Source organism: Ornithorhynchus anatinus, chromosome X3 (genome assembly GCF_004115215.2).
Source record: "Ornithorhynchus anatinus isolate Pmale09 chromosome X3, mOrnAna1.pri.v4, whole genome shotgun sequence".
NCBI lineage: Eukaryota > Metazoa > Chordata > Mammalia > Monotremata > Ornithorhynchidae > Ornithorhynchus > Ornithorhynchus anatinus.
The window spans coordinates 21,152,764-21,441,121 of NC_041751.1; the positions used below are offsets into that span (position 1 = coordinate 21,152,764).

General features: G+C 46.7%; 1 protein-coding gene and 2 non-coding genes across 5 annotated transcripts; all 3 read right to left on the reverse strand.

Moving 5' to 3' along the window:
- Positions 1-720: 720 nt before the first annotated feature.
- Positions 721-858, reverse strand: LOC114807739. Its single transcript, XR_003755814.1, has one exon. It is a non-coding gene; the product is annotated as a small nucleolar RNA SNORA7 (small nucleolar RNA).
- A 2,321-nt stretch (positions 859-3,179) lies between these two features.
- F13A1 (coagulation factor XIII A chain) lies at positions 3,180-147,980 on the reverse strand. 3 transcript variants are annotated; one of them, XM_029054049.2, is made up of 15 exons: positions 147,916-147,980; positions 146,922-147,155; positions 125,037-125,225; positions 91,576-91,827; positions 87,648-87,766; positions 82,253-82,360; positions 62,726-62,900; positions 59,074-59,212; positions 49,725-49,828; positions 48,368-48,456; positions 34,755-34,908; positions 31,272-31,559; positions 26,345-26,505; positions 13,955-14,091; positions 3,180-5,248 (listed from the first exon to the last, which is right to left on the reverse strand). In XM_029054049.2, the coding sequence occupies exons 2-15, from the start codon at positions 147,076-147,078 to the stop codon at positions 5,095-5,097; spliced, it is 2,226 nt and encodes a 741-aa protein (XP_028909882.1). In that variant the 5' UTR covers positions 147,079-147,155; positions 147,916-147,980; the 3' UTR covers positions 3,180-5,094. The 3 variants fall into 3 exon arrangements, with proteins under 3 accessions (XP_028909882.1, XP_028909884.1, XP_028909883.1); XM_029054051.2 differs by having other exon boundaries at positions 146,922-147,112; positions 147,916-147,943; XM_029054050.2 differs by lacking the exon at positions 147,916-147,980 and adding an exon at positions 147,314-147,442.
- LOC114807691 lies at positions 98,644-98,781 on the reverse strand. The gene has a single exon (XR_003755766.1). It is a non-coding gene; the product is annotated as a small nucleolar RNA SNORA7 (small nucleolar RNA).
- Positions 147,981-288,358: the final 140,378 nt, after the last annotated feature.

A 288,358-nucleotide genomic window follows, 5' to 3' on the forward strand; every position in this document is an offset into this window, starting at 1 on the left:
CCTGACGCTACCAGTTGCCTGCTGTGTGACCATAGGTAAGTCACCTAACTTCCCTGGGTCTCAGTTTTCTCACCTCTAAAATGGGAATTAAATACCTGCTCACCCTTCCCGTCCCCGCCCCCACACACAGATTGTGAATCCCATGTGGATCAGGGACTCTGATCTGATTGAATTTGATTTTCCCAATGCTTAATACAATGCTTGGTATTTAACAAATATCCTCTTCCTCTTCCTCCTCTTTCATCTCCCCCTTCCCCTCCTGCTCCCTCTCCTCCTCCCACTCTTCCCAGCAGACCAGGAGCTCTTCAAAGATGATTATGGCAAGGGACGTGATTGCCCTTCCTCTTATATAGAGAACAGCGGTTCTCAGCGAGGGACACCTGTGGTTTTCTTCCCATTCGCAGACTGTGCTCAGGAGGTTGGTGAGCTTTCTGGAGAGCTTGTACCCACCATACTTGTAGGAATGGTTCAGTATACAGACTGTCAGTAAGCAAACACTTGCCTTGTCTTATGCCGTCGTGTTGACCCATAGCGACGCCATGGACACATCTCTCCCAGGACACTCCACTTCCATGTGCAATTGTTCTAGTAGTGTATCCATAGCACTTTCTTGGTAAAAATATGGAAGCGGTTTGCCACTGTCTCCTTCCGTGCGATAAACTTGAGTCTCCACCCTCGACTCTCTCCCGTGCTGCTGCGGCCCAGCACTGGTGAGTTTTGACTTGTAGCAGATGGCCTTCCACTCGCTAGCCACTGGCCAAGCTAGGAATGGAATGGGTAGGCCTCTGCCTGACTCTCCCTCCTGTAGTCGAGACTGGTAGAGTACTGGGAACTCTCCAGGTGTGACCCGGAGAGGGGAAGCAAACACTAGTTGCATGAAAAAAACCCTTAAAGGCTATTGCTGTTAAGAAAAGGAGACGCTGATGACCTTTGTAAATACGATCCAATAATTTTCTTATGAACAATCTATAAGCAATCATTAGACATAAACAATCTTAAATAATCTGCTCCCTTTTCTCCATCTGAACTACTTACACACAGATAAGACTCTGTCAGTAGCATCATCTTTGAAAATGAAGACTAGCTATATATTTTTATTGATTGCAGGAAACCGTCTGACTCCAGGAGACTTCAGTGCTACTTTTAATGAGCTCAATCAAAATGGAATTGAATTGATGTAAATACGTCTTCCAGAAGAGATCAACTGTCATTACCCACTATTTAATTGCTCATTCTGAATAAAACCACCAAGAGTGAGCAACTGACACGTCTCCTCTTTGCTGATGACTGTATTATATTGAAAATCACACAAAGAAAAAGAATATTGGGAATTAAACACCTGCTCACCCTTCCTGCCCCCCTTCCCCCCGCTACAGACTGTGAATCCCATGTGGGAAAAAGAATATTATCTGGGTAGATCCATTTATGTAAACAGCAAAGAAATAAAAGTGGAAAGCTATGTTGACATTATCCAAAATCATTCATCTGCTTATGTCAAAAAAGAGAAGAGAGCTATACCCCAGTGGATTCCAAAGATCCTGCTGTGGAGTAAAAGTTATAGGTGAAACAAAATAAGAGTGAATCCTTTTTGCATGTAAGGGAAACATCAGATGTTTCCGCTGGCTAACAGGCCGAGCGTATGCTGACTGGACCTGGTAGCTTTACAGTGACCGCGTAGAAATGACCTTGATACCGAATGTGGAGGGGGCAGGAGGTTGGGATGGGGATCTGAGGGGGACTGAGAGAGTGAACGAGTGGGAGAAGGGGTAAAGACGGAGAGAGCAGGCAAGATGGGACGAATGCAAAAGTGGTGAGAAGGAAGAAATTGAGGAAAGGGAGAGGAGGAGATGGAGGGGGAGAAGCAGAAAGAGAAAGAGGGAGAGAGGAGGAGATGGAGGGGGAGAAGCAGAAACAGAAAGAAGGAGAGAGGAAAGAAGAGGTTCTCAGCCGCCCTACAGCACGGTCATCATGGCTACCACGACTGCCGTCATTTCTCTCCCCTTCATCGGACTCTGAACCTGAATCAGAGGCTCCTCTTATTCCCAGCCCCAGAGCCTCCATAAGAGAAAGTGCAGCCCACTTCAACCTAAAACTGACCAGGAAGCCGTGGGGTATCCTCTGGAGAGGATGTGGGCACCAAGGCCCTGGAGCTATGAAGGTGGCCTGGGCCCTGCTAGGCTGCACGATTGCTGTGTTGCTTCCTGGGCCATAGCCGACCACTGCTGCTGCCCAGATGGCAGTGGAACAGATCCTCTGTGCCTGGGTGATGGCAGGGGCAGGGCCTCAGAGGTTAAGAAGTAGCTTAGCGCTCAGAGTGACGGTGGGCTTCCAGCCACTGACTTGTAGTCAGAGGATCCCCTAGGCTGCCGGGGTTGCCTCACCCACAGCCCATTCAGATGTTCTGGGGACCGTGAAGGCAGATGGCTTGACCTCACAGGGGCTCTGGGCCTGGATGCTAGAGGAGTCCTTGAGCCTCCCAGGGGTGGTAATCTGTTGTAGGGAACCATCTTGGGCCCCTTTCTCTTTTCAAGGAGTGGGGCAGGATGGCCTTAGGGTCAAAGCTAATGGTTTAACCCCCTTTAAGCCAATTCCCTGATGGCTTTCTGACCCTTGTGGACCTGGTCGCCTTGATGCTTACCAATGCTTTTGGTCAGAGCTGAGTGTACAGAGTCTGAAAAAGCCTAGAACGTTGTGTGGTTAACTAGAGCTCACAGGGAAATGAACAAGAAAAACTCAGTTGAAGATGGATTCGATTAGAAAATATTTATTAATGATCTATTAATTCTGCTAGCATTGATGCTTTCTGTGTTCAAAATGTACATTTCCTTATTCAGTGAACGTGATTGGTGTTTACTTGGTGTGGACCGAGTTAGGGAACCAGTGAATCCAATGCGTAATCTACTTGGGGATTTCACCTATTTTTTTTATAGGTACCAAGAGTTCTTCTCTTGCTGAAATCTGCTTATCGGTGAAGTATGCTTCTCAACTCAGTGATCTTTAGTTTTCTCCATGGAAGAATGCTCACTCACAAGCCAGACCAGAGTAGAGTGACAGGAATCAATCAATTGATGGTATTTATTGAGAGCTTTCTGTGTCCAGAGTATCATCCAAAGCACCTGGAAGGGTACAATCTCTGCCCTCAGAAATGGTGCTATTTTCCATTAAAAAAAATTAACATCTTTGAAGGTGTATGCAATCAGAAAAACTTTATTTTAAGTTTCCTTTACATTATAGTTAATAAGGATGCAGGAAGCTAAGCAGTCTCATACATAGTTTAGCAAGCTACCTAAGATTACTAAATAGAAATAATCATAAACAAGCTATGGCACTGATCAGCTGTTGCTCCAGTCTGGCCCACCCCAGCACGCACGGGCTCAGAATGTCAGGTTCCATTGCTCACAAGAGCATTCAAATCCTGCACACTCTATTTCCTCTTACCCTCCCCCTGGGCACACACGCTGAGGTACCAATCTGCCTCCAAAGGTCCCAGTAGTGGAGGATGAATAATAGTCCTTCCCCAACCTTGCTAGGCACAATCCCATTTTATGTCCAATTATCAAACAAAACAGGCAGCTCACCCCAGAATGCCAGCTCTCCCTGAAAGACCTTATGGCCTTTCCCCAATCAAGAGGGGATTTCCCAGGTTGGGGTTGCTGAATGAATGAATGGATGAGAGAGTCGATTCAAGAGGAGAAGACAGTCAAGGAGGGACAGTAGCGAGATACTGCTTTTGACTGATAAATCCATGGACTGAGGGAGGCCTCCAATCATAATACCACAGATAAGTATCCATTACGCCAGCTTCCTTGACCTTTTAGGTGATTATGTTTCCCTCAAATGTGTTTGTTGGCAAGGGCGACATTGTTGGCAGGCAGACATTGTTATGGGGATAAGGACATTTGAAAGACTTTTCCCTTCCTTTGCCAAGATGAAACAATTGGGCTGGGACCCAGTCCTGAGAAAGACAGTACGCAACGGACACCACAACATGATATATTCACAAAATGGGGAGGAGAGATGTGCCAAGATGTCTGAAGTGAAACGTGAGTTTGAAGTACATTTACTGAGTGGGGACTGCAATCAATTTGCAGAATGTCATATCTTCCTGTGGTTCGGCAGCCTGCCCTGCCCTAGATTTCCTGAGGGAGAACCATATCCCAGAATACACGAGGCCAGATTTCTCTCCCCAGGGGACAGCGGATTGCCCCCTAGGTCGCTCTCAGGAGAACAAGGTAAAATAATCCTGAAGTGGTTTCCAAAGGTAGAGGTGTTACGAGTAGGCTGAGGTCAAGAAAAGAACGAGAGAACATGCCAGCATTGGAGCTGGGGACTGCAGAGGATGAGCTAAAGAGGATTTGAAAAAACACACCTCTGGGTTAAAAAGAGAAGGTGTGTAGGAATCTATATTTGGTGTGTCCTTGTGAATAGAGCAAGAAATAGACACAAACAAATATCCCCACCACAGCTCAGCCTTTCTTTATTAGCCCATGACATAGAAAAGCACGGAGCGCTTTAGAAGTTCAAAGCACAAGTTGAGAAACTAGCAGGTAGAGAGTTAAAAACTTGGATCAAGCGGGAAGGTGGGGAATTCTTGCGAGAGAATCACTGACCTGGCTAACATTTGCAGAGTCCAACTGAGCAATAAGATGTCCTGTGCAGATAAAATCTTTTAATTTTTTTTAAATGTGATTATCTATAGAGAAATACCTTTGGTTAGAGAAAGGAAGGCTATTATAGGAACCCAAGCCAATTGTTACAATAAATGGTATTTTTTCTTATCTTAAAAAAAAAATGTTAGCTTAACTTGTTTGGAACCCTTCTAGATCTCCCCAGCCTAACTGCCCAAGTCCATCCAACCTCCAGACTCTGTACTTGAGTCTGAAAATGCATATTAATGAGCTTTGCGTGTATGCGTAAATAAAAAGAATCCCAACTCTTTCTGGTACCTTCAGTATTTGTTCTTTGCTTCTTCACCGGGTTCCCCGTATTTACTCACAAGATAAAGCAAGAGCTAGCCTTCCAAATTAGCATCATCATTTCGTAGCCAACAAGGCAGAGCATTAGCCTTTGCTGGCTTCCCCTCTTTTCTTGTATTTAAACAAACGGTTTCTTCTGGATCTCTAGTTCCAGCTCACCATAAACGTGTCGGATGGCATCACAATTCAGGCTTGCTATTATTTTTCGGTAACCTGGGGTCCAAGGTCGACATATTTCTTCCCATTTCAGTGTAGAATTGGGAAGAATTTCTCTGAAGTTATTAAAGAGAAAGAAAAGAAAAAAAGGGAATCAATCAATGGTATTTATTGCATGCTTACACTGGGCAGAACACTCTACTGAGCACTTGGGAAGGTAAATACTGTAAAATTAGTAGACACAAAAAACCCTGCCCTCATGGAGTTTGTGGTTCATAGGGGTAGACAGATATTAACATTAATTACAGATAGGGAAATAGAAGAGTTTACAGATATGTGTACAAGTGCTGTGTGGCTGGGGGTGGAGTGAATATCAAGTGCTTAAAGGGTTCAAATCACTCTCCTCTCACTCTCCTTTCTCTTTCTCTTTCCTCTCTTCTCCTTCTCTTTGCTCTCTCCTTCTCTGTCTTCTTTGTCTTAATTCTTCTCTCTTTCTCCATGCCCTTCTTTCTCTCTTCTCTCATTTCCCTCCTCTCTTTCTCCTTTTCTCACCTTTTCTCTTCCCTTTCTCTTTCCTTCTTTCTTTCTCCTCTGCCATCTCTTCTCTTTTTCTTTCTCCCTTTCTCTTATCTCCCACTTCTTTCTCCTTCTCTTCCCTTCTCTTCTCTCCTCGCCCTTCTCTCTCTTTCTCTCTCTCTCTCTCTCTCTCTCTCTCTCTCTCTCTCTCTCACACACACACACACACACACACACACACACACACACACACTTTTTCATCCTTTCCCATATATCTCAGATTTCTCTCACTTCTGCTGTCTCCGCTCCCCTGTCCTATAAAGACGAAAACGGACTCTCCTAGAGTGTGAGAAGGAAGGAAGGAAGGGAGGGAGGAAGAGGTAAATCTGGTAATCAGGCCTAGCTCCTTGGACTCCCCCCCACCCACTTTGCCGGGGAGGGGGTCTTTTGTCATTTTGGTGATAGAGAGAGTCAGGGATGCCCATCTTTGAGGTGTTGGCAGCAGGATGTGTGCATAGGGGCAGGCACAAGAAGATGGCAACCCTATAAAGATGAATTAGTGGACCTAGAGAGGAAAAGAGCCATTCTAAAATTGGTAAATGGAGCCCAATTGCAATGATTTTGTTTGCCTGCAGATCAGATGCTGTGACAAATGATTCCCAGTAATGTGCTGAGACATCAGCATAAAGCAGCCATTTATCATTTTGAATGCACGCAGGCAAATGGGATTATTATTAAAATAAACTGCCAATACCTATGGTTTGCCCTCTGATGTCTAACACTCCATCTTTACTCTACCCAAGAAATTTAAGATGAAAGACAAAATGACTAATTCAGAAACTTTTCCTTTAAATAGTTCATTGGATCTCATATATAAAACAAAGCAACTAACAATGACCCCATCCCAAGAAACAAAAACAAAAAAACAGCCAAAATGAGACAGATGAACCATTTGATTATCTTGGTTTCCAAAAATCTCCCCAGCCTCCTGCCGTGCATTTTAGACACTCAAAGCCACAGCACCAATGGGAAATGACTACGGTCCTTTTTGGGTGGTCAGATGACAGAAAGAGCAAATATTTCCTTAGGGGTGCAGGTTGGTTGACTTGAATCTTGGTGCATGAAACAAGAAAAGAACCTTCCACCCTGTTCTTCTAATTGCCGATAAAGGCTGAAGTTTCTCTTTGGACTTTCCAGCGTGAAACTTTCAGGTGGATAAAATGGGACTTCCAATCAATCAATCGATCAATCGTCAGTAGTATTTATTGAATGCCCACAGTGTGCAGAGAGCTGTATTAAGTGCTTGGTGGAGTATAATTAGTAGAGACGATATCTGCCGAGAGACAGCCATACCAGGAAAAAGGAGGTTGATAGTGTTTGGAGGAATAGGGAGTGGTCCTCATCTTTGAAAGTAGCAGAGAGATCAAGAGCTAAGGCTAGAGACCATTAGATTTGGCAAGGAGGAGCTCACTGGTGACTTTCGAGAGAGTGGTCTCAGTGGAGGTAAGAAGGTAGAAACCAGATTACCAAAGGGTCAAGCTGGCAGCTGGAGGAATCAGTATTGCCTGTTGAGACATCACTTGGGGATTGACGGCCACTAAAGAGTTCTCCTGAACTCCTGATGAGGAGATGCACATTATGTCGCCATGTTATGTCAGGCACTGGCAACGGGATTCCATCACTGGGGGGGATTTTGCCCGATCCTAGGCCCTGAATTTCCTCCATATCAGGGAGTAGACCAGTTGAACCACACTGGACAGTCGACAGTCCCACTGCTTGGGACAGAAGTAGAGCTTGGAGACTTGGTTTGGAAGCAGAACTGACTGCCAATCCGAGAAAGCCCAGGCTGCCCTGCAGGCCGGTGGAGAGATGGCCCATTACCCAAGAGGCAGAGCTCTGCAGGAGTTCAGGAGAGCCATCTACAAAACCTGGGCCTCTGGAGTCGGTTTTGTTGGCACCGTGGTCCAACTCAGTCTGGCTTAATGTGCTTCCCATTTAAGTGGAAGTGCCATGAAGGAGTTGAATCATGAGTGGCATGGGCAAGACCTAAGTGGCCAGAAACTTCTTTTGGGAATGCCCTGATACAAAGGGACCAGAGAGAAAACTGTCAGGGAAAAGCTTTGAGAAGCTACATTAAGGTAGTAAATGAGTTACAGAAAGCAGCCGCTCCCCCTGACTCAATCAGTCAATGGTATTTATTTAGCACTTACTGTGTGCAGAGCCCTGTACTAAGCGCTTGGGAGAGAATGGTACTGTAGAGTTCATTCATTCAATCATATTTATTGAGCGCTTACTGTGTGCAGAGCACTACACTAAGTTGGTAAGCGCTCCTTCTCCTCCCCTTCAATCCCGTCAGGAGTTATTGGGGTCCAGTCACTGCTCTTTGTATGATGATGGGCGCCAGACCCCAGAACACCTCTCTGTATCAGGGCAGTCACCTGGACCAGGAAGTGGCTTAGTCTATAGATTGTAAACTCCTTGTGGGCAGGGAATGTGCCTACAGTAAGCCCTCAGTAAGCATGATTGATTGATTGAGATCCTTGTGGCTAATTACAAAAGGAAGGTGTGAGTACGGGTGACTTGGGCAGCCATCTATGATCAAAGGTGGGGATCTATCTTGACCGCTTGGTTGTTCGGGCAAAATTTCCAGTGGAATCTGCTGGCCGTGACTTATGCCAGCCTAAACAACATGTGGTGTTTCCATCGACTGTGCGTGTGTTCTTGGAGAGAGGATTGGTCATTCTCTCCTGATCACTCAGAGACCAGCCGCCCTGAGCGACCCATCCCACTAACAGAGGGCAGCCTGGAGAAGGACCCCCGGGGAGCTGGGGAGGTGGGGGTGCAAGCACAGGCGTCTGGACTCTGACTCCCCGTGACTGATTGACATCTGAGCTGCTGCCCCTGGAAGACAGTCCCTCCCACACAGCCCCCAAGCTAAACTCTTTTATTTTCAGAGTATTCCTGGGGGGCAGGAAGGGGGAAGATAATCTACTTGCTACAAGACGAATCCTGAGTCTTTTAAAGAGACTTTTTTTCCCTATTATATGCACAAGTTCACACTGCAGAGCTGAGAAAACCATAAGTCAGAGCTTGGAACCTCTCTGAGGAGACTCATAGCATGACCTTTATTCTCCTCTTCGATTGCTCCTGCCAGTGCTTGCCTTCCAGGCACCTCAGAATGGAGTCATCTTTTCAGGGCTGGAAATGAAATAGGTTCCCCCCCCCTCCACAGCCCAAACAGCCAGCAGTGTGGCTCCAGAGGTGAGGACCCACATTGCCGCAATTCCCATTAATGGAGGGAAATAAAGGGTCTTGTGGTGTGAGCAGCAAGAGCCAAAAGGAAGTCTTTGGGAGGAACATGGATTTCTGTTCATAGCAGCAGGAAGTGGAAAGACTAATGGGAAGAAGGGAGGTAGTAGAAAGCACCCCAACCTTATACAGTCCCAGAAGTGTGAATCTCCTCCATTTAGTGTCAGTGGGAACTAGGTCACGTTAAACTCGGTAAATATGGTCTTTCTCCAGGCTGGATTTTCAGAGCCTGACCTGGCCTGGCCAGACTCTCTCTGGGCTCAGGCTTAACTCATTTGAAAAACCGTGGGACCTGAAATGCAACGTTTTCCAAAATGTGCTTGTGCTAAGGATTGGTATTGTTAAACAAGGCATGGCCCCTTTAAATGGATCTGGCTGCTGACACTGCGGCAGCAGGAGCTGCAGAAACAGGAACACTCAGCAGGGAAGGAAAGGGTAGACAATGCCAAAACAGAGAAAAACATTTAGCCGGGCACTTAGCCTCCCTCCTTCCCTCTGGCATTACGCTGTGGGCGCCAGGTAGTGTGGCCAATGATGGCCACTGATGGCCACTGACAGCTCTAGAGAATTCAGGACACCCCTTTGGCAATCCCTCATGTTTTACTTAAATGTTTTTTTTTCCTTGCCAATAATCCAAATTTAGAGTACTTCAGCTCCCAGTCACTCAAGAAAACATAGTAAGAGCAACAGCAACAGCACTAAGAATAAGCATAAAAAACACTACTTATTAAGATATCAACCGTAAACACCAATGTGCATTTATTTACCCATCCAGACAGATATAAAACAGCGACCCGTGTCAAAGTACAGGCAGAGGTGCTTCTCCGCCTGTCTATTCCTGGAGATTCAGCCCTGCAGCTACTTGGTGTCTGAGTGGGAGGGAGTGGAGGAGGGAAGGGGAAGCTGTAGGAGGAGGGTACCTCTGTGACCTAACGCCAACAGCCTGGGGGTGCCTGGGGGCGGGTGGGGGAAGGGAAATGGAAAGGACTGTGAGCCCCATGTGGGAAAGTGGCTGTGTCCAACCAGGCAATCTTGTATCTATCCCAATGCTTAGTACAGTGCTTGCCTATCATAAGCACTTGAAAAATACCATAGATATTATCGGTAGCAGTAGTAATATTGAGAGGCTGGCAGGAGCTTTTTCATTTGGGAACAAACAGCCAGGGAAGCTGCTCTGACTTGCTCCGCACTGCATCTCCTCAAGGGACTGGGGAGAGGGCAGGGAGAAGACACTGACCCTTTCCTCTCCATTCAAACTGCTGCCAAATTAATCCAAGCACAAATCTTATCCTGCCTTGATCACTGCATCAGCCTCCTTTCTGATGCCCCTGCCCGCTGAATGTCCTTGTGGACCTCTCTGCCCCCTGTCTCTCTCCACTCTAGTCCATACCTTACTCTGCTAGCCGGATCATTTTTCTAGAAAACTGTTCAGTCCACTTTTCCTGACTCCTCAAGAAGCTCCAGTTGTCACTTATCCACCTCCGCATCAAAAAGAAACTCCTTAGCATAGATTTTTAGAGCACTCAATCACCTGGCCCCCTCCTACTTTACCTGCCAGATTTCCTACTACAACCCAGCCCACACTGGTTTGCCAATCTATTTACTGTATCTCGATCTCGTCTACCTCCCTGCCGACCCCTTGTCTCTGACCTGGAACGCTCTCCCTCTTCATATCTGACAGACACTCACTATCCCCACCTTTAAAGCCGTATCGAAAGCATATCTCCAACAGGCCTTCCACGACTAAGCCCTCATTTTCTCTTTTCCCATGTCTTTCTGCGTTGCCCTGGCACTTTAATTTGCACCTTTTATGTGCCTCTCTCTCAGCCCCACAGCGCTTATGGCCATATTTGTGATTTATTTCTTTATTTTAATGTTTGTCTTTCCTTCTAGACTGTAAGCTCATTGTGGGCAGGGATTATGGCTACCAACTCTGCTATATTGTACTCTCTCAAGTGCTTAGTACAGTGCTCTGCACACAATAAGCTTTCAGTAACTATGACTGATTGATTGATTAATTGGCCAGGCTCCTAGAGCATTTTTCTGAGGACCCTCAACCCTCTGATTCACTTCCAGGCTCTTGGTGTTCCCCTCCCAGGGCCATTTGACCCCTGCCATGGGATCAGCAGCAGAACCTGGCTGTGGGAGCTTTGGCAGAGGGAGGCTAGGTGCTAAAATGATAAAAAGAGGACATAAAAGTTTCCAGGACTATTTCAGAATCAGGCCAGCTGGAACCCAGATGAATATCCGCTCTAGACCTAGGACAGAGGGGCTCCCAATCCGCTTGGGTTTGCCTCGGTACTGGCCTAAAGCAATCTTAAGGTTGCATTCCCCAGGACTGCTGGACTGGTGGAGACCCTTGCAGGGCTTTACTCTGCAGAAAGGATGGTGGTTGGTCCTCTTGGCCAAGACGGTGGAGCGGGGCCTGGCCACTCCACTGGCCAAGGGAGCCTGCAGGCACTGAGTTCACTCCAGCTCCAGTAGACTCCGGCACGGCTTCTCCCTTGGTGAGCGGCTTAGTGCAGGAGGAGAGACTGGGTGCTTTGAACCAGGTCAATCTATGCCCAGAGTCTATGCCCAGGGTTTTCCCATGCCCTCTATATGCCACTGAGACCAGCTGCCATGGGGCAGGAGATCTGGCAGACAGTGGTAGTACAGGGCTCTGCCCACAGAAAACACTCAAGAAGGAGTGCTTAATAAATAGGATTGAATGAATGAATGGATGAATGGTATTTATTGATTGAAAGATTGATTGATAATGACACAAGGATATGGGCAGAAAACACCCCAGCCTTGCCTGGAATGACCACCACTGGACTCGCAGTAACCCACCCTCTCCTAGGCCCCACTGGAAAGCCCCAGCCAGGGCCGCCTTTCTGCTCTCCAGGGCTATGTGGAACAATCTGGGATCCCGGGGCTACCGGCACAGAGCGGCTCCTTGATTTCCACATTCCCCTTCTAGGGCTGCTCTCGGGGCCGTGTCTCAAGCTCTTAACAATAATTATGGTACTTGTTCAGCAGTTACTATGTGCTGGGTAGAAACAAGTTAATCAGGATGGACACAGTCCCTATCTCACATGGGGCTCATGCTTTTATGAAATTTTACAGATGAGGGAGCTGAGGTACAGAGAAGTTAAGTGACTGGCCCAGGATGACTACTGCAGACATGTGGCAGAGCTGGGATTAGAACCCAGGTCCAGTCTGGCCCTGCCCTGGAGCTCCCTTCTATTACTTAGAGGTCACAGTAGGAGTTGTTGTTATAGTAGTCATTGTGATAGAATTAGTTGTATAATCACTCGTCCTATCCTGCCTAAATTACTGCATCAGTCTCCTTGCTGACCTCCCAATTCCTGTCTCTCCTCACTCCAGTCCATACCTCACTCCGCTGCCTGGATCATCTTTCTATGGAAATGTTCAGGAGATGTCGCCCCACTCCTCAAAAATCTCCAGTGGTTCCCTATCCACCTCTGTGTCAAACAAAAACTCCTCACCATTGGCTTTAAAGCAGTCCATGCCCTTGCCCCCTCCTACTTCACCTCACTTCTCTCATTCTACAACCCAACCCACATACTTCACTCCTCTAGTGCTAACCTTCTCACTGTGCCTCAATCTCGCCTATCTGGCCACCGAACCCTGGCCCTCGTCCTGACTCTCGCCTGGAACGCCCTCCCTCCTCAAATCCAACTCTCCCCCCATTCAAAGTCTTACTGAAGGCACATCTCCTCCAAGAGGCCTTCCCAGACTAAGCTCCACTTTTCGTCTCCCACTCCCTTCTGGGTGGTCTTGACTTGCTCCCTTTGCTCTCCCCCCACCCCCAGCCCCACAGGACTTATGTATATGTCTGTAATTTTATTGTTTTGTATTAATGTCTGTCTCCCCCCTCTAGACTGTGAGTTCGCTGTGGACAGGGAATGTCACAGTTTGTTATATTGTACTTTCCTAAGCACTTAGTACAGTGCTCTGCACACAGTAAGTGCTTAATAAATACTATTGAATGAATGGATGAATGAATAGTATTTATTGAGCACCTACTGGGTGGAATACACAATACTAAATGCTTGGGAAATACAGTATAGGGAAAAAGAGCTTACACTCTAATGGGGGATGTATTTACAAATTCAGCAATCAAATCAATCAATTTAATGTACAGTTGAATAATGTACATGCAAAAGTGCTGGGGATGGGTATCAATGAGGGCATCAATCAGTGGCTGGAAATGGATATTTTTGACTTGCTGGGAACTAATCAGGGAAGGCTTGTTGGAGAAGGTGGGATTTTAGGAGGGCACTGAATTTGGGTAGCACTGTGTTCTGTTGGATTTTGTGAGAGAAGGGGTTCCAGGTTGGGGCATTAGAGTGGGCAAGGGGATAAAAAGGAGGAGAGGTGAGAGCAAGGCACACTTAGAAAGTCGGCATGAGAAGAACGAAGTGAATGAGCTGGAGTAGAGTGGGTGAAGATGGAGAAAACTGGTTAAGAACCTTGAAGCTGGGGGTTGGGGAGGGGTTTGGCTCGCTGTGGAGTGAGCTGGGAAGTCAATGGAAGGTCTTGAGGAGTGGAGAGATGTGAGCCGAGCAACACTCCGGAATTATATTTTTGCCCCAGCAAGGCACAGGGAATTGGATGAGGGGGAGGCAGGACGAAGGGAGACCAATGAGGAGGCTGAAGCAATGATCCACGATATGACTAGAGCTTGGACTAGGGTGGTACTAATTCCTCCTGGAACAGCCTGCTCTCTGGTCTACCTGTTAGGAGAGTTTTAGCTCCTTGTGGGCAAGGAATATGTCACTTCTCTATGCTGGACTTCCCAAGCTGCTCAATAAATACTACTGCCTTTCCCCACCCAACCTGCCTCGCCTTCCCATGAGACCCTGACTCTCAAGATGAAAACCAAATCCCCATTTGTCCCTGGGATTTACATCTTCTGCAGAAAGAGGGAGGGATTGGGGAGAAGAGAAAGAAAAAACACCTCCCAACTGGTTGTCTCTGCCCTCCCTTACCTGAATGTCCGTTTGGCCGTCCTCATAACACCTGGGCCCCCCATGTGCACGGAGACATTCTGAAGGGTTTGTTTCAGAGGATTGACAAATTCGGCTTCCACGACCAAATCGGAGCCAATCATCTTCTCTCCACGGACCTAGAGTGTCAGAAAGAGGCAATTCATCTTCTGATCATCAGAAGATCGAGATTGTGAGCCCCACGTGGAACAGGGATTGTGTCCAACCCAATTTACTTGTATCCACCCCAGCACTCAGTACAGTGCCTGGCACGTAGTAAGTACTTAACAAATATTACAATTCTTCTTAATAATAATCAAATGGAATCCTTTTCTTCTTGTGCCCCTTTCATCTCCCTTTCCCCTGCCCTTTTTTTATTTAACTGCTCTGAGAAACTTTAATAGCCCTGCTGTCGGGCCACTACAAAGAGCACACCCCGGGGATCAGGAGACCTGGGTTCCAGGCTTGGATCTGTCTGCCAGGCTATGCCAATGTTGGTGAAAGGTACCCCTGATGCCCTTCCTTGCTCCTGCAGCTTTGTATGAAGACCCTGTAGTGTTCTGGGCTTGTTTGCTGGGCACCCGACACTGCCTAGGAGTCAAAATGGTTCTTTAGCTGATGCCCAGTTTCCCTCTTACATTATGTAAAATTATGTGCTCATCCTTCCCCCTAAACACACTCTTCTTCCTAACTTTCCAATCTCAATCAACAACACCATCTTCCTTCCTGGGCCCAGAAGCCTGGAACCTTAGTGTCATCCTTGACTCTTCACTATTGCTCGACCCTCACATTCATTCTGTTACCAAATTCCACTGGTATTTCCTACACATTTCCCAGATTCACCCCTTCCTCTAAACTGTTACAACCCCAGTACTAGCTCTGGTCTTGCCATTGCCAGACTGATGCATTGGCCTTCTTGCTGGCCTCCCAGCCTCCAGCATCTTCCCCCTATCCTATCCACACTATACACCGCTGCACGGATTATCTAACTGAGGCATGACTTGGCCCACATCTCTCCTCTCCTCAAACCCTCCTCTGCCTCGCTGAATCTCTTTGTATCAAATAGAAATTTCTCACAATTAGTCTCAGGGGTCTTCATCATCCAGACCCACCTTACCTACCGGCTCTCCTCGCGCTACTTCCTGACCCACTGTCTTTGCTCCTCCCAACCCAACCTTCTAGCCCAACCTTCTATCTGTAGCTCACGTTCACTTCTCCCATCCCATAGAAGCAGTGTGGCTTAGTGGAAGGAGCAAGGGCTTGGGAGTCAGAGGTCATGGGTTCTAATCCTGACTCTGCCACTTATCAGTTGTGTGACTTTGGGCAGGTCATTTAACTTCTCTGGGCCTCAGTTACCTCATCTGTAAAATGGGGATTAAGACTGTGAGCCCCACGTGGGACAACCTGATTACCTTGTATCCCCCCCCCCCAGTGCTTGGCACATAGTAAATGCTTAACCATCATTATCATTATTATTATCTCCAGAAATGTGGCCCTGGCAAATGGAATCTGCTTCATTGTTCAGAGGCATACACTAGTTCTTAAATTGACCACACAAATTCAGACTATACACTTCAAATATCAAGAACAAACCTATTTGTCACATGGCAATGTGAGTGCAGCTGATTTCCAAAAAAAAAACCCCTTGGTAGTAATGCGGCCCTCACAGAATTTTCCTGATCAGTTCCAACAGTGGAGCATCAAAGTTACAAGAATTCATTTTCAGAGAAAATTGGTATTTATCCCCCCAAATAGGACAAGTTCCTATTTTCCCCTTTTGATTGTGACTCACTTATCAAGTATGGTCAAATATCATCAGATGACCTCTTGTGATTCAGCATCACTAAGAGGAAAAAGCATGGGTCTGGGAGACAGAGGACTTGGGTTCTAATCCTGACTCCTACCACTTGTCCATTGCATGACTTTGGGCGAGGCATTCAACTTCTCTGTACTTCAGTTTCCATATCTTAAATGGAGATTAAATACCTGCTCTCCCTTTTCCTCTAGACCATGAGACTTATGCAGGCCAGGGAATGTGATTAATCTGATTATGGTGTATCTTCCTCAGTGTTTGGTTCAGAGTTAGGTACGTAGTAAGAACTTAACAAATACCACTATTATTATTATTAATTCCTCTTTCCGTATTTAACTTAGCTATTTCTGTCAATAATGCTTTTCTTCATCAAGTGTGTCAGATTAATCTGCAAGGTCATCAGAGTTCTCTAGTGCACTTGGGGGTTGAGAAGCAGTGTGGCTCAGTGGAAAGAGCCTGGGCTTTGGAGTCAGAGATCATGGGTTTGACTTCCGGCTCTGCCACTTGTCAGCTGTGTGACTGTGGGCAAGTCACTTCACTTCTCTGGGCCTCAGTTACCTCATCTGTAAAATGGGGATTAACTGTGAGCCTCACATGGGACAACCTGATTCCCTTGTGTCTTCCCCAGCGCTTAGAACAGTGCTCTGCACATAGTAAGCGCTTAACAAATACCAACATTATTATTATTATTAATTGGGCTCCTTAAGGGCAGGAATCTAGTGTATTGAATTCTCCCAAGCAATTAGTACAGCACTCTTGCACATAGTAATGAGCACTGGGGGATGTGAAACAGAAGCAAGACACCTTCCCCTCTTTCAAGGAGCTTTTCACATATAGGAACAGGGTTATTCACTGAACGGGGTCCTACAGACAACCTCTCAGTCTACTGGAACTTAATGGAGTTGGGGTAGAGAGAGATCTTGATTTTTGTTCTATTTTTCCCCGTGTTTCTTTGAAGAGTTTTAGAAGCAGGGAGATTGAAGTTTTGGCACTGGATTTAAAGTGGGCCGGCCAACCCCGATGTACCACATCTACAGTCAAAATCAGGCTGATCTGTGACAATTTCAAATTACAGAAAATCAAAACTTTCTGTCAGAGTCAAGCCCTCTAATAAAGTGAGTCTTTCTAAAAATTTGGTACCGAGGAGATTTTGTTTTATTAAAGCAGTCGGTGTTTTTGTGGTCAAAACGTTTGCAGCGACTAGTGCAGTCTTCTCTTTTGCTTCTCTCTTTCACGCTAAGCTTTTGTTCAAGGAGAGGCACTCCCTTCTTGATGGCAGTTAACCATGTTGGCTAGTCTACCCTCAGCAGTTGACTCCCTGCTTTTAGCTGCAGCACCGTCTGAGCCTTTGTTTCACCATGACCTTAAACGGCATCTCCGCCCTTCTTGCTCTCAGTTTCCGCTCTCTTTACAGCAGCTGTTTGGGATTCCTGCTCGCACTCCTGACACACCCCACCCGGTAGAGCTGTGTTAAGGTGAGCACGGCTTCTATGCTACGAGACAGACTACCTTCCAGAATTTTACCGGTCAGGATCTTGTCTTGCCACTTGATAATGAGTCTGACCCATAGCTGATCATTAGCAAACTGTTCGGGGAGCCAAATGTGACGCCCGTTGTGGGGTCCAAGTCTCACAGTCATCGAGAAGGTTGGACAACACTGCAGGTCTGTACAACTTTAGTTAGGTCTGGGGCCTGGTACCACTCAGCTGACACTCTTATTCGACGGTTTCCCAAAGGCACCAACTACTATTACTGGGCTGAAAAGAAAAGTGGCCTCTTTCATGTCACTGGGCCATAAAACCTGGCCCTTTCCTAATAGGTGAGAACTTTCCAAGACCATTTTACAGCATGAGTGCAGCGTTCAGTAAAATGAAGTCTCTTGCTTGAAGTTGGCCTCAATTTTCTCCGTTCAATGATAAGCTGCTCATGAATATTTTAAACTGCTGAAGAGCTAGAGTCTTATGAAAATCAACACATGGAAGCAAAGGAGAACACCAAATCTGATTTGAAGAAGTTAGGCTTTTCACATCACAATATTTTGATATTGTAGGGGGGGAAAAAAACTGAGAGGGCTTTCATGCTAAATCTCCTGTTTCTTGTGAATTTTCCACCCAATCTCCATCACTCACTGGAGAATAATCCCACTTAGTCCATTCATAGTTTAACCTAACCCCCAATTTGCTGCCGTTGAGGAACAGGTAGAAAATACTTGATTTTTCAGGTCAGTTTAGTCAAACCTTGAGTAAACTGGTAGCACTTATTTGAGCACCTAATGTGTGCAGAGCACTGTACTAAGCTCTTGGCAGAGCACGATACAATAAGAAGACCTGATCCCTGCCTTAAAGGAGGCTACAATATATCAGGGGAGCCAGACACTAAAATGAATAATAATAATTGTGGTTTTTGTTAAGGTCTTACAATGTGCCAAGCAGTGAGGAAGATACATGATAGTCAGATAGGACAGTCCCTGTCCACAGGAGGTTCACAAAGAGGAAAGGAAAACAGGTATTAAACCCCCATTTTACAGATGAAGAAACTGGGGCACAGGTAAGACTTGTCCAAAGTCACACAGCAGGCAAGTAGTGGAGCTGGAAATAGAATTCAGGTCCTCTGAGTCAAAGGCCCGTGCTCTTTCCACTAGACCATGCTGCTTCTCTAGGTAGGAGGAACCACAGGTGCTCAACTAGTGCAAAAAGTGCTGAAACCAGAGTTGATCAGTAAGTACAGAGGGTAGGAAAAAGAGAGATTAATCAGAGAAGGCCTCCTGGAGAAGATGAGATTTCAGAAGGATTTTGACCATGGGGAGAGCAGCCACCTGTCAGATGTAATAATAATGATGATGGCATTTGTTAAGTGCTTACTATGTGCCGAGCATTGTTCTAAGCACTGGAATAGATACAAGGTAATCATATTGTCCCACAGGGGCCTCACAGTCTTAATTCCCATTTTGCAGAGGAGGTAACTCAGGCACAGAGAAGTTAAGTGACTTGCCCCAAGTCATAGAGCTGACAGGTGGCAGAGCTGGAATTAGAACCCACAACCTCTGACTCCCAAGCCTTTGCTCTTTCCACTGAGTCACGCTGCTTCTCAAAGGGGAAAGGGGAAGGAAAAGAGGAAGGGGGCTCCAGGTCAGAGGGAAGACTTAAGCAAGTTTGTGGTGGAAGAGGCGAGGACAAGGGACAAGGGACAATAAGAAGTTTGACTTGAGAGGAGTGAAGTGTGTGATCTGGAGTGTAGTGAGAGAAGAGAGTGAATAAGTAGGGAGGAGAGAGCTGATTAAGTACCTCAAAGCTGAGGGTCAGAGGTTTCTGCTTCAGGCACTGCAGAAAGGGAAGCAATTGGAGGTTTTTGAGTTGTAGGCAGACAGGTAAGCCTAGAATAGTATTTTAGAAAAATGCTCTGGGCAAGAGAGTAAAGTATGGACTGGAGAAGGAGAGAGACTAGAGTCAAGGGGGTCAGTGAGGAAGAGGATGGAGCAGTCAAGCTGGAATACAGCAAATGCCTCCACCGCCGAAATGTCAATTTCAAAGGAGAGGAAGGGGTGGTTTCTTTAAATGTTGAGGAGGGAGAATTGACAGGATTTGGTTGCATACTGTATATAGGGGTTGAAAGAGACGGGGAAGTCTGCAATTAGGCCAAGTTTAGAAGATTGAGAGACAGAGAAGATGGTGGTATTTTCAATAGTGAAAAGAAAGTTAGGTGGAGAAGAGGATGTTCTCTTTGGAACACGTTGAGCCTGACATGTCAGGAAGAAATCCCTTTAGCGATGCCCTGGAGACTGAAGGAGATGCAAGAATGCAGGGAAGGAGACAGACCAGAACTAATGAGGTAGCTTTGGGAATCATCCATGTAGAGGTAAGAGTCGAAACCACTGGGGTAGATGAGCTCCCTAAAGAAGTGTGTGAGTAGATGGAGAATATGTGGGGAGCCCGAATCAAGCCTTGAGGGACTCCCACAGTTAGAAGGTGGGGGGCAGAGAAAGAGTCAGCGATAGAGACTGAGAAAGACAGCCCAGAGAGGTAAGAGGAGAGCCAGGAGAGAACACTGTCAGATTAAAACAAGGTTTGTTACTGTTTTTAGGAGAAGAGAATGACCCACTCTGTCAAAGACTGTCAAGAGGTTGAGCAGGATTAGTACAGAGTAGAGTCTGGTCAATCTGACAAGAAAGAGGTTACTGATGACCCAGGAGAAAGCAGTTTCAACAGACTGGAAGGGGTGGAAACTGTATTACAGAGGGTTGAGGAGGGAATTAGAGGGCAGAAAGTGGAGGCAGCGAGTACATAGTAGCCATTTGAGAAGTTTGGACAGGAATGGAAGGAGGGAGATGAGGAGAGAGCTGGATAGTGCTGGAGGGTCAAGGAAAGGGTCAAGAAAATCAAAGGACTGATGACCTCTTTGGCTGTAGGCTTCGGCCGGTGAGAGGGATTAGGTTAGACTCTGTTTTGTGTTTATATTCCACTATGTTTCACGTATGACACGGCAAACTCCACTCAAGACAGAGGGAAAGGCACCCTCTCTAGGACCAGGTGGGGATGGACAAGAGAGTCAGGGGGATCCCCTCTGTGGGGGTACCTTTGCTTATTATCCACCTGGTCACTGTGTGTTTGTTTTTACTACAATTTACTTATAATGCTTTGTGGCAGCCACACACAGGAGGGGGAAGAGGGACCCAGGAGATGGGACCCCTCTGTGTCCCTCCCTGAAGTTCAATTGAACTGTTACTAATCCCTCATATGGTATTAACCTGGAAACAGCCAATCCGAGAGAAGGACTGGGAAGAATCAAGGGCCTCCAAGACGATGGAGTAAGAGACCCTTGGCCATTTTGGAACGGGAGGAAGCCATGATCCTGGGAGGGCAAGGACACAGGGCAGAAGCAGTGATTCTGAAGGGACCCAAGGTACAGGGAGGGAGGGAAGATTTTATCCCGCAGGGTTGGGATACCCAAAAGGTCTGGGGTCCAGAGGCTAGGACTCTGGCGGAGCAAGGCTCTGGTTCCTAATAATAATAATAATGTTGGTATTTATTAAGCGCTTACTATGTGCCGAGCACTGTTCTAAGCGCTGGGGTGGACACAGGGGAATCAGGTTGTCCCACGTGGGGCTCACAGTCTTCATCCCCATTTTACAGATGAGGGAACTGAGGCACTGAGAAGTTAAGTGACTTGCCCACAGTCACACAGCCGACAAGTGGCAGAGCTGGGATTCGAACTCATGAGCCCTGACTCCAAAGCCCGTGCTCTTTCCACTGAGCCACGCTGCTTCTCTGCTGGTTCCTGAAAGGAAGGAATGGCACGTATGTGCCCTGGCATCCAAAGGTGTCAGAGAGAGTGAAGCTGGGACCTGGGACGCCCTGTGAGGAGAGGGGAAAGAACCGGTGAAATGTGAGCCCCAGGGCACCTACAGGAAAGTACAGAGGCTCCTGGTGGGAGCGGGGTGGGGGAGGGGAGGGAAAAGTATTAGATCTAGAGAAAGGTGGTTTGGATCAGAATTCCATTTCTCCGCTACCTGATCAATGCCCTAAGAGTACTTGCAAAAAGTCTCGTGAGCATTACCGAGATCTCTGATCTCGGTGTCTGCCTGCGGTAGGGCTTGAGAGGAAGCTCCGGGTGGTGGGAAGATGTGGGAAGCTGAGGGAGAGGGAGGGAGGACTGTTTCTGTAAGTTACCTGTAGCCCACCCCGGGATGCGGGTGGTTGGCAAGTCCCCAGATGATCCCTCGCCTTCAGGGAGATGCCTGGGCTGGAGACAGGGGGTGATGGCAGTGATATTGGTACAGGGATTTGGGGTGTGCTAGGCAGAGATCCCCAAACCTGCCTGTCTGGGGAAAGGATTCATTGAAAGGTTTAGGACCCTGAGGCGGCTAACGGGCTCCAGGCTCGTAAAGTGCTATTTTCTGCCAGGATTTGAGCAGAGAATCCCCGGAAACATCACATGTACCAGTAACCCTATTTCATGCTCACATCTCCTGCTCCCTGCGGGCACTCATCATAATTCTTGTCTCTTCAGAACTTTGTGTCATGTGGTGCTATACTGTCCTAACACATTCGAGGGGATTAAAGTGGCAATGGAAAATGGGAACGATTTCATTTTTGATGGGAGCAGGAGGGTTGCTAATTCAGGTCAGAGGTGACTGGTGAAATCCAGATTGGAGGAATAAGATTCACCATGGAAAAGACCATGCTGCTCTCAGCCATCTTAGCTTGGTGAACTAGTGAACTACGGGAGGGTCACCCACCGGTTTTTCACGGAATCACCACCTACTTATCTAATTCCTGTTCTGGAATCTCTAGGGGCTTAGCAGAAAAGAAAAGGGAGATGGCGACTCTTCTTTCCCCCAACCTGGGCTGCAGCTAGATGAAGTCAATGAGAACATAGGCGTGATTGCAGGATGTGTTCTCTCTTGGTTGGACAATTGCATCAATGTTGCTTAAGTGAAGCACTGAAAATCTGATTGCCTTGAAGTCTTCGAGGATCCTTTTTACAAAGAGTTCCAAAAATTATGTATAATTTATTTCATCGCCAGTTGCTGGGGCAGGGGCAGGCATTGATATCCTCATTCTACAGATCATCCCAGCGAGGAACAGATGCACCTGCAAAGTCTATTTGATGAGGGTCTTCCTCGGAGAAGCACTGGTCTAGTGGAAAGAGCCCAGGAGTGGGAGCCAGAAAGCCAGGGTTCTAATCCCAGCTCAGTCACTTTGCTTCTGTGTGACCTCGGGAAAGTCACTTAAGTTTGCTCTGCCCCAGTTTCCTCATCTGTAAAATAGAGATCAAACACCTGTTTTCCTCCCTCCTAAGACTGTGGGAAAGGGACTGTGTCCCAAATCTATCACACGGTAAGCATTTAACGACTACCACAATAGTCATTATTATTATTACCATGGATAATGGTCTGAGGGAATGGGATGGACCTGGGGGCTATACGTTCCAGCTCCGGTGAGACCCCAGTAGGGCTATCAAATGTTAGGCGGAAGGCCCGGTTTACTTAAGGATGTAAGGTGAAAGGCCTGGTTTACTTTAGGATGCCAAGCGATAGGTCAAGTTTGCAAGAAAGATTGCAAGGTGAAAAGCCGGGATTACAAACAGGATGTGAGGTCGAAGGCCAGGTGTAAGATGAAAAGCCGGGCTTATGAAATAGGAGAACAGTCAGAGGAAAAGATACTGACTACCAGAAGAAACAGAGTTGCTGAGTCAGGAGGCCCAAAAACAGATGCACGACAAGCCTCTAGTTGAAACCAGCTGAGACCAAATGATGGGGCCCCCATGGAGAGGACGCCAGCATCCTTCCTGCCTCACAGTCCTGGAACCTTGGGTTTATCCTTTACTCATCTCTCTCATTTGACCCACATATTCGATTTATCGCTAAATCCTGTCGGTTCAACCTTCGCAACATTGCTAAAATCCGCCCTCTCCTCTCCATCCAAACTGCTACCCCTTATTATTTTAATGGTGTTTCAATCAATCGCTCAATCATATTTATTGAGCACTTACTACGTACAGAGCACTGTATTAAGCTCTCGGGAGAGGACAATTCAACAGAATCAGCAGACATGTTCCCCGCCCATATCGAGCTTAGAGTCTAGAGGGGGAGTCAGACAGTACTATAAATAAATAAATCATTTATAATATATGATTTCAATTTAAAGATGTGTACATTTGTTAAGCAGTAATAATAAGCCAATAATAAGTAATAATAATAGTAATAAGCCAGGTACTGCCCTAAGCTCCGGGGTAATCACTTATCCTATCCCTCTTTGATTACTGTACCAGCTTCCGTTCTGACCTCTCTGTCTCCTGACTCTCCCCACTTCAGTCCCCACTCTGCTGCCCGGATCTTTTTTTTTCTAATGTTCAGTCCATTAGACTTACCATCTTACCATCGACTTAAAAGCATTCAATTACCTTGCCCCCTCCCACCTACCTCGCTGCTCTCCTATCACAACCCAGTCCGCACACTTTGCTTCTGATGGCAACTTACTCTACCTTGATCTCGTCTATCTCGCCGCTCACTTCTTGCCCGTGTCCTGCCTCTGGCCTGGGACGCCCACCCCCTTCATATCCCAAAGAAAATTACTCTCCCCACCTTTGATGCCTTATTAGAGAAGCAGCGTGGCTCAGTGGAAAGAGCCCGGGCTTGGGAGTCAGAGGTCATGGGTTCGAATCCTGGCTCTGCCACTCGTCAGCTATGTGACTGTGGGCAAGTCACTTCACTTCTCTGTGCCTCAGTTACCTCATCTGGAAAATGGGGATTAACTGTGAGCCTCATGTGGGACAACCTGATGACCCTGTATCTACCCCAGCGCTTAGAACAGTGCTCTGCACATAGTAAGAGCTTAACAAATACCAACATTATTATTATTGTTATTGAAGGCACATCTCCTCAAAGAGGTCTTCCCTGACTAAACCTTCTTTCCTCTTCTCCGACTCACTCCCTTCTGCATTGCCCTGCTTTGCTTACTTTATGCACCCCTCCCTCAGCCCCACAGAACTTATGCATATGTCCATAATTTATTGATTTATATTAATGTCTGTCTCCCCCTCTAGACTATAAACTCATTGTGAGCAGGGAATTTGTCTACCGACTTTGGGATATTGTACTCTTCCAAGCACTTACTACAGTGTTCTGCATACAGTAAGTGCTCAATAAATACAACTGATAGATTGACAAGGATCAGTGAGGGAGGACCACCCGGCCACCACCCTTGAACCTACTTGCTTCTCCATGCCCTGCTTCCATGGGAAGAAAAGGAAACTTTTCAGACAAGGCCATGGCATTCCACGCTGTCGTGGAAGTGGCGGACCAAAGGTTAGGTGTATATAAATAATAAAATCATGAAACCTACATCCAATCTTCTTGCCTGTCGGGGGCAGGTGGAGAAGCTCCCTTCAGAGCATGCCTAAAGTGAGTGACTCCAGCAATAAATCCTGGGCTCGCTTAAACAGTATGGCCCTGTTTCTTAGCCTAATGTCGGGGGGCTTATGGAGGGCATGCTACAGAAGTGGGGGTCCCAGGCTATGAGGAACGGGGGTTTCCCCCATAACAATTATTATTATTATTATGATTGTTATTATTAGAAAGGGAGAAGAAACAAAACACCCAAAATGGAGAGAGTCAGAGAAACTAAGGTTTCAGAAAAGTAGGAGTGCACAGATTTTCAGCACATACAATTGGCAAGAAGAATAAGAGATGACCTGCTTTTGAACATTAAATGGTTAACATTCTAATATTTCTTTTTCACTCTCCTCTGGGTTGCTAGATCACTCCTGAAGAGTGATCTACATAGATTATAGAGTCATGAAGGTTTCACATGATTAACGGCTACTAAAACTAGGCAATTAGCTATTTTTTATAGTAGCATTTCTTCACTTGTAAATAATAATAAAGTGCTATTTTTGGCTTGGCTTTGTGCATATCACAAAGAATTTGCCCAGTGCATTCCTTAAACACATTTCTAAACTAGATCATTGGTTCCTTGTCATCTACAATGGACAGATGTTCTCCCAAGTGCTTAGTACAGACCTGTTCACTTGTTTTGATGCCTGCTTCCCCATTCTAGACTATAAACCCTGTGTGGGCAGGGATTGCCTCTCTTTACTGCTGAATTGTACTTTCCAAGCACTTAGCATAGTGCTCTGCACACAATAAGTGCTCAATAAATACAACTGAATGAATGAATATACATACAGGACTAGGAGTCAGAAGGCCATGAATTCTAATCCCCACTCCACCACTTGTCTGCTATGTGATCTTGGGCAAGTCACTTTATTTCTCTGTGCCTCAGTTACCTCATCTGTAAAATGGGCATTGAGACAGTGAGCCCCACGTGAGACAGGGACTGGGTCCAACCCGATTATCTTGTATCTATTCCAGTGCTTAGTACAATCAGCTTGGAAACAGTCTTCATCCCACATGGGGCTCACAGTCTTAATCTCCATTTTACAGATGAGGTAACTGAGGCATAGAGAAGTGAAGTGACTTTGCCCAAGGTCACAGAGCAGACAAGTGTGGGTGCCAGGATTAGAACACATGACTTTACAGAAGACTTTCTGACTCTCAGGCCCATGCTCTATCCACTACATCATGCTGTTTCCCCTAGCAGCATTAAGATATGTAAGAACCTAGAATGGGAAAAAAATGGTGAAACTGGAAAAAATGGTGACACAATCTAGGCACTTTGATTCCTTGGCAACAACCATTATAAAAAGTTTATGGGGAAGGAATTTGGAGCTATTGGCTAAGATTACGATTTTCTGGGAATATTTTTATGCCTATATCCTTATTCCCCCAATAACCATGGATGGCTAAGAGTTAATGATGTATCCATCTCTAGCACATACCATCATCTATATCTCCATCTTTCTATTCATGGATATATTTGCATCTATATCCCTACCTACAGATTTATATCTGTAGAAGTGTGTGAGTCTATGTGTGGGTCTATTTCTAGGATGCATTTTTTGGGGGGGGAAGAAGAGCTCTTGATGCTTGCACCTCCAGTGCTGCTAGAAGGCATTTCCCACATAGACACCGGGACCCAGGCGGGCCTCCCTCCAACTGGGACCAGAATGCCGACACCGACCTTAATGTTCACTTTGGGAATCTGCAGCACCACACTCTTCTGCTTGGCCAGGATCTTCTTGGTTTCATTGATGCGGGCGGTGAGGAAGAAGTGTAAACAGGCCTGTTCCAACAGCTGGGTCATGTACTCGCCTGCCTTTACTGCCACCTCCACTTTCTTCACTGGCAGGAGAGAACCAAATAACGAAGGACAAGTTAAATAGAGCCAGGCAGAGGAGTGGCCATTCTGACTCCAATTGGATTCAATACCTGTCCTCCCTCCTACTTACACAGTGAGCCCCGTGTACGACCTGATGATCCTGATCTTGACCCAGGGCTTAGTCCAGTGATTGGCACATAGTAAGTGCTTAAGGATTATGATGATGATGATCTCATCCCGACTGGATTACTGCATCAGCATCCTTTCTGACCTCCCAACCTTTTCTCTCTCCCCACTTCAATCTATACTTCACTCTGCTGCCTGGATTATCTTTCTACACAGACGCTTTGGGCATGCCACTCCCTTCCTCAAAAATCTCCAGTGGTTGCCTATCAACCACCGTATCAAGCAAAAACTCCTCATTATTGGCTTCAAAGCTGTCCATCACCTTCCCCCCGTCCTACCTCACCTCCCTTCTCTCCTTCTACAGCCCAGCCCGCACACTCCGCTCCTCTGGTGCCGCTAACCTTCTCACTGTGCCTCGTTCTCGCCTGTCCCGCTGTTGACCCTGGCCCACATCCTACCTCTGACCTGGAATGCCCTCCCCCTCCTCAAATTCACCGATCACACTCTCCTGGTTCTCATCCTATTTTTCTGGCTGCTCATTTTCAATCTCTTTCACAGGTTTCTCCTCTGCCTCCCTCTCCCTAACTGGGTAACCCTCAAGGGTCAGTTCTAAGGTCTCCTTCTATTCTCCATCTATGCCCACTCTCTTGGAGAAATAATTCACTCACATGACTTCAACTACCACCTCTATGTGGATGAATCCCAAATCTACATCTCCAGCCCTGATCTCTCTCCCTCTCTGCAGTCTCACATTTCCTCTTGCCTTCAAAACATCTCTACTTGGATGTCCTCCCATCACCTCAAGTTTAACATGTCCAAAACAGAACTCCTTATCTTCCCACCCAAACCTTGTCTTTCCCCTGACTTTCCCGTCAGTGTAGTCAGCACCACCATCCTTCGTGTCTCACAAGCCTTGGAGTTATCCTTGGAGTTATAACCTTGGAGTTATCCTTGATTCCTCTCTCTCATTCAACATACATATTCAATCTGTCACGAAATCCTGTTGGTTCAACCTCCACAACATAACTAAAATTCATCCTTTGCTCTCCATCCAAAATGCTATCTTTTTAATCCAAGCATTTATGCTATCCCTCCTCGATTACTGTATCAGCCTCCTTGCAGACCTCCTTTTCCCCTGTCTCTCCCCCTCCAGACTATACTTCACTCTGCTGCCCGGATCATTTTTCTACAGAGATGTTCAGGACATGTTTCCCCAGTCCTCAAGAATCTCCAGTTGTTGCCCATCCAACTCCACATCCAACAGAAATTCCTTACCATTGGCTTTCAAGCTGTCAATCCCCTTGCCCCCTCTTACCCCACCTCTCTACTCTCCTACTACAACCCAGGCTACACACTTTCCAATCCAGTAATAGCATCAGAATGCAGGCCCCACAAGCTCTAGGCTGCAGAGAATAGGCTCAATCAATCAATTGTATTTATTGAGTGTTTACTGTACCGTACTAAGTGCTTGGGAGAGTACGACGTAACAGAGTTGGTAGGCACATTCCCTGCCCATGATGAGCCCTAGCACTGCAGGTCAAAGCCCTGACACTTTTGCTCTAACCTCGGCCATGTCCCTGCCTCAGTAAGAAGGACAACAATACCAGTGTCATCACACAATCCAAGTGGTTACCAATTAAAAAGAAAAAAATGACATCGTCGCCTGAACCCTAAAACTCCTTTCATTGTGGAGTGAGTCCTGCCATTAGCATAGCTGAAGGTTGCAGGGGGTTCCATCCTCTATCTCAGACAAGGACTGAATTTTGAGGAGGTCTCCATGGGCATACTCCCCCCAACCAAGACCAAAGCATAAAGAAACTGCTGGCAAGTTAATTTCTCTGTGCTTTCAATTCCTCATCTGTAAAAGGAGGACTCAATACCTGTTCTCCTTCCTACTTGGACTTTGAGCCCCATGTGGGACAGGGACTGTGTCCAACCTGATTATCTTGTATCTACAGCAGAGTTTAGTACATGTTTGGAACATAATAAATGCTTAACGAATTCTGCAAGCAAACTTGGGGATGGGGAGAGGACACCCCACCCCCAAACTGACAAATTAGGAGGTTTTCTAAGTATGGAGATGATGATGGCTTAACCATCAGTGACCTTTTAAAAAAAACAGGTCCGAATCTACTCGGGGGTGGGGGTGGGGAAAGTGACTTTTTACCTGTCCTTTCTATGTGTGATCCTCGGCTAGGATCACCCTAAATCATTCAGACACACCCTGGAATGTACAGAAATGTCCCAAGTCACCCCAGAGATGGGGAGTCCTGCCTTCGGGGGCGGAACCGCAGAAGAGTGTGGGATGTTGGAGGGGGTAAAAGAGAGGGATTTGGGGGACAGTGCAGGACCCCCAACCCTGATTCCTGGGTCAAGGGAATCCCTGGATGAGCTGTCACTGTGGAATGCCATGGTGGTCCAGAACACCTCTAGACTGTAAGCTCACTGTGGACAGGGAATGTGTTTATTATTGTATTGTACTCTCCACAAGCATGTAGTACAGTGCTCTGCACACAGTAAGCGCTCAATAAATATGATTGAATGAATGACACCTACCTCTGGGAGACTTCATTGCTTCAAACTCTTCACTATGTGTTGGGTAACTGTGCTAAGATGCTGGGGCAAAGGGCTCGTGCTTTGAGGGGCTTCTCCTACAGAGCCCCCGGTACACTGTCAGCAACTATCTGGTAAGCCAACGACATTTAAAGGAGATATACTGATCGAATGGAAGAGATGATGCAAAGGCTGCTTCCTGACTTCAAAACCTTTCCTGGACCATCGGGACCTGATAAAAACCCCGAATGCATCCAATATGCTTTCTGTAGACCCAGCGGGCAAGGCCGAATCACATGATTCACACTACGCCCCAGGGGTAAACATCCAACAATTGCTCTGTAAGACACCACTGCGTTCAATCAATATGGGAACGCAAAAAGCTCACAGCCTGCACTTGTCACAAGACAGCAGTACAAAGAGCCAAAAAGCTAGCATGAAGACATCCAGTGAAACCTGGATAAAACGTCTATTCATGAAAGTCAAGAAGAAACACACGGTACCCACCAAAAATAGGAAGCCCCTATATTCATCATATCTATTGCTGCCCGCAAAAATCGGGGCTATTTAAAGCTGTCCTTCATTTACGAAGAGGACGCTACTGATGGCAAGATCCTATTCATGTGTGCCAGTGCGACGGGAAAGACTGATGTGAAACCTGCACACCCTGACATTATTTGTTTCATAGGTCATTTTTGTGATCTGAAGAATTGGGTTTTACCCCTAAATCCAAGAGAATGATTCTGACATATTCTCTAAGGGCTGCATTTTGCCATCAAAAACATGATTGTTTTAGATAAGGCTAGACCGCGACCAAAGAAAAAGGAACTGAATTCTGGGTCGGTGGCTGTGTTGCTGGACTACTGCCAATATTATTAATGTGCCTGGGAAAAAACATAGGGGACTTGGAATGAAGCGGCCTAGTATATTTCAAAACAAAAAAAAGGACAACAAAATACAATCAAGTGCAGTAGCCTTGAAAAGAATGAAAGGCTTATCTTATTTAGGTCCGACAAGTGAAATCTAGCCTCCAACTTGCAGAATTAATCAGCCAAAAATCCTGCACAGAGTGCCCAATTGATCAATCTACAAGATTATCTGAGAAATATGCCCTGGACACATATGCTTGTGGTCAAGGACAAGATTATTTTCCATAATAGATACAGATACTTTTGTTTTATGGGGACAAGTTGAGGCAAAGGAGGGTAGGTGGAAGGAGAGATGAGGAAGGAGAGGGAGAAGAAAGGAGAGGGAGAAGTTAGCTAATTTTCTTTCCAGTTTGTCACAATCCATTAGTGAACTGGTCGAAACAATAGGTGGTAGATTTTCTGTCCCCTCTTGGACTCTTCAGTGAATCTTAACTTGCCGTCATTTCCTCCTTGAATACACCAGATCTATTCAACTGAGTGGCAAACTCAACCTCTAGCAGCATCACAAGAAGTAGCGTGGCCTAGGGGAAAGATCATGGGCCTGGGAGTCTAATCCTGATTCTGCCACTTGCCTGCTGTGTGACCTTGGGCAAGTTACTTCCTTTTTCATTGCCTCAGTTTCCTTGTCTGAAAAATGTGGATTCAATACCTGTTCTCAGTTCCCCATAGACTAGGAACCCCAAGTGGAAGATAGACTTATTTGGTTATCTTGTATGTACCCCAATGCTTAGTACATAGTAAATGTTTACCAAATGAAATTATCATTATTTTTATAATCAGCTTGATCTTGGAACTAACTGATTTGTCCATCTCTTGAAAGGGAAAGGGAATTGCAGTTTCCTTTGTGGAGTATAAAAATCAAACTGTCCCCGAAGACCTTCTATTCCTGACACAAAACCCTACTCTGATTAAATCATGTAAAAATATAGCTGGATTCCTAGAATTTCCAATTTTCGGAGAAACAAGGAACAAAAGTGAAAGAGGATATTTAAAAATATGTTTGGGGAGTCAATTCTCTCTCTCTCTCTCTCTCTCTCCGTTTCTCTGTTTCTCCTACTTGAAGGCTCTGGTTAAATCTCTTGACTTTGTAATTGCTAATTGGTCGCTGATTGCTAATGCTCCAAATCTAGATAAACTGCTAGAAAGGAAGAACAGGCTATAAGAACGTGTCCAGTGCTTACGGCTTAAGGGCTCTAGTGTCACTTCAAATGTGTGGTTCTTGAATTCAGTCTGTGCAACTCCAGTATAAAACACAATGTTGCCAGAGAGATAGGCTGTGGCAGAGTAACGTCTTGGGCTGCGGTTATGGAACGTGATGGTGACTTTGAAGTCTCTTCCAAGAACGACATTTTCCACTTCAAAATTCATGTCGGTGTCATCCCTGAGTGCAATTAGGCCCTCTGTGTTGAGTGGTTTTTTAGCTCCATACATCAGTGCAGTTTCCAGGGCCAGCCTCTCTTCCTCTTGACCTGGGAAAAGTCCGAAGATAGTGAGAAATCAATCAATCAGTCAATGGTATTTATTGAGCACTCTCTGCATGCAGAGCGCTGTATGTGCCATGTGTTTGGGAAAGTTCAGTACAACAGAATCGGTAGACACGTTCCCTGCCCACCGTGACCCTATAGTCTATAGAGGGAGGCAGACATGAAAATAAATTACAGATATAGACATAAGTGCTCTGCTTGAAAGGTACAGATCCAAGTGCATAGGTGACGCAGAAGGGAGAGAGTAGGGGAAATGATGGCTTTAGGAGGGAAAGGCCTCGTGGAAGAGATGTGATTTTAGTAAGGTTTTACGGGTTGGGGAGAAATAAGGATATCTGTCATGACAGGACCTGGACTTCTCCAACATTTCACTTCCCTGGGGAACTTGTTCACCCACAAGGATGGAGAAGATTGGAGTGGAATGGAGCTGATACTCTATGGGGACAGCAGCTCTGTCAAGTCTTGTTGGGTCTTGGAGGGACGAACCTGTAATCCCAGAATGCCAGTGGCAAGAACCTCATTAAAGCAAGAGGAAACAAGGTTCTGAGTTAGCAACTCGATACAATGAGCACTCAACAGTACAAGTAATTTTTGCAGGTTGAGGTGCCTCTAAAGGATTTTAGGGATTGTGTTCACCTCAGGAGGGGAACTCTGCCTGCAGGTGGAGAACAATTCCCCTAAGAGATGGGAGGAGGAGAGAGTTTAGCACCAAAGCCCCCTCTGGGATCCAGAGGGGAAAACCAGATCTTTCAATCTGCAAGACGGAAAGCTCCATGAGGGCAGAGTTCCTATCTATTTACTCTCTTCTCCCAAGCCCTCTCTGGGATCCAGAGGGGAAAACCAGATCTTTCAATCTGCAAGACTGAAAGCTCCATGAGGGCAGAGTTCATGTCTATCTACTGTCTTCTCCCAAGGCCCCAGTACAGAGCTCTGACTGGTGGTATTTCCTAAACTCTTTCTATGTGTCAGGCATTGCACTAAGTTCTGGTGTAAATACAAGATAATCAGGTGACTATGTGTTATGTAGAGTAAGGTTCAGTAAATACAACTGATTGAAAACCAGGAAAATGCATGAAGCAGACAGTGACTTGGTTTGAGTGGAGATGATGATAAGCAATAATGTAGACGTCACTGGAATATACTACGCAGGCCACCCAGGATAGCACAGTCCCCCAGAAGGGTGATTTAAACCCACAGCTTGTAAAATCTCAGGGTGGTGAGCTCCTGCTGCTACTGATAAGGACCAAGACTTGCATTGAATAATAACTGTGGCATTTGTTAAGCGTTTACTATGTGCCAGGCACTGTCCTAAGCATTAGTAATAATAATAATAATAATAATGTTGGGATTTGTTAAGTGCTTACTATGTGCAGAGCACTGTTCTAAGCGCTGGGGTAGGCACAAGGGAATCAGGTTGTCCCACGTGGGGCTCACAGTCTTAATCCCCATTTTACAGAGGAGGTAACTGAGGCACAGAGAAGTTAAGTGACTTGCCCACAGTCACACAGCTGATAAGTGGCAGAGCCGGGATTCGAACCCATGATCTCTGACTCCAAAGCCCGTGCTCTTTCCACTGAGCCACGCTGCTCCTCTTCTCATTGGAGTGGATACAAGCAAATCGGGTTGGACACAGTCCCTTTTCCACATGGGACTCACCGTCTCAATCTTCATTTTACAGATGAGGTAACTGAAGCACAGAGAGGTGAAGTGACTTGCTCAGGGTCACACAGCAGACAGCGGCAGAGCCGAAATCAGAGCCCATGACCTTCTGACTTTCAGGTCTATGCTCTATCCACTATGCCATGCTGCTTCCAGAGAGAGCACATCACTTTTCTAACAACTTGCCTCAGTTTCAGGATTTCAGAAAGCAAGTACTGATGGGGCACAGGGCTTGATTAGCCTCATTGTCAACTTCACCATTATCATCATCATCTATTGTGTGATAAAGAGGGTTTCAGGACAGAACTGCGTCTTTGGACTGCAATTCCGCCATCTGTCGAAACCCTTAAAGATCGATGGCAACGAGGCCAGCAGAGCAGACTGACTTGATGTTTTCCCAAGTCCTTTAAGCGTGGCCTTTGCCTGCACCAGCAAAGAAAGGTCAAGGCAAGGGAAGCAAGCAGGGTCAGACCTTCCTCTTGCCTGGGAGCCCACCGGGCTGGAGTCCCAGGAGCAAATGTGGAATCCAAACTGTGCCAGGACAGAATACTATGAAAGTAGAAGACACGGTACCTGCTTTCAGTAGACTGTAGAGCTTACAGTCTAGTGGGGAAAAGAAGCAAGCACAGTTTCAAATATTTGTAAGAACATAGTAAAACCAGTGATAATGATGGTTTTTGTTAAGTGCTTACTATGTGGCCAATCACTGTGCTCAGCTCTGGGGTAAATACAGTACAATCGGATCAGTCACATTGCTGGTCAGGATTGGTTGTCAGAAGACCTGAGACCTGATGCCTTAGTTTTTTCCCTGCTGCGTGACTGCGGGCAAGTCTCTGTGCCTCAGGTTCCTCATCTGTAAACTAGGAATTCAACACCTGTTTTCTCTCCCCATTAGACTGTGAGCCCCATGTGGGACAGGGACTGTGCCTGACTGGATTATTTTGTATCTACTCTAGCCCGTAGTGTAGAGCTTGGTCCAAAGTAAATGCTTAACCAATATTGCTATTATTATTTGTACTACAAACTCGTTGGGAGGTGACAAGAATTTAAACCAGGACAGTGGCTGTAAAGGTGGAGAAGAAGGGACAAATTCAGGAAATATTGTGAAGGCAAAACTGGGAAGATTTCGAAAGAGACCAGATTTGGAAGGTATAAGACAAAGTGGAGTCAAAGGTGAAAGCAAGGTTGTGAGATTCTGACAAGGAGGGTGATGGAGTTATTGACAGAGATAGGTAAGTTAGGAGGAGGAGGAGAAGGTTTAGGAAAGAAGCTAAAACCAAGCAGATAAATTCCCTAAGAGAAGGAGGGCAGAGTTGAAACAGTAAAGACTAGAGAAAAGAACCTAATAGAAGGCCCAAGATTGAAGGGTGAGGGGAAGGTGAAGAACAGTCAAAGAAGACAGAAAAGAAGCGGCCATAGAAATAGGGAGCAAGAGAGGCTGGAGAGGATCATATTGGTGAAACCAAAGTCGGAGAGAATTCCTTGGAACGGGAGCTGGGTTTGCCCTCTGAAGTAAATTACCTTCTTGGAATTTGTACTGATCGGTAATGTCCTGCTGCCCATCTCCTCCAATCTGTTTGGTCAGGATGAATTTCCCAACATGGGTAGCATCAACACTTTCAACCACATGGGTTCCATCTTGTTTGACTCGGATGTAAACTATGTCACTGTTCACCTGAGAAGATGAAGAAAAGAGTATTTACCTATCACTTAAGGCCATTCTAGAACAGTCACCAGATGGTTTTCTGGGTATTCACCATTATCGTCATCATCCTCACCGCCCCTGCCTCACCCAAATTGGCACTCCTGGCATTGCGTCCTGGCATTGTCTAACACTTTTTCTGTTGTTAGTGAGTTTGATGAGTTACCACGGGCGTGGCCCTCCAGAACCGTGGACTAATAATAGGGGCCCACAGAGCAACCCATGATTTTTGAGACAAGCAATGACCAGTTGCTGGACTTTCCTTCCAGGCTTTTCTCTGAATCCATCCCTTAGGGACAGTGTGTGAGTTTTTTTTGACTTACTGAAAATTCCCCTCCCCTCACTGACCTCTGACCTGTCTAGTTCGGTCCAGTGGCCTGGCATTATGAAATTCATCCAGTCTACACTAAGGAGCTTAGTCAGGCCCTTATAAAGCTGGTTGGTCCATTTTGTGCTGGAAAGATTAAGGTTTATCATTTTGCTCATCCTTGGACTGCTTCATTTATAGTCAAGGAAACTGAACCTTTAGCAAGTAAAGTTTACCCAGCAGTACAAGGGCTGAGGTAGAATTAAAATTCATTTGCCTATGGATATTACCAGTGTATCAAATCTTAACTGAACTACAGAGATTTTCTGGGGAGGCCAAACATGCGTGAATAATTTCTTCTCTAATTGCAAATTCAGCAATGATGATCATAAATACGTTTGGAATAATTATTATTTGGGCCAGTCTACTGATTTCCCAGAGAAAAGATTAAAGATAGAATGGTCCCAGGCATGGCAAAAAAAAAAAATCAATCAATTATTGAGCGCTTACTGTGTGCAGAGCATTGTACTATGCATTTGGGAGAATATAAAACAGAGTTGGCACACATGTTCCCTGCCAACAGAGAGCTTACAGTTTAGAGGCAGGAGACAGACATTAAAATAAATTATGAATACCAATCATTTGTATTTATTGAGGGCTGTCTGTGTGCAGGGCACTGTACTAAGTACTTGGGAGAGTACAATATAACAATAAAACAGTCACATTTCCTGCCCACAATGAGCTTACAGTTTAGAGGGGGAGAAGGGCATTAACATAAATAAATTATGGATATATACATAAGCACTGTGGGGCTGGGTGATGCAGAAGGTAGTGGGAAAAGAGGAAATGAGGGCTTAGTCAGGGAAGGCTTCTTGGAGGAGATACGGAGGAGCCATATCTTTGGAGGATATGGAGCCCCCCTTGGAGGAGGCTTTGAAGGGAGGAGAGTAATTATCTGTCAGAATTGAGGAGGGAGGGCATTCCAGGCCGGAGTCAGGATGTGTACGAGAGATCGGGGGAGAGATAGATGAGATCAAGGTACAGTGAGAGTAGGTTGGCATTAGGGGAGTGAAGAGTGTGAGCTGGGTTGTAGTAGGAGAGTAGCGAGGTGAGGTAGAAGAGGACAAGGAGATTGAATGGTTTAAAGCTGATGGTATAGAGTTTCTGTTTGTTGTGGAGTTGGATGGGCAACCTTTGGAGGTTCCTGAGGACTGGGGAAACATGGACTGAATGTTTTCATAGAAAGATGATCTGGGAAGCAAGTGAAGTATGGTCTGAAACGGACAGAGACAGTAGACAGGGAGATCAACAAGGGGGCTGATACAGTAACTGAGGTGGGATAGGATAAGTGCTTGGATTAACATGGTATCAATTTGGATGGAGAGGAAAGGTCAGATTTTAGTGATGTTGTGACAGTTAAACTGACAGGATTTAATGATAGATTGGATATGTGTGTTGAATGAGAAAGGAGTCAAGGATAATTCCAAGGTTACAGGCTTGCGAGACAGGAAGGATGGTGGTGCTGTCTGCAGTTTTGGGAAAGTCGGGGGGAGGATAGAGTTTGGGTGGGAAGATAAGTAGTTCTGTTTTGGACATCTTAAGTTTGAGGTGACAGCGGGACATCCTAGTAGAGATGTCTTGAAGGCAGGAGGAAATGTGAGACTGCAGAGAGGGAGAGAGATCAGGACTGGAGACGTAGATTCGGGAAGCATCCGCATAGAGGTGGTAGTTGAAGCCATGAGATCTCTAAGGGAGCAGGTGTAGATGGAGAATAGAAGGGGACCCAGAACTGAACCTTGAGGGAAAACCACAGTAAGGGGGAGAGAGGCAGAGGAGGAGCCTGTGAAAGAGACTGAGAATGAGTGGCCAGAGAGATAGGAGAACCAGGAGAGGATAGCATCAGCAAAGCCGAGGTTGGATAATGTTTCCAGGAGAAGGAGGTGGTGGACATTGTCTAAGGCAGCTAAGAGTTTGAAAAGGATTAAGATAGAGTAAAAGCCATTGGATTTGGCAAGAAGGAGATCTTTTGTGATCTTTGAGAGAGCAATTTCTGTGGACTGAAGATTCTCAAGGAGAAAATTGGAGGAGAGGAACTTGAGATAGTGGGTGTAGGCAGCTTGCTTAAGGAGTTTGGAGTGGAATGGTAGGAGGGAGATGGTGTGGTAGCTTGAGGGAGTCATGGGGCCCAGGGGGGTGGTTTAGAATAGGGGAGACATAAGCATGCTTGAAAGCCGTGGGGAGGAAGCCATCGGAGAGCGAACAGTCGAAGACGGCAGTCAGGGAGGGAAGAAGGGAGAAGGAAAGTGCTTTGATAAGGTGTGAAGGGTTGGGGTCAGATGTGCAAATGGAGTGGGTGAATTTTGAGAGAAGGCAGGGTATCTCTTCTTTAGATACTGCTGGAAAGGATGAGAGAGTTGAAGAAGGGACAGGAGGAGGGAGGGACTGGACAGCAGCAAGGGAGATTTTGGGAGATCTCCCCTGATAGTTTCAATTTTCTCAATAAAGTAATAATAATAATAATAATGGCATTTGTTAAGAACTTAGTATGTGCCAAGCACTGGTCTAAGTGCTGGGGTAGATACAAGGTAATCAAGTTGCTCACAGTCTTAATCCCCATTTTATAGATGAGGTAAACTGTATTTCTAGGTGGTGCTTTTATTACCAAAGCGCCTTACATTACTTAGTTATTTACTCCTTACAACACCCCTGCAAGGTAGGGTTTAGGTATTATTACCCCCAATTTACAGCCAGGGAAACTGAGGCAAGGGCAGGTAAAGCGACTTGCCCAAGGTCACACAGGGATATCATGTCAGAGCTGGGACTCAAACCCGGAACCTCCGGCTTTCTGGCCCACGGCTCTTCCATCGCTCCACACTGCCTCCCCAGTGTAAGTGTATCACTCTAATGATAAGTAGGTAGCTAGATCATTAGAGGTGAGGGACAGAGGAGGCGGGGGGATAAGGGGTTGGGACAATTGGTACGGACAAGGGTATGGAACAACTGGTGAGGGCAATGGGCCTGGGTGTCAATAAGGATGGAGAAATAATTTTGCCAAGCAAAAGAGAGGGTAGAGTTAAAGCACGCAAGGATGTACACGAGGTGGATGAGGTCGGCCTGGCCTGATATCTAGATTTCCACCATCAGCATTCTGCAGCTCATGCACAAGAGTGAAGGAGGTGGACTGTGCCCAGAGGTCAAGGCCCATTTTTCCATTTGCAGAAGGGAAAGGCAGTAGTGGTGGGGCCAGTGGGAAAGGGAACAGGGAGCAAGGTAAGATAGATTTCTAGGAATAGGTAATATTAATAATGGTATTTATTAATCCTTTAAGTATTTCCCCTATTCCCTCTTCCTTTCTCATAGGAGTGAAGGAAGAGGACTCTGGAAGTGATCCAGGGCTGTGTGTTAGTGTAAAGAGATTGACGAAGGGATAGGGGAGTGAGCACATTGATTGCAGTAGAGATGGTGGCATTGGGGGCGTCAATTTGGTCATCAAAGGAAGGTAGTTTGGGTATGGACGCTAAATGACTTGAGAAAATTGGATGGGATCAAAGATCGGAGGTCTCTGTGGGGGAACAGGATAGATATGCGGGGAGGAGGCGTGTGGGAGAGAAGGCAGGTGAATAGGTTTCATTCAGAGAGAGGGATTTCACAGGTAGTATGGGTAGAGATTATAGAGTAACTAGAGATGATGGCCCTCTCAGGGTTGCACCCGAAGAGTTTCCCAGTTTCGACTACGGGAGGGAGAATCAAGCAGAGGCATAACCATTCCATTCCTAGCTTGGGCAGTGGCTAGCAAGTGGAAGGCAAAACTTACCTGTGTTGGGCAGCAGTGTCATGGGAGAAAGTCGAGGGCGGAGACTCAAGTTCACTGCGTGGAAGGAGGCAGTGGTAAACTGCTTCCATATTTTTACCAAGTAAACTCTATGGATCCACTACCAGAATGATTGCAGATGGAGGTGGGGTGCTCTGGGAGAGATGTGTCCATGGCGTCGCTATGGGTCGGAGACGACGACATCATAAGACAAGAGATGATGAGATCAAGTGTGTGTCCAAGTTGGTGAGTGGGAGAGCTGGGGTGAGCAGGAGGTCGGTGGAGTTGAGGAGTGATGGAAAGCATGTATCTGAAGGGCCGTCAGGATCACCTATGTGGATACTGAAATCCCCAAGGATCAATGTAGGGAATGGAGAAAGAGAGAAGGAATGTGAGAAACAGAGCAAAATGGTTTAAAAAGTGGAGGTGGGGCCTGAGGGATGGTAGATGACCGTGACTAGAATCTGGAGTGGGTGGTAGAGGCAGGTGATATGGGCTTCAAAGGAAGGGAAAGAGAGGGACGGGGGAGGTGGAATGTACAAAAGTGGCACTAGGGAGCGATGAGGAACCCGACTCCTCCCTCTTTCCCAGTGAGTCTTGGGGAGTGGGTGAAGATGAGGCTCTCTCTAAAGAGAGCAGCAGGGGAGACTGGGTCATCTGGGTGGAGCCAGTTTTCAGTGATGACGAGGAAGAGCAGTGACTGGATGAAGGATATGCACATAAATGTCGTGGGGCTGAGAGTGGGATGAATAGTGAGTATAAACCCTAGGGCAAGGGGGATGCAGAAGGGAAAGGAAGTGGGGGAATGAGGGCTAAGTCGGGGAAGGTCTCTTGGAGGAGATGTGATTATAATAAGGCTTTGAAAATCAGGACAGTCATCATCTGTTGGATATGAAGGGGGAGAGAGGTCCAATCAATCAATCATATTTATTGAGCGCTTACTATTTTCAGAGCACTGTACTAAGCACTTGGGAGAATACGATACAACAGAATTAGCAGAGAGGTTCCCTGCCCATAATGAGTTTACAGTCTAGAGGAGGAAATAGACATCAATATGAATAAATAATTTATAATATATATATAAATACATAATTTAAAGACATGTACATAAGTGCTGTGGAGTCGGGGGTGGGGCAAATATCAAATGTCCAAATGTCACAGGCTGAAATGCATAGATGATGCAGAAGGGAAAGTGAGCTGGGGAAAAGAGGGCTTAATTGGGAAGGCCTCTTGGAGGAAATGGGACCTTCGTAATGCTTTGAAGGTGGAGAGAGTGATAGACTGGCATACGTGGATGTGGAGGGAGCTCCAGGCTAGGGGTAAGGAGTTTTAGTTTTGGATGTGATTAATTTGAAGTGTTGGTGGGACATCCAAGTAGATATGTCATGAAGGTAGGAGGAAATGCAAGATTGTAGGGAAGAAGAAAGGTCAGAGAGGGAGATGGAACTGAAGCCATGGGAGTGGATGAACTCTTCAAGGGAGCGGGTGTAGAGGAGAAAAGAAGGGGACCTAGAACTGAGCCTTGAGGGACCCCATACTGTCCCTCAAGATGGATGGGAGACAGAGGAAGAGCCACCAAAAGAGACTGAGAAGGAGCAGTCGGAGAGGTAGGAGGAGAGCCAAGAAAGGACAGTGTCAGTGAATCCAAGGTTGGATAAAGTTTCAAGGAGAAAGGAGTGTCTACAGTGTCATAGGCAGATGACATCTAAGTGGATTAGGATGGAGTAGAGGCCATCAGATTTGGTGAGGAGAAGGTCATTTGTTACCTTAGAGAGGGCTGTTTCTGTGGAGTGAAGGGGGCAAAAGCCAGATTGGAGGAGATCTAGGAGAGAACTGGAAGATAAGATGTGGAGACAGCCAGTATACACAGCTCCCTCAAGATGTTTGTAGAGAAATGGTAGAAGGAAGATAGCTGGAGGGAGCCATGGGGTCAAGGAAGGGTTATTTTAGGATAAGGAATACATAAGCATGTTTGAAAGCAGTGAGGAAGGAGCCGTTATGAACAGTTGAAGACAGCAGTCCAGGAGGGAAGAAGGGAGGGGAGTGAGTGTTTTAAAAAGGCATGAAGGGATGGAGTCAGAACCACAGGTGGAGGGGGTAGATTTAGAGAGGTGAGAGATTTCATCTTGACTTACTGCAGGGAACATAGGGAGAGTCGAAGAGGGTGGAGGATTGGGGGGGTGGGGATTTGGAGAGGAGCAAGGGAGACTTTAGGGGATCATGCCTGATGGTTTCAATTTTGTTGATAAAGTATGAAGCCAGGTCATTAAGGGAAAGAGATGGTGGGGTTGAAGGGACAGGAGGTTTGAGAAGGGAATTGAATGTCTGGATCAGCTGGTGGGGGCAGTGGGTATGAGAGTGAATGAGGAAGGAGAAGTATTGTTGTCAGGCGGAGGAGAGGGCTGAATTGAAGCATGAATTGAACTGAAGAATGAATTTAAGTTGGACAAAATCAGAGAGGTGTCTGGATTTCCTCCATCAGCACTCCACAGTTCGGGCACAGGAGCAGAGGAAACGAACTGTGGAGGTGATCCAGGGTTGCGGACTAGTGGTACGAGACCAGTGGAGGGACAGGGAAGCAAGGGAGTCCAGTTCAGCGGAGAGGATGATGTTGAGCATGTCTATATGTGCGTCAGGAGAAGGTAGTTTGGGTACGGAGACCCAATGGGGTAGGATGGCTGTAGAATACTGGAGGGGATCAAAATAATGGAGGTCTCTGCGGAGGAAACAGATTTGTGGAGGGTGGGTGCGTGGGAAAGAGAGCAGGTGAGGAAGTTGGGGTCAGATAGAGCAATTTCAGAATTGGTGAGAGTAGAGATTCCGGACCAGAAGCAGGATGTGTGGGTTTGTGTGTGTGTGTGTGTGTGTGCTTGGAGGGTGTGGGGGGTGTCGGTGACAAGATAAATAAGATTGAGGTACAGTGAGTAGATTAGCATTAGTGGCAAAAATTGACAGAAGGAGCTGTGGCAGAGGGCAGCTCTGGTCAGAAATTGATAAACAGATCGGAAAGCATCCAACAGCATATCAGAACTGGATGGGGACAGGTCAGCAGAAAATCACTGGGCTTCTGGGCAGGTAGAGGTGATTCAAGGTAAAAAAAAAATCTGGCTTGGGTCATTTTGGGGATAAGGATTGAGAAGACCCTTCTTTACTCTGACACTGAGCTGGCCATCCAAGAAGAACTGAGAGCCATTTCCACCCGCTGCATGCAAGCATGGAAGAGACATTCTCCGCAGTCTAAGAAGAGTTCACGACACAAGCAGCATGGTCTAGTAGAAAAAGCCAAGGATTAGGAGTCAACAGAGCCAGGCTCTAATCCCAGCTCTGCTACTTTCTTCCTGGGTGGCCCTAGGCAAGTCACTTAACTTCGCTATCAGTTTCCTCATCTCGGGCAAGGAGCCCTGTGTGGAACAGGGGCTATATCCAATCTGTCTGCATTGTAGGAAGGGAGAGGAGAAGGGCAAAAAATGGAAAACATTAAACTGCATAAAGGAAGTGGCTCAGATTTGCAGAAAAGTAGAGGGAAGAGATCAGAAACCGTAAATAAGGTCAATCAACACTACTAGCCTGATCTGCCAGTTAGCCTGCTAGGGCACTGGACACAGCAGCTGGACTCATAAGGAAACCTGCTTTGCCCATGAACAAATATACCCTTAGACCATGGGGGAAACGATTTCCATAATGGAGAGACAGAAGAGAGCGGGGGAGAGTGAAAGGGGAGCAGATGCTTCTAAAGAGGGGAGGGAGGCATATGTGCATCTATAGGGAACTGAAATGAAAGAAGTGAAGGAAGAATTTGGGAAGGTGAAGAGAGTGAAGCTGTCCCTGGGGAGTGAATGGAAGAGGAGATCCTCCTTTGCAAGGCCCCCCCCCCCCCCCCCAGTAGTGGAGACCAATTTCCTCTTCACTCTCCTAAAACACAAAGGTACTTAATAATGAATGTGGTATCTGTTAAGCTCTCACTATATGCAAAACACTCTACTAAGCACTGGGGTAGATGCAAGGTCATCAACTTGGACATAGTCCCTGTCCCACACTCCAGGAGGGAGGGAAAATAGATATTGAATCTCCATTTCCCAGATTAGGAAACTGAGGCCCAGAGGAAGTTGTGACTTTCCCAGTGTCACCCAGCAGGCTAGTAACAGAACCTAGATTAGAACCCAGATCCTCAGGTTTCCAGGCCCATGATCTATCCACTAGACCACACTCCTTTAGCTTTGAAAAGTTAAAAGAGGGACACCCAGAAGAGGAGAGACCGGGTAAGAGACAAGACCAAAGTGAGAAGTATAGAGGGAGAAAGACTCAAAATTCGCAAAGTCCTAAAATGAGAAAGTCTAATCTAAATTGGATTCAGAATGCAAGGAAAATGAGGAAGGTGCCTGAGAGCGGGACTCTTCAGTTCAGTAGCGGGAATGTAAATGGGTTGTATTCGGTTACATCATCTGGTTCCTCGATCTTGAGCGTCTCTGTAGAGATGGAATACTGAGTCTGATCCCATCTGACACGGCTCATGCTCGCCTTCTCATTTCATATGCCCTAAAATTTAGAAAGTAGAGACTCCGAAAGATCTTAATAGAGTCAATGAGCTTGATAGTCATGAGAGGAAGTGAGCAAATCATGCAAAAAACATCAGCAGACAGAGGGTCGAGGTAAGGATGAACCTGTGCCGATGTTTCAGGCCTGGTGATCGACTGCACATACCCATGGGAGGAGTGAAAGGAAAAGGAAAGTTTGCAGTTCAAAAAGGGAAGCAGGCAGGTTCTCATTAAAGTTAAGCACATACTCAAGGGATACCCTTTCCGGGAACCTTTTGTAAAACTTCTCAATTCATGTTTTAGCGGTCTGAACATTTCTGATAAATGGCTCGGTCTGCACCGCCACCCTGCTACGTCCTGTGTCAAGTAACAGAGCATTCAGCACCTTTTCAGGGCCTCCTGCATGTATTGGAAATACTAATCCTTTACAAATCTCGAGGACATTCATGACAATTTAGCTCATGATGATACAGATCCGAGGTTTAGGTGAACAGATACCAAGCAGATCAATCATGGCCCATTGTTCTCTTTCTTTTCCTCTCTAGCAATAGGATATGGAGAGGCCAAACTTCCAGGGGCCTAAAGCTACTCTCTGAAAGTAAACTAAGGCCCTTGGGAGGAGCAATGACTTGTTCACACTGCTGACAGATTAGTGCATGGGGGCAAGTGTGAGCAGGGGGGAGGCAGGAAAGCCCTGAACAGTCCCCTGGTGGCCTGGAAAAGCAGGGGGTTCCTTCAGGACCTATGGGAATTGGGGACCATTAGAATAATGATAATAGCAATTGATGGATTTGTGAACACACGGAGGGGTATCTCTGTCAAGTAATTTCTGTAATTTCTGTAATCACAAACCATGATGAGATCAGAGCTCAGAAGTATTGCATAACCTCTCCTGTGCCAAAGTGAAATGACAGAGATGAGGATGCGAATTTGCATTCTCTGACAAAGAAGTCGCTTGGTCTCCCACTAGGGGTTGAGCAGAAGGCAGCGTCTTTTTTGATGGAGGGAGAGGAGGGGTATTTGTTTCCAAAATCATATTTTACAGCCCCTCCCCGCAGCTTCCAGGAGGCACCCCCACTTCCGGGCCATCTCCTTCATTCATTCATTCAACTGTATTTACTGAGCGATTACTGGGTCAAAGCACTGTACTAAGCATTCGGGGAGTACCATATAACAACAGACACACTCCCTGTCCACCACGAGCTCAGAGTCTAGATGGGGAGACATTACTATACAAAAATAGGTAAATTACAGATCTATACATATGTGCTGTGGGGAAAGGAGGGAGGATGAATGAAGGGAGCAAGTCAGGCGACGCAGAAGGGAGTGGGAGAAGAGGAGAGGAGGGCTTAGTCAGGGAAGGCTTCTTGGAGGAGATGGGCCTTCAATAAGGCACTGAAGTGGGGGAGAGCAATTATCAGTCTGGTATGAGGAGGGAGGACGTTCCAGGCCAGAGGCAGGATGTGGGTGAGAGGTCAGCGGCAAGATAGACGAGATCAAGGTATGGTGAGAAGGAACGAAGTGTGCGGGCTGGGTTGCAGTAGGAGAGTAGGGAGGTGAGGTGGGAGGAGGCAAGGTGAATAAGAGCTTTAAAACCAATAGTGAGGAGTTTCAGTTTGATACGGAGGGGACGTTAACTCTGTTGATCCATTTTCCAGAACTCTGCTGCTGCTCTTCCAATTCTGAATTCTCCTTCAGCTTCCCACCTCTGAAGGAGTAACAGTAGGAGCATTTTGGGAGCACCTACTTGACACAGTACACTGTACCAGGTGTTCTACCCTGACCCTACCCTGCCTCTGGCCAGGAACGCCCTCTCTCCTCAAATCCAACAGACAATGACTCTCTCCCCCTTTGAAGCCTTATCTAAGGCACATCTCCTCCAAGAGGCCTTCCCTGACTGAGCCCTCCTTTCCTCTTCCCCCATTCCCTTCTGCATCGCCCTGACTTGCTTCCTTTAGTCATCCCCATCCCAGCTCCACAGCACCTATGTACATATCTGAATTTATTTATATTAATGTCTGTCTCCCCCTCAAGACTGTAAGCTCGCTGTGGGCAGGGAATGTGTCTGTTTACTCTTATATTGTACTCGCCCAAGCGCTAGTGGAAAGAGCCCGGGCTTGGGAGTCCAAGGTCACGGGTTCCAATCCCAGCTCCGCCGCTTGTCAGCTGTGTGACCTTGGGCTAGTCACTTCACTTCTCTGTGCCTCAGTTCCCTCATCAGTAAAATGGGGATGAAGACATTAATGGGGGACAACCTGATTACCTTGTACCTACCCCAGTGCTTAGAACAGTGCTTGGCACGTAGTAAGTGCTTAACAAATACCAACATTATTATTATTATTACACTACTCTGCATACAGCGAGCGCTCAATAAATATGATTGAACAAATGACTGAATGCTCTGCTCTTGCCTGAGAAAACACCCTTCTCTCCATGTGTAGGAAATTTGCTCTCTTTCTGGGAGGCCAAGGTAGGATGTTTTTCTCTCTGGTGTCTCAGCAGTGAGAATGAATGGTCTATATTTCCCAAGCCAAGGAAACAGCTGCTGAGTCATGGGCCCACATAGTTTTTGGTCACTAGATCAAAGAGGACAGAAAGATCTGAGTTCTTTTCTTGATTTATATGACTCTGAGGAGGCCATGGACCCTCACTTAGTTTATTCAAGCCTCCCTTTTTCCTCAGCTCCCCCTCCCTCCTGCATCATCTCGACTCGCTCCCTTTGCTCTCCCCCGCCACCCCGCAGCACTTCTGTATATATGTATATATCTACAATTCCATTTATTTATACCGATGCCTGTTTACTTGTTTTGATGTCTGTCTTCCCCACCTCTAGACTGTAAGCCCGTTACGAGCAGGGGTTGTCTCTCTTCATTGCTTCACTGTACTTTCCAAATGCTTAGTACAGTGCTCCACACACAGTGAGTGCTCAATAAATACTACTGAATGAATGAATTTAATGAGATAAATATAAGGGGAAGGCGGGAGGTGGAGAGAAAGTGGGAGGGGCCCAAGGAGAATTGAGAAGAGAGAAGGACAAAGAGAAGGAAGACGGGGAGAAACAAAAGGGAAAAAAGAGGAAGCCGGCCAGGCCAGTCGAAACAAGTGACAGCAGTGGAAGGCAGCTACTGTCTCTGCTCTCAAAGCCCACGGGGTCGGGCCTCGGGGCTATGACTGGGGTTCTCACGACTGGATCCCGCAGGTCTGCCTGACAGAACCCCCCCAGCCCGCTGCAGCTCCCAGGATTGGTCCCCATGGGACCCCTGGGCTTAGTTCGTTTCTCACTTTTCCTTTCCTGCTCTCTTCTCCACCTTCCTCTGCTTCTTCATTTCTCCCTTGTTTCCCCCATTTTCGCCTCCCCTCTGTTCCTCCTCTGCCTGTGTTGCTCCTTCCATTGAGAGGCGGGTTGGAGCAGCATGGCTTATGGGAGTCAGAAGGTCAGGAGTTCTAATCGCGGCTCTGCCACTTGTACACTGTGTGGCCTTGAACAAGCCAATTCACTTCTCTGTGCCTCAGTGACCTTGTCTGTAAAATGGGGAGGAAGACTGCGAGCCCTATGCGGGATAGGGACTGTGTCCAACCTGATTTGTTTGTGTCTACCCCAGTGCTTAGTACGGTGTCTGACACATACTAAGCACTTAACAAACGCCAAAATTATCATTATCATTATGAGAAGCAGCGTGGCTCAGCGGAAAGAGCACGGGCTTGGGAGTTAGAAGTCGTGGGTTCTAATCCCGGCGCCGCCACTTGCCTGCTGTGTGATTTTGGGCAAATCAGTTCACTTCTCTGTGCCTCAGTTACCTCATCTGTAAAATGGCGATTGGGACTATGAGCCCCACGTGAGACAACCTATTTATCTTGTATCTACCCCAGCGTTTAGAACAGTGTTTGGCACATAGTAAGCGCTTAACAAATACCATCATCATCATCTCAGGAGGCCATTTTATTTGAGGATCGGCCTCCCTAAAGGGACCAGTGGATCAGAGACTCACAGCTTGGGGTACATAATAATAATAATAAAGTCGGTATTTGTTAAGCGCTTACTATGTGCAGCGCACTGTTCTAAGCACTGGGGGAGATACAGGGTCATCAGGTTGTCCCACATGAGGCTCATAGTCTTAATCCCCATATTTACAGATAAGGTAACTGAGGCACAGAGAAGTGAAGTGACTTGCCTACAGTCACCCAGCTGACAAGTGGCAGAGTCAGGATTCGAACTCATGACCTCTGACTCCCAAGCCCGGGCTCTTTCCACTGAGCCATGCTGCTTTGGTCACTATAGGCCAATAACACCTGCCATATATCCCAAGGGGGAAAGTGACTGAGCTGATGCCTGGGAATGGCTTGGCACCCCTCAGGAGAAAAGTTTCGGGGAAGGCAGAGCTTAGCATGTTTCTGTTTCCCCTTGTATAAATTCAGCATTGTGATTTGCCGATGAGAGGGCGGCCACTTGGAAACAGCATAGACCTGGGAGTCAGAGGACCGGGGTTCTAATTCTGGCTCCGCCATTTACCTGCTGGGTAACCTTGAGTCAGTCACTTAACCTCTCTGTGACTCAGTTTCCTCATCTGTAGAATGGGGATTCAATAGCTGGACTCCCTCCCCATCTTAGACTATGAGCCAGGGACTGGGTCCAATCCGAGTATCTTTTATATACCCCAGAACTTCGCACATAGTAAGCACTTAACAAATGCCACATTATTACTGGGGGTGATGATGGAATGCCCTTCCTACCTTTTCAAGAAAAAAGGAGTAACAACATTTATTCATACTCCCACCTACCTCTGCAAAAACGAAAGGCGCATCAAACGGGAAGCAGACGTGACCATGCTTAATGGCTTGAACGGAAGCAGGGCCACATCGGTACATCCCTAAACAAGAAAAAGAAGGAAAGTTGTGCTTGTCATCACAAATTTCTATTAGACAGTGGCCAGAAGATGCCAGGCCCTGAAAGTCTGTCCTTCCTGGCTGTATTACTCACTTTGCTTCTGGTCTCTTTTGCAAAACACAGCAGGCTCTGAACTCCCACCAAAGAGAAGGGAAAGAGAAGGTTCCCCCACACCGATCCCTGAACGGCCATGGGCCCTGTCTATACAAGAGGACCCCACGTCCTCACGCCAGCTTCGGCAGAATGATGAAATGGACACATGGATTAGAGCGATGATTCATAACCCGGGAAACGCTATCTTCTTATCATCAGGCAGATCACCTAGTACTGACCACGGACTCAGGTTTGCCCATGTCCTGTAACCTCACGCCATGTTGCCCACCCCCACAAAACAGTTGGAGTGATGGCACCACCAGGGTTGCCAACTATCTGCACATTCATGGACAGGCCGTGAGAAGCACTGTTGCCCAGTGGAAAGAGCCCAGGCCTGGGAATCAGAAAACCTGGGGTCTAATCCTGGCTCTGCCACTTCTGTTGCGTGACCTTAGTCAAGTCACTTCACGTCTCTGTGCCTCAGTTACCTCATCTGTAAAATAATAATAATAATAATGATGCTATTAAGGAGGGTAAATGAGGATTAAGACTGTGAGCCCCATTTGGGACCTGGGCCATGTCTATCCAGATTGTATTTTATCTACCGCAGAGCTCACTACAGTGCCAAGCACACAGTAAGTGCTTAAAAAAATGCCATAAAAAAATGAGTCACAGTTGGTTGGATCCCTTAATCCCCCAAAAGATGGTGACGTCTGTAAATTCTGTGGTGGCGGATTTCCTTGTGCCCGTACCCCAGCTCAGTCAGCAGTTTCTCCAAGGGGAACAGCTGCTCCGGCCTCTCAACAACTGCTGGGACAGGCACAGCTGCAAGAATTTATGCATCCGGTTGGCAAACCCCCTCTCCACCAAGCACGGGAAATCCCAGAAAAAACAGTCATGAGTGAAAAACATTTTCCAGGGAACCAATTGTTTTAGGATGGCCTGGTAATACCGCCAGACTACATGACTTACATCAGAAAGAGTTTATTTTGTTTCCAAATGAACCACATTGCAGTCGTGAAGAGGCTGGCCAGTCCATACAAATTGAAACTAATTTGAAAGAGTCTTGCTTTTGCCTACCTTGTAATTAAGGCAGTTAGAAAAGCAGTGACAACAAGCAGCTGGGAAGGAGTTTTCGGAGCAACTGTAATTTGTTACCGTCACTATTTTCTTGCGGAGTGCCGTCAACCGCCTGCCAGCCTCCAAAGCCGACGGGAAGATCAGGTCTAGTCATCCAAGCTTCATTCCAGCAGTGATAGTTCCTTATATGGAGAAAAATGAGGAAGAATCTCAAACTATTCGGCACATCAGATCATCTCAAAAGATCCATGTCCTGCAAAACGATTGTCAAGATGCCCTCTGGCTCTCACGGAAATGGCCTTCAGGAGTCACTGGCACCTGGCCTCGTGGGCCAAACCCCGCCCCAAAGAAAGCTCCAGAACATGGCAAAGGTGGCCCAAGACTGAATCAAACCAATTAGGTGTTCTGGACATCTGGAAGTGTCACAGCTAAGTTATGCCATTAACTGGAAGAAGGAGAAACCAATGTGGTCTCATTTCTGCCAGTGATACCCTCTGCAGCTTTACTCTGTGATTTTCACATGCCCTGATGGGTGCCGGGGTGAGAGGTGTCACTGTACTGGAGAGGGGGTTGGGAGAACTCCATTTTGCCACATGACCCTGAAGGGACACTTGCCCCACCCAAACAATGGGGCTCTGATGCTGTTTACATAAGATTGAGTACAAAAAATACAGAGTTTTAGTAACACAAAGTATCCTAACGATTCAAATGTCATTTGGCATCTCTAAATGGATTACTAGATCCGATCTAGGTGGCAAATTGGCTTGAAAATTGAACTGAGATCCCCACCCTTAACCCTTTAGTCCATTGTCTGTATGCATCTGGCCCTTCTCAATATCCTTAAAAATTAGTGATCATAATGGGCCAAAGTTAGGAAAGAAGGGAAAAACACAAAGCAGTATACTCAGAAATGTGAAGGATGGTGATGTTATGATAATAATAATTATGCTATTTGTTAAGCGCTTATTATGTGCCAAGCACTGTTCTAAGCACTGGGGTAGATACAAGGTAATCGGGTTGTCCCACGTGGGCTTCACAGTCTTAATCCCCATTTTACAGATGAGGTAACTGAGGCACAGAGAAGTTAAGAGACTTGCCCAAAGTCACACAGTTGATAAGCGGCGGAGCCGGGATTAGAAGCCACGACCTCTGACTCCCAAGCCCGGCCTTTTTCCACTAAGCCATGCTGCTGTGATATAGAAAGGGAGATGGAGGCGAGGGCTTGGAAGGGAAGAAGAATTCTATTTTGGATATCTTGAGGTTGAGGTGCTGGTAGGACAACCATAGAGAGATTTCCTAGAGCCAGGAAGAAATGTGAGATTTCAGAGAAGGATCTTTCCTCTGACTGCTTCTTCCCACTCCTCAACTCACCGACCTCCTGCTCTGTCCCACCTCATCCCTTCACCAACTTGGCCACACACTCTATTTCATCATCTCTGCTCCTGTACAAACTCTAGTCTCACTAACTCTGGAAATCCTCCTCTCCTGCCACAAACTCCTCACCTATCTTTTCTCCCCCACACCCTCTCCCCACAAAATGGTCCTCTTCTCCCACCGAGGCCTCCAATCTCTCGACCCCCTCCAATATTTTTTTTAAAGTCATCGTGCCCCATTTGGTCTCCATACCCTACCTTCATTTTCTTGACACACAAATCCACCAACACAAATCCGCTCTCTCCACTGAACTCAACTCCCTCCCTCTCCGGTCCCTCCCCTGATCTTATACCACAAACCTACTATGGATCACTTCCACAGTATGCTTCCTCTACTCTTGGGCTCAAGCTGCAGGGTGCTGCTGGCAGAAATCCAGACATCAAGCTGACCTGATCCAAATCGAATGCATCCTCACCCACTATAACTCTGCCCTTTCTTCCACCTAGCAACAATACCACTCCCTCCTGTTAACTCCCATGCCAATTGGCCATACCAGCTGTTTCAGACTTCTAACTCCCTCCTTAAACTCCCCTGCTTTTCTCATCTTTTGCCCCCAATCACCTTGCCATCTGTTTCATTGATAAGATTAAACCCATTAGGCATGATCTCCCTAAAATCTCTCCGTTCCTCTCCAACCCCTCCCTCTTCTTGTCCCATTTTCAACTTATCCATCCTTTTCAGCAGTATCTCATGAGATCTCCTGCCTCTTCTTGAAATTGCCCACCTTCACCTGTGCCTTCAATAGTAGCAGTAGTTATTAAGCACTGACCTTGTGCAGAGCACCAAGTCCCCAGAAAGTGTATACGATCAATGGTATCTACCGAGCACTTATTGTGAGCAGAGCACTGAGCACTTGGGAAAGTACAATACAACAGATGATAGACACGTTCCCTCCCCACAATGAGCTCACAATCTAGAGGGGGAGATAGACATTAATATAGAGGTTACAGATATGTACATAAGTGTCATGGGGCTGAGGGTGGAGTGAATATTGAGTGCCCAAAGGGTGGAAATTCATGTGCATGGATGACACAGAAGGGAAAAGGAGTCAAGGGAAAGAGGGCTTAAGCAGGGAAGGCCTTTTGGAGGAGATGTGACTTTAATTAGGCTTTCAAGATGGGGTGAGTGGTGGTCTGGTGTATATGGAGGGAGACAAGATCGGGACATAGTGAGCAAGCTGGAGCTAGAGGAGTGAAGTGTGCAGACTGCTCTACTAGTTTACAGGTGGGAATTAGACATGGACATAATGGCCCTCGAGGAGCTCACAGTCTTTGAACATACAAGGCAGGGGGAGGACTGAAACATGAAAACACTAAAATGGTACAGAGGACAAGTATGCAATCAACAAAATAAAAACAAGTCAGAAGAGAGAAGCAGTATAGCTTCGTGGGAAGAGCATAGGCCCGGATTCTAATCCCGGCTCTGTCAAGTGTCTGCTGTGTGACCTTGGGTAAGTCACTTAACTTCTCTGTGCTTCAGTCATCTCATCTGGAAAATGGGGATTAAAACTGTGAGGCCCATGTGGGACATGAACTGTGTCCAACCTGATGATCTTGTATCTACCCCAGCGCTTAGTACAGTGCCTGGCACAGAGTAAGTGCTTAACAAATACTACATATTAAAAAAACCCACCAAAACAGGGGCTGTGGTTAGAGGAGCAGAATTTCTCCTCTTTTTTCTGAGTTCACAGCAGTGGATACACAGCCACTAGTTTTCCTGAGGTTCTCTGAGGACTTGTGCTGCAGGTGCTGTTCTTATTCTTGTGGGGGCCTGTGGAAAGCAGGATGGGATGGGGTCCCATCGATGGTGAAGAGCAGCAGGGAGGGAAGGCTGTTGACTCGGCCATAGTGAGGCCCGTGAATGCCAGATGTTTCATTCGGTTCGGGAGGTAAAGAGGGGCCGAGAAGTCAGAGCAGGAGCTTTTATGCCTGGCCTGGTGTGTGCAGAGCGTGCTGAGGGCAGGCAAGAATTACTCAGCTGGGGTACCAGGGGGCTGAGAGTGTATTTCACTCAGTTGGGGTACATGAAATTTGTATTCATGTCTGTCTCTTCCTCTTGATTATAAGCTCTTGGTAAGCAGGAATCATGTCTACCAACTCTACTGTATTGTACTCTCTTCTGTTCTTAGAGCACTGATCTGCACACAGTAAGAATTCAATAAAAATCATCGATTAATTGATCGACTGATTGAGACAGAGGAGAAAGAAGAGTTGGTGGTAGCACAGTGGTGAGACGAGGCTTAGGGACATTCACATCTTTAGTTTCTATTCTACCATCAAAGTAGGGTCATCGGGGCGTGGAGGCTGTGGGGACACAGAGAGCTTCAGAAGGAAGTTAAAGGGTAAAGTTAAAGGAATAGTTGATGGGGGCTGCGGCCCCGGGAATCAATGAAGGAGGAGGCAAAGAATTGCTGAGCAGAAGAAATTGTTGAATTAGAGCTGACCACAGCTGGTGGGGGAGATGGAAGTGGATTAGGAAAAAGGGAGGCCAGAGAGCTGGTCTGAAGGGGCCAGACTGGCTGAACTGGACCGAGCTGGGAAGGGTGGAGAGGGGGACACTTAGGGGTGGAGGCTGACACTCTGTCTCCAGCCACCTCTCCGGCAATGCTCACTCCTGGCTGTTCACCCCACGGTGCAGACCACCCTCGGATGAAGGGGAAGCAAGGGTGAGGGGCAGATATGTGATGGGGACTACTTCAGGTGAAAGGTCAAGATGGCCAGGGTACTGCTTCTAACGTTTCTAAAACAGCTGGAAACCCCTGAGCTGGATTAGTGGCTTCTGGGAATCCGCATTAACACTCAGAAAGGTTAGCTAACCTGGTGAGGTTAGCCAGCCTGGTAAGGTTAGCCTTCAAAACCCGTGTGCTCTCCCAGTGAGGAAACAAATGAGTTCTGAAATATGAAGATGTCCATTCATCATATTTTAGAACTCATTTGCTTTTCATTGGGAGAGCCACCTATTTCTACCATCCTGCTTTCTAATTTGTGGATGAGAAATTCTGGTTTAGGTAGTTCCATTCTCTCTTGGGGATGGTTTTTAGAGCTCCACAACAGAAAGAACAGATAAGTTCTGGACCCAATTGTCACGAAATGGTGGATTTAGAGGGGCAAAATGTAAAGCCCTCATTTGGCCAGGGACTTTGGGTTTCAAAATTAGAGCCTCAATCAATGGACTGGTCAGGAGAATTGGTTTGGTGGAGGAGGGGGAGGATGTGAGCATTTGATCCAGCATAGAGAGCAGACACTGCTAGAAAGGCCAGAGGAAACATTTTTTGAGGTACCGTAGGGCAACCGAAAACACCTCTGAGGTCATCTGAGATGCAGTGTGCAATTAATTGACGATTTGTATTGAGCACTTTTTTAATGGTATTTAAGCGCTTACTCTATGCCAGGCACTGTACTAAGCATTGAGTTAGCTACAAGTTAATCAGCTTGGACACAGTCCGTGTTCCACACGAGGTTCACAGTTTTAATCCCCATTTTACAGTGGAGTGATTTGCCCAAGGTTACACAAACAACAGACAGGTGGTAGAGCCGGGACTAGAACCCAGGTCCTTCTGACTTCCAGTCCCGTGTTCTGTTCATCAGACAACACTGCTTTACTGCAGAACACTGTACTAAGTGCTTCGGAGCATACAACAGAGTTGGCAGATGCAATCTCTGTCTACAGGGAGTTTATAATCCAGCTGGAGGAGACCGACATTGAAATAAATTCCCCTGGTAGGGGATGCAGCAGAGTATAAGGATATAAATGTAAGTGTTGTGGCCCTGGGGGAGGGGTGAGTATCAAAATGCTTAGGGACTACAGGGCTGTGTGCATAGGTGACACGGAGGAGAGGGTGAATAGGATGGGGAAATGAGAGCTCAGTCATGGAAGGCTTCCTGTACGGTTATGATTTTGGTACGGCTTTGAATGTGGGGAGAGTGGTGTCCTGTCAAATGCGGGCAGCTCCAGGCTGGATGGTGGATGTGAGCGTCTTCCCCTCGCCAGGCCCTGAGTACAGTGGGATTTTACAGGAAACAAGGGTAGGATGGAAAAACCTGTGGTATTCACGTTTGAAATAGAGTCACATTCACATATACTCAGGAAAATACAAAATAATTAGAACCCTCCAGAGTCCTGATGGAAGTATTGAGCTCAAGATATGATAAAATAGTAAGAATTCTGAAACGACAAAGCTAATTCATCTGATAAGGATGGATTCAGGGAGCTATGACAGGCCTATATACTCAAAATTTTGGTCTCACACATACATTTATATCGATTTTTTTTTCTGCCAGCTAAGGGCTTTATAAAGAAAAGCAAATCAATCAAACAATTTACTTATCCATCTTAGCATAACACAGCCAAATTATAGTTGCAGAGGAGCTAATACCTTATCAAGTCCTTGACTCTCAGTCATTTAACAACTCAGACTTAGGACTGCATTTGAGTTAACACTGTGTCCCCTGATAAAAATAATGATAATAGAACTTAAGTATTATGTGCCAAGCACTGAGCTCAGCACTGGGTAGACACAAAATCTTTTTTTTATGGCATTTGTTAAGAACTTACTATGTGCCAGGCACTGTAGAAAGTGCTGGGGTAGCTACAGGCTAATCATATTGGACACAGTCCCTGTCCCACATGGGCCTCACAGTCTTATCCCCCATTTTACAGATGAGGTAACTGAAGCCCAGAGAAGTTAAGTGACTTGCCCAAGATCACTAGGCAGACAAGTGGTGGAGACGGGATTAGAATTCAAGTCCTTCTAGTTCCCAAGCCTATTCTCTGTCAACTAGGCCACTACGTTACCATGAGAGTTGGCGGACATATTCCCTGTCCACAAGAAGCGTATAGTTTATAGGGGGGAGAGGGACGTGAATATAAATAATTAAATGGCGGATCTGTACATAAGCGGTGTGGTGCAGAAGGAGGGGTGAGGTTAAGTGACTTGCCCAAGATCACACAGCAAACAAGTGGTGGATCTGGGATCAGAACTCGGGTCCTCTGATTCCCAGGTCTGTGCTCTTTCCACTAGGCCACACTGCTTCCCGTATTTGAAAAACTAAAAAGCAAGAAGGCATTAGAGTTTTATTTTATGATGGGAATCCATGATCAACACTTTCAAATCCTAGTAAGTAACCATACGCTTTCTTTTCATTCATATTTTTTTTTTTACGTTGTCACTCTTCTTTCCTTTCCTTTCCTTTCCAAAAAGTGAAGTTAAACCCTTTTCAGTATCTCATATGTAGACATCATCTCTCCACCCACCTTTCATGGCTCTCTAATAAGCTCTGCTGTCCTTTTTTTTAAGATTTTCTCTTGGTATATTGTCCCTTCTGAAATAAGGCGAATGCAGTGGAACTATTTCAACAAGAGAACAAATCATTAATTTATATTACGCCATCCAAGCATTCTCTGCATCCAGCCTTCTCAATATGTCCCCATATACTTTTATATACCATCGGGACATTTCTACTTGGATGTCCCGACGACTCCTTAAACTTACTATGTCCAAAATAGAATTACTCATCTTCTCACCCAAACCCTGTCCTCTTACTGACTCTCGTGACTGTAGACAAAAATACCATCCTCAGTGACTCACAAGCTCGTAACTTTGACATTACCCTGCATCAGCATCCTCGCTGACTTTCTCGCCTCTGCCTCACTGCTTCACCTCACCAGGTCATACACCGCTCTACTCCCCAGATCGTTTTTCTAAAATAACTCAATCCGTGTGTCTTCAACCCTCAAAAGCTTCCAGCAGTTGCCCATCCATCTCCGCATCAACAGACTACTTGCTGTCGGCTTTAAGGCGCTCGATCAGTTCTCCCCCTCCTACCTAGGTTTTTTCGTCTCCCACACCTACCCAGCCTGCACACTTCACTCCTCTTCATTGTTTTCTTCTGGTATTTTTAAAGTGCTTACTATGTGCCAAGCGCTGGACTAAGCACTGGGGTAGATACCGGGAATTGGGTTGGACATGGTCCCCGTCCCACATGCGGCTTACAGTCTTAATCCCCTTTTTACAGAACAGGTAGCTGAAGTACAGGGAAGTTAAACGTACAGGGAAGTTAAATGACTTAGACAAGGTCACACTAAAGGTACATGGTAGAGCTGGAATTAGAACCCAGGTCCTCTGACTCCCAGGGCTCTGTTCTTTCCACTAGACCATGCTGCTTCTCTAACCCTAGCCTACTTACTGTACCGCAATCATTTTGCTCTCACCACTGACCCCTTGCTCACATCCTCCCTCTGCTCTGGAACTCCCTTCCTATTCCAATCCAACAGACCACCACTCTCCCCACCTTCAAAGCCCTACTAAAATATGATTTCCTTCAAGAAGCCTTCCCTGACTAAACTTCAAACTACTCACACTATTTTCCCTCCCTTCTCTCATCTATATACTTGGATAACTATAACTCCTCTAATAACTCTAATAATAATATTAACAATCTTTAGTAAGTACCTCCTATGTGTCAAGCACTGTTCTACGCACCGGGGTAGATACAAGGTAATAGGGTCGGACAGAGTCCCTGCCCCACATGGGGCTCACACTTTAAGTTGTAGGGAGAGGAAGCAGTGTGGCTTAGTGAATAGAATACAGACCTGGGAGTCAGAGGACCTGGGTTCTAATCCAGGCTTTGCCACTTGTCTGCCATGTGACCTTGGGTGAGTCACTTCACTTCTCTGTGCCTCAGTTCCCTCATCTGTAAAGTGGGAATTAAGACAGCGAGCCCTGTGTAGGTCAGGGACTTTGTCCAATCCAATTATCTTGTACCTATTCCAGTGCTTAGAACAATGCCTGGTATGTAATAAGCGCTTAACAAATACCATAAGTGAGGTAACTGAGGCACAGAGAAGTTCAGTGACTTGCCCAAGGTCACACAGCTGGCAAATGGCAGGGGCAGAATTAGAACTCAGCTTACTATGTGCAGAGCACTGTACTAAGCGCTTGGAATGTACAAATCGGTAACAGATACAGTCCCTGCCCTTTGACGGGCTTACAATCGGGGGAGACAGACAAAAACAATAGCAATAAATAGAATCAAGGGGATGACTGTCTCTGGGTGGTTGGGAGAGGCAGTTATCATATCTCTCTTTTGGTGGCAAAGAAACTGAGGCCCAGAGAAGTTTCGTGACTCCTGAGACCACACATTGAGACGTGGTGGTGGGACTACCTGATCCCTGACCTACACTATTTCCACAAGATCACATGAGTTCAAAAGCCTTTGTAATTTTTGAACATCATTTAAATTAAACTTCTGTTTTCAATCACTCAACACGCTTTAATCATGGACATTGCCGATATATATACAGAGCAACATACTGAAAATGTTTCTCTCTATTAAATTCTGATTTACTGCATGTCTAGTGACAGCTAAAAAATCTGACTCATTTTCCTCCCATAAATGCCTCTGTAGCTTTTTAATTTGGATATGTGGATTTTTTCCCCCCATAATGAATGTATTAGGCTAAGGGATGCTTGGGATAATAGCTCTCTTTCTTCCCTTATCTAAAGAGCACTGTAATTTAACCATTATTCTGCATACTAAGGGTTATGTTATGTGGGCTAGCAGAGTGGCAAGTTGGTGAGACACTTGCGCAGTCCACATCAACTCTTCTTGGCTTACATCTCTAGCTGACGGGAAGAAATCTGCACAAGTGTTATAAAGTTCAGCAGTCACATCTTCCAGTTCGAGGGACCAGAGCACACTCATGTAAGCCCCCACATTACTATTACAGCTCAACGGCAATGTGACAAAAATCAGAGACGAGATTATAAATAAATACCATCGATTGATTAGTTGATCAAAGTCAAGCGGAGGATCTTTTTTTTACGGCCGTCGAGCCTCGTTCTTAGAAGTCGCAATTATGCTCATTCAGTCGTATCCCAAATTCATTCTGTAGAGACAAGGTTTGCCTCCCTAACACGACCTTCTGTCATGAAGCTGAATCCTAAAAGCCATAGAGGAAGGAAGGCAGACAGGTTTTTGCAGAAAACACTCACCATACGGAGTCCTTCGAGATTCTGGTGTTAGTTTTCCCATCTTCATTCAGAAAGATGTCTACTTGCAAGTTGGCATTGTTGTCATGGGCAGAGAAATAATTAGTAACAACTCTTGCTGGTATCCCGATGCATCGCAGAACTGCGGGGAAGAAAAAAAAGATCCAAATGCTTTCTGAAAACCCAACCGCCCCTGGAAGGTGCGGAGGATGAACCCATGTCTGGAAGGGCTCATTTCACATCTGGCCCAGGTGGGCCCCTACAGCTGTACTGAAAACTTCGTGGAAATTCAAAGGGCAAAATGTAGATTTCTAGAATTTGTTAAGAAGAGGCTTTTGCTCCAAATTAAAAGTCAGTCAAAGGAGACTCCTGACCTCTGAGAGCAGAGGTTTGTCTCCTGCTGAAGTGCATATCATTGTTAATTATACAGTCATTATAATAATGGATCTTTTTCTCCTGCGGATGAGAGGTACCTGTGGGAACCCAGGAGAGAACGGGTTTGGAAATTTAAGATTTTGTGTAGTATTTACAGTTGCGTCTTCTGACTTGGCTGCAGCTTAATAATAATAATAATGATGATAATCGTATTTGGCAAGTGCTTACTATGCATCAGACACTGTAATAAGAGCTGGGGTAGATACAAGATAATTGGGTTGAACACAGTCCCTGTCCCACATAGGGCTCACAGTCTTAATCCCCATTTTCCAGATGAGGTAACTGAGGCACAGAGAAGTTAAGTGACTCACCCAAGGTCACAGAGCAGACAAGTAGCAGAGCTGGGGGTTAGAACCCAGGTCCTTCTGACTCTCAGGCTCCTGCTCTATCCACTAACCCACAACTCTGGCCCTTAGGAAGAGAGTGAGACAGCCTAGAGTCATTTTAATTGTTGGATTGCAAATAACCAGGACGTGCCTCTTGCCAAATGCACCTACTGATTAAACTAGAGTCAAATGTCCTCCCTGACTCACCCTTGGGCCATCAGGGCCCATTGAAAATAATTCAGCTGACAATTCCAAGATTAATGACTTGGCTTGGTTTTCCTTCAGAATCGGTGGACATTTTTAGCCCACGTCTCTGCCTCGTTCAATGGGATAACTTTGGAAAACTACCCTGGCGAGACTCTACTTCTCAACTGACTGAACCCCAATACCAAAAAATGACACTGGCCCTCTCATTGAATTGCACACCTGCAGCGCTCATCAGACGTGACCCAAGCTCACCTAATAATAATTGTCGTATTTGTTAAGCACTTACTATGCTCACTCTGCACACAGTAAATGCTCAGTAAATACGATGGAAGGAATGAATGCCAAGCGCTATGCTAAACACTGGGGCAAATACAGTACAATCAGAGAAGACACAGTCCCTGCCTCACATGGCACTCATGGTCTCAGGGGAAGGGAAAATGGGTATTTAATCCCAATTTTACAGATTAGGAAAGTGAAGCACAGAGAGGTTACTTGAGTCCATACCCCCTAGGCATTTATGTATATATCTTAGGAAGCAGTGTGGCTTAGTGGAAAGAGCAAGGACTTGGGAGTCAGAGGTCATGGGTTCTAATCCTGCCTCTGCCACCTGTCAGCTGTGTGACTTTGGGCAAGTCACTTAACTTCTCTGTGCCTCAGTTACCTCATCTGGAAAATGGGGATTAAAACTGTGAGCCCACATGGAACAACCTGATTACCTCAGTGCTTGGCACATAGTAAGTGCTTAGCAAAAAAAAATGAAAATAAATAAATCATATTGTTATACTTGATTGCCTCCCCTATCTGTAATTTATTTTATTACTACTAGTGTCCAACTCCCCGCTAGATTGAAAGTTCCTTGAGGACAAGGTTCGGGTCTACCAACTCTAAGTGCTTAGTACTGTGTTTTACATAGAATAAGCACTCAGTAAATATTACCGATTGATTGACTTGCCCAAGGTCACAGAGCAGGCATACGGTGGAGCCAGGAATAGAACCCAGGTCTTTTGACTTCCAGCCCGTGTCCTTTCTAATAATAATAATTATGGTATTTGTAAAGCACTTACTATGAGCCAAGCACTTTCTACTAGGCTACCCTGCTATTTGACTGGGTTACTCATTCTCTCCCTGATCTGGTGTCTCAGAATTCCTACTGCAAAATGGGAACCTTCATATTTTCAGGGAAAGGACTATGGAGGTCATAAATGTGGTAAGATAGAGTGGCCCAGCATCAAGGGTCTGGGTCCGGACATCAGAGACAGCGCTCTAGTCCTGGCTTCGCTGCTGACCTTCTCTGTGGCTTCATGCGTATGGCTTAACTTCTCTGGGCCTGTGTTTCCTTATCCGTAAAATGAATCTTCCTGCCTTACAGGGAAGTTGTGAAGATTAAAAGAGGTAATCGACAAGAAAACACTTTGGACTATACCACTTCCAAGGGTAATTATTATTTTGAGGGTTCATTTCGATATGGTCAATGACTAATCCTCGTGCAGTCATAACTTGGGAGAGCAACAGAGGTGTGGTGGGGATGCAAGGCTGTAGAGGTAACTCCTTGAAATCGACTGACCCAGTTGGATTCCTCTCCTTCATTCCAACCCCCAGACTACACAGCCTCCCGACTGAAAAATGAACAAAGCCAGCATCTTTTATGACCTGCCTGCCACGATCTTTGGACTTGGGTCTGTGGCTCTCTGTAATGCTGTTCTAATGGCAGAAATGAAAAGTTTCAAGTATGATTAGAAATACTTGATCTTTCAAGTGCTCCTCAGCCCTTTATCCAAGATATTTGAAATTAAGTTATTTCCACTCTGTAAAATGAAGGTAAACCCAGTGCTTAAGGTATGGTAAAACATGACAGAGGAGAGAAAGGGGAACTGTAGTCTAGCTCTATCTGTTTCCCTTGGGTCAGGATGAGGTAGTGAATATAATCCTGTTTTATCAGAGAATTAAGGGAGATCCCTGTGCTGTTTAATTAATTCTAGAACTTCAGGCAAGCCATTTAGCCTCTCGGTTTCTCTGATTCTTTATGTACAAAATGCGGATATTACCTGTCACTCTCCTATATCCCTTCTGCGGATGGAGAAAGGATTCTTTGGGTAATTATGTAAACCTTTAGAATTCCTTAGAGAAATGTTTTATTAGTGAGTCCAATTCTGTGAGTCCAGCCTGTGGACTCACAACAGACAGACAGTGGTCTGCTCCAACCCTGCAGAAGGATATCCTCATCCTTCCTCATCAGCTCTCCATGGTGTGGAGGAGATAGAGCACGGGTATGGGAATCAGAATGACCTGGCTTCTAATCCCATCTCTGCTGCTTGTCTGCTGTGAGATCTTGGGCAAGTCAGTTTCCTCATTGGAAAATGGGAATTAAGACTGCGAGCCCCGTGTGGGACAGGGATTTATCTTGTATCTACCCCAGAGCTGGGTAGAGTACCTGGCACAGAGTAAGTGCTTAAGAAATACGGTTTAAAAAAATGTGGATGTCTGCTCTACCCCAGGGCAGGCAGCAGCTCCCAGGACTGTTTCCAGAACCTGAGCTGCAGGGCCCCAAATCAGGATGACACATAGGGAGGTGGGTGGGGGTCAGAGCACTGGAAACAGAGGGACAGGCCCAAGCTGGGCTGTCAGTGGCCTCCTCAGTGCCCTAAAGGGGAACAGAGCCCAATCATCGGTTGTCAATTCATACTCACAGGTGTTGAAGACGCCAGCAAAAACCCAGCACTGACCATACTGTACTGGATTTCCAGTACTATGATATTCCAAAAGGATGTCAACACTTCCAGTCCAGGTTGATGGCGGGACTCCGTAGGCATAGACATTGTCCCAGGATCCAACAAGAACTCCTTCATCATCTTTAGCATTGATCTAAGGGAGGGAGGAGAAGAGCATGTTTACTCCAGTAGTCTGGAGTATTTGTTGCCCAAGAAATCAATCCATGTCAGTTAACAGAATTTATTGAGCACCTATTCCACGCAGATCCCTGTACTGTTTGGAGATGGACAATACAGTTATTAGACATAACCCCTGCCTTCAGGGGAGACATAGATTAAAATAAATTACAGTTAGGATGGAAAAAGGAAATGGGACAATATACATGAGTGAGTGCTTAAATAATAGGGTGTGAAAGCTATGAACTTTAGTGCTATGGGAGATTGGGAGTATGTAAGTACTTATTTGGTTTGAAAATGCAAGGCAGTTGGGGGATATAACCAGGACAGGTTAGAAATTAACTGAGAAAACCCTCCTAGAGGAGACATGATTTCAGAAGAGCTCTGAAGACGGGAAGAGCTGCTAAATGTAGGATTTGAAGTGGGAAGTTGTTTCAAGCAGGGAAGAGGATGTGAGCAAGAGAATGGTTATAGCAGAGATAAGAACGAGACATGATTTGTATGTTAGCTGGAGAGGAATTAAGAGTGAGAAATGGGGCACAATTCATTCATTCAATTCATTCAATAGTATTTATTGAGCGCTTACTATGTGCAGAGCACTGTACTAAGCGCTTGGAATGTACAAATCAGTAACAGATAGAGACAGTCCCTGCCCTTTGATGGGCTTACAGTCTAATCGGGGGAGATGGACAGACAAGAACAATAGCAATAAATAGAATCAAGGGGATGAACATCTCATTAACAAAATAAATAGGGTAATGAAAATATATACAGTTGAGCAGACGAGTACAGTGCTGCGGGGATGGGAAGGGAGGGGGGAGGAGCAGAGGGAAATGGGGGGAAAAGAGGGTTTAGTTGCGGAGAGGTGAAGTGGGGGCGGGGGATGGTAGAGGGAGTAGAGGGAGAAGGGGAGCTCAGTCTGGGAAAGCCTCTTGGAGGAGGTGAGATGTAAGTAGGGTTTTGAAGAGGGGAAGAGAATTAGTTTGGCGGAGGTGAGGAGGGAGGGCATTCCAGGACCGCGGGAGGGCATGGCCCAGGGGTCGACGGAGGGATAGGTGAGAACGGGGGACGGTGAGGAGGTGGGCGGCAGAGGAGCAGAGCGTGCGGGGTGGGCAGTGGAAAGAGAGAAGGGAGGAGAGGTAGGAGGGGGCAAGGTGATGGAGAGCCTTGAAGCCTAGAGTGAGAAGATAATGGGAATAATATTAATAATTGCGGTATTTGCTAAGAACTTACTATGTGCCAGGAACTGTACTAAGCGCTGGGGTGGAAACAAGCAAATTGGGCTGGATACAGTCCCTGTCCCACATGGGGCTCACAGTCTTAATCCCCATTTTACAGATGAGATAACCGAGGTACAGAGAAGTGAAGAGACTTGTCCAAGGTCACACAGCAGACAAGTGGCAGAGCCGGGATTAGAATCCACTTTCTCCTGACTCCAAGGCCCGTGCTCTGTCCACTAGGTCTCTAGGCCATGCTGCTTCTCTAGCAGGCAGAGAGTTAACTGAATGCCTTCAAGTCAATAATCATAACTTTGCTTAATGTGGAAGTGGATGGGAAACTACCTGTGTCCAAGGAAGCTTTAGAATGACAATCTGGGCAGCAAAGTCTGTTATAGTATACTTTCCCAAGACTTTCGTACAATGCTCTGCACAAAGTGCTCAGCGATTACGATTGATTCTCTTGACTCCATGGCTTCATCTCCTTCTTACCATTCCCTCCCAAACTCCTCGTGCAAGTCGATTACATCCGCTGCCTCACTTCCCTTCCTCTAATTCTCTCCCTGATCCCCTACAATCTGGCTTTCAACCCCTGCTCACCATGGAAACTGCTCTTTCTCACCAATGACCTCCTTCTAGTCAAGTCCAGTGACCTCTACTTCATCGTCCCAACATCCTAGCTGCCTTTAGTACTGTGGAACACACTTTTCTCCTGGAAACACTATCTAACCTTGGCTTCCCTGACACCGGCCTCTCCTGGTTCTCCTCCTATATCTCTGGCCGCTCATTCTCAATCTCTTTTGCGGGCTCCTCTTCTGCCTCCCTTACCTAACTGTGGAAGTTCCTCAAAGCTCAGTTCTGGGTCCCCTTCTATTCTCTGTCTACACTCACTTCCTTGAAGAACTCATTCATGTCCATGGCTTCAACTAATATCTATATATTTTAAAATTTTTTTATGGTATTTCTTAAAAACTATGATGTGCCAGACACTGTACTAAGCACTGGGGTAGATGCAGTCTAATCAGGTGGACACAGTTCATGTCCCACCTGGAGCTCACAGTCTTCATTCCCACTTTACAAGATGAGGTAATTGAGTCACAGAGAAGTTAAGTGAATTGTCCAAGGTCACACAACAGACGAGAGGCCTAACTGGGATTAGAACCCAGGTCCTTCTGACTCCCGGACCTGTGCTCTATCCATCAGGCAGTACTGTTTCTTTATGCAGGTGATTCCCAAATCTACCTCTCTAGTCCCTAACCTTTCTCCTTCTCTGCATTCCCTCCTGCCTGCAGAAAATCACTATTAAGATGTCCATCTGATACCTCAAACTTAACGTATCAGTCAATCAATCATATTTATTTATGTCCAAAATAGAACTCATTTTCCCACCCAAACATTGTCCTCCCCATGACATTCCCATCACTGGAGTCAACACCACCCTGTCTCTTAAGCCTTTACCCACTTCTCTCATGCAACCAATATATTCAACAATTTTTTTACCCAAATTTATCCAAATTTCTACTACACTGATCCAAACATTTATCCTATCCTGTCTTAACTATTGCATCAGCCTCCTCACTGACCTCCCATCTCTCTCTGCTCCAGTCCATCCTTCACTCTGCTACTCAGATCATTTTTCTTAATAACTGCTAGGTCCTTATCTCTCCATTCTGCAAACACCTGCCGTGATTGCCCATCCATCGCCGTATAAAGCAGAAAGTTCTTTCAATCTGCTTTAAGGCAATCAATCCTCTCTCCCTCTCCCATCTTGCTGATCTGTGGCTACCATCCAACCTGACCCTCTGTTCACATGGGCAGGGACTGTCTCTATTTGTTGCTGAATTGCACTTTCCAAGTGCTTAGTACAGTGCTCTGCACACAGTAAGTGCTCAATAAAAATGATTGAATGAATGAATGAAGCCTCTTTCTGGCCTGGAACTCCCTGCCCCTTCCTACCTTACGGAGCACCAATCTCTTCACCTTCAAAGCCTTGATAAAATCACATCACTTCCTTCCCTAAGCCCTAACTTTCCCTCTTCGTGTTCCCTTTTGTCACCTGTGTACTTGGGTCTGGACCCATTTGAGCCCTTAATACTCACCCCAAGCTCAGCCCCACAGAACTTAGCTACTCAGCCTTCCACCCCTCCATTTCCCCATCTGTAATGTATTTAAATGTTTAGGCTCTAGGCTGCAGACTCCTTGTGTGCAGGGATTGCATCAACCAACTTTATTATACCGTATTACATTCATTCATATTGTGTCAGTCGTATTTATTGAACGCTTACTGCGTGTAGAACACTATACTAAACACTTGGGAGAGTACAATACAGCAATAAGAAGAGACAATCCCTCCCCACAACAAGCTCACAGTCTAGAGGGTGGGGGAGTTTGTACAGTGCTCAGCACACAGTAAGGACTCAAGAGAAAACTTGATTAAATAATCTGGGAGCATTTGGAACTTCTTTTTTTTTGTGGGGTCCCACAAAGGGCTCACACAGTCTTATCCTCATTTTATAGATGAGGTAAATGAGGCACAGGGAAGTTAAGTGACTTGCCCCAGGTCACACAGTAGACAAGTGGTGGAGGTGGGATTAGAACCCAGGTCCTCTGAGTCCCAAACTCACGTTTTTTCCACTAGGCTACATGGCTTCTCTGCTAGGCCATGCTGCTTCTAGGAGAATAGAAGTCAATCAATCAATTGCATTTACTGCGTGCTTACTATGTGCACAGCACTGTACTGATTGCTTTGGGGACTACTCTCTACTTGTCTGCTGTGAGATCTTGGGCAAGTCACTTCACTTCTCTGTACCTCAGTTACCTCATCTGTAAAAGTGGGGATTAAGACTTTGAGCCCAATGTGGGACAGGGACTGTGTCTAACCCGATTTGCTTGTTTCCACCCCAGCGCTTAGTACAGTTCCTGGCACAGTGCTTCAGAAATACCACGATTATGATTAATAGTATTATTATTATTAGGAGGGAGTAGGATTTAATCCCCATTTTACAAATAAGGAAACTGAGGCACAGAGAAGGTAAGTGACTTACCTGAGGTCACAGAGCAGCTTAGTACCCAAATCCTCTGATTCCCAGGTCTGTGCTCTTTCCACTAGGCCATGTTCCTTCTTGGCTTCTGCTCAATGACTTTACATGGGTCTTGCATATCATTTTCACCCATGGAGACCTATGTGCTCTATCCTCGCCCACTTACTAGCTGGTGTCCCCCAGTGCCTCAGGGATACTATGAGTGGCAGTACTGAGGAAGTCTTATTGATCCTGCTGTGCCAAACCATTATCCCACTAATCAACTCTCCGAAGGAAGACCTTGGCCTTGAAATCTCAGGACTGAGACTCATCACTGGGGCTCCATGGGAGAGTCTTCTGCCATATGCAGAGCTCTCAACTAAGCACTTGAGAGAGAACAACTATGACCCTTGACTCCCAAGAAGCTCACAATCTAGTGGGAGAGATGGGCTGGCATAAATGATTTCTAAGTACTGAGAGTAGGAGAAGAAAACATCGATTAAATTAGAAGACAGAAGGTAGATATAGAAGGTAGAAGATATAGAAGGTAGATAGAAGATATATAAATTAGAAGATAGAAGACAGAAGGAGGAGAAGAAGAATAGGAGAAGAAAACTACAAATGGTAATGGCAAGAGCACGCAAGAATGAATAGATGAAGACATGAATGGAGTCAATTAATACAATATGTGAGGGAGACCTTTGGGAGAACGTGAGCAGGAGTGGTGGAAATTAGCTGGAAAACGCTTCATGGAGGAAGGGGTAGCTCAGGAGGGCCTTGAAGTTGGGGAGGTTTGTTGTCTGGCAAATTTGAAGTGGGTTAAAGGTTGTGGCGGGGGGAAAGCTTCGACTGAGTGAGCTGGGGTGAGAGCAGCAGAGTTGAGATTGCAGCCCATTCTGTCGTATTCTCCTAAGGGCTTACTACAGTGCTTTGCACACAGTAAGTGCTCAGTAAGTAGCATTGAGTGATTGAATGAGTGTTTAGGATGCTGTCAGGAGACAATTAGGAAAGTGGATTCTTAGAGGCACCTTCCAGAGGTCGGCTATTACTGGGTATTGTCAGCGAGAAGCTCATTTATCCCATGGGACCCTGTTTTCTGCTTAGATGTATTAATATTATTCGGCCTTAAATGTAAACCCAATAACCTTCTTCTAGCTTTAAGAAAAAAAAAATAGAAAGGCCAGTAAGATTGCACCAGGAAGGGCTGTGTAAACTGTGGTTCTGATGACTGATCATTAAATGGATAGCCATTAATTAGCAATACTTTTATAGCACAGGCTGAACCCAATCAGTCTTGGCCTTAGGCAAGGGGAAAACAAAGCTGCTTTCTACTCCAGACCTGCTAATTATGTTAATGCCACGCTGCTCCCCTGGTGCTAGATAGATCACAATTCTAATTTAAAAGAATTTGGCTGGATTAACGATGGTTTTCTAATTAGAAAATCGACTTCCTGTGAGTCTGGAGATGGAGAGAAAGATAAGCCTTCCGTGACAGATGTGAAGGGTTAAAGTCAGGTGTGGCTAGGAGTAGTTCCTTCAGGAGAAGTAACGTAGGACACACATTCCGCTTCAGGGGTGCCCCTTTGTCTTGCCCTCTCTGCCAACCACAGTGACTTGCTGTGAAGCTGGTGAAGCCCCAAACACGGAGGGGCGAATGTGATCTAGGCTGGTGTGGGGCAGGCATTCTCCTCAATGCTGATTTCTTCCTCCACTGTTTTTTGCTTCTCAAGACTGTGACTGCCTGATGGTGAGGTTGGCAGTGACCATCCACCTAAGCTGTGCTGGCTGGCAGATCCGGGATGCCAGCCTAAGGTGCACCCAACCACGGGGAGGGATGGGAGGCTCCAGATTCCCCTGGGACATGGATGCCACTCCTCCAAGGTCTGGGATATGGGCAAGGGGTGCCCACGTGGGGAGGAGAGGGCAGGGGCCTCTAGGTCCCCCCAGTTTGGGATGGGAGTGAGAGTAGGAGCTGGAGAACCCGGCCTGCCATTGCCATGGGCCTGACATCCTCTGCACCCTCTCCTCAGAGATCAGGTCCCTGCCTCTGGAGAGCCTTCCCTCACTCCGAGCTGGGCCCCACCTCCCCAAGGACCTTCCCCCATCCTGCTTCCCACTGCTCGGCCCACTGGCGGTGGGAGTCCAGGCTCTGACCCTCTGAAATCTGCAGTCCAGCGGAGGTCCGACCTGGGCAGCCTGGGCATAGCGACCTGATCCTCCAACCAATGACAGGTCACAGAGGATTCGTGCTGGCGGGATTATCTGGGGGAAGGGGTGGGCAGGAGCAAAGGTGGAGCCGACACAGGCAGCCCTCTGAGTCGGCCAGGAGATGGAACAGGTAAATGGCAAAAGAGATGAAAGCTCAGTTGTGCAGGTATCACATAGTCAGGGCCTGGAACTGCGAGCCTGTGCTTGAGACCTCCGCGGGGGTAGTGGAGATAAAGTCACTTGAGACACAATGAGCTGTTGATCCTGCTGTTTTCTCTGCATCCTCTCTCCGACAAGTTCTAGATCGAGGGGGTTATCTCTGCTTTCTGTCTCCAAGCTCTGACTCCTATTGGAAGACCAACTGCATCCCTCTTCGCAGCAATGTTCCCCAGAGCAAATGTACCTCTCCAGCCCTGACCTCTCTCCTTCTCTGCAGTCTCTCACATTTCCTCCTGCCTTCAGCACATCTCTACCTGGGTGTCCTGCCAACACCTCAAACTAAACATGTCCAAAAGAGAACTCCTCATCTTCCCACCCAAACTTGATCCTCCCTCTGTCTTTCCCATCACTGCAGACAATATCAGTATCCTCCCCGTCTCTTGGTTCATTCATTCATTCAATAGTATTTATTGAGCGCTTACTATGTGCAGAGCACTGTACTAAGCGCTTGGAATGAACAAGTCGGCAACAGATAGAGACGGTCCCTGCCGTTTGACGGGCTTACAGTCTAATCGGGGGAGACGGACAGACAAGAACAATGGCAATAAATAGAGTCAAGGGGAAGAACATCTCGTAAAAACAATGGCAACTAAATAGAATCAAGGCGATGTACATTTCATTATCAAAATAAATAGGGTAAAGAAAATATATACAGTTGAGCAGACGAATACAGTGCTGAGGGGATGGGAAGGGAGAGGGGGAAGAGCAGAGGGAAATGGGGGGAAAAGAGGGTTAAGCTGCGATGAGGTGAAGGGGGGGGTGGTAGAGGGAGTAGAGGGAGAAGGGAGCTCAGTTTGGGAAAGCCTCTTGGAGAAGGTGAGTTTTAAGTAGGGTTTTGAAGAGGGGAAGAGAATCAGTTTGGCGGAGGTGAGGAGGGAGGGCGTTCCAGGACCGCGGGAGGACGTGGCCCAGGGGTCGACGGCGGGATAGGCGAGACCGAGGGACAGTGAGGAGGTGGGCGGCAGAGGAGCGGAGTGTGCGGGGTGGGTGGTAGAAAGAGAGAAGGGAGGAGAGGTAGGAAGGGGCAAGGTGATGTAGAGCCTTGAAGCCTAGAGTGAGGAGTTTTTGTTTGGAGCGGAGGTTGATAGGCAACCACTGGAGTTGTTTAAGAAGGGGAGTGACATGCCCAGATCGTTTCTGCAGGAAGGTGAGCCGGGCAGCGGAGTGAAGAATAGACCAGAGCGGGGCGAGAGAGGAGGAAGGGAGGTCAGAGAGAAGGCTGACACAGTAGTCTAGCCGGGATATAACGAGAGCCTGTAGCAGTAAAGTAGCCATTTGGGTGGAGAGGAAAGGGCGGATCTTGGCGATATTGTATAGGTGAAACCGGCAGGTCTCGGTAACGGATAGGATGTGTGGGGTGAACGAGAGAGACGAGTCAAGGATGACACCGAGATTGCGGGCCCGAGAGATGGGAAGGATGGTCGTGCCATCCACGGTGATAGGGAAGTCTGGGAGAGGACCGGGTTTGGGAGGGAAGATGAGGAGCTCAGTCTCGCTCATGTTGAGTTTTAGGTAGCGGGCCGACATCCAGGTGGAGACATCCCGGAGGCAGGAGGAGATGCGAGCCTGAAGGGAGGGGGAGAGGACGGGGCGGAGATGTAGATCTGCGTGTCATCTGCGTAGAGATGGTAGTCGAAGCCATAAGAGCGAATGAGTTCACCGGGGGAGTGAGTGTAAATGGAGAACAGAAGAGGGCCGAGAACTGACCCTTGAGGAACTCCAACAGTTAAAGGATGGGAGGGGGAAGAGGCTCCAGCGAAGGAGACCGAGAATGACCGGCCAGAGAGGTAAGAGGAGAACCAGGAGAGGACGGAGTCCGTGAAGCCAAGGTGAGATAAGGTATGGAGGAGGAGGGGATGGTCGACAGTGTCAAAGGCAGCAGAGAGGTCAAGGAGGATTAGAATGGAGTAGGAGCCATTGGATTTGGCAAGAAGGAGGTCATGGGTGACCTTAGAGAGAGCAGTCTCGGTAGAGTGAAGGGGACGGAAGCCAGATTGGAGGGGGTCTAGGAGAGAATCCGTAACCCTGGCATGATCCTCAGCTCATCTCTCTCATTCAACCTCCATAATCAATCTGTCACCAAATCCTGTCAGTTCTATCTTCACAACATTCCTAAAATCCTTCCTTTCCTCTCCGTCCAAACTGCTACATTGCTGATCCAAGCACTTATCCTACCCCACCTTAAACTGCTGACTTTCCACCCTCCTATCTGTCTCTCCCCCTTCCAGTCCCTACTATACCTTCCTGTCCAGATTACTTTTCTACAAAAACGTTCAGTCCACATCTCCCCACTCCTCAAGAACCTCCATTAGATGCCCATCCACCTCCGCATGACACAGACTCTTTACCATCGGTTTTCAAGCACTCCATCACCTTGGTCTTTTCCTACCTCACCTCGCTGATCGCATACTACAGCCCAACCCAAATGCTTCCCTCCTCTAGGTCCACCTTGCTCTCTGTGCCCCGATCTTTGCCATCCTGACCATTAGTTTCGGTGGCATCTACTGTCAAAAGTACATGACGGTCAATGTTTACGAGCAGTCTGCCACAACTGAGCGGTTCACTCTGCAGATGCTAGCCAGTTGGGCTGAGACCATTATTTTCGTGTTCGTGGGCATTTCGGCCATAAACCTGGAAATCTGGACTTGGAACGCACTATCCATCCTCCTGAGCGTGGTCTTCATTTCGGTGTACATAGTCATAGGTAAGAAAAATGGTGCTCCCTCATTATGGCGGAGAGAAACAGCATGGCCTAGTGGACAGAGCGTGGGCTGGGAGTCATAAGGGCCTGTGTTCTAATCCTGGTCCTGCTTGTCTGCTCTGTAACCTTGGGCAAGTCACGTAAATGCTCTGTGCCTCAGTTACCTCCTCTGTAAAATGGGATTCAGACTGTGAGCTCCAGGTGGGGCAGGGACTGTGTCCAACCTGATTATCTGTATCTATCCCAGCACTTGGAACAGTGCCTGGCACATAGTAAACGTGTAACAAATACAATAATAATAATAATGGAGAAGCAGCGTGGCTTAGTGGAAAGAACCCGGGCTTGGGAGTCAGGGGTCGTGGGTTCTAATCCCGCCTCTGCCCCTTGTCAGCTGTGTGACCTCGGGCAAGTCACTTAACTTCTCTGTGCCTCAGTTACCTCATCTGTTAAAGGGGGTTGAAGACTGTGAGCCCCACGGGGGACAACCTAATTACCTTGTATCTACCCCAGCGCTTAGAACAGTGCTCAGCACATAGTAAGTGCTTACCAAATACCAACATTATTATTATTATTGTTGTTAATATCTCACCGCCAACACCTTTTCCATGTCCTCCCTCTTGCCTGGAACTCACTCCCACTCCATAAGTACCAGACCACGACTCGCCCCGCTATCTTGTATCTACCCCGAACACTTTGTACAGTGCGTGATACACAGTAAGGGCTTAACAAATTCCACTGTTATTATTATTAGTATTCAAAGGCTTTTTAAGCTCATATCTCCTCTAAGAGGCCTTCCCCAATTAAGCCCACTTTACCAGTCTCCCTTCCTCTTCTGTTTCAGCTCTGCCCTTGGATCTATACCCTGTGGGTATATTAATTATATCATTATTCATTCATTCATATTTATTGAGCACTTACTGTGTGCAGAGCACTGTAATAATAATAATAATTCTGGTATTTGTTAAGCAAGAGGGATAAACTTACTCATTTAAAACCCTCTCTGTGCCAACATGTTGCATAAAATGTATTCACCTGAGCATATATGGTACGCAAAGAGTTAAGGAATCAAACAGAAAAGGTTTAATCACTAGTGATGCTCCAACCCAAAGCACAAAACCAAAGCTTGCTGGTTTCTCATTTGTATAGGTAAGGCTTTCGGGATAGAGAATAGCTGAGACTAGCTCTAACAGGCTTAGTAATTTAGTGGTCAGTGGAGTTTGTAACTAAACCTAAGGGCTCAGATGTGTACAGTTCCTGTTTGAGAGGGGTGAAAAAATCAGGAAAATTATCTGAGGAACTGAAAGGAGGGAGAATATAAAGATGAAGAGTCCTTCACCTATTGATCATGTATTCATGTAGACAGATTCCTAAGAGGTAGAGTTGCAGGTGTGCTCATGGATTCTCTTAGCACAGAGAGTTGATTTGCTGATTATGAACTCAATTTGACAGCACTGAGGACTGGTTAAAAACACACACACAAACACACACTCACAATCCAGAGGCAGATGGATTAGATTTTAGTATTTCCAGGATCAGGCTCACAACTGTCATATTTAGAAGCGATCTGGGTACAACATACTTCCTGGGAGGGATCATAATAACAAAGGTGTTATTTGTTAAGCACTTACTATGTACTCTCCACCGTGTCTACCTCAGTGCTTAGAACAGTGGACTTAACAAATACCATTTCAAAAAAGTGGTGAGGAAATTCTTTTAAGTGAAATCCTGGTCCTGTAATCCCCAGCAACTCCTCATATCCCCCAGATCTGGTTTTGAAACCCATGTTAGGGAAGAGACCCTTCCAGATCCATCAAGACCCACAGCCAGGCTCCGAACTCAATATTGTCAATGTTGGGACCTTTCGTTTTAACTATCCAACAGGTGTTGGATAATGGAATCCCTATTTGGACATCCAGGCCCCTGTCCTAAGGTCACTGGAGTTCATCGGGCAGTGAAGCCCTCATAGAAAAAATGAAATAGAGCAATCATTCTGGTATCCAAAACTAAACTTGTATAGTTACATTTTTTGGTTAATGGAGAGGCAATGGATGAGAGAGTAGAGGTCCGAAATTATGATCCAGACTCCAAAGGAATGTGTCCCCAGTAATCTCATATAATCGGGTAAGGGAATATTTGGATCCATGGGATTTGGGTATACATAATTTGCCATCTATGAACAGCTTTTCCTTACAAGCTTCAGCCTCCAAGCTCCTCTTATTTGCAAAGGAGCCGACAAGAAGTGTGGATACTCTTTCATTCATTGAGTTCTCCATCTGCCATCTTCCTAACAGGTTTTCACCAGCTCCTTTGAACGACATTTCAGATTTCACTGATCCTAAAGCCACTCCCAAGCTTATCAATCCACACTGACCATGACTTGGTAGAATGTTCAAGGGTCCTGAGGTTCAATAGTTTTGTCCTCTTTAATCAGTGGTCAGCATAAGGCACATATTTAATAAATCCATCATAACCATCATTAGCAGTCAATCAATCAATGCTATTTATTAAACATTTACTTTGTGCAGAGCGCTATACTAAGCACATGGGAGAGTACATTAAAGTAAGATGACACAGTCCTTGGCCTCAGGAGTTTATAATCTAGCAGGGGATAAAGATATTAAAATAAATCACAGGTACGGGAGGCAAGTGAAACATTGTGGCCTAGTGGAAAGAAGCCAGGCCGGAGAGTCAGAGGACCTGGTTTCCAATCCTGTCTCTCACCCTTGCCAGCTGGATGCCCTGGATCAAGTCACTTAACTTTTTTTGTGCCTCAGTGTCTTCATTGCTAAAATGGGAATTAAATACCTGTTCCCTTCCACCTTAGACCTGATTATCTTTTATCTACCTCAATGCTTGGCACATAGTAAGTGCTTAACGAATACCACAAATTATTAACCAACTATAAGGCTACATACATAAATGCTGCGGATATGGTGTGAATATCAAAGTGCTTAGGCTATATGGACTCAAGGACATAGGGGATTCAAGTAGGAGAAAAAATAGAGTTGGTAGGTGAGAGATTAGTCAGGGAATGGTCCCTGGGAAGATGTGATTTTAGTAGGACTTTGAAGAGGGGAAAGCGTTGACCAGTCAGATATTAAAGGGGAGGGAGGTCCAGGCAGGAGGAAGGTTGTGAGCAAGGGGTGGACAGCAAGAGAGATGAGATAGAGGCAGAGCCAGGACATTGGTGTTAGAGGAGCAAGTGCATGGGTTGGCTGGTCTTGGGGGAGGAGTAAGGATAGATAGCGGGGTAAGTGGGAGATATGAAGCGGAATAGATAGGTATAATCATCATCATTATCATCACTATGTAAAATAGCAGCACTGTGGTGGTCCAGAATGTTCCTCTTGAAGATCAATCAAGGGCTGAAAACCAAGAGAAATAGCTAAGAGTTTCATCTTTCACTAAAATCAAATTTGGAGAAGGAAAGAGAGAAGCAAAGGTAAATTACATTAACCAGTCATGATAAAGGGCAATGGGCTCTTTGCTAAATTTGCAGCAGGATTTCAGCTCCTGGAGACTTAGAACTGCAACCAAGAGCATTACTTGGCAGCAGTGCCGGTGATCACATGCCCAGCCTTTGGGAATAGATAGATCACAGTATAGATAGATGCAGTAGGGAAACCTGACTCTGGGAAGTAATTCTCAAAATGCATTCCCTTAAATTGGCTGTTATTAATGCATTTAAGTGACCGCTTCTCCGATATACCCAGGGTGTATATCTGAAAATGATTTTTACCTTGGTAACCAAGCTGTTTGGCCCAAATGGAAGCCCCATTACATTTGAAGATTTCACCCTGAACAATGTGGACTACCCTACCCCCAGATAAAGGGCAATAGATGTGTAGTGAAACTCGGAACCATATTTGAGACAATTCAACTTTTGGCTACAATTGTTGGTTGTTTGCATGTTGATGATCGATCATTAAGGAGATCAATAGCCTTTATTCATTACAGACACATACACACACACATAGTATATTTGCTCTATACTCTATGAGAACATGTAGATTGAAAAGATTGAAATGGGACTCTCAGTCCAGGCCTCAATATGCTCATAAAAGGCTCATTCTGCTCTATTATGAAAGTGATGAAAAAGTGCCACTATCCTGATGAACTATTCAGGGCAGCCTACTTTGCTAAGTAATCTAGAGTCAGATGAGGTAACCGAGGCTCAGAGAAGTTAAGTGGCTTGCCCAAACCCATACAGCTGTTAAGTGGCAGAGCTGGGATTAGAACCCACGACCTCTGACTCCCAAGCCCGGGCTCTTTCCATTAAGCCATGCTGCTTCTCATAAGATCAGTGAGGTTAGGTAGGATGGAGAAAGCTGATTAGCCTTAAAGCTAATGGTCAGGAGACACCATCCCTGCCCTCAAGGAGCTTACAATGTGCTTGGGGAATCAGGCACTAAAATAAATTACAGAAGGGGGAAGTAGTGTGACCCTGTGGAAAGGACATGGGCCGGGAGTCAGAGGACCTGCGTTCTCATCCCCGCTCCATCACTTGCCTGATGTCTGCCCTTGGGCAAGTCACCTAAGTTCTCTATGTCACCATTTTCTCCACTGCAAAATGGGGTTTCAATACCAGTTCTCCCTCTTATTTTAGATTGTGAGCCCCAGATACGGGACAGGGACTGTCTCTGGTCTGATTAACTTGTGTCTACCCAAAGCTTAGTACTGTGCTTGACCCATAGTAAGTGCTTAAATACCATTTTTAAAAAATTAAATAAAAATAAATAGCGTTAAAAGATCTGAAGGGCATGAGGTGAGTACCCAAATGCTTGGGGGGGGGGTGGAAACTCAAATGAATATGTGATGCAAAAGTATGGAGTATAGGCTGAGGGGGTTTTAGAAGGACTTTGAAGAGTGATCTGCCAGATGTAATAATGAATTGATTCTTTTTCTGAGGAATGATGGTTAGGTTAGTAAAAAAAAATAGAAAATGGCTCTAGTTTTCTATACTTCCTTTGGATGGTCAGTCCATCATTAAAAACATCTTTAGAGAGGAATTAGTTTGGTAATTACACACTCCTCCTACCTGCTTCTTCCTAAGCTGTAATAAGAGAGTGAGAATGTATGTGTGGGAGGAAACAAGGTAAGTGCATTTAGAGATTAACATCAGGGTTAATATACTTTCTGGTAGATAGCTTTTATAAATACATTCTTGTCTTAGAGTTATTTGTCTTTTCATTATGTAAAACAATTCAAAAAAGGTTTTGGCATTATGTCTTGTGGTTTCCTTTGTTGAAAAAGTCCCTCACTTTCCTTGGGTTCATTCTTACCCATTTCCCCACATACTCTGCTCATAAAAACAACAATAACTCACAATTAGTGATTATTAACCCTTGTTATAATGTAATTCATGACTACATCACTCATTGTGACAAATCTTTTGATATGTAACAGAGGCGACCTAACAATTCTTCCTATACAGAGTCATTTAAAGCCTAAGATACAATATTAGCTTTTTTCCCCTTTTCCTGGATTATATGGAAACCAACTCACATTGCCATCTCTTCCAGACTCTCTGTCTGAAAGCATCAAATGTATGGTCATATTACAGTTCAGGAAATGGTCTCACCAGTCTGTGGGATTTTATCCAGACAACTGACTTTAAGATCTCATGACTCAGAGTGTTGTATGAGCTATTCCCTACCTCCACTTATATTTCTAAACACAAGGTTCAAATCACATCTCCCACTGAAAGATATTTCCATCTTTCTCTGTTCCACTACTTTAAAACTCCTAAAGTTAGGAAGCTCTTCTTACAGTTAAATTAAGCTTCATTTGCTGCATTTTTTGCTTTCCTCTTGTTCTGTCATCACTGAACAGTGGGAATAACTGTCTAGGTAACTACCCACTGAATCAAGGGCCTTGGTATATTTAAAGACCAATCCTTTTAAACTTAGTTCCAAATTCATTTTTGCCACATTTTCAATGGGCTTGCATTTCAATAAATACAGCAGAAGAATTAAACTGAGCAGAAGGTTGAACTTGGGAGAAGTATAACAGAGTCAGTAGCTCTTCAAGCAGGAGAGACATTCACATAAATTACAGCTAGGAGGAAAGAGAAGTGGATATGTAAATGAATGAATGAAGAGAAGCAGCGTGGCTCAGTGGAAAGAGCACGGGCTTTGGAGTCAGGGCTCATGAGTTCGAATCCCAGCTCTGCCACTTGTCGGCTGTGTGACTGTGGGCGAGTCACTTAACTTCTCTGTGCCTCAGTTCCCTCATCTGTAAAATGGGGATTAAGACTGTGAGCCCCACGTGGGACAACCTGATTCCCCTATGTCTACCCCAGCGCTTAGAACAGTGCTCGGCACATAGTAAGCGCTTAACAAATACCAACATTATTATTATTATTATATTTACACAGGTAAATATGTAAAAGGGTATGAGCCTCGGTAGGTACAGAAGTGCTACAGAATCTGTGACTGTAAAACTCCTTTTGTTGTTTTCTCTTGCATACTTACAACCAACCAAAATGCTCCCAACTAGTTTTTTAGATGTCACTTGCCATTTAGAAGCTAGAGTCTGGTATGCTGATGAGTCCTCAACAAATCATTTCTGTGCCCTCCTCAGGCCCCCTGTCCCCCCACCTCTCCTATCCCTTGCCTCCAACAACCTGGCCACTTACTTTATTAAGAAAATTGACACTATTAGGTGTGATCTCCCTAAAATCTCCCCTCCCCCTCCTCGGTCCTTCCCCCCATCCCCTGTTCAACTCTCCCATCTTTCCCAGCAGTATCTCTAGAGGAGATGTCCTGCCTTTTCTCAAAATCCATCTCCTCTACCTGCACATTCTACCTCATCCTTTGCACCTTATCAAAACACTTGCCCATTCCCTTATTCCCTAACAGCCATCTTTAACTGTTCACTCTCTAATGACTTCTTTCCCACTGCTTTCAAACATGCCCATGTCTTCCCTATCCTAAAAAAAACCCTCCCCTGACCGCTCAACTCTCTCCATTATCATCCCATCTCCCTCCTACCATTCCTCTCCAAACTCCTTAAGCAAGTTGTCTACACTCACTGTCTGAAATTCCTCTCCTGCAATTTTCTCCTTGACCCGCTCCAATCTGGCCTTCATCCCCTTCACTCCACAGAAACCACCCTCTCAAAGATCACTAGTGATCTCCTTCTTGCCAAATCCAGTGGCCTCTACTCCATCTTAATCCTCGACCGCTCAGCTGTCCTCAACTCTGTCGACCATCCCCTTCTCCTGGAAACATTATCCAATCTTGGCTTCACTTACAATGTCCTCTCCTGGTTCTCCTCATCTCTTTCCTTTGTGGGATCCTCCTCTGCCTCCCACCCTCTAACTGTGGGGGTTCCTCAAGGTTCAGTTCTGGGTCCCCTTCTATTCTCCATCTCCACCCACTCCCTTGGAGAGCTCATGCACTCCAGGGGATTCAACCTACCACCTCTTTGTGGATGACACCCAAATCTACATCGCCAGCCCGGATCTCTCTCCCTCTCTGCAGTCTCGCATTTCCTCCTGCCGTCAAGTCATCTCTACTTGGATGTTCTCCCATCACCTCAAGCTTAACATGCTCAAAACAGAACTCCTTATCTTCCCTCCTAAACCCTGTCCTCCCACTGACTTTCCCGAGATGGCACCAGCATCCTTCTTGTCTCACAAGCTCATAACCTTGGTGGTATGCTTGATTCCTCTCTCTCATTCAACCCACAAATTCAATCCATCACTAAATCCTGTCGGTCCCCCCTTCACAACATCGTAAAATCCACCCTTTCCTCTCCATCCAAACTGCGACCATGTTAATCAAATCACTTATCCTAACTTGCCTTGATTACCGTATCAGCTTCCTTGCTGACCTCCCAACCTCCTGTCTCTTGCCACTCTAAATCTATACTTCACTTTGCTGCCCAGATCATTTTTCTACAAAAACGTTCAGTCCATGCCATAGTAGGGTGGGGACTATCCTCTCTGAGATCTGATGTTCCCTGATCAGTCTCCAGATATTTTCTGCACCATCTCTGCAAAATAATCTGAAATTTAATTTATGAAAGCAATGGAAGCCCAAGTTCTTGGGAGCCAAAGGACAGACAAGCATCACACTATTTCCTCCCTGATCTGGGATCAGAGGAGTCTGTGCTCTGTATGCAGACCGTGGGACACCAGAATGGGCCCAAGAAATCTTGGGGACCCAAGGATGTTGGGATGAATCCTTTGGTTCTGGATCTCTAGGTCACAGTTCTCTAAACTTGCTGGGTGGGCTCAGTCCAGAATCCCCTAGTTCTCCCCTTGGAACTGTGATCCAGACTCTCCTTCAGAATCATATTGGTCTCCCCAAGATTCCTCTAGTCCAAGGTAACTCTGATTGGTCCAGAACTCTGGAGGGTCTGCTGCCTCCAAGGAGCCTGGACAAATTCTATCCAAAATTGAAAGATTTGGTTGGACTTGGACGATTTCCCGACCAGGAGGGAAATGGTAACTGAGTCTCTTTTTCCATTTCCTGGTCAGGCATGAAGTTCCCGAATCTAGAATGCAGGATTAGAATAAGGAGATCGGATTCACCAGCGCTAAACTAAGGGCAATTGGAGCAAATGGTCGATGACATCTAACTATGGGAACACCTGAGTCGCCAGGAAAACTTCTTTGAGAACCACTGTCCCAATTTAGGGGTTTCCAACATTTTGAGAAGCTTGAATCCTATGAATTTTGAGAAACAATTTGGGTTAGTGGAAAGACACAGGAGACCTGGGTCCTAATCCCAGCTTCACCACTTGCCTTCTATGACACGTTCGTCCAGTCACAGTGTTTCTCTGCCTCAGCTGCCTCATTCATGAAAAGGGGGTTAAATACCTGGTCTTCCTCCCCCTTAGGCTATGAGCCCCAAATGGGTCAGGGTCTGTAGCTGATCTGATTGCAGATCAGATAAAATCCCAGAGTTTAGCACAGTGTTTGACACAGAGTAAGTCCTTAACAGATAACCTCTCCGAGTCTCAGATGTTCACTTGCAGCTTAATTAGTAGGGAGTGTAGCGGTGGGCCAACATGTGGCTGGAATGTAGGGGAAGAGACGGGATCTGAGCATCACAAGCTCTGTATCTTTCAGTCACCTCCTCTGCTTTCGGCATCCGAGTTCCTAAGTAGCTCCAACCCCTGGCTTAGTACAAATTCTTAGTGCAGTGCTCTGCACATAGTAAGGGTTCAATAAATACCATTGATGGTGATGATGATGATGCCGGTATCTCCATTCTCTGACTCACTTTGGACCCAGGCTCCACCTGGGGGGCTAGAAACTGCTGGTTCTCTCCCCCAACATCCTGAAGTCAAGCCCTCCCAAACCCCAGCCCAAATTAAGCCCAAAGAACTGGTACTAGTCCGCAACCCACGTCCACACATCCACCTCCCTTTTGCCTGAGCTATATCCCCACCTTCCCTCCCTTTCATAGTCATTCCCTGCTTCCTGCAGCTGAACAGTTGAAACGTAAAAGAAAGAGCTTCTGCTTCAGCCACCTTTGCCAACTCTCCACAGCTCCTACTTCTCAGGCTATGGGATCGCCTCTTGCTGTGCTCTTGGAAGAGGCACAAACTCTGAGAAATTGATGATGGCAGGGACAGAAGAAGGGGGCTTTCTTCCCATCTGCTCCGCCTGCAAAGAGGCAACTCAGCAAGGCAGTAGGATCTGCTGTGGATGCTGCTGTAAACGTTATAGGTATCCCTGCCTGACAACCTAGTCTATTCTGCCTTCTTTTCCTGTTTATCTGAAGCCTTAAAAAATGCAGGAACTACATATGCCATTTGTGATGTGCTCTCAAAAAAACCCATAAGGCTTTGCCACGGGGATAATGGGTGGTAAAATCTTGACTCCGAGAACCAGGCGTTTGCCTAAATGCACTCCATCACCGTTTCAATAACTCCTAATGAAGCGATCATCCAGAAGCAGGCAAACCAAGTCACATCCAATCCATTCGAGTGATTGGAATTTATTGCCTACCATTGCGGCTCCGACACGGCTGATTTTGACTGGGTTCCCCCTCCCGGAGAGCTCCATTTTTGCTTTGTCCATCAAGTACAGGCAAGCGTCCAGAATGCCTTCTTCAAACTATCCAGGAAGAGAGAAAACAGAACATTGCTTAACAGCCACTCAACAAGCAAATGAGGAGCAAATGTTCTTTGCCTAAAAATAAACGAAACAAAAGCTATATTTTAGTCTCCTGTGGGGAAGGATAAGTTTCTCATATATTAATCTTCCACCTTTAGTGAAAAATGTTGTAATGAAGGGAATACCACTGATTGCTTGATCGAAGGGAAAAATACATCTTCCTTTTCAAGACATATGGGGCCTTGTTAGTGGGCTATAGTCCCACTGACTTTTTTTTCTGTCCATAAAACTTTACTAGTAATATTAGTAATAGTATTTATTGAGTACTTACTGTGTGCAGAACATTGTACTAAGCACTTGGGAGAGTACAATACAACAGAGTTGACAGGTACGTTCCCTTGCAAGGATGTAATCTAAGCCATTAATAGAAATAGTGCTTCAAGACTGTTCACCTCTTCAAGGATAATGAAGTGATCTTAAAGTCTCTCAGAAAACCACTTCAGTCACTTTAGCTGACCTCTCCACTGCATATCTGTGATACCGTCCATGGGCTAAGTCTCTGAGTAGCCCAAGTAACACAAATCCTCTTGGGTCTTTAAAATAAATTGGTGCCCATGTGTCATATAGTTTAGATTTGGGAACAATAGTGACCCAACGTTGACTGCTTTCAAAGTCCAGACCTCCCCTTCTGGGATCCAGTGACCCCAATTTCAGAATGAATACAGGGAAGAAGCAGAGGGGCAGAAGCAGGGCAGGTGCCATCATCCACAGAACTGCCCTAGGCTTTAGCTCGGTTTACTTGGGAGAAATCCCAGGGCCAAAGAAAATACCAGGATCTCCCAGGAAAGAAAAGTGTCCCATTCAGTAATACAGTGGCCAGCGGATGCCATAGAAACCTCAACTAGGAGAGCAGCGGGGCCTAGTGGAAAGAGCATGGGCCTGGGAGTCAGAGGATCTGGGTTCTATTGCTGGCTTCATCACATGCCTGCCATGCGACCTTAAGAGAAGTCACTTCTCTGTGCCTGGGTTTCCTTATCTGTAGAATGGGGATTTGATACACGTTCTCCCTCCTGCATAGACTAGGAGTTCACGGGGACTGTGTCTGACCTGATGACCCACATCTACCCAAGTGCTTAATATAGTGCTTGGCACAGAGTAAGCCTTTAACAAATACTATTATTATTATCATTATTACTAATGATAATAATCAACAACCAACAGTCCTTACATTTCATTCTGCCAGTAATATGAACCGATACTGTAGAGCCGTAAGCAAGCATTTCTGTTCAGGAAACAGCTGGAATGGCTGCTTTGAAAATCAAATTGACTCAAATAGTCACTCAAGCTTTTATCAATGCAACTTGATCCCGTTTCAACCCGAGAAAGGGTGAGATCATGCCAGCCATTTTCTTCGTAAGTATGGCCGCAGAGTTCACCTTTTTTCTAGGAAACATAGACCCTTATTGAGTGACCATGAATAGCCACACCACTGATGTGAAGAGTGAAGCTTGAATTGACAGCATTTTCCAATGGACTGCTTTTAGGCTCAAAGAATGTGTTGAAGAGAGTCTTAGCGATTTTATGTTTCCAGACTGTAAAACCAGCAGCCACTCAGAGAAACTAAATGCAATGACAACCTCTGTGGTTTGAAGGCATAATTCAAATGTCATTTAAATGACCATTTATTGACAAACCAAAGGTAAAATCAGGAAACTAGGCCATGTCTCCTTAGGGAAGAGATCATATCTTTTTGTTGTATTCTACACCCTCTCAAGCTTCTAGTAGAGTGCTCTGCACACAGTAAGTACTCAATAGATACCACCGATTGACTGATAAAGTTTTAGAATGGGGTTAGCAACGTCTTGAGACCCAAGAATGAGATTAAGCCACGTATGTAGGTGTTGGCAGGGGAGCTGGAAGAAAGGAGGAAGGAAAGGGAGGGAGAGAGAAAGAAATTGTCCAGGGCAATGAAGGGCTTGAAGAACGCTGCCCAAATTCCTGTAAATTCTGCTCAGGGGTAATTAATGATGGCTTATTCCCAGTCTGGAACTCACTGTGCTTTGCCAGGATGTAAATAATCCTGAACCAAGGAAAGACCTTTGGGAACATTGTTTCCATCTATTATCTTCTCCAAGGCGACGTGTCACTGACAACCACATCTGTCTGCCCTAATTCTCCCTATATTTCTCCTTCCTCCTGGCCTGCCCCAGTGACTCGTCAGTTTCACCAGCATCAAAAAATGTGCTTCATTGGGAACAAGCTGGCATGCTGGCATGAAAACTCCATCTTTAACTCAGGGGAAAATATAACTCTTGACATCTGCAGCTTATACTTCATCTGTCCAGATGCTATTGCCAGGAAGTTCAACTTTTACTGAGTGTTTATTGTTCACTTTATCTTGAATAGACAGTGAACACTAAGATGATAAAATATCAAAATGGGGACCCACATGAATTGCTTGGATTTATTTTAGTCTTTGTGTCCAAGCTCTTGGGCACTGATTGTGCAGGACAGAAATGCTTCTCGGTAGAGCCCCTGGCCGTGTTCAGGAAACTTTGCCCCCAGCTAGACTGGAAGTTCTTAGAGGGCAGGAGTCATGCCTATCCAATTCTGTTGAATTCTCAATGCAGTACTCTACCACTGACTAATTGTTTTCCTGGCTTCACACTTTCCTCTTCTGGGAACTCAGCAAGGTACAGAAAGGGAGAGATGTGGAGATGTGTCCTACTATGAACAAGAAGCTTATGCCTGTTCCTTTTATCTTCTTAAGGCTTCCACATCTGCTTTCCTCATTTAATCAGTCCATCAGTCCATTAATTTTAGTAATTCAGTGCTTATTATATGCAGAGCACTGTGCTAAGAGTTTGGGAGAGACTAATACATAATGTGTAATGAGCAGAATGATGTGTTGGTAGGCACATTCCCTGCCCACAACAAGCTTACACTCTAGAGGGGAAGACAGACATTAATATGAATGAATAAATTGCATCTGTGAATGTAAGTGCTGTGGGGCTGAGGGTGGGGTAAATATCAAGCGCTCAAAGGGTGCTTAGACAACCCAGAAGGGAGAGGAAGTCGGGGAGATGAGGACTTGATCAGGGAAGGCCTCTTGGAAGAGATGTAACTAGGCTTTGAATGTGGGGAGAGTGGTGGTCTGGTGTATATGGTGGGGGAGAGAGTCCCGGGTCAAAGGGAAGATGTGGGAAAGGGGCCAATGGCGAGATAGACGAGTTCGAGGAATAGTGAGCAGATTCCTTGTGCCTTAAATGAAGAATGAGTTAATACTTCATGAACAATATGACATTTGCCAGGGAAGCAGAAGCACATATAGAAGGATGGACACACAGAGTATCCCTCTGGAGACTTGGACATGCTTATTAAAATACAATTAATTAGAATAATTAAGTATAAAGAGAAGTACTTCAAAAATATGTTTTGAGCTAATAAGAGTGTGGTGTAGTGGAAAGGATTAGGATTTGGAGTAAGGGGACCCATGTTAGAGTCCCAGCTCTGCTCTTGGGCTATTAAATGATCCTAACCTGAGAAGCAGCCTGATGGAAAGAGCATGGGTCTGGGAGTCAGAGGACCTGGGTTCTAATTCTGACTCCACCACTAGTCAGCTGTGTTATCTTGGGCAAGTCACTTAACTTCTCCATCCCTCGGTTACCTCATCTGTAAAATCAAGATTAAGACTGTGAACCCCAAGTGGATTGTGGGCTGTGTCCAACCTGATTTTCTTGTATCTATTCCAGCACTCGGTACAGTTCCTGGCTCATAGTAAGCACTTAACAAATACCATTAAGAAAAATAAAACCTTCTCTGGTTTTAGTTTCCTTATCAATTGGGGATAGACTAGATTGTGAGCCTCAGGTGGAATCTCAGAACCTTGGATCTACCCTATCCCTTAGCATGTAGAAAGTGCTTAATAAATGCCAAAATGATCATCATTATTAAGAGAGTCGTTTCATTAGGACACTTTTTCTCTGAGCTGTGTGAGCTGATGGGAAATGGAGAGAAAAAGTCTTATGTTCTAGAAAAGTGATCCTTTAGGGGTAATTTTAATTTAAAACAAAAGCAGCATTGACCTCTTCCCCTGAATGAATTAGGCTTAAACCAATGTAGTTAGTCATTCATTCATTCATTTATTCATATTTATTGAGCACTTACTGTATGCAGAGTACTGCACTAAGCGCTTAGGGGAGTACAATACAACGATAAACAGGCACATTCCCTGCCCGCACGAGTGAACAGTCTAAAGGTGGAGACAGAAATTAATATGAATAAATAAATTACAGATACTTACATAAGTGCTGTGGGGCTGGGAGGGGGGGATGAATAAAGGGAGCAAGTCAGGGCAACGCAGAAGGGAGTGGGAGAAGAGGAAAGGAGGGTTTAGTCAGGGGAGGCCTCTTGGAGGAGATGTGCTTTCGATAAGGCTTTGAAGTAGGGGAGAGTCATTGTCGGATTTGAGGAGGGAGGGTGATCCAGACCAGAGATGGGATGTGGGTGACCAGATAGGCGAGATCGAAGCACAGTGAGAAGGTAAGTCATCTATTAGGACTAGGCCTGGATCCCTTTTCCCATTCCATAGCAATGAAAGGGTCCTTTTGTTAATGCTTTGGTTTTGGCCTTGCCTAAGGATCTAGGCACCAGTTGGGTTAATAATTAAAATGATAAGGATTTCGTGAGAAGAATGGGATTGGGGGTTGGGGTGGAGATTGGGACCAGTGACCGTCTAATTTTTCTTGCCCTCTTTATTAAAGCCTTGATTCCTGTGACTATTGAGTGTGGCTGAAGAGCGCTGGTATTTCCATGAATCCTGCCCAATGTTCTTTGGGTCCTTAGTAGCTGTCTATCAAATGAGGGATATTTTGAGTCCCAGATGCATGGAAGTCACCAGTATTCTCTGAAGCAGGAAAGACACACCATCACTCATCGGTGACCCAGATGGCTCTGGAAGATGGACAGCAACTCTCTCCTTTACAAAGTTCAAAACTCCAACTGCTTATATAATAGCCTTTGTTAAGCCCTTACTATGTGTCAACTACTGTTCTAAGCACTGGGGTAGAAACAAGTTAATCAGGTTGGACACAGTGCCTCTTTTTTCTCAATCTTTCCCTCTCTCTTTTATGTAAGCATTCATATATTTGTATCAAAATTATCTATCACAGAAGCTCATAGAGAGATAGACCATGACCAAATTTGTTTGTTAGATTCAGTATTTAGTAAAACCATAGGTGCTCAATAAATGCAATTAATAATAGTGACAAATTCTAACTGTTCTCACCTGGCCAAAGTTCCAGCTCCGAGATTTTACATTGTTCACTTCTCCATGGAAAATAACTCCAAGGTCATTCAGGACATATTCTTCCCTTTCCTTCTCGTCTTCCAGGTACACAGCATCCTCTATGGCAGGGTTTAGTCACAAACAAACATTATTTAATCATTTTCAGTACTGAAAGATAAGATGTGGATTTTTTCCAAAATATGTTTAACTAATGAAAGATATCTTTTGCTCAGCAAGCATAGCACCATTTCCTCATATATAATCTATGGCAACAGTAAACACAATCAGAAATAAATCAAGAAGTAAATGATGCATGACGCAAAATGCTGACACATCCATACTTTCCTTAACAAGATCTGTAAAGCACAATTGAGTTGCTATGTTTTATCAAGGATTTTATAGTTACTGGGCCTCAGTAATTTCAAAATCAGAACTCTGGAGCGCAGTGAAGAATCTGCAGCATGATTTCCAACCTATTAATGTTAACCAAAAACAGCTGAATGGCAAATGTTTTTGTTTTTTAAAATCTGTGTTGCATTAAAAAATGACAATATTATCTGGAATGCTCATTTTGCATAACATTATCGGGAGGAGAGGGGTTGGGGGACGATAGCTGCATCTGGTGTGGAAATGTTGGTGGCTTTCGATTCCATTTACTAGCTGATCGCTAGCCGACAGGGAGGTGGGATTAATGCATATATTTCTGAGTCCTGAATTCCAAAATATTTTGGAACCGAGATTCCTGTTTTGATTTTAGTAAAACAAAACATTTAGATACATGATATAATGACAGAATAAAACAGGTTGATTTTGTCGGGAGCTAAAGTGGAGTTACAAAATATTGTAATAATAATGATGATAATTGTTCTACTTGTTAAGCATTTACTATGTGCCAAGCACTGGCACTAAGGCTCAGAGAAGCAAAGAGACTTGCCCAAGGATACACAGCAGGTAAATGGCAGAGCTGGGATTAGGACCCAGGTCCTTTGATTCCCAGGCCTGGGCTCTTTCCACTAGGCCACACTGCTTTCGTGCTTCACTATGTTGGAAAGACACATCTACAGACATATAAAACAATGACCCTTCAGTATATATTGATCTTCGCTACTCTCCTACTACAGCCCAGCCCGCACACTTCACTCCTCTAATGCTAACCTTTCCACTGTACCTCGATCTCATCTATCTCGCCACCGACCTCTCGCCAGCATCCTGCCTCTGGCCTGGAATGCCCTCCCTCCTCATACCCGACATTACTCTCCCCCTCTTCAAAGCTTTACTGAAGCCACATCTCCTTCAAGAGGACTTCCCTAAGTCCTCTTTTCCTTTTCTTAGCTCCCTTCTGCATCACCCTGGCTTGTTTCCTTTATTCATCCTCTTTCCCAGCTCTAAAGCACTTATGTACATACCTGTATTTTATTTATACAAATGTCTCTCTCCCCCTCTAGAATGTAAGCACGTTGTGGGCAGGGAATGTGCCTGTTATATTGTTACATTGTACTCACCCAAGCACTTAGTATTGTACTCTGCACACAGTAAGCGCTCAATAAAAATGATTGACAACTGGCATACCATGTGCAGTGCTCTGTACTAAGTGAACAGTTGAGAGAGTAACAGAACCAAAACACATCCTCCCCTCAAGAAGGTTACAATCTATTGGGAGAGACAGACAAAACTGATGCACAATGAACGGGAGTAGGATAAATAACAGTGCTCTACAAAGAAGAAGTAAGAATGTCTCAGAATGAAACAATTACATATACCACTGAAGAGAAACATAAGTGTTGAGAAGGGAAATACAGTTCATAAATGGTCAGAGTGGCTATTGGACTGACACATTAGATGAATTAATCGAAGAAGGTTTCCTGGAGAAGATAGATTGTAGAAAGGCTTTGAATATGGAAAAGTGAGGTCTAGAGTGTGTGTCCAGGTCTAGGGGGAGAGCATATCTGGCTAGGGGAACATAGTGAGCCAGGGATTGGAGGTGAGGGAATTGAGAGCTAGAGAGGTAGGGGAAATAAGCCTTTTGCCTCCAGTGCATCTCCGTCCAGAAGCCTGTCGGCACCTCAAACTCAACGTGTTCAAAACTGAACTGCTCATCTTCCCTTCTGAAACTCCCTCCTCCTCACTATCCCATCCGCTGCAACCGAAGCCCGCAACATCGGTGTTCTCCTCCGCTCTTCACTGCCATTCAGGTCACTCTCCAATCCGCCCCTAAATCCTGACCTCAAGCTAAAGTGAAACGGGGATCTTCTGGCCACGACCAAACTGAAGACTTTACTTCATTGGTAAAGAAGCTCTATGGCTCCGAACACACTATTACGGCACTGCTGAGGTGTGCAGATGGAACCAGCCTTATCACAGACAAAAAGACAATCCTTTCCAGATGTTAAGGGTATCACAAAGAACATGGAGGATGGAGGAGACCATTCAGAGCAGAAGAATTGATTGAAAGGTGGAGACTTAAATCTACGCCCTTGCTTTCGAGGAGCGATGTCCACAGCCAAAGCCATGAACAATGGAAAAGCACCTGGATCTCACAGCATTATCAGAGAACTCTACAAGCCAGGAGGGAACCTGCGTTCTTCCTCAACATATGCATCGCAAGACTTCAAAAACCTCATCGTAGTCACCCATCCTTATTTATAAGCCACATGGGAGGGAATTCTAGTCCAACAGCTATCACACGTGGATTGAACCTCGCCCTTGGTAGAGTCACTTTTGAGAATGGAGGACATTTATGTACACAGTCAGTTCTGCTCTAACACTGGTTATAGCATGATGGGAAAATCAATCAGTTAATCACTTGTCTTCAGTGAATGCTGGCCGTGTGTAGAGCACTGTAAAACCAAGTGCCTGGGAGAGTACGAGAGAGTGATAGACATGATTGCTGCCTTCAAGGAGCTTACAAACTATTGGGGAAGACGGTCCCCAAACAAATTACAGATAGAAAGAAAAAAGATAATGGAAATATACATAATGCGGATGATAGAATATAAGTTGATATGTACAGATGTGTTACAGGTAGTTGTGAATGCATACATGTGGTTATGGCTCAGAAGAGTTGAGAAGAATTAACTGGAGAATGCCTCCTGGAGGAAATGGAGAGATATGCAGTATGAAAAAAGAGGAAGTTCCAGGCTGGAGGAACGGCTTAAGCTAGGGGTCAGTGGAAAAACAGAAGAGAAAGAAACAGTGAGAAGATGAGATTATCTGGATTGAAGAGGGCAAAGCACCGTGTAGGGAGAAAAGGGAATTGAGGGAGACAGCTTATTGAGTGCCTTAAAGCCGATGGTGAGGCGTTTCTACTTGAAGAAGCGAGGAATGGAGGAATTGTGTGAAGGATGATATTTAGAAAAATGATCCAGGCAACAGAGTGAATTATGGTCACGAAGGGTAGAGGTTGAAGGGAGGAAGGCCACTGGTGGGATGTGATGAGCACTTGGACCAGGGTGGTGGCTGTTTGAATGGAGGAGGAGGGGCAAATCCTGGAAATATTTTGGAGGAAAAAGCAATAGGATTCAACAACAGATGGAATTTGAGAGTTGAAAGAGAGCTAAGAGTCAAGAATAATACTAAGGTTGAGGGCTGCTGAGAAAAAGGGAGGGTGGTAGAGATGTCGACTGCTACAGGTAAGTTAGGGGAAGGGAAGGATTTCGGGGGGGATATTAGAAATGAAATGAACATGTCTTTCCTCCACCTGACTATCCCATCACTGTAGGCAACACCACCACCCTCCCGCTCTCACAAGCCCATAACCTTGACATAATCCTCAACTCAACTGTCTCATTCAACCCACGTATCAATCTGTCACAAAATCCTATCAGTTTTACTTTCACAACTTAATTTGCTGGACACTTAGTAAACACTTAACAAATACCAAAAAAATTATAAATGGGGAGGCCATTAACAATTTAACCATGATCCTCACCTTCACACCAAGGATTGAAGAGAATGTACACATCCCTCTCTGGGTTTCTTTGTGTTCGAATGATGCCATAGGGAGTCCAGATAGCAACGTAGAGGCGGAATTTTCCCACAATGCAGTGCGGTGAAGACTGGATGGACAGGCGGAGGGATCTGTCCTCCTTCAAAATGATCTTGGCTCCCCACTTTTCACTTTGCAACTCGGAGACCAAAGGTACAGGGATGTAGGTTCCTTTGTTTTCTTGCGGATAGCGACCTGAGGAAGACCAAGCGAAAGTGGATTCAATAAATCGACTGTACACTTCTACTCTGTTGCCGATAACTCACCCTTCTTCATATCTCCCACCCACTAGATCACACCCAGAAGTCCCGGACCAATCCACTTGTCTGGATCCCTCAACCCCTTAAAGGAGATCCCTGGGTGGTGACTAGTTGGATGGATGGCATCACTGGGAGGGTAGCTATGACCCTGCAGCTAGGATTCATCCATTCATTCAGCCAGTTGTATTTATTAAGCACTTACTGTGTGCAGAGCACTGTACTAAGTGCTTGGAGGATCTTTTTAAACCTGGGTCTAATCATTGCATCATTGGTATTTAATGGGTGCTTACTGTGTGCAGAGTACAGGAGATAAGATCCCTGCTCTCAAGGAGCTTACAGTCTAGAGGATGAGATGGACATTTAAATAAATGATAGAGGAAGCAGCTGAGTATAAGGATAGATACATAAGCATCGTGGGACTGGGGGTGGTGAGTATCAACGTCCTTAAGACTCAAGTGAGGAGTGATGAAGGAGGAAGGGTGAGTAGGGGAAATGAGTGCTTAATCAGGGAAGGTCTCTCGAAGGAGATATGCTTTTAGTGAGGCTTTGAAGGTGGCAGAGTGGTGGTCTGTTGGATACGAAGGGTGGGGGGAGATCCAGGCAAGAGGGAGGATTTGGACAAGGGGCCGGTGGTGACACAGAAAAGATCGAGGTACAGTGAGTGGGAGGTTGGTGTTAGGGAAATAAAAATGTGCAGACTGGGTTTGTAGTAGGAGATCAGCAAGGTCAGTTAGGAGGGGAATTTCTTTAAAGTCACTGGTAAGTATTAACATAGGTCACAGCCCTGGGGGATGAAAGGGTTCTGGGTGCTATATGCACCAGTTTCTATATGACCCTACTAGGCCTATGGAGTATAAGGCAGAAGGCCAGGCTTGCTTAACAATGTAAGGTGAAAGGTCAGATGGTAGTACAGAATGTAAGGAGGAAGATCAATTGTTGTGGGAAAGTAGGTGGACCCAAGCATCCTGTGGGGAACTGGTCAAGACCAGATAGTGACGACCCCCTGGCGAGGACAACGTAATGGAGAGGAACCAGCAAGGAGGCTATCCAATCGCCCCTTAAACCACCCGCCTCCCAACGTGATGGAACATCCTATTTCTTCTTTACAGGGAGGTGACACCTGGTTCTGGAAAATAGGAGAGGGATTTCTTGGAACAATCATGATGGGCCACACTGTCATGGGAGGGGGGACTGAGGGCGAGGCTGTATCAACATCAATGTATTTATTGAGCACTTACTATGTGCAGAGTACTGTACTAAACGCTTGGGAAGGTACACTCCAACATGAAGTGGAGGAGGCAGAAGCCAGACTGTGGGGGGTGAAGTAAGGAGTTGGAGGAGAGGAAGTGGAGGCAGCAGGAGTAAACAATTCACTCAAAGGACTTGGAATAGTAGAAGAAAGGTGGGGCCCAAGCTAAAAGGGCCAATTATCATATCCCATCTTGACTACCGCATCAGTCTCCTCATTGACCTCTCTGCATCTCATCTCTCCCAAGTCCAATCCATACTTCACTCTGCTCCCTGGATCATTTTTCTAAAAAAAAGTTCAGTCCATCTTTGGCCACTCCTCAAAAATCTACAGCAGTTGCACATCCACCTCCGCATCAAACAGAGGTGCATATTGCACTCAATCATCTTGCCCCCTCCTATTTTACCTTGCTAATTTCCTACTACAACCAGCACGCTCGGTCTGCTCCTTCAACACAAACATACTCACTGTGACTCCATCTTGTCTGTCTTGTTGCCGATTCCGTGTCCTCTCCCTTCGTATCCAACAGACCACCACTCTACTTCAAAGCCTTATTAAAATCACAAATTCTTCAGGAGGCCTTCGCCAACTAAGCCCTCATTTCCCCGATTTTCCTTTCTGCATCACCCTAGATTTGAACCCTCTAAGCACTTGATATTTACCCACCACTCAGCCCTACAGCACTTATGTACATATCTGTAATTTATTTTAATGTCTGTCTCCCCATCTAGATCTATCAATCAATGAATCAGTGGTATTCAGTAAGAGCTCACTATGTACAGACTGCTGCACTAAGTGCTTGGGAGAGTACGATACTGCAGAATTAGTAGAAACATTCCCTGCCCATAATAAGCTTACAGTCTAGGGTGGGAGGCAGACATTAATAAGAATAAACAAGTAATTTATAATATATAAATTAGTGATATGCACTCAAGTGCTGTGATGTTGGGGGTGGGGCCAATATCAAATGTCCAAAAGTCACAGATCCAAGTGCATAGATGATGCAGAAGGGAAAGCGAGCCGGGGAGAAGAGGGCTTAATCGGGGTAGGCCTCTTGGAGGAGATGTGACCTTAGTAATGCCTTGAAGTGGAAGAGAGTGGTGTTCTGGCATATATGGAGGGGGAGGGACTTCCATGCTAGGGGGGAGGATGTAGGAAAGGGGTCAGCAGCGAGCTAGATGAGATCAGCACACATTGACTAAGCTGGCACTAGAGGAGTGGAATGTGCGGGCTGGGCTCTAGTAGGAGATTAGTGAGGTGAGGTAGGATGGGGCGAGCTGATTGAGCACTTTAAAGTCAATGGTAAGGAGTTTCTGTTTGATACAGAGGTGGATGGGGGTGACACTGGAGGTTCTTGGGGAATAGGGAGACATGATCTGAAAGTTTTTGTTGGTAAATGATTTTTGCAGGAAAGTGAAGTATGTATTGGAGTGGGGAGAGACAGGAGGCTCGGAGGTCAGCAAGGAGGCCGATGCAGAAGTCAAGGTGGGATAGCATAAGTGCTTGGATCAGCATGGTAGGAATATGGATGGAAAGGGTATATTTTAGCAATGTTGTGAAGGTAGAACTGACAGGATTTGGTGACAGATTGAATATGTGGATGAAATGAGAGAGATGAATTGAGAACAAAGCCAAGGTTAAGGAGTTGTTAGGATGGATAGTGGTGTGGTCTACAGTCATGGGAAAGACAGGGAGAGGACCGGGTTTGGGTGGAAAGGTAAGGATTTCAGTTTTGGACATGTTTAACTTGAGATGTTGGCAGAACATCCAAGTAACTTTGTTTGGAAGGCAGGAGGAAATGTGGAATTTCAGGGAAGGAGCTTGGTCAGGGCTGGAGATGTAGATCTGAGAATCATCTACATAGAGATGGTAATTGAAGCCATGGGAGCTAATGAGTTCTTCGAGGGAGAGGGTATAGAGAGAGAGAATAGGAGAGGACCTAGAACTGAGCCTTGAGGGACCCCTGCTCTCAGAGGGTGGGAGGCAGAGAAGGAGCCATCAGAAGAGATGGAGAAGGAGCTGTCAGAGAGATAGGAGGAGAGCCAAAAGAGGACAGCACCAGTGAATCCAAGTTGGATAAAGTTTCAAGGACAAAGAGGTGGCCTATCATGTCAAAGGTGGCTGAGTGTCTAAAAGGATTAGGATGAAGTAGAGGCTGTCAAATTTGGCAAAAAGAAGGACACTGGTTACCTTAGAGTAGGCTACTTCTGTGGAGTGAGGGGGTCGGAAGCCAGATTGGAGGGGATCTAGGAGAGAATTGGAGGAAAGGAAGTGGAGACAGTGGGTATACACAACTCTCAAGAAATTTGGAGAGAGATGGGGTTAGGATTATTTCTAGTAGTATTCAGGGCTGATAGAAGTATAGTTCATACATGACCCTGCTTACAGAACAGAAGGCTGAAGGGACACTAGTTATGCCAAGCCTCACATCCATACAGGAATTTGGCTTTCATCAATTTGATTCTCATACCTCACACAAATGGAAACTTAACGTAGGTTCGACGGCAAGAAATCTAGGAATGTATTTTCCATTGAAAGGATCTAGGAGTAGTCCTCAAAGTATAAGAACTGGGACTACATGATAGAGAAGGCAGAACTAAAAGTAAGGAGATGATGCTGGCTGGGTCAGAAGGCCCGGTTTTTTTTTTTATAACTCATAGTTCTAGGATGGATTGTGAGTGCCCCAGGACCAGCAGGTAATAGAGGTAACTGTCACAGGCATGATATGGCCAACCATCAAGTCAAAAACAATACCATTTCAGATACCCCCAGCAGACAAGGGAGAAGCCAATTCCGCAAAGAAAATAATTACATCCAAGGCGCGAGGGAGGTTCTTTTTATCTTAATGGCTATTTTCTCCTCCCTCCTGTACTGTGGAGTGCATTCTTTTTTCGTGCTGTCAACGGAGGATCAGTAATTTACACGGCACGGACATCGTTACTAAGAAACATTAATCCAACGTTCTCTAGGACCATGAGGTACCTTAGGATTCTCATATTTTATTTAGATGTAAGACCTGACCTTATGAACATGTGTGGGCTTGTATGTGTATCAGCACAGACTGGGCAGGAGATGATATACACAACATAGAATGCACAAATCTATATTAACGGTTTCCCAAATAGATAAGGGAATCATGGATTAAACAAAATTAAAGTTAAAAACGTTTTATTTTCATTTTCAAAACTGAAAAGCTGGTACTGCAGGAATTAAGATACGAGGAAGGCGAAAATAGCAACAAAACAGTTCCCAAGAAAGAAAACTTTTGGCCTCTTGATTCTAAAGTCAAGTCACCATTTTCCAACTGAAAGCCGAGTTCCTGTTATGCTAACCTATAACTGACCGTTCACTGACCAATAAACATGAAGCCTCCGTAACAGTCTCACACTTCCCAATATAGGGAAACGGCATGGCCTAGTGACAAGAGCATGGGCTTGGGAGTCAGGAGATGTGGGTTCTAATCCTGCCTCTGTCACCTGTCTGTTGTGTGACCTTGGGTAAGTCACTTCACTTCTCTGGGCCTCAGTGACCTCATCTGTAAAATGGGGATGAAGACTGGGGGAATTTGAATAATGGATCATTAAAAGGGAGAGGGAAGATTATGCATTAAAGATGGCTAAGAATAATACTAATAATAATATCTGTGATATTTGTTGTGGGCTTATTATGTATCAAACACTGTACTAGGTGCTGGGGTAGATAAAGTATATGCAATTTGGACACAGTCCCCGGCCTCACACGGAGCTCACAGTTTAAGTAAAAGGAGAAATAGATACTTGAATCCCCAATTTACAGACGAATAAATGGAGGCACAGAGAGGTGAAGAGACTTGCTTGGATACATTTCCCCAGCTGGAGTAGAGAGAACAGGAAGGCTTAGACTATGAGTGCAGTTAGACAGAAAGGCACACACGGGGAGAGGGTCTCCTTGTCCCTAGTTCGAAGCTTTGTGCTCCAACAAGCTTGCATTCCATCAGTTTCACTTGACAGATGAGAAACAGAAGCTCGAGTGTTTCCCGGCAAAGTGCACGCAGATAGAACCGATGTTAGTCTGGCACCTTAAACCTCACCACCATACCAGTCCCCTGCATCGGTCAGAAAAAGCAGCTCTGCGGCCTGAGTCCCCATTCTAACAAATGGAACATGGAAAGGTTCAAGCTGGGTGAGGTCTCCGAGGATCAGGTAGGAGAAGAAGAGAGTCCACCATGGAAGTATATTTACCCATCTGTGTTCTTGGATGAAAGGGGATGCAGGACTCCAATAGCTCATGGTTGGTTTTTTTTTTTTTGGTTTTGGGGGACATAAACATTCCCCTGCGCCGCCCGTCCCCCTGCCTCCCACCCATCACTTTTCCATTGGCTCCACTTGCCTTCCACGCCCCTGTGACCTGGAGAAATATCCCCGTGACTTCCCCGACTGTCGTTTCTGATGAAGAAGAGAAGCCGTATGGCCTAGTGGAAAGAGCACGGCCTGGGAGTCAGAGGACCTGGGTTCTAATCCACTGTCTGCTGTTGGGCAAGTCACTTAACTTCTCTGTGCCTCATCTGTAAAATGGGGATAAAGACTGAGCCCTATGTGGGACAGGGACTTTCATTATCTTGTATCTACTCCAGCGCTTAGAACAGTGCTGAGCGCAAAGTAAGCACGTAACAAATGACATCAGTTCTTGGCTTGGAGCTTGCGTGCCTTTGTTGGGCTATTCTCATTCTTGGATAGGAAGCCCGCTGCAAAAAAGTCTCTCCCAGGAACTGAACTTTTCAAGAAAATGGAAATACACTGGGCTGGGCCACAACTTTGGTTTCATCATTTCAACACATAATTTGATAGAGTCACACATCCAAACCCTCATTCAACAGAAAACAGGGCAGCAGGCAAAAATACCAGTGGCCTGTACAGAGCGGAGCCCGTTGCTCAATGAGAACAAATCCACTCAGTCATATTTATTGCAGAGAGTTTATGCGCCGGTGACGACCCCTGCCTAGTGTTGAGGGCAGTGGGGGGCAACCGCCTGAGCCGTGCTAGTTGTGCACTCAGACCTCAGGAAGCAGCGTGGCTTAGTGATTAGAGCACAGGCCTGGGAATCAGAAGGACCTGGCTTCCAATCCCAGCTCACCCACGTGTCTGCAGTGTGACCATGGCCAAGTCACTTCACTTCTCTGTGTCTCAGCTACCTCACCTGAAAAAATAGGGATTAAGAGCATGAGCCCCATGTGGGACAGGGACTGTGTCCAACCTGATTGACTTATGTCTACCCCAGTGTTTGGCACAGAGTAAGTGCTTCTTGTCTTGTGCTGTCGAGTTGTCTCCAACCCATGGCGACACCACAGACACCTCTCTCCCAGAGCGCTCCACCTCCACCTGCGATCGTTCTGGTGGTGTATTTATAGAGCTTTCTTGTAAAAATCTGGAAGTGGTTTACCATCACCAACTTCCGTGCGGTCAACTTGAGTCTTTGACCTCGACTCTCTCCTGCGTCACTGCTGCCCAGCACAGGGGAGTTTTGACTTGTAGCAGATGGCCTTCCACTCACTAGCCACTGCCTAGCCTAGGAATGGAGTGGATATGCCTCTGCTTGACTCTCCCTCCTATAATAGAGACTGGAAGAGTACTGGAAACTCTCCAGGTGCGACCCTAAGAGGGGAAGTAAGTGCTTACCAAGTCCTATTATTATTATTGTTATTATTTTTATTATTCTTACTATTATCCAGGCTGGTAGTGCATCCGCAGTGGCCCAGAGGGGGCAGAAGGTAGGGAGGTTTTGGTTCTCCAGAGATTCATTCAGTCGTATTTATTGAGCCCTTACTCTGTGCAGAGCACTATACTAAGCACTTGGAAAGTACAGTTCGGCACCAGATAGAGACAATCCCAACAACGGGCTGCAGTGGAGCAGCAGGGCTGGCAGTGAGAGAGGTGACGAGAGGACAGGTTGCTCTCTGCAGGATCCGGGAAGCGGGAGAGCAGCAAGAGTACTGGGACAGTACTGGGTCCGGGAACGGGAGGGATCAAGGGTGGATGTATGCACCACGTGGATAGCTTGGGTGGCTGTCATCTTGGGGCGGACATCCCCTGCCCATTCTCCTCCTGGTTCTAGCCCCCCTTCACCCACTTCTCCCCTGCCCCAATAAGTGATGGAGTCGAGCAGTAGTCCCATCCTCCCGGGATCTCCTTCCTCTCCACCCCGTAGCATTCAACCCCTTGACTCTGACCCTCCCCGGGTGTCTTCTTCCCCTCCACTCCTCAGTGCTCAAACCTCGTCTCTCACTCTCTTTTGCATAGCCCTGAACCGCTCCCTTTGTTCTTCCCTCATCTCAGCACCACGACCCTTATGTACATATCTGCCATTTATTTATATTAATGTCTCTCTCCCCCACTCTAGACCATAAGCTTGTTATGGTCAGGGACTGTGTCTGTTTATCGTTGTACTGTACTCTCTGGAGTGCTTAGTAAAGTGCTCTGCACACAGTAATTGCTCAATAAATGTGATTGAATGAAGGAACGAATGAACCCAAGAGGAGTGACGCTGATGGCAGAGGCTACTGATTGAATAAGGGAGAGGATCGCCGATCCAGCTACCAGCAACAGGCCTCCAAGGATTCCCGCTGGGGAGGGAATATATGAACTGACAAATCAATAAAAGCCCACTTCTGTAGGCAACCTCTGTTCAGCACCTGAACCTGTGGATGTGTGCTGGAGCTTTTAGGGAGGGAATGGGAATAAAGGCACTTGGAAGGTAATGAACAGCTGGATTAAGGTGTTTTTCATACTTCTCTCCTCCAGGGAATGGCAGCAACGTTTAGAATGTATCATTAACTTAAGCTAGGGCCTTCCAATGCAACAACAGCTTTTGGGGTTTATGGCTGTATCGTAGAATCTGCCTCCAAAGCTAGGTTGCAGGGGGGGTTGTCTAATCGGGATAGGAATCATTATGAAAAAGCCATCATTCAAATCCTCCTCTAACTGCAACCTTAGTGAGGGCGTGACAGTGAGGGAGTGAAGGATGTATGATTTTTAGCTATATTTTGTCCTGTCATCCATTTCCAACCCCGACTGGTGACTTGTATTGGCTTTTCTTTTTGATCACCCCATCCCCATTCAAAATGCCATTTACTACATCCCAAGCACTGTACTGCTGGGATAGATACGAGTTAATCAATCCGGACGCAGTCCCCATCTCACATCGGGCTCGCAGTCCGAGCCGGAGGGAGAACAGGTATTTAATCCCCAATCTACAGGTGAGGAAACTGAAGCACAGAGAAGTTGAGTGACTCACCCCATGTCACACGGCAAGCAAGTGGTAGAACCAGGATTAGAAACCAGGTCCTCTGACATAGCTGCCCTCTCCTGCACCAAGACTGTCCCATACCTCTAAGCAGACTCGTTCCATGTGGCTTGTTTTGTTTGAAAGTGATCCCCACCCTGTACTCCCCTTGACTCCCCTGCACCTTTCCTGTTGCATAAACACACCCAACAGACCACATATCTGCCCTGACGCTCCAGGCTATGGGCCGAGAGGGGATGGGGCAGGGTGGGGTGGAAGATCTGGGAAGAGATCTTGTTGCCCCAGGCTTGTCCCAACCTGACGGTCCTGCAAAAGGGGTCCTGAGAGGGGAGGGCCACAGGACCGGCATGACAGGGAAAGGGGTAGGACATTCACAATTGAAAAGGTTACCAAAAAAAGCCCAGCCGAGCCTGTTCATGAGCAAGGAGGTGGCCTGGGTGGAGCACTGTGGGTGAAGAATGGATTTGGGGTTAAATGGTGAGAAGCCAGAGGGACAGGGACCCTAGTTTAATTCCCACCTGTGGATTCTCTCCCAATAAGTTCTTCCGGCACATAGTAAGTGCTTCCTAAAGACTGTTAATTCTGCTACAGGATTGAAGTGGGGGAACGGTCCAGGTAGATATGGGATTGAGATTTCAGAAGGCTGTGGGAAGAGTGGGGCAACTGAAAAGGGGAGGGGGATGGAATGGATTGGGGCAGGGTTAGGAAGAATCCACCACTGTCGAGTGACAGGGTGGGATGAAACGTGAATAAATGCCTGCTTGCATCCTCAGGAAGTGAAAGATGCCATGTTGCCATGGAACCCTCACAGATCCCATAAATCCTCCTTAAGAATGTTTTTAAACATGAGTTTGGTATCTAACCAAACCACAAATTGCAATTGGGATTTGCCTTTCCCTTTTAAGAGGCAGGTATGAGACGGAAATAAATTCAAGTTGAAGAGTGAATTTCACCCCATCATTTTTGTTTTAAGTGGTTATCGTAACAGGGAAAACACTGAGATTCCCCATGGGGAGTGGTGGTGGAGTCTGGATGGGGGGACAGGGTTACACGGTTACTCCTCTTCAACAGCACTGTTGCTCTGGACAGATGGTCCAGGTTCCCAGAATTCTCAGTTCCGTGTCCTCTGAACCGAGCCGGCGTAGTTCATCCATGTTGCAGACAGTCCGACGCCGCCCTGCCATTTGCGTGCCAGCGATGACCATGGTGACATAGCCTTCTGGTTCTCTGCCTGGAGAGTTTGGGCACAGGCCAGGGCCTGTGAGGTGAGAGAGCTCGAGGGGACCAGCCCTATCACCCCAGAGAGGGTGGAGGATTTTCGGCCTGCCTCACCACCAGGTCCATCAGCGCCAAGCAGTTTCTGAGATTTGCAGTGTCCACGGAAGTTGTTTGGCTAGAGCATGCAGTCCAAGAGGGAGATCCAGTGGAAGAGCTGAGCTGAAAAATGCCTCCAACCACCCCTACTACAGTGAGATGCCACTGGGCCCTGGTGGACTGTTGCCATTCAGGTGACCTGATGGGACACCGAAACTGGAAATCCACTTGGCTTTGCTGTGAAAGGTAGTTTGGGATTTTCTGTCCCTTTACATTTTGAGTGGTTCCCCATGGTGTGATTCAGTATCTAGGGAGGCAGTAAGGCCTCTCGGAAAGAGCACGGGTCTGGGAGTCAGGAGCTCTGACTCCGGCCTCTGCCCCTTGCCTGCTACGTAACCTTGCACAAGTCACTCTGCTTAGTGGTACCTCAGTTTCTTCATCTGTAAAATGGGAATTAAACAGCTAATCTGGACCCCCAACTGGGGACAGGGACTCTGTCTGGTCTGAGTAGACTGTACCTCCTCCAGTGTTTGGCACAGAGTAAGAGCTTAATAAGTATCATTGTTATTATTTTCTATATCACCTGAACCAGAGGTTAGCCAGACAATAGCATAACATTTCTTCCTGGAAAAAGATCCATTGGTCAGGAGACTTACAATATAATTTGCATATAACCCTTGAAAAGATAAGAAATTTGGGATAATCATCCCAAAAAATAAGGATTGCATTCCACAACCTTTCTTGGCACTTGTACAACACGTCAGCTTGTTAACGAGCGGAACTGAATGAAGGACAGGCTTAATTCGTTTTTTTCCTCTGGATTTTAGAAAAGAATTTGATCACTCAGAAACTAAAGCAATGGAAGAATGATAATCAGGAGCTCTAGAAATTATATCTTCCCATGAGTCACTCCAAGTGCTACTCTGATGAATCATCCTTTTTCTTGAAACTGACTCTTGAATAATAAAAAAGTGTCTTTGACATGTTTTTAGCCATTTTTTTCCCCACACACTAAAAGGTACAAGTGATTGAGATGTGAAAATGAAATTATTGAGACAGGGTGTCACAAATATGTTACAAAAAGACAAGTTCTGTAGAGAAAAATGACATCTTCACTGGCTCCAATACTTCATTTTCATCGTCTCACACATTTATTACAAGAGATTGCCTGAGAAACAAATTGCTTCAAAAACATCAAAAGAATTTGTTTTCATCGAGGACAAATTCTGTGGCCAAGCTCCTGTTTAAATGCTGGCCAAGACTTCAAATGTTAGAGCCACAAATTGTTCATCTTTATTTTCCCCGCTTAGAAGAGGTAATTATTTTCCTCTCAAAAACAAACAGATTATGAACTAATATTGAAAAAACTTTCCCAAACATTTCCACCCTGGGCCAAAATAGAAATCAGAAAATTCTGATCCAAAAAATAGTTTAAGAATAGCTGAGAAATTCTCCTTTGGTCCTGTAGCGTTGTGAGCCACAGGTCAAGTCATTGAGAGTGGATGAAAGTTTGCGAAGCAAATCATGAGATTCCCTCTAGGCTGTAAACTCGTTGTGGGTAGGGAACGTGTCGACCAACCCTGTTATACTCTACTGTCCCAAGTGCTTAGTACAGGACTCCACACACAATAAGCACTCAATTAAAATGACTGATTTTTACAGTTGTAGAAGCAATCAGTGGTATTTATTAAGTGTTTATGATGTGCAGAATACTGTACGAAGAGTGCTAGAGAGAGTCCAATACAAAAAAGTAAGGTAGGCACAATCCCTGACCACAAGGTGCTTACAGTCTAGAGGGACAGAAAGCATTAAGATATGAAATAATTTATGAAACTCAAATTTATGAAATTTAATATAATCCTCTGCAACCCTCCCCCACACCTCCCTCGCCCCCCCCAACCACGCGCGCACACACACACACACACACACAAAGAAAAATCCAGGAAATCTACAGTTTCTATCCCCATTTGTTGAATCCCAATTTTCCCAAATAGTCTTCTGATTTCCAAGCCACCCAGCTTCAGGGCACCTTGCGGCTTTTGAAGAACCTATTCTTCATATTGTCAAAGAAAAGCAAGGCGATCCAGTTTTTTCAATGTGATTTGAATTCACTTTGTTAAATGTATTACATTATGTTTTCTATCACCTTATTGGAATGGAACTTGATTTGTGAACACGATTTCCACTAATCCCACTGATTTTCCCATTCCAATCCTATCCACTTGCTCCAGGCTAACCGGGTCTGCCTGTTCTAATAATAATGATAATAATGGCATTGGTTAAGTACTTACTATGTGCCAGGCACTGTAATAAGCGCTGGGGTGGATACAAATTGGGTTGGGCACAGTCCCTTTCTCACACGGGGGCCTCACAGTCTTAATCCCCATTTTACAGATGAGGTAACTGAGGTACCAACAGGTGAAGTGACTAGTCCAAGGTCACACAGCAGACAAGTGGCAGAGCCAGGATTAGAACCCATGACCTTCTGACTTCCCATTCTTAAAACCCAGTTCATTAGCTCTTTCCCAAGGAAACCTTCACTGCTCAGGTCAAGGGAAGTAGCATAGGCTAGTGGAAAGAGCGGACACCTGGGAGACAATCCCAGCTCTGCCATTTGCCAAGTCACTTAACTTCTCTATGCCTCACTCTTCTCATCTATAAAATGGGGATTCAATACCCGGTCTCCCTGCTACTTTGAATGCGAGTCCATGCAGGGGAGGGACCGAGTCCAACCTGATGATCTTGGATCACTCCCAGTGCTTAGTGTTCATCCACTGTGTGTGAACCCATGGCAACCAAAGTCTCCCCTATCCCCCGCAACCCCTGTCCATCTGGACTTTTCAGGCTGACTGGGAGAGGGCATGTGGTGCCAGGTCAGGAGTACCATGTCCCGGCCCAGTTCTGCCCCTTCCACACTGCCTGGCCCTCTCCAACTTTCCCCAGGTGCCTCAGGGAGAGAGGGAGGTACCCAGAGCGATGGGGGAATGCTAATCCGGGGGGGATGGGATAGGGATCCCTCACTTCCATGGTGGGGAGCTCAAGAGACACTGGGGAAGCAAAAGGTCATTGGTCAGTGGTATTTATTGAGTGCTTACTATGGGTAGAGCACTGAAATGAGCGCTTGGGAGCATCCAACTCGATTAACTCGCATCTATCTCAGCCCTTAGAACAGTGCTTGGCACATAGTAATCGCTTAGCAAATATCCTACTTATTATTATGGTACAAAAGAGTGGGTAGGCACAATCCCTGCCCTCAAGGAGCTTACAGGCAGCCTCATTTCAGAACCTGTGGCCACGAGCCAGAGCCAAAGCACAGACATAATCACACCGCTCCCTCTTAGCCCTAACCTATTTCTGCTAAGCAAGCAGATAAAATTCTAAAGCAGCACAGCAACATTCATCTGGTGCCCCATGCGGTTCCCTGCTGTTTCAGGGATATTCCCCATTGTTCGGTCTAATCAAAGTACATATTTCAAGAAATGACCCAAAACTCTCACTTGCTCAGCTCCCACGGTTACTAGTGCCCTCTCCCCAGCTGTCTGTTTCCTTCTTTTCTTGGACTTTCATGGATTTCCCTTTGCTTAAAGGTTCAGTTTACTTTCACAGCATTAAAGAATCAGCAGAGGCTATCCAGATTTTTTTTATGGGTTTTATGGGTTTTGTTAAGCACTTAATACACGTCAAGCACTATTTTAGCCGCTTGGATAGATGCAAGTTAATCAGGTCAGACACAGTCCCCATTCCACTGGATGCTCAGGGTCTAGCAGGGAAGGAAGAACAAGTCCCTCCTCCCCCCGCCCCCCCCGCCCCTTCCTATCCTCCCCTTCCCCTTCCCCTCTCTCGCTCAGCTCTTTCCCGCTCTCTCCTCTGTCTCCTCCCCCCTCCCCTCCCCTGCCCTAGAACCCCACTTTACCAGCGCTACCCCTCTTCCCCCTCCCCCTACTCTCCCCCCGACCAAACCCCCTCCTCACCCCCTCCCCCATTCTCTCTTCCCCACCCACGCCCCATCCCAGTCCTCCTGTCCCACCGCTACCCCTCATCCCCCTCTCCCTGTCCAGGGCCCCACCACCTCCTTCCCATCCAAACCCTCCCCTCCCCCCACCCTTTCCCCCCTCCCCCTTTGCACCCACAGCTACTTTCAAGTGTGGCCTCTGGAACCCCCGCTCTATTACAGGTAAGCTACCTTTCGTCCATGACCTTTTCCACTCCTGCTCTCTCCTCCTCCTCGCCCTTTCAGAAACGTGGCTCACTCCCGAAGACACGGTCTCCGCCGCTGCTCTCTCCAGCGGAGGCCTCTCCTTCTCCCACTCCCCCAGACTCACCGGTAAGGGAGGAGGCGTCGGCTTCCTCCTCTCACCCTGTTGCTGCTTCCGCACTATCCCTCCTCCCCCCTCCCTCTCCTTCCCCTCCTTCGAAGCCCATATCATTCGCCTCTACCACCCCCTCCAGATACTTGTTGCTGTCATCTACCGCCCTCCCGGTCCCACCTCCGACTTCTTCAACCACCTTGACCCCTTTCTCACCTTCCTTCTCGCCTTCTCTCTGCCCACTCTGATCCTCGGAGACTTCAACATCCATATGGATGTACCCGATGACTCCTCTGCCGCCCGCCTGCTATCCCTCCTCGACTCTGCCGACCTCCTCCTCCACCATACTGTGCCCACTCACCGACTCAGTCACACCCTCGATCTCGTCATCTCCTACCGCTGCACTATCTCCTCCCTCACCGACTCTGAAATCCCTCTCTCTGACTATAACCTTCTCACCTGCCTCATCTCTCACACTCCCTCCCCCTGCAAATCTTTGCTACTGCCCCACAGAGACCTCCGCTCTCTCGATCCCATCTGTCTTTCCAAAAGCATCTCTCCTCACCTTGCCGCCCTGTCCTCACTTCCCACTCTCGATGATCAGGTCTCCGCTCTCAACTCCACCCTCTCTACTCATCTCAACTCTCTCGCCCCCCCTTTCCCTCCGCCGTTCTCGCTCCACTAACCCACAGCCCCGGATCACCTCCTCTGTCCGCCTCCTACGCTCCTATGCTCAAGCTGCTGAGCGCTGCTGGCGAAAGTCCAAGCACCAAGCCGACCTCACACACTTCAAATTTATCCTTTCCTGCCTTAACTCTGCCCTCTCCTCCGCCAGGCAAAGCTTCTTCTCCTCCCTCATCGACACCCATGCCCGTCACCCCCGCCAATTGTTCCGGACCTTTAACTCTCTCCTTAGGCCCCCTGTTCCTCCCCCTCCTCCATCTCTCACCCCCAGTGATCTGGCCACCTATTTCCTCACAAAAATCAACACAATCAGGTCTGAGCTCCCCAAAGTCACCCCTCCGCCTCTCCCCTCCCTCCCACCAACCCTCTCCCCTACTTTCCCATCCTTCCCTGCAGTATCCTCAGAGGAGATCTCCTCCCTCCTCGCAAGTGCCACCCCCTCCACCTGCGCCTCGGACCCCATTCCCTCTCACCTTATTAAAACCATCGCCCCTGCCCTCCTCCCTTCCTTAACTTCTATTTTTAACCACTCAATCTCCAATGGCTCCTTCCCCTCTGCCTTCAAACATGCCCACGTCTCCCCCATCCTAAAAAAAACCCGCTCTTGACCCCACTTCCCCCTCCAGTTATCGCCCTATCTCCCTACTACCCTTCCTTTCCAAAATCCTAGAACGAGTCGTCTACAATCGCTGCTTAGAATTCCTTAACTCCCATTTTCTCCTGGACCCCCTCCGATCTGGCTTCCGTCCCCTCCACTCTACCGAGACTGCTCTCTCTAAGGTCACCCATGACCTCCTTCTTGCCAAATCCAATGGCTCCTACAACATTCTAATCCTCCTTGACCTCTCTGCTGCCTTTGACACTGTCGACAATCCCCTCCTCCTCCATACCTTATCTCACCTTGGCTTCACGGACTCCGTCCTCTCCCGGTTCTCCTCTTACCTCTCTGGCCGGTCATTCTCAGTCTCCTTCGCTGGTGCCTCCTCCCCCTCCCATCCTTTAACTGTTGGAGTTCCTCAAGGGTCAGTTCTTGGCCCTCTTCTGTTCTCCATTTACACTCACTCCCTTGGTGAACTCATTTGCTCTCACGGCTTTGACTACCATCTCTACGCAGATGACACGCAGATCTACATCTCTGCCCCTGTCCTCTCCCCCTCCCTTCAGGCTCGCATCTCCTCCTGCCTCCAGGATGTCTCCACCTGGATGTCGGCCCGCCACCTAAAACTCAACATGAGCAAGACTGAGCTCCTCATCTTCCCTCCCAAACCCGGTCCTCTCCCAGACTTCTCTATCACCGTGGATGGCACGACCATCCTTCCCGTCTCTCGGGCCCGCGATCTCGGTGTCATCCTTGACTCGTCTCTCTCGTTCATGCCACACATCCTATCCGTTACCAAGACCTGCCGGTTTCACCTTTACAATATCGCCAAGATCCGCCCTTTCCTCTCCACCCAAACGGCTACCTTACTGCTATGGGCTCTCATTATATCCCGGCTAGACTACTGTGTCAGCCTTCTCTCTGATCTCCCTTCCTCCTCTCTCGCCCCGCTCCAGTCTATTCTTCACTCCGCTGCCCGGCTCACCTTCCTGCAAAAACGATCTGGGCATGTCACTCCCCTTCTTAAACAACTCCAGTGGTTGCCTATCAACCTCCACTCCAAACAAAAACTCCTCACTCTAGGCTTCAAGGCTCTACATCACCTTGCCCCTTCCTACCTCTCCTCCGTTCTCTCTTTCTACCACCCACCCCGCACGCTCCGCTCCTCTGCCGCCCACCTCCTCACCGTCCCTCAGTCTCGCCCATCCCGCCGTCGGCCCCCCGGGCCATGTCCTCCCGTGGTCCTGGAACGCCCTCCCTCCTCACCTCCGCCAAACTGATTCTCTTCCCCTCTTCAAAACCCTACTTAAAACTCACCTCCTTCAAGAGGCCTTCCCAGACTGAGCTCCTCTTCTCCCTCTACTCCCTCTACCACCCCCCCCTTCACCTCATCGCAGCTTAACCCTCTTTTCCCCCCATTTCCCTCTGCTCTTCCCCCTCTCCCTTCCCATCCCCTCAGCACTGTATTCGTCTGCTCAACTGTATATATTTTCTTTACCCTATTTATTTTGATAATGAAATGTACATCGCCTTGATTCTATTTAGTTGCCATTGTTTTTACGAGATGTTCTTCCCCTTGACTCTATTTATTGCCATTGTTCTTGTCTGTCCGTCTCCCCCGATTAGACTGTAAGCCCGTCAAACGGCAGGGACCGTCTCTATCTGTTGCCGACTTGTTCATTCCAAGCGCTTAGTACAGTGCTCTGCACATAGTAAGCGCTCAATAAATACTATTGAATGAATGAATGAATGAAAGTTAGTGAATCCCCATTTTACAGATGAGGTACCTGAGTCACAGAGAAGTTGACTGACTTACCCAAGGTCACTCAGCAGGCGAGCAGAGGAGCCAGGATTAGAACCCAGGTTTTTTCCACTATGCCATGCTGTTTCTCTAGTTGGAACATTCAGCTGAGGCCGTGCTTCTCCTGGCATCTCCCATCAGTCCCAGTCCCAGGGAAGCAGCGTGGCTTGGTGGAAAGAGCCCGGGCTTGGGAGTCAGAGGTCACGGGTTTGAATCCCAGCTCTGCCACTTGTCAGCTGTGTGATTGTGGGCAAGTCACTTCAGTTCTCTGGGCCTCAGTTCCCTCAACTGTAAAATGGGGATGAAGACTGTGAGCCTCACGTGGGACAATCTGATGACCTTGTATCTACCCCAGCGCTTAGAACAGTGCTCGGCACATAGTAAGCGCTTAACAAATACCAACATTATCATTATTACGTGAACACTGCATCTTGTGAGCTTTTGACATGGGTGTCAGCAGACCACCCCCTGCACCCCCCTCCCAGGTGGGGCATGCCCCTAAGGCTCTGTTTGCTTGTGGCTACAAAAAAGACCCTTTCTAAAGGGCCCCATTCTAGCATGCTGCTATATGGATCCTAAGCAACAGGCCACTGGTGTTCCATATACCAAAACTCCAAAACACTAGTGAGCATCAGAACTCACGCTAACCTGGTGCCTGCAGCTGCTAATATTGGTCCTGGGTCAATCAGTTAATGGTATTTTTTGAGCACTTACTGAAGAACACTCTACCTTGGAAGAGTTCAATACAATAGAGTTGGTAAACAAAATCCCTAGCCTCAAGAAGCTTATCATTTAGTGGAGGAGACAGGCATTAAAATACATTACAGGCAGAGAAAGTGGCAAAGTATGAGGATATGGTCATAAGTGCTGTGGGGGTAGGGGCGAGTAACAAAGCACTTAAGGGGTGTAGATGCAAGCGGGTTAGCGATCAGGAAGGGAAGGAGAGTAGAGTAGGGAGATGAAAGGGCAGATGGGGAAGGCTTCCTGGAGAAGCTATGATTTTAGGAGGGCTTTAAAGATGGGGGTAGTGACGGTCTGTTAGCTATGGAGAGGGAGTGAGTTCCAGGCTGGAGGGAGAGTTTGACCAAGGGGTTGACAGCCCGAGAAATGAAATCAAGGCACAGTAAGCACCCTGGTGTTGAGGAATGAATTGTGTGGGTTTGGTTATATCCACTGAGAGAGGAATAGGAAGAGAAGCCATTTTCCTCTCCTTTTACATACTGCTCACTGCTCCCTGTTTCTTCTACATTCCTCCAGAATGACTGCTCATTTTGTGTGTCAGGAAACACATACAGTATTACCTTCGAATCTCCAGGACAGAACAATTCAGGTAACACATTTCTGGATTACCTGACGTGAAAAAAGTTTGACTCAAAAAAAGACACTCAATCAGCCCTCTCCATCCTACCTATCCACCCCCTTGCCCACTACATTCCACTAGCACCAATTTATAACTGTGCCTCGATCTCACCTCTCTCACTGCCGACTCCTTTGCTCATGCCCTCCTTCCTGCATGGAACTCTGTCCCCCTTCACCACTCTCCCAATCTTCAAGGCCCTACTAAAATCATCTCTCCTCCAGGAAGCCTTCCATGATGAATCTCTCATCTCCCCACACTATTCTCCCACCCATGTGTGCTGCCTATGGACTTCAGTCAACTCCCCCTCAGCACCTTGATACTCACCCCACAGGAAATACATTTTTAAGTCCTTTTGAGCTTTAATGACAGTAGAGGCGGGTTTTAGTTGTTGGGTGGAAAGTCCTTTAGGTGCTGATTTTTTATAACAGGGTAAATCAATTAATATAGAAGCAATATTCTGAACTACTTTTATGAGCATCGATCCATATCCTTAAACTCTATGCTTCCCTAACCTATAATTTATTTGAAAGTCTGTCTCTCCCATTAGACTGTAAGATCCCTGAAGGCAGGGATTGTGTCTACCTATTCGATTGTACTCTCCCAAGAGTTCAGTACAATGCTTTGCACCCAGAAATTGATCAATCGAAGGTATTTATTGAGTGTTTACTGTGCTCAGAGCCCCGTGTAGTAAGCTCTTGGGAGAGTACAATACAATAGAAGTGATAGATATGTTCCATGCCTACAAAGGAATATGTTATCACCTCACCTCCTGCCTATTATTCCTCTCCAAACTCCTTGAGCGAGTTGTCTACACTCACTGTCTCAAGTTCCTTTCCTCCAATTCTTTCCTTGACCCCTTCAAATCTGGTGTCTGGCCCCTTTACTCCACAATGATTTCCTTCTTGCCAAATCCAATGCCTCTACTCCATCCTAATCCCCCTCAACCTCTCAGCTGCTTCAGTGTCGACCTCCTCCTTCTCCTGGAAACATTATCCAACTTTGACTTCACTAACACTGTCCTCTCCTGGTTCTCCTCCTATCTCTCCGGCTGCTCATTCTTGATCTCTTTCATGGGCTCCTCCTCTGCCTCCCACCCCCTGACAGTCGGGGTCCCTCAAGGCTCAGGTCTCGGTGCCCTTCTATTCTCTATCTACACCCACTCCCTTGGAGAACTCATTCACTCCCATGGCTTCAACTACCATCCCTATACAGATGATACCTAAATCTACATCTCCAGCCCTGATCTCTCACCCTCTCTGAAGTCTCGCATTTCCTCCTGCCTTCCCGACATCTCTACATGGCTTAGTGGATAAAGCATGGGCCTGGGATTCAGAAGGTCACGGATTCTAATCCCAGCTCTGCCATGTGTCTGCTGTGTGAACTTGGGCAAATCAATTCACTTCTCTGGGCCTCACTTACCTCATCTGTAAAATGGGGATTCAGAGTGTGAGCCCTGTGTGGGACAGGGACTGTGCCCAACCTGATTACCTTGTATCTACCCTAGCGCTTACAACAGTGCTTGGAACATAGTAAGCTCTTAAGCACCATGATTATTATTTGAGAAGCAGCGTGGCTTAGTGGAAAGAGCACGGGCTTGGGAGTCAGAAGGCATGGGTTCTAATAATGGCTCTGCCACTTGACTGCTGTGTGACCTTGGGCAAGCCACTTAACCTCTCTGTGACTCAGTTACTTCACCTGTAAAATGGGGATTAAGTCTGTGAGCCCCACGTGGGACAATCTGATTACCCTGTATCTTCCCCAGAGCTTAGAACAGTGCTTGGCACATAGTAAGTGCTTAACAAATACCAACGTTATTATTACCTCAAATTTAATATGACAACCAGAACTTATCTTCCCACCCAAACTGTGTCCTCCCCCTAACTTTTCCATCACTGTAAATAGCACCACCAACCTTCCTGTCTCACAAGCCCATAACCTTGGCATTATCCTTGACTCCTCTCTATCATTCAACCCACATATTCAATCCATCACTAAATCCTATCGATTCCAACTCCACATCGCTTAAAATTCGTCCTCTCCTCTCCATCCAAACCACTACCACATTAATCCAAACACTTATTCTACCCCCCTTGATTACTGTATCAGCCTCCTTGTTGACCTCCCAGCCTCCCATCTCTCCCCACTCCAGTCCATACTTCACTTTACTGCCTGGGTTGTTTTTCTACAGAAGCGCTCAGAACGTCACCCACTCCTCAAAAACTTCAGGGATTGCCCATCCACCTCTATCAAACAAAAAAACTCCTCACCATTGGCTTTAAAGCACTCAATCAACTTGCTCACTTCTACCTCACTTCGTTACTCTCCTACTACAACCCACCTGGCACACTTTACTCCTCTAGTGCTAACTTTCTCACTGTGCCTTTAATCTTGCCTATCTCCCCAACGACCTCTTACCCACTTCCCATCTCCAGCCTGGAACACCCTCCCTCCTCAAATCTGGCCGGAATTACTCTCCTTACCTTCAAAACCTTACTGAAAACATATCTCTTCCAAGAGGTCTTCCCCAACTAAGTCCTCCTTTCCATCTCCCTTCTGTGTCACCCTTAGCTGCTCCCTTCATTCATCCCTACCTCCCAGCCCCCCAGCACTTCCGTACATATCTGTAATTTTGTCTGTATCCCCCTCTAGAATGTAAGCTTATTGTGGGCAGGGAATGTGTCTGTTTATTGCTGTATTGTACTCCCCCAAGCATTTAGTTTCCTTCACACAGTAAACGCTCGATGAATAGGATTTAAAGAATGAATGGGTGAATGAATGAACAAGGAGCTTGCAGTCTAGAGGGGAAGACAGGCATTAAAATACATTACGGATATGTACATAATTCCTGTGGGACTGAGGGTGGGAAGAACATCAAGTACTTCAAGGATACAGCTTCAAGTGTAGAGGTGACAGGGAAGGGAGAGGGAGTAGGGGAAAATGAAGACTTACTTGGGGAAGACCTCTTGGAATAGATGTGATTTTATAGTAAGGCTTTGAAGCTGGAGACAATGATAGTCTGTTGGGGAAGGAATTCCAAGACAGAGGCAAGATGTGGGTGAGGGGTTGTTGGCCAGATAGTCGAGATCAAGGTGCCATGAGTAGGTTGGTGTTAGAGAAGCAAAGGGAACAAGATGGAAGAGATGAGTCGAGGATCACGCCGAGATTTTGGGCTTGTGAGATAGGACAGTGATGGGAAAGTCAAGGGGAGGACAGTGTTTGGGTGGAAAATTCTGGAGTTCTGTTTTGGACATGTTAATTTTGAGGTGCCAGTGGGACATCCAAATAGATATATCCTGAAAACAGGGGGAAATCAGAGACTGCAGAAAGGGAGAGAGAGGTAAATTTGGGGATCATCTGCTAGCTGAAGCCGTGGGAGTGAATGTGCTCTTCAAGGGACTGGGTGTACAGTGCCTGGCACATAGTAAGTGCCTAAGAAATGCCATAATTATTATTATGGAGAGTAGAAGGGGATACAGAACTAATCATAGAGGGACTCTCATAGTTAAGGGGTGGAAGGTAATGGAGAAGCCTGGGAAAGAGACTGAGAATGAACGGCCAGAGAGATAGAAGAAGTAGAAGAGTTCAGTGTCAGTGAAACTAAACTTATATCAGCTCTCCAGAAGAAGGGGTGATTCACAGTGTTGGAGGTATCTGAGAGTTTGAGGATGATTAAGATGGCACAGGGGACATCGGATTTAGCAAAAAGGACACCTTAAAAGAGGGCTATTTCTGTGGTGTGAAGGGGGTGGAAGACAGACTGGAGGGGGGCAAGGAGAGAACTGGAGGAAAGGAAGTGGAGACAGCAGGTGTAGGTAACTTACTGGAGGTTTGGAAAGAAATGGTAGGAGTGGGATTGGGTCACAAACGTATGGAGCTGTGGGGAAAAGTTGGAAATGGTTTAGGATAGGGAATACATGAATATATTGGAAAGCAGTGGGGGAGGATCCATTGCAAAGTGAGCAGTTGGAGATGGTCGCTCTCTTTATTCATTCCCCCCCCCCAAATCCCTCACTTATCTACATATCTGTAATTTACATTAATATCTCTCTTCCCCTCTAAACTGTAAGCTCACTGTGGGCAGGGAACATGTCTGTTTGCTGTTATAGTGTACTCTCCCAAGCGGTTAGTACAGTGCTTTGCACACAGTAAGTGCTCAATAAATATGAATGAATGAGCGAGTAAGTGTTCTTGACAAGATGTGAACAGATGCAGTTGGAGGCACAAGTGGAGGAGGTAGACTTTGAGAGGAGGTGAGAGATCTCATGAGATGCTGCTAGGAACAGAGAGAAGTAGCGTGGCTCAGTGGAAAGAGCATGGGCTTAGGAGTCAGAGGTCATGGGTTCTAATCCTGGCTCTGCCACTTATCAGCTGTGTGACTTTGGGCAAGTCACTTCACTTCTTGATGCCTCAGTTCCCTCATCTGGAAAATGGGGATTAAGACTGTGAGCCTCACATGGGACAATCTGATTACCTTGTATCTACCCCAGCGCTTAGAACAAATGTACCAAGCACATAGCACTTAATACCAACATTATTATTATTAACAGTGGGAAAATTGAAGAAGAGACAGGAGGGGATGTTGATTTTGAGAGGAGCAGGAGATTTCCTCTTGAGATACAGCTGGGAAAGATGGGAGAGTCAAAAAGGACCAGGTGGAATGAAGTGGAGCAGAAGAGGGAAGATTTTACAGCTATCATGAGGGATGGTTTCAATTTTATCAATCAAGTACATGGTCAGCTCACTAGGGGCAGTGAGTTTGAGGAGGAAGCTAAACGTTTGAAAAATCTGCAGAGGGCAGTGGGCAGGGGAGTCAATAAGGACAGGGAAATATTGTTGACAAGCAAAGGAAAGGGCAGTGTTAAAGCAAGCGATGATGAGTTTGAAATGGACGAGGTTGGCCTGATATCTGGACTTCCGCCAACAGCATTCTACAGCTCATGCGTAGGAGCAGAGGAAGCATATTGAAGAAGTGATCCATGGTAGTGTGTTAGTAGGATGAGCTCGATTATGGGACGGGGAGCAAGGGAATTGAGTTCAGTGGAGAAGGCAGTAAGCACGTAAATACCATTGATTGATTAAGGATAGACAATACACTGAAGCAGTTTCTTCAGAAGTGAAATTCTGCTCAGGTTAAGATGTTATTTAGTATCTTTGATTTCATTTCACAATTTGCACATTAATCTTCCCAAGGAGAGAGGAGGGTGAGGCCACTAGCTACTTTGCGTTAGTCAAAAATCTCTGTCCAAAGTGTTTTTGGTCATATGTACTTTACACTTTGCAGCCTAAACAGACTATCCAAAATGTTTAATGAGGCTGAGGTGCCCTGAGGAGGAGAAAGGAGCCTAAGGCCACATTCTGTTGCCAGTTATTTAGGGTAATCTTGGGACTAAATTACTTTCTCAGTCAGTTTCTCTTGTCTCCCATTGTCCTCAGGAGCTAGGGAAAAAATCATTATGAGTAGAACTTTTATATTTCCCAGCATGGGTGATTAAGCTGTCAATAGTAGAGAAGCAGCATGGCTCAGTGGAAAGAGCACGGGCTTTGGAGTCAGGGCTCATGAGTTCGAATCCCAGCTCTGCCACTTGTCGGCTGTGTGACTGTGGGCAAGTCACTTAACTTCTCTGTGCCTCAGTTCCCTCATCTGTAAAATGGGGATTAAGACTGTGAGCCCCACGTGGGACAACCTGATTCCCCTATGTCTACCCCAGCGCTTAGAACAGTGCTCGGCACATAGTAAGCGCTTAACAAATACCAACATTATTAATATTAATATTGAAGGGGCCCAGGGTGTTTCTGTGGCTGATTAATTGAAGAAAAACATAGTATTGTATCATGCTTATTCAACAAACAAGAGATGGTGGATTTGGTCCTTTCAGGATTCTGGTCCTGTTCTCACTCCACCAGTAATAGTAGTTTTCTTGCAGTGATAATCAAAATTGGCCATATTTATTGATCACTTACTGTGTGCATAGTACTGTGCTAAGCTCTTGGGGGAGTACAAAATAAGAGGTGGTAGACATACACCATGCCTATCAGGAACTTACAGTCTAAGAGGAGAGACACATTAAAATAAATTACTGATATGTATGTTAGTGCTGAGGGTGGAGTGAATATCAAGTGGCTAAAGTATACAGATCCAAATGCCAGGGAGATGCAGAAAGGAGAGGGAGTAGGGAAAAATGAAGACAATCGGATAAGCTCTCTTGGTTTTAAAACGTTTTTGAAGTGGGGGAAGATGATCATTTCTTGTGTATGAAGAAGGAGGGAGTCTCAGGCCAGAGGCAGGACTTGGGAGAGAGTCTGGGACAAGATAGGGGAGATGGAGGTACAGTGAGTAGGTTGACAGAGGAGCAAAATGAACTTGCTGGGTTGTTGTAGGGACTCAGCAAGGTAAGATAGTAGGGGGCAAGGTGATTGAGTGTTTTAATTAATCAATGACATTAAGTGCTTACTATGTGCAGAGCACTGAGGTATACAGACAATACAATAGAATTAGCGGACACTATCCCTGCTCATAAGTTTACAGTATAGAGGGGGAGACAGACATTATTATGAACAAATAATTTAGTGTGGCTCAGTGGAAAGAGCCCGGGCTTGGGAGTCAGAGGTCATGGGTTCTAATCCCTGCTCCGCCACTTGTCAGCTGTGTGACTTTGGGCAAGTCACAACTTCTCTGGGCCTCAGTTCCCTCATCTGTAAAATGGGGATGAAGACTGTGAGCCCCATGAGGGACAACCTGATCACCTTGTATCCCCCCAGCGCTTAGAACGGGGCTTTGCACATAGTAAGTGCTTAACAAATACCAACATTATTATTAATATATCATTTAAAGATAGGTACATAAGTGCTGTGTAGTTAGGGGTGGGACGAATATCAAATGTCCAAAGGTCAGAGATCCAAGTGAATAGATGATGCAGAAGGGAGAGCAAGCCGAGGAAAAGAGGGTGTAATCAGGAAACGCCTCTTGGAGAAGATGAGACCTTAATAATGCTTTGAAGGTGGAGAGAGTGGTGGTCTGGTATATATGGAGAGGGAGGGAGTTGCAGGCTTAGGGGGAGGATGTGGGAAAGGGGCCGGTGGCGAGACAGATGAGATCGGGGCAGAGAGAGTAAGCTGGCAATAAAGGAACAGAGTGTGAGTGCTGGGCTAAAGAAGAAGATTAGTGCAGTGAGGTAGGATGGAGCAAGCTGATTGAATGCTTTAAAGCAAATGGTAAGGAGTGTCTCAGATGCAGAGGGAGATGGAGAGCCACTGGAGGTTCTTGAGGAATGGGGAGACTTGGATTGAATGCTTTTGTTGATAAATGATCTGTGGAGCGCAGTGAAATATGGATTGGAGTGAGGAGAGACCGGAGGCCGGGAGGTCAGCGAGAAGGTAGATGTAGTAGTCAAAGCAGGATAGGATAAGTGCTTGGATTAGTATTGTAGCAGTTTGGATGGAGAGCAAAGGACGGATTTTAGTGATGTTATGAAGGTTGAACCGACAGGATTTAGTGATGGATTGAATATGTGGGTTGAGTGAGAGAGAGGAGTCAAGGATAAAGCCAGAGTTATGGGCTGGTGAGACAGGAAGGATGGTGGTGCCATCTACAGAGATGGGAGAATCGGAAGAAGACAGGGTTTGGGCGGGAAGATAAGGAGCTCTGTTTTGGACATGTTAAGCTTGAGGTGTCAGTGGGACATCCAGGTAGACATGGCCTGAAGGCAGGAAGAAATGGGAGACTGCAGAGAAGAGAGATCAGGGCTAGATTTGTAGATTTGGGTATCATCTGCATCGAGATGGAAGTTGAAGTCATGGGAGAGAATGAGTTCTCCAAGGGAGTGGATGAAGATGGAAAATAGGAGACTCAGAACTGAACCTTGAGGGGCTCGGAGGCAGAGAAGGAACTTGTGAAAGAGACTGAGAACAAGTGGCCAGAGAGGAGAATCAGGAGAGGACAATGTCATTGAAGCCAAGGTTAAATAATGTTTCCAGGAGTAGGGGGTCATTAACACTGCTGAAGGCAGCTAAGACATTGAGGAGGATTAAGATGGAATAGAGGCTGTTGAATTTGGCAAGAAGGAGATCATTGGTGACCTTTAAGAGGGAAGTTTCCATAAGAATAATAATCGTATTAAGTACTTACTATGTGGCAGGCACTGTTCTAAGGTCTGTGGTAGATACAAGATAATTGGGTCGGGCACAATCCCTGTCCCACATAGGGCTCAGTGTCTTAAGCCCCATTTTACAGATGAGGGAACTGAGGCACAGAGAAGTGAAGTGACTTACCCAAGGTCACACAGCAGGCAAGAGGCAGAGCTGGCACTAGAACCCAGGTCCTCTGACTCCCAGGCTCGAGCTCTTTCCACGAGGCCATGCTACTTCCCATGGAGTGAAGCGGGCAGTAGCCAAAGATGGCTAGCTCAGACAAGCTAGCTATCTTGTTTGTCTTTCCCCAAGGGGCTTGGCAATGCAGAAACAAGGCATCAGCTGATTATCACCTTTAAATGCCATAACTTCTAATTCTAAACAGGAAGGGCTAAAGGGAGACTTGAAGCATAGCATCATTAGGAGTAGCTGGAGTTTTGAAGAGTGAACTGAAGAAAGGATGATTGTACAGGCAAGGAGGCACAACAAAACCAAATATTTCCAGGGGTCTATTACTTTCTGGGTCAAGCTCACTTCCCTGAGGTCAGTGAGAGCACTCTGGAGGTCCACTCATACTTTCATGATACCCTCGTGCTTTCTGTCTGTCACAAGACCCCGGTTCATACCAACCGGGACCTTCCTGGACCAGAGAAGCCTGGGTGACATGTATTAAAGTCAAACCACATCTCTGATCACCAAGGTTACTGTGGAAAGTTTACTTAGTTATACCATCATGCAAGGGAGTGACACATACACACACTCACTCCACCCAAGGACAAGTACCAGTCTGCCGATCAAGGGAGCCTGTTCTGCCGATACCTCTTCTTTCTGCTTCCAAGTGCTGCTCTCCTGCTTCTTCTCTTAATTCTCAGTGCACTTCATTGCTGATTCTCTGTATGCCGCCCTTTCGTGCCTCCAAACGAGCGCCTTTTATCTGCCTTAGGTATCACAGCTATGGCTCTTCATGGCAGTCATTGATTGTTCCAGGCCCTGTTACCTGGTAGAGCAGGAAGAGAAAGCCACGCCTTCCTCCGTGCTCCGCCCCCACAGGCCAGCAATCACTTGCATCAAGAAGAGCCCATCAGTGCCTTCGCGAACTTCTTCCTTGTTGTTGTTGACGGGATCGCAAATGATCCCCCCAAAAGGCAGCTTGTTGTGGGCTCACCACTCTCAGCACATACACATTCGTCCTTTCACCGCACACTAGTGGTTTTGCAGCACAGGCACATTAGCTCTTTCACGGTATAAACATACTAGCACTCTCATGGCACAGTAGTGCTTTTACGGTCCTAATCCCGGAGGTCTCTCCTAGCGCCATGAAGGAGTGACTGTCTCCTTCGGTGCCTCCCTACTCCTCTTACAATTTCAGGGTCCCCGGGTTACTGGTCAGGTTGGAATACTCCGGGATCTCCGATGAGAACTGAAGTTTTCTTACTTTAGAATGAACCCTTTCTCCTTTCAACCATGTAACAGAGCAAGAGGAGACATGAATAAAAGTAACAGCAAATTCACACCGCAAGTTGTTCCCGACCTTGCACAGCTCCAGCTCCAGGTTTTAAGGGTCCATAATTAACATTCAGGCCTGTCATGATTCAATATAAAGAAAGACAAGCAGCTTCTCCTACAGGCACATTCCCCAGACACCCCTCTGGCTCAAATTTATCGGCATTTATCGCACACAGTCAATTTCCCACCTTTATTAAAGCCCAGAGAACCTCTGTAACAAATACTAGTAGGCTGGAGGGAGGGTATACTGACAAAGATAATGCTTTTACAAGCCAGCTCCAATGATATACACCATCAGGGTGGGAGGGTATACTGACAAAGATAATGCTTTTACAAGCCAGCTCCAATGATATACACCATCAGAGTGGAAACAGTTAAAAATAGTCCAAACATGCAAACAAAGTCAGAAAGTGTTCCTCTTCATTTTCTTCTTGTTTTGTATTAATTTCTTTTTGTTCTCTTAGAAACTAGGGTTTAAAAATCCAATTCCACCACTTTACTCAGTTCCTTTACTTAGTTGGCATTTCAACAGAATCACCTTGGGAGTTGCATTGGTTACCAACAAATCTGTTAAAGGCACAGAACTAGAGTTGCAAATTCATTCATTCATTCATTCAATCGTATTCATTAAGTGCTTACTGTGTGCAGAGTACTGCATTCATTCATTCAATCGGATTTACTGAGCCCTTACTGTGTGCAGAGCCTGTACTAAGTGCTTGGAAAGTACAGTAAAACAATAAAGAGTGACAATCCCCACCCACAACGAGCTCACAGTCTGGGGTGGGGGTGGGGGGGGTGGAGGCTGACAGCAGTAGAAATAAACAGACATTAATACGAATAAATAAGATTACAAATATATACATAAGCGCTGTGGGGCTGGGAGAAGAGGGGAAGAGCGAAGGGACCAAGTCAGGGTGATGCAGAAGGGAGTGGGAGATGAGGAAAAGTGGGGCTTAGTCTGGTAAGGTCTCTTGGAGGAGATGGGCCTTCAGTAAGGCTTTGAAGGGAGGGAGAGTAATTCTCTGGCAGATTTGATGAGGGAGGGCCTTCCAAACCAGAGGAAGGACATGGGCCAGGGGTCGGCGGTGGGACAGGCGAGATCAAAATACAAAGAGGAAGCTTGAACCAGAGGAGCAAAGTATGCAGGCTGGGTTAAAGAAGGATAGAAGCGAGGTGAGGTAGGAGTGGGCAAGGTGATGGACTGCTTTAAAGTCAATGGTGAGGAGTTTTTGTTTGATGCAGAGGTGAATAGGCAACCATTGGAGATTTTGGGGGCGGGATGGGAGGGTGGGGGGGGGGGGTGACATGTCCTGAACGTTTCTGTGGACCGGAGTGGGGAGAAGCAGGAGTTTGGGTGGTCAGCAAGGAGACTGATGCAGTAATCTAGGTGGGATAGGGTGAATGATTGTCTTAACGTGGTAGCAAGTTTTTACCAATGCTGTGAAGGCGGGACCGACAGGATTTGGTGATGGACTGAATATGTGAGTTGAACAAGAGAGAGGAGTCAAGGATAACGCCACGGTTATGGGCTTTCATTCATTCAATAGTATTTATTGAGCACTTACTATATGCAGAGCACTGTACTAAGCCCTTGGAATGTCCAATTCGGCAACAGAGAGAGACAATCCCTGCCCAGTAATGGGCTCACAGTCTAAACGGGGGAGACAGACAGCAGAGCAAAACAGAATAAAACAAAACAAGTGGTCTGGCGCAGACATCATCAAGATAAATAGAACATAGATATATACACATCATTAACAGAATAAATAGAGTAATAAATAATCTCTACAAATATGCACAGTGCTGAGGGGAGGGGAAGGGGGAATAGGGAGGGGAGGAGGAACAGAGAGAAAGGGGAGGCTCAGGGCTTGTGACAGGAAGGATGGTGGTGCCGTCTACAGGGATGGGAAATATTAATCTCGACGACCAGTCGGAGCTTTAAAAAAAAAAATTGTGGTTGACTCTAGGCTGTAAGCTCCTTGTGGGTAGGGAATGTGTCTACCACCTGTGTTCTATTGTACTCTCTCAAGTGCTTAATCCAGTCTTCTACCAGTAACTGATTGACAGGGCTGAAAACAAAAGTGCGATCATAAATAGTTGGGGAGTATGGATTCTGGCAGGGAGTTTCACATAGCAGTTTAGGGGAGCAATCTATTCCTGCTCTGGCTGCCATGACACTGTAGGAAAACGGACTCTTTTACTAGAAAAGCAGCGTGGCTCAGTGGAAAGAGCATGGGCTGGGGAGTCAGAGGGCATGGGTTCAAATCCCCTTTCAGCCGCTTGTCAGCTGTGTGACTTTGGGCAGGTCACGTAACGTCTCTAGGCCTCAGTTACCTCATCTGTAAAATGGGGATGAAGACTGTGAGCCCCTTGTGGGACCACCTGATCACCTTGTATCCTCCCCAGCGCTTAGAACAGTGCTTTGCACATAGTAAGTGCTTAACAAATGCCATCATTATTATTATTAGCTGCAGCTGCCTCACTTGGCTAATGACCAGTGGCGGGGGAAGTACAGTAAGGAGATTTAGGTGTTTCTGTGGGTCACGAGGAACCAAGTTGCAGGAACAAGGAAACACTTTAGCAAAAAATTCACCAAGGCCACTGAGGCAAACTTAGTTCCATTGGAATTTGTAATAAGCAGCTAAATGTACAAGGGGAAAATGAAAGAGTATGGAGTTTAGCTGGGTCAGATACTAAATGGTCCCATGCTAGTGCCAGAGGATCTTCTTTCCTACTGCTTCTTTAGTTTAATGCAGGTAAACGTGACCCTCCAGTCAATCAATCAATCATATTTATTGAGCTCTTACTATGTGCAGAGCACAGTACTACTAAGCGCTTGGGAGAGTACAAAAGAATTAGCAGATATGTTTCCTGCACATCACGAGCATACAGTCTTGAGCAGGAGACAGACATTATCTCCAAAAATAATAATAATAATAAAGTTGGTATTTGTTAAGCGCTTACTATGTGCAGAACACTGTCTAAGCACTGGGGTAGATACAAGGTAATCAGGTTGTCCCACATGGGGCTCACAGTTTTAATCCCCATTCTACAGATGAGGTAACTGAGGCACAGAGAAGTGAAGTGACTTGCCCACAGTCACACAGCTGACAAGTGGCAGAGCTGGGATTCAAACCCATGACCTCTGACTCCCAAGCCCGTGCTCTTTCCACTGGGCCAATTAAATTAAATGTTGAATCAGACTGTAGCATAACTTTTCTTGCAGTTATTTCCCCCAGCTATACTGGTAATTTCTTGTGATTTAAACTAAGTGGTCTACTTCCTCCTCCTCAATTCTTTCTCCACCATGCCAAACATTCTTTCCTTTACCAGAAGGTAGAGAATGCCCCACTATTCAACCAGGATTTGAATGCCCTAAATAAAAGTAAAAATGCCATTTAAATTCTGGAGTCTGCCCTTATTTTTTTCTCTCAAAATGGAGGATATTAAGAAAGATGCATCATCCATTTTGAGATGAATGGAGCCTGTGATATAGGCCCAAGAGGATTTTTGAAAGAAAGCCTTCATTGTTTTTATGGGGTATCACAAGTTTTGACCCATTTCAAAACAAAACAAAGCCCCTACACTTTTTCAGTAAAAGTAATCTTTTACCATGTTTTTAAGTGCTCACTTTAAATAGGGTGACCAGCAATGACCTAAGCTTGTAGCCTTCCAAGGCCTGCATCACTCTAGAAGGAATAATAATAATAATAATAATGTTGGTATTTGTTAAGTGCTCACTATGTGCAGAGCATTGTTCTAAGCGCTGGGGTAGATACAGGGTAATCAGGTTGTCCCACGTGGGGCTCACAGTCTTAATCCCCATTTTACAGATGAGGGAATTGAGGCCCAGAGAAGTGAAGTGACTTGCCCAAAGTCACACAGCTGACAAGTGGCAGAGCCGGGATTCGAACCCATGACCTCTGACTCCCAAGCCCGGGCTCATTCCACTGATGAAACTATGCCCTGGGAGAAGTTGAGTGACATACACACGGAACAAAGGGGGAGGGTTGGAAGTGTTAGATTAGACATCACGGAATCTGAGGGAAAGTCCAGCCTTATAACTGAATTCTCCAGACCAAAATCAATCAGTAGCATTTACTGGACTACATTCCGAACAGAGTGCTGTACTGAGCTCTTGCGAAAACACCATGGTGTTAGTAGACAATATCACCGCCTTCAAGAACTTTACCATCTAGCAGGGGAAGCAGACACTGAGGAGAAGCAGGGTGGCCTATTTAAAAAACAATCACAGGTTCCGGGAGTCAGAAGACCTGGGTTCTGGTTCTGGCACCCCCACTTGCCTGCTGTATGACTTTGGGGAAATCACTTAACTTCTCTGTGCCTCAGTTTTCTCATCTTTAAAATGGGAACTCAATACCTGTTCTCCTTCCTACTTAGACTGTGAGGTCCCTGTGGGACTGAGACTGTGTCTGACCTGATGATCTTTTATCTTCCTCCGTGCTTGAACACTGCGCTTGACACACAATAAGTGATTAACCAATACTACAATTGTATACTAATAATAATGGCATTTGTTAAGCGCTTACTATGTGCCAAGCACTGTTCTAAGCGCTGGGATAGATACAAGGTAATCAGGTTGTCCCATTTGGGGCTCACAGTCTTAATCCCCATTTTACAGATGATGTCACTGAGGCACAGAGAAGTTAAGTGGCTTGCCCAAGGTCACACAGCAGGCAAGTGGCGGAGCCGGGATTAGAACCCACGTCCTCTGACTCCCAAGCCCGGGCTCTTTCCACTGAAGCCATACTGCTTCTCCTATATCCAACAATCACTCTCATAATAATAATAACAGTTATTATTATTAATAAAAGAAATTACAGGAAGCAGCAGAGTTTAAAGATATCTGCCTGGCAAGTAGCATAACCTCCTTTCACCCAGAATCCCCTTGGCACTCACCTATGACAAACTCCAGTCTGAAGAGGTCCCTACTGGGAATGTAGGGACGGTTAAAATCGATTTGGATGCAGAAAGGCTGCCCTCGACGAACAATCAGACTGTTGTTGATGAACTTGTCTGTGTGATGCTCCTGTTTATTGTTATCCCAGCTGTCCTTGAACAGGTGGATGTCTGTGACATTCAGGAAGTCTGCAGATAGACAGAAGAGAGGCAATGGGAAAGAGTGTTGAATCGCTTCTGTTTAATAGCTTTGCCACCAAGACCCCAGAAAGAAGAGTTGGCTGAAAGAAGGGTGTTTTCTCCCCAAAGGGAGCAGAGCAACTATTTTTATGGAGAAGGAATGGTCTGGGAGTCAGGGATCTTGGTCCGTAACCATGGATTCTTCACAATCCTGGTGCCTAATTTACACCCAGGGAGGGGAGAATCGGGCCGGTCTCTCTCTGTCTCTCTCCCTCTCTCTCTCCCTCACTCTCTCTCCCCCCTCCTTCCTCTCTCCCTGTCTCTCCCTCTCCCCAACTATCTCCTTCTCCCTTTCCCTTTCTTTCTCTCCTTCCCCCACTTTCCTCTCCCTCTCCAGTCCTTTTACCCTTTTGGCCTATATTTGCCCTATCAACCCCTCCTCAATCTTTCCCATCACTGTGGACAAAACCACAATCCTCCATCTCACAGGCCTGTAACCTTGGCATTATCCTAGACTCATCTCTCTCACTCAACCCAGGTAATCACTATGTCACCAAATCCCGGCAGTTCTGCCTTTACAATCATCATTAAAATCCACCATTTCCTCTACATCCAAACTGCTACTCTGCTGATCTAAGCACTTGAATCCACCTTGACTACTGCAAAGGCCTCCTCCTGACCTCTCTGCCACCTTTCTGCATCTATCCTCTCCACTCCATACTTCAATCTGTTGGGCAGATCGTCTAGGAAAAGTTCAGTCCATGTCTTCCCTCTCAAAAACATCCAGTGGTTGCCCATTCACCTTATCTAACAGAAACGTTAAAGCACTCCCCATCCTGCCCTACCTCGATAATTTACCACTCCAACCAAGACCACACACTTTGCTCCTCTTAAGCTGACTACTCACTCTACCTTGGTCTTGCCTATCTCGCCATGAACGCCTTGCCCATGTCCTCCCTCTAGCCTTGAACTCCCTCTCAATTCTTATCTGGCAGCACCGTCTCCAAAGCCTTATTACAATCACATCTCATCCAAGAGACCTTCCCCAACTAAGCCTTTTCCCCCCTACACCTTCGTCTTCTGCGTTCTATGCCCTTGGATCACAACCTGGCCAGGTTAGCAAGGTTATCTCACTAGCGCTGGAGGGGTGGGCAGTGAGCGATAGGAAACATTAACACTTCCCATAACTCCTGGCGCTACCGACCCCGGAGGGGCTGGGTGAGCAATAAGGCCAAACAGACTCGGGATGAGTAAATTGTGGTGGGTCTTGTCACACGATCCTTTGCACCCCGAATATGGTCAATGGATGGGAAGAGGACCTGGAAGTAGTAAGGTATATCTGGGGAGGGGTCTCCACTGGTTGGAACTCTGTCACACTGATGTGGTAAGTCGCCTCTACCAAGAGTCAGGGACGCCCACTCTGTCAGACCCTGGACAGCGCTGAGTGACCTCCTCGCTGGAGCTAGAAGTGAACATTCCCCCTTCGGAACTTGGCTCCTTGGCGATTTGAAAGGAAGCCCATTTTGGGTGATTTGGAAGGTAGCCCATTTGGGGTTACTTGAAAGGAAGCCTGTTTGGTATGGTTTGAAAGGTGGTCCATTTGGGATTACTTGAAGGGAAGCCCCTCTGCGGTGGTTTGAAAGGTAGCCCAAGGAGAAAACCAGTGTTTCCTTCCTGGTTTTACCAGCTGCTAGAAGTTGGGTACCATGCTGACCAGAGTAGTCATTGCTAATTCGTCTAGGAATAGCTTTGTCTTCCATAGATTACTTCTCGCAATTCTTTAATAATGATAATAATAATGGTAATTCCGGTATTTGTTAAGTACTTACTGTGTGCCAGGCACTCTACTAAGCACTGGGGTGGATACGAACAAATCGGATTGGACGCAGTCCCTGTCCCATGTGGGGCTCACAGTCTCAATCCCCATTTTCCAGATGAGGAAACTGCGACATGGAGAAGTGAAGGGACTTGCCCGGGGCCACACAGCAGACAAGTGGCAGAGCCGGGATTAGAACCCACGACCTTCTCACTCCCAGCCCCGGGCTCTACCCACTAGGCAACGCTGCTTCTAAGAAACCTGCCAAAGTTGCAACATTTTGCCGAAGGAAAAGAGCATGGCTCTGGGTATCAGGACAGGACACCTAGGTTCTAGTCCTGGTTCTGCCTACTTTCCAAGCGCTTAGTACAGTGCTCTGCACACAGTAAGCACTCAATAAATACGATTGAATGAATGAATGAACATGGGTGAAGACTGCACAAGCACTTTGAGTCTGTGAATCCATTTCCAACCCTCCAATCCATGAGCTCAAGAGTTACCTGGAGCCTGGTTCTGCCACATGACGCTCATCTGACCCTCAGCTCCACAGTACTTATGTCCACATCCAAAATTCATATTAAGGTCTGCCTCCCTCTCCGGATTGTAGGCTCTGTAGGGGCAGAGAACGTATCTACCAACTCTGTTGTATTGTGCTTAGCACAGTGCTTTGTACACAGTAAACCCTCCATAAATACCACCGACTCATTGATTGATGAGCAAATAGGCAGGCAGGGGCATATACCCTCTGAAGGGCATGTGTGGTCTTCACCCATGTTAATGACAGGCAGAACCAGGACTAGAACTCAGGAGTCCTGTCCTGATTCCCAGAGCCATGCTCTTTGCTTTCAGCAAAATGTTGCAATTTTGGCACGGAGGGCTCTGACCCTGGTAAGCCTTCCACAAGGCCTGGGCTCTGCCCCTCCCCAGCTTGGCATCCTTGAGGTCCAAGAACTACCCAGGTGCAGAGAGGCGGGCAATGTTCCTGGACATAAAGCTAGGAGGACTGATTCCCCAACCTACACAAAGTCTTTATCGATCAGTAGCGTTTATTGAGTGCTTACTCTATACAGATCACAGTACTAAGTACTTAGGGGAGTGGAAGGGATGTCATAGGAAATTCCAATTCCATTTTGCTCCCTCCTATTAGCTGTAAAGTCCTAGTGGGTTGGCATCCTATCTACTCTATTTTGTCGCACTCTCCTAAGTGCTTAATACAGTTCTCAAAACAGTCAGTGCTCAATAAATACCACCGATTGATTAATAGATTGATTAACTTGGAAGCATGACGCTTCCTTCGTTAGCTTTGGGTCTGGCTGCTAAGGGAAGGAGGGGAATCTGAGTTGCGTTCTAACCGCTCTATCATTAATCTCTTTCTTGCCCACCTACCCTTTCATTTTCAGAGTTAGTTCTTGGTTCAGCCTAGGAATTAGTCTCCATTAATCTTTTTGTCTTTGTTCACCCTGCTTATTTATTGCACTGGGCCAAACTTCACTCCAAATGACTGAAAGTAGATTTCCTTTGTCAAGTTGGGATTTGAGTTGGCTCATAGCACTTCTCATTTCTGCATGACCCCTTTGAATTTAGCTACCCCCTTACCATTTGCTTTCTGGTCTATCTTGATTCCCCAAACAAGGCCTGAGCTGGCAGTGATGAAACAGGAAGCCATCTCTAAGGGAACTGGATTTCCCAACTCTAAACAGAACCCTAATTGTGGGCAAAGGTTAAGTCTCTGGAGAAAGATATCGTGTGGATATATAAATGGTTCTCTTGCCAATTTTATGGTTGGACTAAACATCGGTCAATAGCTGAGGTCTTCAGATACCAATTTTAACGTGACAATTGAAATGTCAAGTGCACAGTTTGGGGATGGCCTATTGACTATTTTGGAGACACTGTAAGCCAATTTATCACTGAGTGTTAATCTTACTCCACCACCATCCTAAACCAATACTATAAGCTGTTTCCTATTCATATATGTATATGTATATATACATACACACACACGTATATATTATAAATAGTGAAGCATGATGATATATATATCAACATGCTTCACCAAAACACATGTCCCCGAAAGAGCGCTTGCTTTCTGTTATGTTGTGGTCTGAACTTCCTTAATGGTCCAGATGCACCCTTGCAAGTTTCACTCTCTGGGGTTCCATTTCCCTATAATATGTACCAATTCCTATTTAAATCCCATTTCTGTGGATTTCTGTTTCTCGGCCACATAATCTAATTTCAAGACGTAAAATACCTGCTAAATATTCATATGACATTTCTCCTCCACATTGCCCATGCCTCGCTTTGTGGTTGGGAGAGAAGCTGGTGGGGGGTGGGGGAGCGTAAGGCGCACGTGCACCCAGAGATTGAATTTCACGCACAGCTACCACCTCTGTGCTCCCTCAGACTTTCCCCAAATGCATGTGAAATCAATACATCATTTGATTAATGGCATTTATTGGTGCTTACTGTGTGCAGAGCTTGTGGGGAAGCAAGCTCCTTCTTGCCAAATCCAAAATTGCAACATTTTGCTAAGAGAAAAGAGCAAGAACTGGGGGCTGGGGGTGGAGTGCATATAAAGTGCTTAAGAGGTACAGATCCAAGTTCCTAGGTGATGCCAGAAGGGAGAACAAGTAGGGGAAATTAAGGCTTAGTTGAGGAAGTCCTCTTAGAGCAGATGAGATTTTAGGATAGATATTGAATGAACAATCGTTCCAAAATTGACTCCTCATTGACCCCACCCATCTGCACCTCTGATCCTCTCCCTTCTCACCTTTCTTCCCTCCCTGATTGTCATCTCCAACCATTCACGTCCCAATGGCTCCTTCCTCACTGTTTTCAAGCATAGCCATCTATCCCCTATTTGAAAAAAAATCCCACCTCTCAAATCCATGGCTCTCTCCAGTTGTTGCCCCATCTCCTGCCTACCACTGCTCTCCAAACTCCTTGAGCTGTCTACATCTGCTGCCTCCACCTCCCCTCCTCTGATTCTCTCCTCCACCCTAGGAAATCTGGCTTCTGCCCACTTCATTCCATGGAAACAGCCCTCTCTAAGGTCACCAATGACCTCCTTCTTGCCAATTCCAGTGGCCTCTATTCCACCCTAGTCCTCTTCAACCTCTTAGTTGCCTTTGACTTCCCTTCTCCTGGTCTTGAACAATTCTGTCCTCTCCTGGTTCTCCTCCCATCTTTCTGACTGGCCCCTCTTTTGAAGGCTCCTCTTCTGCCTCTCACTCACTACTGTGGGTGTCCCTCAGGGCTCAGTTCTGGATCTATTTCCCTTCTCCATCTGCAACCCCTTCTTGGAAAACTCTTTTGCACTCATGCTTCAGCTATCATCTCAACACAGAAAATTCCCAAACCTACTTCTTCAACCTTGACCTCTCATCTCAGTCTCATATTTCCTCCTGCCTTCAGGACATCTCTATTTGACTGTACTTACTGACACCTCAAATTCAACATGTCCAAAACAACTCTTCATCTTCCCATCCAAATGCTGTCCTCTCTTTGACTTTCCTATCACTGTAGACAATGCCAGTATCCTCCCTGTATCACTAGTCAGTAACCTTGGATCCTCTTTGACTCATCTCTCATTCAAAGTGCACATCCAGGCATCAATGCCATCAGTTCTACCTTCACGGCTCTAGAATCCACCTTTTCCCCTCCATCTAAACAGCTACCACACTGATCCAAGCATTTATCATTTTCTATCTTGACAACTGTAAGTCTCCTTGATGACCACTCTGCTTCCTGCATCTCCACTCTCCACTCCTTACTTCACTTTTCTGCCCAGATTATTTTTCTGAAAAACCATTCAATCCTTGTCTCCCCACTCCTCAAGAGCCTCCAGGGGTTGCCCGTCCACCTCTGCAACAGATGGAAACTCCTAACCATTGGCTTTAAAGCACTCAACCAGCTTTCTCCCCACGAATTTGCCTCACGTTTCCTTTCACAATCCAATCGGTGCAGTCCACCTGCTCTCTCTATCTCTATCTCATCTATCCTGCCACTGACCCCTTGCTCATGTCTCCCCTCGGGCCTGGAACTCCTGCCCCCGTCATATACGACAGATCACCACTCTCCCCAGTTTCAAACCCTCATTAAAATCACATCTCCTCCAAGGGTACTTCCCAGGCTAAGCTGTCATTTCCCCATCCACCCTCCCCTCGGCAACAACTGTGTTCTTGGTTGTGCCCTTTGATCCATATTCCAGTCCCTCAGCACATCCTTACACTTAACTCTTTCCCCTATCCATAATTTAATAATTTCTACAAAGCGAATATATCACATTATATATATCATATATTACGTGTACTAATGATAGAAACTGTGTAATATACAATAATGATAATAGCAATTGTGATATCTGTGAAGTGCTTACTGCATGTCAAGCATTGTTCAAACACAGGGTTAGAAACAAGATAATCAGGTTGGACACAGTCCCTGTCCCACATGGAATTCACAGGCTAAGTAGCAAAGAAGACATGTTTCAAATCTCTTTTTTTACAGTTGAGGAAACTGAGGCATGGAGAAGTTAAGGGACTTGCCCAAGGTCACACAGCAGGCAATTCATTCATTCATTTATTCAGTCGCATTTATTGAGCGCTTACTATGTGCAGAGCACTGTACTAGACACTTGGAATGTACAATTAGGCAACAGATGGAGACAATCCCTGCCCAACAGCGGGCTCACAGTCTAAATGGGAGAGACAGACAACAAAACAAAACAAGTAGTCAGGTGTCAATACCATCAAGATAAATAGAATCATAGATATATACACATCATTAACAAAATAGAGTAATAAATAATATATACAAATATGCACAAGTGCTGTGGGGAGGGGAAGGGAGAAGAGCAGAGGGCAGAAGAAGGGGGAATGGGGAGGGGAGGAAGAGCAGGGGAAAAGGGAGGACTCAGTCTGGGAGGGCCTCCAGAAGGAGGTGAGCTCTCAGTAGGGAAGAGAGTTAGTTTGGCGGATGTGAGGGAGGAGGGCGTTCCAGGTCAGTGGTAGGATGTGGGCCAGGGGTCGATAGCGGGAATTATCAGAGCTGGGATTAGAACCCAGGTCCTCTGAGTCCCGGCCCCGTGGTCTTCCCACTAGTCTATGCCAGTATTGAATCCATAGGTTACATTCACCACCGACTTTGCGTAGAGCATGGTGGACACTCTAATGGGTACTCATCATGAACAAAACACTGTGCACAGTGTGTCAAGCCCTGCGCTAGGAACCTGTTATGTGGCGAGTACTGTTCTGAGGTGCCTACCCTGTGTTGAACACTGTACTGCGTCACTCAGCCCATGCTGAGCATTGCAGTCTGTTCCTACTTTGGGCAGCACACTGGGTGCAGAGCGCTGTGTTGGGTGAGTCTCAGACCTTACCAACCAATCGATCAATAGTATTGATTAAGCACTTAATAAGCACTGTACTAAGCACTTGAGAAAGTACCACGAGACGCAGCGTGGCTCAGTGGAAAGAGCATGGGCTCGGGAGTCAGAGGTCATGGGTTCTAATCCCCGCTCTGCCGCTTGTCAGCTGTGTGACTTTGGGCAAGTCACTTCACTTCTCTGGGCCTCAGTTACCTTTCTATAAAATGGGGATTAAGACTGTGAGCCCCACGTGGGACAACCTGGTCACCTTGTATTCCCCCCAGCGCTTAAAACAGTGCTTTGCACATAGTAAGTGCTTAACAAATACCATCATCATTATTATCATTATTATTATTACCATACAACAGAACTGGTAGAACCCATCCCTGCCCACAAGGAGCTTACAATCATCGGGGCAGGGAAGCTAGAGGCTTTAAGTACAGTGACTGGCATCACGTGCTTTTTATTCAACCTTCTAATATAGTACTTTGCATACAGTAAACCCTCAATAAAGACGATTGAATGAATGAATGAATGAATGAATGAACATCCATGTCCTTCCACTTGATTAACCCAGGAAAGCATGGTTTTGAGGTAAGAGTGCTTCCCCAACTCCATGTCACCTGGATGTCTTGGAGAAGAGAGTTACGTTCAACAAGCCCCTAAAGTACTTCAGCAAGTGCAGACTGCACTTACTTTAATGTTATTTTTCTTTCTCGTTCTTGCATTATCTGCAAATGGCCCCTCCGTTGCTGAACATTTTCTGTTTGCTGCTACTCTATTAGTGAGACTCTCATTCAACTGGAAGATGGTTACTAGCTGTGGCCCGGTGGAAAGAGCCTTGGGCCGGGGAGTCTCAGGATCTACGTTCTAAATCTGCTATGCCACTTCCCTGCCGAGTGACCTCGGGCCAGTCACTTAACTTCCCTGGCCTTCCATTTTCTCATCTGTAAAGTGGGTATTAAATACCTGTTCTTCCTTCCATTTAGACTGTAGACTGTAAGCTCGTCCTCTAGACTGCAAGCTTATGTGGGGCAGGGAACATGTCTACTAACTGTTATATTGTACTCTCTCCCAAGTAGATAGTACACTGCTCCATACCCAGTAAACACTCGATAAATACAACCTATAGATTGATTTAGACTGTGGAAAAGGTTACTTGGAGAATCAGCAGGGCTTTAAGAGAGAGGTAAGGGCACAGCATTGTCTGATACTGTTGAAGTTTCAGCGGCCGTGTCCCGTGACCACGGACTGCAGCCATTTCCCTATCGGATGTCTCCCTACCAGGCATTGGGCATGGAGGCTGCGTGAGGGCGTGTGGATGACCTAGAACATACCTTTCCCCTCTTGCCCACTGATGTCTGAGCAATGCTGACCCTGAGTGGCAAGATTATCAGAAGAAGTGCACTACCTGAACAAATTGTATAGGTGGAAAAAAAAATTCTCTCACTGACAGTCCCAATCAGGAATTCAGCATTGATTTCAACCTGGAAATCAGGAGGCCTGTGTTCTCATCACGGGTCAGGGAAGTAGAAGAGAGCCTGGTGGAGAGCGGCGAGAGTTTCCAGAGAACCAGAACTACCTGACTCATTCTGCAAGGTGGACAGGCCCAGCAGGAATCCCAGGAAATAGCTGGCAAGATGGAGGCAGTCGTGTCATGGGGCTACAGCCCAGTCTTGTCACTCTGCTGCAGTCCCTCTTTGGCGAGAGATGGGCCTTCCATGTAAAAAGTCAGTGTGTGCTCATTCATTCATTCATTCGATAGTATTTATTGAGTGCTTACTGTGTGCAGAGCACTGTACTAAGCACTTGGGAGATAACAATACAACAATAGACACATTCTTTGTCCACAACGAACAACATTGTGGGCAGGGACTGTCTCTCTTTATTGCTGAATTGAACTTTTCAAGCACAGTAAATGCGATTGAATTGATGAATGAATGAATGAGCTCATAGTCTAGAGGGGAAGACAGATATTAATATACATAAATAATTTCAGAGGTGTACATAAGTGCTGTGGTGCTGGAAGGGGGAAATTGAACAAAGGGAGCAAGTCAGGGCATCGCAGAAGGGAATGGGAGAAGGGGAAAAGAGGGCATAGGTGGGGAAGGCCTCTTGGAGGAGATGTGCCTTCAATAAGCCTTTGAATTGGGGAGAGTAATTATCTGTTGGATTTGAGGAGGGAGGACGTTCCTGGCCAGAGGCAGGATGAGGGTGAGGAGTCAGCGGTGAGACAGACGAGAGAGAAGCACAGTGGGAAGGTTAGCATTAGAGGAATGAAGTGTGCGGGCTGGGTTGTAGTAGCAGAGTATTGTGGTGAGGTAGGAGGGGGTGAGATGATTTAAAGCCAATGGTGAGAAGTTTTTGTTTGATATGGAAGTGGATGGGCAGCCACTGGAGTATTTTGAAGAGTGGGGTGACATGTCCTGAACATATCTGTAAAAAAATGATCTGGGCAGCAGAGTGAAGGATGGACTAGAGTGGGGAGAGACAGGAGGCTGGGAGGTCAGCAAGGAGGCTGATGCAGTAATCCAGGTGGGATAGGATGAGTGATTGTATAGCATGGTAGCGGTTTGAATGGTGAGGAGAGGGTGGATTTTAGTGGTGTTGTGAAGGTGGCCTACAGGATTTAGTGATGGACTGAATATGTGGGTTGAATGAGAGAGAAGAGTCAAGGATAACGCCACGGATACAGGCTTGTGAGTCAGTAAGGAGAGTGGTGCCGTCTACAGTGATGGGAAAGTCAGGGGGAGGATGGTGTTAGGGTGGGAAGATAAGAAGTTCTATTCTGGCCATGTTAAGTTTGAGTTGGCCGGAGGATAACCAAGTAGAGATGTCCTGAAGGCAAGAGGAAATGCGAGACTGCAGAGAGGGAGAGAGATAAATACTGTGCCCGTCTGCCTCTCTGCTCATTGCATTGTGGACTCAGACACAACTGACAGAGATGAGAGAATGTGAGTGGCTACTTACAAACCACTAGCATGACGGTCACTTAGATATAGTTGTCCTTGTTTCTCAAAGGAGGACTCAGACATCCTAAAGACACTTGCTATTCATTACGCAGCACCGTAATTAATGGCATTCATACCAGATTTCCCAAAGATCCCATACATGGCTTATCTACCGAGCTATTTCAACAACAAAACCCCCCAAGCAAACACATTATCAGGCAATGCATTCTTTTGAGTGGACAAAATGGAACCCTCTTTTAATCATTTCTCTTGCCTGTCTTAATTTTTAGACAGTGCAAGAGCAAAGAATTGGGGATCCTGAATTCTTGTTTTCCTAGCATGGTCTCTTGTATGCCATCATTTTCGGAAGGAGATGTTTCTATCAGGAAACATTGGTTGGAGTAGGAAATGGAAGCGACATTAGATGGGGGGAATTTCAAACAGAATAGAAACTTAAGGAAATGTTAGAAGATGGTGATTGTGTTCTTCTCTAAAAGGAAAAATGAGGAGAATCGACTGTGGGCAGTGACTGTACCCAGTACACGAAAAGGGAGGGTTAAACAGAGTCGTATCTCTCCTTCCCTCTGACGTGGATTCTGAGGGGCCACAAAAATAGGCAGAGCAGCTGGCTAATGCCAATGTTGATGTTTCCGTGAGAGTAAAAATCTCCAGCCTCCCTTGCACAATTCCAGTGGGGATGGGCACAGCCCAGTCCTTTGTTCATATTCAATAAACTTTCCTTTAATGACTACTAATTGACTGCATTGAAAATTCGACACTATCCTTATTCCGTCTCACTAGCCTTGCCGTACCAAGATCATCCTTCCATTTGGTTTGGGAAGATGAATTTCAACCAACAAATTACCTCTGGTGATGAACATGATTGTCAGCAATTCTTTTTTAAATACTAAAGCCCCCTTTAAGCAGCTTCCTCCTTGGAGAAATTATAGCTGACAGTTTGGCACTTCACGATCTCTTCAGGATGACAGCTTGCAAATATGACACTTAGCCCAATTCAAAAATTGAAGGAACAATAGAAATGAGAAGACCACATTTTTCCTCCTCCAGAAAACCACTGCTTTCCCTTTCCTCTCTATCTTTCTACTGTATAAAAAAGCAGGTTATTTTTAAGACACAAAAATGTGCAGAAATGTTTAGGCAAAGTAAGTGCTTATGTTTTCAAGTTTTTATTCTAGGGGTTCGGCTAATGATTTGGAATTCAAATCTACCCCCAGTTCTTCAAGGAGAAGGAAAGTGCCTTTTATATTTTCATTTTCCACTTTCAAGTGCCGAGCACAGCATTTTGCACACATCAAGCACTCGGTAACTACTGTTTTTGCTTGTGTGATTGCCAAATCACTTATTCACCAAATTTTGCAATTCCAAAACAGGTGAGAAACTATTGTGCAAGGCATTAGAAGAATGAAGCCTAACTGATGAAAAGAAGAAAAAGAGGAGGGAAGAAGGGGAGAAGGAAGAGGAAGTTGAGGGAACACTTGGAGACCCCAGCAGCTTTTCTATTTCTATCTCACCCTCTCCAGTGCTACACACAATAGGCATCCCCTTCCTGTCGCAGAGCACCCACATGACTCCCTTCCCTGGTAAGAGCTTGCTCTGTGGTTTTATCAACACCCTACCACCCTTCTCCTTTTCCCACTCTACGCTCACTCCTATCACTACTTACAAAAATAAGCTTTTATTTCTCCTTCGTAAATGGGGGTGGGAAGTGATGCATCATAAAGTACTTATTCATATTAATGTCTGTCTCTGCCTCTAGACGGTGAGCTCATTATGGGCAAGGAAAACGTCTGCTAATTCCATTGTCTTCTACTCTCCCAAGTGCTTAGTACAGTGCTCTGCCCAGGGTAAGCATGCAGTAAAAACCATTGACTGACTGACTGATTGATAAAACAGAGAAAATAGGGTATGTTTGCCTTAAGTCATTCAAGCAGCCCTCTCCTTTGTAATTCTCCACTGTCTACATCCACTTCACCCCAGGTTGCATGCGTAATTCATAGAGGAGCAACATGGAGTAGCGGATAGAGCATGGGCCGCGTTGTCAGAAGGTTAGGTGTTCCAATCTCGACTCCACCCCCTGTCTGCTGTGTGACCTTGAGCAAGTCACTTCACTTCTCTGGGCCTCAGTTACCTCATCTGTAAAATGGGGATTAAGAGTGCGAGCCCCAAGAGGGACAGGGACTGTGTCCAACCTGATTTCCTTATATTCATTCAATAGTATTTATTGAGCGCTTACTATGTGCAGAGCACTGTACTAAGCGCTTGGAATGAACAAGTCGGCAACAGATAGAGACAGTCCCTGCCGTTTGACGGGCTTACGGTCTAATCGGGGGAGACGGACAGACGAGAACAATGGCAATAAATAGAGTCGAGGGGAAGAACATCTCGTAAAAACAATGGCAACTAAATAGAATCGAGGCGATGTACAATTCATTAACAAAATAAATAGGGTAATGGAAATATATACAGTTGAGCGGACGAGTACAGTGCTGAGGGGATGGGAAGGGAGAGGGGGAGGAGCAGAGGGAAAGGGGGAAAAGAGGGTTTAGCTGCGGAGAGGTGACGGGGGGGTGGTAGAGGGAGTAGAGGGAGAAGAGGAGCTCAGTCTGGGAAAGCCTCTTGGAGGAGGTGAGTTTTAAGTAGGGTTTTGAAGAGGGGAAGAGAATCAGTTTGGCGGAGGTGAGGAGGGAGGGCGTTCCAGGACCGCGGGAGGACGTGGCCCGGGGGTCGACGGCGGGATAGGCGAGAGCGAGGGACGGTGAGGAGGTGGGCGGCAGAGGAGCGGAGCGTGCGGGGTGGGCGGTAGAAAGAGAAAAGGGAGGAGAGGTAGGAAGGGGCAAGGTGATGTAGAGCCTTGAAGCCTAGAGTGAGGAGTTTTTGTTTGGAGCGGAGGTTGATAGGCAACCACTGGAGTTGTTTAAGAAGGGGAGTGACATGCCCAGATCTACCCCAGTGCTTAGAACAGTGCCTGGCATATAGTAAGCACTTAACAATTACCATCATTATTGTAATCCCTATCCGGCTAAGCTATTTAGTGCCTCCTCCTTGTAGCCCCTGCTTCGGCCTCTGGCTCATACCTTCCATCCTGCCTAGAACCCCCCTCCCCCTTCACATCTGGTGGATGACTGCTTTCCTTTTCAAAGCCCTACCAAAATCACATCTCTTCCAGGAAGCCCTCCCCGATTAATTTCTCATATTTCCCCCTCCTCAGCCCTTCCCTTTTACCTAAGCGCTTGGGTACTCACACCATCTCCCTATCTGCAGTTATGTGCATATCTTTTTACCTAACTCCTACCTGTAATTTATTTCAGGGCCTACCTCCCTTTGCTAGACTGTAAACTCCTTGTGGCTCGGGATCACAAATACCAACTCTATTGTACTCTCCCAGATTCTTCGTAAAGTGCTCTAAGTACAATAGATGCTCAATAAATATTATTGATTGATTGTCCTTGGGTTTGAAGGTGATGCTGCCAATGGCCTGTGACTTAATCTATGAGTGTGTATACTGTGTGTGTGCGCGTGAGTGTTGGATGACAAAGTGAATGACTAGAAGAGGCATCCCATTTCATTTCTAAAAATCAGAATACTAATGAAATTTAAGGAAGAATGAGTAGAAGCAGATCTGCTTAAGATGGAAAAATCCAACCATATCCTCTTCTTTCTTTTCTGGAAACTGGGTTTTCGCCAGTCCTTCTTATCTTTATCAAGTTTACCAAAGGCATTAGCCGGTGGAGGGACTAAGCATCCTAAACACTATTTAATTTGTTTTCCCTGTTTTCATTTCTTGTGATTTTTGATGCGTGTGCCTTGAGGTGGCTTTATCCAGAAACGCTCTATATCAAGGAAGTTAATAGTTTGATATCTCAATCAGTCAATCGATTTCTCGAGTACCTACTGTGTACAGTACACTCTAATCCAGGTTTGAAAGAGAAAAGCGTGGCTCAGTGGAAAGAGCCTGGGCTTGGGACTCAGAGGTCATGGGTTCAATACCCGGCTCTGCCACTTGTCAGCTGTGGGACTGTGGGCAAGTCACTTCACTTCTCTGTGCCTCAGTTACCTCATCTGTAAAATGGGGATTAAGACTGTGAGCCTCATGAGGGACAACCTGATGACCCTGTATCTACCCCAGCGCTTAAAACAGTGCTCTGCACATTGTAAGCGCTTAACAAATGCCAACATTATTATAATATTAAACCCGATCCCTGCCCGCGAGTACCTTACAATCTACTGGGCAACACAAGCACTGAAACAGAGGCGGAAGGAGGCCAAGTGGAAATGTATATTAATTGGTGCTTAAGTGATAGGATAGATACAAGATCTACAGAAGTACTCTGGCTGCTGCGACTGAGCATACAAGTGGTAGCTGGGGAGATTTTACCTGATGGAGAGCAAAATTCAATCAGGGAAGACCTTCTGGAGGAGGTGTGATTTCTGAAGGATTTTGAAACTGGGGAAGGCTGAGCTGCAATATAGATCAGTATTGATCTAACTCTTCTGCATCATCTATGGGTTATGGGAAGCCCACATGGTAGAGTGGTGAGAGCATGGGTGTGAGGGTCAGAAGGTCATGGGTTCTAATCCTGGCCCCACCACTTGTCAGCTGTGTGACTTTGGGCAAGTCACTGCTCTGTGCCTCAGTTACCTCATCTGTAAAATGGGGGTTAGTACTGTGAGTCCCTTGTGGGACATGCAGTGGGTCCAGCCTGTTTAGCTTGTATCTACCCCAGTGCTTAGTAGAATGCCTGGCATGTAGTCAGATCTTAACAAATACCATAAAAAATACATTTATTATGTACAGAATAATAGGATCAGACATAAGCCCTAGGTCATGCTGCCATTTCATTGGTGTTCAATAAATATTAAGGAACTTATTTCTCAATTAACAAGGAGCAGCATGGACCAGTGGGTAGAGCATGGGCCTGGGAGTCCAAAGCACCTGGGTTCTAATCCCAGCTCTGACATTTGTCTGCTGTGTGACCTTGGGAAAGTCACTGAACTTCTCTGTGCCTCAATTACCTCATCTGTAAAATGGGGATTAAAATTGTGAGCTCCACTAGTCCCTGGCACACAGTAAGCGCTATTTTTTTTACCCCCCCAAAAAAGTTTTTCTTCATCAGAGAATTCAGTTTCCTTCTATTCAAACCAGCCATTGCCTAGTAGCCATCAAGAGTCAGGGATTTCAGGAAAGCAGGGAGGCAAGGGAGGAGGGGGAGAGCTGACTGAGTGCTTTAAAGCCGATGGTACGAAGTTTCTGTTTGATGTGGAAACGGGGAGACTTTGAACTTTCGAAAAATGATCTGTGCAGCTGAGTGACGTAAGGACTGGAGTGGGGAGAGACAGGAGGCGGGAAGGACAGCGAGGAGGCCGATGTAGTTAATCCAGGCAGGATGGGATAAGTGACGAGATCAACGTGGTAACCATTTGGATGGAGAGGAAAGGACAGAGTTTAGCAATGTTGAACCAACAGGATTTGGTGACAGATTGAATAGACGGGTTGAATGAAAGAGATGAGTCAAGTAGAATGCCAGGGTTATTACGGGCTTGTGAAACAGCGAGGGTATTGGTGTTGTCTACTGTGACTGTTACTGACCTGATTATCTTGTAGTGAGTGCTTAACGAATAGCAGTACTATTATTATTATTGTGAAAGGAAAGTCAAGGGGAGGGCAGGGTTCCTTGATCTCATCTCTCTTGCCTTCAACCCGCTCATATAATAATAATAATAACAATGTTGGTATTTATTAAGCGTTTATTATGTGCAGAGCACTGTTCTAAGCGCTGGGGTAGATACAGGGTAATCAGGTTGTCCCACGTGAGACTCCCAATCTTAATCCCCATTTTACAGATGAGGTAACTGAGGCACAGAGAAGTGCAGTGATTTGCCCACAGTCACACAGCTGACAAGTGGCAAAGCTGGGATTCGAACTCATGACCTCTGACTCCCAAGCCCAGGCTCTTTCCACTGAGCCACGCTGCTCATATCCTCCCTCCTGCCTGGAAATCCCTCCCCATTCAAATCTGACAGCCCACTACTCTCCCCATCTTCAACATCGTACTAAAATCATATCTCCTCCAAGAAGCCTTCCCTGACTAGCCTCATTTCCCAACACTATTTGCCCTCCAATCTACATCACGTATGCTCTTGGGTCTATACCCTGTAAGCACTTTGATACTCAGTCCCACCCAACCCCATAGCCCTTACATACATATCCTTATACTCTGCTGCTCTGCCTATTTGTATTTTACTTTTACATCTGTCACCCCCACTAAATTGTTAGCTCCTTGAGGGCAGGGATCTTGTCTGCCAACTCTATCGTACTGAACTCTCCCAAGTCCTCAGTACAGTGTTCTGCATAAAGTACTAAAAAAAACCCAACCACTGATTGATTCCCTCACGGATTTAGTACAGTATGATGTGTCCGATGAACAGTCAAGGACAACCATCTACCTTGATAGCTCTTTATAGGCACTATTTGTTCCCAGATTCCCACCAAGCCCTCCTGTCTCTGACTCCACTGAAAGCAATATTGTTCTCTTAGAGCTCATCTGCTCCCCTAGCACCAACTCCCACCTCTATACCAGTGACTCTCAAATCTTCTTCATGAGCCCTCACCTCTTACCTTTTTTGTAATACGGCATCCCTTCCTGCCTGCTCTACATCCCTGAATGGATTGTCCCGCTAGCACCTCCTGTTCGACAGGTCCAAAACCGCTCTTGTCATTAGGGAAAAGTACGGCCTAGTAGAAAGAGCACAGATATGGGAGTCGGACCTGGGTTCTAATCCAGGCTCTGCTACTTGCCTGCTGTGTGACCTCGGGCAAGACACCTAACTTCCCTGTGCCTCAGTTTTCTCATCTATAAAATGGGATTCACTTCCTGTTCCCTCCTAGACTGTGAAGCCATTGTGAGGCAGGGATCGTCTGCATGCACTACATCATCCCAGAATTTACTACAGTGCTTGGCACATAGTAAGTACTTAACGGATATCATTATTATCAATATCTTCCTCCCAGTATGCCCCCCTCCACCAAAATTTCCCATCTCAGTTAAGAACATCACTATCCTCACCATCTCTTAGAGGATGAAATCTCTTGAAATCTCTCTTTTTCAGGCCCTACATCCTTGCTTGTCAAATCCTTATGGTTCTTCCACTACATTTCCAGAATACAACACTTTCTCTCTATTCAAATTGCCCCTAAGTAGTCCAGACACTCAACTAGTGCATCAGCCTACCAACTGTATTGCACCAGCATGTCTACCAAGCCTGTTGGCTAGTCCTCCCACAGGGCTTAATACAGAGCTCTTCCAGCGTAAGCACTCAATAAATATCATTGATTGATTGATTTATCAGCCTCGCTTCTGATCTCCCAGCCTCCAGCCTCTCCCTTCTCCAGTCCATACATCACTCGGCTGCACACGTCATTTTTCTAAAGCATTATTCAGTACATATCACCCTACTCCTCCAAAAACCTCCATTCGTTGCCCATTCCTCTCCATATTAAGCAAAATCCCCTGCCCATTGGCTTTAAGGTACTCAACCAACTCTCTCTCTTCCAATTATCCTCACTTACTAAGTGTACACCCCAGCTCTTAAGCTTCACTCTTCTCAAGCCACTCTGCCTCATTCTCATCTTACCCAGTCTGGTTCATTCTCATCTCTTGCGCTGGTAATCCTTTACTCATACCTTCCCTTTATCCTGGAATTCCCTTCTCTTTCCCATCTAGCAGACCACAACTCTCCCCATCTCCAAGGTCCTTTGAAATCACATCTCCTCCAGGAGGTCTTCCCTGTTGAATCTCTCGTCTACTCTATTTCCAACCTACTGTTACTTCTGCACTTCCTCATCATCTAAGCACTTAGTCACTCATCCCCCTTCCTCCACAGCGGTCATGTTCATATCTTTATGTTCTCTTGCTTCCTCTTACCAAGGTCTTACTTTTATTTCTATCTCTCCCATTCATTCATTCAATAGTATTTATTGGGTGCTTACTGTGTGCAAAGCACTGTACTCAGTGGTTGGGAGAGTTACAACAACAAACAGACACATTCCCTGCCCACGAGTTTACAGTCTAGAGAGTAGGAGGTGGGGGGGGAGAGTCAGACAGCAATACAAATAAATAATAATAATAATGATGGTATTTGTTAAGAACTTACTATGTGCAGAGCACTGTTCTAAGTGCTGGGGTAGATACAGAGTAATCAGGTTGTCCCACGTGAGGCTCACAGTCTTCATCTCCATTTTACAGATGAGGTAACGGAGGCACAGATAAATTAAGTGACTTGCCCATAGTCACATATCTGCCAAGTGGCAGAGCAGGGATTCGAACCCATGACCTCTGACTCCCCAAACCGTGCTCTTTCCACTGAGCCACACTGCCAGCCCAATAGAGTACAGATATAATAATAATAATGTTGGTTTTTGTTAAGCGCTTACTATGTGCAGAGCACTGTTCTAAGCACTGGGGTGGATACAGGGTAAACAAGTTGTCCCACGTGAGGCTCACAGTCTTAATCCCTTTTTTACAGATGAAGTAGCTGAGGCACAGAGAAGTGAAGTGACTTGCTCACAGTCACGCAGCTGGCAAGTGGCAGATCTGGGATATGTACATGAGTGAGGTGGGGCTGGGAAGGGAAACGACCAAAGGGAGCAGGTCAGGGTGACACAGAAGGGAATGGGAGATGAGGAAAGAGGGGGTTTAATCTGGGAAGGCTTCTTGGAGGAGATGTGCCTTCAATTCATTCAATCGTATTTAGTGAGCACTTACGGTGTGCAGAGCACTGTACTAAGCGCTTGAATAAGGCTTTGAAGGCGGGGAAGAGTAATCGTCTGTCGGATTTGAGGAGGGAGGGCGTTCCAGGCTAGAGGCGGGACGTGGGCTATGGTTTGGTGGCAAGATAGACAAGATCAAGGCACAGTGAGAAGATTAGAGGAGTGAATTGTGCAGGCTGGGTTGAAGAAGGAGAGAAGTGAGGTGAGGTAGGAGGGGGCAAGGTGATTGAGTGCTTTAAAGCAATGGCGAGGAGGGTTTTTTTTGATGTGGAGGGGATGGGCAACCACTGGAGTTTTTCAAGGAGTGGGAAAATACGTCCTGAAGGTTTTTGTAGAAAATGTTCCCCGCAGCAGAGTGAAGTATGGACTGGAGTGGGGAGAGACAGGAGGCTGGGAGGTCAGCAAGGAGGCTGATACAGTAATCCAGGAGGGATAGGATTAGTGATTATATAGCATGGTAGCAGTTTGAATGGTGAGGAAAGGGTGGATTTTAGCTATGCTGTGACGGTGGGACTGAAAGGATTCAGTGATGGATTGAATATATGGGTTGAATGACAGAGGAGTCAAGGATAACGCCAAGGTTACAGGCCTGTGAGACAGGAAGGAGGGTGGTGCCGTCTACAGTGATGAGAAAGTCAGGGGGAGGACAGGTTTTGGGTGGGAAGATAAGGAGTTCTGTTTTGGACTTGAAGGTGAGGAAGGACATCCAAGTAGAGATATCTTGATGGTAGGAGGAAATGTGAGACTGGAGAGAGGGTGAGAGATCAGGGCTGGAGTTGTAGATTTGGGTATCATCTACATAGAGGTGGTAGTTGAAGCCATGGGAGAGAATGTGTTCTCCAAGCGAGTGGATGTAGATGGAGAATAGATGGGGACCGAGCACTGCACCTTGAGGACCCCCACAGTTAGGGGGTGGGAGGCAAAGGAGGAATCCGCGAAAGAGACTGAGAATGAACTGCCAGAGTGGTAAGAGGAGAACCAGGAGAGGACAGAGTTAGTGAAGCCAATGTTGGATAATGTTTCCAGGATAAGGGGATGGCAAGTGAGTGGTCGAGGAGGATTAGGATGGAGTAGAGGTCATTGGATTTGGCAAGAAGGAGATCTTTGGTGACCTTTCAGAGAGGAGTTTCTGTGGAGTGAAGGGACGAAAGCCAGATTGGAGGGGGTCAAGGAGAGAATTGGAGGAGAAAAATTTGAGACAGCGGGTGTAGACTCAAGGAGTTTGGAGAGGAATGGTAGGATGGAGATGGGGGCGATGGGAGAGGAACCCATGGAGTCAAGGGAGGGCTTTAGGATGGGGAAACATAGGCATGTTTGAAAGCAGCGAGGAAGAAGCCACTGGAGAGCGAAGAGTTGGAGATGGCCATTAGGGAAGGAAGAAGGGAGGGGAAGAGAGTTTTGATAAGGTGTGATGGAATGGGGTCGGATGCCCGGGTGGAGGGAGTACCTTTGGAGGTGAGGTTGGAGATTTCCTCTAGAGATACTGCTGGGAAGGATGGGAAAGTTGAAGAGGGGGCCGGAAGGGGGAGGGACTGAGGAGGGTCAAAGGTGATTTTAAGGAGTTCACATCTGATGTGTCAATTTTCTTAATAAAGTAGGTGGCCAGGTCACTGGGGCAAGCTAGAGGGGAGGAAGGGGAACGGGGGGGCTTGAGGAGGGAATTCAATGTCTAGAACACCTGGCCAGGGTGACGGGCATGGGTGTCAATAAGGGTGGAGGATGGTCTTGCCAGGCAGAAGAGAGGGCAGAGTTAAAGTAGGCAAGGATAAACTTGAAATGAACAAAGTCAACCTGATACTTAGATTTCTGCCAGCAGCTCTCTGCGGCAGACCGATCCAGGGCTGTGGGTTAATGGAACAAGGCAGACCAAGGGATAAGAGAGTGAGTGAGTTGCCCAGTGGATGGTAAGCTTCTTGAGGGCAGGGACCACGTGTACTGATTCTCAAGCACTTAGAAAAGAGCTCTGCATACAATAAACACTCGATAAATATTATTGATCATCGATTATCATTTCATCGTACTCCAGAGCACAACAAGCCATTAATAGCCATATGCCACGCTGGGTCCCCCCGCACTGTTCTCCCTCCAGCCACTGCTCGGCCACGCTGCTCCGATCCTGTTTGAAAGAGTTAAGCCTTCTCGGTCTGCTTTTACTGACTGTGGTGAGCTCATCCTACCACAATGCCCCACCGAAGGTAGAGGGAAACATCTTGACCCACCACAGAAAGATAAATGTTTGTCTCTTCGTGAAAACTACCACAAACCACATTGAGCAATACAATCAATGGCAACTCAAGTCCCGCCCGGGCACGACCGGAACTGTGGCTGCTTTGGTTTTTCAGCAGCTGAAATAAATGGGTCTAAAGTTTTCAGTGCCGTCAATGGATCCAAAGCACAGAATAACCAGTGTCATTGATACAGGACCGGAGGGACGATCCCTGGAGGTTGTGGGTAAGGTGAAAAGAGGGATGGTGGGAAACTATTTATTTATACTCTTTTCTCATCATGCTGCTCCTGTTCAGAAGAAAAGTAAAAGGCTTCAATCGCCAGCAAAGTCAATGTCCGACACCTTACACCAGTGCTGCTATTCACACCAAGTGGCAACCTGATGAGCCTGCCAGGGGAATTTGAAGAGGGAATCTTTGAATGAACAAAATCTGCAAAGCTTTTCTTTGAAAAAGCAACTTATAGGCAAGCATGAGTCAAGAAGGAGCCCTTGCTAGGGGTGCCTGGGCATTCTAACATCTGTTCCTCACTGGGCAGTCAAGTGTCCAGTCTTTACCTTGCATGTTAACCCCTCTGGGCACCAGGCTAGTGAGCTCCATGGTTGGGCGTTCATCTTCTTCTGCATTGGAGTTGTTGGGAGGCACCGCCATCCTCCCTCCCAAAGCAGAGCGAGCTCGCTCCTTCTTCCTGTCTGCCTCGGCGACTTCAGCCATCTTGACCTCGACCTTGAATGGAGATGACTGGAAGCTGGAGTGAAAGAGATGGAGACAAAGAGAAGGAGAAAGGGAGGCTGGGGGAAAAGTGGGGAGGGGTTAAGGGAGAGAGAATTATAGAAAATTGTTAATATCAATAATATTGTGCACCTTCAGTTTGCCAAGAGCCCTTTATAGTTTCATGACAATAAACTCTGAGAGGGGGCGGCAGATGTCATTTAGCGACATAGTATACCTGCCTAAGGCCCGGAAGGTATTTTAGTTTGGCCAGCACACACAGAAGCAGTCATCATCGTCGTTGTCATATCAGTAGGTGTTTGGAAAAGCGAAGAATTCCCAGTTTGAGATGCAGGGGCTGCAAACCCTGCCCAGCCTCCAGAAAGGAGATGCGGCAGCAGTTGTGCGGGGCAGGAGAAAGGGACCGGAAACAGGGGCTGGGGAGGCAGGGGAAGAGAGGCTCTGGTGCAAGAAGAAGGAAGTGTAGGAAAAGACGGCTGAGTCTTTCACCCCGTATAAAAAGGTCACGACAGCAGGGGCACGGAGAACCCATCCCTGGTGGGGTGGGAGGGGTCGAGGAGAAGAGAAGAAAAGATTAAGATTGTGAGCCCTATTTGGGACAGGGACTATGTCCAACCTGATTAGGTTGTATCTACCCCAGCGATTGGTACATAGTAAGTGGTTAACAAATACCACAAGAAAAAAAGGGGGGAGTGCAAAGAGTTCAACATCTGGCCCGCCAGATGCTGTTGCTGCTGGGTCCCAGGCAGGCAGAGGCTCTTTTCTTGATATTCCCTCCAAGCAGCTGCAGGGGGTGGGGGTGGGAGGGAAGCTTTTTACCTGCTACTCAGATGCTTTCTCTTTCTTTCTCTCTTGGAGGTCTTCCCCAGGCACACCAGGAGAAGAGGAAAATGAGAAGAAAGTTGGGGGCGCTTAAATAACTTTCAGGACATCCCCCACCCCTTCCCCTTTCCCACCCTTCCTTTGTCCCTCCCTCCCTTCCTCCCTCCCTCCCTCCCTCCCTTCCTCCCTCCCTCCCTCCCATAGCAAAAGTCACAGCCAAGTTCTTTCCATCTCTTGCTCCCTCCCCTCTATGTCGCAGAGATTACAACAATTGTAATTGTTGTACATTGAATTGTATTTATTGAACATAGCTTTTACTCACCAACCCCTTCTGCTTCCTCTGATCAGAGGTTTCCCACTGCCTCTTGGATTTCAGGGGACTGGGTCTCCCACTGCCTCTGGTTTGGAGGGTGCAAATGCCCGGGTTCGTTTTCCTACAGCTGCTTTCCTGGGCTCCCATGACGCTCTGCTCCTTACCCAGCTCTCATCGGGGCAGGCAGGGCTGGTTTTCTCATCCGAAGCCTTGTTCTGCAGTGTTCGACACCAACCGGGGTGTCTAGGAGTAGGAAGCTCTCACTGCGGTGAGGGTAGGACTCGGTCTTGGCCATCAGGTTGTAGATGGGGCAGGGGTACACCAGTCCCCCCCAGCCCCTGCTGCCTTTATTGGTGAGCATCCCGTGGTGGGTATCACACCTGAATGTCACACATTTTCCAGATTTCTGCACATATGTGGGACGGGCATGCATCTTGGGACTCCCAGTTCAGAGGCCTCCAGTTGTGCGAAACCACTGCCAGCTTCCATTTCCTGTTAGATTTCCAGTGAAACTGCTGCCTCCTCCCATGTCCCAGTGCCCCCATCCCAGGCCCTCCTTGAAGCTTGGTGACTTTCCATCCAGTCTTTTCAAAAGTTAATCAGCCTACATAGGTACTTGCAGACTCCACCTTCACAATGCCACATTCTCCCAGTAATCCCTCTGGTGGTGGAATATCCATCAATCAATCAGTCAATCATATTCATTGAGTGTTTACTGTGTGCAGAGCACTGGACTACGTGCTTGGGAGAGGACAGTACAGCAGAATTAGCAGACTCGTTCCCTGCTCATAATGAGCTTACAGTCTAGAGGGGGGAGACAGACATTAATCAATCAATCAGCGGCAATTATTGTACAATGAGTAAGTTGGCATTAGAGAGGCAGAGTCAGAGGACTGGGTTACAGTAGGAGAGCACTGAGGTAATTTAGGAGGGGCAAGGTGATTGAGTGCTTTAAAGCCAACGGTGAGAAGTTTCTCTTTGATGCGGAGGTGGATGGGAAACGGCTGGAGGTTCTTGAGGAGTGGGGACGTTTTTGTAGAAAAATGATCTGGGAAGGAGAGTGAAATATGAACTGGAGTGGGGAGATACAGGAGGGAGAAGGTCAGGAAGGAGGCCGATAGAGTAATTAGCGCAGGATAGGCGGGATTCTTGGATTAGAGCGTTAGTAGTTTGGATGGAGAGGAAAGGGCAAGTTTTAGCGATGCTGTCATGGTTGAACCAAGAGGGTTTAGAGACAGATGGAAGATGTGAGTTAAATGAGAGACAGTAATCAAGGATAATGCCAAGGTTATGGATTTGTGAGATGAGAAGAACAGTGGTGCCATCTATGATGATGGGAAAGTCAAGGGAAGGACACGGGTTAGATGAGAAGAGGAGTTCTGTTTTAGACATGTCAAGTTTTGAGGTGACTACAGGACATTCAATTAGAGATGTCCTGAAGGCAGAAGGAAATGTAGATGTAGATTTGGGAATCATCCTCATAGAGAATGAGTTCTCCAAGGGAGTGGGTGTCGATAAGAATAGAAGAGAACCCAGAACTGAACCTTGAGGGACACCCATAGTTATGGGGTGGGGGGCAGAGAAAGAGCCTGAGAAAGAGACTGAGAATGAGTGGCCAGAGTGACAGGAGAAGAACCAGGAGAGGACAGTGTCAGTGAAGCCAAGGGTGGATAGTGTTTCCAAGAGAGAGAGAACGGGGTGGTCGACGGTGTCAGAAGCAGCAGAGAGGTCGAGGAGGATTAGAATAGAGCAGAGGTTTTTGTATTTGGCAAGAAAGAGATCACTTGTGACTTTTGAGAGGGCAATTCTGTGGAGTAAAGGGGACGGTAGCCAGATCGGAGGGGGTCAAAGAGAGAATCAGAGGAGAGGAACTGGAGACAGTAGACAACTTGCCCAAAGAGTTTGGAGAGGAATTGTAGAAGGGAGTTGGGGAGATATCTGAAGGGAGCTATGGGGTCAAAGGGGTTTTTTTTAGGGTAAGAGAGACAAGAGCTTCTCTGAAAGCAGTAAGCAAACAGCCATGGGAGATCAAACAGTTGAAGATGGTGAGCAGAGAAGAAGGGATGAGTAAGTGTTCTGAACAGGTGCGACAGGATGGGGTCAGATGTACAGGTGGAGGGGCTGGATTTTGAGGGAAGGCAAGTGATCTCCTCTCTAGATACTGCTCGGAAAGATGGGAGAGTTGAAGAAGGGGAAGAAGGGATTGTAGAGGAGCAGGGGAGATTTTTTGGGAGATCACGCCTCATGTTTTCAATTTGCTCCATAAAGTAAGTGGCCTGGTCAAAATTAGAGTGTTCAAAGCAGGCCCGGTCCCCTGGATACTCCAGGTACGAATGATGCAATAGGATCCTGGTCCCTATTTTTTTGGTTTTCAGGAACTGGGTCTACGATTAATAGGGATGGCCAGGAGCATTCATATTGGGTGGTAGAGGTGAAATTCTTCGATCAGCGCTATGGACCAGAGAGTGAAATCATTTGCCAAGAATGTTTTCATTAATCAAGAACAAAAGTCGGAGGTTTTAAGATAATAAGATACCGTCGTAGTTCCGACCATAAACGATGCCGACTCGCGATCCGGCGGCGTTATTCCCATGACCCGCCGGGCAGCCTTCCGGGAAACCAAAGTCTTTGGGTTCCGGGGGGAGTATGGTTGTGCCAAAGTGGATTCATCTGTGCTGGGCAGCAGCGGCATGGGAAAGAGACAAGGCAGATGATCTTGTGATCAAAAGTTGATCAAAGAGTTTTTACCGCATGGAGGAAGGCAGGTAGGATGTGGGCCAGGGGTGGATGGCGGTACAGGCGAGAATGAGGCACAGTGAGAAAGTTAGCACCAGAGAAGTGGAGTATGCGGGCTGGGATGTAGAAGGAGAGAAAGGGATGGAGAGCTTTAAAGCCAATAGTGAGGAGTTTTTGCTTGATACGGAGGTTGATAGGCAACCTCTGGAGATTTTTGAGGAGGGGAGTGACGTGCCCAGAGCGTTTCCATAAAAAGATGATCCGGCAGCAAAATGAAGTATAGACTGAAGCGTGGAGAGACAGGAGGATGGGAGATCAGAAAGGATGCTGATGCAGTAATCCAGTCGGGATAGGATGAGTGACAGTATGAACAGTACGTTTGTATAAAAGAGTATTGGACAGTATCCAACTGTCACCCACCCTCTTTACATTCCCCACCCATGCTGAGGTAGATCTAGGTCTCACAGCAATAATGACTCTCACAGCAATGATGACCGAGTCTCTCATTGGGAAAGACAGACGAGCTGCGGTCCTGAGATTTCAGGACCGATATTCTGTGTGAAGGGCTTGATTCTAGGGCCGGTGGCTCGGGCAGAGCCCCTCGTGCACTGTCTTCCCTGCTCGTCATCGTGTCTCCCCCGGTGGCATGGGGAGCAGTGAGCAGGAGAGGGGCAGGGATGCTGCACTCTGCCAAGTACACACGGTCACCAAGTTAGGCTTTGATGTTGGGAAGGGGAATGAATTAAATCTGCCTACCTCATTTTTCTATAATAAGAATTGAGGTATTTGTTCAGCCTTTTTGTGTGTCAAGGTGCTGGAGTACATACAGGATAATGAGATCGTGAGAAAGAGGGACTTTACAGCATTTGACTAATTACCGTCCTCCCAGAAATATGGTAAAGAGTCAGATAACCCAATTTCGAGATCCTGGCCTGTAGAAAATGAATAGAGACTATTTATAGCAGCTTTAGAAAATCTGTGCCATGACAGTAGATAATTGCCCATTTGCTACATGGCTATTAATCAATGGTATTCCAGCATGCAGAGCACTGTATTGGGTGCTTGGGAGAGTACGATACATCAGATTTGTATTGAGAAGCAGCATGGCCTAGTGGAAAGAGCATGGGCCTGGGAATCGGAGGTCCTGGGTTCTAATTCCCTCTGTGTGATCTTGGATAAGTTACTTATCTGTGCATCAGTTACCTCATCTGTAAGCTCAGTGTGGGCAGGGAACGTGTCTGTTTACTGTTATATTGTACTCTCCCAAGAGCAGAGTACAGTGCTCTGGACACGGTAAGCGTTCAATAAATACACTTGAATGAATAAAACGGGGATTAAGACTGTGAGCCCCATGTGGGACAGGGACTGTATCCAACCCAATTATCTTGCATCCACTCCAGTGCTTAGTGCCGTGCCTGGCGCTTAGTAAACATTTAACAAATATCATTAAAAAACCTCCACAAAACCCAGAGATGATAGACATGATCCCCGCCTACAAGAAGCTTACAAACTAGATGGGGAGACAGACATTAAAATGAACTATAGATAGGGGAAGGAGCAGAGTAGAGGATATGATAACGTTGTTGGGCTGTGGGTGGGGTGATTATTGATGTGTTTAAGAAGTACAGACCCAAGCCACAGGCATTTCAGAAGGGAGTGAACATGGAGGAAGTGAGGGCTTAGACAGGAAGGCCTCTTGGAGGAGATATGATTTTAGCGGTCTTCGGAGTGGGACAGAGTGGTGGTCTGTCACATATGAAGTTCCAGGCCAGAGGGAGGATACGGATGAGGGGTCGGTGGCAGGGTGGAAGACAGAATCAAGGAACAGTGAGTAGGCTGGTATTAGGGGAGGGAAATGAACATCCTGGTTTGTAGCAGGAGATCACGTAGCTAAGGTAGGAGGGGGAGAAGTGATAGAGTGCCTTAAAGCCAAGGGGAAGGAGTCTCCGTATGATGGCGGTGGAGGGGCAACGACTGGAGGCTTTTGAGAAATTGGGAGGTGTGGTTTTTAGAAAAATGATCTGTGCAGTAGTGAAGTATGGACTGCAGTGGGGAGATGCAAGAGGCAGGGTGGTCAACGAGGAGGGTCATGGCTGTCTGTCTTTGGTCTGGCCAAGTAGTGCTCAGAAGGATATTGATTCTAACTGCAGTGGAAGAAAGGAACTAGCAGATACATTGTTTGGGGTACCCCTCCCTGCTAGGGAAGCAGTGTAGTCTAGTGGAAAGAGCAGTGGCCTGGGAGTCAGAGGACCTGGGTTCTAATCCTGGCACTACCACTTGTCTGCTGGGAGACATTTGGCAAGTCATTTGACTCCTCTGTGCCTCAGCTTCCTGAACTGTACAATGGTAATTCAATACCTAGTCTCCCTCCTACATAGACTGGGAGGCCCATGTGGGACAGGGCCCGTGACCAATTTGATTAATTTGTATCTACCCCAGCTCTTAGAACAGTCTTTGACGCATAGTAAACGCCTAACAAATACCATAAAAAAGAAAAACCAGACACTTTTCCATGACTGTAGAGCTATGTTTTTGTTAGACAATTGGGGTGATTGACTATCCATCAATAAATCGATAAATCAATGGTATTCACTGAGCTCTCAGTTGGTGCAGAGCACTGTGCTAAGCACTTAGCACAATACAGTACAATACAGCACTTAGCACTTAGTACAATACAATACAATAATTAGCACTTAGTACAATACAGCAGAATTGGTAGACACATTCCCTGCCCACAACAAGCTTACAGTCTAGAGGGGATTAGCTTTCATCGGTTGACCTTCTGCCACCTCTTACAGGACGTTACCACTTTATCCAGGTATATTCTTCCATTATAATTTGCTAATCCACTATGCTAGAGATCCGAGGATTGGGAAGAGGAATGCGGCAGAAAAGAAAGGGAAAAGGGGGTAGAAAAAAAGGGAAAAAAGATGCCACTAAGAAGGTTGGAGTGAGTCATGTCTATGGCCTAGTGGAAGAGCAAGGGCCTGGGACTCAGGGGACTAGAAAATCCCAGCTCTGCCATTTGCCTGGTGTTTGACAATGGACAGGTAACTTGACCTCTCTGTGTCTCAGTTTCTTCAGCTGTGAAATGGGAATTCAATGCCTGCTCTCCTGCTCTTCAATGCCTGACTCAGGAAACCTGGGTTCCAATCCCAATTTTGCCCCTTGTCTGCTGGGTGACCTAGCGATTTATTTTCTCTAGTCCTCAGTTTCTTCTCCTGTAAAAGAGGGATCAAATACCTGTTCTCCCTGCCCTTTAAACCATGAGTCCTATGTGGAACAGGAACTGTGTCCAAGATGATTATCTTGAACATAGTGCAGTGCTTGGCACACAGTAAGGTTTAGCAAATACCACAATTATTGTTAGTATTATTATTATAGTTATTGTTGTTAATATTAACAGGCAAATTATTAGTATTAAAAGACAATGACCTGGCAAGAATGTAGCCAAATAAAATTGATTGCTGGGTGTGAAGTAGCTTTTGGCACATCCCAGTGATTCCTCTTTGGAAAAGGAGGCCCAAAGAAGGAAAATTCGAAGGGCAGTGGGGACCTTCAGACAACTTCTGCAGGAAAGAGAAAAACATTCAGTGACTGGAGTTCCCGTATCTCCCTTCCCGTCCCCAGTGACTGGGATCCTGTCAAAACCAAGCAGGCAATTTCCTTCCCGAAATGGTGGAAAGAGGAAGAGAGAGGCTGGACAGGGTTTTTTTGCTTTGTTTAGTTTTGTTTTTGTGGCATTTGTTAAGTGCTTACCCCGCACCAGGCCCTGTTCTTGGCACGGGGGTGGTTACAAGAAAAATCAGGTCGGACACAGTCCCCGGCCCACGTGGGGCTCACAAGGGATTAGAACTCGGGTCCTTTTGACTCCCAGGCACGTGCCCTATCCACCAGGCCATGCTGCTTCTCTTTGACAGTTCTGGATTCAATTCGTCACTAAATTCTATGGGTCCCACCTTCAAAACCACACTAAAATCTGCCTTTTTCTCTCCATCCTAATTACTACCACATTAATACAGTCGCTCATCCTATCCCACCTGGATTACTGCATCAGACTCCTTGCTGACCTCCCAGCCTCATTCATTCAATAGTATTTATTGAGCGCTTACTATGTGCAGAGCACTGTACTAAATGCTTGAAATGTACAAATCAGTAACAGATAGAGACAGTTCCTGCCCTTTGACGGGCTCACAGTCTAATCGAGGGAGACAGACAGACAAGAAAAATGGCAATAAATAGAATCAAGAGGCTCACAATCTCCTGTTTCTCCCCACTCCAGTCCGTACTTCACTCCGCTACCCAGATTATCTTTCTACAAAACCGTTGAGGGCATGTCACCCCTCTCCTCAAAAATCTCCAGGGGCTGCCTATCCACCTCCATATCAAAAAAAAAGTCCTCACCATCGGCTTTAAAGCAGTCCACCAACTTGCCCCTTCCTACCTCACCTCACTACTCTCCTTCTATGACCCAGCCGGCACTCTTCGTTCCTCTAGTGTTAACCTTCTCACTGTGCCTCTGTTTCATCTGTCTTGCTGCTGACCCCTGGCCCACATCCTTCCTTCCACTGTCCTGGAATGCCCTCCCTCCTCGAATCCAACAGGCAATTACTCTCCCACCCCACCTTCAAAGTCTCACTGAAGGAGCATCTCCTCCAAGAGGCCTTCCCAGACTAAGCCCCCCGACTTTCTCTCACTCCCTTCTGCGTCGCCCAGGCTTGCTCCCTTTCTTCTTCCCCATTCCCAGCCCCACAGCACTTATGTACATATCTGTCATTTATTTATTTGTATTGATGTCTGTCTCCCTCCTCTAGACTGTAAGTTTGTTGTGGGGAGGGGACGTGTCTGTGTATTGTTGTATTGTACTTTCCCAAACATTTAGTACAGTGCTCTGCACACAGTCAATGTTCAATTAATACAACTGAATGAATGAATGAATGAATGAATGAATGAAATGGCGAAGGGCCCTCAGAGCCCATTCAGATGTTGGCGGAGGCCTCTGGAGAGTTTCCCTGAAGTTTGGTATCGACAGTGACAATAGGGAGAACCAGGTAAAGCAGCAGCTGGAGTCCTGGGCCTTCAAGTCCAAGAAGAGTAGCGTTCTACAGACCATCTTTTTCTTTCTTTTTTTCTTTAAAGGGAGATATAAATTTTTGCTGGTGACTGCTCCAGTTAGCAGAACTTTTTTATTCACTGCATCTTCCCTAAGAATGGATGTCAGCTGTCTGTGAATGGGGTTCACTCCCTCTTGATTGACTTTCCTGTGGCATGGGGGATGGATAGCTAGCCAGTAGCTGGGGTGATCCTTGGGGGTTCTCTGGGCTGAGGAGAGCCAAACTAGCGCAGTCCCTTTAAGCATGCCTTACACTTGCCTCTATATAATTTCACTATTTGTAGGATCACTTTTCTAAATTATCAAGGTCATTTCGAATTTCATTTGCACCTTCCCAAATGCTCATAGTGCTGCCCTATTCTATGTCATCAGCAAACTCAATCTGTGTACTCTCATTCCTTTATCCCACTGGCTACAGATATTGAGTAGTTAAGGCCCAGTGGGACAGCGCTTGCTGGGTCTTTCCAGATTAACTAATCATTGACAACTGCCTTTTTAGAGGGGTCTTCAATGAGCCCCATGTGAGATGGGGATTATGGCCAACCTGATTAGCTTATCTCTACCCAGTGTTTAGTACAGTGCTTGGTATATACAAAGTAAGCACTTAACAAACACCAGCCCTACCTGGGGTGATCATTTAACTTCTCTGTACTTCACTTCCTTCACCTGTAAAATGGACATTAAATTCTTACTCTCCCTTCCCTTAAGACTTGCAAGCACTGTGTGAGACAGGGATTGTGTCTGATCTGATTGCACTGTATCTACCCCAGCACACAGTACAAAGTTTGACATGGTGTTTGGCACATAGTTTGAGAAGTTCCCTAGCTTAGTGGAAAGAGCAAGGGACTGAGAATCTTGATTACTTTATCGGCCTCCTTGCTGACCTCCCAGTCTCCTGTCTTTCCCTACTCCAGTCTGTACTTCACTCTGCTGCCCGGATCGGATCTCCAGTGTTTTCCTATCCACCTCCGTATCGAACAAAAACTCCTCTCCATTGGCTTTAAAGCAGTCCATCACCTCGCCCCCTCCTACCTCACCTCACTTCTCTCCTTCTGCAATCCAGTCCACACATTTAGCTCCTCTGGTTCTAACCTTCTTGCTGTGCCACGATCTCCCCTGTCTCGACGCCGACCCCTGGCCAACGTCCTACCTCTGGCCTGGAATGTCCTCCCTCCTCAAATCCACCAGACAATTACTTTTCCCTCCTTCTAAGCCTTACTGAAGGCCCATCTCCTCCAAGAGGCCTTCCCAGACTAAGCCCCTCTTTTTCTCATCTCCCACTCCCTTCTGTGTCTCCCTGACTTGTTCCCTTTGTTCTTCCTTCCCTCCCTGCCCCACAGCACATGTGTGTGTATCTGTAATTTTATTTATATTGATGCCTTTATTTGTATTGATGTTTGTCTCCCCCACTCCACCACCCCAGACTATGAGCTCGTTGTGGGCAGGGATTGTCACTATTTATGGCTGTATAGTACTGTATAGAATGAATGAATAAATGAATTTTTCTAGCAAAATGTTCTGGCCATGTTTCCCCTCTCCTCAAGAACCTCCAGAGGTTGCCCACCCACCTCCGCATCAAACAGAAACTCCTCACCATTGGCTTTAGAGTACTTAATCACTTTACTCCTCTACCTCACCTTGCTACTCTCCTACTACAATCCGGCCTGCACATTTTGCTCCTCTAATGCTAACCTTTTCACTGTACCTCCATCTCATCTATCTTGCCGCCGACCTCTCGCCCACTTGCTCCCTCTGGCCTGAAATGCCCTTCCTCCTCATATCCGAAAGATAATTACTCTCCATGCCTTCAAAGTCTTATTGAAGGCACATCTCCTCCAAGAGGCCTTCCCTGACTAGGCCCTCCTTTCCTCTTCTCCCACTCCCTTCTCCTTCTCCTTGAATCGCTCCCTTTACTCATCCCCTCTCCCAGTTCCACAGCACTTATATACACATCTGGAATTTATTTATATCAAACGTCTGCCTCCCCCTCTACACTGTAAGCTCGTTGTGGGCACAAAATGTGTCTATTTATTGCTATATTGTTCTCTCCCAAGCACTTAGTACAGCATTCTGCACCCAGTAAGTGCTCAATAAATACGATTGACTGACTGACTGACTAGTCCCAGCTCTGTCACTTATCTGCTGCTGCATGACCTTGGTCAAGTCACTTAACTTCTCTGTGCCTCAGTTATTTCATCTGCCAAATGGGGATTAAGACTGAAAGACAGGCACTGTGTCCAACCCTGTTATCTTGTATCTATTCTAGTGCTTCATATGTCTGGAACATAGTAAGTAGTTAGCATACAAAAATAAATAAAATAGTAAGTGTTTAGCAATACCACCTCACAGATGCACGTGCCTAAAATTTCTGATACCACTTTGGGTTGTATCCAGATAGGCTCACTTTATTCAAAGAGAATTCCTTAACTCTACTCTCATATTCTAGAAGAACTCAGCGTACTTATCTGTTCTGGGCAGAAAATATTCCAGAAAAGGACACATGGCTGGCAATCATTTTCTAACCTTGAGGAATACACTTCAAAATGGCACATGGCACCTGAATCCTCTCCTTCTTGGATTTGCCCCCCAACACACACACATGTTGGTGGGCATCCCCAGTGGCTGCCCAGGTGGCCGGGCCTAACTTAGCCAGGCTAAGGCAGGCAGAAGAGTCATTCCCATGGGGATTCAGGCCCAAAAGTTAGGAGAACCCAGCTCTCCTCTCCGGGGCCCCATTAGGAGGAGAGAAACCATTGACAGCTGACTGCTGGCAGAGACCAAACATGTAACCAACATTATGTCTCCATCTGTGACCCCCTTCTGTCTCTAAAGGTGGAAAAAGAGTAAATCAGACTTCACAAAACCAAATCTTCCCTGCCCATATGGCTCTTAGATGCCAATGGGGAGATGGGTTACTCTTCCACTTTTTGCCCCTAAGAAGTTGGGACACATTGGAGACTTCTGACCCAGAACGTGGAGTAAGTACAAAATTCAGAAGCACAGAAGCCTAAATCTGTATCCCATACAGGTGAGTTTAAAAATACCTTCAGCTCCTATCATCCTCAACCACAATTTTCCTTGCCCATGGCTGCTATGGTGTAGGCCAGTGGACCTGGGCCAATTCACATGGTCGCATTGCACATTTCAAATAGAAATATTCATCTGATCTCTCCTTCCTCTCAGGGGTAATGACAAGTAGACGATCGGTCAATCAATAGTATAGTTCGAGTGCTTACGGCGTGTAAAGCACTGAACTCAGAACTTGGGAGAGTACAGTACCAACGGATTTGGTAGACAAGACCCCTGCCCACAAGGAGCTTACAGTTTACAGGGGAGGCAGACGTTAAAATGAATCACAGATAGGAGACACAGAAGAGTGAAAGGATATTTACAAAGGCGCCGGGGGGCCAGGGTGAGTATTAAACTGCTTGAGGGGTACACAGCCAAGTGTATGAAGCTTGAGCATACCGGCGGGAAATGGTCTAGGCACAGTGTTCACCCCGAAATGGGAGTGGAAGGAGGGGAGAGGTGTTAGAAGACTGCTCTGTTTTCTCCAAACTCACACCAAGTTCCCCAGAAGATCAAGCCTAGTTAATCTTTCCCTTTGCCACTGGGTAGGATCTTACCATTTACTGCATCATCTTCAAAACCGAACCCTCTTCGCTCTTTGCCTGTGATCGTGGAACATGAAATATTTTACCTAATGTTTTTCATCAAAAGAGTTCCCTGAAAACATTTCTTTCTTTAAGTAGCAATTTATTATTTGAAATACCCTCGAGGCTGATCTACAATGTAATCAGGAGTTCGGTTTGCACCAAGTAAAACCAATACTTGATTAAAACTTTCCAAGCCCACTTGTTTCTTTAGAGCGTTAATGAATGCAGACTCATTTGCAGGTAAATGAAAGAGGGATTTGTGTCTAGCTCTTTTTGCCATATTTCTTATAGATCAGCTGTTAGAAAGACTAAAAGACTAAAAGCTTTGTTTTTTTGAGACGGTGTGAATAATTGATCTCAAATCTGCTAAATTTCATTGACCCTTGTCTGATCTGTTATGGTGCAATTTATGCTTATCTGAAGTTCTTTTTTCACCGAAACAAATAAAGAAGCCTTTTTTAAAAAAAAAAAATTCACAATTTCTTTCTCAGGGCATTCAGGCAGTCCTTCCTACTGTTTTAGGAAGGAATAGACAGGCATTCTTGATAACAAGGTTTTAAACCAACAACTCTCCTGTAGCTCTATCAATTTGATGGAAATTTTGTTTTCTCAGAAATCAGCATTGTGGGACAGTTTGTGAAAAGTGGAAAATCTGTCATTCATGCAAATCATCCTCATTACTATTATCTTTAGGGCATGCATTGAAGATTGTGTTAGAATTTGGGGAGTAAAAGACAGCTTTCTGGCCTCAGCTTGCTTTCTAATCGTGGGACAAGAGGATATATGCGGTTATCTATATGAGAGATAAAAAAGAAAATGAATTCATAGAATATATAAAAAATGTGATCAAATAAAGAACAAATAAGCATATATACATGGATTGTAAACTTCTAGAGTGAAAGGATCACATCTCCCAAGTACTTAGCCCAGTGCTCTGCACATAGTAAGTTCTCAATCAATTATCTGATGGTATTTGTTGAGCACTGTATACAGATCACTGTTAAAGTACTCAATAAATACCATTAATTGTTTGACTGACTGATTGTAGAGGTCTAAAAGAGCAATGAGAGTGTATGGCCAAGATGGTAGAGGATCGGTCAGGCTAGGCTTCTTGAAGGAGAGATTGAAAGGTGAGGTGGGATAAGATTTGTCAGAGCTAAGGGTTAGGGAGTTCCCGACAGGATAAGGGATTATATGAGCAATAGGTCAGAGACAGGAGAATTGCAATCCAGGTTTGAATAGTGTGGCTCAGTGGCAAGAGTCAGAGGTCATGGGTTCGAATCCCAGCTCTGCCACTTGTCAGCTGTGTGACTGTGGGCAAGTCACTTCACTTCTCTGGGCCTCAGTTACCTCATCTGTAAAATGGAGATTAACTGTGAGCCTCACGTGGGACAACCTGATTACACTGTATCTACCCCAGCACTTAGAACAGTGCTCGACACATAATAAGCACTTAACAAATACCAACATTGAGAAGCAGGGTGGCTCAGTGAAAGAGCCCGGGCTTGGGAGTCAGAGGTCATGGGTTCGAATCCAAGCTCTGCCACTTGGCAGCTGGGCGACTATGGGCAAGTCACTTCACTTCTCTGGGCCTCAGTTCCCACATCTGGAAAATGGGGATTAAGACTGTGAGCCTCACCTGGGACAATCTGATTACCCTATATCTCCCCCAGTGCTTAGAACATAGTAAGTGCTTAACAAATACCAACATTATTATTACTATTATTATTATTATTATTATGATCATTTTGGGAGGAGCAGAAAGCGTGAGCTGGAGGGTAAGTGGGTCAAGGGACCAAATAAGTGAGTGAAAGAGAGAGAGAGAGAGCTGATGGAAAGCTCTGCAGCCAGTTGCCTCGAGTTTCAGCGGGGATGCTGATGTCCAAATTCCATGGGTAGAATCTGGGATGAGATTAGTGATGAGTGATTCCAAAATACTCATTTTGTCTACACGGGGAGGGCAGTCCATGCTTGGGTTGGGCCAAGATCAGTTATTCTCCTAACTGATTTTCCCCACCTAAGTCCTCCTCAAAAGTCCCTTGTCTCATGCAGGACCTGATCAAGAGGTTTTACCTCCAGCAAGCCCTCAAATTTGCTTAAAATCTGCCATCTTCTGTCTTGTAGCTGACAGCCTTGGCAGAAAACTGGGCAGGTAGCCAGTGGTGGAGGAGCAAGATGGCACATCTCCAGTCTGGTTCCCAAAGCCTGCCTTTGCTCCACCTCTAATCAGACCAGCCTGGCTGGGTCTGGTTGGATGTCTGGTTTTTTTTGTTTCCCTGGAACCTTCCCCCTCCGCCACCCCCTCAAGTGGAATAACGCTATGGGAATTTTCCCAGGAGCTGGTCTATCTCTGTTCCTTTTTCAATTACCCAGATCAAGTTACTCACCCACAAGGCCTTCCTCTTCAATTTTCTGCCTAAAAACATACATCCTTAAAGGCACGAGAGATAACATCAAAATACCCCCAAGTCTAACAGGTCCTCTGTTCTGCAGGAGCTCAGCTATTGCAGCTAATCAATCAGTGGTAAATACTGAGCACTTGCTGCATGCAGAGCACTGTACTGAGCACTTGCGAGAGTACAGTACAACGGAGCCGTAGACACATTCTCTGTCCACATCAATCGATTGATAAATCCTATTTACTGAGTACTTACTGTGTGCAGAGCACTGTACTAAGCCCTTTGGGGAGTACGATACAACAGAGTTGGTAAACGCATTCACTGCCCTCAACAAGCTCCCAATCTAGATGGATGACTGTGGGTCAGATGAGTTATAGTCTGTGGTGAATCCCTTTTCCATGAAATCTCTTGATTGCACTGGGCATTCGGAATTGGATTTGAACTCTTCCTCTTTGCTGTTATTTCCAGTGGTTAAGATGGTTCTGTTTCAACACAGCTATGTAAAGTTTACCACCTCTTGCATCCCCACTCAGAAACAAAGGTACATGGAGAAAATTCTTAATTTGTTTTTGACAAGTGTTAAAAATAATTGACTCCAGAGGCTAAAAGAGTGTGGTTTTTTCATGCTTTTATTTAGACTGAGTCTTGCCACATCAACAAATCAAAACAGAGAGCATTGCCCTGGAGACTTTAAGTTCCTTGTGGACAGGGAACCCATCTAGCAAGTCTGTTGTATAACATTCGCCCAAGTGCTTAGTTCAGAGTTCCGCATACCGTAAGTGCTCAGTAAATATGATCGACTGATTGATTGCCACTAATGTCCTTTGAATAATCCATTCATTTGGTTTCCAACAACTTTCCTTTTGAATTTAATTGGACACAAGGAATCTCCCCTTACCTCAGAGAGATTTCTCCGCTACTTGCTCTAGTGCAGAGAGGAGACCAGATTGAAATGGGGAGCTGACCTCTGCTCGGTTTTTGAGGCTAGTTTGGATGTCACAGTTCTCAGGATCACTGCAATCATTTCCAGCTTTGCTTTCCACACCTTTTATTTGGTGTCAGGCAGTCTCTGAGCCTCCCTCTCTACAGGTTTTCTTGTTTTCCCCTTCTTTTTCACTTCATTTTTCACAGAACAACATACAGGGCTTAATACTCTAGTTCTAAACCTAAAGCATTTTGGCTTCTGTGAAGTTCCCAGACACTTTTAAGATATCCAGATATCTGGGGAATACCTCTTGACTGATACTAGCTGTGGTAATTTACAGCTGGGGCCAGGACTTTCTTCAGCATCCAAGCTGATGCACCCCTAGATTGTCCCAGTAGTTTGCAATCACCTTATAGTGATTCTTAGATTAGAACCCCCCAAAAGGCCCAAAAAGTGTCAGGAGTTCAGCTAGTCATTCCTGTCCCCAAGGGCTAGCTGCTGGGGTTTGGAGGCAGGCCAGATGGAGCCCCCTCCCCATGAAAACATGTCTCTGAATGAGCAGGTAACATTTATCACACAAGAAAACAGAGTGCACGAGAGTACTCTTTGGTTATTCATCGACAACAATAATAATGATAACATTTGTTAAGTGCTGGGGTAGATACAAGGTAATCAGGTTGGACACAGTCCCTGTCCCATATGGGGCTTGCAGTCTCAATCCCCATTTTACAGACGAGATAACTGAGGCACAGAGAAGTGAAGTGACTTGCCCCAGGTCACACAGCAGTCACGGGGTGGATCCAGATTAGAACCCATGACCTTCTGATTCCCAGGCCCGTGCTCAGTCCATTCATACTGTGATAACTGACATTCATTCAGAGATTTGACTACCCACAGTAATTGTACTGCAGAATCTTAAACTAAATTGTACTCTGAGATAATCAATCCTTCAGTAGAATTTATTAAACACTGACTGTGTGTCGAGCACTGTGCTAGGTACTCGGGAGAGTATAATATAGTAGAGTTGAGGAGCGACATAACCTAGTGGAAAGAGCACAGGCTTGGAAGTTTGATGACCTGGGTTCTCATCCTAGCTACCCCAGTTGCCTGCTGGGTGACCTTGGGCAAGTCACTTTACTTCTCTGTGCCTCAGTTACCTCATCTGAAAAACGAGGATGAAGACTGGGAGCCCATGTGGGACAGGGACTGTGTCCATCCACCTCCACATCATACAAAAACTCCTCTCCACTGGCTTTAAAGCAGTCCATCACCTTCCCCACTCCTACCTTACCTTGCTTCTCTCCTTCTACAACCCAGCCCATACACTTTGCTCCTCTAGTGCTAACCTTCTCACTGTGCCTCCATCTCGCCTGTCTCACCGCCGACCTGAGGCCGATGTCCCGTCACTGGCCCGGAATGCCCTCCCTCCTCAAATCCGACAATCACTCTCCCTCGCTTCAAAGCCTTATTGAAGTCCTATCTCCTCCAAGAGGCCTTCCCAGACTAAGCCCCACTTTTCCTCATCTCCTACTCCCTTCTGCATCACCCTGGCTTGCTCCCTTTGCTCTTCCTCCCCTCCCAGCCCCACAGTACTCATGTATATAACTGTAATTTTATTTATTTGTATTGATGTCCCTCTCCCTCCCTCTAGACTGTGAGCTCGTTGTGGGCAGGGAATGTTACTGTTTATTGTTGTATTGTACTTTCCCAAGTGCTTAGTGCACACAGTAAACACTCAATAAATACACTCAAATGAATGAAACTGATTAACCCCAGTGCTTAGAACAGTGCTGGGTACCTAGTAAGCGCTTAACAAGTACCATAATTATTATTATTACTAGAGCACTATACTGAGTATTTTGGAGAATACAATAGAGTTTGTAGACACAGTTCCTGCCTTCAAGAAGAAGGCAGCAGCGTGGCGCAGTGGAAAGAGCACGGGCTTTGGAGTCAGGGCTCGTGAGTTCGAATCCCAGCTCTGCCGCTTGTCGGCTGTGTGACTGTGGGCAAGTCACTTAACTTCTCTGTGCCTCAGTTCCCTCATCTGTAAAATAGGGATGAAGACTGTGAGCCCCACGTGGGACAACCTGATTCCCCTGTGTCTACCCCAGCGCTTAGAACAGTGCTCTGCACATAGTAAGCGCTTAACAAATACCAACATTATTAAGAAGCTCACCACCCGCCACTCATGCTCTATGTTTCTCTTCTGGAGGCTTGCAGTCCTTGGGCTTTCCCAGCTTCTTCACCTTGCCCGATGCTCAGCCTTCCCGGCCAACACCAACTCCACTCACTTGCTTCCAGGGGATTTCAAGATTAAGGGCTGATCAATCAATCAATCAACCAATCATATTTATTGAGCGCTTACTCTGTGCGGAGTACTGTGCAGTGAGTGCAATTTAACAGAGCTGGTAGACGTGTCCCCTGCCCTTAATGAGCTTACAGTCTAGATGGAGAGACGGGCAATAATATAGATGAATATGAGGGTCCTACTTCGTGGCTCTGGAGTTTCCTTTCCCTGCATTGCCACGAGCCCCTTCCTTGCTTAGTTCCGCTCCTCTAATGGGTGGTGCTTTAGCTGAAGTCACTAGGTGACTGACATTTTCTACAAACGAGCATTCCCTTTGAAAGGGGTCCTGAGAATGAGCACTTTCCCTTTTCTCTAACCTTCCAACGCCTTTGCTGCTGGGCCACCACAGCTTCTTTCAGTACCTTAAAGTAAGGGCTTGAAGAGATTCGATTCATTCAGCTTCTTTTCCTTAATTAAGAAGTCTACTGGCTTTGTTTTGCTGTCCATCTCCCCCTTTTAGACTGTGAGCCCGTTGTTGGGCAGGGATTGTCTCTCTCTGTTGCCGAATTGTACATTCCAAGCTTTTAATGCTATGGTCTGCACACAGTGAACGCTCAATAAATGTGACTGAATGAATTTTACAGATGAGGGAACTGAGGCACAGAGAAGTGAAGTAACTCGCCCAAGGTCACACAGCAGACAAGTGGCGGAACCAGAATTAGAACCCATGACCTTCGGACTCCCTGGCCTGGGCTCATTAGGCAACACCTGTACATTTAAGGTTTTGAATTCTCCAACTCATTGTCACTGTTGAGAACCAGGTTTCTAGGTCTTCCATTCTTACAGATCTTCAGGAAAAAACAAAATAAAAAAAAAACCCAAATTGTTTTTAATAAATTTTACAGTGAAAATCCAGCGATGTTTCCTTTTCCCAGGTTCTTTCAAGGCCCTCAAGTAGTGCTGTTATGCTGACAATTTTCATTTTTTACTCCTATTGAGATTTTACCGGGACTCCTTCCTCTTATGAGGGTGGCAATTCTAAAATACATGAGAGCTGGCTCATTTGTGTTTCTCAACTTTAATGTAAATATCTCGTTGAGAGTCAGCACTTCCCATGCTAATTAACTTCTCTCTTTCTTTAGCACTAATTTCTGTTGGGAGAAATTAGGTTCAGGTATTCACTGGTTTTCCCCAATTCACCGCCAACCCAATCAATCTCATGCCACTCATAATGAAACAACTTCACAACGTCCTTGGAGCCCGGGAGCCAGATTTTGATGGCAAGTGGAGAGTTTTCGGTTTTCTGTTCTTTCAGTATTCTCAGCCTGAAAATTTCGCTGGTGCTTGCCTTCTTCATCTTATACAGGTGTTGTGCCTCTTTAGCCCATTGTTGGTTGTTGTTAATGGTATTTATTAAACTCCCACTATGTGCCAGACACTGTATTAAGCACTGGGGTAGATAAAAGTTAATCAGGTTGGACAGAGTCCATGCCCCTCATGGGGCTCACAGTATTAATCCCCATTTGACAGATGAGGGAATAATAATAATAATTGTGTTATTTGTTAAACGCTTACTTCGTGCCAGGCACTGTACTAAGCACGGTCCCTTTCCCATGTGGGGCTCCCAGTCTCAATCCCCATTTTACAGATGAGGGAACTGAAGCACAGAGAAGTGAAGCGACTTGCCCAAGGTCACACAGCAGACCAGTGGCAGAACGGTGATTGGAACCCAGGTCCATCTGACTCCCAGGCCCATATTCTATCCACTAGGCCACACTGTTCCCTATTCAGGGGGGATGGATTCAAGTGGGACCCTTGAGGGTATGAGTGATGGGATCCTCTAGATGGAATTCCTTGAGGCCGGGGATAGTGCCCAGAAACTTCATTGTATGGTACACTCCTAAGCACTTAGTAGAGTGTTCTGCACACAGTAAGGGCTCAATAAATCCCACTGATTGATTGATTGATAAAGGCAGATTCTGAGGCACGTGTTTTGAGTTCCATCTCTGAAGCCATCTCTCACTTCTGTCAGCTGGTTTGCTAATTTTCCCATACTCATCCTGCTCCTCTACCTTTTCTGAGTCAGTCCCCTTCAAGCCCTGGTCCCAGTTAGTGGACTGGGACCAGTCCAAGGTTCTGGTGGCCACGGGAAGTTGGACTGCAGTGAGTGGGGAGGGCCCACACCAGGCTTCCCCAGAGCCCTCCTGGAGCCCTCATTAGGCAATCAGCATCCATGGAGTGCTTACTGCATGTGCAGGGTGCTCAACTAAGCACTTGGAAGAGCAGAGTAAAGAGAGCTGACCCAATCCCCTGCCCTCAAGGAGCCACAGTCTGGAGGAGAAGTTTCCAACCCACCTACTCCTCCCTTGATCATAGTTGACCTTTGTTGTTTCTTGATCGGTCTCATGATGTAACATGACCTTTTGGAGTTGCCTTTCTGTGGCTGATTTTTTGATGTCTTGACATTATCTTTCCCTACTTTTTCTTTTGCTCTGGAAAATCCTGTCTGATGCTGTTTGGGGAAATAAGTCCAATTAAGGTGATGTCACAGCTCCTAAGCAAAGGTTAGGCTTTGGGCCCAGCGTTTCTGCTTTCCTAGACTGTTTATTGGACATTCGAGTAGAACAATCAAGCAAAACTGGCCACAGGCATACAATGTTAATACCTGAAAAAACATGCAATAAAGATTGTGCAGGTCCTGAGAAGATGGGAGAGGCTGAACCTTGTTCTGGGCTCCCCACACGCCGTTTCTTGCATTTCCCCTGACAAATATAATCGAGGGCCGCGTTTGGGTCGAAAGGATCCTAAACACTCTTCTACTTAAGCCAGTGGCCATTTTGCCCATATAGAGAGAAGATGGCTGATTTGCTGACGGATGGGACAAGCTTCACTCACTAACCTTAAGCTCTATAATATGGAAGATAGAGCACAGCAAAGCCCACCTAATTCCACAAGATGTCAAGCGTGGCTTAATGGAAAGAGCATGGGCCTGGGAGTCAGAAGTCATGAGTTCTAATCCCAGCTCCGCCACTTACTAGCTGTGTGACCTTGGGCAAGTCACTTCACTTCTCTGTGCCTCAGTTTCCTCATCTGTAAAATGGGGATTAAGACTGTGAGCCCCACGTGGGACAACCTCATTACCTTGTATCTCCCCCAGTGCTTTGCACATAATAGGCGCTTAACAAATACCATAAATATCATTCTTATTATCTAGGATCTGAACTGTCTCCATAGAGTCACACTTTAGCTAGGGCAAAGGACGCACTTTTCTAAAGAGTAGAAAATCACTTGTAAAAGAAAAAATACATGCCAGGAAATGCAATTATCCAATAAGGCCAATGCATAAACGTTTGAATGCTCCTGTCTCCCACGTGGGTCAGCATGAATAAAATTTTCAGAGCCCTGTCTGAGCAGCCAGAGGTCTGTTGCCCAAGAACAATAATTGGAGTTTTATGCCTAATTCCCCACGTGGGTGGCTCAAAAAAGCCCGGCAAGTGTTTCGATGGGTTGCAACTTAAAAGGGTTATTGCTTTCTCCAAGGAAGGGAGCAAAATAGAGACTGCAGAAACAGTTCCTCTTTCTCTCTCTCTGGAAAGAATAACAAACAGCCCACAGTCTTCATTTTCACTTTGATCAATCAAGCCGCCAGCAGAGAAACCTGACTCGGAGCCTACAGAAGTGCAGTAAAAAAGAAGAAATGAAAAAACAGATATTGGGTAAAATACCGTGAGGTTGTACTTGGAAGGTCAATGAGTAAAAAGAACAGTGCTTAGCACATAGTAAGCGCTTAAATACCATCATTAATATTAAATGCCCGAGGTGCCGCTCTGCTGTTGCTTAAATGGTGGGAAGCGTGTTCCTTTCTGTTAGAATGAGCAGTAAGGCAGCAGGGACATTGTGGTGCCATCCAGGGCTTGATAGTTTCTTGAAAACAAGACTCTTTGGAGCAAATGTCTTCCTGTTTATTCTCAGTAATAATTTTGGTATTTAGAAAGCGCTCATTATGTGCCAAAGACTGTACTAATACAATAATAATTATGGACTAGATCCAATATAATAATAATTATGGTATTTGTTAAGTGCTTACTATGTGCCAGGCACTGTACTGAGAACTGGGGTGGATACAAGCAAATCAGGTTGGACACAGTCCCCATCCCACAGGGGGCTCACAGTCTTCAATCCCCATTTTACAGGCGGGGGAACTGAGCCGCAGAGAAGTGAAGTGACTCACCCTTGGTCACACAGCAGACAAGAGGCAGACCCTGTAATAGAACCGAGGTCCTTCTGACTCCCAAGGCAGTTCTCTATCCACTAACCTTGGCCCATCACCTTGGCGTCATCCTTGACTCCCCTCTCTCATTCAACCCACATATTCAATCCATCACTAAATCGACCGACTGGTTTGACCTTCACAACGTTGCTAAAAGCCTCCCTTTCCTCTCCATCCAAACTGCTTCCACATCAATCCAATCACTTAACCGATCCCGCCTGGGTTACCGTATTGGCCTCCTTGCTGACCTCCCTGCCTCCTGTCTCTCTCCACTCCAGCCCACACTTCACTCTGCTGCCCTCAGCTTTTTTCTATGAAAATGTTCAGGCTATGTTTCCCCACTCCACTCCACGAGACCCTCCAGGGGTGACCCATCCACGTCCGTATCAAACAGGAACTCCTTCCCATGGGTTTTAAAGAACTCAGTGACCTTGCCCCCTCCTGCCTCACCTCACTACTCTCCTAATACAACCCATCCCTCACACTTCACTTCTCCAATGCTATCCTTCTCACTGTACCTCCATCTCATCTATCTCGCCGCCGACCTCATGCCAACATCCTGCCTCTGGCCTGAAACTCCCTCTCTCTTCACATCTGACAGACAATTAGTCTCCCAGCTTTTCAAAACCTTATTGAAGGCACACCTCCTAAAATAGGAAGACCTGTTTTCCTCTTTTCCCATTCCCTACTGCACAGCCTCAACTTGGTCCCTTTATTCATCTCCCCATCCCAACCCCAGAGCGCTTAGGTACATACCTGTAATTTTATTTATTTATATCAGTGTCTGTCTCCCACTCTAGACTGTCAGCTCGCTGTGGGCAGGGAATGTGTCTATTATATTGTTACACTGTACTCTCCCAGGCGCTTGCTCGGTTCAGTGCTCTGCACGCAGTAAGCACTCAATAAATACAGTTGACTGATTGACTCGGCCATGCTTCTTGGACCGTGTCCCTTTTCCTTGTTCCACGTGGGGTTCACTGTCTAAGAAGCGAGTCATGCTTCATAGATGACCTTTTGGGGAAAGGGGAACCCAATTTGCCCTAGGCAGTTTGGAAGTCCCTAGAGGGTCGGAAATATCTGGAGTCAAGATAACTTTGGGATGTCCTCAGACATAGCCTGGCCATGGATAGAGAAGCAGCGTGGCTCAGTGGAAAGAGCCCGGGCTTGGGAGTCAGAGGTCATGGGTTCGAATCCCCGCTCTGCCACTTGTCAGCTGTGTGACTCTGGGCAAGTCACTTCATTTCTCTGGGCCTCAGTTACCTCATCTGTAAAATGGGGATGAAGACTGTGGGCCTCACGTGGAACAACCTGATGACCCTGTATCTACCCTAGCGCTTAGAACAGTGCTCTGCACATAGTAAGTGCTTAACAAATACCAACATTATTATTATCAAGGTGGAAACATTGGTGGATATATGGAACATACGGTCCCTGTCAGGCAATACAGACTGAGGGGATCTGCTTGGGGCATCACTACACAGGTTCAGAAAATGTATTCTGGGGGGTGTATACTGGGCAGAGAACCTAAGAAAGATGGAGTTGCAGAATTGGAAGCTTTGTCGTATGATTTGCCTTAACTTGGACCCTATAGTCCTCCCCGCACCTTCAGATCCTGATGATTTATTGGCTTTAGAAATGTAACTATTAGAGCTTATATTTTCTAAAGGACTTTTCTGTCATTAAGTATGAGATAAAGCACGGATGGTCCCTCCTACTGGGTTTATGAGAGAGCTCATTCCTTACCCTGCACACCGTGTACAATTCACATCCCCAATTAACTTGTCTGGGACTTTGTGCCCTGAGGGGAATCACACCCTAGAGAATGGGAAATCTGCTTAATTCACAGGGGAGGTGGTGGGGTGAGGAGACCGGCTGGAGAGCCTTCTGTTGCCACCCTAAAGATCTAAGGGGCTAGGATTCATTTCATTGGCCACCCCATTATTTTCATGAATAATAAAAATGAAAAAAATGAATAAGCTTGGAAAGCCCCCAATAGTTAGAATTTAAAAAAATATCTTCCTCTGGGCTTGTCCCTGTCAGCAGCTTGGGTGTACAAAGTCTCACACCCACATATATGCTCATAACTGGGCGCCCCCCACCCCCCGCACACACAACTCTGCATATTCTACATTTCCGTATATCTTAAAGACTAGGCATGGCATCCATTTCAGGTCCATAACTCCAGAAGATGACAGGTTTGCTTTGAATATGCATTTATTCAAATATGCAGTATTAGATTACACAGTCAAATAAATGCTTTGATGCAGTTATTGAAATTAAATGTCCTAAAACTTCAGGAACAGGTCATGTGGCTGAGAAATCGTATGACAAATTAATCAATTAAAAGCACCGCTTTCTACAGCAATCTGAAATCGATCCTACTGAAAGTATTTAGTCGATCAGTCAATAGTCTTTATTGAGCTATTACTGTGTGCAGAGAACTGTGTACTTTGAGCTCTTGGGAAACTACAATAAAACAATATAACAGACACATTCCCTGCCCACAACAAGCTTATAGTCTAGAGGGGGAGACAGACATTGTTAAAAATAAATACATTACAGATATGTACGTAAGTGTCGTGGGGCTGGGTGGTCCGGCGGTGAATAAAGGGAGCAAGTCAGGGTGATGCGCAAGAGAGTGGGAGAAGAGAAAAGCAGGACTTAGTCAGGGAAGGTCTCTTGGAGGAGATGCACCTTCGATAAGGATTTGAAGGCAGGGAGAATGTTTGTCTGTCGATTGAGTGTAAATTTAGTAGCACAGACATCGATATCCAAGAGGGTCCAGACCCTGGGACCAGAATAGAGCACTAGAAGAAGAAACATCCAGGCCAAAGTGCTTTCTCTCTACATCCTCGGAGAATGTCCACACATCTTTTCTAATAATAACAATAATCAGCATCATCATTATTATTGCAGTTTTTAAGTGCTTACTATATTCAAGTACTCTACTAAGAGCTGAAGTAGATACAGTATATGCGGATAGGAAACAGTCCCTGTCCCACATGGGGCTCACAGTCTAAGTAGATGGGAGACTAGGTATTGAATTCCCATTTGACAGATGAGGAAACTGAAGCAGATTTACCTGAAGTCGCACAGCAGGCAAGTGATGGAGCCAGCGTTTAGAACCCTCAGCCCCACAGCACTGGTGTCCATATTCTTACACGCTGCCATTTCTTCTCTCCGTAACTGATTTCTATATGTGCCTTGCCTTCTAGACTGTCAGCTCCTTGTGGGCAGGGATCAGTTTTACCAGCTCTGTTGTATTCTCCCAAGCTCCTCCCATAGTAAGCGCAAAAATGACTTGATGGATCGATTGATTGGATCCATTGGTCCTCCAGCTTTTCAGCAGAAAGCTTCCTTGTCCCCCAACCCCTCATCCCTTTCTCTTAGCACCGACACCCAACGCTGGATCACCCACTTCTGCCCTCCTGCAGGGTACTGATGTTGGAGAAAATGCAAGCAGCAGGCTGACTTCTTCCACTTTTTTTTTTTGTTGTTGGTATTTGTTAAGCGCTTACTATGTGCAGAGCACTGTTCTAAGCGCTGGGGTAGACACAGGGGAATCAGGTTGTCCCACGTGGGGCTCACAGTTTTCATCCCCATTTTACAGATGAGGTAACTGAGGCACAGAGAAATTAAGTGACTTGCCCACAGTCACACAGCTGACAAGTGGCAGAGCCGGGATTCGAACCCATGACCTATGACTCCAAAGCCCGTTCTCTTTCCACTGAGCCACGCTGCTTCTCAATTTTAAATTCCCTCTGACCCGCTCTAATTCCAACATTCACTTTTGTTCGGCAACTCTTTGGCTGTTCCTCATTGACACCCACGGCCACAGTCTTCACCATATTTCCAGACTTTGATTTCCCTCTTTCAGCCCCCAGCATACTTACCACTCCCTCCCCATCCCCCGATGACCTCGCCAACAACTTTGTTGTTAAAATAGAACCATCAGGTTTGAAAATCCCCAAGTCCCTACTTCAACTTCTCATCCCTCCTCCTCTTTCTTCTTCTCAGCTGCCTCTTGGGCCATCACCTGCGTCTTTTCTATATATGTACCCTCTACCTGGAATTTTTACCACAATCTTTCTCGTCTTTTAAAAATCCCTGCTCCACCCTCTTCCTTCCCTTTACGACATCTTCACGAGCGTGGCCTAGTGGATAGAGCACGGACCTGGGAGTCAGAAAGACCTGGGTTCTAATCCTTATTCCGCCACTGGTGTGCTGTGTCAACCTGGGCAAGTCACTTAACTTTTCTGAGCCTCAGTTACCTCATTGGTAAAATGGGGATTAAGACTGTGAGCCGCATGTGGGACAGGGACCGAACCCAACCTGATTAGCTTCTATCTACTCCAGAGTTTAGTACAGAGCCATAGTTAGAAGTATTAGGCCACACTTCTACTCAACCATCCTCCGTATCCTAGGATTCCTCGACGGCAGTATCATCCTCAACTTATTCACTGTCTTTCGACTCTCACATTCAATCATTCCAGCTGATTCTTTCTCCAAGACATTTCCCAGATCTGCCCCTTCCTCTTACCCTAATTAACCATCATCCTGGATCAGTACTTTTCATATCACGATTAGCCTACTCTTTCTACCTCTTCACGCTCACCCTACCTCCAGCTTCTCACCGCTGCAGTCCCTAGTCTCAGCAGCTGCCCTGAAATATCACTCGGCACACATCTCTTCACTCCTCAGAAATCTCCTTCGGCTGCCCATTTCCTTTTGGATCAATAAACATTCCTTATAATTGGCTTCAACCCCCCCCCCCACCTGCTTTCTCCATATTTCAATAAATAAATACCATTGATTGGTTGATTAATTGACTTACACATTGGTATTCTTCACCTTCTAGTCCCCAACTCACACTCTTCACTCACCCCAAGCTCACCAACTGTACCTGGCTCTCAACTTTCCCACCTCTGTCCCCTTGCTCATGGTGTTTCACTGGTCCTCTTGTCCAACTCAAATCTGCCTGACTTTAGCCTTGGAGGTCAGGAACAGCATCTAAATCTCATCAATCAATGATATTTATCAAGTGGCTTACTGTGTGCAGAGCACAACGCTAAGAGCTTGATAGAGTACAACAGAGTTGGTGGATGTGTTCCAGGTCCATGAGGAGTTTACAGTCTAGAGGGGGAGACAGACAATAAAAAGCAATTACAGATAAGCAGATAAGTGCTGTGAGGCTGAGTATAGGTTGACTTTCAAGTGATTAAAGGGTACAAATCCAAGTACGGGGTAACACGGAAGGGAGAGGGAGTAGGGAACATGAGGGTTTAGTTGGGGAAGGTCTCATGAAGGAGATACGATTTTAATAAGGCTTTGAAAGTGGAGAGAGTGATGGTCTGCTGGATATAAAGGGGGAAGGAATACCAGGCCAGAAGGAGGAAATGGGTGAGGGGTTGGCAGCGAGATAGACGAGGTCAAGGTACGGTGAGTAAGTTGGTGTTAGAGGAGTGAAATGAGCATGTTGGGTTGCAGTAAGAAATCAGTGAGGAACTATAGGAGGGGGGAGGAGCTGGTTTAGTACTTTCAGATCGTTGGAAAGGAGTTTCTGTTTGATGTGGAGGTGGATGGGCAACCATTCGAACTTCTTGAGGAGTGGGGAAATGTGGACTGAATTTTATTTTAGAAAAATGATCCAGGCAGCAGAATGAAGCATGGACTGGAGTGGGGAGAGACAGGAATCAGGGAGGTCAGCAAGGAGGCAGATGCAGTAGTCAGTGTGGGATATGGTAAGTGCTAGGATCAGCATAGTAATAGTTTAGATGGAGAAGAAGGAACAGATTTCAGTGAAGTTGTACAGGTAGAACCGACAGGATTTGGTGATGGAACGGGTACGTGGGTCGAATGAGAGAGCTGAGTTGAGGATAATGCCAAGGTTAACGACTTGTGAGACAGGGAGGATGGTGATGCTGTCCTTTGGGAAAGTCAGGGGAGTAAAGGGTCTGGGTGGGAAGATGAGGAGTTCTGTTTTGGGCATGTTAAGTTTGTGGTGTCAGGGGGACATCCAGGTAGAGATGTCCCGAAGGCAGGAGGAACTGCGAGACTACAGAGAAGGAGAGCTGAAGATGTTGACTTGGGAATCAGAATGATAATAATAATGGAGATAGTTGGAGCAAATGAATTCTCCAAGGAAGTGGGGGGTAGATGGAGAATAGAAGGGGACCCAAAACTGAGTCTTGGGTACTCCCACAGTTAGGGAGTGGAAGGCAGAGGAGGAACCCATAGAATCTACTGAGAATGAGAGGCCAGAGAGATAGGAACAGAACAAGGAGACTACAGGGTTAGTGAAGCCAAGGTTAGATGATGTTTTCTTGAAAATGGGGTGCCCACAGGGTGCCCACAGTGTAGAAGGCAAATGAGAGGTCGAGGAAGATTAGTATGGAATAATGGCAGCTGGATTTGGCAAGAAGCTTATCTGACCAGCGAGAGGGTCATTTCTTTAGGTTTTCATCCCAGAACTTAGTGCAGTTCTTTGCACACAATAGGTCCTTAATAAATATTGGTATTACTCACTACTTACTGCTTACTAAGACCCCGAATAAATACCCGTCATCGATGGGTGGATTCTTGTTTTGTGTGTGCATTTCCACTTTGCCCTTCGAAATCACATCTCTGCAGACATTAGGAATCTAACTTACCATAGGCAAAGTGCAGGAAAGGGAAATGACTGGGGCTTCGTAATGGCTTTTGAAATGTAGTGTTGGAGAAGACTTTTGCGAATACCATGGGCCACCGGAGAGACAAACGAATGGATTTTGGAGCAAATTAAACCAAAGTGGTCTTTGGAAGGCCAAATGACTTAGATTAGCCACATAATCAGGAGGATTAACTCTCTGGAGAAGACACTTATGCTAGGAAAAATCCAGGGAAAACGTGAAAGAGGCAGACCAGCAACTAGATGGATAGAGACTGTAACAACGATAACGGAAGAACCGTTAGAAAGGTTGCAGATTATGGCAGAGGACGGGACGTTCTGGAGAGTCTATCCATGGAGTTGCTAAGAATCGGAAATGACTCAACGGCACTTAATAATAATAATAGTAATAAATTCTTTTCCCATTGAAATGTGCTGGATGGACTTAGTTACTCTCCAACAAACCCAGCCACACAGCTTGGAGTCCCAGAAAGATGCTCGGTCTCTCTGTTCTCTCCACCCACCCCCATGAACCCACTCTCATGAGTTGAGTTCCCTCAAGGGATCAACAGGTCCAGAAGCAGTCACTCTCAGCTCCCCAAGGTGTCCCCAGCCACATCCTTCAAATCTATGAGGTTTGGATAAGTCTTCAAAGTTCAGCCGCCTGGCTGAATGAGTAACCTTTTTGGAGCTGACAGCTGCTTTGGAATTCTCTGTAAAAATCCAGCTTCTAATGCATACCTCATTGCTTCCTCATTTCAATGAGGCTGAAAGTACAATTTCCACTTCTAGACAATCTGGACATCTTGAAAGAATAGAAGGGTGTGCAGGCTTTTAATTTATAAGATAATTCATGTTAGCCAAACCTCAAATATGATTTGAACTTCTACTAATTTTTAATGGAAAATTTTCAAATAAACAAGAACCCAGGAGATATTTACGACCTAGAGCAAATGCAGTTAGCCTTCTTGATATTATTTTCAGGGAAGCCATCTTGTAAGAAGATCCTAGGTTGACTCACAGTCCTGGGTAGGAAGGAATACTGGATGGGGATTTGAAAAATGAGGGGTACAGGTGGGGAAAAAGATAAGTTGCAGGGATGCTTCAATCAAGTGCTGTCTGAAAACACACACAGACACACATTCACCTTCTCCTTTTGAAGGTGACAGTGAGAGACCATCCATGCTTTCCCACCAAGACGGTTGCAAAGGACCGCGAGAATGATACCCCTTTCTCCTTTGTTCGTGCATGAAGGTCGATTCTCCCTGCTCCCATGTCTGTCTCTTAGTAGTGCAGACTTCCCAGGTCTTTGTTCTAGAAAAGCAAGCCCACTCCCAACTGCTGCTGACCAATCCGGTCTGTCTGCTGCTTTGGTCTCCCAAGAGTTCACTGGTAAGTGGCATTATTTAAGACCCCACTTCACTGAGAATATTCTGCTCTCCTGGCCTGCCTCCACAGAGGAGCCGCCTGGGGTTCAGGTTGTCCAGTTCCCTTCAAAGATTCTGGCCATCAAAGCCCTGTTGACATCTGTGGAGAAGCGGCGTGGCTTAGTGGATAGAGGATGGGCCTGGGGGTCAGAAAGACCCGGGTTCTGATCGAGAAGCAGCGTGGCTCAGTGGAAAAAGCCCGGGCTTGGGAGTCAGAGGTCATGGGTTCTAATCCCAGCTCTGCTATTTATTGGCTGTGTGACTTTGGGCTAGTCACTTCACTTCTCTGTGCCTCAGTTACCTCATCGGTAAAATGGAGATTAAGACTGTGAGCCCCACGTGGGACAACCTGATCACCTTGTATCCTCTCCAGCACTTAGAACAGTGCATTGCGCATAGTAAGCTCTAAACAAATGCCATCATCATCATCCAGTTCCGCTACTGTAGACGTCGGCTATATGACTCGGGCAAGTCACTTAACTACTCTGGGCCTCAGTTCCCTCATCTGTAAAATGGGGATTAAGACTGTGAGTCCCATGTGAGACAGGGACTGTGTCCGACCTGATTACGTTGTATCAGTGCTTAGAACGGTGATTGACACATGTTAAGTGCTTAACAGAAACCACAATTATTATTATTATGCATTAGAAGAGCTCACCTCCTCCAAGAAGCCTTCCCAGGCTGAGCTCCCCCCTTTTCCCTCTGTTCCTCCTCCATCCTCTGCTCCTCCACCCCACTCTCACTCCTCCCTCTCCCCCCTTCCTCTCCCCTCAGCACTGTGCTCATTTGTATATATTATTTATTATCCTATTTATGTTGTTAATGAGGTGTACCTCCCCTTGATTCTATTTATCATGATAATGTTGTCTCGTTTTTGTTTCGTTCTGTTTTGCTCTGCCGTCCGTCTCCCCCGATTAGACTGTGAGCCCATCATTGGGCAGGGATCGTCTCTATCTGTTGCCGAATTGTCCATTCCAAGCGCTTAGAACAGTGCTCTGCACATAGTAAGCACTCAATAAATACTATTGAACGAATGAATGAACCAACCAATGGTTTTCCTGCATTTTATTGCAGGGCCTTTCCAATTAGAGTGCCATTTGACGTGAACCATGGTTTTTAGGTGCATGCGCCAAACTAACTCTCTTGCCCTCTTCAAAGCCCTACTGAGAGCTCTTCTCCTCCAGGAAGCCTTCCCAGACTGAGCCCTCCCTTTCCCTCTGCTCCTCCTCCCCTCCCCATCCCCCCTACTCCCTCCCTCTGCTCTACCCCCTTCCCCTCCCCACAGCACTTGTGCATATTTGTATATCTTATTACTCTATTTTATTAATGATGTGTATATATCTATGAATCTATTCATCCCAATGGTATTGATGCCTGACTACTCATTTTGCTGTGTTGTCTTTCTCCCCCGTTTAGACTGTGAGCCCGTCGTCGGGCAGGGATTGTCTCTATCTGTTGCCGTACTGTACATTCTGAGCGCTTAGTACAGTGCTCCACACACAGTAAGCGCTCAATAAATACCAGTGAATGAATGAATAGGTGACAGTCGTTTGACGCTGGTGAGCCGACTGCATTCCAGACCTTATCGGCAATAACCCTGCTCTGCTTTTTCATGCTGAGAATGACGCTACAGTGGGATTTGTCTTCTGTATCCCATCCAAGGCTCCCAAGTATGGAGACCTTCCACTTGGGATTTCATTCTTTCATTCAATTGTATTTACTGAGCGCTCACTATGTGCAGAGCACTGTACTAAGCGCTTGGAATAAAGCTTGAAGAAGCGTTGTTACTGCAATCTGTTTGGAAACTTGCCGGAAGCAGGACTGCTCGATTCTGTTTTCTACCTCTTTGTTTCCTCATAGATTGTTGGACAGTAGAATGTCTGGGTGACAGAATTCACTGACTCTTTTCAGTTCTGGGTTGCTGATGAAAATCTTCCGGTGTTCGTAAAAGTTTTCTCGTGAGTGGGTTGGTGCATAACTTTGGCTTTCTTGAGGCTTAGCGTTGGGCTCTGGCACTCTGACAAATCGGCAAAACAAATCATAATCAAGTGCACATCTCCTTGTCTCTCAAGAGGAGAGTTACATATATATGCATAGAAGTTTCTGAACCGTGGTTTAGATTCATTCTGCCGTCACACGCGGCTTGTTGAGCTGAGGAGTTTACCGGTTCCTTTGAAGGATATTTTCACTCCAGTTTCTAGATCTTTCATTCCTTCCTCAATAGACTTGTGGCATTTAGGGTGTGCTTACTGTGTTCAGAACACTGTACTAAGCGCTTAGGAGAGTAATAATAATAATGTTGGTATTTGTTAAGCGCTTACTATGTGCCAAGCACTGTTCTAAGCGCTGGGGTAGATACATACAGGGTAATCAGGTTGTCCCACATAAGGCTCACGGTCTTCATCCCCATTTTACAGATGAGGTAACTGAAGCACCGAGAAATTAAGTGACTTGCCCAAAGTCACACAGCTGACAGGTGGCAGACCTGGGATTAGAACCCATGATCCCTGACTCCTAAACCCGTGCTCTTTCCACTGGGCCATGCTGCTTCTCTAAGCACTAGGGTAGATACAAGCTAAGCGGGTTCGACACACTCCAACAACAGTTAATCCCCATTTTACAGGTGAGGTAACTGAGGCCCAGAGAAGTTAAATGAATCACCCAAGTCATACAGCAGACAAGTGGGGAATCAGGATTAGAACCCAAGTCCTTCTGATTCCCAGGCCTGTGCTCTATCAACTAGGCCAAGCTGCTTCTCCACAATGCTGGAGTGTGTGATGATTCATTCATTCAATCGCATTTATTGAGTGCTTACTACGTGCAGAGCACTTTACTAAGCGCTTTGAATGTACTATTTTTACATACAATATTGTAAAGAGTACAATATTTACACACAGCGAGCGCTCAAATACGATCAAATGAATGAACATGACAGAGTTGGTAGACATGTTCCCCGCTCACAGTGAGCTTACAAGAATCACTTTGGCCAATCAGTCACACAGGACTGAACCGATTGCACAGTACAGCTCACTGTCTGTAAGTTCAGTTAGTAAAGATATGCTGCAATTGGCAGTTTCCATGAAGTCCGTGAAAATAATCAGCCAGCGGCCAAGGCGCCATTTTCTCAGCCCCTGTCCGCCTGACCTCTTCCCACTTCCTCCCACACTGGCCCTCCACATGCCCCGGGGCCCCAGGGGCCACGGCCTGAAGTGGCCCGGCAGTGGCTCGGCCGGAGAAGGGCTGCTGAGCCTCAGCCGCAGGGGTGAGAGAAGTGGGCGGGATGGGGTCAGAGTTGCCAGTTGCTGCAAATGATTTTTACCATTAGTCGTGGATCCAGCCACCGCCCTCGCCCTGCTCTTCTGCTCTGCAGATCCTCTTCCGTCACCAAATTGGAAACAGTCATTTTCGGCATGCGTGTAAAAATCCTTCTCAGCAGTTGGCAACCTGGACGGGGGCAGGGGGAGACAAGCCACCTTCCACCGTAACCCGATCAATCGTCCCATCACTCTCTGGGGTGACATTGGTCTTTCTCCAGGCTGGAATGACAGATGAGCCTCGGTCCCGAGACTTCAGGACTGAGACCCTGTGTGGAGGAATGGATTCCAGGGCTCATGGAGGGCACGGTGGCACTCAGGGGCTCTCTTCCCTGCCAGTAGCGCCCCTGCTTGGTCACGCAGTACAACTAGCAAGCGCCTGGCAAAGTACATTAGAAAGGTTTTTACACACAGGACCCATTTGTGGCCAAAGGGACCACGGCTTGGTGCTAATCCTGGGCTGTGGTGCCGTGTTTCGTTTTGTTTTCTGGTGTCTGTTAAGGGCTTACTGTGTTGTGAGGCGAGCACTGGGGTAATAATGATTATTAATCATAATGATAATGGTATTAACAATCACGGTACTTGTTAAGCACTTACTATGTGCCAAGCACTCTTCTATGCACTGGAGTAGATACAGGTTAATCAGGTTGGACCCAGTCCCTGTCCCACACAGGCTCACACTCTTAATCCCCATTTTTCCGATGAGGTGACTCAGGCCCAGAGAAGTGAAGTGGCTTGCTCAAAGTCACACAGCGGCCATGTGGCAGAGTCAGGATTCGAACCCATCTCTGCCGGCTTTCATGCATTCATTCAATCATATTTTTGGAGTGCTCACTGTGTGTAAAGTGCTGTACTAAGCACAGGTGGGGAGGGAATCTTATAGAGATGAAGCAGAGTGGCCTAATGGAAAGAATGCGGGACTAGGAGGCAGAGAACCTGGGTTCTAATCCCCGATCATCCACTTGCCTGCTCTATGACCTTGGGTAAGTCACTTAACTGTTGTGTGCCTCATTTTCCTCAATTGTAAATTGGCGATTCAATACCTGTTCTCCTTATCCCGGCTCTGCCACTTGTCAGCTGTGTGACTGTGGGCAAGTCACTTAACTTCTCTGGGCCTCAGTTCCCTCATCTATAAAATGGGGATGAAGACTGTGAGCCTCACGTGTATCTACCCCAGCGCTTAGAACAGTGCTCTGCACATAGTAAGCACTTAACAAATACCAACATTATTATTATTATTATTACTTCAGGGATTCTGCTGCCTGGTAGATCACATCACTGAGAAATGCCCAAATTGTTACGTACGTATACTCGAAATAGCAGTCGTACTATCTCAATCCTCCCATCGTAATGTGTTTGCCAAACTCCCTGGAGTCACCTTCATTCTTCAGGAGCTTAAGGTCCCGGCAGTCCGAAGGCCACATTTTGCACAGAGTCAGTGCAAGCTTGGGATGGGTTAGTCGATGACCCGTCTCACGTGGCCGGTGCCATCCATACCTCCTTGAGGTCCCTCTGTCCTATCGTGATATAATAGACGAGGTGCCACTGCTCTGCCCGCAAGTAATCGGTCAACTGACAAAAGATATTTACTGAGCGCTTCCTAAGTACCTAGCACTTGAACTAAGCCCTCGGGAGGCTACGATACAAGAGAGTTGGGAGACACATGGGCTGCCCGCAAGGAACTTATGGTTTAGCAATAAATACGATTAAATGCTGGGGTCAGCTCAGGTTCACCCACGCACACTTCACTTTGGAAGGAAAACGCACTTGCTCCTGTAGTCGGCCCGCGTTCCTTACTCTCCAGCTTCTCAGAAAGTCCCTCCTCTCCCTTCCCCGGCTCCTCCACCTGCTTGCCGGGTCAGGCGGCCTAGTAATACAGCCCGAGAGACAGAGCGCTAAAAAGACATTTAAGAATGCCTCCTGATAGATCATCTTGAAGGATTTTACTTAAATAATGAGACATTGCAAAACACACGCCGCCCTGCCAAAAAACCTTCCCGCCATCACGTGGCATCCTGATATCCCATGACAGGGTGGTCATTTTCTTAGGAAAAAATGTCTTTTCTGCTTTTATTTTCACCCAGCCACTGTACAGATCACCAGCCGCTGACTACAGGAGAGCCCTTTTTAGCTTGGATGAGGACCTGGTTCTAATCCCAGCTTGCTGGGTGACCTTTGGCAGTCACTTAACTTCTCTGTGCCTCAGTTTCCTCAACTGTAAAATAGGGATTCAATGTCTGCTCTCCTTCCTATTTAGACTATGAGCCACATGCGGGACAGGGACTGTGTCCTACCTGACTGACTTGTATCTACCCCAGTGCTTAGAACAGTGCTTGACACATGGTGAGCACTTAACAAATGTGACTCACCCTGTTTCTCGAAGAGTAAAATAGAAAATAAATCAACCAGTCAATGTGGAGCACTTACTGCATGTAGAACACTGTACTGAGCCCTTGGGAGAGTCCAACGGAGATGGTAACTATTCATTCATTCATTTCATTGTATTTCTTCGGCACTTACTGTGTCCAAAGCACTGTAGTAAAGCTATATTCCCTGAAACAGGAAGCTTAGAGTCTAGAGGAAAAAATAGAATCCATGCCTAGAGTTTACTGTCTAGCATGGAAGGCAGTCATAAAATAATTTACAAATAAGAGGAAGGAGTGCTTAAATAAAAAGTATATATATACATATATATATATGAAGATATATATATATGTATGCATGTGGGTGTGGAATGGGAAATTATGAGTAAAAAAGGGCTAAAGTGATGCCCGAGCGCTGAGATGACAGGAGGATGTGCATGAACTGGGGAAAATTTAATCACATTGCCCGATTAATATCCCCTAATTCCTAATGACATTATAACCAAAACAGCAAAACCAGGCAAGATGGCAGGCTGAGTGTAGCTATATTCACTCTCTCAGCAACAGCAGGAGATTTCTACTGCCATCTTTATCTGGTTTATGCACCACAGCCGGGCGAAACCCTGACAACCGCTGGACCAGTTGATAGAGTCTTTCCTGGAGAACCCAGTGGTTTCTGTGGCCGCAGAACAGATTATCTCTGTGCATCCTCTCAGCAGCAGCAACCTCCTTGCTCTTATCCAGTCTGAGCACCAAGACGTTCGTATCCGCTGGTCTCAGAGTCGCAGACATCCCGAGGAACCTAGCTGTGATCAGGGCCGTGGAATGGCCTGTCCCTACCGAAGCTCTCTGTGGCTGCAGAACTGCCGTGCTTTCAGCCCCTCTGTGAGCAATACTGGAGCCTGGAAGGGACCAGGTGTGCAAACTCTGGTTATACACCGTAAAGGAGTGGGAAAGGCTCGTGTCGTTAGCCAGTGGGCTAGGGTTCTTTTCCTGGACTAGCCGGTGAAGAGGCATGCGCGTCAAAGACACTATTATTGTTGAATTGTACTCTCCCCAGTGCTCGGCACACAGTAAGCACTCAATAGATAAGATCGAATGAGTACAGAGAACTTGGATTCTAATCCCGGCTCTGCGGTGTGACTTTGAGCGAGTCACTTCACTTCTCTCTGCCTCAGTTGCCTCATCTGTAAAACAGGGATTAAGATCGAGAGCCTCATGTGGAACGGGGACTGTGTCCAACATAGTTATTACTTATCTACCCCAGCTCTTTGTACAGAGCCTGGCACAGGGTAAGCACTTAACCAATGCCATTAAAAAAAAAAAGGGACAACACTTTTCTGGGCCTGTTTCCTCAGTTGAAAAATGGGGATTCAATACCCATTCTCCCTCCTATTTCAACCAGGAGCCTCTTGGGGGACAGGGGCCCTATCCAGTCTAATTAACTTGCCTGTACCCCAGGACTTGGGACAGTCCTTGATATAGAGAAAGCACATAAAGACCATAAAGACAAAATAAAGGACAACAAATGAAGGCCGGGATGGCTTATCTTGTTGCCTTCCTGATCCTGAATCTGGGTCTGACTCCAGTGAGAGATTCCTGATAGTAATAATAATAATATTGATATCTATTATCGCTTTCTATGTGTCAAGCACTGTTCTAAGCACCAGAGTAGATGTCCCTTTTATATCCAAGGCACTCCCTCCTTAAATCTCAGCCCACTGACACTCCTTCAGCAAGCCAGGTGTGAACCCAAAGACAAATGTCCACTCTACTCCATATCAAGCCCTCCTTTCCTGGATGAAGCCAGTGGGGGTCCACAGAGACCACAGAAGCAAATGTAAAACCAGAAATGGCTTGCCTTGCTTGCAGTCTTCTTGCTCTAGTCTTGTGGCTGTCAGATAAGAAAGCCTCTCTGAGGAATTCTCAATCGCCTTGCCCATTGTTCCTTGGGGCCTGGAGTTCCTTGTTCAACAGAGCTCTTGAAAGAGCTCTTGAAAGAGGAATTCCTCTCCCTTCCCTTTGAAGGAGGCCGACCTTAGGCCAAACCCCAGTTCAAAATCCCAGATGGCCAGTCCCATCTGGCGTTCAGCCATTAAGACGATCCCACCCACCTCTGGCTCCACTTCCCCTCCCTCCAGGAAGCCCCAGGTGGGTTCAACATGTTCTCAGGGAACGTCAGAAATCCCCAGTGGTTGTCTCCGGGCCTACTCTAGCAGAGATCCGTTATCCAGGCCGCTTGGCCTCCAGTAGCCAGTGCTGGAGACGGACTGGCTGGCCCGGCACCCTGGAGCCCCACCGACCCACATGGGCAGGGTGGCCTGGAACGCCGGGGTCCGAGCCACGAGCGACAAGGTTAGTCTTTCCAGTGAGGAGCGGGAATCACTGAATCCCTGTCGTGGTCGAGTTTCATCCGATTCTTCATCCCTATTCTTTTTCACCCTTTCCTTGTCCACTGGCCAACCTCCATCTGTTTTCCTTTAACCTCTCCTCTCTGGAAGGAGACTTTCGGCCCTTTGTAGTCAGGGAACGGGAGAAGGACCGTGTTTAATTTCCCCCTGTGTATTTTCTCCCATGTTTAGTACAGTCCTCTGCGCACAGTAACTGCTCAATAAATATGATTACAACTATATTAACAGTGCCAGGAGTGGGAAGACATGCAAAAGACAGAAAAGATGCAATCCCTGCTTTGGATGTTCTTTGTTTACTGGAGTACTGCCTTGTTTTCACATGCAAATCGAGTGGTTCCATCTGAATGGGAAGAGGAGAAATAAAGGCAGTTTAATCCTGTTCTCATTAGTAACCTAACCAGACCCGGATCTTGCTTCCCTTTCTGGCCTCTCTATTTTAATTCCTCCATGTGCAGAGCTTCCTTTGATGTTAGTGAAAATTCTGGGGGTGGAAGAGATCAATCAGTGATATTTGAGCGCTTACTATTTGCAGACCACTTAGCAAACACTTTAAGAGATGTGCAAGGGATCCCCTCCCCTCCCCTCACAAAGCTGAATTGCTTATTGCAATTCACAATTATTGCTGAATTGTACTTTCCAAGCGCTTAGTACAATGCCCCGCACCGAGTAAGCGCTCAAGAAATACGATTGATTGAATGAATGAATGAATGAATGAATGAATGAATGAGTAAATGAATACAGGACAATGAGAGCAGCATGGCTAGTGGAAAGAGTGTGGATCTGGAAATCAGAGGATCTGAGTTCTAAGCCCAGCTCTCCTGCTTGCCTCCTATGTGACCCCGGGTAAGGCACTCGACATCTCCGTGCTTCAGTTTCCTCATCTATAAAATGGGAATTAAATACCCGTTCCCCTGCCCCTTGAGACTGTGAGTCCCAGGAGGGGCAGGGACCGTGTCTGACCAGATTATTTTATATCTATGACTTGTTCATCCCAAGCACTTAGTACAGTGCTCTGCACATAGTAAGCACTCAATAAATACTATTGAATGAATCTACCCCAGCGCTTAACGGAGTGCTTGATGCATAGTAAGTGCTTAACAGACACCATAATGATTAAAAACACAATCCGTGAGCAAGAATTTGGCAGCAGGAAGAGACGGAATAAGGCAGGTTGACTGTTATGACCCAGTGGGGGAAGAGATGGGATAAGTAAAATGGAGAGTTGATGGAGTGCTCTAAGGCCAGAGGTCGGGAGTATTCTTAGTGATCGCTATTTGACAAATTTTTTCCCCTGGAGATTTCCAAATTTAGACGTCTGGAGAATTCACCTATATCTGTGCCAGATTAGTTAAACACTGACAATTGTATGATTAGGGGTTCCCAGCCTTCCATTCAACTCCTGTCATCCTGCCCCTTTGGAAAAGCAATGCTTGCAGAAGCAAGTCTAGGGATTTAACGCCTGTTCTCCCGCCTACTTAAACCGTCAGTCTCCTATGGGACAGGGATTCGATCTGCCCTGGTTATCTCGTGTCTGCCCCAGTGATCAGTACAGTGTTTGGCATGTAATAAGTGCTTTATAAATACATTATTTTTCCTCTTCCTAAGTCACATAGGGGCTGGGTCCTCCAACTCCCCAATTTTTCATGAAAAGCAGCATGGCCTTGTGGAAAGTGCATTAGCCTGGGAGTCAGAGGACCTGGATACTAAGCCCAGCTCTGCCGATTGCTGGCTGTGAGACTTTGGGCCAATCATTTACCTTTGGTGTGACTCGGTTTCCTCAACTGGACAAGGAACATGTCTACAAATTCTGTTATATTGTACTCTCCCAAGCACTTAATACAGTACTGTGCACACAGTAAGCACTCTATAAATACAATTGCTTATAAAATGAGGATTAAATCCTACTCCCCTCTACTTTGCTTAGAACGGTACTTGACACACAGAAAGCACTGTTCTTTACAATAAATACAATAATAATAATAATACTTGTAATATCATGCTCACAAATGGTATTTATTGAGAGCTTATTATGTGCAGAGCTCAGTGCTAAGCACTTGGGAGAGTAGAATAGACAGAACGGGAGCACATAGATTCCTACAGAGCCGTGTCCTCTCAATCAGTAAATTGTATCGATTGAGTGCTTACTCTGAGAAAAGCACTTGGACAAGTACAGTAGAATTAGGAGAGGTGATCCTTGCCCTCAGAGAGTACACAATCTTCACTCGGGTAGAGAAGCAGTGTGGCTCAATGGAAAGAGCCCGGGCTTGGGAGTCAGAGGTCATGGGTTCGAACCCTGGCTCAGCAACTTGTCAGCTGTGTGACTGTGGGCAAGTCACTTAACTTCTCTGTGCCACAGTTACCTCATCTATAAAATGGGGATTAACTGTGAGCCTCACGTGGGACAACCTGATTACCCTGTATCTAACCCAGCACTTAGAACAGTGCTCTGCACATAGTAAGCACTTAACAAATACCAACATTATTATTATTAATGATGATAACCGTGGTGATGAAGTCCATTTCTGGTCTGAGCATTCTAGTTGGATTCCACTTGAATAACACTTACTGGATTGCTGCTTTTTCTTCTAAATCGTTGCACGATTTGCTCTCTGCATGACTTATTTTCGGCTGCATTTCTGTGGCAATATCATAGCAGCACTTGAAATGGTTTTTATTACTCTTCAAAGAAAATCTGGGTTCTTCAGCACCAGTTGAATGATAAAGATGCCTGCTATTGCTTATATAAATCTGATAAACAGGATGGGACCAAGAAAAAAGCGAAGCTCATTGAGGCTAGTTTAAGGTACGGTCTCTTGATTATTCTAACAAAACCAAATAAAAACAATATATGCTTTACCATGTAGTCTACATAGATGCACAAACATACTCATATATTGATTGTGTGTGTGTTTGTGTGTAGACATGCAAAGGAACACAACGCCATAAAAAGTCAGGAGTTTTCTAGTGAGCTTGTGGGTCTTTGAGAATCGCCATATAAACTCAGCCCGTATAGGCTCTTTTCAGTGTTGCCATAGTAAATGACGGATTGACTTTTCTTAAGCTACTCTGAACATCTCAAACGAACCAACGTCCCGCAGGTGTGAGCCCAGGTAAAACAACTCTTTGGTCCGAGAAACCTGCCGATTACTGACCAGGGCTTCTAAACCAGAGAACAAAACTGCATCGAGGACAGCTGCGACAAGGTGTAAACACCAACTATTTAGTACCAGTACTTCCCTCTCCTCTCCTCCCCACAAAGCTACCCGGGGTAATATCATCGAAACATTTTTCATCTTTATGCAGGCAGCTAGATCAAAATGAGCTCCATTTGCATTTCAGAGTCGATGCCAGCCCCTCTAACACCTCACCCGTAATGAAACATCACAGGAGGAATACCACAGGCTGACACGTGCAGGAGGTTTCTAAGCCAGCCGGGTAACAGGCATTTTAGGGCTCAGCTCCCCGCCTTTCGAAGCGCTATTAGCTATCGGTGCATATTGTGATCTCAAGGCAGTGGCAACATTGCATGTAGTAAGGGTTATTCCATTTTCAGAACTTTAATGAAATTGGTAAATGTGTTATCAAATGAGGAGCGTTTTCCTTTTTAGTGCAATCCCCTGAGAAGCTTGAGAAAAATGGGGAGGTAAATACACCTGTCTTTCATTAACATTTAGATGCTGGAGTGGCCTAACCAGTGTCATCTGTTTTTCCTTTCTCACACAACTCTTATAGTGCAGAATAATAACAATAATTGTGGTGTTTAGTGTTTAGTATGTGCAACTCACTGTGCTGAGCCCTGGGGTAGATATGGATGATCAGACAAGACACAGCCCAGGGTTGGGGAGAGGGAGAACGTGTGTTTAATCCCCATTTTATAGATGAGGAGACTGAGGAGAAAGAAGGTAAACAACCTACCCAAGGTCAAAGTATTTAAGAAGTTGGGGACATGGAGGCAAGGACAGCTGGATGGGTGGGTAACACTACTGGACTTTGGGGTCCCTACCCCATCTGCCCTTTCCTTCCCCGCCCCCAGCCAATGTCCCACTGAAACTACCTCTGTAGTGCCAGCATCTCGGCCCTGCAGATTGTCTCTGTCCCCTCCCTGCTCTGCCCATTCCCCCATCCTTCTGTTTCTCCCCACCTTGATTTCTCCTCTTTCGCTGTCAGAGAGCGGCCGCTCCCTTGACTGAGAACACTAATCCTCATTAGATTGCGGATCAGGCACGATGCCAACCTCAGGGCCCCAGTGAGGTAAGGCTCTGTCCGGTCAACCCGGTGAGGAGGAAGTCGGTGCTGGGAACGCCTTAGGCAGGATCGGCCAACCATCTCTGGAGAGGCGGTAGACTGCTGGTGGCTGCACCCTGGACACATTGTCTCTTGTTCCATCCCAAGGGGAATCAGCCATCGCTTGACGGGGCTACCTACACCTGGATCTGACGCAGACACATCACGCCACTGCTACCTGAGCACATTCCCCAGCTATGCCCCAATCTGATGATGATACGGAATGCCCCTAGGCAAATCTAGAAATGTCATTAGGCAGTCCCGTGGAGGAGCAAGCTCATTACTGTAGGAGAATTCATAATCAGAGTTGGGTTTGAGTACAGTGTTCTGCACCCAGTAAGCGCTCAATGAATACCACTGATTCGTTGTGACTTTGAGACCTGGTCCAAAGCCTTAGGCCGACATGGCGTAAGAGGTAGTAGAATAGCTCATTCCCTAGAGAATAAACTCATTATGGGCAGGGAACATGTCTACCGACTCTGTTGAATTGTATTCTCCCAAGTGCTTAGTCCAGTGTTCTGCACAGAATGAGCGCTCAATAAATCCCACTGATGAGGTAATATTTATTACTGACTCATTAAACTGTACTCTCCCAAGTGCTTAGTACAGCGCTCTGCACACTGAAAATGTTCAATAAATATGACTGAACGATTGATTACTGAATATCCAGTGCACAGTACTAACTCCTGGGGAAGCTCAACGCAAGCCCCCAGTGATGCATTCCCTGCTCACAAGGAGCTCACACTAAAATAAGGGAGATTAGACATAAAAATATTTACAATCAGAGTAATAAAAATGAATAATTGCCTAAAAGTAAATCATAGTGATCGAGATGGCTGATCGATTTATATTACCTGTGATCCTGGGAATTAATCATGGAAAATCTGTTGGAGCAGGTGGCTTTCAGGAGACTTTTGAATAAGGGGGGGGGGTGGCTCCGGTATGCTGGACTTGGGAAGGGAGGGAGTTACAAACCCAGGGGAGCAACATGAGCGAGTGACTGAAGGCAGGAGAGAGGAAATTGATGAAGGGTTTGAAGGTAAGGATGGGCGGAATGAAGAAAGAGTGCTGGAGAACAGTGGGTCGGTAGGGTGCAGACAACTGGTACTTTGCCTAAGAGACAACGGTGAGGAAATTTTGCTTGATGCAGAGGAACGTGGTGCCAGTGGAGAGATGTGGAAAGAGGCAGCAACATGTAATGCTGATTGAAGAGGGGAAGGCTGGAGACAGAGAAACTAGCAGAGAGACAGATACAATAATTTAGCCAGGTCGTGACCAGAACTTCTATCAGAGCAATATCAAATACGTATGGCACCCTGGTTCTCTGTGTGAGTAAAAAACCTGGTTGCTGCAGAAATCGTGTCCCGGTTGGCTACCAAAGAATGAAGCTCCTGCTCACATCGCTGGCATCCAATGGCATAGGGAGATGGCATAGTCTAGCGAAAAGAGCATGGGACTGTAAATCAGGAGATTGGGAGCAGAGACGAGGTAATCAGATTGGACATCGTCCCTGTCCCACATGGTCCGAAAGGTCTATGTAAGAGGGAGGAGCATTTAATCCGCATTTTACATATGAAGGAACTAAGGCACGGAGAATTTAAGTGACTTGCTCAGAGTCACGTGCCAGAGCTAGGTGAAGGACCCATGTCCTCTGCTCCCCACTTTGGGGTCTTTCCACTAGGCTACACTGCTTCTCAATTACCAGTTGCCTCCCATGTGACCTTAGGCAAATCACTTAACTTCTCTGTAAAATGGGGATGCGATACCTGCTCTCCCTCCCTCCCTTTTAGATTATGAGCTACATGTGGGACAAGAATTATGCCCAGTCTGATGATTTTGTATCTCTCCCAGGGTTTAAAATATAGTAAACACCTAATAAATCCCATCATTATAAGGTAGTGTATTAGGCAGGTTATCAGAGACACATTAATGTGAAGGTAATATCTGTGCATAAAACTAGGCCCCATTTAATCGGGTCCCAGTTTAAACCCCAATTTAATCATTTGTCCCAGACCAGATTCTAGAGAGCTTTACTTTGGAATTGAGAAGCAGTCATCTGCTATCACTTCTCTGGCATTCACTGCGGACATCTGCTGGTTTGTTCCCCAGAAAACCTCTCTAGAATGTGTTCTTCGGTGCTGGGATTAACTATAATATAATGACTGCCATATTTCAGGTCGGGCTGAAAGAACGGAAGAAAACTGGCCATTTCAATTTCAAAACTGACAAGTCTCGTGTTTTAATCCCAAAGATTCACGAGGATCTAGAGATGTCCTCATTTTCTCCCTTTTGATCGTCCTTTAGCTGTGTCTTCACTCTGTGACCCCAGTTCTTCTCACTTGTTTATCTAGGGGTGTTTCTCATTCCTTTCTCAACTCTAAACAGCAAAACCTTCTCAGGCTTTAGACCTGGTGTATCAGGGTCCCTGCTCAGAGTAATAATTTGGCAGGTCAGCCCCTAGAAAGGAGGGGAAGTTGTGATCCTTTCCTGCCTGGGCTTCCAGCTTTTTAGGGAGACCAGAAAGATAACTGTTGCCCATCCTCTAAATATGTCAGTGAAAGAGGTTCTCCTTCTTGCTGTACTTGACAAGGAGCCCATCATCTCGCTTCACTCTGCCTGCTCCCAGAAAAGGGAGACCATTTTTATCTGTGAGACCACTTCGGCTACCTTGGCCGGATTTGCTATCAGAGCCAATACATGTAGTCAGAAGTCAAAATTCAAATGTTAATCTTAAAATTCCCAGGCAAAGTCTCTCACCTTCTGTCACTGCTTAGCTCGATCCTCCAACCGAGTGGGCAAGGCAGCTCCTCTCATCACCCCACTGGGCCTCTGACCCGCAGAGCTGAGATTCAGAGTTTTCAAATCTTCAATTCGTCTCTGAAGCCGTAGCTGATGAGCAGTGAGATAGTTCCCTCCTATGCAATTTGGGTAATCCGAAACAACAGGGTTAGAAAGCAGGTACAATTCTTGGATTCTTCTTTCTGGAGTCACTTCATAATCTGTCATCAATTGTATTGATTGAGCACTTACTGTGTGCAGAGCACTGAACTAAGCGATTGGGAGAGTACAATACGAGAGTCGGTAGACACTTTCCTTGGCCACAGCGAGCTCACAAAGTCTGTTTGAGTTGACGTGTGAGGTTTGGGAGGACGAGGGCCACAGGTTTTATTGCTACTGTATGCTCCTAACTTCCTGGTGCAGTGCTCTGCGTGCAGTAATTGTCCAGTACAGTGCTCTGCGCCTACTGGGCACCCAGGTGTTCATTCATCTGTTGCTCATTTGCTGCTGAATTGTACTTCTCAAGCACTTAGTACAGTGCTCTGCACACAGTAAGTGCCCATTAATTCCATTGAATGGATTCCTTACTGATGATGCTAGTGAGGTGGAAAATAATAATAGTAATAATAATGATAATGATGATATTTGTTAAGCGTTTACTATTTCTAAGCGCTAGGAGGGATACAGGGTGATCAGGTTGTCCCACGTGGGGCTCACAGTCTTCATCCCCATTTTACAGATGAGGGAACTGAGGCACAGAGAAGTTAAGTGACTTGGCCAAAGTCACACAGCTGACAAGCGGGGGAGCCGGGATTAGAACCCATGACCTCTGACTCCCAAGCCCGGGCTCTTTCCACTGAGCCATGCTGTTTCTGATGCCAAGCCTGGTAAATAATCTCTTTCTACACTTAAAATAGTTTGTGTAGTTAAATTGTAAATTTATCAAATGCCAGTCTACACCAGTACCCCGAGCATAATAATAATAATGCTGGTATTTGTTAAGCGTTTACTATGTGCCGAGCACCATTCTAAGCACTGGGGGAGATACAGGGTCATCAGGTTGTCCCAGGTGAGGCTCTCAGTCTTAATCCCCATTTTCCAGATGAGGTCACTGAGGCACCGAGAAGTGAAGTGACTTGCCCAAAGTCAGACAGCTGACCGAGCCGGGATTAGAACCCATTACCCCTGACTCCTAAGCCCGTGATCCGTCTATGTGAGTACTTAGAATGAAATACCCAAGTCTATGTCATGGACAGTTTGGTAAAAGATACATCTAACTGCATGATTTATATTTGTTAAGCACTTACTATGTGCCAAGCACTGTTCTAAGCCCTGGGGTAGATACAAGGTAATCAGGATGTCCAACGTGGGGCTCACAGTCTCAATTGCCATTTTACAGATGAGGCAACTGAGGCACAGAGGAGTTGAGTGGCCTGCCCAAGGTCACCCAGCTGACAAGTGGCGGAGCTTCAACTGTTATCTAAGGACCGCAGCGGTTCCCTTTGACTGCGCTGCTACCTAACTCGGGCAGCATGGCTCAGTGGAAAGAGCCGGGGCTTGGGAGTCAGAGGGCATAGGTTCGAATCCTGGCTCTGCCGCTTGCCAGCTGTGTGACTTTGGGCGAGTCACTTAACTTCTCTGTGCCTCAGTGACCTCATCTGTAAAACGGGGATTAAGACTATAAGCCCCATGTGGGACATCCTGATCAGCTTGTATCCCCCCAGCGCTTAGAACAGTGCTTTGCACATAATAAGCGCTTCACAAATACCACTAGTATTATTATTATTATTATAAATGGTTACTTTTTTATCTGGGTCAGTCAGAGCCTTTAACTTTTCTCTTATTCCCTCCCACTACAATATGGTTTCGAGAGGCGCTGTTATCCCGAAAGACCTTATCTCTTGGACACGACTCAGAGGAACCAGTGCCCAAGTGTCACTTCCTTCTCTTCCATCCAGTGGAAACCACTGCGTCCATCTCCTTCCGATCATTTCAGAATGAAAAAAATGAAGAATCATTGCCTCGGTTGTGTTGATCGCGAAACTTCCTGCCCAAATAAGCCGTTTCAACTGTTTCTGCAGCATGGGGAAGTGCCCTGTGCTGTATCATTGCCCTATGTTCTGTACTGATGGAACAGAGTGGCCAAAAGGAGACTGGGAATTAGGATGTGAGAATGCCGATTCCTCTTTCCAGAATGAAAATAATTCACCGCCCACCCACCAGTAGAGGAGTTGAAAATGTTGGTATTTTTGTTAAGCGCTTACTATGTGCCGAGCACTGTTCTAAGCGCTGGGGTAGACATAGGGGAATCAGGTTGTCCCACATGGGGCTCACAGTCTTAATCCCCATTTTAATAATAATAATAATGTTGGTATTTGTTAAGCGCTTACTATGTGCCAAGCACTGTTCTAAGCGCTGGGGTAGACATAGGGGAATCAGGTTGTCCCACGTGGGGCTTACAGTAATCAGGTTGTCCCACGTGGGGCTTACAGTCTTAATCCCCATTTTACAGATGAGGGAACTGAGGCACAGAGAAGTTAAGTGACTTGCCCACAGTCACACAGCTGACAAGTGGCAGAGCTGGGATTCGAACTCATGAGCCCTGACTCCAAAGCCCATGCTCTTTCCACTGAGCCACGCTGCTTCTCAATGGTTAACTCCTCCTTGCTCATGCATACGCACAGTCATTCATTCATTCATTCATTCAATAGTATTTATTGAGCGCTTACTATGTGCAGAGCACTGTACTAAGCGCTTGGGATGAACAAGTCGGCAACAGATAGAGACAGTCCCTGCCGTTTGACGGGCTTACAGTCTAATCGGGGGAGACGGACAGACAAGAACAATGGCAATAAACAGCGTCAAGGGGAAGAACATCTCGTAAAAACAATGGCAACTAAATAGAATCGAGGCGATGTACAATTCATTAACAAAATAAATAGGGTAACGAAAATATATACAGTCGAGCGGACGAGTACAGTGCTGTGGGGATGGGAAGGGAGAGGTGGAGGAGCAGAGGGAAAAGGGGAAAATGAGGCTTTAGCTGCGGAGAGGTAAAGGGGGGATGGCAGAGGGAGTAGGGGGGAAGAGGAGCTCAGTCTGGGAAGGCCTCTTGGAGGAGGTGATTTTTAAGTAGGGTTTTGAAGAGGGAAAGAGAATCAGTTTGGCGGAGGTGAGGAGGGAGGGCGTTCCAGGACCGCGGGAGGACGTGACCCAGGGGTCGACGGCGGGATAGGTGAGACCGAGGGACGGTGAGGAGGTGGGCGGCGGAGGAGCGGAGCGTGCTGGGTGGGCGGTAGAAAGAGAGAAGGGAGGAGAGGTAGGAAGGGGCAAGGTGATGGAGAGCCTTGAAGCCTAGAGTGAGGAGTTTTTGTTTGGAGCGGAGGTCGATAGGCAACCACTGGAGTTGTTTAAGAAGGGGAGTGACATGCCCAGATCGTTTCTGCAGGAAGATGAGCCGGGCAGCGGAGTGAAGAATAGACCGGAGCGGGGCGAGAGAGGAGGAAGGGAGGTCAGAGAGAAGGCTGACACAGTAGTCTAGCCGGGATATAACGAGAGCCCGTAATAGTAAGGTAGCCGTTTGGGTGGAGAGGAAAGGGCGGATCTTGGCGATATTGTAGAGGTGAAACCGGCAGGTCTTGGTAACGGATAGGATGCGTGGGGTGAACGAGAGGGACGAGTCAAGGATGACACCGAGAATGCGGGCCTGAGAGACGGGAAGGATGGTTGTGCCATCCACGGTGATAGAGAAGTCTGGGAGAGGACCAGGTTTGGGAGGGAAGATGAGGAGCTCAGTCTTGCTCATGTTGAGTTTTAGGTGGCGGGCCGACATCCAGGTGGAGATGTCCCGGAGGCAGGAGGAGATGCGAGCCTGAAGGGAGGGGGAGAGGACAGGGGCGGAGATGTAGATCTGCGTGTCATCTGCGTAGAGATGGTAGTCAAAGCCATGAGAGCGAATGAGTTCACCGAGGGAGTGATTGTAAATGGAGAACAGAAGAGGGCCAAGAACTGACCCTTGAGGAACTCCAACAGTTAAAGGATGGGAGGGGGAGGAGGCTCCAGCGAAGGAGACCGAGAATGATCGGCCAGAGAGGTAAGAGGAGAACCAGGAGAGGACAGACTCCGTGAAGCCAAGGTGAGATAAGGTATGGAGGAGGAGGGGATGGTCGACAGTGTCAAAGGCAGCAGAGAGGTCAAGGAGGATTAGAATGGAGTAGGAGCCATTGGATTTGGCAAGAAGGAGGTCATGGGTGACCTTAGAGAGAGCAGTCTCGGTAGAGTGGAGGGGACGGAAGCCAGATTGGAGGGGGTCTAGGAGAGAATGGGAGTTAAGGAATTCTAGGCATCGATTGTAGATGACTCGTTCTAGGATTTTGGAAAGGAAGGGTAGTAGGGAGATAGGACGATAACTGGAGGGGGAAGTGGGGTCAAGAGCGGGTTTTTTTAGGATGGGGGAGACGTGGGCATGTTTGAAGGAAGAGGGGAAGGAGCCCTTGGAGATTGAGTGGTTAAAAATAGAAGTTAAGGAAGGTAGGAGGGCAGGGGCTATGGTTTTAAGAAGGTGAGAGGGAATGGGGTCCGAGGCGCAGGTGGAGGGGGTGGCACTTGCGAGGAGGGAGGAGATCTCCTCTGAGGATACTGCAGGGAAGGATGGGAAAGTATGGGAGGGGGTCGGTGGGGGGGAGGGGAGAGGCGGAGGGGTGACTTTGGGGAGCTCAGACCTGATTGTGTTGATTTTCGTGAGGAAATAGGTGGCCAGATCATTGGGGGTGAGAGATGGGGGAGGGGGAGGAACAGGGGGCCTAAGGAGAGAGTTAAAGGTCTGGAACAATCGGCGGGGGTGACGGGCATGGGTGTCGATGAGGGAGGAGAAGAAGCTTTGCCTGGCGGAGGAGAGGGCAGAGTTAAGGCAGGAAAGGATAAATTTGAAGTGTGTGAGGTCGGCTTGGTGCTTGGACTTTCGCCAGCAGCGCTCAGCAGCTCGAGCATAGGAGCGTAGGAGGCGGACGGAGGAGGTGATCCGGGGCTGTGGGTTAGTGGAGCGAGAGCGGCGGAGGGAAAGGGGGGCGAGAGAGTCGAGATGAGTAGAGAGGGTGGAGTTGAGAGCGGAGACCTGATCGTCGAGAGTGGGAAGAGAGGACAGGGCGGCGAGGTGAGGAGAGATGCTATTGGAAAGACGGATGGGATCGAGAGAGCGGAGGTCTCTGTGGGGCAGTAGCGAAGATTTGCAGGGGGAGGGAGTGTGAGAGATGAGGCAGGTGAGAAGGTTATGGTCCGAGAGAGGGATTTCAGAGTTGGTGAGTGAGGAGATAGTGCAGCGGTAGGAGATGACAAGATCGAGGGTGTGACCGAGTCGGTGAGTGGGCGCGGTATGGTGGAGGAGGAGGTCGGCAGAGTCGAGGAGGGATAGCAGGCGGGCGGCAGAGGAGTCGTCGGGTACATCCCCTCTGTGTCATTCCCTCTGTGTGCGTGTATATGAGTAAATGGAAATATTTATATTTTCCACATACGTATAGATACGAGGTCCGTAATGTATGTATTATCCTTCTGGTATATTACACATCAAGATTCAAAGGGCTCTGCAGCTATACCCAGGTCAAACTCGTCACGCTCCCGCAAGTGAGACTCCCAGCTCTATCGCACTCTTCACTGTCCTATCTCTGACCCACTGTCCAGGCCTTTATCTTCGTATGAAACTCCCACCCAGCTCAAATCCATCAAACAGTGTTCCTCCCCCTATTCCAAGCCCTTTGGCAAACCCACCTGCTGCAGCGAGCACTCCCTGAATATTTCCCCTCCCTGATCAGGTAATCCATTAACTACCCTTAGCACTCAGGTGGGACTCATTTTTATTTGCCTTTTTGTGCTCAGTTCTATAAATATTTTCCCTCCTGTTGCAATTTTATGTATGCTCTCTGAGTCTACTTATCTAACCCATTCGATTTCAAATTGCTCCCGGGTAGGATAAGCATCTTCCAACTGCATGGCATGCTCTCAAGAACAAAGTACAGTGCTCTTCACCCAGTAGGTGTTTACTTCTGTTTGCGTAAAGTCTTACATATGAGAGAAGCAGCATGGAGAAGTGGATAGAGCACGAGCCTGGGAGTCAGAAGGTTGTGGGTTCCAATCCTGACTCTGCCACTTGTCTGCTGTGTGACTTTGGGCAAGTCACTTCACTTCTCTATACCTCAGTTCCCTCATCTGTAAAATGGGGATTGAGACCGGGAGCCCCCATGTGGGACAGGAACTGTGTCCAACCTGAATAGCCTGTATCTTCTGCTCCAGCCCTTATAACAGTGCTTAACAAATGCAACAATTATAATATATATGTGTGTTTATGTGTGTGTAAATAAAAAGATTATAAATATCTACATACAGATAAAAGGGACTCCCAGTCGAGAGGAAAAAAATCACACACATATGGGAAGAACAATACAATGAACTCCTTCCATGGCTTCCACAGTTGTGGAGAGGACCTTCAAGACAGAAAACATTGGCCAAAATGTGGAGACAGGACCTTAGCCCCATTAGCTGAGGAGGTAACCTCTGTAGTGAATGCCCATGAAATAGGAAATAGCACCTAATCTTCCATCACTTGTCGAAGTTCTCCTCAAGAAAACGCCACTAGAATTCAAAGACGTCACCGTAATCCTAATCTTGAAGAAAAAAAGGAAGAAAGTCAAACGAGAAAGCTACCAAGTACAGTCCCTGCTTTCCATTTCAGGTAAAATTCGAACCAGTCAACCGGTGGTATTTACTGGGCACTTCCTGGGTGTGGAGCACTCTTCTATTACAATGGGTCTGAATAGGGTGTTGGAGAGCTTTGTCAACTTTGACCAGCCTGAGATGCAGTCTAGTTTCAGACCCAAATGTCAAATGAGAAATGCGAAATGTTTTTTGCAAGTTGGCAGATTCAGGAAAATGGAAGAGAGCCCGGCCAAAAATGTTACACTGTGTTTACTGACCATGCACGCTCGACCCCATCAGTTCACCAGAGCTTTGTAAATCATAGTATATTCTGGAAATCTGGAAAGCAAAGTAAATTCAGTTGGAAACGGTTATCTAGTCAATTGGATGCCAGTTTCCTAATTGATGTGTGCACACAGAAAGATTGTGAAGCCCCGACAGCAGACAAAACTCTTGGAACATGCTTTCCTTTCAAGAAATTTATCTCGCTTTTACATGATTGGTTCACAATCAAAGAGTGCTTTAGTTACTGCTAGTGAGGAAAATACATCGTATTACTGTGTATTATCTGTGTATCCTGTGTATTATCTGGACTTTGGGTAGAGGTAATGCATGTCACTGGACCTGTTTTCTGATCATTTGCCATCAAAGGTTTTTAGCTCTCGTCAGGTTGAGAACTATTTGTTGGCCTAGGAAGGTCGGAGGCAGAAGAATTTACGAAGGAAGCCTGTCTCCTCTGAAAAGCCCAATTCAGGCTACTGCTGTTAAGTCTGTCTCATATCTCGCTTGTGGATAATCAGTCAATTAACGGCATTTATTGAGTGTTTACTCTGTGCAAAGCACAGTATTAAGACCTTGGAAGAGTACAATTGAGTGTAGACACAATCCCTGCCTATAAGGAGACAGGCAGTAAAATAGATTATGGGCAGGGTTAGCGTCAAGGGTTTCAAGATACCAGTATAAAGGCCAAGAAGGGTATCGTCCAGTGACAGAGGGACCTTTGCTGGCTCTGCAGTTTCACATTTTGTTAGGCCAGTGGAGGTTAAATATAGGTCAGGGCATAATGTTTATCAGGAAGGAAATGGGTGGATAGTCGGCATGGACCTGAGGGGAATAGAGCACTCCCAACTGGCATCTACACTATAGTATTAACCATATTTTAACCCTAGTGTCGGGGTGTGGGCAGGGCCTGGTCAGCCCGGGGCCCTCCACCAATGCCAACCCCTAAAGCTGTGCCCCCTCGTTCCATCATAGCCACTACTTGGGACATTATGAAGATGGTGCCCTTTCCCAAGTGGATGCCTCCAGGAAGCCTGGGCCGGCGGATCTGACTCTTAAAGAGAGCACAGCCTTTTTATATGGCAAGGGATGGGAGATGGTGCTGGTGACTGCTGTGCCTCCAGGGGGAATCTTGGTGATTTCCTTCTAGAGAGGTTGTTAATAGAGAGGGAATAGAGGGGGATTTGGTGTTTCGGGCAGTTTGGAGATTACATGAGGTAGAGAATCACAAGTCTCCGAGGAGCAGAAGTGAGCTCCGTTTGGGTGTGTGTGTGTGTGTGTGTGTGTGTGTGTGTTCAGGGACTCACTGGCCAGAGTGAAGGTAGGGCCTTCCCACCACCCCTCTTCCTTCGCTCTGCCCCCGTCCCATTACCAACTTCATTTGGGGTAAAGCCAACGGCGGAGCAAAGCTTGGACAGGTAGTGGGGAGGAGAGACGCATCACTAAACACCAGTCAGTCACACCCGGGTCTTCCCGATTGCGGCTCGCCTCCCACTCAACCCGGCCACTGGCAAAAGGCCATTAGGTCCCGGCTGCAAAGGCTACCCACCGCTCCCTTCCACCACTGCTGCTTCTCTGGCCGGTGGCACTGACGTGGCATCGTCAGCGGTGGTAGTCAAGTGACGAGGCCCCCACTAGGCATATCCAGACCGGGGCCTGCTCCCCAGTTAATGAGGCCCCCGGGTATCAAAGTGTCGGGAGGAGAACAGTTCACACAGAAAGCCAATCTGTCTCCTCTTGGTAGCTTAAGGGGGTTACTGTTTATAAAGCCAGTTCAATACCCTATTTTTGTAGGAAGGAGAGCCAGAGGGAGAGAAACCACTCAGCACTATTTAATCAGTCAATACTTTAATATTGAGTTTAATCTCCCCTCTCCCCCAAACAAAGCGGGCAATTAGCCTTCCGTCCTCAGAGTTCCCAGCTTCAAATCACATCAAGCAAAAACTTTCCCCAACATCACAGCGGTGAAGAAGAGCCCCAGTTGCCTCCCCAAATTCTTGATCTCTTGAAACCAGTGTGGACACACACTCTTTAGCGCGGCATTCTGACCTGTTAATGATGAAGCATAGTCCCTTTCTGGGCCCTAGGATAGTGGCTCAAATGTTTTGGGGGCTCAGTAATTGTGACACAAGATACCCAGACATGGCGTTCTCTACTGTCATTTGGGCTCTACAGATTACTGGAGCCCAGTGCTACCCAGCAATCAATATGGCAAGATTTCTTGCATGATTGCAGTCGGCCCAGAAGCAGCAGGGTCACCTGTGCTAGACCGACACTTTCTAAACAAAAAATAATGAGAGTCGGAAGACCAAAGCTGAATTGAACTCAGTATATAAAGGAGGTGAATAAAAAAAAGAGACAGAGGAAGATTTCTTGGACGTCGTCGGAATTAGTGTCACTCAACTCCTGAGACATCAGCATTTCTTTTGTGGAAAGGAAAGTGAGGCATTGCTCGGGGCAAATTTCCAAGTCGTAATTTCAGCTGACCAAGTCATAGTTTAGGACAGATATTAGCCAGCTAGGTGTCCGAGCCTTCTTCATTTCCTTTTTCCTTATCCCAGCCTCAAGTGGAGAGATAGGCAGGTGAGTCGGGGTAGAAAAGCAGTGGTAATGAGGAAGGATGGGGGAAGGTTACTTCTCCAGCAAATTCACTCAAGTAGAGCCCTAACTTTGTATTAATTCAAAAAGAAATTGTTTCCAGCGGTTAGTAACAGCATTTTAAGCTACGCTTGCTCCCAAGACTAGGACCTCATAATAATAATAATAATGATGGGATCTGTGAAGTGCTTACTATGTGCCAAGCACGGTTCTAAGCGCCGGGCTAGATAAAAGGTAATCAGGCGTGGGGCTCACAGTCTTAATCCCCATTTTACAGATGAGGTAATTGAGGCATGGAGAAGTTAAGTGACTTGCCCAAAGTCACATAGTTGACAAGTGGTGGAGCCAGAATTAGAACCCACGACCTCAGACTCCCAAGCCTGGGCTCTCGCCACTGAGCCACGCTGCTTCTCATCTCCAGTAGGGACATCTCTCTAATTTGAAGTACAGCCATCTAGAAGCAGCGAGACCTAGTGGAAAGAGCACAGGCCTGGGAGTCAGAGGATCTGGGTTCTAATCTCCTCTATGCCACTTGTCTGCTGGTGACCTTGGGGCCATCATTTAACTTCTTTGTGCCTCACCTACCTCCTCTGAAAAATGGTTTAAGAATGTGAACCCCATGCGGGATGTAGATCGCATCCAACCTGATGAGTTTGTACCTACCCCAGTGTTTAGTATGGTGCCTGGTACATTGAAAGTGCTTCATAAATATCATTTAAAAAATAGAGAGATTGGCCCATATCTATCTACCTAGTTATCCATCTATAAAAACCAACAGCATTTTGCTTTGTGCTAATACGTGAACACACACAAATGGAAAAAGAGAGAGGTGTGTAAGCATATATTTGTATATGGGGGGGTTGTGTGACTGTGTATACCAGCACAACAGAAAACTTCAGGAGACAAACACTTCCACAACTAGAAATATCCAAAGAGAAATAGCTGCAAACATAGCCAGCTAGGGAATTTTCCCATGGAAAAAGAATAGGCTGAAGTACATCAATCCTAATTCTTCCATAAATGTGAAATACTAATCTTATCATCCTCACAAAGAAAAAATATCTCCCTACAACTGAGGAACCTGCTGAACTGTATTTCTGCTTTTTATTTTAATGGTCCATATTAATATCAGCAATCTCCATCTGAGAAGGCCAATTAAATCGAGCGGCTCCATTTCTTGACCTTTCCCTGAATTGGCCGAACACCGTAACCACCTTAGACACAATTTTTCAGGCCTTCCCTGGGGAGCCCTCTCTAATTAAAATGGAAACCCTGCAGTTTCCTTTCAGGGGTTCATTTCTAGGTTGGTTCTAATTTGCCAAGCAAAATATTCACCTGATGAAAGGCCTCCCCACCAACTGGCAGAGGAGGGGTGGGAAGCCAAGACAAAGACGTGATAGAGGGGCTGCAAAGGGTTAGGGTTGTCAGGGCTGAATAAATCCTATCTACGCAAGCTGTGCCCCATACCCAGGGCTGGATTACTGCAGGAGGCTGAGGCCTGGGCCCCTGACAAAGGGGGAACCCAGAACACTTCCCAGAGCACCCCCAGCCATGCAAGCTTCCTCCGCTGCCTCCCCGCTCCCCTGCCCACCCCTTGCCAAAAACTGACCTTAAGAGCAGCTGGCCGGAAGTCCCCCCATTTCCCCAGATGACTTCCCAGTTCCCCACCAGAGCTCCTTCCCCTTCGGGCCATTCTGGCAGGTCACCAGGGACCAAGAGCAGAAGCTCCGCCAGGAGCTGTCGCCCCCAGCGTGCGGGAGCCAGGGCAGAGGGGGAAGAAACGAAGCCTCCAGTCAAACCAGTGCAGGAGATCCGGATCTCAACTTGGGAATGATGGGAAGAAGAGAGAAAGCCCCAGGCTGGCAGGGAGGGAAGCAAGGAATGAAGGATCACCCCCTTACCTGCCTTCCTTCACCCTCTCTCTGCCCCAAAGGGCTTGGCTTGCGGAGAGCTGAGCCGAGTAGAACCACCCCACCTCCAGCCTGAGAAAGGCCCAGCGGGGCAGACACTTAGGAGATGCGAACAACTTGAGACTAATCATGGGAGGATTAACTGGGGTTGGTATTTGTTAAGTGCTTACTAGGTGCCAGGCACTGTTCTAGGCGCTGGGGAGGATACAAGCAAGTCAGGTTGGACACAGCCCCTGTCCCACATAGGTCTCATAGTCTTAATCCCCAATTGACACATGAGGTCACTGAGGCCCAGAGAAGTGAAGTGACTTCCCCAAGGTCACACAGCAGACACCTGGCATAGTGGGGACTAGAACCCAGGTCCCTCTGCCGCCCAGGCCTGGCTCCCAGGGACCGCCATCCCCACTGGAATGGGAGGAGGGGCAAGGGGGAATCTAGCATGGAAATGGGGGAAGCTCCTCACGAGGGACATATCTCAGAGCCCACGGTGTCGTGGATGGCTTGTTATTCCCTCAGAAACACATACCTCTCTCTCTCTCTCTGCTTTTTCCTTCACTCTGCTACCAGGATTATTTCTAAAAAATCCTCCTGCACATGTCTCTCCACTCTAAAAAATCTCCAGTGGTTACCCATCCAACTCTCTCCTTCCTTATCTTCTCTCTTCTCTTATTACACCCCAGCTCTCACACTTCATTCCCCTCAAAAACAACCTCGTTCACGTTGCCAATCACCAATCCCTTGTTCATGCCCTGCCGCCTGCATGGGAATTCTCCTTCCTCACATCCAGAAGACCACTGTTCTCCCCCTCTTCAAAGCCCCCTGAAAATGGCAATTCCTACGTGAGGAATTTTTCCCCAAGTCGTATTTTCCCCACCATGTTTAGAAACATCCAAATCACATCTCCCAACATAGCATTTCTGCATGATAACACTTGAATACCCCGCTGGATTCTAAAATTAAAATTCCCTTGCCTTTTTCTTCCCATTTATGATATTTCTGTGCCGGGTCTCCTCCACTATATGGTAAGATCATTGAGAGACGGGATCATGCCTTCTAATTCTAATTTGAATGACTGACTCACCGCAGGGAGCTGACAGTGGGGGAGGAGAGGTGCAACTCTGTGCCTAAAGCACAGGTTGGATTAATCTCCCCCGGGCTCAAGGCTGGATCAACTTGGGAGGCCCCTGTCTCCCCATCTGTTCTGCTCCTCCTGACTTCTGCCCTTTCCTGTCCAGCAGCCAATTCTAAATCGCCCCCGCACCTCCCCGTCAGTGAGCTTAATGCACATAAATTCATTCAGTCCTATTTATTGAATGCTTACTGTTTGCAGAGGACAGGAGAACACAACACAACAATAAACAGACAAACTACAGATATATACAGAAGTGCTAGTGGGGATGAGGGAGGGGTGAATAAAGAGTGCTTGCGGGTTCTAATGCCGTTTCTGCCCCTTAGCAGCTGGGTGCGTGGCTTAGTGGAAAGAGCCCGGGCTTGGGAGCCAGAGGTCATGGGTTTGAATCCCCGCTCTGCCACTTGTCAGCTGTGTGACTGTGGGCAAGTCACTTCACTTCCCTGGGCCTCAGTGACCTCATCTGTAAAATGGGGATTAACTGTGAGCCTCATGTGGGACAACCTGATGACCCTGTATCTACTCCAGCGCTTAGAACAGTGCTCTGCACATAGTAAGCACTTAACAAATACCAACATTATTATTAACTTCTCTGTGCCTCACTAGCCTCAGCAGTAAAAGGGGGATTAAGACTATGAGCCTCATGCCAGGCAACCGGATGACCTTGTATCTACCCCGGCGCTTGGGACAGTGCTTGGCACATAGTAAGAGCTAAACAAATACCATTATAAATATTATTATCGTCTCTCTGGATCCAACAATCCCAGAAGTATCCCTGGAAAGCTTCTCCACAACCTCCCTGGAAAGCTTCTAGCCTCGCTCTTTCCAAACATTAAAGGTCTTTAGAGATTATTTTATTTAAGAGTACTTGTTAAGTGCTTTCTAGCAGCGTGGCTCAGTGGAAAGAGCCTGAGCTTGGGAGTCAGAGGTCATGGGTTCGAATCCCGCCTCTGCCACTTGTCAGCTGGGTGACTGTGGGCAAGTCACTTCACTTCTCTGGGCCTCAGTGACCTCATCTGTAAAATGGGGATTAACTGTGAGCCTCATGTGGGACAACCTGATGACCCTGTATCTACCCCAGCACTTAGAACAGTGCTCTGCACACAGTAAGCACTTAACAAATACCAACATTATTATGCATCAAGCACTATTCTAAGTGCTGGGGTAGATAGTTACCTCATCTGTAAAATGGGGATTAAGACTGTGAGCCCCACGTTGGACAGCCTGATTCCCCTGTCTACCCCAGTGCTTAGAACAGTGCTCTGCACATAGTAAGCGCTTAACAAATACCAACATTATTATTACAAGACAATCAGGTTGCTGATATCCAATTGTTTATATCCACCCCAGTACTCAGAACAGCGCCTGGCACATAGTAAGCACTTAACAAATACCACATTCATTATTATTATTATTTGGACACAGTCCCTGTCTCACACGGTTCCTGTCCCACTTAGGGCTCACAGTCAAAGTAGGAGGGAATAGGATTGAAGTCCCTAATTACAGATGAGGTAACTTTGGCCCAGAAAAACTGACTTGCCCGAGGTTACACAGCAGACATTCCATCTAGGTGGCAATTGTACACATCTCGCTCTCTCTCCCCTCAATTCTCTGTTTCTATGGCAACAGAAAAAGTCTTCTTTGGCTTGTTTTTTTTAAGGGGGGGGGTGTTAAATGGTATTTTTTAAGTGCTTACTATGTACCAGACATTGTACTAAGCGCAGGGGCAGATAGATGATAATCGGGTTGGACACAGTCTTAATCCCCAGTTTACAAATGAGGTAACTGAGGCACGAAGAAGTTAAGTCACTTTCCCAAGGTCACAGAGCAGACAAGTGGCAGAGCCAGGATTGAAAACCATGTCCGCTGACTCCCAGGGCCGTGCTCTTTCCACTAGCCAACACTGCTTCTCTGTCTTCCCCAACCTACTCCCATGCCTCGGTTTCCAGTTGAAGATGGTAGTACAGATGTGCTCCAGAGATCTTATTTTCCTGCAGTGGGCTGAAATAGCTAGGCCCAGCTGCTGAGTACAGTAGCCTCTTCCCAGTTGGGAAAATGGACTGGTTTCCTCCTGTGAAGGGGCCTGCTTTGATGGTGGGTTGGGAGCCTACTGAACTCATCCTCTTCAGTGCTCTGTAGAGAAATCTCTTTCCCATTCTCTGCTGCTGTGGGAAGGGGCAGGAAGAGAGCCGTGAGCTCAGATTAGAGATGGCCCCATGCAAGGCCTTTGAAATCACTTTTTTATGGTACACATATAGAGCGCTTACTATGTGCCAAGACCTGTATGAAGCACTGGGGTGGGAAAAACAGAATCAGGTTGGATACAGTCCCCATCCCACATGGGCCTCAATGTCTAAATAGGAGGGAGTAAAATCCTAAGTAAAATGAGGATTTAATCCTATTATACAGATGAGGTAACTGAGGCAAAGAGAAGGGATATGACTTGGCCAAGGCCACACAACAGACAAGTGGCAGACCCGAGATTAGAATCCAGGTATTCTGACTCCCAGGTCTCCGCTCTTTCCACTGGGCCAAACTTAGCATTCAGAAGTCCCTAATAATAATAATAATAATGATAACAATGATTGTGGTGGTTGTTAAGCACTTACTATATGCCAGGCACTGTATTAAACGCTGGGGTGGGTATGAACAAATCAGGTTGGACATAGTCCCTGTCCCATGTGGGCTCAAGTTCTCAATCCCCATTTTACAGATGAGGCCCAGAGAGGTAAAGCGACTTGCCCAAGGTCACACAGCAGACAAACACGGAGCTGGAATTAGAACCTATGACCTTCTGGCTCCTAGGCCCGGGCTCTATCCACCAGTCCATGCTGCTTCTCGAGCAGGAGGTGGGTGCGACAGGCAGCCATTAGAACTTGTTTTTCTTTTCACGATCTCTTTCTTCTTGGCCCTCGTCCAGACTCATTGCTCTTCTCTCCCTCATCTGTTCTTCCCTCAAAACGGGCAGTAGAACTGGTGGGAAGGGCTCATGACTCTCTTCCCAGTCTTGTCTTATACTTTCCTGTAGACCGTAAGCTCCTTGTGGGCAGGGACTGCGTCTACCAACTCTTTCACTGTACGTTCCCAAATGCTTAACACAGTGCTCTTCACCCATTAAGTGCTCGATAAACGCCATCGACTGATTGATCGACAGACAGCCGAGCTTGGCAGCATCTGCTTCGGCCAGGCCTTCGGGGACGCGGGCATCACTGGAGTAAGTTGAGAGGAGACAGCTCAACCGTCCTCGACCTATTCCTTCCAAGTCCTGGGACCAGAGAGGCCAAGAGCCACTCAGTCCTGGGAAAGAGGAAGTCAGAGGATGGAAAAGGGCAGGGCTCTGTCCCATTCTCCACCACTGGCATGATGAGTGACCATGACCGAGTTCTTTAGCCTCTCCGAGCCTCATTTTCCCCGTCTGTAAATGGAGATAATGCCACCTGCATCCCACTCCCAGTGCTTTCTGCCCCCCTTCATCCCTCCCAGGAATGATGTGAAGATTAATGAGACCAAAGATCAAGTGTTTACAATGCACTGGGAGTGAGGAGAGGAGTAGTGCTTCCTGGTGAAAAGATCATGAGGCTGGGAGTCAGGAGACCAGGAGACCTGGGTTCTAATCCCAGTTTCACCATTTGCCTGCTCTACAACCTTGGATGAGTCACTGATCCACCCTATGCCTCAGTTTCCTTCTCAAACTATGAGCCCCATGTGGGACAGAGACTGTTCCTGATCCACTTGTGTTTAGTACACTCCCAGTGTTTAGTACAGTTCTGGGCACATAGTAAGCACTTAAGACATGCAATTATAACTATTATTATTATGCAACTATAGGAATCTAAGTTTGCCGCTTACCCGTAACGCAGGGGGAGACCCTTCCCATCAGATCAACAGGTAAGGAATAGAAGCAGCATGGCGTAGTGGATGGAGCACGGGCCTGGGAGTCAGAAGGTAATGGGTGCTAATCCCGGCCCCGCCACGTGTCTGCTGTGTGACCTTGGGCAAGTCACTTCACTTCTCTGGGCCTCAGTGACCTCATCTGGAAAATGGGGATTAAGAGTGTGAGCTCTGCGTGGGTCAGGAACTGACCAAGCCAATTAACTTGTGTCTGAATGGTGCTTGGCACCTGATAAGTGCTTAACAAGTACCATAAGTATTATTATTATTATTATTATTATTTATGATAGAAGGCAGAAAAAGAAGAAGGATGCCATATGATAGCAGTTCTTTACAGACGAGCAGGCCAACTTCATGACAAAGTTCATGAGGGTGGGATCAATCAATCGATCGATCAATCGGTGGCATTTATTGAGCATCTACTCTGCGCAGAGCACTAAACTGAACGCTTAGGAGAGTACAATAGTTGGACATGATCCCTGCCCTCATTGGTTTTATGAGCTCGCCCTGAGTGTCCAGATCAAAGGTAAATTGAGAGGTAAATTGACAAATGTTCAATTGAAATTGAAAGGTACATTGAAAAATGTTCTGGTTCTGAGTCAGATGAGTCAGTGATCCGCAACGAGTATTGCAGTACCAAGTTTTGCAATTTTGCCCTCCTGCAACACTTCCTTGCTATCGGTCTGCTCTTAGAATTCTAATTTTAGAAACTCACACACCCACATGGAGTTCACAGGCAACCGTCCAGAGAGAGCTGGGTTCTCCATTTTGAAACACTGTCTGGCAGGCATTTTGGTCCCTATTCAGGGATCTTAGGGAATATTGCTGATCATAGCACAGACCATAAACAAAAACAAGATCAGTGAACTCATTTTCACTTTTTCTGGATTTTTGAATCCTGACCTGCGGGGAAGGGGGAAAATACGTAATGGGGAAAACCCATTTTGGAGTTCAGAAACCACGGGGTCACCTGGAAGTGGGGAAAAGGCCAACAAGACTGTCTAGAGTCAGGACCGGTCCTGGTTTATCTGATTTGACTGGAAAAGTTTCAAAGACGTAATTATAGAGGTCCATAAAGCAGCAAAATCTATCCTCTGAAGGGCAACAAGAAGAGGGGGAATACCCTTTTGAGAATAGTGAAGCAGCTTTGCTGAGTGGAAAGAGCCCGGGCTTGGGAGTCAGAGGTCGTGGGTGCTAATCCCTAATCCGCCACTCAGCAGTCTTAATCCCTATTTTACAGATGAGGTCACTGAGGCACCGAGAAGGTAAGTGACTTGCCCAAAGGCTCACAGCTGACAAGTGGCAGAGCTGGGATTAGAACCCACGACTTCTGACTCCCAAGCCCGGGCTCTTTCCACTAAGCCATGCTGCTTCTCATGTGCATATACATAAGTGCTGTGGGGCTGGGGTGGGGGGGTGAATAAAGGGAGCAAGTCAGGGGGACTCAAAAGGGAGTGGAAGAAGAAGAAAGGAGGGTTTAGTCAGGGAAGGCCTCTTGGAAGAGACGGGCCTTCGATAAGCTTTGAAGGAGGAAGAGTAATTGTCTGTTGGATTTGAAGAAGGAGGGCGTTCCAGGCCAGAGGCAGGACGTGGGCAAAGGATTGGCGGTGAGATAAATGAGATTTAGGTATTGTGAGAAAGTTAGCATTAAAGGAGCGACGTGTGCGGGCTGGGTTGTAGTAGGAGAGTAGAGAGGTGAGGTAGGAAGGGGGCAAGGTGATTGAATGCTTTAAAGTACCTTCTAGTGCTGAGGAAGGAAGTTTATCCAACCCTGTTGTTCAAGTCACCTCTCAGGGTCACACCTGGAGAGTTTCCAGTCCTCTACCGGTCTCGACTGTGGGAGGGAGAGTCAAGCAGAGGCCTGTCCATTCCGTTCCTACCTTGGGCAGTGGCTAGAGAGTGGAAGGCTGTCTGCTACAAGTCAAAAAATCACCCGTGCTGGGCAGCAGCGGCACGGGAGAAGGTCGAGGGCAGAGACTCAGAAGGCAATGGTATTTTTACCAAGAAAACTCTATGAATGCACTCCGAGAGCAATTCCAGGTGGAGGTGGGGAGTCCTGGGAGAGATGCGTCCATGGCGTCGCTATGGGTCGGACATGACTCCACGGCGTAAGACAACTGTTAAACTATTTGGTGACAAAAGATGACTTGTCTAAGGATCGGGCAACCGCTAGGAATAAGAACATAGTAGTGATAATGGCCCCCAAGTGACCAGGAAGAGTGAACACGCCTAAGTATCTGGGTGATTATCGGAAAGAAGAGGCCCTTGCAGATAATCCACACTCCTACCAGCCTTCAAAAGTTGTACCACTTCAACAGACTTTGCATGTGGTCATCTCCCATTTACAGGGTTTGAAGAGTTTGCTTTGCCTAGTAGTGAGAATTCCTTGTAGCCTCAAAGATGGATGAAATCAGTGTCATGAGTCCTAGAGGTCATCCAATAACATCTATACTCGCCAGCCCCCACCCCCGCTCCCCTCTACCAGGTCCTTGATTTGCACACTGATTTCTAGCTTCACCCAAGGACCTAGGAAAGGGCTAGGACAGGTCTTCCAAAGCTGGAAAAACTTGAAGGAAAGTGTTTCTCTGAGACGGATGAAGAATTTGAGTGCCACCTACACCGTCGTCACATCCAAAATAGTTTAGGGCTCTAAATTCACATTGGAGAGGAGAAAAGAAACATGTCTGCGCACCTTTTGCAGTTGAAGTGTTACTTGTTGTGATTAATGTTTTGATGAGTTTTCACACCTTCTAAACCTTTCGGATAAGGTTCTCAAACTGATTCTCCAGTCCTGCAGTTGTTGTGTTTCTTTCATTCCTCTGACACCTCGATGAAACCTTCCCTCCAGAGGGCATATAGTCAAAGAAAGGTTGGCGGCGTGTACCTTGGTTGCGGAGGGAAAAACCACGTGAATCTTGACTAGAAAAGCTACTGTAGAAAGGTCCCCCTTCAGGTTTTTGGAGGAGCTGGTCCGATCCCTCCTTTAATCCTGGCTCTAAGATAAAGGGTCTGAATAAAGGGTCGCCCCTCTGACCTGTGGGATGTGACCAGTGATGTGGCCCCCCCAACCTGCCCCGCATCCAGCAGAGGTTCCTCGTTATCGGCCGTAAGCTCTCCCTCCCCCCTACTTACCCTCGCCCTTCTCCTACCGTTCCCCAGTTCGGACACTTTGCTCTTCTCATGCCAAACTGCCTCGCTCTCACTTTGCTCTCTGACACCCTCTTACTCATGTCCTCCCTCTGGAATTCCCTCCCCTTCAAATCCAGCAGGACACTTACTCTGCTCATCCTCAAAGCTCTACTAAAATCACATCTTCTCCAGAAAAACCTTCCCTTTTGAATCTCTCATCTCTCTCCTCACCCTTGTCGCAGAACTACTGATTCATCCGTGCACTCGAGTCCTCGCTCAGGGCATGGCAGAGGTGGGACAGGGTGGGTATGGGACCACCGTTATCCTCCTCAGCTCCACCCACTCTCGTCCGTCCCATCCCTGCTACCTCACAGATTTGGAGGGTCCTGAGATGAGGAGTGGACTCGCAGGGTATTGGTTTGGACTTCTCTATTTGTAAATGTGTTTCTATTTGTCTCCCCCATTAAAGTGTAAGCTTCTTGTGGGCAGGGAACATATATCACTCCCTTTATTCTGTACCTACTATCAGTGCCTAGTGTGGTGCGCTGCACCAAATGGGCAATCAATAAATGCTCCTCCTTCACCTCCTCTTCCTCCTCCTCCTCTTACTACTATTAATACGACTAATATTTCTATTACTATTACTAGAACATAGCAGTGAAGAGGCAGGGGCATCTGTGTCTGGAGAAGACTAAAAGAGCTAAAAAGCTCTCAGGAAAAGGGGATTGGAAGTGGGAGTGGGATTGCTCTGGTTGGGGGGGGCACCTGGGGGCTGCAGGGATGGGGGTGTCAGAGATCCATGGGGTAGATGGGGTGAGTGGGAATGTGGGATGGGGGAGCGGAAAGGCTGGCTGAGCAAAACATACACACAAAAATGAGAAAGGTTGAGCTGGCAGGTAATTTTGACCGAGTAGGAGGATCAAAAGTTTTTTTAAAAAGTCCTGCATTCTTTGACGGGCAGGAATAGAAGCCTCTCTGATGTGCCCTTCTGGGAAGGCACCTCCAGAAAGTCAGTGAGGTGTTTATTATAGAGGCCAATCCGCCGTTTCAGGCTTCCAGTGCCCTTCCCTGGAATCCCGGGCCCAGAGGGATCGGAGGGAGTCACTGTGCTGCAGTGGCTCCCTGGGAATGGGCTTGGCTTGGGGAAAGGAGATGGCTCAGCTTGCTGTCTCTACCAGTGTGAAAAACCAAACATGGGCCCATTAATAGCGGTGAAATAAAAGCGGTAAAATGGATGTAGAAGAAGGTAAGGACGGAAATCTAGACAGAAAAGCTGTGGCAGAACTGGAATGAATCATGGTGATTGCTTCTAGTTTCTCTTTCCCTCTTTCCCTGTACTCTCTGATAGGAAGCAGTGTGGCCTGGTGGAAAAGACATGGCCCTGGGAGTCAGGGGACCTGGGTTCTAATCCCAGCTCCACCGCTTACCTACTGTGTGACCTTGAGCAACTCACTTCTCTGTGCCTTTATCCCTCATGTGCCAAATGGGGATTCAATACCTGTTCTCTCTCCTAGCTGGACTGTGAGCTCCATGTGGGACCTGCTGATTTTGTATCTACCTCAGTGCTTAGTATAGTGTTTGGCACATAGTAAGTGCTTAACAAATATGAATAGAAGTACCATTATTATCATTATTATTATTATTATTACAGGATGGGCAACCGACTGTCTTTCTGGTTTAAGACAAGATAGAATCACGCTTGGGTCCAGAGGTGCCACCCAACATCGAAAATTATAATACAAGATAGAATAATAACCATCACAGACAGGTGCTAAAATATGCCACTCTTATTTACTGAATATAGTGAACTTCTATATTTCAACCTACCATCTGTTTTCCATCTCTCCTTCTCCAGTTCCGTCCTCATGCCAGTTGAGTTCCTTGTCTCAAATTAGGCATGTTTTTCTTATTTTGCCTTTTGATAAAAATGGGAAAATCCCATTTAGACATCCATAGATCGGAGAGACATCCCCTCAGTACAAACGCTGGAACCCAAAAAACTTCAGGGAAGTCAAAAACAAGCAAGACAAATGTTTGTCCTATTTAACTGGCTGGTGGGTGTTGCCAGTCCTCAATCAGGAGTGGGCAGGGAAGATGACCAGTCAGTCCAGCACAAATCATTTCAGAAGACTTCAGAACACTTGTAGGAGGTGGAAAGGAGACGGCTGTTGCAACCTACTTGGAGATGTCTTTCAGCTGGGATTTTTAGGAGCGACCAAACCAAATGTGGGTGGCTTCCTACAGCCTTCTTTTCCCACTGAATGTTAACTCTTCTCCAGGCAGAACACTCTCAGATTTTCCAGCGTTGAAGTCTCTGACTTCAAGGCAGCCTAAAAGGAAGGCAGTGGGACCTCAGAGGTGGGCAGGGGGTGTGGGAGAGAAGGGCAAGGCATGGAAAAGGCTGTAAATAATCGTGGTATTTTTTAAGCACTTAACTTTGTGCCAAGCAGTGCACTAGGCAATCTGATTGTGACATAGTCCTTGCCCACTTGGAGGTCACAGTCTAAATCGGGGGAGAACGGGCCTTGAACAGATGACGAACTAAGGCACAGAAAAGTTTAAAGGACTTACCCAAGATCACGAAGTAGGGAAACGGCAGAAGGAGGATTAGAATCCAGGTCCTCTGATTTTCAGGCCTGTGCTCTTTTCACTAGGTCATGCTGAAAGCAGGAAATCAATCAGCTGCATTTATTGAAAGTTTACCACGCACAGAGGACTGTACTAGGCGCTTGGGAGAGTACGATACAATAGAGTTGGTAGCCACTGTCCCTGCCCTCCAGGAGTTTATAGTCGAGTGGAGGATACGGACATAAAAATAACACGTAGAAAGGAACCAAGGGAGAGGCTAACCCTAAGCAAAGGCAACTGATATACACACTCGTCTAGATAGAGCACAAAGTCCCACTCTCAGTGACACCCACAAATTATCTGCTCAGCAATCCTTGGACAAAGCCAAGTAGAAGTAGTTGACGGAGTTGAACAGGGGAGCCAAGCAAACCACTCCTGTGAAATCCCTGGAATGTCCGTGTGACTGCCCAGCATAGACAGGCCTCCTCAGTGAGAAACAATGTGGCCAAGTGGGAAGAACGCAGGCCTAAGAGTCAGAGGACCTGGGCTCTAATCTTGGCTCTGCCACGTGTCTGCTGTGACACCTTGGTCAAGTCACTTCTCTGTGTCTCAGTCTCCTGATCGGCAAAATGAAAATTCAGTATCTGCTCTCCCTCTCACTTAGACCGTGAGCCCCTTATGGGCTGTTTCTGACCTAGCTCGTAACTAGCCCAGCTACCATAATTAATGGGTTGATTCATTCATTCTCTGGGTCGGCAGGGGAAGAAGTGGGGAACTGTCAGAGGAGAGGGCTGTGCTTGAGTATGGGCTTGCTGGCATTCTGACTCTAAATGCTTCCACTGGCGTGGCTGAAATTGGGACTTGTGTCATCCGGACCAGGCTTCTGGCAGGGGGTGGGATAGGGAGGTGAGATGCACAGCAGAACACTTGCAAGAGATAGAAGGAAGACAGCTGCTGTAGCCTTACAAATAGTCCTGCTACCATCTCCTCCAGACTCAGTTTTAGCGTCTGAGTTCAAATCTGAGCCCATATTTAACTCGCCATTAACAATAACGTCTCTGGGGCTTGGGGGCGTGAGGCTAAAAACAGCAGATTGTCATGAATTCCAGACTTTCATCCCCATGTCGGTAAAATCTTTTTGATTTCATTTCAAGTCTCCGCATCTTAGATAAATGCAGTAGGTAGTTTCAAAGTGGGATCTGAGCTGGTCTGGAGGGTTTGCCTGAGGCACAGAATTTGCTAAGTTTGGATCCAGAATTGAAAGGCAAAGGGAATTTACCAAGAACCCCTCCATCCTAGGATTATTCCTGACTTCAAAGGGCAGCAGCTCTTCCTTCTTTTACCTGAAAGCCAGAAGGCCTCAGAAAAGAAGGCCAAATACTTGTAGGTTTGTGGAACTGGGGTGGTTTGAGAACGGAAGGCATTCTGGTGCGGATAGATGAAAAATGAGACTTCTAGCCTTTGTCACGGGCAGCAGCGTGGCCTGGCAGAGAGCATGGGCCTGAGAGAGTCAGGGGACCTGGTTTCCAAACCTGGCTCGGCCACTTGCCTCCAGTGTGCCTTTCACTGAGTAAGCAAGTTAAATCTCTAACTTTGATAGAATGGTAACAAAAATAATAATACTAATGTTGGTATTTGTTAAACGCTTACTGTGTGTAGAGCACTGTTCTAAGTGCTGGGATAGATACAGGGTCATCAGGTTGTCCCACGTAAGGCTCACAGTCTTCATCCCCATTTTACAGATGAGGTCACTGAGACACAGACAGAGCAGTGATTTGACTTGCCCACAGTCACACAGCTGACAAGTGGCAGAACCGGGATTCGAACCCATAACCTCTGACTCCCAAGCCCGGGCTCTTTCCACTGAGCTCTTGATAATAATAATCATCTGTGACGGTATTTATTGAGCTCTTAGTGTGTGGAGGACACTGTATTAAGCCCCCGGGAGAGCACAATACATACGACGGAGTTGGTAGGCGTGTTCCTTGCCCACAATGAGCTAACCATATAATAATAATAATAATAATAATAATAATAGTAGTGTCCTCTTCCTGACTTTCCCATCACTGTAACAACATTGCTGGTATTTGTTAAGCGCTTACTATGTGCAGAGCACTGTTCTAAGCACTGGGGTAGATACAGGGTCATCAGGTTGTCCCATGTGAGGCTCACAATCTAAATGCCCATTTTACAGATGAGGTAACTGAGGCACAGAGAAGTGAAGTGACTTGTCCACAGTCACACAGCTGACAAGTGGCAGAGCTGGGATTCGAACCCATGACCTCTGACTCCCAAGCCTGTGCTCTTTCCACTGAGCCATGCTGCTTCTCTAAGGATGACACCTCCATCGTGCCCATCTCACCAGCCAGGAAACTGGACTTTATCTTCGACTCCTCTCTCACATTCAACCCACGTATTCAGTACATCGCTAAATCCTGTCAGTCCCACCTTCACAACATCACTAAAATCTACCCTTTCCTCTCTATCCAAACTGCTATCACGTTAATCCGATCCCTTATCCTATTCCACCTTCATTACCTCCCGGTGTCCTGTCTCTCCCCACTCCAGTCCATACTTTGCTCTTTTGCCCAGATCATTTCTCTTCAAAAACGTTCAGGATTTATTTCCCCACTCCTCAAGAAACTCGAGTGGTTGCCCATCCACCTCAGCATCAAACAAAAACTCCTCACCATTGGCTTCAAAGCAGTTAATCACCTTCCCCCTCCTACCTCACCTCGCTACTCTCCTACTACAACTCAGCCCGCACACTTTGCTCCTCTAGTGCTAACCTTCTCATTGTGCCTCGTTCTCGTCTATCTCACCTCCGGGCCCTCGCCCACGTCCCGCTTCTGGCCTGGAACGCCCTCCCTCCTCAAATCCGACAGACAATTACTCTTCCCCCTACTTCAAAGCCTTATTGAAGGCCCGTCTCCTCCAAGAAGCCTTCTCTGACTAAGCCCTCCTTTCCTCTTCTCCCACTCCCTTCTGTGTCGCCCTGACTTGCTCCCTTTATTTCATCCCCGCTCCCAGCCCCACGGCACTTATGTAGATATCTGGAATTTATTTATTTATATGAATGCCTGTCTCACCCTCTAGAATGTAAGCTGGTTGCAGGCAGGGAATGTGACTATCATATATTGCACTCTCCCAAGTGCTTAGTACAATGCTCTGCACACAGTAAGCACTCAATAAATGTGACTGAATGAATATTTGTTAGCACTAATGATGTTCCAAGCCACTAAGCTACTAAGCGTTAGGGACAAGATAATCAGGTTATCCGGTTGGTGGGTGAGAATTAGACCCACTGATAAATGAAAAGGCCGACTTCCATATTCACGGATGGGTGTGTCGTTTATGATGTCGGTATTAGGGGCAGATCAGGAAGAGGGCCTTCAGAAACTTTTCTCTGGGAGGAAGTAGCTGGCGCCGCTGGACCCTCACTCATTTTACTGGCTTTGACCACCTCACCTAGTTGTCCCTTCTTCCGGCCAGCTTTCCCCACCATCTGCTGCTCTCTCAGACTCTTCTTCCTTCAGATTGGACACTACTAAAACTGTCTCTTCCCAATGGGATATGTTCAACCGCTGGGAAAGTACGGAAAGGAGCATGGCCTAACCAAAAGGAGCACATGCCTGGGTGTCACAGGTCCTGGGTGCTAATCCTGACTTGCCACTCGCATGCCGTGAGACCTTGGACAAGTCCATTAACCTCTATGTGCCTCATTTTCCTCATCTGTTAAATGGGGTTCAATGTCTGTTTTCCCTCCTACTTAGACTGTGAGCCCCATGTGGGACAGGAACTATGACCAATCTATCCCAGAACTTAGTTCAGTGCTTGGCACATAGAAAGTGCTTAATCAATGCCATCATTAAGCGGGAGAAAGCTTCTGATGATTCTGAAGCTACTCGCCTTGGGTTTGGAGGGGAACAAGCCTGCATGGCTTTATGTGGAGGTGTCAGGGTGCACTGTGGGTAAAAAAATAGTCAATCCTTAACACTAGCTATTGGCATCATGGAGTTCAGAGCCTTTAAAGATGTGCACTGACAGATTAATTCTACAAACATGGGCAACTTTTAGTCTCATCTATTTCTCACAGAAGTAAGTGGCCCACGCAACCACTGTGGCCTCCTATAAAAACCTGTGTCATCTTTCAAGCCTTCAAGAAGGTCGTAAGAAGGGACACATTCACTGTGAAGAAGCTAGCTCTTTGGACCCTTCTAGTCTGCCTTCAGCCCCTAAAGAGAGGAAATGAAAGTGTGTCCTAAGCTAGTTTCACAACGTCCAATTTTGTTTCGGTCACTGAGCTTTGCGGTCCATGAGAGCCAATGCCAATTGCCATATTTCTTACCTTGAATTTTATTCACGTTTCCATATACTCTGAGCTATGAGGTACGAGATCAACCACTTTGCCTTGGAGCTTTCTCTTAGTCTAATGGACTGGTGGAAGCAGTTCAGTTTGGGTGAAAGGGGGAATGGTGAGGACAGCTACAAATGGGGCAGGTAGAGATAGAAGAAATTCTTAGGGAAAAGAAGAGGGGGAGGCTTCTCTGGGCCTCAGTTACCTCATCTGTAAAATGGGGATTAAGACTGTGAGCCTCACGTGGGACAAACTGATTACCCTGTATCTACCCCAGCGCTTAGAACAGTAAGCGCTTAACAAATACCAACATTATTATTATTATTAAACTTTGGTGGTACTCGTAAAGCACTTACTATGTGAAAAGTACGGCACTAAGCTCCGGGGTCGATACAAGAAAATCAGCTTGGACGCAGTCCCTGTTCCACAGGGGGCTCACAGTCTAAGTAGACCGGAGAACAAGTACCGAGTCCTCATTTTACTCATGTGGAAACTCAGTGGATCTCAATGGATGAGAAGCAGATACTCTGTTCCAAGCTTCTGGGACTGTCTTGGCACCCTCAAGCCTTGAAGGTGCTCAGAAGAGGTCGAAGGGGACTAAGCCGGTATACATGGCCCTCAGGCAAGAGACGTGGTACAGGTCAGACAGAGCATCTTTAACGCTGCCTCAACCACCCATGTCACCGTGGAGGAACTTGGGATGCAGTGATCTTCTCAGGGCAATGAAATTGATCTAATTATTTCCAGAGCCTGGTCTCTTGAAGCTGTCAAAGGATTTTGTGAGAGCAGGAGGAAAATATAGACTCTTCAATAATCATAACTTTGGTATTTGTTAAGGGATTACTTACTATGTGTCACGTACAGGGCTAGATACATGATAATCCCTTCCAAAGCCTGTCCTCTCCCTGACTTTCCCGTCACCGTGGACGGCACTACCATCCCTCCCGTCTCACAAGCCCACAACCTTGGTGTCATCCTTGAGTCCCCTGTCTCATTCAGCCCACACATCCAATCCGTCACCAAAACCTGCCGGTCTCACCTTCATGACATCGTCAAGACCCGCCCTTTCCTCTCCATCCAAAATCGCCACCTTGTTAGTACAGTCACTCATCCTATCCCGACTGGATTACTACAACAGCATCCTTTCAGATCTCCCAATCTCCTGTCTCTCCCCGCTTCAGTCTATACTTCACTCTGCTGCCCAGATTATCTTTCTAAAGAAACGTTCTGGGCCTGTCACCCACCTCCTCAAAAATCTCCAGTAGTTGCCCATCAACCTCCGTATCAAGCAAAAACTCCTCACTCTTGGCTTCAGAGCTCTCCATCCCCTTGCCCCCTCTTACCTCACCTCCATTCTCTCCTCCTACATCCCAGCCCTCACTTTCCGCTCCTCTGGTGCTAATCTTCTCACTGTGCCTCGTTCTCACCTGTCCTGCCGTCGACCTCTGGCCCACATCTTACCTCTGGCCTGGAACGCCCTCCTTCCTCAAATCCGCCAAACAATCACACTTCCCCCCCTTAAAAGACTTACTGAAGGCTCACCTCCTCCAGGAGGCCTTCCTAGACTAAGCCCCCCTTTTCCTCAGCTCCCCCTCCCCTCCTCATCGCCCCGCCTCGTCCCCTTTGCTCTTCCCCCCTCCCCACAGCACTTGTGTATATATGTACATATCTATAATTCTGTTTATATTAATGTCTGTTTAGCTGTTCTGATGTGTATATATGTCTATAATTCTATTTATTTATATTGATACTATTGATGCCCTGCGCAAGGATGACACGCAAATTCGTGAAGCGTTCCATATTTTTCATTTTCCCCTTTTCCCTCTGCTCCTCCACCTCTCCCTTCCCATCCCCACAGCACTGTACTCGTCCGCTCAACTGTATATATTTTCGTTACCCTATTTATTTTGTTAATGAATTGTACATCGCCTTGATTCTATTTAGTTGCCATTGTTTTTACGAGATGTTCTTCCCCTTGACGCTGTTTAGTGCCATTGTTCTTGTCTGTCCGTCTCCCCCGATTAGACTGTAAGCCCGTCAAACGGCAGGGACTGTCTCTATCTGTTGCCGACTTGTTCATCCCAAGCGCTTAGTACAGTGCTCTGCACATAGTAAGCGCTCAATAAATACTATTGAATGAATGAATGAATGTTTACTTGTTTTGATGTCTATCTCCCCCCTTCTAGACTGTGAGCCCATTGTGGCCAGGGATTGCCTCTCTTTGTTGCTGAATTGTACTTTCCAAGCGCCTAGTACAGTGCTCTGCACACAGTAAGCGCTCAATAAATATGATTAAACGAATGAATGAATGAATTAATGAATGAATGAATGAATAATCAGGTCAGACTCAGTCCCTTGTTCTACAGAGTCCGCACAGGAGAGAGAACAGGTATTGAATCCCCATTTTACAGATGATGAAACTGAGATAGAGAGAAGCTAAGTGACTTGCCCAAGGTCAAACAGCAGGAAAGGGGCAGAATTAGAATGAAGTTCCTCTGTCTCCCAGACCCATGCTCTTCCCACTAGGCAATACTACCTCTTGGTGGTGCTTTCTATACGTCTCCTGTGATCTACTGTATCACAAAGATATCTACCCTGCTCTATTTTGATCTGGGTCAATCAATCTAGCAATCAATTGTATTTATTGAGTGCTTGCTGTATACACAGCACTCTATTTAGCTCTGGGGAGAGTACAGTATAACAGAATCGGAGGCACATTCCCTGCCCACAACAAGCTTACAGTCTCGAGGGGGAGAGAGACGTTTAAATAAGTAAATGAATTACAGCTACGTACCTAAGTGCTGTGGGGTGAGGGAGGGGTGAATAAAGACTGCAAATCCAAATGAAAGGGCAGAACAGAAGACGGGGAACAGAGATGGGGAAATGAGGGTTTAGTCAGGGAAGGAGGAGATGTGCTTTTTATAAGGTTTTGAAAGTAGGGAGAGTGATCATCTATCTGATATGAAGAAGGAGGGCATTCCAAGCCAGAGGCAGGGACGTGGGTGAGAGTTTGGTGGCGAGATAGTAATCGAAGTACGGTGAGTGGGTCGGCATTAGGAGCGAAGTGTGTGGGCTGAGCTATAGATGGAGAGCGACGAGGTAGGGCTGGGGGGCAAGGTGACTGACTGTTTTATAGCCCAGGGTAAGGAGTTTCTGTTTGACGTGCAGGTGGATGGGCATCCGCTGGAGGTTCTTGAGGAGTAGGGAAGCATTGACTGAACCTTTTTTTTTAGAAAAAATGTCCAGGCAGCAGAGTGAAGTGTGGCCTGAAATGGGGAGAGACAGGAGGTAGGGAGATCAGCAAGGAGAATGATGCAGTATTCAAGGGGGATAGGATAAATGCTTGGATTAATGCAGAAGCAGTTTGGATGGCGAGGAAAGGGTGGATTTTAGCAATGTTGTGAAGGTTGAACAGACAGGATTTGGTGCCACTGAATGAGAGAAATGAGTCGAGGATAATGCTCAGGTTGCAGGTTTGTGCCACTGGGAAGATCTACAGTGATGGGAAAGTCACAAGGAGTGGGAATATGAGGAGCCTGTTTTGGTCTTATTAAGTTTGAAGTAATGATGGGACACCCGAGTGGAGGTGTCCTGAAGGTAGGAGGATAGACAAGACCATCTTGTGAGGGTGTACGGACCATGATGAGATTGTGTCAATTGTTCAGAAAGTCTCTGGCTCGGATTTCTCTAGTAATCCTAGTATTACTAGTACTCAGTAGCATCTAGTAATCCTAGATCATAATCTAGTATTGAGCTGCCTCAATCATTTTTTGTCAGTTCTCTCATCTTTCTTCTCAAAGACGTGATTATAATGAGACCTTTAAAGTCCCCTGTCATTTTTGCAATGCTCCATATGTTGAAAAAGAGGTTGTGAGGAAGTCAAAGCAGTGAATCCCCACCTGACTCGGCAATTTTGGCCGTAGTGTCATCAGGCCCGGTTATTTACCATTTGCCTCGGCTTTGACTGAGACGTGAATGGGCAGTCTTGGTTAGCATCCAGGTCCTAGCATCCCCTAGCCCAAGGAGAGTTCAGTTGCTTGGCGCGTCTCTGAGGATCATTCTCTCGGCTCAGTCCTCTGCCAGGCAGCATGGTCTGGTGACTGTCTAGTGATCAAAACTCAGCAGAAACGTCTGAGGGGGACAAAATCCTCCACATTTCAAATTGTGGTTCAGGGGGCAGGAACGTGCTTGGGTTATCCAATCGTGGAAAAGAACACTGCCCAACTCCTGGGCTAGCTTCTTCAGAAGTTCTCACTTGGCTGAGCTAGGATTCCCGTAGCATAACCAAAGGGCTAGCAGCTGCACATTCTGCCTGTGAGGTAAATCGTGAATTGCCAGCCGCATTGGCTTTGGCAAAGATGCTCAACTCCGTGATGCCAATAGCTAGTACTGAGGATTGACTATTTCTTGCAACGGCGCTCCTTTACGCCTTACCCATAAAACCATCAAGAAGGCTTGCTCCTCTCCCAACCCAAAGCAAGTAGCTCCGGAACTATCGGGAGGCTTCTCCTTAATAACGATGGCCTTTGTTAAGTGCTTTCTATGGGCCAAGCTCTATACTAACCATTGGGGTAGATGCAAGATAATCAGGTTGGACACAGTTCCTGTCCCACATGGGGCTCACAGTCTAAGTGGGAGGCAGAACAGGCATTGAAACCCCATTTTACAGATGAGGAAACTGAGGCACGTTGAAGTTAAATGACTAGCTGTAAGCCTGACAGCAGGCAGGGTTAGAACCCAGGACCTGTGACACCCAGGCCTGTGCTCTTTTTGACTAGGCCACACTGCTTCCCTCGCTACCCGGCACAGAAAGGTCCCGGGGATTCTACACATTCCCAGATGTCAGTGGGAAGAGATGGCTTTATGGCTGTCCAATCAGAAGGACAAAGAGTCTGATGGAGCAGCAGACGGGGGGTGGGGGGGAAGCTGCTGGTGGAAGGGACATCTAGGTGAGATGGTCCAAGTCAGTAAACCGAGTGAGGGTCCAACAACACCGGCCACTTCTTTCCAGAGGGAAGGTTCCACAGGCCCTTCCCCTGATCTCCCCTGCAATACCGATGTCGTTGCCCTTCGCATTTGAAAGTGGCATCTCTGAGAGAGAAGTTGACGAGGGCGTGTGATTGCAGAGGGTTTTCGAGGCCCTACCACTCCGACATGACCATCCCCAGCTGAGCTGATGGATTTGACATCTGAGAGCCCGGCACTATTTGCATTTTGGCCTCAGTTTGATGATTCCGTCGAGGCCCCGCCTCAGAGAAGTCAAGTCGGGTGTAGCGCAGGAGCTCAGAAGGCTGTTCTCGGCCTTCGGGGCTGAGTGCCGGGGGAGTCCACGAGCAGCCCACAGTGTGACACCCCCCCAGCTTCAGGAGCTGTGACCACCACTCCAATCTCTGCCCCGGCCAAATCTGTTGCGTGGCCGAGTGGTTAGAGCCGGGGCCTGGGAATCCGAAGGATCTGGGTTCTAATCCCGGCTCCGCCACTTGTCTACTGTGTGAACTTGGGCAAGTCACTGGGCTTCACTTCTCTAATCTGTAAAATGGGGATAGGGACTGTGTCCAACCTGATTGTCTTGTATCTACCCCAGCGCTTAGAACAGTGCCTGGCACATAGTAAGTACTTAACAAATACCACAATTATTATTATTATTGTTGTTATTAATTACCGCTCCTCCGACAGCAGAACTCCCTCCTCTCCCTGCAATGGAGCTGAGGCCAGAACCAATCCTTGCAGGTGTTGGGCACCCACTCATGGGCAGGAGGATGTGGGGTGGTGGGGGTGGGGCGAGACAGGGTGATGGGAAGGTGAGGGCACAGGAGAGGCAGGAGAAAGCAGAGGGAAAAAAAAGGATGGCATCTTTAGGGAAGGAGATAATGGAACCCTTTGGTGGGGTGCTTCCCCCACCCAAACAGAGGGACCCAAGCACCTCCATGCCTGCCCACGATAAACTAGGTGGGCCTCCCTGCTACATAGAAGACTCCAATATCTTCCTTTTCAGTCCCGACTTCTGCCCTTCTCTGCAATCTCCCATCATTTTCTGCCTCCGGGGCATCACTCCATGACATCCAGCCAGCCCCTCAAGCTGGCCACGTCCAGGACATGTCGAAAAATGAAGTCCTCTGTAAAAACAGTAAAGGGGGAGGAGAGGACCTCATCTTAACGAGCGACAATGATATCGATAAATCAGTCAGATGATGATCTTTATTGATCAGTGGTACTACGATAGCCAGCATCCTGATCAGTGGCAGCAAAAACGAGCCAGCTTAGAGAACAGCAGTGGCAGGATGCCTGCTCTGAACAAAATTGCCTGCCAGACTTCCAGATGGAGCCAGGCTTTAGCTACTGTGACAGACTCCGGTAGGAGGAACATGGATGCAGGAGGCAAATCGTCAGAGGACGGGTGCTTATCCCTGCTAGGGCAGATGCTTATGTCTTTGAAAATTGGCAGGGCCAACACGATGAAAAATTAAAGTGGGGAAAAAAGAACTTTGTTGGGGAGAGAACCAGTCTAGTAGGAAAAGTAATTTCTAAACGTGAAAATGTTCTTCGGGAAATGAATGAGTCCGTCCTGGCTGAAGTGACTTTTCAACTGGCCATGGGTTTCTCTGTTTTTCATTTTTTTATGGCATTTGTTAAGCACTTACTATGTGCCAGGCACTGTACTAAGCGCTGGGGAAGATACAAGATAATCAGGTTGGAAACAGTCCCTATCCCACATAAGGCTCACAGCCTTAATCCCCATTTTCCAGATGAGGTAACTGAGGCATAGAGAAGTGAAGCGATTTGCCCAAGGTCACAGAGCAGACAAGTGGCAGAGTGGGGGTAAGAACCCAGGTCCTCTGAAACCCAGGCCCTTGTTCTATCCTCTAGGCCAAGCTGCTTCTCTTCATGTTTCTGCTGCAAACAACCCTGGAAGGAAGTGGCCAGAACTAAATAAGTGAAACTCGTACTTCCACACAGAAAATCAGCTCTTTAATTAGCAGTAACATAGTAACATTCAATCATTCCTTCAGTCATACTGATTGAGCACTTACTGTGTGCAGAGCACTGTACTAAGCACTTAGGAAAGTACGATACAACAAGAAACAGTGACATCCCCTGCCCATGACGAGGCTACAGTCTGGGAAGGGGAGGGCGGGGGGAGCCAGACATCAACCTAAATAAATAAAATTACTGCTATGAACATAAGTGCTGTGGGTCTGGGAGGGGGGGAGAGCAAAGGGAGCAAATCAGGGTGACGCAGAAGGGATCGGGAGATGAGGGAAAGTGGGGCTTAGTCTGGGAAGGCCTCTCGGGGGAGATGGGCCTTCAATAAGGCCTGGAAGGAAAAGCAATTGCCTGTCAGATTTGAGGAGGGAGGGCGTTACAGGCTAGAGATAGGATGTGGGCGAGAGGTCGGTGCCAAGACAGGGGAGATGGAGGCCCAGTGAGAAGATTAACACCAGAGGAGCGAGGTGTGCCGGCTGGGTTGTAGAAGGAGAGAATCAGGTGAGGTAGGAGGGGACAAAGCGATGGAGAGCTTTAAAGCCAATGGCGAGGAGCTTTTGTTCGATACGGAGGCGGGTGGGCAACCACTGGGGATTTTTTGGAGGAGCGGGGTGACATAACACGCGAGGTAGACTGGAAGCTGCAAGCCCTGTAGCCCGAAAGCTCCTGGTGGGAAGGGATCGCGTCTACCAACTCTGTCATATCGTTCTTTCCCCAGTGCGTAGCGCAGTGCTTGGCATGCAGTATGTGCTCAGTAAATATCGCTGATTGATGGGAGCAGTAGTAATAATAGAAGCAATAGTGATTGGAGTAATAGCAGGAGTAATGCTCTGCACATAGTAAGCGCTCAATAAATACCACTGAATGAACGAGTAGCATTAGGAGGAGGAGGAGTTGTAAGGATAATAGAGTTGATCGAGTGCTGCCAGTTCAGTACACTGTCCTAAGCATTTGAAGAAAGGTTCAGAGGATCTCAATTTTTTTCATGTTGTTGGTTAAATGCTCACTAGGTGCTAGACAACGTATCACGTGCCGGGGTAGTTAGAAGATAATCAAGTTGCACGTACCACGTACCACATGGGACTCACGGTCTTAATGACGCACGGAGACATGAAATGACCCATCCAAGATCACAGATCAGATGAGAGGCGGAATCAGAACCCAGGTCCTCTGAGTCCATGCTCTTTCCACTAGGCCATGCTACTTCTTCCCAAGTTCGCCATCCTCAGACTCTAGTAAGGTGCTTTAAGTTTAAAAAATTCCAATAGAGTAAGGGGCCCCATAAAAGAGCTTGAGTCCAGTTGGGAAGAATGGGAGATCAGAAAACAGATGGAACTGTGGGAAGGACTGTTTGTATCAGGCAGGGTAGATAATAATAATGATGATGCTGGTATTTGTTAAGCGCTTACTATGCATCAAGCACTGTTCTAAGCGCTGGGGTAGACACAGGGTAATCAGGTTGTCCCACGTGGGGCTCACAGTCTTAATGCCCATTTTACAGATGAGGGAAGTGAGGCCCAGAGAAATTAAGTGACTTGCCCAAAGTCGCACAGCTGACAAGTGGCAGAGCCGGGATTAGAACTCACGACCTCTGATCCCAAGCCCAGGTTCTTAGCTCAGCACTCTGTAGGTTTTGATTTTCCTCAGACTTGCAGGGACTAGGCCCGACCACAACCTTCCACCCCTGCAAAATGTACATGGGCCCACTGCAAGAAGCTTGAGACAGGTCTTGAAGACAACCCAACAGGAAGCTTAAGTCAGTGATAAACGCTTCGATTGGCCCACTAACAGTGCTCGTTCATTAGGTGTAGGTGCTCTCATCTGTTGATTGCTCTGGAAATAACGCCCAAACCCCTTTTTCTCCCTTCTCCCGAGACACAATCACTGTGGTGGAGTGATTGCAGACTGACAGCTTTCAACACTGGGATTCCATCTTCAAGAGGCAGGGAAGTGTGCATATCCTGCGCTCTTCTGAAAGGCCCACACCTATTAATCTGCAAACCTTGGGCTAGAATTACTCAGCCCACAGTGTGATTGAGACCGTTAGCCCTGCCTGTGCTTCCCCAGTCCCTTATGAACTACAGATAAACCCATTATTGTTGACATCACCTGTGAATACGAAGAGCACACATTCGCAACTCTCACACCAAAGAGGAGAATGGTCCAAGATCCATCAATCATGATGTCCTCTAGACTCTAAGATCATTATGGGCAGGAAACGCATCTGCTAATTCTGCTGTACTGTACTCTCCCAAGTGCTTAGTACAGTCCTCTGCAAGTAGTAAGCACTCAATAAATACGACTGACTGATGTAACCCACTTAGATAGCGATATTAATTGGGATTTCTCTGACCAAATTTTAGTGAATTTTACACAAGTCTTTTAAAAGGCAGCATGGCCTAAAGGAAATAGCCTGGGTCTGGGAGTCAGAGGATCTGGGTTCTAATCCCAGCTTCACCATTCGTGTGCTGTGTCACCTTGGGCAGGTCACTTAACTTCCCTGTGGCTCAGTTGTCTCACCTGTAAAATGGGGATTAAGACTATGAACCCCATGTGAAACATGGACTGTGTTTGACCTGATTCTCTTTTATCTACTCCAGCACTTAGTACAGTACCTGGCACTTAGTATGCACTTAACATATCATTTTAAAAAAATACATCTTAATATGCTGGTGCAAAATTATATATACACATTCACCTAGGTCCTCTGACTCCCAGGCTCGTGCTCTTGCCACTAGCCATGCTGCTCGCTGCTTTCCTTCCCTCTGTTTTTTTCTTGTGGTATTTGTTAAGAACTTATTATGTGCCAAGCACTGTACTAAACACTAATAAAGTTACATTCCTTCCTTCCACAGTATAGACTCATAAAGGGCATAAATTTCATATCTGGGAATTTCTTCACTTCCCAAGAAAACAAAATCTTGCTGCAGTGACATATCAGCCACTCCATAATATCATAATTAGAATAACCAAAAATAACCAATTTTTCTTTCCCATCAAACTCCCATCTCTATTCCAATCAGATGCCAACTGATGTAACTAAGTAAAATGGAATAGATTCAGCTGTTACTACAAAAAAGGGAGTTTTCCTTACCTCCATGTTCTAGACTCATACTTTTTCCCAAGAGCCATGAGGCAGAAGGGATTTCCTGGGTAGAGCACCAAGTGGCTGCTGAGATTCTTGACTCTTAATAGCAATCATAATTATGGCACTTATCAAGTTCTTTCAAAATGCCAAGCACTGAGGCAGAAACAAGATAATCAGATAAGACGTGGTCCCTGCTCTACATGGGGTTCACAGTCTAAGAGGCAAGTAGAACAAATATCTCATTCCCATTTTAGAGACGAAGGGAAATGAGGTACGAAGAAGTTAAGGGACTTGCCCAAGTCACACAGCAGACCACTGGCAGAGTTAGGACCAGAATCAATCAACCAATTGCATTTATTGAGCACTTAGTATGTGCAGAGCACTGTACTAAACCCTTGGGGGAGTATGATACAGCTGAATTAGCACACATGTTCCCTGCCCATAACGAGCTTACAGTCTAGAGGGACCCTGCTGTGCCAAATCCCTGCCTCCCCCATGCTCTATCCATAAGAACCTGCTGATACCCCAAAGGGCCTCTAGAACATTAATCTGGCTTCCTCGTCCCAGGTCAAACCTCCCGTAGCTCCATGGAATCAGAAGCCACTTCAGAGGTGGCCCCTGAAACTACTAATATACAGAAAGGGGCACCATGGCAAAGGTGTGAACTGAGGGATCTGAGGGGTGACTGTATCTAGGGAACATGATTATGATGATGACTGTGATGATGATGATGATGATAATGATAAACGTGATAATTGTTAAGCGCACACAAAGAGACATGGATGTCAAATAGCATGACGCAGTCTTTGTTGGCCAGCTCCTGGTCATTTAGGAGGGGGGCCACAGAGAAAGAAAGTGGGAATCGCTCTGTGATGCCCCTCCTTGAGGGAAGGCTAAAGACTTAGCCGAGCCATTCAGAAAGATCGAGGAGGAAGTAGGGGAGATGAGGTAGTCGGAAAGGAAGACCTTCAGCCATCCCGGGGCAAGGAGGGAGTGAGCTGTTAGCCTGAGAGAACAGGACTCAGGGAGGGCTTGTGCTGTGTCCCTGGATGGATGCAGGACACAGATAGGGATCGGAGATAATTCTAGTTGAGCGTTAGGGTTAGGGTTAGGTTTCCCTGGAGGTTTGGGGTCGAGTTAAGACTCTGGAGGAGAAAGACTCCTGTCCCTGAGGGGAAAAGAGGACACTGAGAGACCCTGCTTCTGGAGGACTTAGACAAGGTGAGATTAGAGCTGGGAATCCCCGAGAGAAGAGGGGAAAGGACAGAGGAATGTTGAGCCCTGGGACACTACAGGGATGCACAGAATGTCCTGGGAAAGGCAGTTTACACAGGAATTGCTTTCATTGTCATCTTGTTAAGAAACTGTTAAACACTGTTGAGATCTTAGCTCACGGTGTCTGTCTGTGGTAGGGGCTGGAGACGCTCTGGATCTGGGGAGCTGCAGTCACAGGGGGAGTGTTCTGTCCACCAGATTCCTGCAGCCAGCCCCAAGAAGGGAGTGCTAGTCTAGTCCCCACTGGCCTCTTGGTCTTCAGGGAGAAGCCAGGGCTTCGTCAGAGAGTATTGACAGCAGTAGGAGTGAAGAGGACTCAGGGATCACTGAGCGGGACACCCCCAAAGTGCTTACTACATGCCAAGCACTGTCCTAAGTGCTGGACAGCGAATGCAAGCAAATTGGGATGGACATAGTTCTTGTCCCACATGGGGATCACAAGAGTGTTAATCCCCATTTTTCAGATGGGTTAACTGAGGCCAGAGAAGTTGAGTGACTGGTCCAAGGTCACATAGCAGACAAGTGGCACAGCCGGGATTAGAACCCAGGTCCTTCAGACTCCCAGGCCCGTGCTTTATCCACTAGGCCACTCTACTTCTCTACCAAACTGAGGTAAGCGTACCGGGTGTGAGTGGCCATAGTAATCCCTGGGCCTTACACTCTAGCAGGTTGGCTCTCCTCAGCATCCTCCGGGCCCAGGGTCACCTCCTTGCTGATATCTGCAGCCCCCTGTCTGCCTGGAGGGGTTGGAGCTTGGGAGCTTGGGTGGAAGGGTATTTTTGGAGAGTCTCAGCTGGAGCTGGAGTCCTGGGCTCACCTGGAGCTTGATGTCCCAGGAACACTCAGGGAATTCCGATGACTGTGGCACAATAGCGATCTGTGGAGAACGGGGCAACTGATAACGGCAACACCAAGGGGGAGCTTCCAGGATCTCAGTCATTCGATCAAATCTCCCAAGCTCTTATAGTAGGCAGAGGACACGGGGATCGAGCGATACGGTCCCTGCCCACAAGGAATGGCCTTCCAATCCCAAAATGTGGGGATCCTCTTTTGGTCCTGAAAAATAATATTTAAGCCCTTACAAGGTGACAAGCATTGTTCTACGTACTAAGGTTAAGATTATGAGCCCCCCGCCCGGGCAGGGCCTATGCCTAATTTCCACTTGTGTGTTCTCTCCCAGAGCTAGGTACAATGCTCGGCACATAGCAAGAGATTCATTCAATTCATTCATTCAGTAGTATTGATTGAGCATTTACTATGTGCAGAGCACTGTACTAGGTGCTTGGAATGTACAATTCGGCAACAGACAGAGACCATCCCTGCCCACTGGTGGGCTCACAGTCTAAAGGGGGGAGACAGACAGCAAAGCAAAACAGAACAAAACAAAAACAAGACAACATCATCAAGATAAATAGAATCAAAGGGATGTACACCTTATTAACAAAATAAATAGGGTAATAAATAATATATACCATTACTATTACTTCAACTATAACTATTTTTTCTGGGGTAGATAGAAGATAACCAGATTGAACAGAGTTCCCTGTTCCGCAAAGGGCTCACGGTCTAATTAAGAGAGAGAACAGATATTAAATCCCCATTTTACAGCTGAGAAAACTGGGGCCCAGAGAAGTGAAGTGACCTGCCCAAGGTCACACAGCAGGCAAGTGGCAGAGTCAGGATCAGAACCCAGGTTCTCAAACGCCCAGGCCTGGACTCTTTCCACTGAGCCATGTCTTTTTTGTTTGTCGCTCCCACTTTCCCTAGGACCCACGCCAAAGTTTCTCTACATTTTGGGAATCCCTCTGCCAATGGAAAAAAATGAGCCAATGGCTAGGGAAAGGTGGTAGCGCGAAGGCAGCTTCACAGTGGGTAGAGGGCCAGGAGAGCATTGGGAAATTCAACAAACTTGTCAGCGGGATTTCCAAATGAATTATTTTCCTGGAAAAAACACCAGGCAGTGCCTGTGCATATTTTCCTTTGATGATTCAAGCTTAATGAACGAACTCAAAGAACCAAGAAGCTCCCAGGAAAGCAGAAGGGAAATTAGACTGGGGCCATTTGCCTGGGTTTGCCCTTTCCTCCTTCAAAGGCGGAGAGCCGTTCGGTGCTCAGGCTGAGCGCCGGGAGACTCTCGCTCGGCAACGAAGATGCTGGGACGTCGATGCCCAGGGCAGGCCTGGAGCTTCTCGGAATCATATGCTCTAGAATGCAAACGGCTGTCATCACATACCGCTTCCACAGATCGTTGCCCACGGATCCCAGAGCCTTTCCTTCCGGTGGCTCCGGTCGCCCAAACTTCTCGGGTTTAATATTTATGTCCCCGTGTCACTCAGAGCCCGCTTCGTTTAATTTGTCGACAGTGACCTAATTCATCCCTGCCAGCTGCTCACCCTTAGCAGCACGTTAGGAATAGAGACTAGTCTGTGCTGCTCCCATTCCATTGCTGTGAGCGTCTGGGCTTCCCTGCAGAGCTGAGACTCACTGGCTCCCACTTCATCCGGAGCTGACCTTGTGAATAGGAAAGGGAAATCCCTAGTTGTAGCTGGGGGAAGTTTTTCCCGGGCAGGTGTGTTGAAGACCAGGTGCCGCAGAAACAACTAACCCACATCTGCCCAGGGATGGTTGTTTGGGTTTTACTCTGGAAAGTTCTCCTCTTTCCGGAATGAAGAATATACATCAGGTCATACAGTTTCCGATCCAAGCCACTCATAGACCATTCCCAAATGTCCGGAACATGTAATCCTTCTAGTATATTGACAGACAACTACACATTCCTGATGGAACTTGGAGATCATTTAATCGCCTTTAGACTGTAAGCTCTCAGAGGGCAGGAAACATGTCTACCCTAACTCTGCTGTATTAGCTTAGTAGAAGCTAAGTGTTTAGTACAGTGTTTTGCGGCCTCTACTCCATCCTAATCCTCCTCGACCTCTCAACTACTCAAAAGTTGAGTAGTGTCAAAACACTGTTGATCACCCCCCTTCTCCTGGAAACGTTATCCAACCTTGGCTTCACTGACACTGTCCTCCCCTGCTTCTCCACTTATCTCTCTGGTGGCTCATTCTCAGTCTCTTTCGTGGGCTCCTCCCCTGCCTCCAACCCCCGAACTGGGGTGGTCCCTCAAGGTTCAGTTCTGGGTCCCCTTCGATTCTCCATCTACACCCACTTCCTTGGAGAACTCATTTGCTTCCGTGGTTTCAACTATCACCTCTTTGCGGATTATACCCAAACTTCCATCTCCAGCCCTGATCTCTCTCCCTATCCACATTTCCTCCCGCCTTCAAGACATCTCTGCTTGGATGTCCTCCCGTCACCTCAAACTTAGCATGTTCAAGACTGAACTCCATATCCTGCCACTCAAACCCTGTCTTCCCACTGACTTTCCCAACACTGTAGACGGCACCACTCTCCTTCCTGTCTCACAAGCCTGTAACCTTGGTGTTATCCTTGACTCCTCTCTCTCATTCAACCCGGATTGGGGATTAGAACCCAAGTCCTCTGACACCCAAGCCCATGCTCTTTCCACTGAGCCACACTGCTTCTGTTTAGATTGTAAACATATGGGTTTACAACCTAAATAAGAGGGAGAACAGGGATCAAATCCCCATTTGGCAGGGAACGGAAGTGACTTACCCTTGGTCACCTGACTGAAGGGCCACGGCTGCGGCTGGGGGGTGGCCGGACGGCCAGCGGTCCAGGAAGGCCTGCCCCACCCCCAGCCGCAGGAGCCCGTGCTCCCCGGCCAGAAGCCCCTGCCCCTACCCCAGTCCCAGTCCCTGCCCCAGCCACCCCTGGGCTTGAAGGAGGAGGACAGCTATTCGTTTTTGCCCCTTGTCCACGACATTATCAAATGATTCCAACAAATGACAACTTCTGGCAAACACCAGAGTCTTTTCATTCATTCAATAGTATTTTCATTCAATAGTATTTATTGAGCGCTTACTAGTGCAGAGCACTGTACTAAGCACTTGGAATGTACAATTCGGCAACAGATAGAGACAATCCCTGCCCATTGACGGGCTTATGTCTTCCTGATGCTTCCTCCAGAGCAAATTTTGAATTTCCAATAGGGGAAAGGAGAAGGAGAAAAGACGGACTTGACCAGAAAATATCTGGGGCACAGGGCTGTGCTTTTGAGATTCCCATTGGATTTGGGCTCGAGCATAATATTCATATATAATAGGCCTTCCCAGACTGAGCCCCCATTTTCCTCTGCTCCTCTTCCCCTCCCCATCGCCCCTAGTCCCTCCCTCTGCTCTACCCCCTTCCCCGCCCCACAGCACTTGTGTACACTTGTACATATTTATTATTCTATTTATTTTATTTATCACATGTATATATCTATAATTCTATTTATTTTGATGTTACTGATGCCTGTCTACTCATTTTGTTTTATTGTCTGTCTTCCCCTTCTAGACTGAGCCGTTGTTGGGTAGGGATTGTCTCTATCTGTTGCCTAATTGTATTTTCCAAGCGCTTAGTATAGTGCTCTGCACACAGTAAGCACTCAATAAATACGATTGAATGAATGAATGAAATAGTCAATCCATCTCTAAATTCTGTCAGGCCCACTTTCGCAAAATCTCTAAAATCCACCCTCTCCTCTCCATCCAAACTGCTATCACGTTAATCCAATCACTTATCCTCTCCTGCCTTGATTACTGTATCGGCCTCCTTGCTGACCTCCCAGCCTCCGCCACTCCCAACTCCAGTCCAAACTTCACTCTGCTACCTAGATCATTTTTCTACAAAAATGTCTACATGTTTTCCCAACCCTCAATAAACTCCAGTGGTTGCCCATCCACCTCAGCATCAAACAAAAACTCCTCACCATTGGCTTTCAAGCGCTCAATGACCTTGCCCCCTCCTACCTCATCTTGCTACTTTCCTAATACAACCCAGCCCACATACTTTGCCCCTCTAATGCCAACCTTCTCACAGTACCTCGGTCTTGTCTACCTCTCTGCTGACCCCTTACCCATGTCCTGCCTCTGACCCGGAATGCCCACCCTCCTCAAATCCGACAGACAATTACTCTCGCCGCCTTCGAAGTCCTATTGACAGCACATTTCTTCCAAAAAGACTTCCCTGACTGAGCCCTCCTTCCTCTTCTCCCATCCTTTCTGCGACACCCTGACTTGCTCCCTTTATTCATCCCCCATTCCAGCCCCACAGCACTTACGGACATATCTGTACTTCATTTATTTATATTAATGTCTATCTCCACCTCTAGACTGTAAGCTGCTTGTGGGCAGGGAATGTGTTTGTTTATTGTTATAGTGTACTCTCCCTAGCGCTTAGTATTCATTCATTCAATAGTATTTATTGAGCGCTTACTATGTGCAGAGCACTGTACTAAGCGCTTGGGATGAACAAGTTGGCAACAGATAGAGACAGTCCCTGCCGTTTGACGGGCTTACAGTCTAATCGGGGGAGACGGACAGACAAGAACAATGGCACTAAACAGCGTCAAGGGGAAGAACATCTCGTAAAAACAATGGCAACTAAATAGAATCAAGGCGATGTACAATTCATTAACAAAATAAATAGGGTAACGAAAATAAATACAGTTGAGTGGACGGGTACAGTGCTGTGGGGATGGGAAGGGAGAGGTGGAGGAGCAGAGGGAAAAGGGGAAAATGAGGCTTTAGCTGTGGAGAGGTAAAGGGGGGATGGCAGAGGGAGTAGAGGGGGAAGAGGAGCTCAGTCTGGGAAGGCCTCTTGGAGGAGGTGATTTTTAAGTAAGGTTTTGAAGAGGGAAAGAGAATCAGTTTGGCGGAGGTGAGGAGGGAGGGCGTTCCAGGACCGCGGGAGGACGTGACCCAGGGGTCGACGGCGGGATAGGCGAGACCGAGGGACGGCGAGGAGGTGGGCGGCAGAGGAGCGGAGCGTGCTGGGTGGGCGGTAGAAAGAGAGAAGGGAGGAGAGGTAGGAAGGGGCAAGGTGATGGAGAGCCTTGAAGCCTAGAGTGAGGAGTTTTTGTTTGGAGCGGAGGTCGATAGGCAACCACTGGAGTTGTTTAAGAAGGGGAGTGACATGCCCAGATCGTTTCTGCAGGAAGATGAGCCGGGCAGCGGAGTGAAGAATAGACCGGAGCGGGGCGAGAGAGGAGGAAGGGAGGTCAGAGAGAAGGCTGACACAGTAGTCTAGCCGGGATATAACGAGAGCCCGTAATAGTAAGGTAGCCGTTTGGGTGGAGAGGAAAGGGCGGATCTTGGCGATATTGTAGAGGTGAAACCGGCAGGTCTTGGTAACGGATAGGATGCGTGGGGTGAACGAGAGGGACGAGTCAAGGATGACACCGAGAATGCGGGCCTGAGAGACGGGAAGGATGGTTGTGCCATCCACGGTGATAGAGAAGTCTGGGAGAGGACCAGGTTTGGGAGGGAAGATGAGGAGCTCAGTCTTGCTCATGTTGAGTTTTAGGTGGCGGGCAGACATCCAGGTGGAGATGTCCCGGAGGCAGGAGGAGATGCGAGCCTGAAGGGAGGGGGAGAGGACAGGGGCGGAGATGTAGATCTGCGTGTCATCTGCGTAGAGATGGTAGTCAAAGCCATGAGAGCGAATGAGTTCACCGAGGGAGTGATTGTAAATGGAGAACAGAAGAGGGCCAAGAACTGACCCTTGAGGAACTCCAACAGTTAAAGGATGGGAGGGGGAGGAGGCTCCAGCGAAGGAGACCGAGAATGATCGGCCAGAGAGGTAAGAGGAGAACCAGGAGAGGACAGACTCCGTGAAGCCAAGGTGAGATAAGGTATGGAGGAGGAGGGGATGGTCGACAGTGTCAAAGGCAGCAGAGAGGTCAAGGAGGATCAGAATGGAGTAGGAGCCATTGGATTTGGCAAGAAGGAGGTCATGGGTGACCTTAGAGAGAGCAGTCTCGGTAGAGTGGAGGGGACGGAAGCCAGATTGGAGGGGGTCTAGGAGAGAATGGGAGTTAAGGAATTCTAGGCATCGATTGTAGACGACTCGTTCTAAGATTTTGGAAAGGAAGGGTAGTAGGGAGATAGGACGATAACTGGAGGGGGAAGTGGGGTCAAGAGCGGGTTTTTTTAGGATGGGGGAGACGTGGGCGTGTTTGAAGGCAGAGGGGAAGGAGCCCTTGGAGATTGAGTGGTTAAAAATAGAAGTTAAGGAAGGGAGGAGGGCAGGGGCGATGGTTTTAAGAAGGTGAGAGGGAATGGGGTCCGAGGCGCAGGTGGAGGGGGTGGCACTTGCGAGGAGGGAGGAGATCTCCTCTGAGGATACTGCAGGGAAGGATGGGAACGTAGGGGAGGGGGTTGTTGGGGGGGAGGGGAGAGGCGGAGGGGTGACTTTGGGGAGCTCAGACCTGATCGTGTTGATTTTCGTGAGGAAATAGGTGGCCAGATCATTAGGGGTGAGAGATGGGGGAGGGGGAGGAACAGGGGGCCTAAGGAGAGAGTTAAAGGTCCGGAACAATCGGCGGGGGTGACGGGCATGGGTGTCGATGAGGGAGGAGAAGAAGCTTTGCCTGGCGGAGGAGAGGGCAGAGTTAAGGCAGGAAAGGATAAATTTGAAGTGTGTGAGGTCGGCTCGGTGCTTGGACTTTCGCCAGCGGCGCTCAGCAGCTCGAGCATAGGAGCGTAGGAGGCGGACGGAGGAGGTGATCCAGGGCTGTGGGTTAGTGGCGCGAGAGCGGCGGAGGGAAAGGGGGGCGAGAGAGTCGAGATGAGTGGTGAGGGTGGAGTTGAGAGCGGAGACCTGATCGTCGAGAGTGGGAAGAGAGGACAGGGCGGCAAGGTGAGGCGAGATGCTATTGGAAAGACGGATGGGATCGAGAGAGCGGAGGTCTCTGTGGGGCAGTAGCGAAGATTTGCAGGGGGAGGGAGTGTGAGAGATGAGGCAGGTGAGAAGGTTATGGTCCGAGAGAGGGATTTCAGAGTTGGTGAGTGAGGAGATAGTGCAGCGGTAGGAGATGACAAGATCGAGGGTGTGACCGAGTCGGTGAGTGGGCGCGGTATGGTGGAGGAGGAGGTCGGCAGAGTCGAGGAGGGATAGCAGGCGGGAGGCAGAGGAGTCGTCGGGTACATCCGTATGGATGTTGAAGTCTCCAAGGATCAGAGTGGGCAGAGAGAAGGAGAGAAGGAAGGTGAGAAAGCGGTCAAGGTGGTTGAAGAAGTTGGAGGTGGGACCGGGAGGGCGGTAGATGACGGCGACAAGTAACTGGAGTGGGTGGTAGAGGCGAATGATATGGGCTTCGAAGGAGGGGAAGGAGAGGGAGGGGGGAGGAGGGATAGTGCGGAAGCGGCATCGGGGCGAGAGGAGGAAGCCGACGCCTCCTCCCTTACCGGTGAGTCTGGGGGAGTGGGAGAAGGAGAGGCCTCCGCTGGAGAGAGCGGCGGCGGAGACCGTGTCTTCGGGAGAGAGCCACGTTTCCGAAAGGGCGAGGAGGAGGAGAGAGCGGGAGAGGAAAAGGTCATGGATGAAAGGTAGCTTGCCTGTAACAGAGCGGGGGTTCCAGAGGCCACACTTGAAAGTAGCTGTGGGTGCAAGGGGAGGAGGGGGGGAGGGGCGGGGGGAGGGGAGGGTTTGGATGGGAAGGAGGTGGCGGGGCTTAGTACAGTGGAAGCAGTGTGGCTCAGTGGAAAGAGCCCGGGCTTGGGAGTCAGAGGTCATGGGTTCGAATTCCGGCTCTGCCACTTGTCAGCTGTGTGACTGTGGGAAAGTCACTTAACTTCTCTGTGCCTCAGTTACCTCATCTGTAAAATGGGGATGAAGACTGTGAGCCTTACGTGGGACAACCTGGTTAGCCTGTATCTACCCCAGCACTTAGAATTGTGCCCTGCACATAATAAGCGCTTAACAAATACCAACATTATTATTGCAGTGCTCTGCACAGAGTAAATGCTCAGTAATATGATTGAATGAATAAATGAATGAAGCTGAATCAGTCTCTATCCCACACAGGCTTATAATCTGAGAGAGAGAGAGAAAAGGAGACAGAAGAGAGAGAAAAAGAGATGGGGGGAGGAAAGGACGTCTTATCCCCATTTTACGGAGGAGGAAACAGGCACAGAAAGGTAAAATGACATGCTCAGGGTCACACAGCAGGCCAATAGCAGAGCTGGGATGAAAACCCAGGATTTTAGAGTGCCAAACCCATGCTCTTACCACTGGACAACACCACCTCCCCATGATAGAACCTGAATCTCCAGGGCTGGTAGTAGCAGAGAAATGCTGCTCTGGTGCAGTTTCCCTTCTAGGGAACAAGAGCTGTGCCCAGCTGTGGTTTGGATTGAAAAGGATCTCTTGTGCTGTTGCCTAGGAAGGCCTACGCTCTCTGGCTACAATGCCCTCTCTTCTGGAGTACTTTAGGTCTCAAGCCTAGAACCTGGGAAAGACTGAGACACTTCCAGGCCTTGGAAAGGGGTGTAGGTCAGGGATTTATGGGCCCCAAGATGCACCAGCTGGTCCTGAACTCAATCAGACCCAGGGGATAACAGGGACAAAGCATATTTCAGGAGCTTTTGAGTCTGGGTCTACTGTGAACGGTCCAGACCCCGGGGGTCTGCTAGCCCATGGGGTCCCCGTGAAGCCCGGGCTAGGATAGTCCTGACCTGAACCCAAGAGCTTTGGACAGACAAACCCCAAACTGGAAACCACAGGGAGGGAGAGAGAGCCAGCAGTGTATTGGTTTCCTGTTTCTCTCCGCTTGGGTTGCTGCCCAGGGTGTCTATCCAGGCCGCCTTTGGCATCTGATTCCATTTTCCAAACGCTTCCTCCTTTCGGGACCAAATGTTCCATTCTTCTGACCAAACCCGACTCCACCCTGGGACGGTGAGGAAGGCCTTGGCTTTCAGGAGCAGTAAACAATCTGTAGGCGGTTTTCACTGAAGGCCTCAGGAGAATAATTGCAGTCCTGTTCCTTGGAATCCCGTTCCTTGGATTCACAATCCAGGATACCTTCGACCATTCCAAGTTCATCACTCTCCTTGCAAGAAGACTGTCTTCCCCCCCGCTTCAGCTTATTCTAGCCCCGCATCAATAATCATCCACTTTCCCAGTGCTCAGTAAAGTGCTCGGCACACAGTAAGTGCTTAATAAATACTATTACTGCTACAACTTAATCTTGTCACTCCCCCTTTCAGAAGCTCCCAAATATTTCTTGAACAGACTAGAGCAGATTAAGGAGGTCCCAACCGGAAAGGTTGCCCACTCCATGGGAAGTCAGTGCCTATCAGCTCCCAGAATGTTTCAGGAACTTGAAAGACATACCAAGGCTCATTAAACTCATCCCAGTAGATTACAAAATCCTCGAAGACGGGATTGTTTCATTAATCTGTGTTTCCAAGAACCCAGTGCAAGCCTCTTCAGGAAGCAGGAGTTCAATGCACTCGGGGAGCGGATATTAGCACTGATTCTAACTCCCATTTGGGGGCCTTAAAGCCTTTACCAACTGCCCCATCATCTCTGACACCCCTCTTCTTCTGCAAGCCCTCTACCCTCTCCATTTTCCTCATCAAACTTAAATATCCACTTCAGTCAGTCAGTGGAATTTATTGAGAGCACTGTACTAAGTACCTGGGGGAATCCAATCGAATCAGTTGACAAGATATCATGGAAGCACACTGATCTAGGCCTTGCATTAGCCCCTTCACATCTGGTCTTTCCTTCTGAACTGTTTTGTCTCCAGCTCTGCTTGATTACCTCCTAACCATCTTGTTTAAGTGAACAAGAGTGACTCCAGTGACTAGAGTCTCTAGGAGTAGAAGAATAGCAAGGGATGGAACGGGATAGGCCTTAAGGCCCTGACTCCATTTTGTCTTCCCAAGCCGCCACTTAATCAAAACAGGTGCATCACGCTTCCTCTCCTCCTCTGTTTCCCCTGTCCATGGGTCTGCCATAATCTGGGAGCTTGTAATGCCAAGTGCTTGAGACAGGATGGAGAGTTGTTCCTCCCTTAGCAAGGTCGAGACCCCTGGCTGGTGTTTCACAGTGGTAATTGCCCACTGGATCTCCATAACGATGAGAACCCGTCAGGGCTGAGCGATTAGCCAAGTTTACTGCTGTCTAAGGTATGAGAAGCAGTGTGACATAGTGGATAGATCCTGGGCCTGGGAGTCAGAAGGTCATGGGTTCTAATCCTGCCTCTGCCACTTGTCTGCTGTGTGACCCTGGGAAAATCACTTCACTTCTCTTGGCCCTCAGTTCCCTTATCTGTGAAATGGAGATTGAGACTGTGAGCCCCTTGTGGGACAGAGACTGTGTCCCACCCAATTTGCTTGTATCCACCCAAGCACTTAGTACAGCGAATGACACATAGTAAGTGCTTAATCAATACCACTGTTATTATTATTATTATTATTACTATTAATTAGGTATATATCATGTATTGTACTTTTCAATTACATGTGAAGCTAGGCTGCTACATCAAATGTAAGTAAGGAAACTCTATATTGCTTGAAGTTGAGCTGGCCTTGACTAGTAGAGAAAAATCTGCTAGTCTACCTCCACTCCCTCCTGGTGTTAAGAAGAAATGCTAGTAGCAATAAACTTGTCTCTGACATACCTTTTTGAACACAACGTGGAGTCCATGAAGTTTTCTTCAACAATACCCACTCTCAAGAAATTTATACTTCCTCCCTGAAGCATTGAAAGATTAATCACATAAGCCATTCTATAGATGAGTAATGATTATACGGCCTCAGGAAAATTATGTTTACATTGCTATGGTTTATCTTCTACGCTTCCCACATGATCTGGTGGGGAGGGGGTATGGTTGTTGTTATGTTTTTTCTTTTTTGTCTAATTCTGTCACTTGTAATTTATGTTTAGTTGAATATTTGTGTACTGAGTCTATCCTGTCTACCCAGTTTGACTACTCTATCAGCCTTCTCACTGACCTCTCTGCCTCCTGGCTCTTCCCTCTCCAGTTCATACTTCACTCCACTGTCTGGGTCATTTTTCTAAAAAAAAAATCAGTCCACATCTCCCCACTTTTCAGAAACCTTCAGTGGTTGCTCGTCCATCGTCTGTTCAGTGGTTGCAAGTCAAACAGAAACTCCTTACCATCGGCTTTAAAGCACTCAATCAGCTCACCCCCAACTACATACCTACCTTACCTACCACAACTCAGCCCTCACATTTCAGACTTTTAATGCCAACCTAGTCACTCTACCTCAATTCTCTCTTCCCACCGACCCTGTGCCCTAATCCTCCCTCTGGCCTGGAACTTCCTCTCCCTTCATATATGATAGACCACCACTCCCCACCTTCAAAGCCATCCCCAAATCATATCTCCTCTGAGAGTACTAAGCCCTAACTTCCCCTATTCAACCTTCCTTCTGCTTTGCCTGTGCACTAGGACCTGAACCCCTTAAGCACTTTAATATTCACTCCACTCTTGACCCCACAGCACTCACGTGCATATGCTTATATTTTGTCACTTCCCCTATTTGTAATTTATTTTAAAATCTGCTTCCCAATCCAGCCCGTAACCACCTTATGGCCAGGGATGCTGTCTAATGACTCTATACTGTATAGCAGTTGCCCAGTAAGCACCCAGTAAGTGCTCAATAAATACCATCGATTGAGTTTTCAAAGACAGGAATAAGGCGTTGGTTGCTTTTTGCTTGGAATTCCCAAAGTGGTAGTCCAGTGCCCCTGCAGCCAGTGAGCATTCAGTTGGTGCTGCTGAGTATCTGCAGGGAATATGGGGATTCCAGTGCTGCCCAATCCAGCCCTTCACTCATAGTTAAAGATGACTAAATGTCATTATTATGTCACCGGGAGCCAGTGGAGAGCTGGGAGGCGAAGAGAGATGTGGGCTGGGTGACACGTACACCGAGTAGGGGAATCGGACACTAAAATAAATTACAGGTAGGAGGAAGAAATAGAATATAAAGATATGAACAGAAGTTCTCCGAGAGTGGGGGTGGGAGTGAGTATTCCAGTGCTTATGGGACATGAGAGTCTTGAAGTGGCATTTTGGGGATGGAGGGGACAGGGATAAATTGTGGGGATTCAGTATCAGGAAAGCCTTCATTAAAATTGCCAATGGCAGTCTAGGTTTTCATCTGACTTGGGGTCGAGTGGCCCTTGTCAGTTAGGTATTCCCCAGCCTGCTGCAATGAACACCTGCCTGGCCCCTCCCCTTCTCCCCCTCCATCTCCAGGGCCTGGGCCCTGCCTGGATCAAGGAACCTGGTGAATGTCACGGAGACTTGGGATAGGAATAGAGGATGGAGGTTGGACTTCAGGAAAAGAGAAGGCTTTGTTAGTAGGGGAGAGGCATCTATCACAAGAGTGGAGACAGAAGGGAGAAGGAGGGATCGATGATTATCGGTAAAGGAAGGGGGGAGCCTGCGCTCTCTAATAATAATAATAATACTTGTGACATTTGGCAAACGCTTACTATGTGCCAGGTGCTGTAGTAAGCAGTGGGGTGGATGCGAGCAATTCAGGTTGGACAACAGTCCCTGTCCCACATGGGGCTCAAAGTCTTAATCCCCATTTTACATATGAGGTAACTGAGACACAGAGAAGTGTAGTGATTTGGCCAAGGTCTCACAGCTGACGAGTGGAGGAGCTGGAATTAGAACCCAGGTCCTTATGACTCCCAGGTCCATGCTCTAGGCCACTCTGCTTCCCCTCTTCGAGATTTGAGAAGGGATGGAGCCCATGACCCAGGGAGAGGGTTGGATTTTCAAAGCAGGTGGGAGACCCCTTCTTGGGAGGCAGCTGGGAAAGAGGAGAGTAAAGACATGGGGACAAATCAAATGTGCACTGCTGAGCTCTTTGGCTTAGTTCAGTAGACAGCTGCCAGCTAGGCGTGAAATCTCAGCCAAGAGTGTGCTACTCCTGAAAGACGTTGAAAAGTGGGTGGAGAACTGCACTTTGACTGGAGTGCAGTGGTTTGAGCCTGGTATTTCAGGGCTCCGGGATTAAAAATAGCCATTACTAGGTTTCTCTGGGACGCGCATTGACCGTCCCACAAAAGATCAAAAGCCGTCACCCCTGTGTTACCGAGCTAGAAGGCAAGGTTCAAACTGCGAACATCAGCTCTCCTTCCAATCAACATCACCCTGAGCTACGACCCACACGGAATCAGTAATTCAGCATTAATGATAAGAATGGCTCATTATAATTATCTAATTAAAATAGTACTTGTGAACTGAACAGACACAGGATGCTTCACACTCTATGTGTGGGGAAGTTTGAAGGAAATATCTGGCCTGGACCCTCAAGACCTATCTGAAGAAGGCCTAAGTGAAGAAGGCTGGTCTCAAGGAGGCTTGTCTCAAGAAGGTCTGTCTCCAGAAGACCTCTCCCAAGAACCGCTCTTCTTGAGGATAACCCACTTGAGATCCTCTGGTTTCTTATCTGCCTAGCCTGGTCCAGATAAACTCGTAACCCTTCCCACCTCTCCTACAAAAGCACGGTGGAAAGCCACAATGGAGGTAAATGTGGACCCCACGCCACTCATCGCCCTTTGCTGAAAACAGCTTGGAAGGAAACCCTTTCCTCCGGAAAGTGACTTCTCAAAGTGATGAATTTGTAACTCCCTGTCCAGCCGCAGGGTGTTTCCTTCCTGATGGGAAACCATGTGACTTGGCAGTGTGAGATAAACCACTGGAGACCCAATCCTCATTAAGGTAGTTCTCCTCATTCAGCTCTAGCAGATGCTGCCTCAGTGGGTTGTGTCAGCTGGGTGACGGCGAATGGAGAGAGATTAGGCCTCTTCACTGATAACCACCAATGGGCTCCAAATTCAGAGGCAAGGGGAGAGAGAGCAGCACCCTATTCTGAAGTATTTTTAGTAAAGAAATGACTTCAGAGAATGTAGGAATAAGGGAAGATGTTTTAATCTTGGGAATTAATAGTAAACAATACAAATTCTGTTGAAAAAAATCAACCAAATAAAGCCATTTCCATGAAAAGTAAGGGAAGAGCTGATGAAATTCAGCTTAACGATCATCATTTTACCAAGGCTCGTTTCTGACAGATTCAGAGAAGCACCCTAGCTCTACACTCAGAGCTTCAATAAAACATTTAGGATTGGGTACGGCAATACTTCGTGCAGTATTTTTTTTTTTAGCACACATTTGAATCGAGTTTACTTTCTACACGTACTTTTCAAATCAAAGGCGAACGAAGAGAAGGGTACAAAAAACTAAATATTAAACTCAGTTTTGATACTCCAGGTATACAGGAGTAAAAAAAGCTCACTTTCTTATAAGAAAAAATGCCAGAAACCATCAGGGTTTAAAGTAATTCACTTGAGCTGGAGCTGCACTGGGGAACAATCTTCCAGATTAAGCTGACAGAAAATGACAAAATATCTTCAGTATTTGCCCAAGTGACTCCCTGAAGAAATATCTAAGTGGTGGCCAATGTGGAAGGATTCCATTGAAGGATCCTTGGACCTTGAATTAGTACTAGAATTTAACCAGTGTCTCACCATGGCTTAGAGACAAAGGGACTCTGCAAATGTGCCAGTTTTTGAATGAGACATTCAAAATGAGATCTTTGTTTTGCCTCATAGCGTAACGCTCCAAGAAAATCTAGCTCCCAGTTTGCCTTATTTTTTCTCCCTGGAGCTTAGCCTTTTCTAACACCAAAAATACTTTTGAATCCTTTTAAAATCAGCTAGCCTCTCCTATTCCAAGCCTCCTAGACCCCAGAGGTGGAAAAACCAAATATCAGGTCTCGTTTTGGAATTCTGGAATGATATGGAGTGCAGGAATGTCATGACCAAACAAGCTGTTTGCACACCCAAGGAACCTCTTTTGATTCAAAGGTATTTATTGAGCACTTACGGAGTGCAGAGCACTGTACTAGGCACTTAGGAGAGTACAAACAATACAACAATAGACACATTCCCTGTCCACAACGAGTTTACAGTCTAGGGGTGGGGCGTCAGACATCAATACAAATAAATAAATTACAGATATGTACATAAGTGCTGTGGAGCTGGGAGGGGGGACAAAGGGAGCAAGTCAGGGCGATACAGAAGGGAGTGGGAGAAGAAGAAAGGCGGGGGTTAGTCAGGGAAGGGCTCTTGGAGGAGATGTGTCTTTAATAAGGCTTTGAAGCAGGGGAGAGTAAATGTCCGTGGGATTTGAGGAGGGAGGGCCTTCCAGGCCAGAGGCAGGACGTGGGTGAGGGTGAAGTAGGTGACATCAAAGCACAGCGAGAAGGATAGCATTAGAAGAACAAAGTGTGTGGACTGGGTTGTAGTAGGAGACTAGTGAGGTGAGGTAGGAGGGGTCAAAGTGATGGAGTGTTTTAAAGTCAATGGTAAGGAGTTTTTGTTTGATGTGGGGATGGATGAGCAACCACTGGAGTTTTTGGAGGAGGGGGATGACGTTACACTCACTCCCTCGGTGAACTCATTCGCTCTCACGGCTTTGACTACCATCTCTACGCAGATGACACGCAGATCTACATCTCCGCCCCGTCCTCTCCCCCTCCCTTCAGGCTCGCATCTCCTCCTGCCTCCAGGACGTCTCCACCTGGATGTCGGCCCGCCACCTAAAACTCAACATGAGCAAGACTGAGCTCCTCATCTTCCCTCCCAAACCCGGTCCTCTCCCAGACTTCTCTATCACCGTGGATGGCACGACCATCCTTCCCGTCTCTCGGGCCCGCAATCTCGGTGTCATCCTTGACTCGTCCCTCTCGTTCACCCCACACATCCTATCCGTTACCAAGACCTGCCGGTTTCACCTTTACAATATCGCCAAGATCTGCCCTTTCCTCTCCACCCAAACGGCTACCTTACTGTTACGGGCTCTCGTTATATCCCGGCTAGACTACTGTGTCAGCCTTCTCTCTGACCTCCCTTCCTCCTCTCTCGCCCCGCTCCGGTCTATTCTTCACTCCGCTGCCCGGCTCATCTTCCTGCAGAAACAATCTGGGCATGTCACTCCCCTTCTTAAACAACTCCAGTGGTTGCCTATCGACCTCCGCTCCAAACAAAAACTCCTCACTCTAGGCTTCAAGGCTCTCCATCACCTTGCCCCTTCCTACCTCTCCTCCCTTCTCTCTTTCTACCGCCCACCCCGCACGCTCCGCTCCTCTGCCGCCCACCTCCTCACCGTCCCTCCGTCTCGCCTATCCCGCCGTCGACCCCTGGGTCACGTCCTCCCGCGGTCCTGGAACGCCCTCCCTCCTCATCTCCGCCAAACTGATTCTCTTTCCCTCTTCAAAACCCTACTTAAAAATCACCTCCTCCAAGAGGCCTTCCCAGACTGAGCTCCTCTTCCCCCTCTACTCCCTCTGCCATCCCCCCTTTACCTCTCCGCAGCTAAAGCCTCATTTTCCCCTTTTCCCTCTGCTCCTCCACCTCTCCCTTCCCATCCCCACAGCACTGTACTCGTCCACTCAACTGTATATATTTTCATTACCCTATTTATTTTGTTAATGAATTGTACATCGCCTTGATTCTATTTAGTTGCCATTGTTTTTACAAGATGTTCTTCCCCTTGACGCTGTTTATTGCCATTGTTCTTGTCTGTCCGTCTCCCCCGATTAGACTGTAAGGCCGTCAAACGGCAGGGACTGTTTCTATCTGTTGCCGACTTGTTCATCCCAAGAGCTTAGTACAGTGCTTTGCACATAGTAAGCGCTCAATAAATACTATTGAATGAATGAATGAATGAATGAATGAATGAATGTTTCTATAGAAAAATGATCTGGGCAGCAGAGGGAAGTAAAGACTTTGAGTGGGGATGGGGAGAGGCAGGAGGCTGGGAGGTCAGTAAGGAGGCTGATTCAGTAATTCAGGCCGGATAGGGTGAGTGACAGTATTAAAAAAGTAATAGTTTGGATGGGGGAGAAAGGGTGGATTTTAGCTATGTGTAGGTGGGACCAACAGGATTTAATAATGAACTGAATATGTTGGTCGAATGAGAAAGAGGAGTCAAGGATAACACCAAGGATACAGCACTGTGTAGATGGCGGTGCCGTCTACACTGACGGGAAAGTCCCGGGAAAGGACAGAGTTTGGGTGGAAAGATAAGAAGTTCTGTTTTGGATATGTTAAGCTTGACGTGACAGGAGGACATCCAGGAAGATACGTCTTGACGGCAAGAGGAAATGCGAGACGGCAGAGGGGGAGGGAGATCAGGGCCATGAGAGCGAATGGATTCTCCAAGGGAGTGGGTGTAGATGGAGAATAGAAGGGACTCAGAACTGAATCTTGATGTCCCCGCCTCTGCACCTCTCCTTGCCCACTCCATGTCACCTGTCTTCTCCAATGGAATACTGGAGCAACCCAATCCAACTGTGGGTTTGCCGTTTTGATTTCATTCAATCAACCCATAGTATTTACTGCGGGCTTACTGTCTGCAAAGCACTGTAAAGAGTGCGTGGGAGAGTACAGAAGAGAAGGTTATAGATGATTCCTGACCACAAGAAGTTTGCAGACCAGCTAGGGGACAGGCATTAAAATAAATTACAGATGAATATGGATAGAAGTAATAGTTATAATAATGATGGTATTTATTAAGCGCTTACTATACACCAAGCACTGTTCTAAGCGCCGGGGTAGATACAGATCATCAGGTTGTCTCACGTGGGGCTCCCAGTCTTAATCCCCATTTTACAGGTGAGGTAACTGAAGCCCAGGGAAATTAAGTGACTTGCCCAAAGTCACACAGCTGATAAGTGGCGGAGCTGGGATTAGAACCCATGACCTCTGACTCCCAAGCCTGTGCTCTTTCCATTAAACCACGCTGTTTCTCCAAATAATGGTATCTGTTAAGCACTTACTTTGTGCCAAGCACTTGTTCTAAGCGCTGGGGTAGATACAAGGTCATCGGGTTGTCCCACGTGGGGTTCACGGTCTTAATCCCCATTTCACAGATGAGGTAACCGAGGCACAGAGAAATTAAGTGGCTTGCCCAAGGTCACACAGCAGACAAGAATTCCTTAACTCCCATTCTCTCCTGGACCCCCTTCAATCTGGCTTCCGTCCCCTCCACTCTACCGAGACTGCTCTCTCTAAGGTCACCCGTGACCTCCTTCTTGCCAAATCCAATGGCTCCTACTCCATTCTAATCCTTCTTGACCTCTCTGCTGCCTTTGACACTGTCGACCATCCCCTCCTCCTCCATATCTTATCTCACCTTGGCTTCACGGACTCCGTCCTCTCCCGGTTCTCCTCTTACCTCTCTGGCCGGTCATTCTCGGTCTCCTTCACTGGCGCCTCCTCCCCCTCCCATCCTTTAACTGTTGGAGTTCCTCAAGGGTCAGTTCTTGGCCCTCTTCTGTTCTCCATTTACACTCACTCCCTCGGTGAACTCATTCGGTCTCACAGCTTTGACTACCGTCTCTACACAGATGACACGCAGATCTACATCTCCGCCCCTGTCCTCTCCCCCTCCCTTCAGGCTCGCATCTCCTCCTGCCTCCGGGATGTCTCCACCTGGATGTCAACTGGCCACCTAAAACTCAACATGAGCAAGACTGAGCTCCTCATCTTCCCTCCCAAACCCGGTCCTCTCCCAGACTTCCCTATCACTGTGGATGGCACGACCGTCCTTCCCGTCTCTCGGGCCCGCGATCTCGGTGTCATCCTTGACTCGTCTCTCTCGTTCACCCCACACATCCCATCCGTTACCGAGACCTGCCGGTTTCACCTTTACAATATCGCCAAGATCCGCCCTTTCCTCTCCACCCAAACGGCTACCTTACTGCTATGGGCTCTCGTTATATCCCGGCTAGACTAATGTGTCAGCCTTCTCTCTGATCTCCCTTCCTCCTCTCTCACCCCGCTCCAGTCTATTCTTCACTCCGCTGCCCGGCTCATCTTCCCGCAGAAACGATCTGGGCATGTCACTCCCCTTCTTAAACAACTCCAGTGGTTGCCTCTCAACCTCCGCTCCAAACAAAAACTCCTCACTCTAGGCTTCGAGGCTCTACATCACCTTGCCCCTTCCTACCTCTCCTCCCTTCTCTCTTTCTACCGCCCACCCCACACGCTCCGCTCCTCTGCTGCCCACCTCCTCACCGTCCCTCGGTCTCCCCTATCCCGCCGTCGACCCCCGGGCCACGTCCTCCCGTGGTCCCGGAACGCCCTCCCTCCTCACCTCCGCCAAACTGATTCTCTTCCCCTCTTCAAAACCCTACTTAAAACTCACCTCCTCCAAGAGGCCTTCCCAGACTGAGCTCCTCTTCTCCCTCTACTCCCTCTACCACCCCCCCTTCACCTCATCGCAGCTTAACCCTCTTTTCCCCCCATTTCCCTCTGCTCTTCCCCCTCTCCCTTCCCATCCCCTCAGCACTGTATTCGTCTGCTCAACTGTATATATTTTCATTACCCTATTTATTTTGTTAGTGAAATATATATCGCCTTGATTCTATTTAGTTGCCATTGTTTTTACGAGATGTTCTTCCCCTTGACTCTATTTATTGCCATTGTTCTTGTCTGTTCGTCTCCCCCGACTAGACCGTAAGCCCGTCAAACGGCAGGGACCGTCTCTATCTGTTGCCGACTTGTTCATTCCAAGCACTTAGTACAGTGCTCTGTGCTTAGTGCTTAGTGCTTAGTAAGCACTCAATAAATACTATTGAATGAATGAATGAAAAGTGGTGGAGTCGGGATTAGAACCCACGTCCTCCGATTCCCAAGCCCGTGTTCTTTCCGCTGAGCCAGGTGATGTGGGACTGAAAGAGGGGAACAAACCCAACACAGACGGAAGGGCTAAGAGAGGAAAGTAAGGGCTAAGGCAGGGAAGGTGTTTTAGAGGAGATGTGATTTAGCTGGTCTGGGGCAGGTGTAGAATTTGCATAAAAGGGATTTAGTTGGATTCTGAATTTGATTTGGTATCCTATCCAATCTTCCAATACTTAGTAGAAGGGGTTGAACAATCCAACATGGCACCGCCTCCCCCGCCACTCACATGACACGATGTGCCGCGGGCGGCCTGGAGCCTGCCCTCTTGGCACGTCTGTGCAGCCCTGTTGGCCGCAGCACTCCCCGATCTGGGCGTCGCCTCTGCCCCAGACTGCTGCTGGCCCTGAGGGACTAATATTTTGTTGTTCTGTTAAATAAAAAGAAAAGAAGCACGAGGCTTCTCTTTTCATCTCCTCTGCCTGCCCTGGGGAGGGGGCAGGACCAGAGGGCCTGGGGCTTAGCGAGGCCCAGAGGTGCTTTCCCGATATCACTGCTCTGGAATCCAGGCTGATGAGTGGTGAATCGGGCCCCGGTGCCCTCTGTCCTTGCCAGAGTGACCTCTCAAGTTATCATGCCCCATATAGTCTCCAAACTCAAACTACTTTCCCTTGATGACCAAATTGACAGGCTCATCACCACCTTCTCTCCTGAACTCAACTAACTCGCACCCCTATCCATTTACCAATCTCATACTACTAACCCTCAGCCCTGGAAAACCTTCCCAAGTCCACTTCCTTCGCTCCCGTACACAAGCCACAGAGCACTGCTGGAAGAAATCCAGATATCAGGCCAATGTCGTCCACCTCCTTGCCGGCTTTAACTCCGCCATCTCCTCTGCCTGGCAACATTATTTCTCCATGCTACTTGACACCTCTGCCCATTGCCCTCACCAGTCGTTTCAGACGTTGAAGTCCATCCCCAAACTCTCTGTTCCCCCACCTCCCCTATCTTTTGTCCATAATGAACCGGTCACATAATTTATAGAGAAAATTGAAACTCTCAAGGGGGATCTCCCTAAAATATCCCCTTCTCCTCTCCAGCCCCTTTCACCTCCTGCCCCTTCTTCAACTCTCCCATCTCCTCCGTGGCCTCTGACTCCAACTCTTTACATCAAATCAAAACACTTGCCCCCTCCTTCCTTCCCTGCCTGACCGCCATTTTCAACTGTTCCCTCTCCAATGGCTTCTTCCCCACTGTTATCAAGAATGCTCACGGCTCTCCTATCCTTAAAATGATCCCTTGACCCAACATCTCCCTCCAGTTATTGCCCCATCTCCCTCCCAGCATTCCTATCCACACTCCTTGAGCGAGGTGTCTACACCCGCTGTCTCAAATTCCTCTCCTTCAATTCTCTCCTTGACGCCCTCCAATCTGGTTTCCGTCCTCTTAACTCCACAGAAACCGCCCTCTCAAAGGTCACCAACGATCTCCTTCTTGCCAAATCTAATGACTTCTACTCCATCTAATCCTCCTAGACCTTTTGGATGCCTTTGACATTGTTGAGCACTCCCAACTCCTGGAAACATTATCCAATCTTGACTTCACTGACACTGTCCTCTCTTTATTCTCCTCCTATCTCTCTGGTCGTTCATGCTCAGGCTCTTTAGCAGAGTCCTCCTCTCCCTCCTACCCTCTAATGGGGAGAGTCCCTAGGGACTCAGATCCTGGTCCCCTTCTATTCTCCATCTACACCCACTCGCTTGGAGAACTCATTGGTTCCCATGGCTTCAATTACCATTTCTACATGGCTGATTCACAAATCTACATCTCCAGCCCTGATCTCTCTTTTCTCTCGAGTCTCATATTTCCTGCTGCCTTCAGGACAGCTCTACTTGGATGTCCTGCTGACACCTCAGACTTAACAAATCTACTCATCTTCCCACCCAAACCTTGCCCCTCCACCCCCTGACTTTCCCATCACTCTAGACAGCACCACCATCCTCCCTGCCTCAAAAGCCCATAACCGTGGCATTATCCTCTACTCATCTCTCCCATTTAACCCACATATTTCACCAAATCCAATCAGTACAACCTTCACAACATGGACAAACTCTGCCCTTTCCTCTCCATTGAAAGTGCTTTCATGTTAATCCAAACACTTATCCTATCCCACCTTGATTACTGCATTAGCTTCCTTGCTGACCTCCCTGCCTCCTGTCTCTCCCCACTCCAGTCCATACTTCCCTCTGCTGCCCTACTCATTTTTCTACAAAACCATCCAATCCATGTTTCTCCACTCCTCAGGAATCTCCAGTGACGGCCCATTCGCCTCTGCATCAAATAGAAGCTCCTTACCATCCGGTTTAAATCACTCAATCACCTTGCCCTTCCGACCTTACTTCCCTGAATTCCTACTACAACCCAGTTTGCACACTTCCCTCCTCTAATGCTAACCTACTCAGTGTACCTTGATCTCATCTATCTTGTTGCCGATCTCTTGACCACATCTTACCTCTGCCCTGGAATGCCCCCCCTCTTCATCTCTGACAGATGATCGCCCTCCTCACCTTCAAAGCCTCTTGAAAAGTACATCTCCTCCGAGAGGCCTTCCCGACTAAGCCCTCATTTCCTCTTCTCCCACTCCCATCTGTGTTGTCCTTGCACTTGGATTTGGACTCTTTCTTCACCCATCCTTCAGTCCCATACCACATATATATATATATATCTGTAATTCAATTTATTCATATTAATGTTTCCCCCTGTAGACTGTCAGATCATTGTAGGCAGGGAATGAGTCTACTAACTCTGTTATATTGTACTCTCCCAAGCACTTAGTACTGTTCTCTGCACACATTTAGTGCTCAATAATATGATTGATCGATTGATTGAAGAGGACATGGTTGAAGCCATGAGAGCATATGAATCCTCGCAAGGGAGTGAGCGGAGATTAAGAGAAGCAGTCCTAGAGCTGAATCTTGAGGGATCCCCAAACTTAGGCAGTGAATGAGACTGAGAAGGATCGGCTAGAAAGGTATGGGAACCGTGAGAAAGCTCTGGTAGAAAAAACAAAGTCAGATATTGTTTCTACTGGACAGGAGTCATCCACCACTCTGGAGGCAATAGAGTGGTCAAGGATGATTTGGACAGAGTAGAGGTGTTAGATTTGGCAAGAAGGCAGTCACTGCCTGATCTTGGAGAGACCAGTTTCAGCGTGAAAGGGAGGAAATCATATTATAGCGGGTCAAGAAGAGAGCTGGAGAAGAGGAAATGGAAGTGACTGGTGTATTCAACCCACTGGAAGAGTTTGGACAGGCAAAGGGGAAGGGAGATGGGGAGGTAGCTCGTTGGTGCAATGATATCCCATGTTTTCAGGATAGAAAAGATGTAGGCATATTTGAAGACAGAGGGGAAGGAGCCATCAGAGAGTGAATGGCTGCAGGTGGCAGTCGGGGAAGGACCAATAATGGATATAGGGGTTTTGTAGAAAGTGACAAATGGTTGGGTTAGAGATCTCCCCTTGAATGATCTCCTCTTGAGATACGGCTGAGGAGTACACGAGAGTGGAAGTAGAGGTGAAGGGAGCTGTGGAGGTGAGGGGGAGATTTTATGGAGCTAATGCCTGCTGGTTTTGATTTGAGGGGGCAAGTTCATCATGGACCTACCACATCTCAGCCTGCAACTTCGTTCCTCTAACGTTAACCCACTCACTGTACCTCGTTCTCGTCTATTTTGCTGCTGACCTCTTGCCCACATCCTGCCTCTGGCCTGGAATGCTCTTCCTCTTCATAACAACAGACAATTACTCCCACTACTTCAAAGTCTTACTGAGGGCACATCCCCTCCAAGAGGCCTTCCCTGACTAAGCCCTCTTTTCCTTTTCTTCCACTCCCTTCTTCATCGCCCTGACTTGCCCCCTTTATTCATCCCCCCACCCCCTAGCCCCAAAGCACTTATTTACGTAACCATACTGTATTTATTTATGGGGATGTTGGTCTCCCCCTCTAGACTGTAAACTCGTTTTGGGTAGAGAATGTGTCTGTTACAAAGTGCTTAGTAAAGGGTCGTGCACATAGTCAGTGCCCAATAAATATAATTGATTGATTGACTGATAGGGAGATGGGGCACTGGGTTTGTCAATAGGTAAAGTTCTGTAATATCTGGTGGGTCCAGTGTCAGTGGGAACAATAATAATAATAATTGTGGTATTTGTTAAGTGTTTATTTTGTGTCACGCATTCTATTAAGCACTGGGCTAGGTACAATATAATCAATGAGAAAAAAGAAAGAGTGTTGCTGATAGGAAGAGAGGGCAGAGTTCTAGCAGGTAAAGGTGAATTTGAAGTGGTCAGAATTTGGTCTGGTGCCTGGATTTCTGCCAACATTTCTGTTGCTTGAGAACATGAGTGGAGAAATTGTAAACCGTGGAGGTGATCTAGGGCTGGGGGTGAGGGTGGGTGGGATGATGGGAAGGTTGGAGAGGAGGACTGGGCTGGCTCTTAATTAGTCTAGCAGCATCTATGATTCTAAAGACACTTGTTTGTCTTTGTGGACTAAGGACTCAATCGATCAATGATATTTATTGAGTGCTTTTTGAGTACAAACCCCTGTGCTGGGTGCTTGGAAAAGAACAATTCAAAAGAGTTCCATGCTAGTGTCAGCTTGGCCTTAAAGTAGTATTCATACTGCATGGAGATTTGGCCCATAGAAAGTCATTTTTCACCCAAAGGTGCTGTGCCTCGTGCAAGTAACATCAATGATTTGATTTCCTTGAGAAGCAGAGCCCTAAATTAGTGGAAGGAAACTGGATTCAGAAAATCCAGTCCGGGGATATGAGAAACAAATGGTCGGTTTGGGAAAACACCAGAAGATGGCCCCATTTTCTCCACCCAAATGGTAGCATGCACCAACGCTCGCAATCCAGAGCCAGCCGTGATTTTGCACCAAGAACGTTTGAAATTGTTTGATTGTAGAGAAAATAATCAACACATCAATCAACTAATGCTATTTACTGAGCAGACTGTGTCCAGAGCACTATACTAAGCACTTGCAAGAGTACAGTGCAGCAGAATTAGGAGGCACGTTCCCTGCCTGTACCAAGTTTACCGTCTAGAGGACCAGTGTTGTTAGATTAGCCAGTAAACCCCTTTCCTGAATGATGACAGGGAAACAACGAGGAAATGGGGTTAAGGAAATATTTTCCCTTAATGAAAATATTTCAGTTAAATTCTAATATTTTGTAGCGGGAGACTGTAATAATAATGGATTTGGTAATAAGCACTTACTATGTGACAAATACTGAGGTAGATAGCAGAAAATCAGGTCAGACACAGTCCCTGCCCCACATGAGGCTCACAGATTTTGCATGTGTGTTTCTATTCTTGCATCTGGGAATCTAAAGTGATTCAAATACCCTTCAGAATGAGGAGTACAAGATGAGCTGTAAAAGACTTTTGCAGGCAGTACATCTTGGAAGAGCCAGATATGCACTGATTGTTCTGCAGTATTTCACATAAATTAGAGCACGCCCAGGCCCCAGGCTTGCCCAGAGTTGTCAACAGGTTTTAATTGTCTCTGCTTTTCTGCCCTCACTTGGTTAGGCTCTCTGAGCAGACCCTCCTTTTTTTTTATTTATGGTCTTTGTTAAGTGCTTACTACTCACACGAGAAGCAGTGTGACCTGATGGATAGAGCATGGGCCTTGGAGTCAGAGGACCTGGATTCTAATCCCACCTCCACCACTTGTCTGCTGTGTGACCTCGGGCAAGTCACCTCATTCTCTGTGCCTCAGTTACCTCATCTGCAATATGGGGATTAAGACTCTGACCCCCATGTGGGACAGGAACTATATCCAACCCAATTAGCTTGTATCCACCCCAGCACTTAGTACAGTGCCTGGCACATAGTAAGAGCTTAACAAATACCATAATGATAATTATTATTATTATGTGTCAAACACCATCCTAAGTTCTGGGATGGCAATAAATTAATCAGGTCAGATTCAGTCTCTGTCCCACATGGGACTCAGTCTAAGTACAATCGATGCCTAGAATTCCTTAACTCCCATTCTCTCCTAGACCCCCTCCAATCTGGCTTCCGTCCCCTCCACTCTACCGAGACTGCTCTCTCTAAGGTCACCCATGACCTCCTTCTTGCCAAATCCAATGGCTCCTACTCCATTCTGATCCTCCTTGACCTCTCTGCTGCCTTTGACACTGTCGACCATCCCCTCCTCCTCCGTACCTTATCTCACCTTGGCTTCACGGACTCTGTCCTCTCCTGGTTCTCCTCTTACCTCTCTGGCCGATCATTCTCGGTCTCCTACGCTGGAGCCTCCTCCCCCTCCCATCCTTTAACTGTTGGAGTTCCTCAAGGGTCAGTTCTTGGCCCTCTTCTGTTCTCCATTTACACTCACTCCCTCGGTGAACTCATTCGCTCTCACGGCTTTGACTACCATCTCTACGCAGATGACACGCAGATCTACATCTCCGCCCCTGTCCTCTCCCCCTCCCTTCAGGCTCGCATCTCCTCCTGCCTCCGGGACGTCTCCACCTGGATGTCTGCCCGCCACCTAAAACTCAACATGAGCAAGACTGAGCTCCTCATCTTCCCTCCCAAGCCCGGTCCGCTCCCAGACTTCTCCATCACCGTGGATGGCACGACCATCCTTCCCGTCCCGCAGGCCCGCAATCTCGGTGTCATCCTTGACTCGTCCCTCTCGTTCACCCCACACATCCTATCCGTTACCAAGACCTGCCGGTTTCACCTCTACAATATCGCCAAGATCCGCCCTTTCCTCTCCACCCAAACGGCTACCTTACTATTACGGGCTCTCGTTATATCCCGGCTAGACTACTGTGTCAGCCTTCTCTCTGACCTCCCTTCCTCCTCTCTCGCCCCGCTCCGGTCTATTCTTCACTCCGCTGCCCGGCTCATCTTCCTGCAGAAACGATCTGGGCATGTCACTCCCCTTCTTAAACAACTCCAGTGGTTGCCTATCGACCTCCGCTCCAAACAAAAACTCCTCACTCTAGGCTTCAAGGCTCTCCATCACCTTGCCCCTTCCTACCTCTCCTCCCTTCTCTCTTTCTACCGCCCACCCCGCACGCTCCGCTCCTCTGCCGCCCACCTCCTCGCCGTCCCTCGGTCTCGCCTATCCCGCCGTCGACCCCTGGGTCACGTCCTCCCGCGGTCCTGGAACGCCCTCCCTCCTCACCTCCGCCAAACTGATTCTCTTTCCCTCTTCAAAACCTTACTTAAAAATCACCTCCTCCAAGAGGCCTTCCCAGACTGAGCTCCTCTTCCCCCTCTACTCCCTCTGCCATCCCCCCTTTACCTCTCCGCAGCTAAAGCCTCATTTTCCCCTTTTCCCTCTGCTCCTCCACCTCTCCCTTCCCATCCCCACAGCACTGTACCCGTCCGCTCAACTGTATATATTTTCGTTACCCTATTTATTTTGTTAATGAATTGTACATCGCCTTGATTCTATTTAGTTGCCATTGTTTTTACGAGATGTTCTTCCCCTTGACGCTGTTTAGTGCCATTGTTCTTGTCTGTCCGTCTCCCCCGATTAGACTGTAAGCCCGTCAAACGGCAGGGACTGTCTCTATCTGTTGCCGACTTGTTCATCCCAAGCGCTTAGTACAGTGCTCTGCACATAGTAAGCGCTCAATAAATACTATTGAATGAATGAATGAATAGGAGAATAGTTATGGAATCTCCATTTTGCAGTTGACGAAACTGTGGCACAGAGAAATGAGGTGACTTGCCCAAAGTCACACAACAGGCAAGTGGTGGAGCCGGGCTTAGAACCCAGGTCCTCTGGCTCCCAGGCCACTAGGCCACATGGCCAGGCCCAGCTCCAGAAAGTCATTTTTTTAAAAAAGAAAAGAAATCTCCAAGTAAAAGTAGTTTTCATTGTCATTTTTAAAGAAGCATCAGGGATCTCTGAAGCAGGTGTTTGAGTCAGAGTGAACAAAAATTACAAGGAGAATAAAAGTGAACACACAGAGTAGGATCCTCTGGTTTGGGGATAGGTAAAATTCAATCAATTTATGATATTTATTGAGCTCTTACAGGGTTCAGTGCACTCTACTAAGTACTTGAGAAAGTACAATAAAATAAATATACATGATCCCTTCTCTGCCCTCGGACTGTAAGCTTGCTTTTGGCAGGGGATGTGTCTATTATATTGAAATATTGTACTCCCCCAAGTGCTTAGCACAGTGCTCTGTACACAGTAAACATTCATTCAATTTATTTATTGAGCGCTTACTGTGTGCAGAGCACTGTACTAAATGCGGTTGATTGATCAACTGACTCCAGGTACTTACAATCTACAATTAGTTAATTAATGGGTTAATTTGTTATGGTATTTATTGAGCATTTGCTGTGGCAACTTTGGAGTAAATTTAAGATGAATAACTCAGACAATGCCTGTCCCACATGAGGCTCGCAATCTAAATAGGGAAGATAGAGAGAATAGAAATGGAGTACGTACATTAATTTTCACTGTAATGCATTATGTACCACAAGAATGAATAAAAAATTACAATCCTAATTAAGTACATTCAAATAGGAAGTTAAAGTAATATTTGGAGGAGGAAGGCCTCAGGATCTTCCCCGATCTGGGTGAAAAGTCACTGGATTCTAACTGCCACAGGTGGCCTGATATCCTAATTCCTAATACTAACGATTGTGGTATTTGTTAAGCACTTACTATGCTCTAGGCACTGTACTAAGAGCTGGGGTAGACACAAATTTGGACACAGTCCTTGTCCCACTTGGGGCTCACATTCTTAATCCCCATTTTCCAGATGAGGTAACTGAGGCCCAGAAAAGTGAAGTGACTTGCCCAAGGTCACACAGCAGACACGTGGCAGACCCGGGATTAGAACCCAGGCCCTTCTGACTCCTAGGGGAAAGAGAATACAGGTGGGAATTAAACACAAATCCTGTCCCTCAAGGGGATCACAATAGAAAGTAAGGGAGGACTGGAGACAGATTCATCAGGAGAAATAAAACAATGAAACATTAAAATGACTCAAGGGACAAGGGCAAAAATGCAATAGAAGCAGCAAGCTCTAGTCAAAAGAGCACAGGCCTGGAAGTCAGAAGACCTGGGTTCTAATCCCTGCTCTGCCACTTGTCTGCTGTGTGACCTTGGGCAAAGCTCTTAACTTCTCTGTGCCTCAGTTCCCTTTCCTGCAAAATGGGGATTAAATCCTACTCCCTCCTATTTAGACACAGCCCCATGTGGGGCAGGGACTGTTCCCAGCCTGATTATCTTCTATCTACTCCATGCACTTGCCTGCTGTGTGACCTTGGGCAAGTCTCTTAATTTCTTTGGGTCTCAGTTACCTCAGCTGAAAAATGGGGATTAAATCCTACTTCCTCCTACTTAGAGGACTAAGTGGGACAGGGACTGTTCCTGGCCTGATTACCTTGTATCTACCCCAGAGCTTAATGGAGTGCTTGGCACATAGTAAGCACTTAACAAATGCCATTATTATTATATAAACATATCTAGTATCACTTATAGATATATATTATATAATAATAGAGGGAGGCTGTCTGGATCCAGTCCCCGCTGTAATCAAGAGAAGCAGCGTGGCTCAGTGGAAAGAGCATGGACTGGGGAGTCAGAGGTCATGGGTTCAAATCCCGGCTCCGCCACTTGTCAGCTGGATGACTTTGGGCAAGTTACTTAACTTCTCTGTGCCTCAGTTACCTCATCTGTAAAATGGGGATGAAGACTGTAAGCCTCACGTGGGACAACCTGATCACCTTGGAGTGCTTTGCACATAGTAAGCGCTTAACAAATGCCATCATTATTATAATCTGTCTCAGCTACCACATCAGCCTCTTTGCTGACCTCCTTGCCTCCAGCCTCTCCAGCCCATATTTTATTTTGCTGCCTAGACCATTTTTGGAAAACGTTTTACACAACTCCCCAGACCACTAGCATCACCATCAAGTCCTCTGCTCAAGTTCTCTATCCTGAGATTCAGGGCCGAGGCCTATCTGGCATTCCCTGTGGAGGACCCAGTTATCACTGCTGCTATTAAAACCTCTAAAACAAGGAGATGCTGGTTATCTGTGCAAACCAAAGTGAACGTCTGAGTAGTCTGGGTGGGGTGGTCTGCTCACCCGGGGGACTTTGTCACCAGGGAGGAGCTGGGCCCCCAGTGCTCCCGCCCAGTCTCAGCACCACGGTGGGCAGAGCCTGTTAGCTGAACACCGAATATCTGGGTGCTCTGCGCCCTGAATGCCCTCAACCCAACCACCGAAGCTGAGGAACTTCCTGTCGGCCCCCAGAATGCTCTGTGTGCACCGGGCCGGCCATTAAGGCCACCGCTCTGCCTAATTTCGTCCCTCTTGACCTCCGGGGCCAAATGAAGTAGGTGGAATTCGCAGCCTCACCTCTCCATGCCCTCTCGACCCCCGTCACCGCAGCCAAGCCAACCGCCTTCCCTTCCAGCCATCGAGGGCCGGCCCCAGCACCCCTCTGCCTCAGCGAGGCAACCCCCATCCTGTCCTACTTTCCATCACCGCGACGGACATAGCACCCGCAGCACGAGACCTCGTATAATCTCAGGAGAGCTACTAAGTCATTGCCGAGGACTCTGAATCATGAGGAGAAATTTTGCTCCTCCAACCACAGCTCCCTGCTGACTTTAGTTTTTGTTTTGTGTATTGATAATTGTTGTATTTGTTAAGTGCTTACTATGTGCCAAGCACTGTACTAAACGCTGGGGTAGACACAAAGATACATGGGGCTCACAGTCTGAGGAGGAGGGAGAACAGGTATTGAATCCCCATTTTGCAGGAAAGGGAACTGAGGCACAGAGAATTTAAGAGCCTTGCCCAAGGTCACACAGCAGACAAGTGGCAGAGAGCAGGGATTAGAACCCAGGTCTTCTGACTCCCAGGCCTGTGCTCTTTCCACTAGAGCTTGCTGCTTCTATTGCATTTTTGCCCTTGTCCTTTGTGTCATTTTAATGTTTCAATGTTTTATTTCTCCTGATAAATCTGTCTCCACTCCTCCCTTACTTTCTATTGTGATCCCCTTGAGGGACAGGATTTGTGTTTAATTCCCACCTGTATCCTCTTTCCCCAAATTTAGAAAAGTATTCTGCACGAAGAGCTTAATAAATACTATTACTAGTACCGCTGACCTTTCAGGGGAACTTAAGCTAAGAGTGGTGGGGTGGTCATCATCATCACCATCAACATCAATGGTATTTATTGAGTCCTCACTGTGTGCAGAGCACTGTACTAAGTGCTTGGAAGAGAGTTGGAAGAAGACAACAGAGTTGACAAACATATTCCCTGCCCACACTGAGGTTACAGGCTGGGGGCGGGAGACAGACATTAATACAGATACATAATTTATAATACGTAATTTACAGATATGTACATAAGTGCTGTGGGGTTGAGGGTGAAGTGAATATCGAATGGTCAAAGGCCACAGATCCAAGTTCACAGATGATGCCAAAGGGAGAGAGAGACGGGTTCAAGAGGGCTTAATCGGGGAAAGCCTTTTGGAGAAGTGACCTTAAAATAAGGTTTTGGAGTGGGGAGAGTGGTCGTCTGGGTTTGGGGGAAGCGGAAGGAGTTCTGTGCTAGAGGGACAATGTGGTCAAGGGTTCGGTGGTGAGATAAATGAGATTGGGGCACAGTGAGTAAGCTGGCACTGGAAGAGGGAAGTGTGTGGTCTGGGCTGTGATACTTCAGTGAGATGAGGTAGGAGGGGGTGAGACGATTGAGTGCTTTTATAGCCGAAGGTCAGGAGTTTGTTTGAGGCAGAAGTGGATGGGCAACCACTGAAGGTTCCTTGAGGGGTGGGGAGGTGTGGACTTAATGATTTTGTAGTAAAATGATCTGGGCGGCAGAGTGAAATCTGGACAGGAGTGGGAAGAGAGAGGATGCACAGGCAGCAGGAGGAGGTCAGCAAGGAGGCAGATGCAGTTGTCAAGGTGAGATGGGATAAGTGCTTGGATCAACATGGTAGAGGTTGTGGATGATGGCAACATTCTGAAGGTGCGCTAAGATGGAGCCACCACTGTGTCCCTGAAACAGCTGTGGGCTCCGGGCCTCTGGTGGTAAATCTGGGGGTGCACCACTCGTTGCAATTTCTCAATTTCTCTGCCATGCTTGAGGGTACAGTGGAGTGTAACAGTGACTTGCCTAAGATCACGTAGGAGGCAGCTGACACACCCAGCTCCTCCGAGTCCCAGGGCAGAACAGACTTCAGATGGTAAGCAGCTATCTCAGAGAGAAATCGCAACACTGACTCGGCCTGTTGCGGCTTCTCTCTGCGATAGCTGCTCACCATCTGAAGTCTGTCCTACCTAGTTCCACAAAGCCGCCTCCTACGTGATCTTAGGCAAGTCATTTAACTTCTTTTGGCATCCATTCGCTCATCTGTAGAATGGGGATTAAATACCTATTCTCCCTCCCACTGAGAGTGTGAGCCTCCTGTCGGACAAGAACTGCATCCGACACAATTATCTTGCATCTACCCCTGCTCTTAGTACAGTGCTTGGCCCATAATAAGTGCTTAACAAATAAAACAACTATTATTGTGATTTTTATGATTCACTCTACCACGACTGTGTTTTTACATTTTCTTCCAGCACACTGGTGCACTCTGTCTCGTTCAGTGGCATCCCTTTGTGATTTTTTTTTCCATACACAGCCCTTAAAGTCATTAAAGTTATACTGACACTTCAGATGCTAATGGTAAGTAAATACATCTGAAGGGAACTGAACTGAGTTGTTTTTTAGCCTGAACAAACAATGAGAATTCTCCAGAAACAACCTTCCATTTTCATTCAATAGTATTTCATTCAATAGTATTTATTGAGTGCTTACTATGTGCAGAGCACTGTTCTAAGCGCTTGGAATGTACAAATCGGTAACAGAGACACTCCCTGCCCTTTGACGGGCTTACTGTCTAATCGGGGGAGACAGACAGACAAGAACAATGGCAATAAATAGAATCAAGGGGAAGAACATCTCGTTAAAACAATAGCAAATAAATAGAATCAAGGTGATGTACATCTCATTAACAAAATAAATAGGGTAATGAAGATATATACAGTTGAGGAGATGAGTACAGTGCTGAGGGGATGGGATGGGAGAGGGGGAGGAGCAGAGGGAAAGGGGGGAGAAGAGGGTTTAGCTACGGAGAGGTGAAGGGGGGGAATTTTGAATTTTGAATGGAAAGCTCCACTAAGTACAAGTTCTTGGCATGGGAGAGTCCTTTAGCCAAGGTAGGCTTAATTCACGGCTCAACAAATATACCTTTAGCAAAATATCCTTTTACCATGTTTATGGGGAAAGATTCTCAATAGTTCAAGACGATTCTTCAAAACAGGCTTGCAAATATCAATTATGGAATATGAATGAGTCACCCACACATGGATTTCATTGTCTTTGAAATGCACATAGGGATTGTGGTTAGGGATTGTGAATTGTGTATTTAAGGTTTTATTGACTTGAAAATGATTAAAAACATTTTGAGATATTCACTGAACCCAAGCGAACAGCTGGATTACATTCAAACCGTCCCCAATGCTCCCTAATGAAGCATTAGGCAGGAAAACATCGAGGGTGATGTCATTTTTAATATTTTAGGAAAACAAACTTACAGGAGATAAGAAACCTGAAAAAATCTGGGTGGCTATTTTCAGAATAACACAAGGAACCCCAAGTGTCCCTGTATACATAAAAGTGATCTGAGCTGAGCTGGTCAAAATACTTTTATGCTTAGAAATCACATGTTCTGCATCCTCTCCCCTCCCTGGGGTCCCTAGTCCTCGCTGCTGCTGCATGTATCATCTTCTTGCAGTGTCATTTAGCTCATCTCTCCTTTCTGCAGAAATCCTTCAAAGTCTATCCATCGCCTTGCTGCTGGCTCAATCTATTACTCGATGGGGTTTATTGAGAGTTTATTGTATTCAGAGCACTGTATTAAGTGCTTGGGAGAGTATAATACAACAGAGTTGGCAGTCCGCCGTATTCCCTGCCCTCTTTGCAAGCTAGAGGGGGAGAAAAGCTCTCTACGAATTCTCTCCATTTTACATATCGGCTCTCATCATTCGGTACACCCTAATTCATAATCTTCCTTCCTCTGAAGCTCATCTTCTAACAGTATGTAGCTCTCAACCCCCCATCTCCATTCCCTCACTCATGCAGTTCCCCTCGTCTGGGATTCCTTCCTCCTCTCAAATCCCCCAGGATAGACCTCTCCCCATCCTCAAAGCCCTCCTAAAATCCCATCTCCTCCAAAAAGCTTTTACCTGATCAAGTCACAATATCCCATTTGCATAACACCCACCCTGTTCAGGTAACTGTGTATTTTCCTATTTTGTTCCCATCAGGATGTAGACTTTAATTTTTTCATATCATCTGTGTATGCATCATTTACACACATAACTGCCCCCAGAACATAATCACCCCACCCTGATTTTTGAGATGATTTTTTTGTGCCAAATTGAGTTGTCCTTCACATGAGAAGATGAGACCAGTGAAGGTGGGATCCCAATCATGTGGGCCACGTGAAAAGACCAATGCTCCGCGGCACTCCATTCCATGTGGCGTGCAGGTCAGAATGCTCCTTTTCCGTATTGATCGATCACCAGTAAGCAAGAACGAGGAAGAACAGAAGGGTGAGATTGCAACTCTCTAGACTGTGAGCCCATTGAGGGCAGGGATTGTCTCTCTTTATTGCTGCATTGCACTTAGTTCAATGCTCTGCACCCAATAAGCACTCAATAAATAGATCGAACGAATGAATGAATGAACGAACCAGGTTGGGGGAGTTAAGTTTTTAAAGCCTACCGAGGGCCCAGCAAAGAGGAGGAGAAGGGAGAGAGAAAGGAGCAACACAGTAGCGATGTTAATTCGTTGAGTGCCTTAAGAGAGTGACATAGAAGACTTGCTATCGCTTAGTGCCCTCTTATGTTCCTTTTTCTCCTCCTCCTCCTTTCCTTCTTTTTCTTCTCCTTATTTTATTTCTAAATTAATTTGTGTGTGACCTGAGAAATAGCCTTACTCTTGTTTTAACTTTACAAATATTATGCAAAGAGTGGAGTAACTATGTCAGTAAATATGCATGTATTTATAGGATTCCAGTTTATTTTTTCTGCTTATTTTTTTTTTGAGGTGTTTGTGCCACTTCCTGCTTTGTCCTTTCTCTACTTGTTTGCACTTTCTAAAAATCATTTTTAACATCTCCCCCCTTCATCTGCAAACTTCCTAAGGAGAGGGAATGTGCACCTTGATACTGCTGCACTCCCGGATTTGGTACCTAGGATTCAGTTAGTGCTCAATAAGTACCATTGATTGATTGATTCTGCATAGATAGGCCTTTGATCAAAAACAACGTGTAAACCAGGATTTTATTATGGTTTTCACCTCACCTTGGGCGAGTCACTTCACTTCTCTGTGCCTCAGTGACCTCATCTGTAAAATGGGAATTAAGACTGTGAGCCTCATGTGGGACAACCTGATTACCCTGTATCTCCCCCAGTGCTTAGAACAGTGCTCTGCACATAGTAAGCACTTAACAAATACCTCACAACATCGCTTAAACACACCTTTTCCTCTCCATCCAAAGTGCTACCACGTAAATACAATCACCTCAAGTGCCGTGGAAGGAAAAACCATCTCCCAGAGAGGTCAGGAGTCGTGGCTTTGGGACACAAAAGCAGATGATATGGCAGCTGGGAATAAAACCGAGGAAAATGATTGATTGATCCAACTCTTGCCTTCCTGATCCCCTGCACTTTCCACTGCCCCGTCTTTCCATGCTGGACAGTGTAAATGGAGAGATTCCCTTCACTCCACCATGTGACTCTATTTATTTTACTGAACTCTTCAGCAAAAGTGTTTCCTACCCAGAGGATATTTTTCAATTCCCACTCTCCAAACCTAACAGAAACAAAGCAACAGGCAAGAAGGTCAAAAGCTTCAGACCGAAAAGTAGTTTGCCCATGTCCTGATTGGAAACTGATGCTTCTGCCCTACATCATCTTAGCAACTTTTAAATCGGGAGCCCCCCAAGGGCTAGGGACCATGTCTAGCTCAGCACTTAGTATAATGGTCTACACACAGTAATAAATACTACCACCAACAAACGAGCCCCCTTACCTGTCACGTGATGAATCTGTAACCCTAACTTGGAACACAGCAGCTCGGTAATCTGATTTCAAGTAAAAGCAAAAAAATCTGAATCAGCTTCAGTTCATTAGCCCTCCATTCCAATCCCCATCTGCAGTCCAGAAATATTAATGGTATACATCATGTTGAGGCATCCAACAGAAGCACTGAAGAGCTATAAATTGTGATTCAGGCAAGAACATTTGTGTTTTATTTGTGCTTTTCTTTGGTTTTACCTTTGTTTAGGAGTTACGATTCAGATAAATTTTGAGGCTACGGACTCCGAACTCAGTGGATTCTGGGCTCTCGAGAAATTTATGTTCCACTTCTCATTTCTCAGGTCCACTCTTCTTCGTAAGAGATCCCTGGGGGAAGTAACCCCCCCAAAAAAAATTCCTTTTCTTTTTTTCAAGGATCTTAAAAGTCACATAAGAAAGATGAAATGACCAACAATCGTTCCCTGGAGAAAACTGGGAAACAGAGATTCATAAGCGATTCTTAATGCATCTAGGTTCCCTATCTGCATTCAAAACCTACGTGAAAATCAGAACTTCACATAGGTGGGGACACTTACGCTCTTGAGCACAGCTTAAAGGTTTAAGCCATTACATAAGGCAGCAGAAATTCCCTTAAAGAACGTGTTGCTTATAGCCCTGCGAAATGGGTCTAGACCTGTCAGAGCTAGTTTTATCTCTCCCAATCGCTCCTGGTCGTCTTGCCATGTTGAAAGAACAGCCAAACTGGGTGGGCTGTCACAGATTCCCCAAACCAGCCGCTTCCTCCAAATGCTGAATTTCTGCACCTATCTTGCCTCCCCGCTCAGCTGTACTCACTCAAATGGTTATTTGGTCCCTGGTGTAACTGATCAATCAATCGGTGGCATTTACTGAGCACTTAGCGAGCACAGAGCTCTGTATTAAGCAGTTGGGAGAGTATAATACAACAGAATTGGTAGAAGCAGTCCCTGTCCTGCAAAAGTTTACAATGGGAGACAATAAGGGAAATAGTAGAGTGAAAAGTAGAAACTTAGGAGAAAATGTCTGTCTCCCCATGTAGACTGTAAGCTCGCTATGGACAGGGAATGTGTCTGCTAATTCTGTTGCACAGTGCTCTCCCAAGCGCCTAGAACAGTGCTCTGCACATAGTAAGTACTCAAAAAATATGATTGATTGAGATTAATCCTACTCTTCCACACTGTCAGCAGTTAATATTGATGTCATGTTCATTCAATCATTGTCATATTTACTAAGCACTTACTGTGTGCAGAACACGGCACTAAGTGCTTGGGAGAGTACAATACAACAGTAAACAATAAACCATAATAATAATAATAATGTTGGCATTTGTTAAGCGCTTACTATGTGCAGAGCACTGTTCTAAGTGCTGGGGTAGAAACAGGGGAATCAGGTTGTCCCACGTGGGGCTCACAGTCTTAATCCCCATTTTACAGATGAGAGAACTGAGGCACAGAGAAGTTAAGTGACTTGCCCACAGTCACACAGCTGACAAGTGGCAGAGCTGGGATTCGAACTCATGAGCCCTGACTCCAAAGCCCGTGCTCTTTCCACTGCGCCACGCTGCTTCTCTGCCATAATTAACTCTACTGTCCACAGTGAGCTTACAGTCTGGGCCGAGGGCGTAGGGGGACAGACATTAATATAAATAAATAAATTACAGATAAGTACACAAGTGCTGTGGAGCCGGGAGGGGGGTGATGAATATAGGGAGCAAGTCAGGGTGACGCAGAAGGGAGTGGGAGAAGAGGAGAGGGAGGCTTAGTAAAGGAAGGCTTCTTGGAGGAGATGGGCCTTCAATAAGGCTTTGAAGCATGGGAGAGTCATTGTCTGTCAGATTTGAGGAGGGACGGTGTTCCAGAACAGAGGCGGGAGGTGGGCGAGAAGTCGGCAGCGAGATAGACGAGATCGAGGCACAGTGGGAAGGTTAGTACTAAAGGAATGAAGTGTGTGGGCTGGGTTGTAGTAGGAGAGTAGCAAGATGAGGTAGGAGAGGGCAAAGTGATCGAGTGCTTTAGAGCCAATGATGAGAAGTTTTTGTCTGAAGCGGAGGTGGATGGACAACTACTTGAGTTTCTTGAGGAGTGGGGAAACAGGGCCTGAGAGTTTTTGTAGAAAAATCATCCGGTCAGCAGAGTGACGTATGCATTGGAAGACAGTGCACGGCTCAGTGGAAAGAGCACGGGCTTGGGAGTCAGAGGTCATAGGTTTGAATCCCGGCTCCACCGCTTGCCAGCTGTGTGACTGTGGGCAAGTCACTTAACTTCTCTGTGCCTCAGTTACCTCACCTGTAAAATGGGGGTTAAGACTGTGAGCCTCATGTGGGACAACCTGATTTCCCTGTATCTCCCCCAGTGCTTAGAACAGTGCTCTGCACATAGTAAGCGCTTAACAGATACCAACATTATTATTATTATTATTACTGGAGTGGGGAGAGACAGGAGGCTGGGAAGTCAGCAAGGAGGCTGATGCAGTAATCCAGGTGGGATAGAATGAGTGATTGTATTTACGTGGTAGCACTTTGGATGGAGAGGAAAAGGTGGGTTTAAGCGATGTTGTGAAGGCGGGACTGACAGGGTTTAGTGATGGATTGACTATGTGGGTCGAATGAGAGAGAGAAGTAAAGGATAATGCCGAGGCTATGGGCTTGTGAGACAGGAAGGATGGTGGTGTCGTCTACGTTAATGGGAAAGTCAGTGGGAGGACAGGGTTTGGGATAAATTTGAGGTGATGGGAGGACAGCCAAGTAGAGATGTCTTGAAGACAGACATCAAAACAATATAAGCCAAATGCTGCTCTTCAAGGATCGGTAGACTCCCAAATAAAAGCTCTGGACTAGGAATGACAAAGGCCACACAAGCAGTTCTTCTCTGTTACAAATCCCATAACCTAGCGGCTACCTGTTACGCTTCAAAAGTTGCTCACTTGTGGATTTTCATTGCCTCATTTGCCCATTTTTTCCACCTATCAAGTTCTTTGACAGTTGGCTTGTAACTGTGGGCACTGGTCAAAAGTCATTTAAGATTTGATCCATGCTCTCTGCTCCTGCCATAATCTTAGGAGACTTCACTTCTAAGGAGCCATTCTCTATCCAACATGCTTTTTTCTCAGTCTTCGTCCCAGAATCAACTCGCAGACTGGCAGATCCCACCGGCCTTACTTGATTTTTCTCCTGTGATTCACGAGGGAGAGTTTCCTTTCTCTCCTTCTGAATAATTTGCCTAAAATTTAATTTATTGTTTTAAGTCTAGATTTTTTAAATGACCCACAATTATAAAGTTGCCTCACGCATATAACATGCTTCTTGGCAAAGAAATTGAGAAAGATAAAAGTATGTCTTCGTCTCCGTCACTACAGGCACACTATCTAGATAACACAGACCCTGTGTAATTAATTTTTGCCACAGCATTTCAGGCATGTGACAGGTTGGACATAGTCCCTGTCCTCCATAAGGCTCACAGTCTTAATCTCTGCCGTACAGGTAAGGTAACTGAGGCACAGAGAAGTGAAGCGACTTGCCGTCGCACAGCAGACAGGCGGCAAAGCCAGGATTGAAACCCAGGTCCCCGTGACTCCCAGGCCCACGCTCCATCCAATTGGCCACACTGCTCATCTGCCATGCCACTGGCCTTATCCCAAGTTGGTCAGAACCTCGGGGAGGCAGTAGTTTCATCAGGTGACAAAACAACTGCAGCAAACTGACAAAGGGGTGACTGTTTTCCATTCCATTGTTATGGCAACTCTGGATTCTGAAAAGGTTATTAAGAAAAAGAGCAGCATATAAAAAAGCTCTATCAAGTTGCTATGGCAACAGACAACGGGGTGAACCTCGAAAATGTTTTCTCTATACCCTATATGTATATTGCATTGAACTTGCCACGACCTGGAAATATTTCACTATGACTGCACCTCTGCCTAACTGCAACACTGCCGAGAATCTGCATGAAGGACTCGATTATAGGGCAAGTGTTGGGCGCCGTGCTAGATGAACTCTCTCTCTCTCTTTCATCCCCGGCAGCCATCTTTCAGATGGGGCACAGCGTGGCCCCAGTAAGCAAGCTGGTCAGGCTGCGAGGGTGCGGGCCTAGGGTTGGGACATGCAGAAGCCATTTACACGTGAAGTGATATTAGCCTGTGCCAGGGCTGTGTTGTGGTGCTACGATCCAGATGCTGGTTGGTCTTGAAGCTCCTTTTGAGTCATGGCCTTGGTTCGGTCAAGTGACCGGCACCACGGCTGGCATAGTCCTAACAGGCAAAACTGATTTCTATCCCAGAACTAACTCCCTCTCATCCTCCTCCCCCTACTAATTCTCCTCTACTTCTCTCATACCTCCTCCTCTTCCTCCTTGCCCTTTCCCTTTAGGAAGCTGCTGGTTGAGGTCTTGGAATTTGGAAACCTGTCCTAACAAATCCAGTTCCCCATCAGCATCAAGTGCTTAGTACAGTGTTCTGCACATAGTAAGCGCTCAATAAATACTATTGAATGAATGAATGATAATGAAGGCATTTATTGAGTACATACTATGTGCAGAGCACTGTACTAAGCACATGGCAGAGTTAGCAGACATGAACAACGCTGAATTTACATCCACTCCCCCCTACCCCTCAGTCTTCTTTTTTCCTCCCCAAGTTCTACAGGTATTGGTTACTTAAAGGACATGTATGGTACAAATTTGTCTCCTCAGCATGCATAGTTTAAATCCTTAACTCCCCTGGTTTTACCAAGAAGTAAAGCAGTTGAGTGACTTATCCACGGTCCCACAGTGGCGGAGTTGGCATCAGAACCCAGGACCATGCTCTTTCCTCTAGGCCATGCCGCTTTATATCATTAGAGCACTGGGAGAGGGCTATTAAGCCAGTCATAGAAGAAATTAAGTCCAGCAATAAGTGGAGGAGGAGAAAAAAAGAATCAAAAGGGAGGAGGAAGGAAAGGGAGAAAGCAGAAAGAGGTTAGAGAGCACTTGAGAGCATCTCAATTCTACTGAACTTTCTCAAGTGCTGTGTACAATAGCTACTCTGGGATTTTTTTTAATTTTAATGGTATCTGTTAAGGACTTAAAATATTCCAGGCACTGTACTAAGTGCTGGGATAGTTACAAAGTAATCAGATCATACGCAGTCTATGTCACAGTTTTAATTCTCATTTTACAGATGAGGTAATTGAGGCCCAGAAGTTAAATGATTTGCCCAAGGTCTCATAGCAGGTAAGTGGTAGAGACCAGATTAGAACCCAGATCCTCTGACTCCCAATCACCCCAACCCTCCATTTATATTACCCCTCCATCCCCTGTGGGCAGCTATCACTGCTTTCAATTAAGAGGTTCAAAAAATATTCTTTAATTTGCACTTCAGCAATGATTATGGGGCAGTTGTGTGATGTGAAGCCAATTGTTAGAGTAAATATGCGACGTTCTGGTGATATTATCCATTAATTACTTACGCTTGCCCATTTTCAGGCCAGTGGACACATTATCTACAAATCATTCAACCAACAGGATTTACTGAGTTCTTACTGTGTGCAGAGAATTGCACTAAGCCCAGGGGAGAGCACAGTAAAATTAGTCATCATTATCCCTGCCATCAAGCATCTTACAATCTAGCAGGGGAGACAGACACTAAAATAAATTACACTCCTGACTGTACCCCAAACCTAGATAAACTAGTGTTTACACTCGTTCGGCAATGAAATGATCTAATCCATCCAAATACCTTGATGGGGGCAGCTGGTGGGAAGTTTACCCTCCTTGTCCAGATGCAGAATAAACCCTGACAAAGTAAAATCGGTGAGCATGTTTATAATGGAATTAGAAACCAAATTCAGGGTCCTCTTTAGCTATGCTTCCTTCATCCGTGTAAATCAGTGTGCTACATTCCAAGTAGAAGCAAGTACAAATGAAGGAATTGAGCAAGCTTCTAGAAGATAACGGGCTTTCCCTGAGGAAATGAGTGCTTTTATTTCCCTCTTACTCTTCCATCTAGTTGCGATAGGGTCGGGAGACATTTGTCGATTGTGTTTGTGTAGAGGAGATAGGTTTTCTTTGGAAAACGCTTAGATGCCTCCGTGATATAGTATGAAAATACAATTTGATGAGGCCGTGGACACCGAGGTGACTAACAGCAAGAAAGTGAATTCCACAACCCATATATGGAAAGATGCAAATTGGTTTTAAAAGAGGAAAAGCTCAGACTTTTAGCACGTTTCATGTCCCAGACTGCTCGTTGAAGCAGCAAGATCAGTACTTCATACATGTTGAACATCTCTGCCTGGGGCAAACCTGCTCAAATCAATCAATCCATCAATCCATTAATGAATGGTATTGAGCACTCACCGTGTGCGGAGCACTGTACTAAACCCTTGGGAAAATGCACTACAACAGAGTCGGTAGACATGTGCCCTGCCCGCCATGAGCTTAAAACGAGACGGGGAGACAGCCATTAATATAAATAAATAATATATCATGTATAGATATGAACGTAAGTGCTGTGGGGCTGAGGGTGGAATGAAAACCAAATGTCCAAAGGATACAGATTCGAGGGCAGAGATGACACGGAAGGGAGAGGGAGTTGGTGAAAGAGGGCTTAATCGGGTGAGCCTGACGTGTGTGGCTTGGCCATGCAGGCCAGCGGAACATTTTTGGAGGTATATGGCATCACTACTGCTCCCGTCTTGGCTCTGGGAACTCTGTCACCAACACATCCTTCAGATGCCCAGAAATCATTTCTGGCTTTTCCGTCTCGGCTCCATCTCGCCGGGCTGCTACAATTTGGGTGGATTCATGGTGGTTGGCCCCCAGAATTCAGTCTGGCGGAAGGGTGAGAGGGAAGCCAAGGCCGCCAGAATCACTGGATAGCAGCCCTGGTCGGAAACCTAGGGCTATCAGGAAGCGGACGTGACAGTGCCATCTCACAACCAAACACTCTGCCTGTATTGGCATGGCCTCACTTGCCAGTTCTTTTTCTTTCTTTTAATTTTATTTTTTTGGCAGCTGTGTTTGTTAAGCACTCTACTAAGTACTGGGGTAGATACGAGAAAATCCGGGTGGACACAGCCCGTGTCCCACATGGAACACACACTCTTCATCCACATTTCACAAATGATGTAACAGGCAGAGAGAAGTTACAGTAGTTGCCCAGGGTCACACAGCAGAGCCAGGATTAGAACTCAGGTTCTCTGACTCCCAGGCCTGGGCTCCTTCCACTAGGCCAGGCTGCTCCTCAGTCCTTCCCGCTTCACCTGCTGCCAAGCATCCCGTGGCGACGGACCACGGAGCTATCAGCTCTCATTAGCGCCGACAAAGTGAAAAGCATGACATCTCCCTGCTGATGTGGCCATGAGATGATAATCAATTACATCATCCCTGAATAATTTTAAACCAGACAGGCAGTTCTCCCAGAGCTAGGGTGAAAACATGGGTTTAGACACTTCTGATTGCCAAATCAATCGATCTATCGATTAATCAATTCTATTGATTGGATGCTTACCACGTGCGGAGCACTGTACACTTCGGGGACTACATAGTTCAGGAGTTGGTAGACACTACCCAAGAGTTGTCCCTGCCCACAAGGCACTTACGGCGTAGACATTTCTCCTTTTGGCCTCTGGATGCCATTTTGTGAATCATGGCTCGGTCCATCAGATGTGGCAGTCCGTTAAATGGGCCAAAATAAAAATGGCAAGAGTTTGTCCCCTTGCCCTGCCATCCCTGGAGGCTGGCTTGGTTCCAAGCTGGTCCTGGGGTTTGGGGATTGTGGTCCAAGGCAGCTCTGAGGCCAACCCAGAGCTCCGGGTGCAAGGTCCTACGGGCCTCAGGTCAACCCAGGGATGACCTGAGATTGGCACTTCCTGGCGATGGCAGCCTGCCCCACCTCATTCCACCCTAGCCAGGACTCACGGGGGTGAAGATATGGCCATGAGATGGGAAAACATCTAGTTTGCCTTGTTGCTCTGACACACCGCTCTGAGGATAGTGCAGCAGTGTGGCTCAGTGGAAAGAGCCCAGGCTTGGGAGTCAGAGGTCATGGGTGCGAATCCCGGCTCTGCCACTTGTCAGCTGTGTGACTGTGGGCAAGTCACTTCACTTCTCTGCGCCTCAGTTCCCTCACCTGTAAAATGGGGATGAAGACTGTGACCCTCATGTGGGACAACCCGATTACCCCGTATCTACCCCAGCGCTTAGAACAGTGCTCTGCACATAGTAAGCGCTTAACAAATACAAACATTATTATTATAGTGTGGCACCGGATAAAAATTCCCATTCTCACCGTTTTAAAAATTTAGGTTAACAATTGCATGGAAATGGTAGCCTGAAGTAAAACCGATTTCAATTCACTTCGAAAATTGGGTTTTCCTCTGTCTAGCTTTCTTTCGGGCGGAAAATGGTGGGTAATATGGACGACACCGCACGGCCCGTTGGAATCAATAGTCGGGCAAAGACTAAAAACCCGGAGACGAACCTCTCTATCTTTAGCCATCTGTTTGCCCATATCACTGATCCCGGCCATTAACAGGCCGGGAGAGTCATAAGCAGGTTTCAGAGTTCCCCCTACAGGATGAAATATCTGAGGGAATCCAAGTAAAACTAGAGGCGGGGGCCCAGGCAGATGAGAGTGAGTTTCCCTTGTTCCTCTCCCTTGCGCCTGGGCAGAATCACAACCCCTTTCTGTGGGTGACTTTTTGATTTCTGTCTCCTGGGACCTGACGTAAGTAAGTGCTGCCTTGGGGAAATACCTGTGGTGCCTTGCGACCCAATTTCCTTCAGGTCTGAAGATGGCTCAGCAAGTGGATAGTGAGCTGAATCAATGACAATGGTTGCGATATTTGTGAAGTGCTTACTATATGCCAAGGGCTGTGGTAAGTACAAGATATTGGGGATAGACATAGACCCTGGACCACATGGGGCTCACAGTTTTAGGCAGAGGAAGGACACATATTTATTCCCATTCTGCAGATGAGGAAACTAAGGCCCCGAGAAGTTGTCACTCGCCTTAGGTCACACAGCAGGCATGTTAAAAGCCAGAAGTTGAACCCGCTTCCCACTCCCAAGAGCGGTGCTCTTTCCACTAGGCTACACTGCTTCTACCAGCTTAGCAAAGACCCCAGGTCTGGGAGTCAGAAGACACGGGTTCTAATACCAGCTCTGACCCTTGCCTGCTGTGTGTGACCTGAGTCAAGTCACTTAACTTCCCTGGGCCTCAGTTTCCTCAGCTGTACAATGGGGATTCAATACCTGTTCTTCCTTCTATTTAGACCGTGAGCCCCGTGTGGGACGGGGACTGTGTCCAACCGGATTATCTTTCATCTACTCCAACGCTTCGTACGGCGCTTGGGGCATCATAAATACTTAACAGATATTATAATTTTTATAATCGTTATCATTATTACTATTGTTTTTGTTGTTATTAGCAGGTTTAATGTCCTCAGCTGGGTTTCGGCAAGAGAACTTGATATTCATCCCTCTTTCGGCCCACAGCACTTCCGCGCATATCCAAAATTGTACATTATTATTATATTACGTCTCCCTCTATAGACTGTAGGCTCCTGTGGCATCAAAGTATCTACGACCTCTGTTAAACTCTCCCAAATACTTAGTACAGTGCTCTGCTCACAGTCAGTGCTCAATAAATATGATTGATTGATTGATTGGTTGGTTGCCAGGAGACTACCTAGAGGGACCGTCTGAGGAAGTGGTGAAGTTCAGTTTACAATAAACCCCATTATTTCATCCTATCTTCCCTGTTACTCCACATATAATTTATGCCACAAGGAAACCTTCTTTTTGAGGTGGGTCTAGAGAGCTCATTCCACCCAAATCTCTCTCTCTCTCTCAGGAATCTGCAACCGGCTGACTTCCCCTAGCTTCTACGTCACGAGAATGCTTAGAGAACCCGGTTCCGCCCTAGGGAGGGTGGGGCCTTCCCTCTAATGGTAGAGGAGCCAGCCTCAAATCAAAGTGATCTAATTGCTTCCCAGGAAGGGTCAGCCAAACCAGCCCCTTTGCCCCCCGGGTATCGCCGTTCTGTCCCTTTGCTTCCCTCCCCACGATGCTCCTGCCAGAACGGTCTCGGAAGGCTGTGTAGGAGACACTGCCATGACCTTGCGGTCCAACATCCGAGAAGGTTGACCTTAATGGGAAATCCCTGCTGGAGGAGGTTGGTTTGAAGATGGGGAGAAGAGGGGCCTGGTGAATTTGAAGGGGGGGGTAGTGCCAGGCAGGAGGAATAGTGTGAGCAAGGAGTCTGAGGTGAGTGAGTAGAGAAGGAGGATAAATGAAAAGTTGGACGGAGCGAAGAGCGTGAGCTGGCTTAAGTGAGAGGAGAGTGCTGATATGTGAGAGAGGGAGGTAGAGAAAGAGAGAGAGAGACTGAGAGACAGAGGGAGAGAAAACTGGCAAAGTGCTTCTTGGAATCCAGTGCTCAGGACTGCCTCTTTAATGTGGCCTAGGGAAAGAGCACGATCCAGGGAGCCAGAGGACCTGGGTTGTACTCCTGGCTTGGCCACTTTTTTTTATAGTATTTGTTAAGTGGTTATTATGTTCCAGGCACTGAACTGAGCACTGGGGTACATAGAAGCTAATCAGGTTGGACCCAACCCATGTCGCATGGGGGGCTCCCAGTCTTAATTTCCATTTTAGAGATGAGGTAACTGAGGCACAGAAAAGTTAAGTCACTTGCCCAAGGTCACACAATAGACACGTGCTGAACCCGGGATTAAAACCCAGGTCCTCCGACTCCCAAGCCCATGCTCTTTCCACTAGGCCACACTTCTCACTTGGTGGCACTGTGATCCCGGGCAAGTCACTTAGGTTTAATGTGCCTCAGTTTCCTCACTTGCTCTAGCATCTACTTAAACTGGTGAGGCCCAGGTGACGAGGCCTGTGGCTGACCTGATTATCTTGTGTCTACTCCAGTGTTTACTAGAGTGCTTGGCACAAAAGATGCACTTAAATCCTACAGCTTTTATTACTGCTTGCATCAAGGTGCTCTTTCAGGTATGATTTTTAGAACAGGCAGCTCTCATCTTGCACTTCCTCCTCCTCCTCCTCCTCCTCCTCCTCCTCGACTAGTCACTCCTTGGGTTCGATTGGGAGCCAGGAGGGAGCTGTTTTTGTGATATTCGAGTAGCCCGAGTTGTGATTCTATCTGGAGAAGACTGCTGAGAATTAAAGGAATTAGTCACATTTTCCTATATAAGGATTCTAACGGTGGTGAATTTTTGAGGGCCTGACTCATCAATTTTAATGCTGCAATATGTCACCTAGTAGGCTTGTGACTTCAGGTTACCTGATTTGGAAGTCAGTGACTTAAAAAAGAACACAAGCACGGCTGGGCTTGGAAAGTAATTCAGACAACATGAGGAAGAGAGCCCAAGATGGAATTTAAGAGCCAAGCCTGTCCATTTTAGCCTCGTTTTAGAAAGACTCTATTTCTAAACGACATGTTGCAAGCCCATGTTTATCCTCTCGGCGACTTTTATGCCAAAACTGTTCAATCTGCAAGTCAGATGATGATTTTTTTTAACTGCCAACATTAAAAGTCACACTAAAAATGTGTTAAGTTATAAACACGAAAATGGGTTCCCAACGTAGATTGCGGAATCCTCTTCTGGGGACGTCTTTTGAACGAGATAGCTACGCAGTTCTCCGAGGTGAGTTAAGGGTGGCTCAGACCTCACCTCCAACCTGATCGCAATCAGATTTGTCGGCCTCACGGGATTGAATCGGCTACGGAACGCACGAGGAGACACAGCCCTCCCTCCTGGGAAAGGATATTCCAAGAGATTCCAAGAAAAAAGCTCTCTTGACCAATCGGTCAGTAGCGTCCCCTGAGGCACTGTAATACTTATTCAATTACAAACCACAACGGCACCAGTAGGGACGGAGGGGTAACGGGAGAATAGAACGACTCCCACCTAGTTCCCACTCCATTCTCATATCAAGGACCCCTAAGAGCAGCAAATTCTTCCTAGGATATGGACCGGTGACAGGTAAAATTACGACAGGCATAGCTTCTATATTTTGGCCTAACGAATTAGAGCACGAGTTTAGGATTCTAATCCTGGCTCCGCTCCGTGAATGCTGCATGACCTTGGGGAAGTCACTTAACCTCTCTGGGCATCAGTTACCTCCTCTGTAAAATGGGAATGAAGATTAAGACTGTGAGCCCCATGTGGGCTGGGGACTGGCACCTACTAAGCACCCAACAAATACCATGAAAGGAGAAAGGGGTGGAAAGAGTGGTTTGTTCCACTCCTAGCTAGTGTTCCACTCCGTTCTAGATTCGTTCCAAAGAAGGGGTGTTTATCTCCAGCGAGGTGAGGAGACCTCCCGGCCTTCCCAGTACAGTACGTTCTTCTCCTGTTTCATGTTTTCATTATGCTATTCTAGCATATTCTGGGTAGAATGCTATCGGGGAAATAGGGAACTTTCTTCCAACATCATGCACCTGGAGCCGGTGCGTCCTAGAGGAGAGAGCCCAAGCCTAGGACTCAGAGGCCCTGGGTTCTAATCCCAGGTATGCCACTTACCTGCAGCGTGATCTTGGGCAAGTCACATCGCTTCTTGCACCTCAGTTCCCTCCTCTGCAGAATGGGGATTCAATACCTATCCTACTTACTCTGTGAGTCCCACGTGGGACTGGATTATGCTGAACCTACCTCAGTGACAAGTCCAGGGCTTGACATACAGCGAGTGCTTAACGAATTCTACAATTCTTCTTATTCTCTGGATACACTGTGATGCGCCATGTTGGAAGAGAGGATTATGCAGAAGCTTATGAACGGTCAAGCTCAGTCAAGGCACACGTACTGCACACTACACAAGCTCTGTGCATATAGGGTTGTGAGGGATCGAAACCGCAGCAGCGTGCAGCCTCTAAAAGGTTTAGGATGATGGGAAGCTTAGACTGCATCAGGGCTCTGGCTGACCCAAAGCCCCCCTTCTCCCCTCACTCCTGGACTTGTTGGCCTCTGAGCTCTGCCTTTGAGGTTCTTTCTGTGTTGATGTCATCTCATCATTCCTACTGTGCCTCTTGCCCAACCCCTCTGAAAGTTCTTAGATTTGAGCCGCCGTGATTGTGTCTAAATCTCACCCATGCATTTCTTTCCCAGCACTTAGTAGAGTGTTTTGTACGTGAGGCATTTAATAAATAATATAGTACTACTAATAAGATTTAATAATTTTACTAATAATAAGACTAACGGGAAGTGCTAAGCACTTGGGAGAGTACGACAGAACAATAAACAGACACATTCCCTGCCCACAGAGCCATTAAAATAAATAAATAAATTAGAGATACATGCATTCGCTGTTCTTGTCGTTGATATCCGTTCATCCACACTGAGATTCCGAGTCCAACGTGGGATGGTTGGGCAAGAAAACATAGTGAAAGAGGAGAAGAACTGTACTGTACTGGGAGGGCTGGCAGGTCTGCTCACCCTGCTGCAGATAAACACCCTTTCTTTGGAGCCAATCTAGAACGGAGTGGAACACTAGCTAGGAGCGGAACAAACTCCTCTTTCTACCCTTTTTTAATAATAATGTTGGTATTTGTTAAGTGCTTAGTATGTGCAAAGCACTGTTCTGAGCGCTGGGGGGATACAAGGTGATCAGGTTGTCCCTCATGGGGCTCCCTGGCTTCATCCCCATTTTACAGATGAGGTAACTGAGGCCCAGAGAAGTGAAGTGACTTGCCCAAAGTCACACAGCTGGCAAGCGGCTGAGGTGGGATTAGAACCCACAACCTCTGACTCCCAAGCCCGGCCTCTTTCCACTGAGCCACACTGCTTCTCTTTTCTTTTTATGGTATTTATGGTATTTTTATGGTCTTTTTATGGTATTTATGCTTAAAACTGATGCATAGAGAAGGTAAGTGACTTGCCCAACTATCTAATCTAATTATCCTGCATTTTTCCCAGCCCTTGTCACAGTGCTTAGTACATAGAAAGCACTTAATAAATACCGTCATGAAAAGAAATCTAACTGCCAAGCCCTGCCTTCCTACTGACCACATGGGCAAGAATCAGATCATTTCATTCATTCATTCAATCGTATTTACTGAGCGCTTCCTGTGTGCAGAGCACTGTGCTAAGTGCTTGGGCTTGGCACAACGCCTAGTATAGTTCCACACAAATAGTGAAAGCTAAAGAGCCTTCCAAGTGATTGGTATCTGAGGCAGCTCTTTCTCTGAACTGAAACTAGCTCCGAAAAATGTTCCAAAGCCAGAATAAATTTAAGAGCCTGTCCATGATAATCAAACCCAATTTTGTTTGGCCTGAAATTTCTATTATCTGAACTAGCTTAACTCCATTTAACTTAAATATCCAGTTTTCTCCCGTAATTGAATGATGGATCAATTATTTGACCCAGAATGCTAAGTATGGAGAGTTGTTACAATAATATGAATAATGTTGATGGCGTTCGTTAAGCGCTCACTACGTGCTGAGCACCGTTCTAAGCGCTGGGGGAGATACAGGGTAATCAGGTTGTCCCCCTTGGGGCTCACAGTCTTCATCCCCATTTTACCGATGAGGTAACTGAGGCACAGGAAGTGAAGTGACTTGCCCAAAGTCACACAGCTGCTAAGTGGTGGATCTGGGATTCGAACCCACAACCTCTGACTCCCAAGCCCGGGCTCTTTCCACTGAGCCACGCTGCTCTGTCGTGTTATCACATGACCAAGTGGGTGGAAATCTAAAAGAAACCACTAGGCCTTCAAAACCAAAGAAGTGCCTGGAGGACAAAGACTGAGGAAAGGGCTGGAATAGAGATGGTCCCCAAAACAGACACTACAATCTGGGCTGATATACAAATCTTGTTTCATTTGTCAAATCTTTGCTAATAATAATGATAACAATTCTAACACTCATTAAGAACTTACAATGCTCTAAACCCTGGAGTAGATACAAGTTGAACAGGTTGGACACAATCCCTTTCCCTCGCGGGGTTCGCAGGCTGTCCCGGGGGGAGATGGGGAAGAGCTGCAAAGAATCCCTGCTCTGCCACTTGTCAGCTGTGTGACTATGAGCAAGTCGCTTCACTTCTCTGTGCCTCAGTTAGCTCATCTGGAAAATGTGGATGAAGACTGTGAGCCTCACGTGGGACAATCTGATTACCCTGTATCTCCCCCAGCGCTTAGAACAGTGCTTGGCACGTAGTAAGTGCTTAACAAATACTGACATTATTATTGTTATTATTATTATTATTAAAAGAGCTCTATTTTTTCGGTGAAGGTAAGAGTCAACATCCACAAACTATTCTTGGCCAATGAATCGGGTTAAAGACTGTACCATTTTCCCAGTGCCTCTGCTAATAAGCACGCGTTTCTGCCTTAGACCAATTAGATTTTTCCCAGCCAGAGCAAGGCTCCTTTTCCAACTGTAATTTCATAGAATGCTCTTCAGTTTTTCACGCTCCTTCTCATCACAGTATAAGCCCATGAAAAATTAAAGCTCCAATCCAGCAGGGAGCTGGTTCCTTGCAGGAGAACGGCTGCACGGCCATCTCAACACCAAGACACTCGATCCCCAGAAGCCCTGACTCAGAAAGGAACAGTGCCTTTCTGGAGCACCCTCTACGTCGACACTTTTGACTGTCAGGGATCTGTGGCAGTCACATTTAATTTGCTTTTAGGTTTTTCTCCCTCAACCCTCTTTCGGTTCCGCTGACATACACAGCGACAGACATTGGCTTCTTTTTTAGGGAGGAAGAGAGAAAGTTCAAAAATCACAAGCACACTGAAGTCTGCAATGACTAGACAAAAGACAAAACAGCTGAGACACTGGAGTGAAAGGTTCTATTCCACTAAAGCGTAAGAAACATCCCAGCGACAGAAGGAAGAGTTTCAAAGTTGCCACGGGAAAGCAATCAAGGAAGAGTGGTTTGTTTAGGATTTATCCAAGAGACTGCAAGGTCCTCTAAATAGATCTCTTAGCAGGGGACAAGCAGGGGCGGGTATCAGCCAATCAGATGCTCCTGGAATTAAGTGACCATTAAAATTTGCCCTTAAACTGATCTGAATTCATTCAGTTGTATTTATTGAGCGCTTCCTGTGTGCAGACCACTGTACTAAGCGCTTGGAAAGTACAATTCAGCAACAGGTAGAGACAATCCCTACCCAACAATGGGCTTCCGGTCTAGAAGTGGGAGACAGACAACAAAACAAAGCAAGTAGATAGGCATCCGGCCTAGTGGAAAGAGCACGAGACTGAACGAGAGACAGAGAGCAATTCTGCTACTGTGTGACCTTGCGCAAGTCACTTCTCTGCACCTCAGTTACCTCATCTGCAAACCAGGGATTAAAAGCATGTTCTCCCACCCTGTTTGATTGCGAGCCCCATGTGGGAGAGGGATTGCATCTGATCTCGTTATTTTTTATCCATCCTCGTGCTTAGTACTGTGCTTGGCACATAGGGAGAACTTGATGAAATGATGATCTGGCCGGTGACAGAATAATGATGTCTACTTAACGGTTTTCTTCCCTCTTCGTGTTGGATTCCAGGGCATAGCTGATACAAGCAGTTGGACGTCCATTTTCCAAATAAGTACAAAATGTTTTTCAGCCCACAGAGTGATTTGCTAACCTCACCCTTCCATGACCAGATCTCAGACAATAAAGTGAAATCAGCATTCTTTGCTGGGCATTAATTAATTCTAGGCCAGCAGGTGAAGTCAGTCTTCTGGTGCACCGTCGGCTACATGAATGATTAAAACAGCAGCCGCAAAGGGGTGGCTTCTCTGTCAAAGAAGAGCAAGAAGGTGTCAATTACTTCTGGGATTCCTTGCCTGACCCCACTGAAAATTAAAGGATCCTTAGAGGGTCCTTAGCAATGAGTAGTTTGTTCTGCATGGAGAATGCTATAAAGAAACTCTGAAATAAAAATGCACTCCTGTTTTCACTTTTTTCTTTTACTTATACAAAAAAATAGGGCAGAATTGCCCGCAAAATGCCATAGTTACTTACCCCCACCACCCCCCTCCACCTCCGGCAGCACTTATGTACATATCATTATACTCAGCTTCTTCCTTTACATAAAATTGATTTTAACATCTGCCCTCCCCACCCACACTAGCCTGTAAACTCATGTCTCCCAACTGTATTGTACTTTCCCAAGAGCTTAGTGCTCTGCATACAGTGAGCACTCAATAAATACCATTGATTAATTGACTTAATTGAACTTACAGATGTTCAAACGTTTGAATGATTTTTTAAAAAATGAAACCCTGTTTTCACCCAAATGTATAACTATGATAAATTACCACCAGTTAATAATCTTTAACCACTCCAATCTTCCTCACCCCCATCCCAGGATGAACACTTCGCCACTGCAGGCCTCAAGGAACGTCGGAAGTATTACTCCAGTTCAGCAAAGAGCAGAGCTCGTGGTCGGAGGCTACGTTCCGGGGAGGAAATCCACATTGTGCACTCTCGTTCGTTTGCCCTTTGGGATCTGAAGTTGCTCAATAGACTCAAACACACAAATTCATCATCTGGAGCGGGCTTCATCTACAACATCAATACGCCTGTCCCTAAAGAGAAGTGGTAAAACTCAAAGGACTGTGGCCTCCTCAGGGGCTGCTGCCCATTGGGAAGGAGGGGGTCTAACCAGATATCTTGTTTTACAAGATGTGATGTTCTGCACTCCCCCTGGGTGCAATCGATCGATCGTATTTATTGAACGCTTACGGTGTACTAAGAGCGTGGGGGAGTATGGTACAGCAGAGGTGGGAGACATGTTCCCTGCCCAGTAGGAGCTTACAGTCTAGATAGGAAGACAGATGTTAAAATGAATTACGGATATATACGTAAGTGTTGAGGGTGGGGTGAATTAAGAGTACAAATCCATGTGCAAGTGTGACGCAGAAGTGAAAGGGAATAGGGGAAATGATGCCTTAGTCCTGGAAGGTCTCTTGGAGGAGATATGATGTTAAATAGGCTTTGAAGATGAGAGTGGTGGTCTGTCTGATATGAAGGGGGAAAGAGTTCCAGGCCAAAGGCAGGATGTGGTCAAGGGGTCGATGGCAAGATAGATGAGATCAAGGCACGGTGATAGAGGAGTGGAGCGTGTGGACTGGTTTGCTGTAGTAAATCAGCGAGGTAAGATAAGAGGGGACAAGTGGTAAGGAATTTCTAATGAATTATGAATGACTGCAGTTTCTGATAAGGACTTACTATGTGCCAGGCACTGTACTAAGCGCTGGGGTGGATACAAGCAAATCGGGTTGGACACAGTCCCTGCCCCACCTGGAGCTCACAGTCCCAATCCCCATTTTACAGATGAGGCCACTCAGGCCCAGAGAAGTGAAGTGACTTGCCCAAGGTCACGCAGCAGGCACGAGGCAGCGCCGGGATTAGAACCCACGATCCCCTAGGCCCATGCTCTCTCCACTTTGCCATGCCACTTCTGTGTGATGTAGAGGTAAGCCCGTCAAACGGCAGGGACTATCTCTATCTGTTGCCGACTTGTTCATCCCAAGCGCTTAGTACAGTGCTCTGCACATAGTAAGCGCTCAATAAATACTATTGAATGAATGAATGAAAGGTGGTTGGGCAACCACGGTGCATTCTTGAGGGGTTGGGACACACAGACCGATTGGATTGTCAAAAAATGACCCAGGCAGCAGAGTGAGATGTGGACTGGAGCGGGGAGAGACAGGAGGCAGGGACGTCAGCTGACGCAGAAGCCAAGGCGGGATAGGATAAATGATTGGATCAGCAGTTTGGTTGGAGAGGAAAGGGCTGATTTTAGTGATGCTGGGAAGGTTGGGCCAAGAGGATTTGAAGAGAGATTGAATATGTAGGTTGAACAAAAAAATGAGTAGAGGATAATGCCAAGACCATAGGCTTGTGAGACAGGGAGGACGGTGGTGCTGTCTACAGTGAATATAGCAAGGCACCGTACTTACAGTGTTAGCAGGCCACTAAAAGGAAGCATTTTCTCCTTTCCCCTGCTGCCAGAAGTAGGCAGAGTGAAGCCATCTGAGATCCTGGCTGGGATCATTTTCTGCACAAAAAATGGTTTCTGAATCCATCCATCCCTTTCATGGATGCCGTCATTAGCTCGAAGGGTCCTCCGACGGTCCAGTTGAATGGCCCCAAGGGGGAGGGGAAATATGGCAGATGGACCTCGAGTCAAAAATAGAAATCAGAAGGAAATTACTAAGTGGCCCTCATGGTTGTGTTCTAAATTCTGTCAGATTACCCTACTTGAGTTTTTTCCTCATCTCTCCCACTGCCAACTTTCTCAAACCTTCTAATCAATCGGTCAGTCAATACGTGATACATATTGAGCACTAACCATGTGTGGAACACTCTACTAAGCACTTGGGAAAATACAATATGGTATCCCTTCCCACATGGAACTTACAGTCTACAAGGGGAGACAAAGATGAAAATAAATTATGGCCATATGCATAAAGTACTCTGAGGCAGGAAGAATATCAAAATGCTAAAGGGGCATACAGCCAAATGTGTAGCCGATGTGATGGGGAAGGTGGGTAGGGGAAAGGAGGGCTTAGTGAGGAAAGGCCTCGTGGATGTGTTGGGATTTAAGTAGGGCTTTGAAGGTGGGGAAATTGGTGGATTGCCGAAGTCGGGTGGTGGAGGCAGGGGAAGTTCCAGCCCAGAGGGAAGATGTGGGCAAGGGGTTGGCAGTGAGATAGATGACATTGAGGTACAGAGAGGAGGTTGGCTTTAGAAAAGCAAAATGTATTGGCTGGGTTGTAGAAGACGATCAGTGAAGTAAGGTAAGAGTAGGAATGAGTGCTCTGAAGCTGATGGAAGCTTCTGTATCACGCGGCTGTGGATGGGCAACCACTGGATCTTCTTGAGGAGTGGGGAGATATATACTAATCAGTTTTTTGGAATAATCATCTGCACAGGAGGGTGAAGTATGGACTGGAGAGAGGAGAGACAGGCGCCAGGGAGGTTGGCGAGGAGGCTGATGCAATCGTGGCCTAGTGAAACCATTTGTTTTGAAGAGAGGAGTATCTAAATGTAAGACCATAGGCCTTACTGATTAAAAATGTTTTAAGCCAAGGCCACTAAAAGTAGCTATTTACCAGTTGTTACCTGTTCTTATTTGGGAGAAATAGTTCTTTGCCCTGAGCAAGAGGAAATGGGACTCAGGCTCCAGCCAGGGAAAGCTACTGCTGGAGGTTAGTACTCTCCTCTTGGAGTTCATTACATATCAAGCATCTGTCCATCATCGGAGGAATAGGATCCTTATATCTGGAAACAGGGGACTGAATGAGATGCGTATTGAAATCAATCAAATGATCGGTGGCATTTACTGAGCACTTAGAGAGCTCAGGAGCTTGTAATCTAGAGGGGGAAGCACATTTCAAGTAAATTACGATATGCGCGTATGTGCTGTGGGGCTGAGGGCGAGATGAACACAGGGTACAAATCCAGTGCGAGGGTGATGCAGAAGGGAGAGGGAGTAGGGAGTAGAGGAAATGAGAGACAGGAGGCAGGGAGGTCAGCAAGGAGGCTGATACAGTAGTCAAGGCAGGAGAGGACAAGTGTTTGGGGCAGCATGGTAGCAATTTGGATGGAGAGGAAAGGGTGGATTTTAGTGATGCTGTGAAGGTTGAATCAACAGGTATTCGGTGACAGATTGAAGACATGGGTTGGATGAGAAAGATGAGTTGAAGATAATGTTAAGGTCATGGGATTGTGAGGCAGAAGGGATGGTGGTGCTGTGAGGATGATGATGATGATGATGGTATTTGTTAAGTGCTTACTAGGTGGCAAGCCCTGTTCTAAGTGCTGGGTTATATAAGAGGTAATTATTATTATTATTGTACTTGTTAAGCACTTGCTATGTGGCAAACACCATTCTAAGCAGCAAAGTAGATACAAGTTGATCA

Excerpts from the sequence above, each read along its gene's own strand:
- F13A1 (XM_029054049.2), bottom strand. The coding sequence starts at position 147,078 with ATGGCTGAAGTCGCCGAGGCAGACAGGAAGAAGGAGCGAGCTCGCTCT. Across the intron at positions 87,767-91,575 it reads CTTCAATCCTTGGTGTGAAG|AGGATGCTGTGTACCTGGAA; the intron begins GTGAGGATCATG and ends ACCCTGCCATAG. Across the intron at positions 49,829-59,073 it reads ATCTCGAAGGACTCCGTATG|GAACTATCACTGCTGGAATG; the intron begins GTGAGTGTTTTC and ends TCTCCATATAAG.